The following is a 288,358-nucleotide window of genomic DNA, read 5'->3' as shown; positions in this document are numbered from 1 at the left end:
AAAAATTAAGAAGACATAAATAAATGGAAAGATATTATATGTTTGCGAGTCCAAAAAATTAAGATCATCAAAATGTCCATATTACCCAAAGCAATCTACACTTTCAGTGCAGTCCCTATCAAAATATCTACTACATCTCTTATTTTCAGACCCTTTGTTCAGACATTGTAAAGAATTTGTAGAGCAACTGTGAGGTTCTTCTATGCGTGGGGCTCTGTGCAAAAAGAAAGTGTTTTAGGAAACAGGAAGAGAGACAGACAAACACACAAATAATACAGTGTTTGAGCTTCTTTATATTTCTTACGTAATTAGTGACAGGTATCCTGCAGAAGGGCATATTCTCCAAGACTTAATGTCTCAAATAAAAACAGAGCATTTTTCCTTACCCTGGAGTCTACCATCTCTCTCCAAGTCACTGGGCATCTGTATACCTTTGTGCCAAAAAGTCATCTGCAGTGCTGAGCAGCCAGCATCCTCCACAAAGCCAGGGTTGGTCACCAGAGGGAAGGAGTCTGCTGGCTGTGGTCTCACCCAAAGCTCGGGAAGCAAGTGCTCTGGGTCGACATGAAGGTGCTCTAGCCACATCAGTCAGGAGTCTTGTCCTTCAGTGAATTGACAAGAAACAGAGCAAGACGATTCCTTAAAGGTTGACAAGCCTGCCCCTGGGATTTGGAACCCAGACACCAGAGAGAATCATTACAGGCAGAAGATGTTAACAGGCTTGTGGTCAATTAAGCAAATTAGAAAAAGGTACTTGTAGGAGTATTTGGGGCACAGTAGTCATAAAAAAGCACCAGGAAGACATAAGGATTTTCCCTAAGATTCTAGACTACAGAAATACTTAGATAACGCAAACCAGTGTATTAATGAGAAGTTATATCATCTCAGGAATAAAATATACAGTGTCCCAAACTCTTTTACAAAAGGGTCAAGAAAAACTTGTAAGGCTTGTGTCAATCCAGATATGTGCATTCTTCCCATTCTAAGTTGTTTACTTGTATATTTATTTTGGATGTGACCTTCTGGGGAAAGGGACATGGCCCCTGGTGACAGGAAGCTCTGAGGCTCAGGCAGGGAGAGGGAGGTCTCAGAATGACGCACTTCAAAGCCCTTTCCCCTTTAACAACAACCAGACCGAGAAGGCCCCTCTGTTCTGCCCAGCCATGCCATGAGTGTTGGTCTCATGCTGTGTGGCCTTTTGTCTCTGGCAGGCAGGTGAGGCCCTGGAATGGTCTCTTGCATGGGATTTTCAGGTCCTAGCACCAAGCCTTACACTGAGGTTGTGTCATCAGTGCTTTTCTCCTTCTCTGCAGGTCCTTTGAATGCTGATGTCACTCAGAAACTAAAATTCAAGGTCCTGGAGATAGGACAGAGTGTGACATTGAGATGTGCCCAGGATATGAACCAAGTATCTATAGGATCCTGCACTAGGGCTGAGGCTGATTCATTACAGTTGCTGCTGGCCCACTGCCAAGGAAGAAGTCCTTGATGGATACATTGTATTTAGATCAAGTACAGAAAACTTCCCCCTTGCAGACGTCTATGTACTTCTGTGCCAGCAGTGACTCCAAAGCACTGCATGACCACCTCTCTGCACATAAAGGCAGGGGATGTGCTATATCCTGGACCTCAGCAACCCCCTTGGCCGAGTTCTAAACACCTGGAACCTCGAAAAATTATCACCAAAGAAAAGTATGAGATGAAATATATGATGGAACCAATTTAATTTGATAGTTGTATTGAGCACATGTGATTGGAAGAAAGGAGGAGAGAGTGACAGAAAGAGGGACAACCGTAGGATATCCTGACTCGCAGATAAGACATCAGATTCACCCTCTGGTGTCTTGTATTGGAGGGGATGTTGACATATGTTAGTGACTCTGCCCTGCAGATAGAGAAGTGGTTGTTGGATGAGAAGATAAATTCAGAGATGAAACATGAGACCTCTGTGTCCAGACAATACGGGAGCCAAAAGTGATGGCCCATAAATTGGTTTTGTTAAAAAGAAGCTTATAGATATTTAAATCAATTATTCAAATATGTTATAATAATAATCCTGTGTTCGGGAAGTCATGAGGATTGATAGAGGAAGTGCTGTCACTGTGGGAACTGCCCTGTGGGGCAAGGGACATACCTTCTCCTGAGCTCCTACTCTCAAGGACCTGCTCTGAGAAATCTCCCATCCAGTCCCGACCTTGCCATGGGCTCCAGGCTCCTCTGCTATGTGGTCCTCTGTCTGCTGGGGATAGGTGTGTGTGTGCATGTGTGTGTGTGATGACCACAATTGTTTTCCTCATTCTGTTCCCACCTTCTGTCTCCACAGATCACACAAGTTCTGGAGTCTACCAGTCCTCTAGTCACAGGATCACAGAGAGGGGACAGAATGTAGTTCCCAGGTGTGAACCAATTTCCGGTCACACTGCCCTTTATTGGTACTGACAGAACCCAATGCAAGGCCTGGAGTTTTTGATTTACTTCCTACACGAGGATGCAACAAACAAATCAGGGACGCTTAGTGACTGGTTCTCAGTTGAGGGGCCTGAGGGCTCATTCTGCACTCTGAAGATCCAGCCCGCAGAGCAGGGGGACTCGGCTGTGCATCTTTGTGCCAGCAGCTCAGCCACAGTGTGGCACAGTCCCCTCCTCCCTGCTCACAAACCCTCATGTGCTCAGCTGTCCTCACGGTGCTCAGAAGCCCTGCTCTTCCCTCATCAAGAGGGACAAATGCATTTGGGACGTCGGGTGTTCTTCTGCTAGTAGGAGGTCAGGAAATGACTCTGAAATACCAGAACAGGCTACACTGGGTAGTAATAACTGTGCATTATGGATTCTGGGACTCCTTACTATATTTCAAGATTCTACAACTGGGAGTGAGCATCAGAGCTTACACTCAGGAATAGTGGTTAAGTAAATATTCTCTTATAAAACAAAAAATTTCAGCACATTAATAATAAACTATTACTGTGTGTTACTAACTCAGATCTACACTATACCATGGAGTGGGCCAATCAGAACCAAACAATATTAAGACCATTTGCAGCTACAAGCTTTAAAAAAAAAATAGAATCCTTAGTAAGAATTGCCATCAAAATCATTATCCAGGAGTAACTAACACCCACTATAATGTACATTAACAAATGTCTGTATAGTGCTTTAAAAATTTTTTTTGACAATTCTGCAGTAATTGTGTGTTTCAATCCCTTCATCTTCCATCTAAATCTTTTCAAAAATAGAAACTAAAATTTACTTGGTTTCATAAAATATTGAGAAGGTGTTAAAAGGCAGTGATTCAAAGATGATCTAAAGAGCAATTGTAGCAAACATATAAGATTCTTTGAGTTTTCCAAAGTAGCTCTACCAATTTACACTCTCAAAGGACTTAAATGTGAATTTTGGTTAGCATACGCCCTTTCTCTGTCTCTGCCTCTCTCTGTAGTTTAGTTTTTCATTCTTATAATGGTATCTGTTATTAACAGAAGTTTTAAGGTCACAATTATTTCATTTTTCTTACTTTTTGGTTAGTATTTTCTATTTTTTCATGGCCCAATTAGGAAAACTTTGCCTACTTAAAAATGACCATTTAAAAAATATTTTCTTCTAAAATTTTTGTATTTTCAACCTTTCATACAAAGACATGTAATCCAAGTGAAATTAATTATTAGCATATGATATAAGGAAGGGATCAAGTTACATTTTTCCACGTAGTTGTCTGATTTATTCAATATTATCTGTTAAAGGGTAATGCTTTCCTTGCCACTTTACAATATAATTTCCATCATAAATTAGCCATTGTGTATGTGTGGGTCTTTTTTCTTGGGTCCTTATTCTTTTGCATTGGTCTGTTTTGTCAATTCTTGCACCAATGACCAATAACAATAATAGAGCTATATAATAGTTTTCAATATCTGGTAGTCTAATTTCTCAAGCTTTGTTTCTTTTTAGTATGAGTTCTTGACTGCTCTTTATCCTTTTTATTCTACATATACGTTTTAATATCAGCTTGCCAAATTCTTTAAGAAAAAAAAAATACCTGCTGGTAATTTTTTGCTTTTTGTTTCTGAGGGATTTAAGCTAAGAATATTCACAGGAATACAAAAGCATATTGTACCTGAATATGTAAAGCACACAATATGTGGCATCTAATCAAAGATAAAAGACATGCAAAGGAGCAAGAAATAATGACCTATTACAGGGAGAAAAATTAATCAATACAAACCAACCCAGAAATGACAATTAGCAGACAAACATATTAAAACAGTTATTATAGCAGTGACCCTATGTTCAAAGTTTGGTAGAGATGAGGAAGATATAAAAAGATCCAAATCAAACTTTAAGAGATAAAAATTATAATGTTTGTGATAAAAAATACACTTTGTGAAATTAACAGCAGGTTAGATAGTACAGAAGAAAAGATTATTGAACTTCAAGATGTAACAATAAGGAATTCACTAAAAAAAAAAGTTATCAGTGAGCTGTGGGACAACTTTCAGTGTCTAATATGCAACTGAAAACCCCAAAAGCAAATATTTTAAATTTTAAATTTCTTTGAAGGATAATTGGCCATTTACAACAAGATAATTCCAACATATTGCAGGTTTATAATAAACATAAAATGAAAATCTATAGCAACAATAGGATAAATATCGAAAGGGGATGAATAAATAAATATCATACCATTGTAAGCTTTTATAAACTATGCAAAGATACTTAGTGGTAGACATTGTTAAAATTAAGATGTATATGTAAACCATAGAACAACCACTAAAATAGGAAAACTCAGGGTTATAGCTAATAAGCCAACCAAAAAGAAAGGAGTCACAAAAATGTTCAATTAATTCATGAGAAGTCATCAAAAGTGGGAAAAAGGAACTAAAAAAAAAAAAATGTAACCAGTCTAGAATAAGTAGGAAGATGATACAAGCAAACATAACCATATTAACCATCACATAACATCTAAATAGCATAAGTGCCCCAATTAAGGAGCATAGATTGTTATAATTAATAACAACAAAAAAGTATATCCTGCCTAGCAGAAATGCACTGTGAATATAAACACTCAGAATGTAAAAGACATAAGGATGGGACAAGATATACTATGCAAATACTAATCAAAGAAAGCTAGAGTAGCTATATCACTAGAGACAAAGTAAATATCAGAGAAGAGAATGTCATCTGGGATAAATAAAGTCATATCCTAAAGACAAAAATGGCCAGTCTATCAAGAGGGCGTAGCAATCATGAATATTTATGTATCTAAAAACCGGGCTTCAAAATACTAAAGCAAAAACAGACAGAAATGCAAGGAGGAATAGACCAATCTGCAATTACCATCAGAGATTTCAATACCCTTAACAAACTGACAAAGACAAAAACATCGTTAAGGATATAGAATACATGAACAGCATTATCAACCAACTTGACCTGATTGACAAAATAGTCCATGCAACTGTAGCAGGATATATGTTCTTTTCAAGTGCAGAATATCACGTATCACGCTGGGCCATGAAATAAGTATCAACACAATGGAAAGTATTCCAGTCAAGCCAATTGTGTTCTCTGACCACAGAAAAGAAATCAATAACAAAAACCAGCTATTAGAAATCAATAACAGAAAGTTCTCTGGAAAAAATCTCTAATATTTCAAAATTAAATAAAAATTTTCTAAATAACTTTTGGGGAAAAGCATAAATCAAAAAGGAAATTAAAAAGTGTTTTAAACTGAATGAAATGACAATATAACATATCCATATATGTAGGATACCAGTAAAGCAGTAATTAGGAAGGAAACAGAGAACAGGGAATAATTCTCTATTCATTCCGAAGTCAGCAGTACTCTGATACCAGGATCAGGTATCAAGAAAAGAAAACTAGAGACCAATATCCCTATGAACACAGATTCCCTGATAATTTTAAACTTACAGCATATGAAGGCTGAAAACGATAATACATCATGACCAAGTAGGGCTTCTCTCAGTAAAGTACAGCTGGTTTAACATTCAAAAAACAGTCTTGGTGATTTACCCTATCAGTACTAGAAAAGGAAAACCATATGTTCATATCTACAAATGCCCAAAAAACATTTGATAAAATTCAAAATCCATTCTTGATGAAAACTCATAGCATACTTGAAGTAATAGAAAACTTCCTTTACCTAATAAAGGGCGTTTATGAGAAACCTATGGTTAAATAGTAGACTATTTCTGCAGGTAGATAGATGTAGTAAGTAAAGGCTGAATATTGTACTTCCAAGGTCAAGGTAGCATAAATACAGTGAAAATAGTCTTTTCAACAAACGATGTAAAACAAAAACAAAAACAAAAAAACCCCAAAATAAAACAGTGTATCAACATGGAAAAATAATGAATTTCAATCCTTATGTCTGTAAACTAGGCCTAGGCAAACTATAGCCCAGGAGCTAAATCTGGTCCCTGCCTGTTTTCATATGACTTGGGAACTGACAATGATTTGAACATTTTAAATAGTTGTAAGAGAATAAAAAGAATAGCATTTTATCCCCTATAAAATTAAACAAAATTCAAATTTTGGTATTCATAAATAAAGGCGTATTAGAACACAGTCACACTCATTCATTTACAAATTGTCTGTGGTGTCTTTTGTACTCCAATGACAGAGTTGAGTAGTTGGGACAGAGAATGCATGGTGCACAAAACCTAAAATGTTTACTCTCTGAATCTTTACAGAAAATGTTTGCTGACCCTTAAATGATAATTAATAAAGTATGGACCAAAGTCCTGGATGATCTAAAAAGCAGAACTCTAAAGTTTCTGGAAAATAAACATAGCAGACTCTCATTATAACAACGGGGTATACAAAGATTTCTTAAAGAGGACAAAAAATGTTCTAACTATTAAAAAATAAAATTGTTCTTTATCAAATTAAAAAAATGCTTATCAGAACAACAATGCAATACCACCTAACTGGTTAGAATGGCTATTATCAAAAAGTCAAAAAGTAGCAAGTGTTGGCGAGGACGTGGAGAAAGGGGAACACTCGTGCACTGTTGGTGGGAGTGCAAACTCCCAACCATCATAGAGAACAGTATGATGGTTCCTTAAAAACTTAAAAACAGAACTATGATATGATTCAGCAATCCTCCTACTTGGTATATTTCCAAAGGAAATGAAGTCAGTATGTTGAAGAGATATCTGCACTCCCATGTTTATTGCAGCACAATTTACAACAGCCAAGATATGGAATTAACTTGTGTGTCCAACAACAAATTAATGAATACCAAAAAAAAAAAAAAAAGTTGTGTATATACACAGTGGAATACTATTCAACCATAACAAAAGATTTTCAAAATCCTGTCATTTGCAACAACCTGGATGGACTTGGAAGACACCATGTTAAGTGAAATAAGCTGTTGACAGAAAGAAAAATACCACATGACATCACTCATATGTGATATTGATATTATGAAGCAGAGAAGACAGCAGTGGTTGCCAGACACTGGGGAGGGAGGGTTGGGAGGAAAAATGGGGAGAGGCAGGCCAATGGGTACAAAATTATGATTAGAAGGAGGAATAAATTCTGATGTTCTATTGCACAGTAGGGTGACTATGTAACCATAGCCACTTTAAAAAATCCCCTTTAGCTTGTTTTCTTGAAAAATAATTTTGTTTTTCTTGCTTTGTAATTAGCTCTAAACCTTTAACTAAGATAAATGACAACACAGAATAGTCACACAAACCCAGCTCTGCTGGGAATGAGAAGAGGTCATCTGGACCCTAAGATAACATCAAGGATGAGAACAGAAACCAGAGGGAGGCTTGGTTCCATAGATGACCTCAGAGAGCAGCTGGTTATCACACTTGGAGATTTTGCACTCGGCCCCTTTCACATATCCCTTATCCCCAGACCCTGTAAATCCTTCCTTCCCTGGTAATCAGAAAGACGGTTGGGATTTTACCCTCTGACTTCCTGTTCATGTCTTTTTCAATAAGGAGCTTTACCTATAACCACTGTCTGGCAAGTGTTATTGACAATCCTATAGCAGTGAGTCCTCAGATCCAGTCAGGTGAGGGATGTCCCTAAGTCAGCCTTCCTTCTTGAGAAGCAGCACACAGCAGAAGCTCATTTCAGGCTAACACACAAGTTGGCTGATGGTGGAGGGGAATTCCTCAAGACTCATTCATTTACAACGATTGTTAACAGTTACATTGGTATATTACACAATAGCTAGAGGAGAGGTTTTAGAATGTTTTTGCCACAAAGAAATGATAAATGCATGAGGTGATCGATACATTAACTACCTGACCTGATTATTATACAACATATATACGTATAAAAATATCAGATTGTAGTGGGGAGAAGATGGTGACCTAGAGGTGCTCAGGCCACGTTCCTCCCATAGAAAAGGACAGCAGCAACTAACAGCTAAATATTGACAGAAGCATCGATGGGAGAGTATGGGAGTGCAACAGGAGGCTGGTGAGATTGTTGGGGAGTACGAAAATCGAAGAGGGTAATATACAGAAGAGAGAGAGGCGCAGAGCTTTGACTGCCATGTCTCTAACATGAGGATCTACGCAGGATGATTTTCCCTGGCAGTCAAAAGGTAGGCAGAGGACGTACACCAACTTCCATTCTTACCACAAAGGCCCACATATCCTTTGGCAGGACAAGTCCAGAGGCAAGTATGGGCAGCACCTTACAAAACTACACCCTTGAACACTTGCATAAATGGTGCACTCCCCACCCTTCACCCTCAGCACCCAAGCCAATACAGGTTGATGCCATCTTGAAACCAGATCTGTTATAGGAGTGAACGTTGCCCTGGGGCCAGTAGTCAAAATGGTTCCCCAGCCTTAAGGCTCTACTCTCCCCTCAGCACACTCACAAGAGAGGCTGTAATGCCCTGATCCTGGCTCTGTAAACCCTGGGCTCACAGAAGCTATGACTCAGTTCTGCAGCTTGGAAGCCAACATTAGTTCCATTGAGCTGAAGCAGCCAGAGAACAGACAGGCAGACCTCCTCATGTATACCACACTCCATTTCCCCACTGTCACCAGCCCTACCAGCTGATTGAGTTGTGTGTGCCCGAGCCCCCAACTCACAGGTCTCTGCTCAACTTACAGGTCTCTATTATAACAAATATACCCTTGGGCCAGTGGAAATAAAGTGCATCCACCCCTTTCAGAGAGGCAGTCTGGTGGCTCCACACTGAATGCTGCTTCCTAGCAACCTTGCCAATAGTCCCAGAAGTGAATATACTAGCTACGTCACTGCAGAACTGCCTAGCAGCCCTGCCCATTGTCCAACAAACAGCTGGATTAGGTACTCTGTCAAGGACCCACCCAGCAGCTCTACCCACCTCCCACAAGCAGAGAAACTGGGTGCTGTGCCAAGGGCCTGCCCAGCTGTGGCCCAGCTATCATGCCCACTTCCTGAGAAGCAGCTCAGCAGCCCCGTCCTTGTCAGTCCAGCAGCCAAAATGCAAAGGAAAGCATGACCTCATGGTCACCACTGCCACTACCCTTGGCCCCAGACCACTACCACCATAGCCACCCTTCTTCCTGCACAGTAGTCAGTCCCACTCCCTGCTAATGCCCAGATCAGGTGCCAGCAGCTCCACCTCACACAGTTCCTGCATTTTACCAGGCAGGAGGAAACAGGAAAGAGAAAGAAGCGAGGACCCAGGAGAAGCTTCTGCCTGCAGGAAAGGGAATATCTGCCAGAGGCCATCCATTCAAGCTGAGGGCATTCAACACACCCCAGTGCACCTATCAGAGATATGGGACACTAGCTGCTATGCCAGCAAGTCTGCACAGGGTCAACACTCAATATAAAAACACATTTACAGGAGGGAGTCTCTCCACTCAAAAGCCACTCAGAGTAATAGAAGAAAGTATTCCACTAGATGACTAGACATCAATGTAGGAATACTGGAAATAAACAAAACAAAACAAAAACAAGAAAATATGACACCATCAAAGAAATACAATAATTCTCAAGTACCAGACCCCAAACATCAGGAAACTTTTGAAATGACAGAAAATGAATTCCAAATAACAATCTTAAGGAAACTCAATGAAATACAAGAAGACTCAGATAGATGAAGCAACAAAATGAGAAAAGCAATTCAATATAACATAGGAACTTTATAAAGAGATAAATATCTTTAAAAAGAATGTAGCAGAACTCATGGAACTGAAGGATTCATTCAACAAAATAAAAAAAAAATACAACTGAGAGCTTAACAGTAGTCTAGAATAAGCAGAAGAAAGAATTTCTGATCTTGAGGACTGTCTTTCTGAAATAACCCAGGCAGACAAACAATTTTAAAGAAGAATTTTTTTAAAAAAGCAGATTTACAAGAACTATCACATAACCTTAAGTGCACAGACACCTGAATCATGAGTGTTCTGGAGGAGGTCAAAAAAGGAAAAGGATTAGAAACCTATTCAATGACATAATAATAGAAAACTTCCCAAGTATTGGGAGAGATACAGATTTTCTGACCCAAGAGGTTCAAAGATCCCCAAACAGATTCAATCCAAAAAGGTCCTCTCCAAGACACATTGTAGGCAAACTGTAAAAAGTCAAAGACAAAGAGAGCATCCTAAAAGAAGCAAGAGAAAAGAATCAAGTCACCTATAAGGGAGCTCCCATCAGACTAACAGCAGACTTCTCAGCAGAAACCTTACAGGCTAGAAGAGAATGGGATGATATATTCAAAGTACTGAAAGAAAAAATAAAACTGCCAACCAAGAAATCTATACTGAGCAAGGCTTTCCTTTAGAAATGAAGGAGAAATACTGTGCTTCCCAGAAAAACCAAAACTGTTGGAGTTCACCATCACACCATCAGCCCCATAAGAAATCCTCAAGGGAGTCCTGCATCTGGAATTCAAAAAATGATAATCACCAGCCTGAATACACAAGATAGGACAAAACCCATTTGTAGAACAGATATGCAACTGAGAAAGACAAAGAAACTATATTTTACCACTTCAAAAACCAACAAACACCAAAGACAAACAATAAAGGGGAAAAAAAAGAACAAAAGTTTAAAAAAACCATACAAAAATCAATAAAATGCAAGGAGTAAGAGAATACATCTCAATAACAACCCTAATGTAAATGGATTAAATTCCCTACTCAAAAGACATAGACGAGTTGAATGGATTGAAAAAGAAGACACGACTATATGCTGTCTACAAGACACTCACCTCATCTGTAAAGACTCACATAGACTAAGAGTGAAGGGATGGAAAAAGATATACCATGCAAATGGAAACCAAAATCAAGCAGGAGTAGCTATTCTTATATTGAATAAAATAGACTTTAAACCCAAAACTATAACAAGAGATAAAGAAGGTCATTATGTAATGATAAAGGCATATATCCAGCAAGAAGACATAATAATCTTAAATATATATGCACCCAGCCCTGGAGCACCGAAATAGATAAAGCAAACACTATTAGATCTAAAGAGAGATAGACTCCAATACAATAATAATTGGAGACATGACAAACCCTCTCTCAACATTGAACAGATCATCTAGGCAACAAATTGACAGAAAAACATAGGACTTAAATTACACTTTAGACTAACCGGATTTGGCAGACATCTATAGAACACTTCATTCAACAACTACAAAATATATATTCTACTCATCAGCAGATGGAACATTCTCCAGGATAGACCACATGTTAGGTCACAAATCAAGTATCAACAAACTTAAAAATTGAAATCATTTCAAGTGTCTTTTCAGACCAGAAAAACTGAAACAAGAAATCAGTAAGAATGAGGACTATGGGAACTATATAAATACATGAATCTTAAACAATATGCTCCTGAAAGACCTCTAGGTCAAAAAAGAAAATAAAAAAGAAATCAAAAAGTTTCTTGAAACCAGTAAAAATAAAGAAATGTTGTACCAAAACCTATGGGATACTTCAAAATCAATACTAAGAGGGAAGTTTATTCCAATAAATACTTACATCTAAACAATAGAAAGACTCTAAATAATCTAACATTACACCTCAAAGAACTAGAAAAACAAGAACAATCCAACCCCAAAATTACTAGATGGAAAGGAATAATTAAAATAAGAGCAGAACTAAAAGAAATAGAGACCAAGAAAATGATACAAAAGATCAATAAAACAAACAGTTGGTTTTTTTGAGACGATAAACAAAATACACATACTATTAGCTAGATTAACTAAAAAAAGAGAAGACCCAAATAACAAAAATCAGAAATGAAAATGGAGACATTACAACTGATACCACAGAAATATAAAGAATCATTAGCACTACTATGAATGATAAATATATGCCAACAAATACGCTAATGAACATGCCAATGAATATGAAAACCTGGAATGTCGGACCTTAAAAACTAACGCCACCTTAACTGACATTACAAGCAGCGCCATTATGGGCCCACAAGGGCATATTAACACGACAGCCTAAGATGGCGCCAGGGGGAAGTAGGGTGGGAGTGTCTGCGGGAACCTTGCCTTAGCCCTTATTGGCCAAATATGTGTTTCCGCACTCGTGAACACTGCATGATTGCAATAGGTAGGCATTGAGACAGGATGCATGCTCTTGACCTTTAAGCTGATAGGATTATGTTAAAACCTCCCCTCCCCATCTGCCTATAAAAGCAAGTGCTTGTGTGATAATAAACGGAACTGACAGAACCCCTGCCGCATCTGAGTGTCCTTTAACTGGGCTGGTTGGGGCCGGTGGCTGTGCTCTCTTCACGGCTCTCTTCCCCCGTCTCCTCCCAATGGGGACCAGAGGGAAAGAGGAATCTGGGCCATTCGCTCGCCCACCAAAAGGAACGAGGCTAGGGCTGTTTGGGTCGGCTGGCGGCAGACCCGACAGAGGAGTTTTTTAAAACTCGTGGGTTAAAGGCGAACGAGTGAGGCCCCTGGCTGCTCGGTCCTGAAAGAAAGTCGATGAAGGGTGATCAACCAATGGAGTGGCCCCCGCAACCGCGGTAGTCGCCGTGAAGTAATCCGCCTGCATGTCAGGGTGAGTACAATAACAGGGGAAGTCCCTGCACTTCTCTGCCCTGTTGCTCCCTTTGTCCCTTCCTCGCAGGGCAGCATGGGAAGCGTGTGTGAAAAGAGTGATGAGACAGGCTGCGAGGCTCTAAAGTACATGTTAAAAAGCAGAGGCCTAGAAATATCTGACTCCACGGTCACCAATGCCTGGTGTCATGTGGTGAAGGTGGCCCCTGGGCACCTTCGTCCAACTTGTTCTCGTATGAGACTTGGGACCGGGTTCAGACCCTGGCCAGAAAGAATGAGATTAGTCTCAGCCTAGACCCCCCCTTAGGGTTCTACCCAACCATCTCTGCCCTAAAGCTTTGCTTCCGTCCCGAGCATCAGGAAGGGGCAGAAAGGGATTGGGCGCAGTTTGATGAGGAGAGAAAAAAGGAAACAAAGCTGCCAATGCAAGGCCTTGAGCCATTGAGTGATACCCATGCCCCTACCCTGAACCCTCCTCTGCCGGCATACTCACCCTGCCAAAGTTTAGCTGAAGGAGAGAAAGTGGCACCTTAAGAAGTGGAGGAGGCTAGCCCCCCTTTTAAAAACACCCACGGCAGAGCCACAGGTTTTCCTGTCATGGCTCGCTGGGAACCCCCAGCCGTCCGCAGCCTGTGGGGGGAAGCGGCCCCTCAGGCCTATCTGGTCAACGTTGTAAAAGAACTAAAAAAGGCTGTTGCCGAGGCCAGGACTTTATCCTCAGCCTGGCAGGCTCAGACACAAAATTTAACCGAAGCCTTCAAGGCGTTTACTGCTCTGATCCCCTCGGGAAACAAAACTTCCCCACCCTTCAAGGGACAATGTTTTGGTTGCGGAAGACAAAGTCATTTTAAAAGCCAATGTCCCAAGGCTAAAGGCAAAAAAAACCCCTACCACACCTTGCCCCCGATGTAAAAAAGGATTACATTGGAAAAAGCACTGTAGGTCCAAATTTGACAAAGCTCCCAGTGGAAATAGGCCAGCCGCTTGGTACCCTTGGGAAGCTCATGACCTTAAAGAGCTGAAAAAGGTTGTCGCAGAGGATGGGCCCAATTCTCCATGGGCAGAAACCATCCTCCAGGGCTTGGTGCACCAACCCTGCACGACCCAAGATTGGACAATGCTCTGTAAGGCTGTCCTCCCCCCAAATTTGTTTATCAAATTCTGCTCCTTCTTTAAAGAAGAGTGCCATGTGCAGGCAGAGATAAATCAAGCAGCCAACCCACCCATCCCTATCAGCTTCAGCATGTTGTCTGGAACAGCAGATCAATTTAGTACTGGAATCCAGCAGGCTGCTATTCCAGCCCGCTACCAGGACCAGGTTAGGGCAACAGCATTAGCCGCATGGAAAAAGTTGGCTGAAGGGCCCAGTGAGCCCACAATGGCCGGGGTCACCCAGCGACCCTCCGAGGACCTGCCCTCTTTCATAGTTCGGGTGCAACAGAGCATGCAGAGAAAGTTTCCCCCAGGTCCTCTCCAGGACCAGTTTGTAAAAATGCTAGTGTGGGACAGCATGACTGCCGACCACAAGCTTGCCTGTGTCGGGCTCAAAGATCGTTCTATGGAAAAGTGTGTCATTGCCAGTAGAGACGTTGGAAGCTATCAACAACAAACCAGGGCCTTAACTTCTGCTCTACAAGCTCAAGCGGAAACCCTTGCAGGTGCCATGACCCAGGCTCTTAGTGTCAGGATCCCTAAGGAGAGCCCCAGCCAACCCTCCCATAGGGGTCAATGTTATGGCTGTGGGGAACAAGGTCATTTCAAAAGGGACTGTCTCAACTGGAAAAATAAAAACCTTCCCTCTACGCCGTGCCCTAGGTGCGGTAAGGGGCTTCATTGGAAGTGTGAGTGCCGGTCTAAGTTTGACAAGGATGGAAAACCTTTAAACCAGAGGAGGTGCAATCCCCAGCCCCGTCACCCCAAGGGGATACAAAGCCAGTGCCTCCAAGCCCTACCAGGCAGCCAGTACCCCAGGCTCATTGGACTATACCTATAGTTCCTGGTTTAAGACCAAAAATGAATCTTAAAATTCAAGGCAAAGAGTTTCGATGCCTTGTTGACACGGGGGTGGATCGAACAGTCCTTAGACGAGAAGAAGTCCCTTCAAGCTGGAAGTTAGTTCCAGGCCCCCAAATTTTGGGGGTAGGGAGAAAAACCCCAATGTGGGAAACCCATGAAATCCTTCACTGGGAAGATGCTGATGGCACAAAAGGGGAAGTAAAACCTCTCATTGCTGCTGGATTGGCGGCCAACCTGTTAGGCCAAGATGTTCTAGGGCAAGCAGACACTTTCATTACCACTGACCATAAGGCCCTTTATGAAGATATCCTAGATGAGGAAGAGTATCAGCAACAGTTTAATCTCCCCTGTTTCCCAAACTGTAGGGGGGACCCCAGTTTTCAGGACCTAAGAAACCATCTTCCTCTCCTCAGGGTCAAGTTCCCGGAAACCCCTCATAAACAGATGGCCAGTCACCCCCAATCCTAGAGGCCACTGCTCCCCTGGGGCCCCTCATCTGTTGGGTAAATGGGCCCCCAGTTTGGGTAGAGCAGTGGCCACTTCCTGATAATAAATTGCAGGCCCTACAACAAATTGTCGATGAGCAGCTCCAAGCAGGGCATATTTGCCCATCCACTAGCCCCTGGAATACTCCAGTATTTGTAATTAAAATGGCCTCTGGAAAATGGAGAATGCTACAAGACCTTAGAGAGGTTAATAAAAGAATGATCTTTCAGGGCACGCCACAGAGAGGACTGCCATGGACCCCGCTATACCAAGCAACTTATACCTAGTAACTATAGATATCAAGGACTGCTTTTTCTCCATTCCACTGCACCCGAATGATTGTGAAAAGTTTGCCTTTTCTATCCCCTCCGTAAACTTTCAGTGTCCCAATCGGTGGTTTGAGTGGGTGGTCCTTCCCCAAGGCATGGCTAATAGTCCCTCATTTTGCCAAATGTTTGTCTCTCAGTTGCTTAATCCTGTAAGACAGCTGCCACATGTAGTTCTTTATCTTTCCAAAAATGAACCCCTGTCTGCCTTCCAGAAACACTGGTCAGCTCAACCATCACTCCCGGAAGTCCAAGTGCGGTGGAAAGACCCCTTAACAGGCCAGTGGAGGGGCCCTGACCCATTGCTAACTATGGGTCGAGGGTTTGGTTGTGTCTTCCCCCTCAGTGAGTCAAACCTCTATATGGGTCCCAGCCAAAAATCTTAAGTTCTTGCCAGACACCCAGGGTACTAAGGACCCTGAGGAGTTTATTGTTTGTATGTTTCAGACTGCATTATGAACCATTTGTGGATGCTCCAAGTAGCCACCCTCCTCGGGTCAACAAGGACAAGGGCCTCTGCCACCAGGGGAGGTCCCCACGAGCCAGCCAACCAAACCTGGGAGGTCATACAAGCTGCTACGGAACCGACGCGGATTGGATCTGCTATTTCTACAACAAGGAGGGCTATGTGCCACCCTCAAAGAAGAGTGTTGCTTCTACACCAACCACTCTGGAGTGGTCAAAGATTCCCTAGCTAAGCTTAGAGAAGGGCTAGGAAAGCGTAAAAAAAGAGTAAGAAGCCAATAGTAATTGGTTCCAAAGCTGGCTTTCAAGTTCCCCATGGCTCACCACCCTGCTGTCCTCCCTGGCAGGCCCCCTAGCCATTTTCCTTGTCTTAATCATCTTGGGGCCTTATGCAATTTGCCAGGTTGTGTCCCTTATAAGGCGCAACACCACTTCTCTTGTAATGCTCACCCAGGTGGTAGAGGAGGTGGCCCATAATGAAAGCCCTGACAGCCCTTGGGTCAATATGGCCCTTTAAAAAATCAACGCCAATCTGTAAGGCTCTGCCCCACCCCTGCTTGGCTGTATAGTCAATGACAGGTAAGATTTCCAGAGGGAAACAACCTAAGACAGGCACAGCCACCAGAGGGAATGGAGGCGAGGCTGGGAAGGTTAGCCGCCTCCAGCTGCCTTATTAAAACAAAAAGGGGGAGATGTCAGGCCTTAAAAACTAATGCCACCTTAAATGACATTACAAGCGGCGCCATTATGGGCTCACAAGGGTGTATTAACGTGACAGCCTAAGATGGTGCCAGGAGGAAGTAAGGTGGGAGTGTCTGCAGGAACCTTGCCTTAGCCCTTATTGGCCAAATACATGCTTCTGTGCTCATGAACACTGCATGATTGCAATAGCTAGGCATTGAGACAGGATGAATGCTCTTGACCTTTAAGCTGATAGGATTATGTTAAAACCTCCCCTCCCCATCTGCCTATAAAAGCAAGTGCTTGTGTGATAATAAATGGAACTGACAGAACCCCTGCCACATCTGAGTGTCCTTTAACCAGGCTGGTTGGGGCTGGTGGCTGTTCTCACCTCTCTTCACGGCTCTCTTCCCCCGTCTCCTTCCAAAGGGGACTGGAGAGAAAGAGGAATCCGGGCCATTCGCTCACTCACCAAAAGGAACGAGGCTAGGGCTGTTCAGGTTGGCTGGCAGTGGACCCGACACTGGAAGAAATCGATTAATTACTAGACACATAAAATATACCAAGATTGAACCAAGAAGACACAGAAAACATCAATAGACCAGATGCAAGCAATGAGATTGAAGTAATAATCAGCAGTCTCCCAACAAAGAAAAGCCCAGGACTGGATGTCTTCACTACTAAATTCTCCTAAACCTTTAAAGAAGAATTAATATGAATCCTTTAAAACTATTCCAAAAAATTGAAACAGGCCATTCTATGAGGCCAGTATCACTCTGATACAAAAAGCAGACCAAGATACAACAACAAAAAAGAAGACTACAGGCCAATATCCTGATGGACATAGAAGCAAAAATCCTCAACAGAATATTAGAAACCACAATAAACCACCATATCAAAAAGATTATACACAATGATCAAGTGGGATTCATCACAGGGATACAAGGATGGTTCAACATATGCAAGTCAATAAATGTGATACACCACATCAACAAAATCAAGAACAAAAACCATATGATCATCTCAATAGACACAGAAAGAGCATTTGACAAAATTCAACATCACTTCATGATAAAGACTCTCAACAAGTTAGGTATAGAAGGAAAATATCTCAACACAATAAAAGCCCTGTATGACAAACTCACTGCCAATATCATCCTGAACAGGGAAAAGCCAAAAACTTTTCCTTTAAAAACAGGAAGAAGACAAGGATGCTCATTCTCACCACTCCTATTTAACATAGTATTAGCAGTACTAGCCAGAGCAATCAAGGAAGAGAAAGAAATAAGGGGCATCTAGATCAGAAAAAATGAAGTCAAATTGTCCTTGTTTGCAGATGACATGATCTTATATGTAAAAAAACCTAATGATTCTACCAAAAAATTCTGATTCCTAATCAAAAAATTGCAGTAATGTTGCAGGGTACAAAATCAACATACAAAAATCAGTAGTGTTTTTATTCTCCAACAACAAATTAGCAGAAAAAGAAATCAAGAAAGCTAGCCCATTTACAATAGTCATTAATAAAATAAAATGCATAGGAATCAATTTAACCAAGATGGTGAAAGATCGCTACAATGAGAAATAAAAATCATTACTGAAAGAAATTAAAGAGGAGTTTCAAGATGGCTGTGGCTGTGGCGGTTGGCGTGGAGTAGCTGAGGTGGAAAAGGTGGCCACTGGGCCACAGGCAGCCGGGAAAATTGTGGACCTTCCTCCTGCCATCTCTAAAGGGAGGGCCGATGCTGGTAGCAGGTCGTGGGGGCTGACCGCCACTTTGCCCCCGGCAGGAGAGGCTGCCTCATTTACAGGCAACAGCTTTGAAGTATGGAGCAGGAAAAGAACTGTTTCGTAGCTGCAAAAGTGAGTCTCTAAACAGGGAACACGGAGCCAGGGCTACTGTGGATGCAGCCAGGATCCCGGAGGCCGGGGCCGTGCTGAAGGCGGCCAGCTGCCCTATTCAGGATTCAAGGTTTCAGGCCAGCATAAAAGAAGACTCCTGGGAGCGCCCGAGCTGCGCCATGGGACCAACTGAACAGCCCGAGGCGGCAGCGGCCGAGAACAGGGAAGGCGACAAATCAGAGACAGAGAGTGAGCGCCCGACCTGGCACAGCCCTGCTCGGGGGGCTGATGCCCACCCGGCTTCCACCTACATCTCCAGATCACTCACTGCCTCGGGGCTGCCTCCATTTTCCCAGGTGCTGGCAGCTCCGGCCCGGCTTGGCTCGGCTCCTCACTGAGCCTTCCCACATGCTTGCCCCGGCACGGGGCTTCCCGGGGTCTGCGGGCTGGCATCCCCTCCTACTCCCTCCGCAGTTCTCTGGCGGGGCTGGTGGTGTGGGGCGCCCCTGGCCAGTGTTGGGAGGGCAAGGAAGTACAGGCGGGGCCATCTGTCACTCCAACACACCCTGGACTCTGGCCCCCGGTAAACTTCCTGTTACTGGGAGGAAGATACCATCTCTGCGGCCACCAATTTGGATAAATGCATAACCAATTTCTGGTTGGGAATAGTGTGGTAGGAGAGTTCCCAGCCCGCTTGAACCTGCAGGAGAGCTGGCTGCAGGTGGGCGCTAGACTCGGTCCATGCCGGGGGGATACAAAGGTGAACAAGTCCCGAGAAAGATCTACACAGTGCTACAAAGGCAACCAGAGTGACCGGTCATCTGTGCCTACCAGAAACCTGGTAGACTTCCTGGGCGAGGCGGTGCTGAGCAGGGTCTTGAAGGCCCAGCTGATAGACGAGGGTTGCAGAACACACGTCCCAGCCCAGCCCGGTGCGCACAGAGTGGGGAGACGTGCGGCCAGGGAGACCGAGACTTGACAGAAACCACACACCCTGTGGGGTCACCACTGCACGATCCAACAGCCTGAGCCAGAGCACATGGAACAGGGAGAAGTCCTGCATGGGAAGTGAAAGCTCAACAGAGATCACACACCCTGTGGTACGTGATCCACCAGCCCAGCAGAGTCCAAGCTGACCAGAAAGGTGGATCCCCAGAGAGGTCCAAGACCCAAGGCAACCATACACACAAGGCACTAGAGGCCAACTGAGCAGTCACGGAGGTAGCCATACCAAATTGGCAACCACAGCAACATCTTAGTTAGTCAATAGTCTCAAACCGGTGGACTGTGAAATCCCTGCCACAATGAATAAACATCAAAAAAAAGATACCAGAAATACAAAAAATCAAGAAAATACACCACCAAAAGTTAATGAATCTCAAACTCTAGATCCTATAGAACAAGAAGCCCTTGAAATGACTGACAAGGAATTTCAAGTGATAATTCTAAGGAAACTGAATGAGATACAAGAAAACTCAGCTAGACATCATGATGAAATGAGGAAAAGTATACAGGATCTGTAAGAGGAAATGTACAAGGAAATCAATGTCCTGAAAAAAAATGTAGCAGAACTTGCTGAACTGAAGACGTTATTCAGTGAAATAAAAAACACAATGGAGAGTAAAACCAGCAGGCTCGTCGAAGTTGAAGAGAGAACCTCTGAACTTGAAGATGGGCTGTTTGAAATAACACAAGCAGACAAAACAAAACAAAAAAAAGAATCAAAGACATTGAAGAAAATCTGAGAGAGATATCAGACAACCTTAAGTGCTCAAATATCCGAGTCATGGGTATTCCAGAAGGGGAGGAAAATGGAGATTCCATTGAAAACATATTCAACAAAATAGTGGCAGAAAACTTCCCAGGTACAGGAAAAATCACAGATCTTCAGATCCAGGAAGCTCAACGATCTCCAAACGTATTCAACCCAAAAAGGCCTTCTCCAAGACATGTTATAATCAAATTGGCAAAACTCAGAGAAAAAGAGAGAATCTTAAAAGCTGCAAGAGAGAAGCGTCAAATCACCTATAAGGGAGCCCCAATCAGGCTAACATCAGACTTTTCATCACAAACCCTAAAAGCTAGAAAGGAATGGGATGATATATTCAAAATACTAACAGACAAAGATTGCCAGCCAATAATACTCTACGCTGCAAGGCTATCCTTCTAAAATGAAGGGAAAATAGTATATTTCTCAGACAAACAAAAACTGCGGGAGTTCACTACCACACGACCACCCTTACAAGAAATCCTCAAGCGAGTACTGGGTTTGGTTCCTGAAAAATAACTACCACTGCCATAAAAACCCAAGAAAAATCAAAACCCACTAGTATAATAAAAATGGCATTCATGAAGAGAAAACAAGCGAACAAAAACACTATCTACAACCTAAGGAAACAACAAACACAGAAACCAAACAGTAAATCAGAAAGCAAGGAACAAAAGACACCTAAGACAACCAAACAACCAATAAAATGCTAGGAATAAATCAACACCTTTCAATAACAACTCTTAATGTAAAAGGCTTAAATTCCCCAATCAAAAGACACAGACTGGCTGACTGGATCAAAAAGGAGGACCCAACTATATGCTGCCTACAAGAGTCCCACCTCACCCATAAAGATTCACATAGACTAAGAGTGAAAGGATGGAAAAAGATTTACCATGCAAACAGAAAAGAAAAACGAGCTGGAGTAGCTATTTTTATATCTGACAAAATAGACTTTAAACTAAAAACCATAAAAAGACAAAATGAGGGACCCTATGTAATGATAAAAGGACTGATGAATCAAGAAGACATAACAATCATAAATATGTACACACCCAATGCTGGAGCAGCCAGATTTATAAAACAAACTCTGTTAGATCTAAACAAGGAAATAGACACTAATACCATAATAGCAGGGGACCTGAACACCCCACTGTCAATATTGGACAGATCATCTAGGCAAAGAATCAGTAGAGAAGCACAAGCACTAAACAAGACTCTAGACCAATTGGAATTGGAAGATATCTACAGAACATTCCATCCAACAACCTCAGAATTTTCTTTCTTCTCATCAGCACATGGATCATTCTCCAGGATAGATCACATATTAGGTCACAAATCAAGTCTCAATAAATTCAAAAAGTGGAATTATTCCATGTATTTTTTCAGACCACAATGGATTAAAACTAGAAATTAATAACAAACGAAACTCTGAAAAATATACAAACACATGGAAATTAAACACCATTCTACTTAATGACATATGCATCCAAGAAGAAATCAAGCAAGAAATCAAAAAATTTATTGAAACTAATGAAAACAATGATACATCATAGCAAAATCTGTGGGATACTGCAAAAGCAGTATAAAGGGGGAAATTTATTGCATTAAATGCTCACCTCAGAAGAATGGAAAGATGGCAAGTGAACAACCTAACACTTCACTTTAAAGAACTAGAAAAACAAGAACAATCCAAACCTAAAGTTAGCAGACGGAAAGAAATCATTAAGATCAGAGCAGAACTGAATGAAATTGAAACCCAAAAAACAATTCAAAAGATCAATGAATCAAAAAGTTGGGCATCCAGATTGGAAAAGATGACGTCAAACTGTCCCTGTTTGCAGATGACATGATCCTATATATCAAACAGCCTAAAACCTCTACAAAAAAACTGCTGGAATTGATAAATGATTTCAGTACAGTAGCAGGATACAAAATCAACACACAAAAATCAGTAGCATTTCTTTTCTCCAATAGTGAACATGCAGAAAGAGAAATCAAGAAAGCCTGCCCATTTACAATAGCCACCAAAAAAATAAAATACTTAGGAACTGAGTTAACCAAGGAGGTGAAAAATCTCTTTAATGAGAACTACAAACCACTGCTGAGAGAAATTAGAGAGGATACAAGAAGATGGAAAGATATCCCATGCTCTTGGATTGGAGGAATCAACATAGTGAAAATGTCCATACTACCCAAAGTGATATACAAATTCAATGCAATCCCCATCAAATTTCCAAAGACATTTTTCTCAGAAATGGAAAAAACTATCCAGACATTTATATAGAACAATAAAAGACCACGCATAGCCAAAGCAATGCTGAGCAAAAAATATAAAGCTGGAGGCATAACACTACCTTACTTTAAGCTATACTACAAAGCTATAATAACCAAAACAGTGTGGTACTGGCATAAAAACAGACACACTGACCAATGGAATAGAATAGAGAATCCAGAAATCAACCCACACACTTACTGCCAGCTGATCTTTGACAAAGGCACCAAACCTATTCACTGGGGAAGGGACTGCCTCTTCAGCAAATGGTGATGGGATAACTGGATATCCATAAGCAGGAGAATGAAACTAGATCCACACCTCTCACCGTATACTAAAATCAACTCAAAATGGATTAAGGATTTAAATATACACCCTGAAACAATAAAACTTCTTAAAGAAAACATAAGAGAAACACTTTAGGAAATAGGACTGGACACAGACTTCATGAATACAACCCCAAAAGCACGGGCAACCAAAGGAAAAATAAAGAAATGGGATTACATCAAACTAAAAAGCTTCTGCACAGCAAAGGAAACAATTAACAGAGTTAAAAGACAACCAACAGAGTGGGAGAAAATATTTGCAAAATATACATCTGACAAAGGATTAATATCCCGAATACACAAGGAACTCAAACAACTTTACAAGAAGAAAACAAGCAACCCAATTAAAAATGGGCAAAAGAGCTAAGTAGGCATTTCTCTAAGGAAGATATACAAATGGCCAACAGACTTATGAAAAAATGCTCAACATCACTCAGCATCCAGGAAATGCAAATCAAAACTACACTGAGATACCATCTAACCCCAGTTAGGATGGCTAAAATCCAAAAGACCCTGAACGATAAATGATGGCGAGGTTGCGGAGAAAAAGGAACTCTCATACATTGTTGGTGGGACTGCAAAATGGTGCAGCCTCTATGGAAAATGGTATGGAGGTTCCTCAAACAATTGCAGATAGATCTACCATACGACCCAGCTATCCCACTGTTGGGAATGTACCCAGAGGAATGGAAATCATCAAGTCGAAGGTATACCTGTTTCCCAATGTTCATCGCAGCACTCTTTACAATAGCCAAGAGTCGGAACCAGCCCAAATGTCCATCATCAGATGAGTGGATACGGAAAATGTGGTACATCTACACAATGGAATACTACTCAGCTATAGAAACGAATGAAATACTGCCATTTGCAACAACATGGATGGACCTTGAGAGAATTATATTAAGTGAAACAAGTCAGGCACAGAAAGAGAAATACCACATGTTCTCACTTATTGGTGGGAGCTAAAAATTAATATATAAATTCACACACACACACACACACAAACCGGGGGGGGGGGGAGAAGATATAACAACAATTACTTGAAGTTGATACGACAAGCAAACAGAAAGGACATTGTTGGGGGGGAGGGGGGAAGGACGAGGGAGGGAGGTTTTGGTGATGGGGAGCAATGATCACCCACAATGTATATTGACAAAATAAAATTAAAAAAAAAAAAGAAATTAAAGAGGACACAAAAAAGTTGAAGAACATTCCATGCTCTAGGATTAGAAGAACAAATGTGAAAATGTCCATACTACTGACAGTGATCATCAGATTCAATGCAATCCCCACCAAAATGCCAATGACATCTTTCACAAAATATAGAAAAAGCAATCCTAATATTCATACAGAACAACAAAAGACCCCAAGTAGCCAAAGCAATTCTGAGTAAAAATAAATAAATAAACCCAGAGGCATAACACTATGTGGCTTCAAATTATACTACAAAGCTACAGTAATAAAAACAGCATGGTACTAGGATAAAAACAGACTCTCAGACAAATGGAGCAGAATAGAGAACCCAGAAATCAACCCATGTATTTATAGCCAGCTGATCTTTGACAAAGGCCAGAAGAACATACATTGGGGGAAAGACTGCCTCTTCAATAAATGGTTCTGGAAATATTGGACATCCATATGCAGAAGAATGAAACTGTACCCGTACCTCTCACCATATACCAAATTAAACTCAAAATGGATTAAAGATTGAAATATAAGACCTGAAACTATAAAACTCCTAGACGGAAACTTACAGGAAACACTTCAGGAAGTAGGACTGGACAAAAACTTAATGAATAAGACCCAGAAGCACACGCAACAAAAGAAAAAATAAACAAATGGGATTATATCAATGTACAAATCTTCTGCACAGCAAAAGAAATAATCAACAGAGTGAAATGGCAACCTACGGAATGGGAGAAAATATTTGCAAACTATACATCCAACAAAGGATTAATATCCAGAATATACAAGGAACTCAAACAACTTCACAGTAAATAAAACACAAATAATCCAATAAAAATTGGGCTAAAAAGCTAAATAGACACTTTTCAAGGAAGATATACAAATGCTCCTAGGTACCTGAAAAAATGCTCAACATCACTAATCAGGGAAATGCAAATCAATACCACACTGAGATATCATCTCACTCCAGTTAGACTGGCTATTATCAAAAATACTGAGAATAACAAATGCTGGTGAGGATGTGGAGAAAGGGTAACTCTTCTACACTGTTGGTGGGACTGTAAATTAATACAGTCATTAGGGAAAACAGTATGGAGATTCCTCAAACAACTACAGATAGAACTACCATATAATCCAGCAATCCCACTTCTGGGTATATACCCAAAGGAATGCAAATCATTATGTTGAAGGGATATCTTTACTCCCGTGTTCATTGCAGCTCTATTTATAATTACCAAGATACATAACTAACCTAAATGTCCATTGGCAGATGACTGGATAACGACAATGTGCTATATATACACAATGGAATACTACTTAGCCATAAAAAAGAATGAAATTCTGCCATTCACAGCAACATCAATGAACTTGGAGAAAATTATGTTAAGTGAAATAAGCCAGGCAGAGAGAAATACCACATGTCCTCACTCATAAGTAGGAGTTAAGAAAGAAAGAAATAAAAATCACAATAATACACTGAACTTTTAGAAGGAGAGCACAGAACTATCCAGTACAATCATTTATGTTTCAATTAAAAAATAAATTAAAAAAAAAGAAAATGTGGCATACATACACAATGGAATACTATTCACCTAGAAAAGAATGAAATTCTGCCATTCACAGCAATATGAATGAGCTTGGAGAAAATTACATGTTAAATAAGCCAGGCACAGAAAGAGAAATATAGACATATACAGAAATACACAAAGAAAGAACAGACAGAAAGAGAGAGAGGGAGAGAGGGAGGAAGAAAGAGATAAAGAAGGAAACAGCAAACACAATAGTATGTTGAACTTTCAGAAAGAGAACAGAACTGTGGTTACTTGTGGGGGAAGAGTGGGAGAAGTAGGGGGTTAGAGAGAAATAGGTTAATGAGTACAAAGAGTGAATACTTTTGTAACAATGAATATGCTAATTATTCTGATTTGACACAAATACTGATAGTCAAAACTGTACCCCACAAATATGTATAGTCAATTGTTTCAATAAAAAATAAATAAAAAACATGAAAACCACCCTTAAAACCCTTTAAAAACTCAGTGGTTATATTTGGATTATAAAGAATTCTTTTAAGTCCATCAAAAAAGACAAACAATTCAATTTAAAAAGAGCAAGAGAGCTGACAGGATATTCACAAAAGGAGGATCTATAAGGAGGCAGTTTCCTCTTCATGAGACTGGATTGGATTACATCCCCAGGTGCTTAGAAGGCTTTGGCTGACAGAACTCCAGGGTCAGCACCTCCAGGAATTACCATCAGTTAAAGTGAGTATTTTCCCCAGGTTTCTGTCCTTTCCTAGTGCAGCTGCCATCTGAGGACTGGCTTGTATCTCCCCTGCTACACACTGATTGATAAGATAACTTTTCTTCCCCTATTTGGAAGACATGTTTTCTTCATGCCTCCCTCACCATCATGTGAAAAATTGAGTCTGAGGCAGATAAACCTCAAATCAGCAAGGCCTAAGCTGTGTCCTGGCAGATCCTGATGCCTAATCTAGAAAGCACCAGCCTCCTTGGCAGACTCAAAAAAGGCACATGCTAGTGACTGCACAACTGGCCACTTGAGGGCGCTGTGGATCCACTGAGTGAGCTGCTGATAGCTCTGTCTGGGGAAGGAGGGTTAAGGGAGACAGTCTTGGCTTGGTCCCTGCATCAGAGATATTTCTTGATGAACCAGAGGTACTGCTGGCACAGGAGGGGTTAACTTGAGTCTTCTCTCATCAACTGATGTGCAGGTGTGTTCTCATGGCAGGGAGCCAGGACCTGCAGCCTTGCCTGGGTAGAGGCCTCTCTGGAGCCTCCATTTGATGGGGAGCATGATTAGGCTTCAGTGGGGCAGCCTGGATGACCCAGGCCAGGTGTGGACAGTGGAGCACCTGCCTCAGAGGAAAATCAGAGAAGCTGTGGGGGGTGGACATTTGCCCCAAACTGTGCCCTGCCCAGCTCAGCATGGGTAACTCTCCCTGACCTGTAGGAGACTGGACAGAATAGAGGAAGACCTGACACAGCTGAGCCTGTACAGGGGTGCAGGGTGCCTATGGGAGCCTACAGGGACAGTGACATCAGAACAGTGACATCACAGGCAAGTCCTCCAAGCAAAGAAAAGAGGGGACTAACCTCCTGCCTCTCATCCCAGGAGGCCAGTGCCCTGAGTAGGAGATGCCTGGTCCTGTACTGCCTGATGCTGCCTGGGGCACCAGGCTCCTCTTATGTATGACCCTTTGTCTCCTGGGGGCAGGTGAGTCCTGAGAACAGCTGGCATATCCCCTTAAAGCACAGCATTTGGTCATTGCTGGAATATCAAACTCCTCTCTGGGCCAGGGCTTCATCTTCTGTTTCCTTCCTCCACAGGTTCAGTGCATGCTGGAGTCCTCCAGTCCCCAAGACACCTAATCAAGGAAAAGGTGGACAGGCCATTCTGAAATGCCATCCCATCTCAGGACACAAGACAGTGCACTGGTACCAGCAGGCTCTGGGTCAGGGCCTCCAGTTCCTCATTTCGTATTATGAAATGACGCAGAGAGATAAAGGAAACTTCCCTAGTCGATTCTCAGCTCAGCAGTTCAGTGACTACCACTCTGAGCTGAACATAAGCTCCTTGGACCTGGGGGACTCAGCCTTGTATGTCTGTGCCAGCAGCTTGGGCACAGCCCTGCAGACTTAGTGTCTTTCTGTACCCAAACCTTCCTGTGCCAGCTGAGGATGTAATGGGGTGAGGGGGTGGGGTTCCCTCACGGCCTTAGCCAAGCCCCATGAATACTTCTAGTTCTTTCCTAACCCTCTCTCTGCCATAAGGACCTCAGGCAGAGTGCTCTTGAACATTCCAGACCCAGATCCACTGGACGTTCTCACATCTATGCCAGCATTTTCAGTTCCTAGCAGGTGGCAGGAGCTCCTACTCTGTGCTACAGTTTAGGTTCATTACGTGTTTTAATGCAAGGATGGACATTAATGTATCCAATTCATAGAAGTGGAAGATCACAATTTACTGTTTTATAAATAGTGAGTGTATCTCATGGACTTCCTCATCATTTCTAGTATCAGAGCCAGGATCAAAACTATATCCTCATGGCTCCAAAATCCAAGTTATCATAAGTTCCATGGTACTCTCTGGGCATTGGTCCACAAGATGTAGCAGAGCACAATCTCTTCTGTCATAGTTCCATGTAGAATGGGGCTATAATATTTCTTAAACAGGGGCTAAGTGACCAGGGGCATTTCCAGTATATCAGAGGACTCAACCAAGTAAATATAACCTTCTAGGAATTGCAAGTGGAGTTGGGAGTTAATGCAGGGAGTTAGTGCTTATAAACCACTGGATGGTCCAGAGGAGGGAGGGTCTTAGAAGGCTGAAGCACGTGCTCTAATGTCTACCACTAGTGATCAGAAAATCTGAAGTTGCTCCTTTTGCCCAGGTCAGGAACTGCAGGAAACAGCTGAGGTCCTGCAGTAACCAAGTGAGTGATTCACAGGGAAGTGACTGGAGGTCCCTTCCAAATCCACCTCTCTGCTTCTGTTGGATGAAAATGTATTTCTTCTGCTTCCAAATTTTCTGCAAGTATAACTTGTCAAAGGAAGCTGTTTCCAAAAATGTGCTGTCATGAGAATCTGGGAAATGTAGTTTCAAGGCTTCCAGTTCTTGCAATGACATAGAGACAATTGTAGGACATTTAGTGATGCCCAGTGTCGAGAGACAATAGTTAGCACATCCAGCTACACAGCACTGAGATGGAAACTATGAGAATAAATGTTCATTTTTCTGTCATTTTGTTCATAAAAATTATTATAGTTTAGCTGCACTAGTTTAATTGTTGCTCATTTGTTAATTTACTCAATGGATATTTCTGAAATACCTATTGTGTTAAAAAAATATTTCCTGGCTTATGGAAATGAGATTCAATTGAAAACACACACCCCTTTTCTTTAAGAAGTTTAATGACTGGCAATGTGAGATGCCCCAGTTATTCACACATGCATTTATGATGCATGGAAGCCACTTAAATCAGACAGTTCCCAGTCAAGGAACAGAGTACATGCTCAAAAGTGTTGAATGAAGATAATTTATCAAGGGACTGGTGCAGAGGAGCTGACAGGTTTAGGGAAGCCAAGAAGTGGTTGGGGCCCAGGGGTTGCCTGCACAGTGGGCAGCCTGCACAGCTCCTGAACCTGAAGGGAAGGGCTGTGTTACTGCAGCTGCATCAGAACTACAGGGAGAGGCTGCCCAAAGGGAGGGCTCAGTCAGGGCCAGAAGCTTGGGAGACAGGAGGGGGAGGCCCAAGTTCTCTGCACCCTCTCTTGGCCACATTTCAGTCTCTTGCTGGTGCCTCTGACTGGCTAACCCAATGGAAAGCCTGGTAAAGCCCTCTGTAGACACCAGGCTTCTGCAGCCCAGCACAGGTCAGGAGGCCATGGAGGGCAGTGAAGTGGAGGGTGGGCTGCACATGGATAGTCATCAGCACAGCCACTGTCAAATTTATGAGGTGCCCTTTGCAGATGCAGGTGCACGTTTCCTAGTGGACTCAGACACTTTATCTCCACTCTTATGTGAACTTATAGAAAATCCCTCTGTTTATTTCTCATTTGATGTGTGCCATATACTTAGGTGCATTACTTCAATTAATTTCTTAACCTTATATGGTAGAATGATTTACCCACATTTTGGAAGTGGAAAAAAGAAAAGAAAAAATGAACAGATTGTTAGAGAGTTTAGATAATTTGCTAGAGGAGGCACAGCTAACAAATACAGAAGGTCTGCACTCACGATTTTTCTACTTTATGATGGTGTGTTAGTAATATGCGTTCAGTAGAAACCGTACGTCAGAGTTTGAATTTTGATCTCCTCTTGGGCTAGTGGTATGTGTTGTGATATTCTCTAGTGATGCTGGGTGGCAGCAGTCACAACATATAGTCATCCACATGATCAGGAGGGTAAACAACTGACACACTACAGTGTACTGTGTTCTATAAATTATAGCAGACAGTCAACACTTTATTAAAAAATAGGCCTTGTGTTAGAGGACTTTGCCCAACTATAGATTATTGTAAGTGTTTTGAGCGCTTTTAAGGTAGGCCAGGCTAAGCCATATTGTTCCATAACTTAGTTGTATTAAATGTATTTTAGACTTACAATGTTTTAAACTTATTATGTTTTATCTGGATGTAAACACATCCTAAGTCAAGGAGCATCTGTATCAGAACTGGGACTTAATCATAGAACATACTTACTTTCACTAATGCTTTAAATCAGTCTGCCTTTGTGCATTTTAGTAGAGGGAGACAGCTTCAAAATTGGAACATTAACCCAAACATCACTTTCAGATAAGCTGGCTCTAACACAATTCATTGGTATAACATAAAAAGAGAGCTCCAACTTTGGAGAAAAGGAGACCTTGGTGGTTCATATTCTGACCCCTTGAGCTGGTGACTTGAAAAATATTTGGCTGTTTTCTCATTTCTGAAAAGTCCGATAATATGTGTCTTGCAGAGATTTTATACAAGTAAATAAAACAAAGAATCTAATACAAGGTATAGGTGCAAGAAATCTTCCCTCTCTATCTCTATGCACTATGTGCAATCCTGGGTTCACAGGCAAACATAGATGACTTTTGGGCTGCTTGGACTGTGTTACAGACGCAAAGTCATCTGAAATGCACATATAGAAGTCTGATAATTCATTATGTGAAATTAACTATAGAGAGTTTCCTCTTAAGGGAATATGAAAACTTTACAGCACTTCCTGCTTCACACTAAGTATGATATAAATGAAGGTGAGGTGCTTCCAGAAAGTTGTGGTGTCAGAGCAATTGGTGATCACACAAAAGTGCTGATGGAAGAAGGGACAGATTCATTTGAAGTGAGCATCGTAGAGGAGCCTCCAGTGCCTTTTGTCACATCCTCACCGCCCTCCACTGATCGAACCTCAGCTGCAGTGGACAGTTCTGAGCAAGTCCACATTTAGCTCTGCTGACAGTGCCCCTCCTCATGGGCCTGCCAGGGGATCTCTCTCCTTTCTGCCTTGGGGACTTCTCTGATATCACATGAGCCCACGTGTCTTGTATGCAAACACAGAAAGAGCTGCAGGGCTGCTAATGCTCCTGGTGGGACAGGACAGGAGACAAAGCTGCAGGCTCTTCACTCAGGTGGACAATTCTGAGAGGTGTTCTGTGTAAGGTCCTGATGGACTCCATCTCCTGTTGCCCCAACACAAGCTCAATATTGCACCTTTATCCTGGTTTCCTCCTCCCTATTTCATTCTCCCTGCTCTCTTACCCCTACTTCCTGGGACCGTTCTCCAAATAAACTACTTGCGCCTAAGTCCCCATCACAGACTTTGCATTCGGGGCAGCCTAACCTGTGACAGTGATGGGATGAAGTGACCACCTGAAGACCCCTCCCTGCAAGAGAGACCTCCATTTTTCTTTTATTCATTCTGCCATCTGTTCCTTCAAAAATCTCATAATGACATTTATTAACTAATCTTTTCCAAGTTCCTTTTTATTTGTTTTGAATTACAAACAGACTCATGTATGTCTCTGATCCCTTAAAGCTCTGAACTTATTTGTAAGTGGTAAGATTAAGGTTATGTTTTACAGACTTAGGGTCTGCCTGGACTCAGATAGCCATTCATTTCTTTTTTCATTTATTTGACAAACACTTAATGAGGGTAGATGCAGAGTAGATCCAAGTTTTGTGGGGCATGAAGCTTATAAAATTTTAGGGAACTCTTCGAAAAGAAAATACAAAATCCCAAAGTCTTGAAAAGATCCTGTGCAGGTGAGAAGGCTGAGGTTATTCTTCAGTGACTTCACGGCAAATGCACGTATAGCTGTTCACATGCATAGGTGCTGTCGAGGTGCCTGAAAAACAGCAGCACAAAAACCAGACAAAGCTTCAAGATGAGGTGTACATTTCAACAACAGAATATATTCTTTCAATTAATTAATTAAAAAGTAAAGAAAAAGTAGATATTCCTGGTAAATGCTTATCTCCCCAAAGAAGTTGGAGTTTTGTTTGGAATGCTAACATTATTGGTAGGTCACACTTTATTTTGAGGATGGTCCTCAGAACTTTGGGATTCTGTGTGTCCTTTCACAAACCATTTGTTCCCTGGATGGAAAGCTCCCTCTTTTTACCCTGACCCATCCATGGGCAATGGTCTCCTTTGGAGTGTGGCTCTTGGTCTCCTGGGACAGAGCGAGTTCTGGGCATAGATGGAAAATTCCTTCCTGGGCTTGCCAGGCCTCAGCCACAGCCTTTCCATGTGGGTGCTACACTGACTCCCTTCTTCTTGGTCTCTTGTCTGCTTCTGTGTCCTTTCTCAATAGAACATGATTGTAGGAAATACCCATCAAGACAATATCAGGATTGTAATCATAGAAAGAAACCTCACACTGAAGTATGACCTGTATAAGAAATAATAATATGTACGGCTACTGACTAAATGTAATGTTTCCACCTTGTACACATATGGCCCAATCAATATTCTCCCATTTGGTGGGTGTAAATCCTTCTGGATAAACAGGACATTTTCCTGTGTCCCTGGAGGCACCAGACACACGTACTTCTGGGTGAACATCTCATGCACATTCCTAATGAGTCTACTCTTTTCCTCACAGAAAGCACAGCCAGTGGGACTTAGGTGATCCAGTCCCCTGTAGCCTCACCTGGAATGAAAGGAGAAGTCACACCCTTATTAGTCAGGGATCTCCACACAGACAGAACCAATAGGAAGGGATAGACAGATGGATATAGAGAGACAGACAGACAGACGGATGAAGGGTGATTCTTTAGGAGACTTAGCTCACATGACTATGAAGGCTGAGAAGCCCTGCACTATGCTGTCTGCAAGCTGGGGAACGAGGGAGCCAGTAACGTGCCTCAGTCCAGGTCCAAAGGGCTCAGAAGCAGAGAAGCCAACGGTGTAACTCTCAGTATGAGAACAAAGGCTGAGAAACCCGGGCCACTGGGGCAACTGTCAGAGTCCAAAGGCCAAGGAACCTGTTGTTCTGATTTCTCTGGTCAGGAGAAGGGTGTCCCGGCTCCAGAAGAAAGAGAGAGAAATTTGCCTTTCTTCTGTCTTTTTGTTCTCTCTGGGTCCCCAGCCTGTTGGATAGTGCCCACCCGCAGTGAGGGTAGACCTTCATCTCCCAGTCCACTGACTCATAAGCCAGTCTCCATCTGAAACACACTTACAGACACACTCAGGAATAGTTCTTTACCAGCTATAAAGGCACCTCTTAACCCAGTCAAGTTGATATGTAACATTGACCATCACAGTACCCATGAAAACACACAGAGCCTGAGCTTGCGGGGCAGGCTCCTATCTGGTGAATTGATGTGAGACAGCAGAAAATAATTCTTCAAATTGTAATGACCCTGACCCTGAGGCTTTGGAATCTTTCTGGATATAGAAGAGGTTGTCACTGTAGACTGATATCCAATTATCCAGAGTTTAGGCAAAGAGAAGAATTTACTAGTTCAAAATACTTGAAGGTGAACTTCAAGCAGAGAAGTCAAATAAAGCACCAGGACTGTCATGACAATGTCCCTTAGAATACAGGAAAATTAGAAAAATTAAAGCAATACACAAATAAGGAATTGTATCCTAATGGGAATAAAATATGCAGAGAGGAAAACATTTCTTATTAAAATCGGGGAAAGAGCAAAGGAACTTATCAGATTTCTTCAAAAACATTTACCATTTTTTTCCACTCTGAGCTGATAAATTGGGTACATCTTATACATTATTACTATATGTACTACATCATAAGATTATATACAATTGATAACTGACTTGTTCCTGTGGGAAGGAGTATGACAGCCGAGCTCTGCAGCTCAAGCATTTGTCAGGAACAATGACCTCACTGAGTCACTGATAGCCCATGTTCAGTTTCCCCAAACAGGACTGGGAGACACAAGATTCTGCCCTGGACCTGAAATGGGCCCCAGGCTCTTGTTCAGTGTGGCCCTTTTTCTGCTGTGGGCAGGTGAGTGCTGGTCACACGTGGGCTTCTTTCCTGGGAATTCCCAAGACTCCGGTACAAGCCTTTTTCCTGTGACATCATGAGATTCTGTCACTCTCTATTACAGGCTGCATGAATGCTGGAGTCACCCAGAACCCAAGACACAAGGTTACAAGGATAGGAAAGGAGGTGACTCTGAGATGTCACCAGACTAACAACCATGATTACATGTGCTGGTACCGACAGGACCCTGGGCTGGGGCTGAGGATGATCCATTACTCAACTGATGCTGGTATCACTGCAAAAGGAGACGTCCCTGATGGTTATAGCGTCTCCAGATCAAGTAAAGAGGACTTCCCCCTCACGCTGGAGTCTGCCATCCCCTCGCAGACATCTGTGTACTTCTGTGCCAGCAGTTACTCCACAGCGCTGCACGGCTACCTCCTTTCTGTGCATAAAGGGAATTAGAAAAACTGAGGTTGCCCTGTGCTCAGGAGTCCCCGCCCCTCCCCGGCAAGTCCCTGCCTGCATAGGAGTCACAGAGCACTTGCCAGACCAGTGGCCTCAGAGCATGAGCAACGTGAAACCCTACAGCCTACATAAGCCCACAGGGCCCTAGACCGCCCTCTCTCCATTGTTTCTTGCCTCCTCCTCTGCTCCTCTTTCCCTTGCTTATTTTTTCACAGCCACACTGGCCTTCTGGCCATTCCTCAAATACACCAGGCAGACTTCTGCCTTAGGTCTTTGCTCTGACTGTTCCCTCTGCCTGGAATGTTCTTCTTCAAGGCCTCCCATTTAAGGCTCCAATTCTGGCCCTTGAACATATCCTGTGGCACTGTGATATGTCCCAAAGTGTGCTTCCATTTTGGAGATTAGCTGGAAAGACTCAACGGATATGGCACAGAGTTGTAGTCATGGCTAAAACATATCAATGTAACATTTATAAATACTCAGCCACAGATCATAGAGGGAAGAGACACAGGTAGAATCTAGAAGAATCTACAGGCAGGATCCCTTATGATCTCTTCCTTCCAGGAGGGCCTTGCAGAGCTGACTCTTCCTCAGCAACAAAACAGCAGCCACATGTGCTCAGTGTTCTGCCAAGGGAGCCGTTAGATACCCAGCGCCCAAGAGGTTTTATCAGGGGCAGGTCATGTTGGCACCTGCTGCCTAGCACCTACCAGAAATCCAGACCCCAGAAGGAAATCCAGTGTTCAGTACAACATTATTTGCACCAACAGTCTAGGCAAAATGAGTCACCGTTCTCTGTTAGGAAAGGTTTTATATCAGTGCAGGGAAGGGTTACCAGCCATGTTTCCAATGCCAGCCAAAGGCCAGCATTGTAAGCAGGACTTTCTAAGCACCACAGTCTCAAGCCCACTGGGTCAAGTGTCTTCTTCACAGTCACCCTTCAACTCTCCTTTGCCACTTGATGAACCTGGAAGCTACACGGTACAGTTGCCAAGTTACAATTTGGAAGCATCCAGGCTCACTGGGTCATCATGTGGTGGACAACCACTGAAGAAAGCTGCTTGTGCCCTGCTGGGCATTGTGGTCATGGGAAGTGAGACTTCACAGAACTCAGCCACTGAAACAATGGGATCTGTTTTTATTGAAAAGGAAAGCAGAGCTCTCCTTTTCTAACATAGTAAGTGTCTAAAATGAGTATAAAATTCTCATTACTTAGTAAGTAAAAGACAACATAATAAAACAACAATGCTTAATTAAAATAGGTTATTCACAGAAGAGAAAACATGAATTATCACTGCATATGTGAATAGCTTCTCAACCTTACTTAGAATCAAAGTATTGCAAACTGAAACAATGTTATGACTTCAAACTGCCCAGACTGGAAAATTTTCAGAAGATTGACAGTTCTAAATGTGAGTAGAGAGATGGCCTCCAGGAAGCTGTCTTATACTACAAAAGAAAATTAGAACTATATCAGAAACCCTTTGTGGGATACACTCTAAGATCAATTGTCAATGCATTTAAATCACTTGGGTTCCTTTCGCTGTTCTATGATGAAAATTTAGTTGTCTATATTTATTTTTGCCCTTTTAAAGTAGATTTTTTTAACTTTTTAAAAATTGTGGTCACATAGGTTATTTAACGTAGGTTACACACACACACACACACACACACACACACACACACACACACACACACAAAACAGTTTTCTATCACTTTAAGTTTATAATTCAGTCATTTAGGACAAGTGCATTCACAATATTGTCGAGCCATCATCACTGTCTATTTTCAAAACATTTTTTTTCATCATCTCAGACAGAAGCTCTGAGCCCTCTTATCAGTAACTTCCTATTCCCTTTACCCCTCAGCCCCTGGTAACCTCTAATCTACCTTCTGTCTATATGAATTTGCCTGTTCTAGATAGTTCATATATGTGGAATCATATAACAGTTTTTCTTTTGTATCCGGTTTCTTTCACTTTGCACATGCTTTCAAAGTTCAGTCATGTTGCAGCATGTGTCAGAATTTCACTCCTTTATGTGAGTAAAGAACATTCCATTCAAGATATCTGCTACATTTCATTTATTTGCTTATCAGTTGATGCACATTTGGGTTGTTTCCACCTTTTGGCTGTTGTGGATAATGCTGCAATACTCACTGGCCTGCAGGTATTTATTTTTTCTCTGTTTTCAGTTTGTTTGGATATATACCTAGGAGTAGAACTGCTGAGTCATATGGTAATACTATGTTTATCTTTTTGAGTAACTGCCAAACTGTTTTGCAGCAGCTGAACCATGAAGTTCAAAGTTCTGTCTGTGAATCAAAACATGTTATCTACTTCTAAGATACAATGGTGGGACAAGCAAAGGTACATATTCCCATTCAAAAGGGAGAAATAGGCCAAAAGAAAAGGGTTACAAGTTCCAGACAAGTCTGAAAACCACAGGGCGGGCATTAAATCTTACAGCTGGTGAATCTTATACCTTGACTCCATGATTGGTGTCTTCTGCAAGCTGGTGTGGGGACTGGGTCCCCAAATCCTCAGACAACTCTTCTCCTATGGCTTTTCTGGTCTCAGGCTACACTTCAGCTCTCCCAGACTGGCGTTGCACTCTGGTAGCTCCACAAGCTTTGGGTCTCTATGGCGGTCCTGCTCTCATAGCTCTACTAGGCTTGGCACTGTTGGGGTTTCTCTACTGCAACTCTGACCCCTGTGCTTCCATTCAACATTGCTCTAGCGGTGAATGTGGTGAATCTGCCCTTGCAATAGATCTTTCCCTGGGCCCCCAGACTTTTCCATACATCCTTTGAAATCAGGATGAACAGTCCCAAGCCTTCAGAGCTCTGGCATTCTGTGAGCCTGCAGACTTGTTAACATGAGGACCCCACCAACGTTTCCAGCTTATATCTTTCAAAGCTGTGGGCACGTCTGAGGCCAATTTAGCCAAGGCTGCAGCAGCAGGGGTATGACAAGCAGCATCCCGAGGTGGCCCAGGGCAGTGAGCCTGTGGAGGGCGCTGTTCAGGCCTGTTCCCCAAGACCATTCTGTCTCCCTAGGCCTTTGGGCCGGAAATGGAAGGGTTGGCCCCAGAGGCTTCTGTAATGCCTTCAGGGCCTTTTCCCTTTCTCTTGACAATCCCCTTCCTTTGTATTAATCTTCTTAGCACCATTGCATTTTCCTTCTGAAAATGTTTCTGCTTCTCTACCACATGGCCAGGCTGCAAATTTTCCAAATCTTTACTCTCTGCTTCCCTTTTAATCTCTGGCTTTACATCATGCCTTTTCTGCCATAACTCAGTGTAGGCTGTTGCAAGTAGCCATGCAGCATCCTGAATGATTTTCTGCTTAGAAATTTCTTCCACCAAATACTCTGGTTCACAACTCTCAAGTTTCAACTTCCACAAAGTCCTAGGGCATGGACAAAATGCAGCCAGTTGCCAGCTCATAGCAAAGGTGATCTTTGCCCCAGTTTCCAATAAATCCCTTCTCATTTACATCTGAGACCTTCTCAGAAAAGACTTTACTGTTCATATTTCTATCAGCATTCTCCTTGCCACTACGTAATCAGTCTCCAAGACATCCCAAACTTTCCTTCATCTTTTTGTTTTCTTCTGAGTCCTCCAACTTCCTCCAAACTTTGCGTAACACCTAGTTCCAAAGCTGCTTCCACATTTTCAAGGATTTGTTATAAGCAACACCCCACATCTCTGGTACCAATTTTCTGTATGAGTTTGTTTCTGTTGTTTATAACAAAATACACAATGGATACTACTGAGCTATAAGAAAAAGTGATATACTATCATTTGCAGCATCATGGATGAAATTGGAAACCATCATGCTGCAGTTTCTGAAGCTGGGAAGTCCAAAGTCCTAACCACCTTTGCGAAGCCTGTCTCCATTACTGACAACCAACTACATGACTTCTATCACTGGAGTAGTTTTGCTCAGTCATCGTTTTAATGGAAATTTAAAACCTCTATTCATTAAAACACTTTCATTTTAGTACATGACTAAATATTCAAGAGAGTGTGGTGCTTGTAGAAAATTTTATGTTTATTAAGTGTTTAAACCCATGTGAGTTACCTGATCCATGTCAGGGACAATCCTATCTGGAGACAGAGGTTGTGTGGAAATGACTGTCTAAAGTCTCCCCAGTTGGGAGAGGCTGGTTTCTCAAAAACTTATGTATTTTCATTCTTTTTTATTATTATCCACTTATTCACTCAAATTATTTTACATAATTATCTTTGGCAAAGTGTTAGTCACCTTAAAGGATGTGACTTGGAGGGCCCATCAGACAACATGCATCTGGGCTTTGTATCCACACACAAGGATGCAGGGGCCAAGCAAAGCCCAGGCAACAGAGATGACACTGAGAGAAGACACCACACTGGGAGAAGGTTCTTCTTGCCTTGACCCCAAGTGCCCAACCATAAAACACCATCTCTGAGCTAGAATATTCTTCTTTCTGTTCTGATCTGACACCAGACTCCTGTGCTTTGTGTCCCTCTGTCTTCAAAGGACAGGCACAGACTTGGAACCCACTCATGGGCTCGCTGGAGCCCAGTGTCACAGCTTCAGGTGTGGGTACAGCATGAGGCACCAATTGTCTCTGGCAGGAATTTCTGTGTCCTCTCTTCAGCTTCACAGATACTGAGTGACCAGGACCCCAGACATGTGCTTGGGCTAAAGGAAAGCAGCACCTGGGAGATGAGCATGTGAAACACCAAATCAAGTACTCAGGCCCTGCTGTGTCACTTATTTGCAGGCATTTTCTTCAAACATTGTTAAGATTTTTAAGATCACAAGAGTAGAATACCAAACCAAGTGCGGGGTCCTTCTAAGTGTGGGACTCTGGGAGAAAAGATACAAAGTTTAAGCTCCTTTATATTTGTTACATAATTAGTGGCAGGCATCCTGCACCAAGGCATATGCCCCAAGACTTACGATGTCACAAATGAAAACAGAGCATTTTTCCTTAACCTGGAGTCTACCATCTTTCCCCAAGTCCCCCCACATCTGTACACCTTTGTACCAACAGGTCATCTGCAGTGCTGTGCAGCCACCATTCTCCACAAAGCCAGGTAGGTCACCAATGGGAGGTCTACCTGCTGCGGTCTCACCCCAAGCTCAGGAAGCAGGTGCTCTGGGTGGCCAGGAAGGTGCTCTAGCCACATTAGGCAGGTGTCCTATCTGTCAGTCAGTTGACAAGAAACAGAGCAAGATGATTCCTCAAAGGTTGATGAGGCTGCCCCTGGGATTTGGAAACCAGAAACTAGAAACCAGAAACCAGAGGGAATCATCGCAGGCAGAAGATGTTAACAGGATTGTGGTCAATTAAGCAAAGTAGAAAAGGATACTTGAAGAAGTACTTGGGACAAAGGAGTCATAAAAGGCATCAGGAAGCCATAAGGATTTTCCCTAAGATTCTAGACTACAGAAATACTTAGTTCAAACCAGTGTATTAGTGAGGAATTATATCATCGCAGGAATTAAGTATACATGGACTTACAAATTGTTTTACAAAAAGTCAAGAAAAACCTGTAAGGCTTGTGTCAATTCAGACAAGTGCATTCGTCCCATTCTAAGCTGTTCACTTGCACATTTACTTCAGATGTGACCCTCTGCGGAAAGGGGCGTGGCCCCTGGTGTCAGGAAGGCTCTGGGGCCCAGGCAGGGAGAGGGAGGTCTCAGAATGACGCCTTCCAGGGCCCCTTCCCTTTTCATCAATGCCCAGACCCAGAAGGTCCTTCTGTTCTTCCTGGCACTGCCATGAGTGTTGGCCTCCTGTGCTGTGTGGCCTTTTGTCTCCTGCAGGCAGGTGAGGCCTTCGTGGGCTCCCCATTGGTTTCCAGGTCCTAGCACCAAACATTACACTGGAGCTGTGGCATCAGCTTTTTTCTTCTCTGCAGGTCCGGTGAATGCTGGTGTCACTCAGAACCCCAAATTCCAGTTTCTGGAGACAGGACAGAGTGTGACACTGAGATGTACCCAGTATATGAACCATGACAACATGTACTGGTATCGACAGGATCCTGGGCTGGGGCTGAGGCTGATCCATTACTCATACGGTGTTGACAGCACTGACAAAGGAGATGTCCCGGATGGCTACAGTGTTTCCAGATCAAGTAAAGAGAACTTTCCCCTCACTCTGAAGTCTGCCACCCCCTCGCAGACATCTGTGTACTTCTGTGCCAGCAGCTACTCCACAGTGCTGCACGGCCGCCTCCTCTCTGCACATAAAGGCAGAGGAGGCTCTGCACCCTGACCTCAGTGACCCCCTTGGCAGAGATCTCAGCACTGGGAACCTGGGGAAATGATCCCAGGAGATAAAAATGTGATGCAATACATGAGAAACCAATTGAACTTAATAGTCGTGTTGAGCACATGTGAGTGGCACAATGGACGAGACTGTGACAGAAACAGGGATGCTCACAGGACTCCCTGACCTGCTGAGAAGACATCAGGTTCACTCCCTGGTGTCCTGTATTGGAAGTGCTGTTGACACATCTTAGTGAATGTGCCCTGCAGATGGAGGAGTGATTGTTTGGTCAGAAGATAAATTCAGTGACGCAATGTGAGACCTCTGTGTCCAGACAACTCTGGAGCCAAAAGTGATGGTCTATGAATTTATTTTGTTTATAAGGAGCTTATAGATATTTAAATTAGTCATTCATGTATGCTGTTACATAAATCTTGTGTTAATGAGGACGTGGAGATTGGTAGAGGAAGTGCTGTCACTGTGGGAACTGCCCTGCGGGACAAAGGACACCCTCCTTCTGGGCTCTTGCAGAGAAGGGCCTGATCTGAGAAACCTCCCATTTAGCTCCATCCCTGCCATGGGCTCCAGGCTCCTCTGCTGTGTGGCCATCTGTCTGCTGGGGGCAGGTGAGTGTGCATGTGTATGTGTGCACCTGTATTTGTGTGTGCATGTGTGTATACACACATGTGTGCACATGTGTGTGTGCACATGGTGATGACTATAATTGTTTTCCTCATTCTGTCTCCACCTTCTGTCTCCACAGATCACACAGGTGCTGGAGTTTCCCAGTCCCCCAGGTACAGGGTCACAGAGAGGGTACAGAATGTAACTCTCAGGTGTGATCCAGTTTCTGGTCATGCAACACTTTATTGGTACCGACAGATCCTGAAGCAAGGCCCAGAGTTTTTGATCTACTTCCAAAATAAGGACACACCAGACAAATCGGGAATGCCTGATGACCGCTTCTCTGCTGAGAGGCCTGACGGCTCATTCTCCACTCTGAAGATCCAGTCCGCAGAGCAGGGGGACTCGACTGTGTATCTCTGTGCCAGCAGCTCAGCCACAGTGTGGCACGGTCCCCTCCTCCCTGCCCACAAACCCTCATGTGCTCAGCTGTCCTCACAGTGCTCAGAATACCTGCTCTTCCCTCATCAAGGGGGACAAATGCATTTGGGGTATCAGTTTGTTCTGCTAGTAGGAGGTCAAGAAATAACCTCTGAAATACTAGAACAGGCTACACTGGGTAGTAATAATTGTGGTTTATGGATTCTAGGAATCCTATATATGGTTCAAGATTCTAAAAGCGGGAGTGAACACTGGAGCTTACGCTCAGGGATAGTGATCAAGTAAATTTCCTTAATAAAAATACAAAGTTTCAGCACATTAATAAAAAACTATTTCTGAGTGTCAGTAATTTACATCTGTACTATACCCAGGAGTCAGCCAGCCAGAACCAAATAAAATTAAGGCTATTTGCAGCTACCAACTATAAAGAAAAAATTAGAACCCTTAGTAAGAATTACCACTGAAATTAATGATTCAGAAATAACTAGCATACACAATAAAGCTCATTAACAAATGTTTATGTAGCTCTTTAAAATCTTTTTGACAATCCTGCAGTAATTCTGTGTTGAATTCCCTTCTTCAGTCTAAATCTTTCTAGAAATGTAATGTAAAATTTACTTGGTTTCATGAGATACTGAGAAAGTGTTAATGGAAAGTTATTTAAAGAAGATCCAAGTAACAACCACACCAAACATTCAGGAGTCTTTGAGGTTTCTAAAGTAGTTGTACCAAGTTACACTCTCACCAGAGGCATATGCAAGTTTGGGTTGGCTCTCTCTCTCTCTGTCTGTCTCTGACTCTGTCTCTCTCCATAGGTTACTTTTTCACTCTCTTAATGGTGTCTGTTGAAAAAAAGAAAACTTTAAGATACAATCATTTTATTTTTTCCCCTTATTGGTTAGCATTTTATATTTTGATATCCTGATTAGGAAATATTTGCCTGTTTCAAAATGATCATTTAAAAAAATAATTTCATCTGAAACCTTTGTATTTTCAGCCTTTCACACTAAGATATGTAATGCACCTGTAATTAATTCTCTGCATAGGATGTAAGGAGGGGATCAAATACATGTGTATACATGTGTATGAGGGGTCTGGTTTTTTGGGTCCTATCCTGTTGCATTGGTCTGTTTTGTCATTTCCTGCACCAGTAACACAGTTTTATTTTCTATAGCTTTATAATAGTTTTCAATGTCTGGTAGTTTAATGTTTCAAGCTTTTTTCTTTTTAACATGCGTTCTTGACCACTCTTGACCCTTTTCATTTTTTATATGTATTTTTAAATCAGCTTGCCAAATTCTTTATGAGAAAAAAAAAATGTCTGCTGGTAATTTTTTTCTTCTTGTTTCCAACACACTTAAGCTAAGAATATTAATAGGAATACAAAAACATATTGCACCCCAAAATATAAAATACACAATATGTGGTATCTAACCAAAGATTAAAGGCATGTAAAGAAGCAGCAAAAATGACCCATTATGGGGAGAAAAAATAATCAATACAAACCAACCCAGAAATGACAAATTACAGACAAACATATTTAAACAGTTATTATAACAGTGGTCTTTATGTTCAAAGTTTTGTAGAGATGAGGAAGATATAAAAAGATTCAAATCTAACTTCTAGAAATAAAAATAATAATGCTGGTGATGTAAACCACACTAGGTGGAATTAAGAGCAGATTATACATTACAGAAGAAAATATTAATGAACTTGTAGATGTAACAATAAATCATAATGAAACACAGAAAGAAAAAGTTATCAGTTAGCTGTGGGGCAACTTTCAGTAATTTAATATATAATTGGAAACCCAAACAGCAAATTTTTTAAGTTTAAATTTCTTTAAAAGATAATTGATTTCTTACAGCAAAATATTTCCAATATAGTGCAGGGTTTATAACAGACACAATATTAAAATCTACATCAACAATAGCATAAATACAGGAACAGATAAATAAATATCATACCATTGTGAGGTGTCATGATTTATGCAAAGACACTTAATGGTAGATTTTTTAAAGATAAAGATGTATGCTGTAACCCATAGAGCAACCACTAAAAGAGCAAAAGTCGGACTTATAGCTAATTAGCCAGCAAAAAAGAACAGAATCATAAAGATGTTCAAATAATCTACGAGAAGCCATCAAAAAAAGAAAAAAAGAAAAAAGAAGAAATGTAACCAATCTAAAACAAGTAGCAAGATGATACAAGCAAATGTAATCAGATCAGCAACTACATCAAATCCACACAGTATAAATGCCCCAATTAAAAAACATAGATTGTAATATTCATTAAAAAAAATAAGTATATGTTGCCTACCAGAAATGCACTGTAAACATAAACACTCAGAATGTAATACATTTAAGGATGGAACAAGATATGCCATGCAAATGCTAATCCAAGAAAGCTAGAGTAGCTGTATTAATATGGACAAAGTCAATTTCAGAGCAGAGAATCTTATCTGGGACAAATAAAGTCATATCTTAGTTACAAAACAGCCAGTCTATTGAGAGGGCATAGCAATCATGAATATTAATGTATCTAAAAACAGAGCCTCAAAACAGTGAAGAAGAAACAGATAAAACTGCAAGAAATAGATAAATCCATAATTATGGTCAGAGATTTCAATACACTTCTTTTAGTTACTGGTTTAACCAGATGACAAAGACAAAATATCAGTAAGAATATAGAAGACATGAATAAAAAACTATCAACCAAGATATCTTGATTGACATTTACGAAATAGTCAACCTCAGAGCCGCATACATAAGATGCTCTTTTCCAGTGCAGAATACTATGCCTCACTCTGGGCCATAAAATAAGTAACAATATATTTGAAGGTATTCAAGTCAAAACAAGAGTGTTCTCTGATCATCGTGGAACTAAATTAGAAATTAATAACAGAAAGATCTCTGGGGAAAAAAATCCCAAATACTTTAAAATAAATAATTTTGTAAATAAACTTTCGAGCAAAGAATAAATCAAAAGGGAAATCAGAAACCGTTTTAAACTGAATAAAAATTAAAATATAATATATCGATATTGGTAGGATGCCACCCACTGGAGCAGCCCCTAGGAAGGAAATGAAAGAACAGGGAATAATTCCCATTCATTCTGAGGCAGCATTGCTCTGATACCAAAACCAGGCAGAGATATTGCTAAAGAAGAAAACTAGAGACCAATACCCCTTATGAACATAGATTCAATGATCCTTTTTAAATTACAGCATATTGAGTCCAACAATATCTAAAAAGGATAAGGCATCATGATCAAATGGGTTTCTCTCAAGAAGGCAGAGATGGTTTAACATTCAAAAAATAATTTATGTAATTTACCTTATCAGTACTAAAAAGTAAAAACCATATTATCATATCTATAGATGCCCCAAATTTATTTGACTAAATTCAATATCCACTTCTGATAAAAACTCATAATAAGCTTGGAGTAATAGGAAACTTCCTTTACCTGATAAAGGGCATTTATGCAAAACCTATGGTTAAATTGCAGACTATTTCTGCAGGTAAACTGTGGTCAGACAAAGATACATTATACTTCTTAGATCAAACACTCAAAGTAGCACAAAGAGGGAGGAAAATAGTCTTTTCAACAAATGGTGCTAAAAAAACCAATATATCGGCATGGAAAAATAATGAATCTCAATCCTTAACTCAGTGCAAAAACCAGCCATGGGCAAACTACAGCCCAGGAGCCAAATCTGGTGCCTTTCTGTTTTACACAGCCCAGGATCTATCAATGTTTTGTTTGTTTGTTTGTTTGTTTTTTGTTTTTTTACATTTTCAAATGGTTGAAAGAAAATAAAAAGGGTATCTTGAGACATGAAAATTACACATAATTGAAATTTCGGTATTCATAGGTAAAGGTGCATTAGAACATAGCTACACTCATGTATCTGCGAATTGTCTGTGGTTACTTTTCCACTACAGTGACAGAGGTGAGTAGTTCGGACAGAGACTGCATGGTGCACAAAACCTACAATGTTCACTATCTGACCTTTGCAGAAATTTGCTGACCCTTTCCATAAATAAAAATTAATAAGGTGTGGACCAAAGTCCTTCATGATCTAAAAACTAGAACTCTAAAGCTTCTGGGGAAAAAACATAGCAGACTCTCTTTATGACTGTGGGGTAGGTAAAGATTTCTTACAGAGGACAAAAAATGTTCTAACCATAAAAAAGTAAATGGTTCTTTATCAAATTTTTAAAAAGTTCACCAAAATTTCATTAAGAAGAAATATATACATATATGAGAAAGTAGTTGTATCCGTATTATAAAGAATTCCTACAAATCAATCACAAAGAAGCAAAATAAAACAAAACAAAAAACAAACACACAAAAAAGCAGACAGGGTGTTCACAAAGGAGAGTATACAAGCAGGCAGTTGCCACTTCATGGCACTTATGAGTTTATTTCTCCAGATGCTTAGAAGATTTTTGGCTGACAGAACTCCAGTGTCAGCCCCTCCAGACATTAGCTACAGTTAAAGAGAGCATTTCCCCAGGCCCACCCCATTCCAACTGCAGCTGGCTTCTGAGGCCTGGTTGGTATCTCCCTCCCTATGCACTGATGATGAGCGTTGGAATGTTTATTCCCTTGCTTCAAAAACATGTTTGCTTCACGCCTCCCTCACAACCACATGAAAAGTCGAGTCTGAGGCAGATAAACCACAAATCAGCAAGAGTTGTGCTGTGTCCTAGATCCTGATGCCTAATCTAGAAAGCACCAGCCTCCTTGGAAGACTCAACAGAGCCACACGCTAGTGACTGTGTAAATGGCCACTTGAGGGCACTGTGGATCCACTGAGTGAGCTGCTGATTGCTCTGTCTGGGGAAGGAGGGTTAAGGGAGACGGTCTTAGCTTGGTGCCTGCATCAGAGATATTACTTGATGAACTAGAGGTACTGCTGGCACAGGAGGGGTTAACTTGAGTCTTCTCTCATCAACTGATGTGCAGGTGTGTTCTCATGGCAGGGAGCCAGGACCTGCAGCCTTGCCTGGGTAGAGATCTCTCTGGAGCCTCCATTTGATGGGGAGCGTGAAGAGGCTTCAGTGGGGCAGCCTGGATGACCCAGCCCAGGTGTGGACAGTGGAGCACCTGCCTCAGAGGAAAATCAGAGAAGCTGTGGGGGGTGGACGTCTGCCCCAAACTCTTCCTTGCCCAGCTCAGCACAGCCAGCAAACCCTGTGCTGCAGGAGGCTGGACAGAATGGGGGAAGACCTGACACAGCTGAGCCTGTACAGGGGTGCAAGGTGCCTATGGGAGCCTACAGGGATGGTGACATCAGAACAGTGACATCACAGGCAAATCCTCCAAACAGAGAAAAGGGAGGAGCAAACTCCTGCCCTCTCATCCCAGGAGGCCAATGCCCTGAGTAGGAGATGCCTGGTCCTGTCCTACCTGATGCTGCTTGGGGCACCAGGCTCTTCTGCTGTGTTACCCTTTGTCTTCAAGGGGTGGGTAAGTCCTGAGCACAGCAGGGATATACCCTGAATCCACAGTTTTTGGTGGTTGCAGGAATATGAAATTTCTCCCTCGCCCAAGGCTTCAGCTTCTGTCTCTTTCCTCCATAGGTTCAGTGCATGCTGGAGTCATCCAGTCCCCAAGACACCTAATCAAAGGAGAAGGGGGACAGACCATTCTGAAATGCCATCCTGTCTCTGGACACAACACCGTGTCCTGGTATCAGCAGGCTCCGGGTCAGGGCCTCCAGTTCCTCATTTCGTATTATGAAAAGACGCAGAGAGATAAAGGAAACTTCTCTAGTCGATTCTCAGCTCAGCAGTTCAGTGACTACCACTCTGAGCTGAACATGAACTCCTTGGAGCTGGGGGACTCAGCCTCGTATCTCTGTGCCAGCAGCTTGGGCACAGCCCTGCAGACTTAGTGTCTTTCTGTACCCAAACCTTCCGGTGCCAGCTGAGGATGTAATGAGGTGCGGGAGTGGGGTTCCCTCACGGCCTTAGCCAAGCCCCATGAATGCTTCTAGTTCTTTCCTAACACTCTTTCTGCCCTGCTGAGCTCAGGCAGAGCACTCCTGAGCATTCAGGTCCCAGATCCACTGGATGTCTCACATTTCTAACAGTATTTTCCAGTTCTGAACAAGTGTTAGGAGCTCCTACTCTGTGCTAGAGGGTGGGTACATATACGTTTTTTAATGCAAGGACATTAAGTGTATCCACTTCACAGATGCGGAAGATCTCAGTGCAAAATTTATTGTACAGGGAGTGTAGCTCATGAACCTCCTTATTACTTCACATTTACAACTATCACAGCCAAGATCAAAACTACAACTTCATGCTTCCAAAACCAAAGTTATCTAAAATCCACGGTATTTCCTGGACATTGGAACACTGTCTTTTCTATTTTGACACCAGCTGAGCTGCAGTGGGAAGTCACACATTATGGGATGGAGTTACTATGGCTTATTGTCTGCCAACTTCTAGGACATGGAACTTCAAGCTAGAGAATGCCTGTCCTGTCATAGTTCCATATAGGATGGGGCCATGATATCTCCTAAACAGGGGTTAAGTGACCGGAGGAATTTCCAGTGCATCAGAGGACTCAGCCTAGGGAACAGAACCCTCTAGGAGTTGCAAGCAGAGCAGGAATTAATACAGGGAGTTAGTGTTTATAAATCACTGGACAGTCCAGAGGAGGGAGGGTTTCAGAAGGCTCAAGCACGTTGTCTCAGGTCCACCACTAGCGATCAGAAAATCTGAACTTGTTCCTTTTGTCCAGGTCAGGAACTGCAGGAAACAACTCAGAGTAACAGAGGTCCTACAGTGACCAAATGAGTGATTCACAGGGAAATGACAAGAGGCCATTGCAAATCCACCTCCCTGTTGCTGTCAGATGAAAATGTCATTTTCTTTCTTCCAAATTTTCTGCAAGTATAACTTGTTGAAGGAGGCTAACTTTCCAGAAACATGCTGTCATGAGAATCTGGGAAATGTAGTTTCAGGGCTTTCAGTTCTTGCAGTAACTGGAGGACATTTGAACATGCTCGTAGCCAAGAGACGATATATAGCACATCCAGTTACACTGCGCTGAAATGGAGCGTCTAAGAGCAAACTTCCATTTTTCTGTCATCTTTGTTATTGCGGTTTAGCTGTAGTAGATTTACTGTTGCTCAGTTGTTAATTTATTCAATGGATATTTCTGAAATACCTAGTACTGTGAAAAAAATTCCTCGGCTTATGGGAAATGAGATTAATTGAAAACGCACACCACTTGTCATCAAGAAGTGTAAATCTGTCAATATAAATTGTCCCCAATTATTCCTACATTCATTTACAATGTACAGAAGCCACTTGAATCAGACAGTTTCCTGGCAGGGAACAGAAAGCATGCTCAAAAGGGTCGAATGAAGATATTTTATCAAGGGACTGGTGCAGAGGGGCAGACAGGTTTAGGGAAGCCAAGAAGTGGTTGGGGGCCCAGGGGTTGCCCGCACAGTGGGCAGCCTGCGCAGCTCCTGAGCCTGAAGGGAGGGGCTGTGTTACTGCAGCTGCGTGAGAGCCAAGGGGAGAGGCTGCCCAAAGGGAGGGCTCGGTCAAGGCCAGAGCTTGGGAGATAAGATGGTGAAGCCCTGAATCTCAGCACTCTCTTGGCCACCCTTCAGTCTGTTGCTGGTGCCTCTGACTGGCAAACCCAATGGAAGGCCTGGATAATGACCTCCGCAGACATCAGGCTTCTGGAGCCCAGCACAGGGCAGGAGGCCATGAAGAGCACTGGAGTGGAGGGTGGGCTGCACACGGAGAGTCACCCGGACAGCCACTGTCAAACGTATGAGGTGCCCTTTGCAGAGGCAGGCGCACATTTCCTAGTGGACTCAGAGGCTTTAATTCTACTCTTATTATGTGAACTTATAGAAAATCCCTCTATTTATTTCTCATTTGATCTGGGCCATATACTTAAGTACATTATTTCAATTAATTTCTTAACACTATAAGGCAGACCTATTTATCCACATTTTAGAAGTGAAAAAACAAACAACCACAAAAAACCCAGATTGTTAGAGAGTTTAGATGATTTGCTAGAGGAGGCACAGCTAACACATACAGAAGGTCTGCACTCACGATTTTTCGACTTTAAGACTGTGTGTAAGCCACATCTATTCAGTAGAAACCATACTTCAGAGTTTGAATTTTGATCTCCTCCTGGGCTGGTGGTATGCGGTGTGACATTCTCTGGTGATGCTGGGCAGTAGCAGCCACAGCTCCCAGTCATCCACGTGATCAGAAGGGTAAACAACCAATACTCTACAGTGTACTGTGTTCAATAAGTTATATGAGACAGTCAATACTTTATTATAAAATATGCTTCATGTTAGATGACTTTACCCAACTGTAGGCTAAAGCAAATGTTCTGAGCATGTTTAAGGTAGGCCAGGTTAAGCTATCATTTTCGGTAGGTTAGGTGTATTTAATTTATTTTTTACTTAAGTATTTCAATTTAAGATGGTTTTATCAGGACGTAACCCCATCGTAAAATCAGAAGTATCCATATCAGAACTGGGGTTCAATTATAGAACATACTTTCACTAATGCTTTAAATAAGTCTGCCTTTACACATTTTGTTATAAGGAGACAGATTCAAAATTGGAACATTAGCGCAAATGTAACTTTCAGATGAACAGGTTCTTACACAATTCATTGGCATAACATCTTTCACCTGGGTGCCTACGTTCTGAAGAAAAAAAGATCTCCAGCTTTAGAGACAAGGAGACCTCAGTCATTCATATTCTGACCCCTCAAGCTGGCGACTTGAAAAATATTTAGATATTTTCTCATTTGAATACTGAGTCCCATAATAAGATACAGAGACTTTATACAGGTAAATAAAACAAATAATCTAATACAAAGTATTGGTGTAAGAAATCTTAACTTCCTATAACTCTGACAAATTTCTAGTCTAGCACCATTATGTACTACGTGCAGTTCTGGGATCAAAGGCAGACGTGGATGACTTTTTGGCTGCTTTGACTGTGTTACAGACGCAAAATCATCTGAAATGCAGATATAGGAGTCTGATCATTCATTATGTGAAATTAACTAAAGAGTTGCCTCCTGAGGGAATATGAAAACGTTACCTGTTACAGTACTTCCTGCTTGATACTGTATGACATAAATGATACACATGAAGGTGAGGTGCTCCCACGCAGTTGTGGCTTCAGAGCAATTGGTGATCACAAAGAAGAGCTGATGGAAGAAGGGACAGATTCATTCTAAGAGAGAGCATCATAGAGGAGCCTCCAGGGCCTTCCGTCACCTCCTCACCGCCCACCGCTGATCCAGCCTCAGCTGCAGCGGACAGTTCTGAGCAAGTTCACATTCAGCTCTGCTGACAGTGCCCCTCCTCATGGGCTTGCCGGGGTCTCTGCTTTCTGCCCTGGGGACATCTCTGATATCACATGAGCCCATTTGGCCTGTACAAAAACACAGCCAGAGCTGCTAATGCTTTTGGTGGGACAGGACAGGGGACAAAATCTACGATGTCTTCACTCAGGTGGACAATTCTGAGAGGCGTTCTCTGTGAAGTTCTGATGGACTCCATCTCCTGTTACCCCAACAGAAGCTCAATATTGCACCTTTATCCTGGCTTCCTCCTCCCTATTTCATTCTCCCTGCTCTCTTACCCCTACTTCCTGGGACCGTTCTCCAAATAAACTGCTTGCACCTAAGTCCCCGTCACAGACATTGCATTTGGAGCAGACTAACCTGTGACAGTGATGGGATGAAGTGACCATCTGAAAACCCTTCCCTGCAAGAGAGACCTCTGTTTATCCTTTATTCGTTCCACGATCCATTCCTTCAAAAGTCACATAATGACATTTATGAACTCATCTTTTCCAAGTTCATTTTGATTTATTTTGAATTCCCAACAGACTCACATGTGTCTCTGCTCCCTTAAAGTTCTGAACTTGGTTTTCCCCCTTTTTTCCCCTTTATTTATTTTTATTGTTAACAAAGTTGATTGTACATATCTGTGGGGTTCAGAGTTGAACATCAATACTCGTGTGCAATATGTGATGCATATATCAGAATAATTATTATATCCAATAATATTCATTATTATTGCTATTTGTGGCCCTTATGCATTCCTCTCTCCCCCTCCCTTCCTGCTTCTAGTAACCTCATTTGTAACTGATTAGACGAAGTTTATGTTTTACAGATTTAGGGTCTGCCTGGATTCAGATAGCCATTCATTCCCTTTTTCATTTATTCAACAAACATTCAATGAATGTGGATGCAGAGTAGATTCAGGTTTTGTGGGGCAAGAAGCTCATGAAATTTTCAGGAACTCATTGAAAAAGAGGACACAAAATAACAAAGTCTTGGAAAGATTCTGTGCAAGTGGGAAGTGCTGATTTATTCTTCATTGATTTAATGGCACATCCACCTCTCTCTACTTACCACATGTAGGTGCTGTCTAGGTGCCTGGGAAACATCAGCTGAGAAAACAGGCAAAGCTTCAAGATGAGGTGTATGTTTTCATCAATGGAATATTTTCTATTAAATTAATTAATTAAAAAGTAAAGAAAAAATAGGTATTCCTTGTATATGCTTATCTCCCCAAAGAAGTTAGAGTTTTGTTTGGAATGCTAACAATATCAGTAGATCATACCTTATTTTGAGAATGATCCTTAGAACTCTGGGATTCTAGCTACCTTATCCCAAAGAATTTGAGCCCTGACTTTGAAAGCTTCCTTTCCTTCCCCTGACCCATCCATGGGCAATGGTCTCCTTTGGAGTGTGGCTTTTGGTCTCCTGGGACAGAGCGAGTTCTGGGCATAGATGGAAAATTCCTTCCTGGGCTTGCCAGGCCTCAGCCAGAGCCTTTCCATGTTGGTGCTACACTAACTCCCTTCTTCTTGGTCTCTTGTCTGCTTCTGTGTCCTTTCTCAATAGAACATGATTGTAGGAAATACCCATCAAGACAATATCAGGATTGTAATCATAGAAAGAAACCTTACACTGAGGTATGACCTGTATAAGAAATAATAATATGTACGGCTACTGACTAAATGTAATGTTTCCACCTTGTACACATATGGCCCAATCAATATTCTCCCATTTGGTGGGTGTAAATCCTTCTGGATAAACAGGACATTTTCCTGTGTCCCGGGAGGCACCAGACACACGTACTTCTGGGTGAACATCTCATCCACATTCCTAGTGAGTCTACTCTTTTCCTCACAGAAAGCACAGCCAATGGGACTTAGGTGATCCAGTCCTCTGTAGCCTCACCTGGAATGAAAGGAGAAGTCACACCCATATTAGTCAGGGATCTCCACACAGACAGAACCAATAGGAAGGGATAGACAGACAGATGGATATAGATAGACAGACAGACAGACCGATGAGGGGTAATTCTTTAGGAGATTTAGCTCACCTGACTATGAAGGCTGAGAAGCCCTGCACTATGCTGTCTGCAAGCTGGGGAACGAGGGAGCCAGTAACGTGCCTCAGTCCAGGTCCAAAGGGCTCAGAAGCAGAGAAGCCAATGGTGTGACTCTCAGTATGAGAACAAAGGCTGAGAAACCCGGGCCACTGGGGCAATTGTCAGAATCCAAAGGCCAAGGAACCTGTTGTTCTGATTTCCCTGGTCAGGAGAAGGGTGTCCCGGCTCCAGAAGAGAGAGAAAATTGCCTTTCTTCTGTCTTTTTGTTCTCTCTGGGTCCCCAGCCTGTTGGATAGTGCCCACCCACAGTGAGGGTAGACCTTCATCTCCCAGTCCACTGACTCATAAGCCAGTCTCCATCTGAAACACACTTACAGACACACTCAGAAATAGTTCTTTACCAGCTATAAAGGCACCTCTTAACCCAGTCAAGTTGATATGTAACATTGACCATCACAGTACCCATGAAAACACACAGAGCCTGAGCTTGCGGGGCAGGCTCCTATCTGGTGAATTGATGTGAGACAGCAGAAAATAATTCTTCAAATTGTAATGACCCTGACCCTGAGGCTTTGAAATCTTTCTGGATGTCAGGTGGCTCTTGCAGGTTGTCACCGTAGGCTGACATCCAACTATCCAAAGTTTAGGCAAAGAGAAGAATTTACTAGTTCAAAATACTTGAAGGTGAACTTCGAGCAGAGAAGTCAAATAAGGCACCAGGACTGTCATGACAATGTCCCTTAGAATACAGGAAAATTAGAAAAATTAAAGCAATACACAAATAAGGAATTGTATCCTAATGGGAATAAAATATGCAGAGAGGAAAACATTTCTTACTAAAATCGGGGAAAGAGCAAAGGAACTTATCAGATTTCTTCAAAAACATTTACAATTTTTTTCCACTCTGAGCTGATAAATTGGGTACATCTTATACATTATTACTATATGTACTACACCATAAGATTACATACAATTGATAACTGACTTGTTCCTGTGGGAAGGAGTATGACAGCCGAGCTCTGCAGCTCAAGCATTTGTCAGGAACAATGACCTCACTGAGTCACTGACAGCCCATGTTCAGTTTCCCCTAACAGGACTGGGAGACACAAGATTCTGCCCTGGACCTGAAATGGGCCCCAGGCTCTTGTTCAGTGTGGCCCTTTTTCTGCTGTGGGCAGGTGAGTGCTGGTCACACGTGGGCTTCTTTCCTGGGAATTCCCAAGACTCCGGTACAAGCCTTTTTCCTGTGACATCATGAGATTCTGTCACTCTCTATTACAGGCTGCATGAATGCTGGAGTCACCCAGAACCCAAGACACAAGGTTACAAGGATAGGAAAGGAGGTGACTCTGAGATGTCACCAGACTAACAACCATGATTACATGTATTGGTACCGACAGGATCCTGGGCTGGGGCTGAGGTTGATCCATTACTCAACTATTGCTGGTGTCACTGAGAAAGGAGATGTCCCCGATGGCTACAGTGTTTCCAGATCAAGTAAAGAGGACTTCCTCCTCACGCTGGAGTCAGCCACCCCCTCACAGACATCTGTGTACTTCTGTGCCAGCAGTGAGTCCACAGCGCTGCAGGGACGCCTCCTCTCTGCACATAAAGGGGAATTAGACACACTGAGGTTGCCCTGTGCTCACAAGGCAGGGCTCCACCCTGGGAAGTCCCTGCCTCCATAGGAGTCACAGACTCTTGCCAGACCTGTGGCCTCAGAGCAGGGGGCCCTAAACCTCCCTCTCTCCATTATGTTTCTCACCTCCTCTTTGTTTCTCTTTCAGGGCCACACAGTCCTTCTGGCCATTCCTCAAATACACCGGGCAGACTTCTGCCTTAGGTCTTTGCTATAACTATTCTCTCTGCCTGGAATGTTCTTCTCCAAGGTCTCCTGTTTAAGATCAGCGCCAATCCTGGTCCTTGAAAATATCCTGTGGCATGTGATGGTATCAGCAACTGTACTTCTATGTTTGGAGATTATCTGGAAGGACTCATGGGACACAGCACAGTGACATAATAAGTATTCAGCCATGGATCAGAGGGAAAAGACACAGGTGGAATCTGGAGGTATCCACAGGCAGACTCTTTTATGCTCTCTTCTTCCCAGGAGGGGACACTTGTAGCTCACTCTTCCCCAGAAAGTAAACCACAGTGACCAGTTTGCAGTGTTCTGCCAAGGGAGCTATTAGATATCCAGAACCCAAGAGATTTTATTGGGGGCATGTCATGTAGGCACTTGCTGCCTAGTACCTACCAAAAATTTGCACCCCGGAAGAAAAGCTTGTGTTCAGCACAACATTGTTTGCACTAATAATCTAAGTCTAATGAGCCACACTTTTCTGTTGGAAAAAATCTTATATTAGAGCAGGGAACTGTTCACAGCCACATTTTCAATGCCAGCCAAAGGCCATTGTTTCAAGCAGGACTCAAGCCAGACTTACGCCTACTGTGACAACTCTGTTCTGCACGGTCATACTTCAGATGTCATTTGCCACTTGGTGGACCTTGAAACTAAAGGGTACAGTGGCCTAGTTACAATATGGAAGCATCCAGGCTCACCAGGTCATCATTTGGTGGACAACCAGTGAAGAAAGCTGCTTGGGCCATACTGGGCTTTGTGGATATGGGAAGTGAGACTTTGTAGAGCTGAGACACTGAAATTACAAGATTTGTTTTGTTTTGTTTTCTATAGCAGAACTGTCCTTACCTAACAGAGTTAGTGTCTAGACTGAGTAAATTCTCATTACTTAATAAGAAAAATACAGCACAATAAAATGGCAATACTTAATCAAAATAGGTAATTCACAAAAGAATTAGCATGAATTACCACTGCACAGGTGAATAGGTTCTCAGCATTACTTAGAATCAAAGTATAGCAAACTGAAACAACGTTATGACTACAAAATTCCCAGACTGGAAAATTTTCAAAAGATCGACAGTTCTAAATGTGAGTAGAGAGATGGACTTGTGGAAGCTGTCTTACACTACAAAAGAAAATTAGAACTATATCAGAAACCTTTTGTGGGATACACTCTGATAAGTTCAATTATCAATGCATTTCAATCACTTGAGTTCTTTTCATTGACTTTAGGTTCTATTAAGAATATTTAGTTCTCAATATTTATTTTTGCTCTTCTAAGATAGATTTTTAAAACTTTTAAAAAATTGTGGTCATATGTATGTTATAGATATATGTGTGTGTGTGTGTTTTATTCATAGCTTTCTGTCACTTTATTAAGTGTATAATTCAGTGTCATTAAGTACAAGCACACTCACAATGTTGCAGTACCATCATCACTGTCCATTTTCAGAACATTTTTCATCACCTCAAGCAGAAGCTCTGAACCCATTAAGCAATATCTCCCTATTCCCTTTACCCCTTAGTGCCTGGTAACCCCTAATCTATTTTCTCTCTATATGAATTTGCCTATTCTAGATAGTTCTTATAGAACTATTGTGGAATCACACAATAGTTTTTCTTTTGTGTCTGGTTTCTTTCGCTTTGCATATGCTTTCAAAGTTCAGTCATATTGCAGTATGTGTCAGAATTTCACTCCTTTACATGAGTAAATAATATTCCATTCAAGGTACTGCCACATTTCATTTACTTACTTACAAGGCGATGCACATTTGGGTTGTATCCATCTTTTGACTATTGTGAATACTGCTGCAATACACCCTGGCCTGCAAGTATTTGTTTCTCTGTTTTCGATTTGTTTGGTTATATACCTGGGAGTAGAATTGCTGAGTCATATGGTAATTCTATGTTTATCTCTTTGAGTAACTGCCAAACTGTTTTTTGCAACAGCCGAACTATTTTACATTCACATTAGCAACGTATAAGTTTATCCACAGCCTTGCCAACACTTGTTATTTTGTGTATTTTTTCCTTTTTCAAATTATCACTCTAGCAGTCCTATTAATTGTGAAGTCATGCCTCATTGTGGTTTTGAGTGGCATTTCTCTAATTACTTATAATGTGCAGCATCTTTTTTATGTGCCTATTGGTCATTTTAATACAGTTGACCTTCCATTTCTGTTGATTCTACATTAGTGGATTCAAACAATAGTGGACCAAAAATATTTGGGAAAAAAATTGCATCTGCATTGAAAATATACTGACTTTTATTTTTCTTGTCATTTTTCCATAAACAATACAGTGCAAATACAAGTGACACCATGATAAACGCTTTGGCACAAATACATCATGAAGATTGGGGAAAGCAAATAGGGAACTAGTGTCAGTCTTTTGTCAAAATAGAAGCTTCCACTTCTGTGCTCAGAGCATCACTTTATCCTTTTAACTTAGAGCACGTTAGCTAGTTCAATGTGCCTCCGGGATGAAGCTGTGCCCATCACCCCAGCTTTCACCTGATCTAAGCTCATGTGACTGGGAGGATCGAGAACCTGGTAAAAGAGACATGCACAAAGAGAAGGATAATTACAGATAAGACAAGGAGGTCACTAACTGACATCTCGAATCTCAGTTGCCACAGTAGAGCTATGAGGAAGAACACTTGTATAAATTACTCAGTTCATGAATGTGGTAAACTACTAGATAATTGTTCATGACAATTGTGAGCATCTGCAAAACAGTGATGTCACTTTGAGAACTGCCTTGTGGGGAAAAGACACATCCCTTCTCCTCTGTTTCTGCTCACAAGGACCCTGATCTGGTGAGCATCCCATCCTGCCTGACCCTGACATGGGCCCCAAGCTCCTCTGCTGGCTGACCCTCTGCCTGCGGGGGGCAGGTAAGCCCCAGAGCACCAACATCTCCTCACTGGATCTCCCAGTGGTTATCCTAATCATTTCCTTCTTTCCATTTCAAACTCTGTCCTTTTCTTCCACAGAGATCACAAAAGCTGAAGTTGTCCAGTCTCCCAGATATAAGATTGAAGAGAAAAGACAGGTGGTGTCTTTTTGGTGTGATCCTATTTCAGACCACATTACCCTTTACTGGTACCGGCAACCTCTAGGACAGGGTCTGGAGCTTCTGATTCGCTTTCAGAATGAGGCTATTTCAGATGATTCACAGTTGCCAAAGGATCGATTTTCTGCGAAGAGGCCCAAAGGAGCAGACTCTACTCTCAAGATCCAGCCTGCAGAGCTGGGAGACTCTGCCGTGTATCTCTGTGCTAGCAGCTTAACCACAGCATTGCAGAGACACTTCCCTCCTGTGCACAAAACTGTGTGGTTCTATTCTCTCTGTTCAGCTCACAGCAGCTCTGAACAGAGGCCTCACCTTATTCCTCATCATTCATGAAAAAGAAGTGGGTTTGCAGATATAAGCTACAACTCATATGATGGGAACACATGAATTATTTCTTGGAACATGAGGGCTGCAAATGTTGTTTGAAAATGATTATGACTCAGGGATTTGAAGCAAGTTTTGGTGACAACTCAAGAAACTAAAACCAAAAGGGGCCTATCCCAGACTCAGTCCTTACTGGTAGTGATTGTTGTTCTCTTATAAAAATATGAAATCATGAAAAATGTACAATAAACTTTAATAATACAGAAGGTGATTATATGTAAGTCACACACAGCAGGCTCCCCCTTTGTAGCTGTCACCAACTCAATCACTGGAATATTTTCCTTGTTAACACCCTCAACCGCCAGCTTCTTCTGAGTTCTAATATTGGATGTGTTATGCAAAAGTCTCAACACATGGTATGTGTTTGGAAAATACTCTTCACCCTGTTTTTGTTGAAATATGTTAATAGTACTGTTGTTGTTAATGATAATGATACTTTCAGCTATTTTACTTAGCATTGCTCAATCTCAGTGAAATGCATGCAAATGGACATCCTGGAAGCATGTCCCAAATCTTAGCTCACAACAAATTCTACTTTCTCCAGAGCAGTTAATTCTTCAATGTAACCAATACAGCCAAACCCTATATCTGGGCTTAGGCCAGCCAATTCAAAGCATGGTGGGGACATTTCCACAGACATTTCCTGTCTGTCTTTGTATATGAAAATAGTTCATTAGCACATTGAAATATTCCTTAGTAAGAACTTCTAAAGTAACCAGTTGTCCCTGATTAACTTGCCCCTCTCATAACACACTCTTTCTGTCCAGCTCCATGTGCTCTATTTTACCTTCTGCCTGGATCATCTAGGATTGTACTAGAAGTCATTCTGAAGTATTGGTTGAAATTGCATGGACAGCAGCTCACTGGGAATCTTCTCAAGGTCTTGTCCCTCAGCCCCTCCTGGCTTCATTTCCCTCCTTAGCCAACCTAGACTTCAGTCATAAGTCATGACCAGTTACTCCTGCACATCTCCCTCCAATTTATCTGGCTGACAAAACTTCTGTCGTGGGTTGGATTGACATGACCCTCCACCATCTCCTTGCCAGAATTTTTATTTGTTTCTTTTTCCAATCTGCCTGGTCAATTTTTATAGTAAGTAATTTTCTCACAACATTTTCTGAGACCATCTTTTATTTCTTTGGACATGGATGCTTGCTGTGGCAGCACATGTAATATTTCTTTGGACGTAGGAAACATAGTTGTTTCAGAGTTTCTCTAGTCACTTATCCTTTGAGTTCTTTGTGAGTTATTTTTGTAGATACTACTTTTCTGTGGCTTCTAAGTCATAGTGTTTGCATTCTCATAGTGTTTGTATTTTTCCTTATGAGCCTAATCAGTTTCTTGGGATTCTTTGGTCCTGTGTCAGGCACTATAGTTGTAGAAATAATTTTTGGTCCAGCATGGATGTATCTTCCTTTAGAGAGAATTGTATTTTGCACCTGCCAAGTATATGGAGTTATAAACAAACTGTGGCTCCCTGAGCCTGATTTACAGGATTCAGATGTCCTGGGTCATCTGGAGATCATGTGTAACTCTGTCTTGTGGTTACTAACCACATTTGTCAATGCTATGTTTTGGTACGTGTTGGTCTTTGATTTTATACCCTTGGCTTGTGAGGCAGTTTCATGAGTGCTGAGTGGGTTCAGCAAATGCCCCCAAGGGCAAAGAGACCCCTGGGCTCACCTTCCCAGGCTGTGCCCTCTCCAAGTTTCCAACCATGATCTTTCCACTATATGCTTAAGACATTAATTAATTGAAGTGTTTGTTGTTCTTATTATGTTACCCAACTATTTAGATGACAATTAAAAAAAAGTCCTTATCTGTCATTATTGGGATCAACATTAAATGAATTTTATTTGAAGTTTTAATTTTCTCTGGATTGTAATGTTAGATTCTGTCTGTGATTTCCTTAACATTTAACTTCAATGGTATAGAGATGTGATATTTAAACTTTGATTTCAATTAAATATTTTTAAAATGAAAGTAGATTTATAATAAAATCGAGACATGTATTTGGACATTTTACTCTTAGAGCATTTTTATGTTCTTATTTACTTTTATTGCATAGTTTCTGATATTTTATTGGTCCATGAGACAAGATGGGAGATAGAATAAACAGGGTGTTAATGCTTAGACTTGGTCAGAGAGCAAAACATGGATTTGGGCTTAATTTAATTGCTGCACTCTCACATTTGTGCTGTTTTATGAGTATACAAAAAGAACAGTGGGCAAAATTGGAGGAAGTGGCTGACACGTGGCTATTGTCTCTCCCACTTAAACCCAGTCTCAAGAGACAAGATTTTTTCTCACCCTTTCCAACTTGGGGGACTCCCTGAAGTAATAATCCTGTTCCAATCTTATTACTTGGCAAATCTTCTCTCTAAGAGGGTGTGGGGAAAATAGAATAGTTTAGTCAAGCTCCCTCGACTATGGTCCAGTTGGGCATCATGCATCACATTTCTTTGTGAACAAGTTGTGTGTGGGTGGAGTTAGTGCACATGTGTACCCATGTATCTTTTCAGTTTTCTTGCTATTGTATGCTCTGCAGTTTGTGAAGCAGTGCTGGCCAGCAGAGCTTGACTCTGAAAATAGGGCATGTTTACTCTGCTGGCAGGTGCTTAGTTTTTCCTTTGGACTTTTCCAGTAGCAGTGAGTTTCTGAGTTTCTCTTTGGACTGCCTAGGTATTAGATGTGTGTGGGCTGAAAAAAGACTATTCTTTCTTCAGTCAAGCCTCCAAGGGCCTTTTTGCTGGTCACCTGGCTCACAGACCTGTGTGTGAAGGGTTTGTGAATGGGCTTGAGTTAGTTACCTTATCCAGTCTTCATCTTTGTTCACTCTGTCTTCATTTTCTTACTTATTTCCTGGGTTCCTAGAGAAAAATTAGATTCTTTGGTGCTTTCTCAACGTGCACTAAGATCACTGGGATCCTTTCTTTTCCATACAGGGTGGAAGTTCAATTCGAAGGGGAGAGAGAATGGGTTAAATTCTGATTCAGCATAGCATTTAGAAAGCCCCTTTGTTCTCACACTGAGCCCTGTTGTTTATCAATATTAAAACTGGCAGTATTATCTTCACCTGTCTGACTCAAGCATCTATCCCTTAGGTGGCTCCAGCATAGGACATAATAACACTAATATTATGTATTTTCCCTCTTACTGAAACAAACCATAATGCCTCATATCCCCTGTATGCAATGAAACAAGACACAACTTGCCCCTGTCCTGGCAAGGGCACATTTATGCTATTTCCTCCCACCGTCCACTAGGAGGCACTGTGTCTTCATTGTCATCTAGAGTGTGGGGAGGGGCTGAGATTGTTCTCTGAAAGATGGTGAAGGCAAACCCTAGGGTCTAGCCTGGATTCAGGAAGTTCTTTTACAGATGTCCTGAATGATGGCTGAGGATGAAGGAATTAGAGACTCTAATACTTCTACTGTTGTAGAGATTTGCTCTGAAGCAGGCTCTTAAGGTCAGGCATGCTTGCAGTGGGGACACCTCTGAGCTTGCTCAGGACGTGGAGGTACAAGTTGCTGGGTGGTCATCTTGCACACTCTGGGTTAGGGAAGCAGAGAAGTAGTTTGTGTGCCAGAGGAGCCTTAAAGAGCCTAACCTCAAACCTGTCCAGCCCAGCCCAACCTGCTCTGTTGTTTGTAGAAGGTAGATTGGGGGAAACAGAGGTGCTACTCTGGACCACATCAGAGGGGCCCTGGACCCAGGGAGCTGACAATCACAGTGACACCACCAGCATGTCCACCTACAGGCAGGAACTGGGGTGGACCAGAACACCAGGATCCTCTCCCCCAAGATCTTTTGCTCTCAGCAGGAAATTGCCATAATCTAGTTGTGTTTTGTCACTCACTTCAGCCTCCTGTGTGTCCCCGAAGCAGGTGAGGTCTGGGTAGAGTTAAGAATTTTTGGCCCGGGCTTCTCTTATCCTGATTTCAAGTTCTTTCCATGGACTGTGCATCGGCCTCCACCTGTATTCTGTGTCTACTGTCTGCCTCTTTCAGGCTTGAGTCCCATGGAAACTATAATGCATTAGATTTTTATTGCTGCTGTAAAACGTTACCACTAACTAGATGGCTTTCAACATTGCAAATTTATTACCTTACAATATTCTGGATTCAGAAGTAAAAATAGGTGTAATGGCTACAATGAAGGTGTTCGCAGGGCTCCACTGCTCTGGAGGCTCCAGGGGAGAATCTTTTTCAGCTTCTAGAGACCTCCAGCTCTCCCGGCTCTTGTCTCTTTTCCACCTTCACAGCCAGCCATGGCTGGTCCAGTCTTTCCTCATGCTGTGTCATCCTGACTGTTCTTCCTCCTTCTCCCACATTTTAGGACACTTGGGATTACATTGGACCCACCTGAAAAATTCATAGTAATCTCCCTATATTAAGATTAGCTGATTAACAGCCTTAATAAAACTGGGAACTTTTATCTCCCCATTGTCACATAATTGAATACATGTGCGGGTCCAGGGATCAGACATAAGCAACTCTGGAGGCCAGCATTTTGCCTTCCACACCGAGGCGCCTGGTTACAGGAGAGAAACAAACAATGATCTTTTTGAAAACAGAATGATGACCACAGTTTTACATTTTGAGTCAAAATGAGACTAAAAGGACAAAGATTCCAGAAGGGAAACAGGCACCTTACGTAACAGAAGTCACTCTGCATCTATTTGCTGTTTAAAATGAGCATCTGCTCTTGGGTTCAGAGGACTCACTGGAATGTCTTCTGCCAAAATCAACATAATCACTGCAAACTGTTCCTTATGCTTTGCTAGCAAATAATTTAATTATCCAACCCTAGAAACAGAGGCTTCTCTCAGATCTTCATAATCTCCACCCTGAGAGGAAATGGGTTTATGTTGGCAGGCCCCTTTTATAAAGAAGAGTCTGGATGTTTCCAGTTAAAAAAAGTTGATATTTTCTAGGGGTAAAAATGAGATCTAAATCAATTCAGTAGCATTTTATTTGCAAACCTTCAAGAAGAAAAAAAAAATTCTGCTTGTTTCATGGTGAGGATAGAGAATATCAAAGATTTTGGATTCTGTGCTGTGGGCTTTGGGGATTCAGTACAGCTCAAGGAGTAACTCAGAGAGGCCATTCACTAGAGTAGAATTTGTAAATCTAATCAGTTTCAGGGCATCAGACCAGCCCCTGATGCCCCAAAAATGCAGTTGATGTCCTTGTCTTCCTAGAGAGCTCAGAGGCTACCTCCTAAGTAACTGATGGATGAATTGAGAGTGTGTGTATGACTAGGAGCAACAAGCCACCAGGGAGATGCATACAAGTGTTTGCAGAGAAGCTGGCTGCAGTAAGTCAGTGAGCTCATCTTTAAATACTTGCAGTTTGTGGTGCAGATGGGTATAGCTGGCTGGCTCTTGGATCAGAGATACAATGGAGAAGCCATGCTGAATAGATAATACAAACAAAAAAATCCTCAGGGAACCTTTAGATGTGTAGATTTATATCTCAGGTCAATCATAATTGAGTTCAGTCCTGCCCTATTCATCTCCCAGAGATGCAGCCTCCTCTGAAAGGAACTTTCAAATTAGGGGTGGTAACTCATTTAGTGATGTTGACTGACAGATGCATCTTGTGGGGATAAAATGCTCCAAAACTCACTGCTTTGCTCATCCTCACAAGGGCCCTGGTCTGAGATGATCCAAATCTGTTCTTACCTTATGTCTGAGATGATCCAAATCTGTTCTTGCCATGGGCACCCAGACCCTCTGCTGTGTGGCCCTTTGTGTCCTGGTAGAGAGTGAGTCCTCAGAACATTGGGCATCTTCATGTGGGCTTCCATCCTTGATGGCTCCCTGTATTTTCCTCATTCTGTCCCCCAATTCTGTCTCCCTTTATAGAGCACACAGATGCTGGGTTCATCCAGGCACAAGGTGACAGAGATGGGACAAGCCGTAACTTTGAGATTTGAGCCAATTTCAGGCCACAACTGTTTTTACTGGTACAGATTGTGGTACAGGGGCTGGACTTGCTGATTTACTTCTGCAACCAGTCTCCCATAGATGAAACAGGGATGCCCAAGGAACGATTCTCAGCTCAGATGCTCGATGCCTCAGGGTTCACCCTGAAGATCCAGCCCACAGAACCCGGAGACTCAGCCATGTTTCTCTGTGCCAGCAGCACAGACACAGCGCTGCAGGATCCCTCCCTTCTTGTGCACAAATCCTGGTGCTTCCTCCTCTCCTTCCAGCTCCCAGCAGTGCCAAGTCTTCCCTGCTCCTGACTTTTCATGAGAAATAAGTGGGTTTGGGGCATGAGAAATACAGAAAATGTAAGTCACCAACATAGAAAACTTGTGCAGGAAATAATGTAGGAAATGAGTTTCGTGAATCTCTCACAAATTGTAGGCTACTTGCACACATGTGAGTTAAACCTAATTACCCACACTGTAGACTTTCTGTCTTCCTGTGTTTGTCACCCCATCTGAAAGGGGGGGCTCCAGATAATGGCTATATGTTCTGAACTACTCAGCTCTCCTCATTCTCTTCTCACTCTGAGCTCTGAACAGAATTTTCCCCCAAGAGTTTTCTTCACTATGAGTGTGGACATTCATTCATAATGCTAATTTTAACTGAACATTTACTCTAGAAGAATATCTCACCTATGGTTAATGCAGGCAGTTATATAGATTAGATGTCAGCCACCACTCCTAGAGTCTTGAGATCCATTGTCTCCATCCTGCGTGAGAAGAGCCCAGTGGGTGCTGAGGGCTGCTGTGGACTCAGGTTCTGATGAGGGCTCCTCAGCTGCCTGCTCTGGAACCATCAGTGTGGGTCCATGTTGGGATATCTACAGCAGCAGGCCACCCAGTCTCATTTGCTGTCTTTCCTCTATGATCTTATGTCCTTAACACAAAAGTCTATATTTTTCTTCTGATTTATGCCACAAATTTTCTCTTAATGTCTGAGATCCATTCGAAATGATTGTAATTTACATCTTCCATAAGCTTTTTTACATACCAATAGCTTCTCAACCCCTGTGAAAGTATCACTGGCAACTAGTGCAAAAGGTGCCCGTATTTTGAGTGCCCAACGCAGCTCGGGTTTACCTTAGTTCTTCCTTATAGCCAAATACCACTCCTTATTTTCTGTTTTTTGTCATCCAGGTGCCCAACTTTCTAGATGAAAACAGTGCAGAATGAAGGTCAGTTCTTTTGAATGCACATCATGAGATGTCATGTGTTTCTATACATGGTTTTTAAATGTTCCTTCTCTTCCCAGATCCTCTCTGTTTCTTGTGGATCACTTTATTTTCTCCTACATCACAGCCCAGCTCCTTTACACACATGACATTAGAATGTCACCCTCTATTGCTGCACTTCTTCACTGCCAGATGGCTCTTTTCATTCAGTCCTACTGCCCACCACTAACCTTGCCATCGTTCTCGATGACTTTATAAGATTCTCAGTTTCTTGACCTCCTTGCTTCTGAGAATTGTTTCCTTCCGATCCTTTTCAGAACTGCTTCCATGATTATAGTAATATCTGCTGAATGAATGAATGTTAATCTCTTTCAGTTTCAAGCTTCTGGGTTATGGAATTTGTTTGGCATCTTGTCCACTATGCCTAACATTGTATAGTAGAGAAGAAAGTTAACAAAAGCATATGTTTTGAATAAACTAATGAATAAATGAATTTAAGAGGCAAATGCAAAACAAAACTGTTTAAAGCCTCTGTTCTGTGCTGGACTGCAGACTGACTATGTAAGAGGTAGTAAAAACTAAAATGTTTTGGTAATTTCAACCTATCTTTAGAATTTTTGGCCAGGAATACTCCTGGAGAATCAAGGGGTCATGGGAAAAGAGAGTCAAAGATGTTCAGAGGCTAGAAATGCCTAAGATGGTTTTCCTTAACGTGAGGTTTTCAAAGATATATCAAAGTTTTCATTATTTTTAATTAGAGGAAATTAAAAATGACACCCAATCTACAAACAATGAAGAAATTGACACGTCTTTTCTTGAGAGGGAATTACATTAGAGTTCTGTAAAACTAACTTGTGGGCTTATCTCATAACTAGAAATTCAGATTGGCACTGCTGTCTATTACAATAATGAGAAAAGAAGTTAGGATTTTACAAACATTTCTTTTTAAAATTAATTTGCCAAAAATGAGGATAAAAAGTTAAACACTACCCATCTTTGGTGGTGAAAGGGATGGAAAACTGGGGGCTTGCAGAACCCCTGACTCAACCACCCTCCTTTTCTGGGCCCAGGTCTTCTGACCTTTATCTGCCCCGGAAAAAGGAAGTGAGGCTGTGCAGAAAAAGTGCCAGTACACGGTACTACCTGCTCTGGGGCGTGAGGGAAGGGTCCAGGAGAGAGGAAGAGATCGGCAGAGCCTGTGCTGACTTGCTCACAGACATCTGCAAGACTAGAGAGCACTTTGCTGGAATAAGCTGTGCATTGAGGAGTTCCTGATGTTTTATTCAGCATGTAATTGTTTTATGAAATGCCCTCCACTTCCTGTCTTTTCAGTAGCGGCTGCTGCTTCTGAAACCTTCATGCCCTACCTGGGTTCCACCCAAGGCAGCGATAAGGCCCCAAATTCTCCTCAGCTGTGCTCATGAGAGCCAAGATGAGACAACCCTTCATGGCAGGCTGTGATCATGGCAGGAGCAGACAAGTTCATCAAGCTGTTAACTGCCCCAATCTTTAGTCCAGGTGCCTTGGCAAGAATAACTTGGAGAACAACATGAATTTGGGGGTGAGGAGAGAAACAAGGATCTCACAACACTCTTCAAACTAGTTCTTAAAACCAATTCATGTAAGACCTACATATGATGCTGCACATGATGTGAGTGCAAGAGAGGAAGGATCAAGAAGAATAATCTCATTGAGATGGCAGAATAGACGATTCCCAGCATTGCTCCTCCCCACAAGTAACCAATTTACAACTATTCAAAAACAAAGATTGCCAACCCAGGACCACTGGAGCTGGAGAAAGAGGAGGAGCAATCCACAAAGTTCTTGAAGGTGTGAGAGGCTATGGCCTGATATGGGGTGTGGAAGTGCTGCAGCACAAGATCAAAGCTAGAAAAAGCTGCAGTAGCACTATTTGTGAGAACCTCCTTGGAGTCTGCGGGGGAGAGGAGGACATTGGAGCCTACCTTAACAGCCTACTGGCCATAAAGACTACTGGCAGGATTCCTCTGGGCCCACATAGGAGTGAGCAGCCACAGCTGACTGGAGAAAGGAGCTGTCTAGAGGCTGGTGAGTAATGGGAAAGACATGTATATGGTCCACCCTACAGGAAGCAGTTAGAATACAAAGGAAAGGCTGGGCCATCTGAGAAACATGGGGCACAGCATGAGCAGCTGGTCCCAGTGGAAATCTATCAGGGCTATAGAACTGCAGGAGGTGCAATCTTCAGGAAAAACTCAGTCCTAGGTCAGAACTTCCACAAAGTTCAGCCCTGGAAGTGACTAATAACAAAAATTAGAATCCAATCTGCACATAAAGGCCTTCTTCACAGAATCAGTAGCAAAACACAACAGCTCCAGCACAGAGCTCAAGTTCTGGTCCCCAAAGGAAATTTCCCCAATTTGGGAATTAACTACAGGACAGCATATTAGTTCCAATGTAGAGTCTTAATGTTGGTAGTAGCTATCAATTCACTACAGAATTGGGGGGTGGGAAGGGAGAAGAACACCAAGCAGAGACAAAGCTCTGATATTAACCAGTATAGGTCTAACACAGCCAAATAACACTTACAAAACCTAGAAGAGGTAGAAATCTCCTCAAATGCAAAGGCATCAACATAAAGATACAAAGATAATGAAAGAACAGAGAAATATGTTGCGACTAAAGGAATCAAAGCACCAGCAATGGACCCAGAGAATAGGAGATCTATGAAATGTCTGACAGAGAATTCAGAATCACTCTCTTAAGAATCTTCAGGGAGTTACAAGAAAATCCAGATAGAAAGTTAAGTGATATTGAAAACAATTCAGGAGCAGAATGAAAAACTCAATTATGAAATAGAGTCTATTAAAAAAATAGAAATTCTAGAAATAAAGAAAATATTATATGAATTAAAAACTTGATAGGAAGCTCCAACAATAGACTTAATCAAATAGAGAAAAGAATCAGTGAGCTGAAGATAAAACACACAAAATGATTCAATCAGAGTAGAAAAAAGAAAAAAAAAAGCATTAGAAAAAATTAAACAGAAATACAGCAAATGCAGCAAATATTTCACTTGAGAGTGAAATAACCTCCTCATATCTGGCATATCCAAAGGAGAAGAAAAAGAAAGAGACTTAAAAAGCATATTCAAGAAAATAGTAATTGAAAATTTCCCAAATATAGAGAAAGATGACAGTATCCAGATACAGGAAGCTCAGAGGCCAACAATCAAATTAAGTTCAAAGAGGAACACCTCAAGACACATCATACTCCAATTATTAAAAACCAAAGATAAAGACAAAATACTGAAAACAGCAAATAAAAAAAAAACAACAACACATAAAACTACACATTTGTTAAAATGCATAGAACATAGCACTCTAAGAGTTGACCCTAATGTAAACTACAGACTTTGGGTGATAATGATTTATCAGTATGTATGACAGCATATTGAACCCTTTGCCAATGTTGGTCCGATACATGGACTCTTTGCCTCTTCTGCTTTGTTCTTTTTTCCATCCTTCTCCTAGGTCACAGATGCCTCTATGGACAGTGAGTTTGAAGCCTTGCATGGTAGAACATCAAGATCATGGATGCCAGCTAATACAGCCCTGGGAACCCACACTGAACTTTTATATAAGAGAGAAATAAACTACCTTATTTAATCCAAAAACAAAAACAACCCAAACAAACAAATAAAAAACACATAACATTCAACAGAACCCCAATACATCTCTCAGGGGATTTCTCAGAAAAAACTACAGGCCAGAAGAGAATGGGATGGTATATTCAGAGTGCTGAAGGTAAATAATGGTTAGATAAGAATTCTGTATCCAGTATAACTAACATTCAAATATGAAAGAGATGTAAAGTCTTTCCCAGACAAATAAGAGCTAAGGATATTTATCAACACTAGACCTACCTTATAAGAAATGCAAAAGAGTTCTTCAGTCTGAAAGAAGATTGCACTAAGGAACGGCAAGAAAACAGCTGAACATATGTAAATCATTAGTAGAGTAAGTACACAGACAACTTCAGAATACTTCAATGTTGTAAGGATGGTGAACAAACCATTAATATCCTTAGTACAAAGACTAAAGGGCAAATCTAACAAGACAATAACATGTACAACAACCAAGTAAGCAATAGGCCACATTAAAAGATGTTACATAGAACAAAAAAACAGCAAAAAGTGGGGTGAATGATGCTAAAGTATGGAGTTGATTTTATTTTTTCTTTCTTAGATGCCAAAGTTAAGTTGCTATTGGTCTAAAATAATTTGTTATAAATATAACATTTCTTGTAAGCCTCATGGTACCCATAATGCAAAAATTTATCAGAGACGTACTAAAAATAAATAATAAGTAATCAAAATATACTGCTAGAGAAAACTACTCGACCACAAATGAAGCCAGTAGGATTGGAAAAAAAAGAAAAATCCAGAAAACAACCAGAAAAAAAAAAAAATAGCAAGATGGCAGTAACAAGTCCCTTTGTATTAATAATAACCCTAAAGGTAAACAAATAAAATGCCCCAAGTAAAAGACGTAGAGTGGCTGAGTGGATTACAAAACAAGGACCAACAATATGCTGCCTACAAGGCTTCACTTCACCTATAACGACACACACCATCGAAAAAGTGAAGAGATGGAAAAACATAATTCATGCAAATGGAAGTCAAAAAAGAGCAGAAATACTTATACCTATATTAGATAAAATAGTCTTGAATCCAAGGAATGTGCAAAAAAGATAAGGAAGGTCATTATATAATGATAAAAGGATCAATTCAACAAGAGGACATAATAATTCTAAATATATACACAACCAACTCTGGAGCACCCAGTTATATAAAGCAGCTATTACAGGACCTAACTGGAGAGATAGACTCCAACACAATAATATTTGGGCACTTTAATATCCCATTTTCCAAAAAGAAGAGATAATCCAGACAGAAAATTAACCAGGACACATCAGAATTAGTCTGTACTATAGGCCAAATTGACCTAGCGGACATCCATAGAACGTTTTATCCAACTGCAGAATACCCGTTCTTCTCAACTGCACATGGAACCGAACCATATCTAGAATAGACGACATGTAGGACACAAAACAAGTCTCAACAAATTTTAAAAAATTGAAGTCATATCAACTGCCTTGTCTAAACACAATGGAATAGAACTAGAAATCAACAACAAAAGGGACACTAGAAACAGTACAAACACATGAAAATTAAACAATGTGCTCCTGAACAATGAATGGGTCAAAAAAGAAATGAAAAAGAAAATTAAAAAATTCCTGGAGACAGACAAATGAAAAAGAAAATAGAACATATCAGAACCTACGAGATATGGCAAGTGCAACTGTAAAAGGTAAGTTTATGACCCAGCAATCCCACTATTGGGAATGTATCTCAAGGAATGGAAGTCATCATGTTGAAGGGATACCTGCATCCCCATGTTCATTTCAGTTCTATTTACAAGAGCCAAAATACGGAACCAAATGAAATATCCATCGACAGATGACTGGATAAAGAAAATGTGGTGTATATACACAATGGAATGCTACCCGGCCATAAAAATGAATGAAATTCTGCCATTTGCAGCGACATGGATGAGCCTGAAGAAGAAAGAAGGAAGCAAAGAAGGAAAGAAAGAAGGAAAAGACCGCATTGAACTTTCAGAAGGAGAGAACAAACTAGAGATGGGACAGGGAGGGAAGAAGGTTGGGGAGTGATTGGTTGGGTAAGGGGCATAAAGAATGATCACAATTTGTAATAATGAATACACTAATAAAAGACTTCAACATCCATTTCTGATAAAAACTCATAGCAAACTTGGAATAATAGGAAACTCCATTTTCCTAATAAAGGGCATTTATGAAATTCCTATTTCTGCTGGTGGACAGTGCTAAGTCAAAGACGCATATTGTAATTCCTAGGTCAAACACCAAAAGTGGCACAAAGAGGGGAAAAAGAGTCTTTTCCACATAGGGTGCTGAAGAAAACAGTATATACACATGGAAAAATAATGAATCTCAATCCCTATCTCACTCCATAAACCAGCTGTGGGCAAAGTACCGCCCTTGGACCAAACCTGGCCCCTGTCTGTTTTCATATGGCCCATGAGCTAACAATGATTTTTACATTTTGAAATGGTTGAAAGAAAATAAATACAAATAAATTTTTAAAATAAATTAAAAATAAATAAATAAATAAATAAATAAATAGAAATAAATAAATAATATTTGGGGGCATATGAAAATTACACAAATTCAAATTTTGGTATTCCTAAGTAAAGGTGTATTAGAACACAGCCACACTCACTCATTTATGAATTGTCTGTGGTTTCTTTTCCACTACAATGACAGAGTTGAGTAGTTGGGATAGATACTGCATGGTGCATAAAACCTAAAATGTTTAGTATCTGACTCTTTACTGAAAACATTTCCTGACCATTGTCATAAACAAAAATTAATAAAGTATGCACCAATGTCCTCAGTGATCTAACAAGTAGAACTCTAAAGATTCTGGAAAAAAAAAATACATAGCATACTCTGTTTACGATCATTGGGTAGGCAAAGATTTCTAAAGAGGACAAAAAATGTTCTAACCATAAAAAAGTGAATTGGTCTCTAGCAAATTAAAAAAATGCTCATCAGGTAAACGAAAATCAAAACAACAAGATACCACCTAATTGGTAAGAATGGCTACTATCAAAACATCAAAAGAAAACAAGTGTTAGCGAGGATGTGGAAAAAAGTGAAGGCTTGCACACTGTTGGTGGGAGTGTCAACTAGTACAGCTATTATGGAATTTAGTAGGGAGGTTCTTCAAAATATTGAAAATGGAATTGCCATATGATTCAGCAATCCTACTACTGGGGATATACTCAAAGGAAATGAAGTCAGTATGCCGAAGACGTATTTGTACCATCATGTTCATTGCAGTACAATTTACAACAGCCAACATACACAATCAACCTAAAAGTACAACAAGAGATGAATGAATAATAATAATAATAAAATGTGGTACATATTCACAATGGAGTACTATTCAGCCGTAAAAAAAAAAAAAAAAAAAAAATGAAATCCTGTCATTTGCAGCAACGTGGATGGACTTGGAGGAAGTTTTGTTTAGTGAAGCAAGCCAGGTGCAAAAAGACAAACACCACATAACATCACTCACACGTGGAATCTAAGAAAAAAAAGTGGATATTATAGTCATAGAGGAAGAGAGTAGAGCAGTGGTCACCAGAGACTGGGGCGGGAGGGCAGCAAGAAAAAGCAGGGAGAGGCAGGCCAGTGGGTAAAACATTATGATTAGAAGGAGGAATAAATTCTGATGTTCTATTACACAGTGGGGTGACTAAGTAACCATAGCCTCTTAAAAACATCCCCTCTAGCTTGCTTTCTGGAAAAATAACTTTGTTTTTCTTGCTTTGTAGTTAGCTCTAAACCATTAACTAAGACTAAATCACAAAACAGCAAAGTCACATAAACCCAGCTCAGCTGGGAATGAGACCAGGTTATCTGGACCCTAAGATAACATGAAGGACAAGAACAGAACCAGACAGAGCTTTGGTGCCATAGACGACCTCAGAAGGCAGCTGATTATCACACTTGGATATTTTGCACTTGGCTTCTTTCATGCAGCCCCGTCCCCAAACCCCACAAACCCTCCCTTCCCTGGCAGTCACGGAGGAGGTTGGGATCCTACCTTCTGATTCACAGTTGACGTCTCCATAATAAAAAGCTTCTCCTTTAAGGACTATCTGGAGAGTGTCACTGACAAGCCTGTAGTGCTGAGCTCTCCACCCAGTCAGGTCTGGGGTTTCCCTGACTCAGTTTTCCATTCTGAGAAGCAGTAGTCAGCAGGAGCTCCTCCCAGGCTAACTCCAACAAGTCGGCTCATGGTGACGGTGACAGGGAATCCATCGAGACTTTCATTTACAAGTAGGGTGAACAGTTCAGTTTCCTAGATCACATAAAAGCTAGAGGAGAGGCATTTGTATGATCTTGCCACAAACGAATTATAAATCCATTAGGGGATTGCTACATTAACTACTCAGACCTGATTATCATACAACATATATATATATATCAAATATAAAATTGCACCCTGTAAGTATGTGCAATTACAATGTATGAGTTAGAAAAAAAAGTAAAATAAAATGAAAGTTCATCAAAAATATCATTAAAGAGAAATATATATAAATATATATATGTGTTTGAAATATACATACATCTGAAAAAGTGGTTGTGTCCATATTATAAACAATTCCTAAAAATCAATCATAGAGAAGACAGGCAATTCAATTAAAAAAGAGAGAAAAGAGCTGACAGGGTGTTCACGAAAGGAGGATACATAGGCAGACAGTTTCCTTTTCATGGCACTGATGAGTTTATTTCCCCAGGTGCTTAGAAGGCTTTGGCTGACAGAACTCCAGGGTCAGCACCTCCAGGAATTACCATCAGTTAAAGTGAGTATTTTCCCCAGGTCTCAGTCCTTTCCTAGTGCAGCTGCCATCTGAGGACTGGTTGGTATCTCCCTTTCTACACACTGATTGAGAAGAGAACTTTTCTTCCCCTATTTGGAAGACATGTTTGCTTCATGCCTCCCTCATGATCATGTTAAAAGTTGAGTCTGAGGCAGATAAACCTCAAATCAGGAAGGCCTAAGCTGTGTTCTGGCAGATCCGGATGCCTAATCCAGAAAGCACCAGCCTCCTTGGCAGATTCAACAGAGGCACATGCTAATGACTGCACAGCTGGCCACTTGAGGGCGCTGTGGATCCACTGAGTGAGCTGCTGATAGCTCTGTCTGGGGAAGGAGGATTAAGGGAGACAGTCTTGGCTTGGTCCCTGCGTCAGAGATATTACTTGATGAACCAGAGGTACTGCTGGCACAGGAGGGGTTAATCTGAATCTTCTCTCATCAACTGATGTGCAGGTGTGTTCTCATGGCAGGGAGCCAGGACCTCTCCTCCTCAGGGAGCCTTGCCTGGGTAGAGGCCTCTCTGGAGCTTCCATTTGATGGGGAGCGTGATGAGGCTTCAGTGGGGCAGCCTGGATGACCCAGGCCAGGTGTGGACAGTAGAGCACCTGCCTCAGAGGAAAATCAGAAAAGCCATGGGTGATGGACGTCTGCCCCAAACCCTGCCCTGCCCAGCTCAGCACAGCCAGCAACCCCTGTGCTGCAGGAGGCTGGACAGAATGGGGGAAGACCTGACACAGCTGAGCCTGTCCAGAAGTGCAGGATGCCTATGAGAGCCTACAGGGACGGTGACATCAGAACAGTGACATCACAGGCAAATCCTCTAAACAGAGAAAAGGGAGGAGCAAACTCCTGCCCACTCAACCTAGGAGGCCAGTGCCCTGAGTAGGGAGATGCCTGGTCCTGTCCTACCTGATGCTGCCTGGGGCACCAGGCTCTTCTGCTGTGTTACCCTTTGCTTCCTGGGGGCAGGTGAGTCCTGAGCACAACTGCGACATCCCTGAGTCCACAGTTTTTGGTCGTTGCTGGAATACCAAGCACCTGGGTCAAGGCTTCAGCTTCTGTCTCCTCCCTCCACAGGTTCAGTGCATGCTGGAGTCATCCAGTCCCCAAGACACCTAATCAAAAGAGAAGGTGGACGGGCCATTCTGAAATGCCATCCCATCTCAGGACACAACACCGTGTACTGGTACCAGCAGGCTCCGGGTCAGGGCCTCCAGTTCCTCATTTCGTATTCTGAAAAGATGCAGAATGAAAAAGGAAACTTCCCTAGTCGATTCTCAGCTCAGCAGTTCAGTGACTACCACTCTGAGCTCAACATTAGCTCCTTGGAGCGGGGGGACTCGGCCTCGTATCTCTGTGCCAGCAGCTTGGGCACAGCCCTGCAGACTTAGTGTCTTTCTGTACCCAAACCTTCCGGTGCCAGCTGAGGATGTAATGGGGAGAGGGGGTGGGGTTCCCTCACGGCCTTAGCCAAGCCCCAAGGATGGTTCTAGTTCTTTCCTAACCCTCTGTCTGCCCTGTTGAGCTCAAGGAGAGTCTCCTGAGCATTCAGGTCCCAGATTCACTGGATGTTCTCACATCTCTGCCAGCATTTTCTAGCTCTGAGCAAGTGGCAGGAGCTCCTACTCTGTGCTAGAGGGTGGGTACATTACATGTTTTAATGCAAGGGCATTAGTGTATCCACTTCATAGATGTGGAAGATCTCAATGTATCATTTTGTAGATAGGAAATGTGTCTCATGGACTTTTCCATTATTTCATATTTACAAATAGCAGAGCCAGGATCAAAAACTCCTTTTTCGGGCCGACCCCGTGGCTCACTCAGGAGAGTGTGGCCCTGGTAGCGCCAAGGCCGTGGGTTCGGATCCTATATAGGGATGGCCGGTGCGCTCATTGGCTGAGCGTGGTGCAGACCACACAGTGCCGAGGGTTGCGATCTACTTACCGGTCAAAAAAAAACAAAAACAAAAACAAAAAACCCCTCCTTTTTCATGCCTCCAAAATCAAAGTTACCTGAATTCTACGGTATTCCATGGGTGTTGGTCCACAAGATGTAGCAGAGCACTATATCATCTATTTTGATACCAGCCAAGCTACAGTGGAAAATCTCACATTATGGGATGGGGATGCTATGGTTTATTACCTGCCACCTTCAAGCCAGAGAATGTTTGTTCTGTCATAATTGCATGTAAAATGGGGCCATGAAATCTCCTATACGGGGTTAGTGACCCGGGGCATTTCCAGTACATCAGGGGACTCAGCCAAGGAAACAGAACCCTCTAGGAATTGCAATCCAAATGAGAGTTAATACAGGGTATTATATTAGTACTTATAAACCACTGGAAGTTCCAGAAGAGAGGTTCTCAGAAGGCTCAAGCACTTGCTTTCAGGTCCATCTGAAGTTGCTCTTTACCCAGGAAACAGGAACTGCAGGAAACAGCTGAGAGTCACAGTGGTTCTGCAGTGACCAAGTGAGTGACTCACGGGGGAGTGACAAGAGGTCACTGCAAATCCATCTCTCTGCTACTGTTGGACGAAAATGTCTTTCTTCTGCTTCCAAATTTTCTACAAGTATAGCTTAATGAAGGAAGCTAAATGTCTCCTGAAATTTGCTGTCATAAGAATCTGGGAAACGCAGTTTCAAGGCTTCTAGTTCTTGCAGTAAAATAGAGATTGCTGGAGCATATTTAAAGATGCTCAATGGCAAGAAACAATATTTGGCACACCCAGCTGCAGAGAACCAAAATGTAGATTACAAGAGTAAATTTTAATTTTTCTGTCATTTTGTTCATAAAAGTTATTGTAGTTAAGCTGTAGTAGTTTAATTGTTGCTCATTTGTTAATTTACTTAAAAGATATTTCTGGACTATCTATTATGTTAATAAAGAATTCCTTGGTTTATATGAAATGAGATTTAATCGAAAATGCACACCTCTTGTCCTTAAGAAGTTTGATGTCTGGTGATATAAGATGTCTAAATTATTCATATATGCATTTATGATGTATGGAAGCAGAAAGTTTCCTGGCAGGGAATAGAGGACATGCTCAAAGGGGTTGAATGAAGATAATTTATCAAGGGACTGGTGCAGAGGGGCAGACAGGGTCAGGGAAGCCAAGAAGTGGTTGGGAGCCCAGGGGTTGCCCACACAGTGGGCAGCCTGCACAGCTCCTGAGCCTGAAGGGAGGGGCTGTGTTACTGCAGCTGCCTGAGAGCTACAGAGAGAGGCTGCCCAGAGTGAGGGCTCGGTCAAGGCCAGAAGCTTACGAGACGAGACGGGACGGGGAAACCCAAATCCTCTGCACTCTCTTGCCTACCCTTCAGTCTGTTGCTGGTGCCTCCAACTGGCAAACCCAACAGAAAGCCTGGTAATGCCCTCCATAGACATCAGGCTTCTGCATCCCAGCACAGGGCAGGAGGCCATGGAGGGCAGGGGGGTGGAGGGTGGGCTGCACATGGAGAGTCACCAGGACAGCCGCTGTCAAACGTATGAGGTGCCCTTTGCAGATGCAGGTGCACATTTCCTAGTGGACTCAGAGGCTTTAATTCTACTCTCATTATGTGAATTGATAGAAAATCCTTTTATTTATTGCTCATTTGTACTTTTGCTCATTATTTCAATTAATTTCTTAAGCCTACAAGGTAGAATGATTTACCCTCATTTTAGAGGTGAAAAATAACAGATTGTAAGAGACTTTAGATGATTTGCTAGAGGAAACACAGTTAACAAATATCGATAGTCTCCACTTATGGTTTTCAACTTTACAATAGTGTGAAAGCGATATCCATTCAGTAGAAAACATACTTGGAATTTTGAATTTTTATCTTCTCCTGGGCTAGTGATATGTGGTACCATTCTCTTCTGCAATTCTGAGAGGCAGCAGCCACAACTCCCAGTCAGTTCTGTATTCAGGAGGGTAAACAACCAATACTCTACAGTGTACTGTGTTCAGTAAATTACACGAGAGAGTCAACACTTATTTACTCAACAGGCTTTGTGTTAGATGAGTTTGCCCAACTGTAGCCTAATTGTAAGTGTTCTGAGCACATTTAAGGTAGGCTAGGCTAAGCCATGATTTTTGGTAGTTTAGGTGTAATCAATGCATTTTTTACTTATGATATTATCATCTCATGGTGGTCTTGTTGGTATTTAATCCAATCCTAAGTCGAGGAGCATCAGTACCAGAATTGGGGCTCTGTTGTAGGTCATACCAACTTTAACCCATGCTTTAAATCGCTCTACTCCTAGGCATTTTGGTATAGGTAGACAGCTTCAAAATCAGAAATATTAGCCCAAAAGTCACTTCCAGAAAAACTGGCTCTGACACAATTAGTTAGCTAAATCTTTCACCGAGGTGGCTACATGCTGAGGTAAAACAAGCTCCAACTTTGGAGACAAGGAGAACTTGGTGGTTCATATTCTGATCCCTTGAGCTAGTGACCTGAAAAAATATTTGGCTATTTTCTCATTTGTAAACTGAGTCCAATAATATGTGTCTTACAGAGATTTTATACAAGTAAATAAAACAAAAGATCGAATACAAAGTATAGGTGTAAGAAATCTTCATTCCCTATAACTGACAAATCTCTAGTCTAGCACGGTTACATACTATGTGTGATTCTGGTATCAAAGGCAGACACGACTGCTTTTTCCTGCTTCACCTATGTTCCAGATGCAAAGTCATCTGAAATGCAAATATAGTAGTCTCACTGTTATGTGGAATTAACTATAAAGAGTTTTCTCTTAAGAGAATATGAAAATGTTACCTATTACTGCACTTACTACTTGAAACTAAGTATGATATACATGACAGAGAAGAAGGTGAGAAGGTGCCAGAAATTTGTGGCTTCAGAGCAATTGGTGATCACACAAAACAGCTGATGGAAGAGGGGACAGACTCATTTGAAGTGAGCATCGCAGAGGAGCCTCCAGTGCCTTCCGTCACCTCCTCACCGCCCACCGCTGCTCCAACCTCAACTGCAGTGGACGGTTCTGAGCAAGTCCACATTCAGCTCTGCTGACAGTGCCCCTCCTCGTGGGCCTGCCGGGGTCTCTGCTTCCTGCTCTGAGGACTTCTCTGATATCACATGAGCCCACTTGCCCTGTTCACAGGAACAGCCAGAGCTGTAGGGCTGCTAATGTTCTTGGTGGGACATGACAGGGGACATAAACTACAGCATCTTCACTCAGGTGGACAATTCTGAGAGGTGTTCTGTGTGAGGTCCTGATGGACTCCATCTCCTGTTACCTCAACACAAGCTCAATATTGCACCTTTATCCTGGCTTCCTCCTCCCTATTTCATTCTCCCTGCTCTCTTACCCCTACTTCCTGGGACCATTCTCCAAATGAACTGCTTGCACCTGAGACTTTGCTTTCGAGGCAGCCTGACCTGTAACAGTGATTGGATGAAGTGACCACTGGAAGATGCTTCCCAGGAAGAGAGACCACTGTTTTTCTTTTATTCATAACACCATCCTTTCCTTCAAAAGTCACATAATGACATTTATGAACTAATCTTTTCCAAGTTCCTTTTTATTTGTTTTGTATTTCCAGCAGAATCACATGTGTCTCTGCTTCCTTAAAGCTCTGAAACTGTTTGTAACTGAGTAGATTAAGTTTATGTTTTACGGATTTAGGGTCTGCCTGGACTCGGACAGCCATTCACTCTTTTTTTCACTTATTTGACAAACATTTAGTGAGTGTAGATGCAGAATACACAGGTTTTAAGGGACATGAAGCTCATAAAATTTTAGAGAATTCTTTGAAAAATAGCATACAAAATGACAAAGTCTAGGAAAGATCCTGTGATGGTGGGAAGGGCTGATGTTATTCTTTAGTGACTTTATGACAAATCTACCTTTAGCTGCTTATCATGTGTAGGTGCAGTCTATGTGCCTATTAAACAGCAACACAGAAAGCAGACAAAGCTTCAAGATGAGGTGTATGTTTTCAACAACACAAAATTTTTGACTCAATAATAGTTATTTATTTATTTATTTTTTTATTTTTTTATTTTTTTTTTAAAATTTTATTTTGTCGATATACATTGTAGCTGATTAATGCTCCCCATCACCAAAACCTCCCTCCCTTCTCCCTCCCCCCTCCCCCCCAACAATGTCCTTTCTGTTTGCTTGTTGTATCAACTTCAAATAATTGTTGTTGTTATATCTTCTTCCCCCCCCCCCCGGTTTGTGTGTGTGTGTGTGTATGTGTGTGTGTGTGAATTTATATATTAATTTTTAGCTCCCTCCAATAAGTGAGAACATGTGGTATTTCTCTTTCTGTGCCTGACTTGTTTCACTTAATATAATTCTCTCAAGGTCCATCCATGTTGTTGCAAATGGCAGTATTTCATTCGTTTTTATAGCTGAGTAGTATTCCATTGTGTAGATGTACCACATTTTCCGTATCCACTCATCTGATGATGGGCATTTGGGCTGGTTCCAACTCTTGGCTATTGTAAAGAGTGCTGCGATGAACATTGGGGAACAGGTATACCTTCGACTTGATGATTTCCATTCCTCTGGGTATATTCCCAGCAGTGGGATGGCTGGGTCGTATGGTAGATCTATTTGCAATTGTTTAAGGAACCTCCATACCATTTTCCATAGAGGCTGCACCTCAATAATAGTTATTTAAAAAGCAAAGGAAAAAAGATATTCCTGGTAAGTGCTCATCTCACTAAAGAATTACTGTTTGGAATGCTGACTTTGTCAGTTGGTCATACCTTTTTATAAGGTCAATCTTCAGAGCTCTGGGACTCTGCCTGCACTATCCCAAAGAATTTGATTCTTAAGGGCCGGCCCCATGGCTCACTCAGGAGAGTGCAGTGCTGGGAGCACCAAGGCTGTGGGTTCGGATCCTACATAGGGATGGCCAATGTGCTCACTGGCTGACCGTGGTGCAGACAACACCGAACCAGAGGTAACAATCCCCTTACTGGCCACACACACACAAAAATAATAAATTGATCCTTAAGATGGAAAGCTCCCCTTTCTTATCCTGACCCATCCATGCGCAATGGGATCCTTTGGGGTGTTACTCTTGGTCTTCTGGGACCAGGTGAGATCTCGGCACAGATGGAAAAGCCCTTTCTGGGCTTGCCAGGCCCCAGCTAGTCTTTCCATGTGGATCCTCCATTGACCTACTCCTCGTCTCTTCTTCTGCTTCTGTGTCCTTTCTCAACAGAACATGATTGTAGGAATTACCCATCAAGATTATCTCAGGATGTGTAGTCACAGAAAGAAACCTCATGCTGAGATATGACCTGTATATGAAATAATAACATGTATTGCTATTGACTAAATGTAAGTTTTTCACCATTGCCCTTTTATGTCTCAATCAATATTCTATCATTTGGTGGATGTAAGACCTTCGGAATGGACATAAGACATTTTTCCCTGTGACCCTAGAACCACCAGACATGTGAACATCTCGGTCAACATATCGTCCACATTACTAATGAGCCTCCTCTTTTTTTCATAGAAAGCACAGTCAGGGGGACTTAGGTGGTCCAGTCCTCCGTGGCCTCAGTTGAAATAAAGGGAGAAATCCTACCTGTATTATTCAGCGTTCTCCAGATACAAAGAACCTATATGACATGATAGATAATTAGAAAGATAGAGAGAGAAAGAGATTATAGACATACAGATGATAGGTAGGTAGAGAGATGATAGATAGATAAATGACAGGGGATTCTTTAGGGAAATTGGCTCACACAATTATGGAGGCTGAGAAGTCCCATGATGTGCTGTCCATAAGTGGGAGAACTAGGGAGTCCAGTAGTGTGGCTCAGTCCGGGTCCCAAATCCTCAGACCCACGGAGGCCCATGGTGTCAACTCTTAATACGAGGTCAAAGGCCTGAGAACCCAGGGCCATTGGTGCAAGTCTCAGAGTCCAAAGACAGGAGAACTTGAAGTTCTGATGTCCCAAGGTAGGAGCAGAAGGGTGTCACAACTCCAGAAGAGGAGTTGTTCTATCTGGGCAACCAACTTATCGGATGGTGTCAGCCAACTTGAGGATAGACCTTCTCCACAAGATCCACTGACTCATAGGCCAGTCTCCTCCTGAAGCACCCTCAAGACACACCCAGAAATAATACTTTACCAGCTACATAGGTATTCCTTAATCCATTCAACTCGATACCTAAAATTAACCACCACAGTACCCATGAAAACACACAGAGGCCTGGGCTTGGAGAGCGGAACTGCTATCAAGTGAACTGATGTGAGACAGTGGAAAATGATTCTTCAAATTTTAATGACCCTGACCTTGAAAATTTTAAGTGTTTCTAGATGTCAGGTGGGTCTTATAGCCCAGGGTATGGCTGTAGGCTGACATCTAATTATCCCGAGTTTAGGCAAAGAGAAGAACTACTACAAGGTACTTGAGGGTAAAATTAGAGCAGAGACGTCATAAAAGGCATCAGGACTGCTATGAGGATGTCACTTGGGTGACAGAAATACTAGAAAACTTAAAACAATATGCAAATAAGGAATTGTATCCTAATAGGAATAAAATATGCAGAAGAGAACAAATTTTCTTACTAAAATCAGGGAAAGAGCATATGCACCTGTTAGATTTATTCAAAAACAAACTATAAAATCTGCTCATTCTGAGATGTTAAATGGTGTGCATATTATAAAATATTACTATATATGCACCATAGGATTATGTATATACAGTTGATGATTTATTTTTTCCTGTGGGAAGGGGTGTGGCAAGCCACCTCTGCAGCTCGATAAGTTGTCAGGGACAGTAACCTCACTGAGTCACTGAGAGACAAGTTGTACTGGGAGACATGAGATTCTGCCCTGGACCTGAAATGGATCCCAGGCTCTACTTTTGTGTGGCTCTTTGTCTCCTGTGGGCAGGTGAGTGCTGGTCACACGTGGGTTTCCTTTCCTGCAATTCACAAGACATCAATAGAAGGCGTTCTCGTGAGGTGACATCACTGGGCTCTGTTACTCTCTATTACAGGACACATAGATGCTGGAGTCACCCAGAACCCAAGAAACAAAGTCACAAGGACAGGAAAGGAGGTGACTCTAAGATGTCACCAGTCTGACAACCATGACCACATGTACTGGTATCGACAGGATCCTGGGCTGGGGCTGAGGCTGATCCATTACTCAGTTGGCTCTCTTAACACTGAAAAAGGAGACGTCCCCGACGGCTACAGTGTCTCCAGACCAAATATAGAGAACTTTCCCCTCTCTCTGAAGTCTGCCACCCCCTCGCAGACATCTGTGTACTTCTGTGCCAGCAGTTACTCCACAGCGCTGCACGGCCGCCTCCTCTCTGCACATAAAGGGGAGTTAGACACACTGAGGCTGCCCTGTGCTCAGGGGTCCCCGCCCCTCCCTGGGAAGTCCCTGCCTGCATAGGAGTCACAGAGCACTTGCCAGACCAGTGGGCTCAGAGCATGAGCAACGTGAAACCCTACAGCCTACATAAGCCCACAGGGCCCTAGACCTCCCTCTCTCCATTGTTGCCTCCTTTTCTGTTCCTCTTTCCCTTGCTTATTTTTTCACAACCACACTGGTCTTCTGGTCATTCCTCAAATACACCTGGAAGACTTCTGCCTTAGTCCTTTGCTCTGACTGTTCCCTATGCCTGGAATGTTCTTCCTATTTAAGACCAACACCAATCCATGTCCGTGAAAATATCCTTTGGCACTGTGATGGTGTCCCCAGCTGGAGATTAGCTGGAAGGACTCATGGGACACAGCACAGAGCAGTACTCATGGCTAAAATACATTAAAGTGACATAATAAGTATTCAGCTGTGGATCACAGAGGGAAAGGACACAGGTGGAATCTGGAGGAATCCACAGGCAGGCCCCCCTATGCTTTCTTCCTCCCAGGAGGGGCCACACGGAGCTCACTCTTCCTCAGCAACTAAACTGCAGCCACGTGTGTGCAGTGTTCTGCCAGGGGAGTCAGGAGAGACCTAGTGCCCAAGAGGTTTTACTAGGGGCAGGTCGGTCCATGAACTGACCTTAGTCCATGAACGTGTTAACCAAACTTCTAGCTATCTTTTACTTCATATCAATTGGTTTCTAAGACTGTGGGCATCTGTGAAGACAGTGATGTCACTGTAGGAACTGCCTTCTGGGGAAAAGGGATGTCCCTCCTCCTCCTCTGTTCCTGCTCATAAGGACCCTGATCTGGCGAACATTCCATCCTGCCCAACCCTGCCATGGGCACCAAGCTCCTCTGCTGGGCAGCCCTCCATCTGCTGGGGGCAGGTGAGTCTTCAGAACACCATGATCTCCACATTGAATTTCCCAGTGATTATTCTAACCATTTCCTTCTTTCCATTTTCAAATTCTTTCTTTCCCTCACATAGAACTCATAGAAGTTGGAGTCCCCCAGTCCCCCAAATATAAGATTACAGAGAAAAGACAGGTGGTGGCTTTTTGGTGTGATACTATTTCTGGCCATATTACCCTTTAATGGTACTAGCAGACTCCAGACAGGGCCTGGAGCTTCTGATGCACTCTGAGAATGAGGCTGTACTACGTGATTCACAGTTGCCAAAGGATCAGTTTTCTACAGAGAGGCCTAAAGGATTAGACTCCACTTTCAAAATCCAGCCTGCAGAGCTGGAAGACAGCCATGTATTTCTGCACCAGCAGATTAACCACAGTATTGCAGAGACACTTCCCCCCAGTGCACAGACTGTGTGGTTCTATTCTTTATACTCAGCTCACAGCTGCACTTAACAGAGGCCTCACCTTATTTCTCATCATGCAAAGAAAAGAAGTGGGTTTGCAGATATAAGCTACAATTCATATGATGGGAACACATGAATTATTTCTTGGAACACGAGGGTTGCAAATGTTGTTCGAAAATGATTATGACTCAGAGATTTGAAGCAATTTTTGGTGACAGCTCAAGAAACTAAAACTGAAAGTGACTTATCCCAGACTTAGTCCTCAGAGGTAGTGACGGTTTTTCTTCTCTAATTATATGCAGTCACAAAACATGTACAATAAACTTAATAATACAGATGGTGATTGTATCTGAGTCACACACAGCACCATGTAGCTGTCACCACCTCAGTGATTTGAATGTTTTCCTTGCTAACCCTGTCATCTTCTAGCTTCTTATGTTGAGTGTTTTATGCTATGAAATGTCAACACATAGTATGTGTTTAGAAAGCATTTTCACCCTGTTTTGTGGAAATATGTTAATAATGATGATGTTGTTAATGATGATAATGATAATTTTAGCTATTTTGTTCAGCATTTTTCAACTCTGAAGGAATACACATAAATGCACATCCTGGCAGCCAGTCCCAAATCTTAGCTCACAACAAATGCTACTTTCTCCAGAGCAACTTAACTCTTCAATGTAACCAACATCGCTGAACACTGTATCTGGGCCTAGGCCAGCCAATTCAGAGGATAGTGGGAACATTTCCACCTGTCTGCCTCTGTATGTTAAAATAGTTCCTCAGCACATTAAAATATTCCTTAGTCAGAACTTCTAAAGTAACCAATTGTCCCTGATTAAATTGCCCCTCTCATAATACACTCGTTCTGTCCAGGTCCATATCCTTACTCTAAATTCTGCCTAGATGCTCTAGGATCATACCAGGAATCATTTTGAAGCACTTATTGAAATTTCTTGGACAACAGTTCACTGGGAATCCCCTGAAGGCATCGTGACTGTCCCTCAGCCCCTCCTGGCTTCTCTTCCCTCTTTGGCCAACCTGGACTCAAGTCATAATTCATGTCCAGTTACTAGTGCACATTTCCCTCCAATTTACTCGGCTGACAAAACTTCAGTCGTGTGAACACAAACCTCCACCATCTCCTTGCCAGAATTTTTATTTGGTTCTTTTTCCAACCTTCCAAGTCACTTTTTGTAGTTACTAATTCCCTCATAACATTTTCTTAGATCATTTTTTAGTCCTGAGATCACCTTTTATTAGTTGTTTCAAAGTCAGTCTGATCCTTTTCACCACTGAGATCTTTGTGAGCAGCTGTATTTTTTGGTTTTCTTTTCTTGCTGCTTCTAAGTCATAGTGTTTGTGTTTTCATGATGTTTGTATTTTCCCTTATGAACCTAATGAGATTCTTGAGATTCCCTGATGCTGTGCCAGACGTTATAGTTGTAGAAATAATTTTTGGTGTGGGATGGAAGTATCTTTTTCCAGAGAGAATTATACTTTGCATCTGCCATGTGGGTGGAGGTATAAACAATCTGAGGGTTCGTGAGCCAGAATTTCAGACTTCTGGTGTCCTGAGTCACCTGGAGAACAGGTGTACCTCTGTCTTGTGGTTACTACTTGAGTTTGTCATTGCTCATGTTTGGCATATCTGGTCTTTGACTTTATCTCCTGGCCTGTGATGCTGCTTCATGAGCGCTGAGTGGGATCAGCAAATGTCCCCAAGGGCAAAAAGACCCCTGGACTCACCTCCCCAGGCTGTGCCTTCCTCAGTGTCCCAGCCATGTTATTCCTCACAATCTATGATTTCGCTGATTTTTTAAATTGAAACATAATTGATGTACATATCTGTGGGGTACAGTGTTGAATATCAATACTTGTGTGCAATATGTGATGCTCAAATCAGGATAATTACTATATTTATCTTACACAATATATTCATTTTTTGTGGCCCTTTACCAATTTCTTGCTAACTCCCTCTCTCCCATCCTCCTCTGGTAGCTCACTTCTGTTTTCTCCTTTTGAAAGTTCAAGGAATTTTTGTGATAATTATATCTTTCTTTCTTTCTTTTTCTTTTTTTTGTGGCTGGCTAGTGTGGGGATCTGAACCCATTACTTTGGGGTTATAAGGCTGTGCTCTAACCAACTGTGCTAATCGGCCAGCCCATATCTTTCTTTCTTCTTTTATTTATTTGTTTATTTTTCAACTCCCACTTATAAGTGAGGACATGTGATGTTTCTCTTTCTGTACCTGGCTTATTTCACTTCATGGTTTTCTCTAAGTCTCTCCATGTTGCTGTGAATGGCAGTATTTCATTCTTTTTTATGGCAGAGTAGTATTTCATTGTGTGTATACAGCATATTTTCCTTATCCAGTGTCTGTGGATGGACATTTAGGTTGGTTCCAACTCTTGGTTATTGCAAATAGAGCTGTGATAAACATAGGAGTGCAGGTTTCCTTCCACATGACAATTTCCATTCCTTTGGGTATACACCCAGCAGAGGGATTGCTGGATCATATAGCAGTTCTATCTGTAGTTGTTTGAGAAAACTCCATACTGTTTCCATAATAGCTGCACTAAATTACAGTCCCACCTACAGTGTAGGAGGGATCCCCTTTCTCTTCATCCTCACCAGAATTGTTATACTCTGTCTTTTTGATAGTGGCCAGTCTAACTGGGGTGACATGATATCTCAGTGTGGTTTTGATTTGCAATTCCCTGATGCTTAACAATGTTGAGCAATTTTCATGTGTCTGTTGGCCATTTGTACATCTTCCTTTGAGAAATGCCTATTTACCACCTTTGCCCAATTTTCACTCAGCTTGCTTATTGTTTAAAGTTGTTTGAGTTCCTTGTATATTCTAGATATTAATATCTTGTCAGATGCATAGTTTGCAAATATTTTCTCACATTCTGTAGGTTGTCTTTTCACTCTCTTTTATGTTTCTTTGCTGTGCAGAAGCTTTTTAGTTTGACATAATCCCATTTGTTTATTTTTTCTTTTGTTCCTTGTACTTTGGGGGTCTTATTAATGAAGTCTTTGCCCAGTCCTACTTCCTGAAGTGTTTCCCCTGTTTTCTTTTAGTAGTTAAATAGCTCCAGGTGTTATATCTAAGTCTTTAATCCATTTTGAGTAGATTTTGGTCTATGGGAGAGATACAGGTTTCGTTTCATTCTTCTGCATGTAGATATCCAACTTTCCCAGTACGATTTATTGAAGAGGCAGTCTTTTCTCTAATGTATATTCTTGATGCCTTTGTCGAAGATCATTGGTAGTAAGTATGTGGGTTGATTTCTCTGTTCTCTATTCTGTTCCATTGGTCCTAGTGTCTGTTTTTATGCCAGCATCATGCTGTTTTGGTTATTACAGCTTTGTAGTATAATATGAAGTCAGGGAGTATTATGTATGCCTCTGGCTTTATGGTTTTTGCTCAGGACTGGATTGGCTATTTGGGGTCTTTTTTGTTCCATACAAATGTTAGAATTTTTTTCTCTATTTTTGCGAAGAATGTCATTGGTATTTTGATGGGAATTACATTGAATCTGTCAATAGCTTTGGGTATTATGGACATTTTCACAATGTTTATTTTTCCAATCCAAGAGCACGGAATGTCTTTCCATCTTTTTGTGTCCTCTTTAATTTCTTTTTTCTTTTTCTTTTTTTTTTTTCTTTTTCGTGACCGGCACTCAGCCAGTGAGTGCACCGGCCATTCCTATATAGGATCCGAACCCGCGGCCGCTGGGAGCGTCGCCGCGCTCCCAGCGCCGCACCCTCCCGAGTGCGCCACAGGCTCTTTAATTTCTTTCGGCAGTGATTTGTAGTTCTCGTTGTAGAGATCTTTCACCTCCTTGGTTAAATTGATTCTTAGGTGACCAGGAATTTTTTGGAGATTATTATAAATGGGTTTGCTTTCCTGATTTCTGCCCATTCATTATTGGCGTATACGAACACTACTGATTTTTACATGTTGATTTTGTATCCTTCAGCTTTACTGAAATTGCTTATCAGCTCTAAGAGTTTTTTTGTAGAGTCTAAAACCTAAAGGATTTTATTTATAGGATCATTTCATCTGCAGACAGGGACAGGTTGACTTCATCTTTTCCAATCTGGATGCCCTTTATTTCTTTCGCTTGCCTGATTGCGCTGGCTACTATTTCCATGACTATGTCAAACAGGAGTGGTGAGAGTGGGCATCCTTGTCTTGTTCCTGTTCTTATAATCCCATTCGAGATGATATTGGTGGTGGTTTGTTGCACATGGCTTTTATTGTTTTGAGATACTTTCCTTCTATACCTAATTTGCTGAGAGTTTTTATCATGAAGAGATCCTGAATTTTGTCGAATGCTTTTTCCACATCTATTGAGATAATCATATGGTTTTTGTCCTTGATTTTGTTAATGTGGTGGATCACACTTATTGACTTACATATGTTGAGCCATCTTTTCATCTCTGGGATGAATCCTTCTTGATCATGGTTTATAATTTGTTTGATGTGTTGCTGATTTCATTGATATTTAACTGAATTGACATAGAGATGTTATACTTAAACTTTGACTTCAAACAAATAACTTAAAAAAAAACTTAAAGGAGATTTATACTAAAATTGGGATATCTGTTTCTTTTGGCACATTATGATTGGGATATTTTTATGTTTTCATTTATTTTTATTACACATCCTCTGATATTTCAGTGAACCATGTGGTAAGATGGGAAATAGATCGGGGAATGAATGCTTAGACTTGATCAGAGAGTACAGAAGGGACTTGGAACTAATGTAATTGCTACGCTGTCATGACACATTTGTCCTGTGTCTTCTGAGTATACCAAGGAGCAGTGGTTGGAATTGGAAAGAGTAGCTGTCATGTGGCTGTCGTCTTCCCCATTTAAACACAATCTTCTGGGAAAACACTATTCCACTATATCCATTTTGGTGACTCCTTAAAGTAATACTCCTGTTCGAGTCTTCTTATTTCTTATCAATCTTCTCTATGGGAGGGGCAATGAGTTATGTTATTTAGTCTTCATCTTTTTTTAGTCTCTCCTCATCTTCACACATTTTTTCTGGATACCTAAAGAAAAGATAGATTCTTTGGTGCTTTCTCAGCATGCACTAAGATTAGTAGGGAACTTTCCCATATGGAGTGGACCTTCAGTCTGGAAGGGAGAGAAAATGGGTTAAATTTTGATTTCCCATAATGTTAGATAGTCCATTTGTTCTCACATTGAGCCCTGTTGTTTATCAACATTAAAAGTGATATTATGATCTCCATCTGTCTGGCTCCAGTATCTCTCTCTTAGTTGGCTCCAATGTAGGTCACAATAATACTCATATTATGTATTTTCCTTCTTACTCCAAAAACTCATAATATCCTTTATCCCCCATACTCAATGAAACAAGACACAATTTGCCCCTGTCCTGGCAAGGGCACATCTATGCTGTTTCCTCCCGCTGTCCACTAGGAGGCACTGTGTCTTCATTGTCTTTTAGAGTGTGGGGAGGAGCTGAGATCGCTCTCTGAAAGATCTTTAAGGGAAAATCTGGGGTCTAGCCTGGATTCAGGGAGTTTTTTGCAGATGTTCTTGAATGATGGCTGAGGATGAAGGAATTAGAGACTCTAACACTTCGATTGTTGTAGAGATGGATTTGCTCTGAATCGGGCTCTGCATGTCAGGCATGCTTGCAGTGGGGACATCTCTGAGTTTGCTTAAGACGTGGAGACACAAAGAGCTGGGAGGTCATCTTGCACACTCTGGGTCAGGGAAACAGAGAAGCAAATTGTGTGTCAGAGAAGCCTCAGAGAGCCTGACCTCAAACCTGCCCAGGCCAGCCCTACCTGCTCTGTTGTAGTTAAAGGGCAGATTTGGGGAAATGGAGGTGCTACCCTGGACCACATCAGAGGAACCCTGGCCCCAGGGATCTGACAATCACAGTGACACCACCAGCATGACCACTTACTAGGCATGAACTGGGTTGAACCAGACACCAGGATTCTCTCCCCAAGAACTTTTATTCTCAGCAGGAAGTTGACATAATCTAGTCCTGATTTGTCACTCACTTCAGCCTCCCGTGTGTCCCCTAAAGCAGTGTCTGAGGTCTGGGTAGAGTTAAGAATTTTTGGCCTGGGCTCCCCTTTCCCTGATTTCAAGTTCTTTCCATGGATTCTGCCTCCACCTGGGTTTTGTATCTGATGTCTGCCTCTTTTACCCTTGTGTCTCATGGAAAGTGTAGTGAATTAGATTTCTATTGCTGCTGTAAAATGTCACCACTAACTTGATGGCTTACAATATTGCGAATGTATTATCTTACAGTTCTGGAGGTCAGAAATGAAAAATGGATATAACAGATGCATCGAAGGTGTTGGCAGGGCTGCACTCCTCTGGAGTATCTGGGGAGAAACTTTTTCAGCTTCTAGAGAACTCCAGCTCTCCTGGCTCTTATCCCTTTTCCATCTTCACAGCCAACCATGGCTGGTCCACTCTTTTCTCATGCTCTGTCACCCAGATTTTTCTTCCTCCTTCTCCCACATGTTAGGACACTTGGGTTTAATTTGGGCCCACCTAGAAAATCCAGAGGACTCTCCCTAATCAGACAGCTAATTAGCAACTTTAGTATCATTGGGAATTTTAATCCCCCTATACCACATAATTTAACACATTCATGTGCTGTGGGGATCAGACATGGGCAACTTTCAAGGCCAGCATTCTGTCTTCCACACCAATGCACCTGCTTACAGGAGAGAAACAAACTATGACCTCTTGAAAACAAAGTGATGACCACAGTTTTACATTTTGGGTCCAACACACACTACAGAGGGAAAGATCCCATAAGGAAAACAGGCCCTTCAGGTACCACAGGCTAGTCTGTAAACTATTCTCTGTTTAAAATTACCATGTGCTCACAGATTTAGAGGACTCAGCAGAATGTCTTATGCCATCATCAGAATAATCAACTCTAACTGCTTCTTATTCTTTGCTAGCAAATAATGTGATTGATTAACCCAAAAAACACAGGCTTCTCTCAGCTCTCTATAACTTCCACCCTGAGATGAAATGGGTTTATGTTGGCCGTCCCTTTTGTAGAGAAAAGTCCAGGTATTAACAATTAAAAAACCTTGATCTTTTCTAGGGTAAAAATTAGATGTAAATCAACGTAGGAGCATTTTATTTTCAAATCTTGGAGAACAAGACATCTCTGCTTGTTTCCTAGTGAGGATAGAGAATTTGGAAGATTCTTTGCTAGGGCTTTGGGAATTCAGTACAGCCCAAGGATAAATTAACTCGAGGAGGTCTTTCACCACAGAGTAGAGCCTTCAAATCTAATTAGTTTGGGGACATCAGATCAATCCCTGAAGCCCTAACAAGGCAGTTGACATCCTTATTCTTCCTAGAGAGATCCGAGGCCACCTCCTAACTGATGGATGGATGAATTGAGGGTGTGTATGACTAGATGCATCGAGCCACCAGTGAGAGGCATGTGACAGTTTTCAGAGAAGTTATCTTACAATAAGGAAAGAAATTCATCTTTAAATACTTGTACTTTGAGTACAGATGGGTATAGCTGACATGATCTTGGGTAACAGATACAATAGAGAAACCATGCTGAATAGATAATACAGAATAAAAAAAACTTCAGAGAACCTCTGGAATTGTAGATCTGTATCTCAGGTCAACCACAGTTGAGTTCGGTCCTGCCCAATTCATCTCTCAGAGATGCAGCCTCCTCTGAAGGGAACTTTCACGTTGGGGGTGGTGGCTCATTTAGTGATGCCTCTGACAGATGCATCTCCTGGTGATAAAATGTCCTAACCCTCATGTCTCTGCTCATGCTCACAAAGGCCCTGTACTGGGACAACCCACATGTGCTCTCACCCTGCCATGAGCACCCAGACTCTCTGCTGGGTGGCCCTTTGCATTCTGATGGCGAGTGAGTCCTCAGAATCGTGGGCATTCTCACGTGGGCTTCTGTCCCGATGGCTCCCTATATTTTCCTCATTCTGTTCCTCAATTCTGTCTTCTTTTACAGAGCACACAGATGCTCAGGTCACCCAGACACCCAGGCATGAGGTGACAGAGATGGGACAAGCAGTGATTCTGAGATGTGAGCCAATTTCAGGCCACAACGACCTTTTCTGGTACAGACAGACTGTGGTACAGGGCCTGGAGCTGCTGATTCACTTCAGCTATCAGACTCCCAGGAAAAATGCAGGGATGCCCAAGGAACGATTCTCAGCTCAGATGCCTGACGCCTCAGTCTCCACTCTGAAGATCCAGCCCACAGAACCCGGGGACTCAGCCACGTACCTCTGTGCCAGCAGCACAGACACAGCGCCGCAGGATCCTCCCCTCCCTGTGCACAAACCCTGATGCTTCCTCTTGCCTCTCCAGTTCCCAGCAATTGGAAGTCTTCTCTGTTTCTTTCTCTCTGTAAGAAGCAAGTGGGTTTGAGGAATGACAGAGACAGAAAAGGATAAGGTACCAACAGAGAAACTCTTGTGTAGAAAGTAATGTAGGAAATGAATTTTGTGGACCCCTCACAAATTGTCTGTTGGTCACTGACACACACGCTAGATAAACCCTAATTACCCACGGTGCGGAGTTCCTGCCTGCCGTCCCCATCTGAAAGGCGGGGCTCCTGGTAATGGCCAAGTCTCCTGAGCTACTCAAGCCTCTCCGTTCTCTTCTCACTGTAAGCTATGAACAGAGTTTCCTCCCCGGGTGTTTTCTCAATTGTGAAAGAAATTTCTTCGGTGTGGTTGTGGACATTTCTTTTAATGCTAATTTCAAGTGAGCATTTACATAGGAATCTTTCATTACACTCCAAGAGTGTCTCAAATATGGGTAATGCGGGCAGTTTAACAGTTTAGATGCCAGCTGCCACTCCTGGAGTCTTGGCATCCATTTGTCTCCATCCTGCGTGAGGAAAGCCCAGGGGGAGCTGAGGGCTTGTGGGGACTCAGGTTCAGATGAGGGCTCCTCAGCTGCCTGCTCTGGAGCCATCAGTGTGGGTCCACGGTAGGATATCTGCAGCAGCAGGCCGCCCAGTCTCACTTGCCCTCTTTCCTCTCTTAGCATGTCCTTAACACCCAAACCTATATTTTTCTTCTGATTTATGCCAGGAATTTCTACACAACATCTGCTGTCCATTCTGAATAGCTATAATTCCTCTCTTCTGCAGTCTTATTAATATACTGATGGTTTCTCAGCCTCTCTCGGGGCATCATTGCCAACGGGTACAAAGATGCCTGTATTTGGAGCAATTCAGGTTTACCTGATTTCTGCCTTGTAGCCAAGTACCACTTGTCATTGTCCTGTTTTCTGTCAGTTAAGGGCTCTGACTTCTGAGATGAAATGGTGCAGAATGAAACTCAGTTCCTTTTCCATGTACATCAAGGGACATAATTTTTGTCTACATGTGGTTTTAGTACTTTTCTTGTTCTCCTGACCCTTCACTGCTGCTTCCAGATCATTCTCCCTCCTCCTCCAAAGCTCAGCTTCCTGACACGCATGACAGTAGAACATCACCCTTTATTGCTGTAGTTACATCTTCACTATCAGATCTCTCCTCCCACTCATGCCTTCTGCCTGCTGCTAATCCAGTCGTTGTTCTTGAAGAGTTGACCATCCCATAGACGGGTTATACATTGGCTTGGCTTCTCAGTTTCTTGACCTCCTCACTTCTGAGAACTTTTTTTTCCCTTCAATTATTTTTTTCAGACTCACTTCCATGATTACAGACCATGCAAGGAGCAACAAAGTTCCTTCCAACATTTTTATTTTAATCACCTATCCTCCTACCATTACCTCCCTTCTTTCCATCTCACTGATGCCAGGAACACTACAATTCTTCTATCTTTCTGATGTCTCAGCCCATGAAGCCCACAATGTCTATACTCCCATGTTTTTAATTCTCACATTGTCTAAGCTCTTATATGATTCTCACTATGTCTTATTTCAAGATTAAGATTACAGTATGAACCCTGGTTAAATCCCTCTGGGTACCCATAAATAGCAAAGTGGGGAGGGGTACTAAAAGAACCCTTTGAAGTCCTCAAATTTATCTTCTACATTGTAACAGCCTCCTAGTAGGTCCCTCTACTTCTAACCCTCCCCTACCCTTCATCCCAGCCACCAACCCACAGTCTACTCTCAGCACAGAAGCCAGAGTGATCTTTTAAATTAGATATTGTCACTCCATTGCTTAAAACTATATAATAGTTTCCATCTCACTCAGAGAAAAACCTAGAGCCTACATGAGCCTGTGAGGCCCTAGATCATTTCCCTCTCCTTTGTATTTCTTGCCTCCTTTTTTATTCCTCTTTCCCTTGCTTATTTTTCCAACAGCCACACTGGCCTTCTGGCCATTCCTCAGGTATTCCAGGCCCACTTCTGCCTTAGGGCCTGTGCTCCTACTGCTCCCTTTGCCTGGAATGTTCTTCTCCAAAGTATCCCCTTTAAGGCTGCAAGAAGCTTGAATAATACTAGTAGTGACACAATAATTACTGAGGCTGTTTCACCAAGCTTTGGTCTTTCTTGGGCATGTAAGTACAAATTCAACAATGCTCCTTCCCCAAAATTGTAATACAGAAGTTTAATTGCTTCACATGTAGAAAGGACAGTCTTAATTTCCTTGTGCTGGTGCTGAAAATGGGTGTTGCAGGCCCCCCTGGCTTAGGACTCAGAAGCGGGGATTGAGTTCCAGGGGAGTGATTTAAGACCCAAGGGAATGGCCTGAAACCTGACCCCCAGGAGACTAAGCACCTCCTATCTCATCTTGACAAAGTCATTTCTAGTGATTCAGCCCCACTGGCCACCAGGAGACACTACAGTTCCACCACCACTCAGTGACTCTGTAGAGAAGCCGAGAGAACTGTCTGGTAGTGGAGGATAAAGGAAAAGCTCAGGCTGGGTCCCTGAATCACAAACCCAATTTGTGGGCACTGAGCAAGTGTTGGAGAGAGAAGGGTGGAACCCAACGACTTCAGTTTTGTGCAGATAGGTTAAGATCAATAAGCAAGGGATTGCAGCCAAGTTTGGGGTGGTCATTATGCAAAGGGGCCAGGAATACACACACAACTGGTACCTTAGGTCCAAATTAACTTAATCTTTTTTTTTTTTTTTTTTTTTAGTGCAAAAACATGAGCGGAGAAATAAAGGTGGACACATGATTCCCCTCCCCTTCCTTCCTCCAACTCAAGTCTCATTAACCCATAGAGATGTATGCTTAGGGAGAGCCTCAGTAGACTGCAAAGATCGTGGCCAGTGTACTAGAAGGAAAGGACCCTGCATCCTAACTCTTCACACATTCTTCAGGACAACAGGGGAGGCAGGGTACATCTCTGTGACAGTGTAATAATGGAAGCCCCTTCCTGATTGAAGAAGTAAACTTGGTTGAGAGAGAGAGAGAGAGAGAGAGAGACAAAGAGATAGAGAGAATTGTGTTCCATTAGCTAATGCAGATCACTGAGGAAGCTCTCCGCTAGTTATGGAAAAGGATGAAAAGATGAGCATACGAGACCACCTGTCTAAACTCATGGGGTGCCTGTGAGCCTGCATATAGTGTGGGGGGAGCAGGAGCTGGTCTCGTACAACTATGCCCTGATGTAGGGAATCAACACAGCGACTGTGTTAGGAACATCAGAGAAGCTGTTGGAAAGGGCTTTCCTCTAAATCCAACCTGGTCCTGTCCTGCTGCTGTGGTGGGGAATTTTAAAGCTGGGCCCTGAGAAAGACAGCCTGAACTGTGCCCTGAGTCAGAGGGGCTCTCAACCTTCAGAAGCCCACAGTAGATAAATATCATCAGAAAAAATCACCAGGGCCTCAGTGACCCAAAGTCTGGTTCTTTTTACCAGTAAGGATCAGAGCACTGAGGAAGAAGATACCCCACTCACGTGCTGAACTTGTTATATGATCACAGTCTCTGTTTCATGACTCTTGTATCCTAGAGGAGATTAATTCTGGATATATAAAGAAAAATATCTCCATCCTGGAGTACTATGTCCTGTCTCAAAGTGTGATTCTATGTGTTTGTGTTTTTATCTTCCTTCTGAAGCCCTGTATCCACCGGACAAGGGAGAGTGAGCATTGCTGATTCTCTGCCATTACGAGGGCTTCACTGCCATACATTTCTCTCTGCCATGTTGACATACTTCCCAGTTTGGGGTGTTGGAGGAGTGTATCTCTGCAGCAACAGAGAAGACTCAGAGCTAGCAGGTTCCATCCTCTCTATGAACAGCAATCTTAACGTGGAGAAGTTAAGAACCTCCTACATGGAGGAGATATGGAAATGCAGGAGGCACTGTGCCGTGGGCTGAGGAAACAGCAGCACAGAGCACTGTCTCTGACCCTCACTGGGAATAAAATCTGCACACAGTCCCATCTGTTCCCAGGGCATCCACCTAGTCTACTTCATGATGAGCATGGCAGCCAGGTCCAGATGCTTCCAGGAAGGATCTGGGACAAAGCCCTAACTAAGCAATTAATTATTTTGATTTAGTGTGTCTCAGAAAGAGAAATTGCCAGTGTAACGAATAAAGAAGCTTTTGAGATTTAAAAAGTAATCGATGTCCAGAATTTGAGGTGCTGACGGCACACCCAGGTGGAAACATCTTGCAGGCAGGTCAGTACATGGTACATCAGAGAAGGGAGATTGGGAGATGCTGTCCGTGATGGTCACTGAAGGGCTGGCGCTATCAGAGGTAGCAGTGAATGGAGGTGCTTGGAGTCTGTGAATGAGCCAACTGCACCCCAGAATAATTACGATTTATTTCAGCCAATCTTGTGCAAAGGACTAATGTTCACCTTTGGAAGCAGGTCCTCTGAGCAGTGACAGAGACAGTGATGTCACTGCCAGGCCACCCTCCACTTTGGGCTTGGAATCCCCAGCTCCTCTGCTCATGCCCTCAAGGACCTCATAAGGGTGAAGCCTCCTCCTGCCCCACCCTGCCATGGTCACCAGGCTCCTCTGCTGTGTGATTCTTTGTCTCCTGGGAGTAGGTGAGTTCTCAGAAATACAGAATCTTCACTTTTGAACATTGCCAGCTATGATTCCAATTGTCTTCCTATTCTCTCCCCAAATTCTGTTCCTTTCCATAGAGCCCATGGATGCTGGAGTCATCCAGACACCCAGGCACGAAGTGACGGAGACGGGACAAGCAGTTACTCTGAGATGTCAGCCAATTTCAGGACATACTGCCCTTTTCTGGTATAGACAGACTGTGGTGCAGGGCCTGGAGTTACTGATTTACTTCAGCAACCAGGCTCCCATAGATGACACAGGGATGCCCAAGGAACGATTTTCAGCTCAGATGCCTAATGCCTCAGTCTCCACTCTGAAGATCCAGCCCACAGAACCCGGGGACTCAGCACTCTACCTCTGTGCCAGCAGCTCAGCCACAGCGCTGCAGGATCCTCTCCTCCCTGTGCACAAACCCTGGTGCTTCCCCTTCTCCTTCCAGCTCCCAGCAGTTCTCAGCAGCCCTTCTAACCTCCTCCCTTATCACAGGAAGGATATGGGCTTGATGTTCTATCTGTCCGCAGGCAAGGCAAGAACAGAATGTAATGAAATATCTCGTTAGGAGACTTTTCTAGAAAGGCAGTGGGAAGGCTGGTTCTTGGGGTTCCTCACAAATTTCTCATAGGGTGACTGAGTCCAAGATTGAGGGTGAATGTCATAATTTTCAAGTGATTGAGCTTAAAACTGTGCAGCCAATGTGCACGGATCATTTCCTCCCTTTTTGCTTTCATTATGTCTTCATCATTTCTGTCTCTTCCACCCTAAAACTCCCAGAGTTTCTGATGTCCTACAACATCTAAGTGATACTCTGGCTTCTCAGTTTTTCCAGTTGCTCACTCCAGTGACCGTTGCCTCTGAGCCATCTCAGATACTAACTTCCACTCTCATATTCTAGACTTGCAGTTACAAACAAACTGAACCACCTCTAAAATAGCTCTCTCAAAAATCCTACTGTCTCCCACAATCTTCTTTTTTTCCATCTCTGCAATAATTCTTCAATCCCATTAGGACCTCTGATTGACTTCTTCCGCAAACATTGCACTGTGTATCACCTCCTCATATACTCAATTCCCTTCTTCTTCTACTTAGATTTTGTGGTCTAAGACAATTGTGCAATTCTTACACATACCTTGGATTCTCGTCTCTTTTTTCTCCATGTTTCTTACCTGGAAAATAAAATAGTGCCCACTCTATGCCCTTTTAATAGCACAGAAAATCTAAAATGTCCCTTGCCTTTGTCAAGCAGGATTAAAACCATGGAGTGCGTCTTAAAGTCTGTAGGGCCATTTATGCATAGGAAGCTGTATACTTTTCTTTTAGTAAAAGAACTTGTTTTTTTTAAAGAGAGTTTGCTGGTTTCATCCATTAATTATACTTATACTTTTGACAGTTATAAAAACGTAAAAAAAAAAAATATGTACCCAGAATGTATGATCCTATCTCATTTATGGGTGTGTGGCCTTCTCTTCGTATGTACAAAAAAGTTAAAAGAAAGCCAAATAGTTCGTTCACTTGTAGAAATGATCAAGATAAAATGTCAAGGGCAAAATAATTTGCAAAATTAAGAAAAAATAAATCAGTAAAAGTCCCTTTTTAAGTTTATATACAGTTTTATGTGTTTGTGTAAGGAAGGAGAAAGTTGTAAAATATATGGTTATTTAGAGAGACAGAAAGAGTAGAGAAAGAGCAGAAAAAAAAAATGATTAGCCTTGTGCTTGTCTATTGGTTTTGCTTTTTAAATTAGAAACACTCTTCACCATCAAAATTTAAAACACCACCAGCAACACCACCACCAATAACAGATAATCTAAACAGAAAAAGAAATTCTCTATGCAAAAGAAAAGAGAGGAAGCTTATAGGCAGAGTAATAAGGGAAAGTTAACATCATAATAACTTATAAGCTTTCAGACTAGATATAGGCTCCACAGTTGGAGCTAGGATTTTAATGCTCATATGAAAGAAATTACACAAAGGAGCTAGAATTACATCTTTTGCATTAATCCTGAAGCTTCAGAATGGCCCTAGACTTCATGATCTAAAAGTGTTACAACCCAAAGACCTAGAAATGCCATTAGGAAACTGGATGTTTGGCCAGGCCTTTGGGTGACAGATAAAATGAAAAAGTTAGAAGAGATAAATTGAAATTCCAGGCTGTGTTTCGTATGTGTGTGGAATGATATTTTACACTCCTCACGTGGAATGGAATCCAAAGAAATTGATGAAAATGTTCATAACCATTGAAGTCCTTGGGGATCCCAACATTGAAAAATTCAATATGGTTCTGGAGTGAACTTCTACTTCCAATCAAGATGATTAACAGGAATCAGATTTAACAAATTGGATTTAACCTCCTGTTTGAAAGAGCAAAAAAAAAAAAAAGAAAAGAAAATAGAAAATATGTGAAACAACAGTTGTTAAGACATTGAAAATCAGGCAACCAAAGAAAGGGATCCCTGAGAGATGGGAAACAACCAAGCTGAGCACTAGGATTCTCCAACCTTAGCACCTAGAAGGGAGTTTCCAGGCTCTGGGCCAGGGAGAATTTAGTAATCTCACTGAGTTCAAAGTCCGAGTTGGGAATTCAAAGTCAAGATTTCACAAGGCAGGGAAATGGAAAGGTGATTGCTGCACAGAGAGAATTCTGGAGATCTTCATAGGGCCTCCCTTGACTCTCAGCTGCGTTCTGATCAGCACACTTGCACACCTATGAGAAAACTCCCTGAAGCTGGAGAAAGAATCACTCAACAAGATTTGAGAAAATGATGTCCAGCCACCAGAAGCTGAAAAAGACAAGGAATGGATTCCCTCTTAGAGCCTCTAGGGGGAGCATGGTCCTGATGACAGCTTGATTTCAGTCCAGTGATAATGATTTTTGACTTTTCTGGAACGGCGAGAGAACGCATTTCTGCTGTTATAAGCCACCAACTTTGTGGTAATTTTTATAGCAGCCAGAGAAAATTAATATACCCCAAAATGTACAGTTAATCTGAGACTGGGCCAAGAAACTCAGGTCCCTGTATTATTGTTTGCAAACTTTGCTCTCGTTTTTATCTAACACCCATCTTGAACTGCAATGAGAGGAAATTAGTTTGAGACTCACCTGTCCCCTGTTTGTGGCATGCCTTCCATGGGCCACTAAGAATCTCTAATCTTTCAAGATTTCATTCTAACATTGCCTCCTGTCCAAAGAATTTCAGGCATTGTTTTAAGTTCTTAGCATACATCAATAAAAAGTAAAAGAAGACAAAGACTCGTGTCTTCTTGATGTTTAACTTTTATTCAGGGAGGGAGATACAGAAAACAAATAATAACTTTGAATAAATGAAGTATATAGTATGTTAGAAGGTGATACTTGTTATGGATAAGAGAAAAGGCAGACTAAGGTGAGAGGGATCAGAACTGCCTGAGCAAGGACCATTGAAACTAAAAATAAATTATTCAGAGAAGGGCCTAAAGAGAAAGTGAATTTTGAGAAAGACATCAAGGAGATGGAATAGGAGACATGCAGGGATCTGGGGGAAGAGGATTGCAGGCAGAGGGAAGATCCAGTACAAAGTCCCTAAAGGATATTCAAGGGCCAACGAGGAGGCCACCAACACTGAAATATCAAGGAAGGGAGAGGTAGGAGTTTAGGTCAGAGAAGTAATGGGGTGTAGTAGATCACATAAGACCTTGAAGGCCGTAAGAGCTTTGCTTTCTTATTCCAAACAAAACTGGGAGCTAGTGGATGATTTGGAGCAGATGGGTGACATCACCTAGCATGTTCTAGTGAGCTCAGTTTGAGAGCTAGTGCAGAAGTAAGATGAAAGTGGGAGACCAGTTAGGAGTGTATTGCCATAATCCAGGCAAAAGACGATGGTGGTTTGGCCCACAGTGTTAGCAGTGAAAGTGATGAAAAATAAATGAGTTCTGGGTATATTTTAATTACAGAGCCAGTTGAATTTCCCAGTGGACTGTCTGTAGGGTAGAATAAATAAAGAAGAGTCAAAGAAAACTCTAAGGGTTTCAGCCAAATCAACTAGAAGGATGGTGGAGTGGAGTTAAGGCTAATTTTTTTTTATGTTTTGAGCATGCTGAGTTTGAGAGTGGTGGGGTCAAAAGCTTGACTGGAGTATGTTCAAGCGAAAATGGGAAAAGAGAATTTAGAGATAACAGATATTAATAATTAAACATAATAGAATAACAGCAGTAGACACTTCAAGTTGAAATGCCCCAGTCTTTGGGGATGTGATATATGAAAGACGCTAGGGCCAGGCCGGATGGAGTAGGAGCCAGACTTTGGACTCAGGCGCTGTGAGTGGTGGCTTCTTTACGAACATACAAGGGGTTAATACCTAGTCAAATGCATGAACAGGTCAATTTCAATTGATGTCAGTGCTTCTCCACCACCCCCTTGAGAGGCAACCCTCTTTGGAGAACACTTGCTCAGGCTACTATGCTCTCACTCCCCCAGAGGGAGCTCCAAGGTTGCAGACATTAGCTGACATGCTGATTTCAGTACAGGCCACACCTATCAGGGCCAAGAACACAAATTTGCTTTCATTTCTGCTCATGATCCCAAGTTCCCTGACCTGGAAAAGTGCTCATCTTTATCTGGGTCTTTGCCATGGTGCCCAGGCTTCTCAGTTTAGTGTCCCTTCATATCCTGGAAGCAAGTGAGTCATAATTTGAACATCTCTATGTTACCCTTTGCCAGTTCATGCTTGTCATGTATTCTCTTTTTGTCTTCTCCCACACAGCACATAGCAACTGGAGTTGCTCAGTTCCCCAGACATGGGGTCATACAGAAGAATCAGACTGTGATTGTGAGATGTGACCCAATTTCCGGACATGATTATCTTTATTGGTACCAATGCACTGTGGGGAAAGAAATGGCATTTCTGATATACTTTCCGAAAGAGTGTGTATAAGATGAGTCAGGAATGGCCACTGATTGAGTCTCAGCTGAAAGGACTGAAGGGACATATTCCACTCTGAAGATCCAGCCTGCAGAACTGAAGGACTCTGGAGTTTATTTCTGTGCCAGCAGCCAAGACACAGTGCTTCTGAGCCATGCCCTTTCCGTGCAAAACCACATCCTCCTCCTCTCTCCTCTCAACCCACAGCAGCCCTGTACAGAATCCTGTTCCTGTGCCTCCTCCCCCAAGGGAGGGAAGAGAGGAAGAAACAGAATTAACTGTTGAAACATGAGAGTTAACTGTAAATACGAGAGAATATTTGGATGGGAATATTTGTGATCTGGAGGATTTCTGAGGTTCCTTGCACAGAACTCAATCTATACATTTCTATTTTTTTTAAGTGTATGATACCCCAGTGTAAAGTACACCACCTTTCTCCTCTGAAATGTTTGTGACTCTGATTTGAAGCCAAGTCTTCATATCCCTTCTTACGATTTAAAAAAATAGTCTTCCTGATGAAAATGAAAATTGTAAATAAAAATGCATTTACTACTGGTTTGTAGGTTGCTCAACACTGATGACAGTAGCGGTAGTAGTGGTGATGGTGGTGATTCATTTAGGTTACATTTGCCTAGCATATATAAATTTCCAAACACTTTCAAAAACATCATTTTGGCTTGAATAGCCAGGTCCGCTATCAGAGATTAAAGCTAATATTCTTGTATACAGAAAGTTTGATTTTTTAATGTGAAAAATACCATTTTTAATATTTAAATCACAGTGTAGATGTGTGTCATTTAATCCAGAGCCTTTTGGGGGTCACTTCTAGTTGCTGCAATAGGGCTATGTAATTCTTAGTGAGGCTTACCAGTATCATACATTGTGTCTGATTCAACAGCTCTGTTTTAACATCAGGATTCATATGTTCCCTTCTTGTTTTGGCTAGGTCTTTGTAAGAAATCCTGAAATACATTCTAATAATAATTTTTGTTTTCCCTAGTCTGATTGTTCTTAGCCCTCAAATCATCATTGAATTAATATCTTAAAATTCATCAGGCAAATGGATAGTGGGAAAATATTATAAATGGGCTTTGATTACTATTTTTCAAAGCCATTGAAAACCCATTTTTTTATTCTAATTGTCAAGATCCAATTTTTAGACAATCAGTACTCTATATTTCTATGTGGCAATGTAATATGAATGGATATATTCAATTTCCATCATAGATACCACATATTCATATTTCTCCTGTAACTTATCCATCACCTTCTTTAGAATGACAAGTGCAAAAAGAAATTGATTTCTAAAACAGAGTCACATTGGACATGAGTTTTTATCTAAAAATCACAGCTAAGGAGATCATAACTAAAGCTTTTAATTTTATTGTGTTATGTAACTCAAGGACATAATAAGAAGCCAAATTATTGATTTATTCTTCCACTCCTTAGTCTCTCAATTACATCTGAAAATAGAGGCTACCAAACAAACCAAGCTCTCAATGGATGGATTGCCTTCATTCCAAAGTATTACAAGGGAAAGTTTAATTAAGTGCTCTGACATTTTGAACTAGGGACGCCTAATGTTCTATCCTACAATGGACAGACCACTGTCCCCTTTTTAGTTCTGGTAGCTCAGATATCTTTAAGTATGTATCATTTTTTAATGCTGTTATTTTATTTTTCTAGCTTTATTGGAGTATGAGTGACATAAAAGTGAATATATTTAAGGTATACAAGGTGATGTTTTGATGTATGTATACATTGTGATATGATTACCACATTCAAATTAACTTATACATCACCTTTCACAGCTACTATTTTCTTTTCTGTGATGAGAATGCTTATGAACTACTCTCTTCACAAATTTCAAGCATACAATACATTATTATTAACTATAGTCACCATGCTGTATAAGAGACTTCCATGCCCACTCCAATCACCAATTGGAACCCACTAGGCATGACACCACATGATACTACACCCAGAATCAATTGAAGGAATTATCTAGGTATTTCCTTCAGAATCTCTAAGAAATTACGCATGTCTGGACTTAAGGGTCTACAGTCAGAAATACAGAACACATGATTAGATCAGACAGAATTGAAATCCTCTGGAAACTTCATAATGTCCATCACTCTCACTGCCCTGAAAAGGTGACTAGCAGTGGACTCAGCTGGGTACCACCGGGATGTGAGACAATATGCATGAGGTGCTGTCCAAGTTGGCCACACGGAGGAGCCAGACCTGCCCTGTGAGGGTAGACAGAATTTACCAATGGATGTGCCACAAATGGACTGCAGGCATGCTGATACAGTGACCCCCTCATTCATGCAGGAAGTTAAGCAAGGCCCAGGCCATAGGTGGCTTGGGGACAGCCACCTCCAGCCTCAAATAGCCACCACCATGTACCAGACTGTGACTCCAAGTATGATTTTCTGTTTCTGTCATAATATGGCCCCAAATTTTCACATTTTCAAAAATTATTATCAGTTTTATCCAATCTGGTATTTTGATTGAAAGTTCATTAAAACTATATATAAATTTGAAAAGAATCGACACCTTTATAATAATGAGTCTTCCGTAAAGTTCCTGGACCACTAAAAAATAATGGATTGCTACCATACACTTGAAAGGGATGATCCTTATTCTCCTCTTGATTAGGCCAGTGAAATGTACAGATTCATGAGCTAGTCCAGAACTAGCTAATAATAGTCAACTTCTAATTTTCTCCTTTAGGACAATAATAATAATAATAATAATAATAATAATAATAATAATAATAATAATAATAATAATAATAATGATATCCTTAAGAAGGCCATCATGCAATCAACTCTATCTGAATCAGCTATGCATTATATTATTTCTTATAATATGCCTTAATATCCTGTCCTGCATATGTTTTATAACTTCTGAAAGAATCTTCCTAGCCCAGTGCTTCCCAAGCTTTAATGTGCATATAAATCACGAGCTCATTAAAATACAGATTTTGATGCAATCGGTCTGGGAGACAGCCTGAGATTCTCTGCATTTTGGATAAGATTTAAAGTGTTGTTAAAGTTGCTGGTCCATAGACCACAGCAAGCTCTAGAAAACGGCTGAGATAAATCATGAGCATAAGGTCCATCTTCTCAAATATCGCTTTGTATAGACCCTGAACTAGGTTGGATACAGACCCTATTTACCATATATCTCTCTGTACTCCAAATTTTATGTAACCAGCTTTCCTGAAGCTAGGCAGTAATATTTATTTTTAAATATTGACATGGTGTAAATAGAAATGCATTTTTATAGTTAATGCACTAAGTACCTAATCACATTCTGAAACTAACATCTAGTTGTCTGAGAAAGGTACAATTATAAGAATAAAAGTTTGTACAATAGTATCACAGGGTGACTGTATATTTCTTTGTTTCTATAAAAGCCATCTTTGGATGAAGTTTTTCATTTAAGATGACAGACACAAAGTGTTTTTAAAAAAAATACAACTATTCAATCAAACTTCTATTCCTTATCCACCATTATAAAACTCTAAAATACCAGCTTCCAAGGACCCAAAATATATCATCTTAAATGGGCACAATATCTGGATCTACAAATATTTAATTGGAACAACACCAAACTTATGTAACACCTCAAGCCATTTACTCAAATTTTCACAATTGAATAAAATGATGTTTGCTCCTCATCTATTGCTTATATCTCCAGGGCCACATCCAATTCCAAAAATTCTCTACAAATTAACTTATTTTAATCCCACTTTTAATGTCAGTCTTTCAACCCATCAATTCTTAAACAACAACAACAACAAAAAAGTATTATGTTTTTAAAAAGGAGATTTATGCAAAGACTTTGAATGTAAGAGGATTATTGTAGGATATATGAGACAGTGGGATAGCAAATGAATTTGTCTTAAGAGCTACATTAAAATCCTCAAGTTTTTCTCAAACTCTGTAGAAACAGAGTTTTACTCTATACCAGTGCATGAATGTGAAAGTATACCCGCTCGGGAATTGCTAAACTGCCAGAGTCTCCCAAGAAGGAAGTGTTTTAGAAAAAAGCAAGAAGAAAATGTATAGTATATTGAATAAAAAAATAATGCCATAGGAGACTGCATACAAAATCACCAGCCATGAATACTAGGACGTATTTAGGGTAATATTCTGGTCTGTTTCTTCAAACATTTGAAGGGACTCAGGGTGTGGTACAGAAAAGGCAGGTACACCTGCAATGAGTATGTGTTGACTTAGATCTAAAGAAACAAGAGAAGTAACTAGAAGACTTAACACTTCAGCTCTCTGGCTTTAAGGTGGTCTAAAGGGTACAGATCTGGTGGGTGCAGATTGAAGACCTAGATACACTTCTAAGCTGCGTTGTACCTCATACCATGGCAAGATTTCTTGGACCCAGTATAGGAAGGCTGCTTCTAGATAATTTTTGCTGACCACAAGGAGGCATTAGGGTGTCATTGATAGCCAAAATTTGTAGGAAATTTCCCTGATACTCGCTGAAAAGTTGATGTAGAAGAATTCTTGTGCTTGATTTCTATATGAAGCTAGGAATAGTTTGCAGACATTAGTCATCCATCTGTGATGTAAGCAGGAAAATGCAACGACATTATCTCAACAAGTTGGTAAGTGAGACTTTAGCAAAGGCTGTTCACATGTGGAGGGAGCTGAGCTGCCTTATAGGATATGAAAAATGGACAGTGAAGTAAAGAGGCCTGGATGAACGTAGGGCAGAGATAGGGGCAGGGAAAATAAGGGTACACCGGTCTCAAAGAAGCAGCAAATGATATAGAGTATAAACATCTGCACCTGATCTAGCCAAGCCCAGACTCCCCTGCCAAGTGGGAAGCTGTATATAATACTGCAACGAGGAGTGACCCTTTCTCTGGTGAAGTCAACAGCAAGGCTGTCATCACAGGCAGATCTTCCTATCAGGGACCAGTGACTCTGAACTCCCACCTCTCAACCCAAGGATCAGAGCCTGGGACAGGCAGATGCCCCATCCTGTTCTGGTCCTGCCATGGGTCCTGGGCTTGTCCACTATGTGGCCCTTTGCCTCCTTGGAGCAGGTAAGACCTGGGTAAAAAGGAAATCTTCGACTGAGGCTATCTTGTCCTCTGTTCTGTGCCTTTCACTCATAGCAGTAATACCAGTCTCTTTCTTCATTCTGACTCTAAATTTCTCTTCTTTGTCTACAGGCCACATGGGTGCTATGGTCATCCAGAACCCAAGATACCAGGTTACCAGGATGGGAAAACCAGTGAACCTGAGTTGTTCTCAGGATCTGAATCATGATGTCATGTACTGGTACCAGCAGCAGCTGAGCCAAGCTCCAAAGCTGCTGTTCTACTATTATGATAAAGAATTTAACAAAGAGACAGACACCTCTGATAACTTCCAATCCAGCCGGCCTAACACCTCTTTCTGCTCTCTGGGTATCCGCTCACCAGGTGTGGAGGACTCAGCCGTGTACCTGTGTGCCAGCAGCAAAGACACAGAGCTGCAGCCTTACCTCCTGTCTGTTCATAAACCTCTTTGTTCCCCTCTCCAAGTGCCCTGTCCAACCACTTCCTTCTTATAACAATAGGAAGTGGGTTTGTGACTGCTGTTATCTCATTTGTAGACAGAAGTTGAGTATAAACCTACAAAAGCCATTGGCAATTATGCCAAAAGTGAAAAAGTGGTTACACTTGTCTGACATTCAGTTTGTGGTATTTTAGCAGGACCTTAAGAACCTACTCTCTTCAGTACATAAATAGAAACTTTTCTTTTTTTCTTTTTATTGTTTTAATCTATGTTACAGTCTTAGTAACAAGAACTCTTATGCTAATGATTATGGAGACCCAATGTCATATCAACTTAAGTCTCTGGGATTTGATAAACTCATAGTATGTAATAATATTCTTGGAGAATCCACAGGTTTTCAGCCCAGATCTGGAGCAACTACCTTATTAATGGGAGAATAAATGTACCAATTACCCAAGATGAAAATCTCTCAGGGGAAAAACCATTTAGGAAGAAAAAAAAAGAATTCATATATTAATCTGCTCATACCTGGAGTTAAAGGTGCTATTGGCATGGCTAAATGGAAACCTTAAGTATATAAAGAAGTAATACTGAAAATAGAATATGTTTGGAGATGATGATAATGAAGTCACCGGTATAGAAGGGGGTGACAATGCCATTACTGAGGCACAGGGGAGCTCCAGCAAATGTCAGCAAGGAAAACAAAGTACTGAGCAAAACATACTGCAGCCTCATAAACTGTCATGTGGGAGTATGTATTTATATATCGTCTTTAGTTACAATCCCTGGTGAGAATGGTGTTCCAAAGTAAAGCAGAAAATGTGAAGTTTATCTAAAAATGTAAAATTTTGCATATTAAATAAAGATAATCTAGGAAAAATATACATGACAAAATCTAATACAAAAGAGCTTTTACAAATTGTTTGCTTTAATGATATTAATGATAATAATAGTTAACATTTACTAAACACTTGTGATATACCAGAAATTAAGTTTTCTTTACATGATTACAGCACATATAAGTTTTATAACAACCTCATGAGGTAAGTACTATTATAACCTCATCCATTTTACAGATAAGAAAACTAAGATACAAACAAGTTAAGTAACCTGCTCTTTATCCATGCATTGTTTGTGGTGCAGCCAGTATCAAAATGTAGACAGTTTACTTCCTGAGCCCATTCTTATTCCAGAGATAGTACAGATTCTAAGCCAGACCTGCGGTTAGGAAGGTAAATGGTTATAGACTGGAAGATTTCTAATTTCTTACCAACATTGCACCCACTTTTCTTATAACTATGCCTTATTGGTCATTGGCTGGCACTTGGTTCCATTGAGGACCAAGATAGAGTGAAGATGTCCTCGAGACATACTTGGGAGAGTAAAGGTTAAAATGCTGAGCTTAAATTCTGTACCTGGAGGATCCTTTGAAGAGAACTGAGTCTCTCTCAGAGGGTGAAAAATTATACAGATTCTTTAGGTTGTATAAATGCCCGGGTAGTTTCCCAAAGCAGTGAACTCTGACCATGGTTATGTGTAGTGTAGAATACCTGTGAGGATGGAACTTTCTTGAAGAAGTGGCAGGATGCTCATGGGACAGGCACAGGCAGAAAAGCACCTGCCTCTGAGAGTGGTGAGAGGAGCTGCAGAGCATTGTCTATCTAGACCAGCCCAACCTGCAGGTTGTGCAGTATGCGGAGAGGGTGAGAATAAGCTGGAAGCCAGCTGTGTCAAAGGAGGACCCGTGGAGTGTGACACTGGGTATATGTGGTGGCACCACAGAGGTACACCAACACCACCCTGTTCAACTAGGACAGAAGAGACCTACAGATGTAGCCCTCTCACCACAGGGACTAGACTTTAGAGAGACTGGCTTAGATCTTTTCATGGGTACTCAGCCCCTCATCTGTATGTCATACTATTTAGAACCATGCTACCTAGAGATGATTGATTGATTGATGATTGATGGATTGATATGATCTGTAGGAAGCCCACTTATCTGGAGGAAGCTCAGGTCCTATAAAAATAAGTTGACTTATCTCTCTTTCTTCCTCATCTTTCCCCCTCCTTCCTCTCTTCCTTCCTTCCTTTCTTCCTCATCAAGAATAGGTGACTAGACATGAAGGAGTCACCTGTATGATCTCTAAGGTATGCTTTTAATGCTGAATACACATGAGTCTACCTAGAAGAACTAACCTCGTTTTATTTTACCTGGGAGTCCAGGTCTACTCCTTGATCCTATAAAGCTTGCCAATTTCTTGTCAAAAAAATATGTGTAGGGTTTAAGAGAGCCATTAGTAATAGAGACAAAATAGAAAAAGCACACATAATTTGGAGATAGAGTCCCAGAGCACCAACACTAAAGGCCTCCTGCTGCCCTAAGCCTGCCTAGGGCACCAGGCTCCTCTGCTACGAAGCTCTTTGCCTTCTAAAGGCAGAGGAGTCCTGTGCAAAGATAGTCCCCCTCTGGGCACTCACACTGCCATCTGCATTTACACCTTCCTCTAGTAGTCCTATAGTAATCTCCACTTTTCTTTCTACTTCTTGCTCTTATACTCTATTCCCATAGACTCCACATGATCACTTTGTAGAATCCAACCACACACACACACACACACATATGTGCATACACATAACAAAATATTATTCAACCTTTAAGCCTTTAAAAAGAAGGAGATCCTGCCATCTGTGACAATGTGAACCTTGAGGACATCATGCTAAGAGAAATAAGCTAGACACCAAAGGACAGGTGCTGTGTGATTGCTCTGATATGGGATTGAGTGGTTTCTGTCTGTCCCAGTCATACTCATTCCAGCCGCTGCCTCCTCTAATCTCTCTCATTTATGCTCAGGAATTTCACTCCCCAACAACCAAACAAGGACATCTTGTAAAGACCTAATGCCATCAGATGGATTTATAGGAATCAGCTGGTTTTTGTTACTGACAGCTGCCTCAGCAGAGCTTGAGACTGACTGTGACCTCTACTGAGGACCCCAAACCCACCTAAGAAAGATGCATTATTTCAGGTCTTTGAAGTAGTATATGTTAAGCCTGGGTTCATCATGCAAGGGATTTGTTAGAGAAATTCCTATGAGAGAAAATGGAAGGAAGCTGGAGGAGGCTGGTAAAGTCATCAGAGTGTAATGCAGGCCTGACCCCTGTAAAGGACAGAGGAAAGGAGAAAAGAAAGGAAAGTAGGTCTTAGATTGCAGTACAATTCTAAGAAAATTTCAACTAGGTTGGTAAAATCCTTAAGACAAAGCAGAGCTAGGAAGTTCTCTGTTCCCATGGCCTGACTCTTCCCCACTTGGCAGAACCTCTGCACCACTGTTCCAGAGCTGGGAGCAAGGACAGTGGCCCACTTCTGTTGGAATGACACCCCTGGTCTATGAGTGGGTCCCTGGGTGGGGCAGTATTCCCCAGTCTTCTTGACTTGCACCTCCCAAACAAGTTGGGAGGAGGAAGAATGGGGACTAGTATTCTCGGCCTGTTGTGCCTGGAATAAAGGGTTCACCCTATGAGTGGCCACTGGATGGAGGAAGGGGGCCCAGACCTCTCGGCTGTGCTTACCAGGAATAGAGTTTCTCCAACATGGAACTGGTGGGGAGGAGAAATCCTGACAGCTGCTTCTCCCAGGGAGAGACTGCAGCTCTAGATTGGGAGTTGGGGGCAGAAGTGTCACCATGTTCTCGACCACACCCACGTGCAGTGGGGCTTTTGTCACACTGAGCCTTGGGGTGCTATTGGAGGCAGAGGGTCATGGCTCAAATGCCACAGATTCTTGTTGCTCTTACCACCCTCTGTCTTGAATAAATAATCCTGCATTTGCGGTATGTCCTTAGGACAATTCTCAGAAACCTCAAATGGTCATTTTTAATTTTTCAGCAGCTATGTTTTTTCTCTGGGAACAGGGTATTCAAAGCTCCTCAGGCTGCCATACGGAAAGCGCTTCTCCACCCACATAAAATGTTTGTAGAAACAGGTGGTCAGCCTGTGGGCTATAGTTTGCCAACTCCTACACTAGCCTAATTTTATTCTATTACTAAAGCACGGCTATTCTGCGGTGCTGGTGAATCCTTCCCGGGATTCCTCTCTGATTCATTCTTAAGTTTCATCCTGCACAGACTCAGATCACAGTTTAGCCAAAAATGTAAGGTGATCCCTATGAAGGTGCCTGGAGTTCTTTGTGCAGCTTCTCAGTCCCTGGTAGTCCTCCTCACAGCTTCTACCTACCTCGGGCCCTTCTAATCTGTAACCTCCGTCTTCTCAACTTGAATGCTTCCATGCTCTGTGTCCCCTACTCCCTAAGTGAAGATTGCTCCATATTTTCTTGCTTTAGCAGAATCACAGTCCAGTGCTGCCTGTTTTCCAATGTCTGAATACAGTTGTTTCATATGTTCTATTTTTGTTACTTGTATAGAGTAGGACACCCGAGATGATTGGATTCTACAAAGTGATCACGTCACAGAGACTCTGCTTACAGAGACAGGGAGAGTCTCAAAGAAAGCCACCTGCCTCCGTTCTTTCTCTAATTCTGCCATGTGGCCAAAATTTACCTGCTTCATTGTCCTTTGTCTCCTGGCTGCAGGTATGTCCCTGCTCTGAACCTCCTGCTCCAAGCCTTTAGTCCATGTCATCAGACTCCCTCGTGGGCTCAGTCTCCAACCTCTGTTCCCTTTCTTTACAGGCTCTCTTGATGAAAAAGTCACCCAGACTCCAGAGCATCTGGTCAAAGGGAAAGGACAGGAAGTAAAAATGTATTGTGTCCCAGTAAAAGGACATAGTTATGTTTTCTGGTATCAACAGATCTTGGCAAAAGAATTCAAGTTCTTGATTTCCTTCCAGAATGGAAATATCTTTGATAAAACAGGGATGCCCAAGGAGAGATTTTCAGCCGAGTGCCCCTCAAACTCACCCTGCAGCCTGGAGATCCAGCCTATGGAGCCACAGGATTCAGCTGTTTATCTCTGTGCCAGCAGCCAAACCACAGTTTTAAATATTAGCCAATCTTAGTGCACAAACTCATCATGGACCAAGCTTAGGAAACAGATGATACAGTAGGTTGGAAAGAAATACCAAAACTAAATAGAGTTAGCTTAATCCATAGTGGAATTTATCTAAGGCTAAATGTATGTCCCATAGACCCTCAAAACAAGAACACAGGAATTTCTCAGAAACAAACTGAAATGAAGTCTTGGAACCGTGAAGTGGCTGATTTGACAATTCATATCTTTTTCCACATTGTCGGCCTCATTACTCTCACTTATTACAAATTTTCTTCTTCATTTCTTAGCTCTCATATGAATTAGAAGATTATAGATTCAGATGTCAGCCCTCCAACCACACTGAGAAGAACCAATATGACTTTTTTTCAGGCTAGTTTACAAATTCAAAACACAGAAAAAAATTTATCCTGCTTTACTGAAGAACATGGTCTTGGAAAATTCAATATTAGCCAAGGGGGTTGGGTTATTTTGAACAACAGGGTGGCTGGGGGTCTGTCCTCTGACCTTGTGGAATAAGGATTTCCAGGAGTGCAATTTGGCTAGGACAATAGGTGTCCAGGACAATATGTGTCCATCACAAGTAAGGATTGAGGGATAATTAATACATTTGCTAAATACAGAGGCCCTGGGAAAAAGAGAATGGTTTGGAGAAGGGATCAAGTCCTTAGTTTTTAGCACAATATCAGACCAAGTAAAGACCCTGGCTCATCTCTTTTTAAGGGATTAAACCCAGGTAACACAAAACTTATGTTAATTTTAAGAATGACAACTTTGGATCCTACAAATTCACTAATTGACTTCTATGGATCTGAAGAATCCATAAAGGATCCAGAAGAGAGATTAATGTGTTCTCGGTGGGAAAAATACTTAATGTGCGGACAATTAAAAAATCCCCAGGTACATGATTCATATTGTCATGAAAAACAAGGCATTCAACATCAACGCAAAAAGCATCAGGAGGCATTGTGGTGTAACTCTACCCAGGCAGGTGACTGCGCTTACACAGAGCAGATAGAGAAGTTAAACTATCTCTGTTAAAAAGTGATGGTCTATTCTGTTCACAAAACTGGTCACCACCTACCATTCATCTTTAGAGAAGTTTATGTATTTGCTCTAGTTTGCTCTTATTTCAGTATAAGCTGATTTCAGTTGATTTACTCCTAGAAGTCCAAATTTACTTCCTTTTTCAGGCAAAATTTTATCCTGATTTTTTGAAACAGAAGCTGTCGCTTTTCTGTTCTAGCATTATGGCTCTCATTTCAGGTTCCTTTCCCAGCTCTGTGCAGGTGAGTCCTCCCTAGTGTTCTGCTCTCAGTTCCCCCAAGTCCAATCTTGCTCTTGGTGGCCTGCACCTGTGCTTTTGTCCCAGAACCATCACTCTTCCAGAGGTCATCATCAGCGTTTTCTTGGAATATTTCCATTCTTACAAAGCTGTTCTCCTACAGATTAAAATTCTTGAACTTATCAGACCAAAAGTCTCAAATTTGACTCTTCTCCTGCTTGGTCTCCTTAAAGCATTTGACAGTATTGACCATATCTTAAGTCTCAAAAATTTATCTTTCCTTAGCTTCATTCACATTTTCAATTAAGTTTATTTCCTTTCTATTCTCTTTATTTTTTAATTAATGCAGTTTCCAGAAGTTAAATCTATTTATTTAATATTCCCTTTCCCAGAAAAAAAAATTATTCTTGTTCTATTTAAATTTAACATTCTAGTTTAATGTGAAAGTGGTCTTTTTGGTTAAAAATTTCTACTCAAAAAATGTTAAAGTGTGGCCTGAGACAACTTGCCTTGGTATCACTTGATGTATGAGCTAATTCAGAGGTAGAATTTCTGGAGAAGAGTTTTATGGATGCCCATAATTTTACTGAGCCCCTATTGATTTCCGTTCATGCTAACGTTAGAAAACTCCTGCCCTGAGGACTTAGAAAGATGACAAAGCCGCAGGTCTCCTGCATGCTCTACGATTTTGTTCTTCCCCTTGCTTTCCTTTCTTGCTTTTTCCTTTTCTACTCCCTCTCATGTTTGCCTTAATCTTTAACTTTCCTGAGCACCTGCAAGTGAGTTTGGAACCTTGCTTACATCATGCATGTAGCAAAGTAAAGATGAGGCCAAACATGTGGACCAAGGCTTCCTCCTCCCTCATGGAAGGTGCCCTGAGGCTGTGAGTATTGCCAAGGACTGTGATGTCAAGGCCAGATCCTACCTTGTGGAACCAAGGGAGCCTAGAACTTTCATTCTTCTCTGCTATTGATCATCAGAAACCTTTGTTGGGGGCGGGGACGGCTCATCCTGCCTGATCTTGAACACCAGGCTTCTCTGCTGGGTGACCCTGCATCACCTGAGTGCAGGTGAGCTCGGGAGTGTGTGAGAATTTGTGTAGAAGATGATTTCCTGGGCTTTTCTTTAGTCTCCATGGTTTCTCTCTCCTCTCACAGGACACACAGACCCTGACATAAGCCAGACCCCCAGCCACAGGATCACAGAGACGGGACAGAGGATGATACTGAACTGTGATCGTATTTCTGGTCACATATTTATTTACTGGTACCAACAGAATCTGAGGCAGGAAATGAAGTTTCTGATTTCCTTCCAGCAGCCAAACACTGCAGCTGAGTCAGGGATGCCCCAGGAACGTTCTCAGTTGAAAGACCTAATGAAACATCTTCCACTCTAAAGATCCATTCCACAGAGCCAGGGGCCTCAGCTGTGGATCTCTGTGCCAGTGGTGGTGGCGCAGTGGGTCCCAGTTGGTTCCCTGCAGTGTACAAACCTTCTGGCTTCTCTCCGCCCCTGCACCTCAAAGAAGACAGTTGAAAATGCCCCCTCCTCATCTTCCTGCCTCAGAAGAGAGGAGCAGGCTGATTGCTGCGGCTCCAGCGCTACCAGTAAAAATCACGACATAAGTTATCTCTTAAGCAATCACAGTGGGAATGCTCTGGGACACAGGCTTCTGAAACTACAAAAACACACACGGAACTTGGCATTCTCTGGATTATATGTCTAGAAGTAAAGATCCCCAAATATTTTTTAAGTGCAGAGATCAGATATTTGATATTACCTTACCAAAACACTAAGACATTCCGACTGCTTTATCTCAAACATAGCTCCCCTGGGAACTCTTTCCCCATCAATGCACTAGAAGTCTTCAAAATGTTCATGGAAAGATTCCTATTATCTTTTAATTCCATTTTACATGAACTGTTTGAAGCTCCCTCGTACTCACAGAGGCAATAACTTCTTTACCTGTGGAAACAACGGTATGGTGACTCTTGCAGGTTTACCAGAGTCTTTCTGTCACACATGTCCTCCTCAGCAAGACTGACAGTCCCTCGAGGGCAGGGATCAGATGGGAATAAAGGTGAGGGGACAGCAAACCCAGCCCTTTTAGGGGAAGGATGTCAGAGAAACACTGGTTAATAATCCCCATGGACTATTTTAGAAAATTCAAATCCTTTCATAGCTGCCCAGGGGAGCATGGAGCTGTCCTCCGTTGTCTCAACCACTCAGCTTTTCCCTTCTCTCTCTTGCAGGCCCCAGATCCACAGACACTGGAACTGGAGTCAGAAACCCTACATCCTGATCCTAATTCTAGCTTTTTTTTCCCCCCTTTTCTTCAGCTGTGGGACTTTGGCAAGTGCCTTCACCTTCCTGGGACTTAGTGTTCTCTTCTTCAGAATTAGAGACTTGTGCTAGTTGGTCTCTAAGATCTGATATTACTATGATTCTTTGACTTAAAATATGAAAATATATATCATATATTTTCCCCACATGTGACAATCAGGATTGCCGTGGAAGACATATCACTACCACCTGCAGTATCTGAACAAAATAAAATATGTAGATAACACAGATCCAGAGACTATCTCATTGGAAGGGACATGATAGATCATTCCTATACACCTCAACACCGAGGCTAATTTGAAATGTGGCATCTCAAAGAAATTGTGTATTTCCTGCAATCTCCTCCATTGCTGCTAGATGGCAGTAAAGGAGCATGTCAGACAGTCACTTTTGTAGGGTGATCAGATGTCCTGGTTTACCAAGGCAGTTTAGACTTGATGTCCTGGCATAGTTATTAATAATAGCCCCCTCTTTCACACACAAAAGTGTCACAAACAAACTATAGTTTGGACAATGAACTACATGGTCATTCTAGATCATGAAACAATAACGATATTAAAAGTAAATTATTTATTACTATTGCAATTCCTTGATTTCTTTTTCTCTGTTTAATGAAATAAACTTTAAACATTATAGAAGAAATAAACATGAAGCTAGTACCATCTGCTGCTTTTGCCATTTCACTATGTAAATATATCCCAGCCGTACTTACAGTTCGCATTAGCGACACACTGTTTGTTAAGTCTCAACTTGCAAACTCACCTTAGTCCCTCTGTCACTCTCTGCCTGGCCCCCACTGCCTCTCCATGTATTCCAATGTTTCCCAATTCCTACCTGCTAATAAATCTACCAGATCTCTTTTCTCTGGGAAGAAAATGTCACATCAACCTTCCCTTATTCATTTATTAATACATAAATGTCACCATATGTCAGTGATAATGGGGTAAGACAAGACATAAAAAGCAAAACGAGAGGAAAGGAATCATTATACCTTTATCGACCATCCAGGAAAACACAGCTTCTTCTCCTGTCTAGTCTCCCACCCATCCTGCTAACACTGTCACTGGCTATAAAAACGCTTCATATCGGTTCAGCAGGCTGCAGTTGACTGAGTGGTTACGGGTTCATTTGGGGTCTGTTCCCAGGTCCTCCCGTGGTCTGAGTTCCTGCTCTCCCTGGAGATGCTGAGGGTCTCATAGCAAACCCAGCTCCCTCCCTTTCTCTCTGTCTGTCTGCCAATGCCCGTCATTTGTACCAAATTTTCTTTCTGTTTCTTTTATTTGGTCCTTTTCCGACTTGTGGCTTCTTCTTCATCTCTCAAAATCTCTATCAATGAAGCTCCCTCAATGAAGGCTCCTTTACTTGGCTACTTGGAAAGTCCTCAGAATGACAGCAACTTCGTCAGTTTCATCTGGGCATGTTTTGCTTCTGTCATTTTCCTACTTTGATGAAATTTTGCATAATAAAAATGTCCCTTCAAGAGGGATAATATATAACAAGATTGGATATCTTCCAACTCATGACTTGACAACATGACTCTGACAGATATAATCTTTCATCAAACACGATTAAAGTTATAAACCCCAGACCCCTGGGAAGCCTGGGATGTGATGAACAGGCAGGAAGCACGGAGCAGAAAGGGCGTCTTCCTGGAAGCCTGTGTTCTGGCAACAATTCCAACACCTTTTGGTGCACCCTTCCCGCCCCCTTCCCTGGAGAGTGCAGTGACATTGTAGCACCTCACAGTGTAATACCTCCTGTGTGACAGTCCCAAGAGAACTGCCTTGGCCCAGCCTATCCTGCTTCTTCCTGACCTCATGCTGAGCAGGGCAGAGTCAAGACCCGGCAGTGGACCCATTGTTACCAGATATTTCAATGGGAGCAGGGCTTGGGGCCAAAATCTGTGGTGTAAGACTTTAAAATACAGCATGTCGTACTTCAGACTCTAAAGAGAGCAGCTATGGTTTTGGTGATGGGGAGCAATAATCAGCTACAATGTCTATCAACAAAATAAAATTTAAAAAAATTAAAAATAAAATAAAATAAAATAAAGAGAGCAGCTATGGTAAATCCTCTGTGTGAAAACACACACACACACACACACACGCACACAATGACGATCTATTTCATGGATTATCTTAGACACTTCAAATATACATATACATATGTGTGTGTGTATATATATTATATACATATATATATTATATATGAGGGTACTCAGAAAGTTTGTGGAAAATAGAATTAAAAAGTACAAATCTTTCCGTGACCTTTTTGAAATACCCTCATATATATCTTTTCAATAAGAGAATTTAATTTTATGACTTGAAATATCTTTAGATAAATACATTCATAAATGAGAAAAACACATATTTTGTCACGCCATGGGTCCTATTTTGTGAGCAGTGTCAGGACTAGAATCAGGGTGAGGCCAGGGGGACCCTGGTTCCTGCGTTTCTGGGGCAAGTGAGAAACTCCTGAAGAGAGAGAGCATCAGTGGGTCTCGGGATGGGCGGGCCTGTCTCAGACAGTCTATTTTAGATGACACAGTGCCAGGGCCTGGGCCCTCCCCTTCCTTAACAGGAAGCTGATTCCAGACCCTGGAGACACATCATTTTGGCCCTGCCCCTGCCATGGTCACCGGGCTCTTCTGCTCTGTGGCATTCTGTCTCTTGGGAGTAGGTGAGTCCTGGCCACCTGTGGAACACCTTGGCTTTGCTGGTCCCCGACATTAGGTCTCTGTTCTGAGCTCTGCCTGCAACTTCTGCTTAATCCCCCACAGGCTCCATGGATCCTGAAGTCATCCAGACCCCATGCCACCTGATCACAGGCACAGGACACGACGTGATCCTGAGATGTAATCCTTTCACCGACCATGATAGCCTGTTCTGGTTCAAACAAGATTCAGAACAGGGTTTACAGATGCTATTTAACTATCATTACAATAAGAAGAGTGAACAAGGAACATCTACCACCAATCGTTTCGTGGTGGACCTTTCAGTCCCCTCTCAATTTAAGCTGCGTATCCAGCTCTGTGAGCCTGAGGACTCAGCTCTGTATTTCTGTGCCAGCCGCAAGGTCACAGCGCTACAGAGCCATCTCTTCCCTGTGCACAGACTTCACACCCTCACACAGGAAACAGTGGGAGAGATGCTCAGCTGCCCGCAGGCAGATTTCTCATCCTCTGCCTTATTCAGCACCTCCTTAATGAAGAATGTGCTTTTCTCTCTCACCAAATACAGTGAGTAAAACCACCATCCCTTCCAAGAACTGGTGCTTTGAAATTCAAATGAATAGTTTTACTCACACAAATTACTCCAGAGTAGTCGATCCCTACTAATCGGTCTTAGTATCTGCGAGAGACTGTCTGTTTCCAAGCTCTGCTCCTACCCTTTGAACCTGAGCAGGTGAGACTGTTCCGTCCCCATCTGCAACTCTGGCTGCAACTCTGGCTGCTTCAGACACTAGGACAAATCTTTCCCTCAGGTAGGAGATATTTTAGGAGCTTTATTCCAACCCTTCAGAACAAAGTGTCAAGTCATATTTGTCACCAGCTTTTCCCTTCTCTTCAGTAATCTAGTTCTAGAAATTGGACTTCATTCTGCCTTGCCTTGGAAGCCAAGTTCTCTTCTTATTTTTACCTCTGGAACTGAATCTCTAGTTTCTTCCCCGTGTTTAATCCTCAGTCCTGAAAATGTGCCCAGAATCCCAAAGTCCCCAGCAACAGCTCTCTCTAAAAGGAACCATTTGTGTTCAGGGTCTTGAGGCCCATCTCATGCCCCAGGAAGACACTGAGATGCCTGCTGCCCACCCAGAGTGCTGCCTGCCATGGGTCACTAGGAAGAGGTGCAGGGTGTTGGTTGCGAGTGCAACCTCTGGTGTAAGACCGTGCACCCACAATTCCACTCCTCTACTCAAAATTTATGTGAACACGAGCAAGTCTGCAAACATCTCTGTGCTTCACTTCTTCACCATAAAATGTGGATGATAATAGTACCTACCTGATAAGTTTGGGTTAAATAAAATATTTTTTGAAAATCTCTAGTACAGTGCTTGAAAACTAGTAAACTAGCATACATAGGTCCTAGCTGCCATCATTATCTGTTACTGTCTACGATTGCTGTGCTATGGCTTTTTACTGAGTTTCATGATTCGTTTCTCACTGGACCACTGAGGTAAGGAACTCCATGACTGGTTATTCTGTCATTACCCCCAGACACTGTGCAGTACCTGCACAACTCTACTACAAACCAGGAGTGTGCATTTCTCTTGCCTGCTCCATCCAAGTAGAAGGAAATTAGTCCAGAAACTTCAATCAATCCAGTGATGCCAGGAAACATCAGCATAGATGTCAAAATTAAGATATGCAGTCAACATGTGCTGATACTTTGGCCGTATACCATATGGGACAAGTTCTTGTGATTGGGAATAAGAAAGAACTATTGAGGTAGGTATTCTTGTCCTCACTTTAATATGCTCAAAAAGAGTAATAATTTGTCCAGTGTCTCATAACTAGTATGTGTCAGGGCAAAGACTGGAAACGAGGCACCTAAGTTCTCTGCACTAACGTTTTTCCTATAAGATTCCAAGAGTGACCTTAATTATCTTTCTAAACAAAAGTATAGTGTATTATCACAATGGTTGTGTTAAACCATCCTGGTAATCTAAAGAAACTTATTTTAGTATTCAAGAGAGGTGGCATGAGTTTGACTTAACAGGGAGACTAAACTAGGCAGGACATCACTATACGTGAAGTACCATGCTGGACACTACGTATGGGATCTCATTTAATCCTTACCGGCATCCCCCAAATAGGTGATTTATTCCCATTTTACTAACAAAGAAGCTGAAGTTCAAAGAGGATAAGTGTGGGAGGTACCATAAGTGGATTGCAGAGCTGGCATTTGAAATAAGGGTTTTATTGGATTCAATTTGCTCTACTACTATCATATTGAATTGAGAATGGCAAAGATGTTCAAACGAGCAGAGAGAGGTGGCTCGGGGGCACACACAGTTAAGGGAGGTTGAAAAGTAGGAGGCTGAAGGGTGCAGAAGTGTTGCTAGCAGAAAAGCTGCAAGTGCTCTGGAGAAAACTGAGAATAAGCACAGGTCTTAGAGGCCTGGGCACAGCTCCAGACACTACTTCTCATCCCTGTACTGTGAACACCAAACTTGTCAATAGTTTGGGCAAACACAAGTATCGTTGCCTGTGGGGAAGCAGAAATCTTGACACTTGAGAGGCTGGCATGAGACTGAGTGGCTGCCATGGTGACCTGCTACAGGTTATTTGATCAGTGCTCAGATAACAACAAGTAGTTAGTAGTGCTGATGTCTGAGACCCCTCTGCAGAGGCTGTAGACCCTGAGCGACGTATTTCTGGTACCTGACCAAGGCTGCACAGAAGGTAGGGGGGCTTCTGCTGAAGCAGGGACTCTGGTGTGATAGACCAGGTTGGGCCATTTGAGTTGGGGTAGGGGACCCACAGAGAGACAGCCGTAAGCTCTATCTAAATACTGTATTTGTGGGACGTTCAGAGATAGCATGCATATCCCCATGTCACTGGCCTTGCCTAGGCACAGAATTTGTTGCCATGTTTTCTTTGTTCTGCTGGAAGCAGGTAGGGCATCCTGGTTCTAGGCTTCCAAGGACCAGGCACAGGCCCTTTCCTGATGGTTGCACCGTTAAGCTTGCTCTTCTGCCCTTTTTCCAGTTCCTGTCTCCTTTTCCTATTTTTCAGTCATCCCAAAACTACAGCATCCAGTCAGAGGTGTGGGTCCAGAAGGGAGAACGAGAGAAGCCTAGGAAGACAGTGAGGAATGTCTCATATTCTAGCATTGGCGTGTCTGGGGATGGGGTGGCAGCTTGCTGTTGCTGATGAGAGAAAGGCAAATGGTGAGGAAGAAGTCACCTTGAAGGATTTGTAATCAGTCTACTGCCGGAGACCAGCTCCGCAGGATTTGTTGGACCTGAATAGGTGGTGTGGCTTCGGTGAAAAAGGAAAGACACGGGCCACAGATGTCTACTGCAAGTGTGGACACCAACCAATTGAATCTTGCTTTATTTACATGTTTTACTTAATCTTTTACATGTTGATTTATCTTTTAATCAAAACATTTCTTATTTCATCTCTATAGAAAAATAAAAATCAAAATGTTCCAAAGCTCTCATGCTGTGACAAAAACACCCACTCATGCATCAGTAGTTCACCCCAAAGCCTGTGGCTTGTGGCCAGGAAACTATACAATAGCAACATGCTTGGCTTTAAAACGTCAGACTTTTGGTCTGAATCATAAACCTTAACCTTCTTAGCTTACAATTTAACCCTTTTTTAATCTTACTTATACTTACTACTCTTAATTTTAATAACATTGATTAGTTATGGTTAATAATTTAATATTGCTTATACTCTATATTGATCATTTTCATTTATAATCAAAATCACAATGTTTATAACATGAATATTATAAAATTTAACTATAAATCTTTATTAAATTTCTATGTTATTGTTATAAATTTTGTGTTACAAACTGATTTAAAGAAAACCTATTCATAGCAAAATTTGTTTGTGTTTCTCTACTATTTAACTTATTTATTTTATAATGAAAACTTTTATTTCCCTGGCAATAGACTCTGGGAACAGCACAGGGGACAAAGTGAAAAGTTAATTGATCCTACTCAAACTAATAAAAACGCACTATATCATTCTTATTATTACTAGGGAAACAACATGTTCTTGGTAAATCAAGTGAAACTGTAGGAATGAAGAAAAACAAAGAAATCTGTAACTGGTTATGATCACATAGTTGTAAACACCACTGCAATTGGACCCACCATCTCCCTGGGGGACGTGGATAGAAATCCAACATAATAACTTTATTCTACATGCACAAAAGCATGATCACAACTATAGAACTAGTTATTCTAAAATTATGGGTCAATGCACACACCACTAACAGGAAAAATCAACAATAAAATTAAATCGGGCCAACCTATACCGGGAACATGCATCAAAAACACCTTTAGTACTGACAACGCCCTTTAAATAAACCAATTAATTCTGATACATATTTAACATGTCCTTTGAGAAACTCCAGGGCCCTTGGAATTCCCCAAAACCATGCCAAGCCAAAAGGTTGGGCTTTTTAACTTTGGAAAACTTTGTCAATTAACAAAAGGTGAACAGACAGGAAATTCCATGGAGCCGTGCCACACACACGGGATCCCCTTGCAGCCTAGCTGAACAGGGGTGTTGCCCCTCGGGCTCCCATGCCATTCCCTATAGCAGGATGGCTCTCGACAGTCTACCTGATGTTAAAACATTTATTCACAGCAAAATATCTGCCTATAAGGGCTCTCTATAAGTTACCCCTACAGTGTCAGCCACTCAGAGTGATGCAGTCACCTGGTTGCAATAGGAAATTGTCCTGGACTCAGGGTATCTAGTAGAATGGGTGTAGATCTCAACCTCAGAGCTCTTGAGAAGATCTGGTAGCCTCAGACCTAATAGAACTCAAAAACCCATGCAACTACAAGCATTCAGGTAACTTCTCAGCTAAAGGAAGAATGAAAAAGTAGGAAAGGGAGAAAATAATTTATACTTTTTTGAGCATAAACTGCTTAGGAATTTCAGGGAGGACTAAGGGAAAATTTAATTTAAAATTTTTAAGTGATAACTTCTGTACATCAAGTACCATAGTAAGTGCTATTAAGAATACAAAGAATAGTAAGACACACTTAGTAGGAAGATAGACACACTCACACATACACATGTGCACACACACACAGGCACACATACACACACATACACTTAAACATAAGCAGTAGAGACTGAAGAAAATGCCATAAGGTAGACATAAAAAAAGTTCTATCTGGGTTCAGAATATAGAGATGGAATCAAAGATTTTTAGTAGAAAACTAATGTTTAAATATGACTTTGAATGAAGCCTGGATCTTGATCACTGGACTTAGAAAATAAAGCTGTGGGCTGAGGGACGAGCACAGCCCCGTGACAGACTGGGAGGTGCAGACCATGTCCGCAAACATGAAACGCAGGTCAAGAGGGGCTAAGCCAGGAAAAATAGACTAACATTAGACTGTAGAGAATCTGACATGCAGTTTTTTTTATTATTATTTCAGAAAGAATTCTTGAATATTTCCGAGCAAGGGAATGAATCTCCGTTTATTAGAAAAAGCTGTCAATATCAGCAAAATGGAGGTGAGGAAATGGGAAAGACAAAAGGCAAGACATTCAGCCTGTAGTTAACAATACCGTACTGTGCACATAACATTGTGTTGAGAGAGTGTATCTTATGTCCAACGTTCTTACCACAATGAAAAAGAAAAAGGAATAGCAAAATTATCAAAATAAATCTCTAAAGATGAAAAAGAAGAAAATTACTGGAATAGTCTAGACAGGAAATCATGAAGCCTTAAACCAGAATAGTAACAGAAGTTGAAAGTGGAGAATGGATTCTTGAGGTACAGAATGAGTAGAATTTTAACACTTATCTGTTGTGAGAGGGAGAGATTAAAGAGATTAAGATGACCCTTAGATTTCAAGAATAATAATATTACTAGCAGGTCCAGGGAACACAGATGAAAGAGAGTACTCAACAGAGGAGAGAAATAAATTCAGTTTGGGTTATTTTGAAACTTAGCTACATTTGAGTATCTACATGTCTGTCTCTATAACCAAAAATGTCTCCCTTTTTCCTCTTTACATGGCCAGTGGCCACAGTCACTGCTGCCCCACACACCAGGGCATGCACACGTGTGCACGCACATGCACAAACACTAGGCATGCTAAGCCATCAACGCTGAGGTGTGCATCAGCATTCCCTGCCTCTCCCTCCCCAGCAGGTGACAGTATCTCATTAACAAAGCAGCATAATTCTTTCATTAACAATTTTATTTTACCACTGCCCCCTTTTACCTAAATCTCATGTCTCAGACTTTATATATATAAATATATGTGTACATACACACACAAACATGTGCGCACACGAGAGTACTACATAAGATTCATGGAAAAATGGAATTAAAAGATAATACGAGTCTTTTCAGGAACTCTTTGAAGACCCCGTGTGTGTGTGTGTGTGTGTGAGTGTGTGTGTGTGTGTGTGTGTGTGTGCGCGCGCATGTGTATACATATATCTAGAATATATGTATACTATATATCTAGAATACTGTTCTGACAAAGTAAAAGTTAATCTATATTTACACTTATATAATTAAGAGGCATATAATTGCTCATTAGAGTTTCTCAGTGGCCCAAGAATAACAAATATTACACAATGATTTGATATGTCAGCCCTGTGTAAGAACATTTGGTATTATCTTGTACAGTCTTGTGGCAGATAATTGTTTGGTTTCCTTTAGATACTTTATGACCTCTATGAATTCCTAGGGTGAGCCCTGTTTTGAAGCCACTGTACTAAAATCCAAATCAAGAAGAGATTCTCCCACGTGGAACAGAATTGTGATCACACAGCCACCTCCTGCCTTTACTGACTCTACCTGAAGACTTATGTGGAGCACCAGCCTTCTGTGTATTCTTATAATAGTCTATTGCAAATGATCAGATATTGTATGTGACAAAACCACTTTACCATAGTCACTAAGCTAAATAAAGATACAAATAGGGTGAATTTAACTTTGAATAGATTCAGTAGTAAGTTCTGTGTAGGGGTTCGTTGGCTCTAGATACATTGGTATCGATGCTGATTGCCATGCATGGTAAGCATCACAAGACTAAAAATAAAGGTACAATCTGATACCATCAGAGTACTTACAATTTTCCTATGGGAAATTAATACATAAATACATCTAAATAGTCAAAAGCAAAATGGCACTGATCTAAAGATATGTGTTACATTTGCACCAAATGTTATTCAGCCAAATCAGAAAAAATGTATGCAAAGCTGTTAGAGGCAGAAGAAAAAGCTCACTTGCATCTATTTCTTGGGGCCTAAGTTACCTTAGATACAAAATCAAGGAGCTGATCTTCATCAGATTAAGGAAAACTCCATCTATGGCTGCTGTCTCTTGATAGGATAAACAAAATCTGCATATAAATCCATGCAAAACCTTAAAGTGTAGCATCTTTTCTCACAATTCTCAGAGCTGGAATCTGGAGCTACAAGTGTGCATTCTCAGCATTACCCTGTCATGGATGGATGGAGACTCTACCATGAAGCTTCTGTCTACTGAGAGCAGGTGAGTCTAAAAACAATAGAGAAATCTTGTCTGTAATATATAGTAAAAAACAAAAACAAAAACAAAACAAAACAAAATAGGAGAACATTATTTTTAAGACACTAAAAGAAAAAAGTCAACTGGCAATTCTATACCCAGCTAATATGTCTCTCAAAACTGGTGAAATACTTATTCAGAAATACAAAAGTAGGGAGGTTGGGGATAATTGGGTGGGGGACATGGGGCACAAACACAATTTGTGGTAATGGGCAAGCTGCCAGTACAAATCTGGCCTTCACATCTTGGGCATGGGGGTTGACAATCAGCTCTGTATCTCATGAATATTCATAACCAATAATAATAATAATAAAGAAATACAAAAGTGGCATTAATTCATCACCATCATCATTCTAACCTGAGCAATTAATTAGGCATAAAAAGACATTTTAAAAATCCAGATTGGAAAGGAGAACATAATATTAGCTCTAATTGTTGATGACATGATCTTGTATATAGAAAACATTAATAAATTCACACACGCACACACTCCACCAGTTCACCAAGGTGTAAGATAAAATATTAATATCAAAAATTATGCTGATTTATATGCACTAGCAATAAACAATCTAAAAATGAAATTAAGAGCAAAATTTCCTTTACAATTACATCAAAATAATAAAATACTTAGGCATAAATTTAACAAAATAAACAAAAAGACTTGTACACTGAAAAGTGCAAAGTATTTCTGAAATTAATGAAGTCCTAAATATATGGAAAGTTATTTCATATTCATGGTTTGGAAGACTTAAAATTGTTGAGATGGCAATACTCCCCAATTTACATCCTACAGATTCAATTAAATCCCTACCAAAATTTCAAAATTCTACCTATCATTCCCCCTTCCCTCCCAGAAATTGACAAGCCAATGTCAAGTTCATTTGGAAGTCCCAGGGAGCAAGATTAGCCAAAACAATCTCAGAAAAGAAGAAAAACATTGAAAAAATCACTCTTCCCCATTTCAAAACTTATTACAAAGCTACAGTAACCAAGACAGTGTGGCACTGGAATAGGATAGACAGATAGATTAATGGAATTGAATTGAGACCCCTCAAATAAACCCATAAGTTTATGAGCAATTGATTTTAAATAAGAGTGCCAAGACCATTCAATGGGGAAAATATAGTCTTTTTAACAAATGGTGCTGGGAAAACTGGGTATTCATGAGTGAAGTCAGACCCCTACCTCATACCATACATAAAAATTAATTCAAAAGGATGAAAGATCTAAATGTATGAACTAAAACTATAAAACTTTTAGAAGAACATATAGATGTAAATTTTTCTGTTCTTGGTGTATGTGAAGCAAACTCACTGTGCACTGGTTTGTAATGCCACGGGAGAACTCCAGATGCATGGAAGATAGCAATGATTATCACTATGCCAACAACCAAGAACACAAGTCTGACCATGTCAGCCCACTGCTTTTTGGGCTGCTATTTCTAACACTTGCATGAGTCTGGTAAGAGAGAACAGTTATACGAGTTAAGTAAACTAAACTTATTACTCATAGAGACATATCAAGAGACAGTAGAAGCCTAGGATTCATGGTGAGCTGGTCTTCCAAGGCTCAGGGAAGCTCCCCAAAGTGATGGACTCTTGTCTGCACGTGCCTCCTGTTGCACTGCAGTGGAGGGACTCAGCACAGTCCTCCTTGGGTTTTAAACCCTGGGATATTTTGCTGAGCTAAATCTAAAATTCTTGAGAACTACAAATGAGAAAGTGGGAGAGCTGGGTCACCAGGGCCATCCAGAGACTTGTCCTGCCAAGTAGGCAATAGTTTCTTAAATATGAAACCCAAAACATAGGCCACCAATGATAAAACTAGATAAATTGAACTTCATTAAGTTTTAAAAAGTTTGTGCTTCTAAAGGATACTTTTAAGAAAGATGAAGACAACACCGAAATGATATATATATATTTGCAAATCATAGCAGGGACTTGTATCCAGAATATATAAAGAAACTTTGTAATTCAATAATTTAAAATAGAAAGAATCTAAATAAATATGTCTAAAAGAAAATCTAAAAATGGTTAATAAGTTCATGAAAGGATTCTCAGCATCATGAGTTATTAGGGAAATGCAAATTAAAATCACAATGAGATACCACTTTGTACTTACTAGGCTATAATAAAAAAAATATATGGGCTGATGGTTAGCTCAGTTGGTTGGAGCACAGTGTCATAACTTCAAGGTCAAGGCTTTGGATCCGGCCAGCCACCAAAAAAACACAGACAATAACAAGTGTAGGCACAGATGTGGAGGAATTAGGAACCTCATGCATTGCTGGTGGGAATGTAAAATGGTGCAGACTTTATGTAAAACAGTACAGCAATTATTCAAAAATTAAACACAGAATCAGCCAACTCACTTTTAGGTATACACCCAAAACAATTAAAAACATGTGTCCACACAAAGAATTTTACATACATGCTCAGAATAGCATTATTCATATTAGCCAAAAAGTAACAGTGTTCATCAGTTGATGAGTGTATTAATAAAATATGGCATATCCATAAAATGGAATCAGTCATAAAAGAGTACAAAGCACGATATGTGCTACACTATGCATGAATCTTGGAAAAATATGCTAGTGATAGAAGACATACACAAAAGGGCACATATTATATGATTCCATTTATATAAAATGTCCAGAATAAGTAAATCCTTAGAGACAGAAAACAGATTAATGTTTGTCAGGAGCTATGAATGTAGAGTGAATTCTAATGATGCAGGATTTCTTTTGGGGGTGATGAAAATGTTCTGTAATTAGATAGTGGTGATGGTTGCACAGCTGTGTGAATACACTAAAAATCACTGAATTTTATGGTATTTAAATTATACACAATTTTAAAGAAAGATCTGGCACTTCAACCTAAAAAGATTCAAATATTCTAGCTCCAATGTCAGAAAAAAGTATATATTTTCAAAGTTAGCCTTATGACTAGAAATATGTCTTATTTAATTTGTATTGTGTATAAATCTTATTGATGAATTTGCCAATCTTCTAAAAATATGAAATATTTTACAAACTTACTAAATTGCATTCTTCATGTGGCTTAAAAAATTACCTAATTATTGGTGCACATAATATAGATGAATCTCAAAATAATTACAGTGATGGAAGAAGGCAGACAAAAAGTGGTACATGTGTACTATGTATGCTATGAACTGAACTGCGCCAACCCCCAAATTCATATGTTGAAGCCCTAAACCCCAATGTGATGGTATTTGGAGATGGGGGAGATAATTAGGTTTAGTTGAGGCCATCAGAGTGGGGCCCTCATCAATGGAATTAGAGCCCTTATAAGGAGAGACACAGATAGCTTCCTCTCTCTCTCTCTTCCATGTGAGAACACAATAAGAAGTCACTATCTGCAAGACAGGAAGAAAGCTCTCACCACACCTGCCCATGCTGGCATCCTAATCTCGAACTCCCAGCCTCCAGAACAGTGAGAAAAGGAATTTCTGTGGCTTAAGCCAGCCAGTTTATGGTATTTTATTATGGCAGCCCAAGCTAAGACACCATATTATTCCATTTACATGAAAATGTAGAAAATAAAAGCAAATCTTATTAACAGAAAGCAGATCAATAATTGTCAAGGGATAGGGAGAGGTGGGAAGGGGTGGAAGGAAAAAGGATTAGAACATGATGCAAAGAAACTTGGAAGAGATAAATATGTTCACGACCTTGATAGGCATAGTTTGTTTTTATGCCCATTTCACCTCAGTAAAGCTGTTTTTTGAAAGAATGATCATGGAAACAAAACCCAAAAGTGTTTGGCAAAGTGCCTAAGCCAAAAACTTACTTGTTCGGAGACAGATAAATGGAATTAAATGATATTTTATACCCTGCTTATCTTTTAAACTAAACTCAATATTTCACAATTTTAACTTATTACCCACCTGTCTTTAGTTTAGCCAATTAGTTTCCTCTTCAGAAGTGCTCTCTTAGTTGAAGGTGGGGACATGCTTCCAGACCTTTATAAGAGAGGGAATGAGGAAGAAAAGTGAGGGCTATATTCCGAGGCTTTAGCCATCAGAAAGAATCACTGGCCTTTTGGGTGCTCATGGTGGAGTGAAGGTACCTGTGTTTTTGTTAAAGAGGCAAGTTCGGAGATCTGAAAGTGGAGGTTTGGCCAGGTAAGTTTCAAGTGCCAAAGGCAATTACATATATGATGGCAACTCTCCCACAACCTTTCAAGCTACTGAGTTGGGACCTTGTTGTAGCCACCATCCCTACTATCACTGGTTTTTAACTCCTCACATTCCAAAACACAATTTACTGTTTGCATCTATTGAGACTCACCACGATGTTTCACCGATAGGCAAGTATGGAGGGAGAAGGTTTGGTCTGGAACATGCAGCAGTGAACAGGAAGTGTAAGCATGACTGGTAAGGCATTTGTTCCTTATCTAACCCCTCAGATTAGGTTTGAGCCCTGAGAGATGGAAGACTGGTAACCAGCAGCTAATGACACTGCTTACAAACTGCTTGGTGAGACTCTGCCCACAAGAAGAGTTATTTTGAGCCCTAAGTGACAAAGGACACCTCAGAGGCATTGAGGAGACCATACATCCCCTCCCTTCTGTGCAAACTCCAACACTACCCCCAATAGCCTGAAAAAGATTCCAAGAAAAGTCCCTGTGGGCTAAGCATGGAGGTTCATTTCCACCAATGTCTTTGGTGGACAAGTTGGAATATTTTCAGGAGAAGGATTGGGCTGATTCCAGTGGTGATTTCAGCTGCATTTTGATTGGAGTGAATGTGGGAAAGCACACTGAATATTGCCCAAATTAATGAGAGACCCTTTGAGAGAGACCCTACACCTCTGCTATGAATAAGACAAAACCTTGAGCTATTATTATTTGGACACCATGAATTAATGTGATATATTAGTCTATTTCTGTTGCTTATAACAGATACCTGAAACTATGTAATTTATAAAGAAACAGAAGTTATTTCTTATAGTTTTGGAGGCTGGGAAGTCCAAGGTCCAAGGAACACCTCTGGTTAGGGACTTTTTCTTGGTGGGAACTCTCTACAGAGTTCTGTAGTGACCAGGGTATCACATGGCAAGCCAGAGAAGAGAAAGAGACCTCACCTTCTGGCTTGCTTTCCTTACAAAGCCATCAGAATCACACCCATGACCACCCATTAAACCACCAACCCATTAGTCCATGAGTGGATTAATCCATTCATGATGGCATGGTCCTCAAGATCCAATCACCTCTCAGAGGCCCCACCTTTTGAACACCATAATTGGATTTTCCACCCTCTTAAAACTGTTACAATTGAGATCAAGTTTCCAATACTTGAACTTTTGGGGGACGCAAGTGACCCATAGCACATGATCTTATTTACTAGTCAAAGTGTGAAGAGTCCTGGATGCGTAGTTACACATCTACCTTCTCCAAGAAGCCTATAGACTCTTATGGGGTGGGATTGTGCCTTGTTCTTTGTATCTTTCTTTCAGTATGCTTGAAACAAAGTTGACCTTTATACCATTTTTATTCAGTGCTACAGTGTGAGAAAGAAGGACAGAAAAATGGAAGGAAGGAAGATCTCTTAAACACAGTTATCCCATTCATGATTGAAGAGAATAATACAACTAGATGCATAGAATCAGGGGACACAAAGTCAGAGGAGGAATTTATACTTTTCCTAATGTTTTTCTTTGAATTACTTCTATCAAATATTCAAGTGGAATAACAAAAGATGGCAAAAGTGAATTATGAAACTTAAAATAAAGTTCCCTCAAAATGCTTGAAACAATTGCTTAGTTGAGGTGGTAGATAAAAGAAGAAAACTGAGAAAGTGTCAAATAATTTCCGTTCTTCAATTTTTCCCCCAGCAATGTTCGTCTCCACTTTCCTGTCTCTTAATATGCGTATCTGGTTATCACCTCTGGTCAATACTCCTATTCAGCAACAGCCAGAAAATGGAAAAATGATATGAGGGAATGAAAAGAAAATAAAGGAACAAAAGATTTTTTTTAAAAAAAGTGAAGAGGGATGTGGTAAAAATTAATGTTCAGATATGTTTCAGAAACCAGGAAGGACCAATAACAGAGGTGCTTATCTCAAAATACTCCCTATACAGCGCTATCCCCCACAAACACACTAAGCCTAGTGGTGTGCATAGCTAAGAACGAAAGCTCTACCATTCAACTGACATACAACATTAGTTCTAGAAAGAACAGGACCCACTGGAAATAGTGACCTCACAGGAAGACTCTGCCTTGTAGAAAGCAGCTGTGAGGTCTAGCTCCCTGGCCGGCTGCAGTAAACGCCCTTCTGGCCTTGCCTATGGTTTGCCTTCATTTCCAGCTCTCATGAGCACCAGACTCTTCTGCTGGGCAGTCACCTGTTTCCTGGGGGCAGGTGAGTTCTGAGCTAATGGATCTGCATCACTGGGCTTTGTCTCTGGCTCTACAACTGTGTCTCAAATATACCCTGTATCTGTATGTTGATCAAAGATTTTCTGAAAGGTATTGAAATTTATATAAAAACAAATAAATACACTATGGAGTAAAAAGCAAAATTCATGTGAGTTTTTAAATGAATGCAGAAGACTTCCAAGTTATTTGACCTCACGTTGGACTGCTCCACTGTAAAGTGTTCATTGTTCTGTTATTACCATTAAGTCTCATGCAATCTTTTCTCCTCTGAGGTCTTGCAAATGCTGGTGTCACCCAGAACCCAAGACACCTGGTCAGGAGGAGAGGACAGGAGGCAACACTGAGATGCAGCCCAGGGGAAGGACATAATCAAGTTTACTGGTATCGGCAGCTCATGGAGGAAGGTCTAAACTTCATGATTTACCTCCAGAAAGAAAAAAACCATAGATGATTCAGGAATGCCAGCAAAACGGTTTTCTGCTGAATTTCCCAAAGAGGGATCTAACATCCTAAAGATCCAGCTGGTAGAGCCAAGTGACTCGGCAGTGTATTTCTGTGCCAGCTCATCATCCACATCAAGGCACAGTCACATCCTCTCAGTGCACAAACATCCTCCAGTTCCCGCCCTGGAAACAGTAGTGGGCTGGGGAGAGGAGACAAGTTATCTGCATAGTGAACAAATCAGCTCTAAGGCATTTGCAGGTTGAGGATAAAGATAGGGGAGCATTGTGGAAACAGAATGGAATATCTCAGTCCATGCTCAAGAACTGCAACTCTGTCATTTGAAAAATGTGAAGGTTTTTAAAAACTGAACATAATTGGTCAGGTTAAACACTTTTTGACAAACATAGTTCTTTTTCTTTTTTTCCATACTTTACAGCAAGTTCTGTGTTTCATGCTTTGCATTTGTAATTTTATTTAATACCCAAGACAATGCAAAGAAAGTGTTTTCTTCCTTTTCACCCTGAGAATATATGGTTCCAGGATTAAATTTTTCTTTCTCAAACAAAAACAAAAAAAAGGAAAAAAAAGAACAAATGAAAGAAAGAAAAAGAGACAGAAAAAAAACGACAACAAATAGTAGGTGACAGACATACAGGATTTAAAACCAGGCTTGTCTGGCTCAAAGGGTTATGTGTTCTTTCTGGCATAATCCTTGTTTTGTTCCTTGCCTAGTGCCTGTTTAGGTTTGTATTCGTGCCAGGATTAAGAACTCCTGCTATAAAAGTATAGAATATCTGAGAGACAATGGAAATAGAGTTGGATAAATCTATCTGTAATTTAGGAGAAAGGTCTGGCCCACCAATACTGTTCATTAGAAAAATGTCGCCTCAACTTTTTGTTATCTCAGTGCTCTTTTTTTTTTTTAAATTCATATCACTCAACAACTATTGGGCACTTACAGAGAAGAGTATATAATCATTTGTTTTGATGAAATAATTTCAAAGAATCAAAAGGCAGATAAATGCAAAGTCATTTCAAATACACGTGTAACAAGTTAAGTCCAGCCTCACCAGAATGGAGTATAAACCCTGTTGCTCCATTGCATTTTCTGCCATGTGATTTTCTGAAATTATTTTATGCACTCCTGCTCCTCTCTCACCCCATCTGGGAGAAGAAAAACTCAGAAAACTCTGCCAAGAAGACAGAAGAGGAATGCTGGCTGGCTGGGGCGGGGGCCTGAAGGAGAACTGAGGAGACGAACAGAAAAAGACCAAGCTCTTGGTCAGACTGCAGGACTGCAGGGAAGGGGGATTCTACAGTCCAAGCCACTTATGGCACTAGACACATAATTTAAAGGATCAGTCTTGCAAAGGTGCTGCTTGTAAGGAAGAAAAAAGGCAAAGGGGGAGGAAGAAGGTTCTGTGGCAATTGGGTAGTGAAGAGAAAAAGAGGAAAAAGTGAAAAACTTAGAGTCCTGCAAAACAAAAGAGAATCACACATCAGGAGGATTCACAATCACCCCCACCACGAAAATGAACAAAGCTTACGAAGGTATGTGGACTTTGCTAGAATGATGGAAAAAAAAAAAAACAGATAACAATAATTTTGTAAAACTCCCCAATAACATAAAAATGAACAAGAGAAAAGTAAAATCCATAGAATAGAGGAAAACCCCTGACTCCATCACCCCCCATGAAACAATCATGAGTCAGAAGAAGATGTAAGTCTACACTGCAAACAGAATTAAATACACTCAAGTAAGCAGTTGAGGATATGAGAAGCCACTTATAACTAGAAGTTCAAAAACTAAGAATAGAAATGGCAAAAACTTAAAGTCCTGCAAAAGGAAGAAATAAAAAAAAAAAAGTTTAACTCAGGAAAGAAATGAAAGAAAGAGACAAAATTATCACAAAATGAAGAATAAATTACAAGATGCCCAAGGAAGAGTAGACTCAAATAAAAATTTAACGATGGCATTGAAGAAAGACAGGGAAACAAGTAAGAGAGTGGACATGACATAAAGAAGTAAAAGCAGCCAGAGACAAGGCAGTCAGAAGGAAGTGAGGTTTTGGGGTGAGAGCATGATGGATCTAGAAGAGCCATGGCCGTGCTCTGTGCATCAGGAGAGCTGAGCGGCGTGTTTTCACAGTGGCCACAGGGACCTCTGGACAGACCCCAGGAATCACTCTTTCCCCGAGAGACTTGATCGTGTTAAAAATGAATGTGGAATTCTTGTCTGACCAGAGTGGCTACCGTGCACCCTTAGTAATCAAAACACTGTGGTCACTGGAGAGGTGAAAACCAACGGGCCAATCACAGTGAGGCCCTGGCCCGGATTTGTGGGGTGCCAGCCCCCTCAGCCCATGCAGGGTTACAGGAGGCACAGGTGACTCAGTTCTCTGGGCTGTCTCTTCATCTGCAAAATCAGGGGCCCCGTCTTAAATGTCTCCAGGATCCTTCCAACTGTTCATTCTAGTCTTTGACAAATTCCACACATTCAGCCAGGGGGAGTCCCAGAGCTGATCTTCTTTTCTCATTTCTCTTCCAGCAAGTGTTTGGAGCTACAAGGAGACCGCCTTCCCACTATGAGCAACCAGGTGCTCTGCTGTGTGGCCCTTTGTCTCCTTGGAGCAGGTGAGTCCTGGGTTCAAGGAGCAAAGTCATCTCGAATGTGACAGATTTATGCCTTTTCCCAGCAAGAGCAGCATCGGGCACCCTCTTGGGATGTGTTTCCAGCATCTTTCTCTTTCTTCCCCAGGAATCATAGATGGTGGAGTCACTCAGACCCCAAAATACCTGTCCAGAAGGGAAGGACAGAGTGGGACCTTAAAATGTGAACAGAATTTGAATTATGACACTATGTACTGGTACCGACAGGACCCAGGGCAAGGGTTGAGACTGATCTACTACTCACAGACTGTGATGGACATTCAGAAAGGAGACATAGCTGACGGCTACAGTGCCTCTCGGGAGGAGAAGGCATTCTTTCCTCTCACTGTGACATCAGCCCGAAAGAACCAGACAGCTCTCTATCTCTGTGCCAGTAGTTTAGACACAGTGAAGTGCAGCCGCTCCTCTCTGTGCACAAATGTGTCCCAAGCCCTCCTTCCCATGCCAGGTGGCAGGGCTCTCTGAACTCAGTCTCCTGCACCGCCCTTTTCCTCCACCTCTGCCAGACACCCAAAGCAGCTGCTTCCATTGTAGACTTTGTGGGACGGCATGAAACTTTTTCACTAAGTTGGTTTTAAAAAATTTTATAACATATAATATAGATAGATAGATAGATAGATATGTATATAAAGAGAAACAGATACAGCGGGACACAGAGAAAGAGACAGAGACAGAGAAAAGGGAGAAGAGAGAGGTTAATTTTACAGCCCCAAACTTTTTTCTATTTTACTGAACACTAGAAAATAGAAATGAGCAGAAAATTGTCCCTTCCTTCAGAAAAATAATAACAGCCTAGTGGGGAGAGGGATATGTAGAAGACAGAAACTGTAATCACAGTATTATAGGATGTGTACTTTAATTAGGGGCATTCATGGAGTACAGGGGATAACACGGCCAATTCTGTTTGGTGACATCAGGAAGGGCTTCAAAGAGAAGGGAATTTTTTTTTTTAAATTTTATTTTGTCCATATACATTGTGGCTGATTATTACTCCCCATCACCAAAACCTCCCTCCGAGAAGGGAAATTTTGAGATGAAACTTGAAGGAGTAGGACTTCACCAGATGGGTAAGCATGGGTAAGCACCAGAAGAGTGAGACAGGCATGGGGAACTGTGAAAGGAGAGAGAGAGTGATGAGATAATAACAGGAGAAAGGGTGGTCAATAGCCCCTCCCCTGTCAGAATATGGCAATAGGAGAAAATCTGGAAAAACGAATGGAATAAAGTTATTGGACAAAGTTTAGTTTCTGGTTCTAGTGGACCATCATTGAATATATGCATAGAAATATCCAGGAGGACACAAATTCCCTCCTTTCAGGTGATGAATTTTTAAAGCAAAGTATGTGGATGTAAATAGACTTCAAAACTTCCGCTGTAAAATTTTGCTTTTTCAGAGTAATCCCAATACTGAAAGGAGCTCTGTAGCTGTGAATGTCCTCCTAACCTCCATTCCCACAACCATGCTGTAAGAGAGATATCATCTGAAGTGAAAGACAGGAAACTTAAAAAACATAAAATATCACTAAATGTTTCCTTAGAAAGCTTTGAGAGGCCATTTACATCTATTAACTAGGAAGGGCAATTTATTTAAAATTCTAATCTAGAACTTTAATATTTTTTGAGTATAAGCATATTTGCTCAATTTAAAAGCCATAATCAACAATAAATTAGACAAGTTAAATAATTAATTTGCTGTATAAAAACTCAAGAAATACTCCAGAGTTGTTAAGTAGCAGAAAAAGTGGCTCCAAACTGAAAAACACACATCAATAATGCAATGGATAAATAAACCGTGCTACATTTATGCAACAGAATGCAATATAGCAAAAAAAAAAAAAAAAAAGAAAGAAAGAAAGAAAGAAAGAAAAAAGAAAGAAAAGAAAACCAAATATAATTTGCAACAACATGAATGAATATCATAAACTTAATGTTGAATAAAAAAGCTAGATACAAAAGAATACATGTTGTATGAAGTCAAAATAATAATTACATTTGGGGTCATTGTTTATTTACTCTGAGAGAGGCATGTGGGCGTCTTCTGGAATTCTGAAAATGTTCTGTACCTTGACCTGGGTGGTGGTTATATAAATGTATTCATTTGCAAAATCCAATGGGTGAAACACTTAAAATTTCTGTAATCTATTATATGCATTTTGTACCTCACTTAGAAAGCTTAGAATATAATGACAACCATATACCAATTATCTATTTCTCTGTAACAAACTACCCCCAAACTTAGTGATTTAAAATAACAATTTATTACTATGTCTTATGTTTCTGTGGGTTGAATGGGTTCAACTGGGCAGTTCTCACTTGGGTCCTCTCAGGTAGTCAGGTAGTCACTAAGGCTGGAGATATCTGAAGGCTCGGCTGGGCTGAACATCCAAGATAGTTCTCTACGCACTTGTCTAGGACCTCACCTGGGGTGCTGAAACAGCTGTGGACCAGCCAGGCATGTATCTCTGTCTCTACACAGCTCTTCAATGTGATCAGGTGAATTTTCTCACAGCATGGTGGCCCACAAGTAGTTGAAAAATTTACATGGTAGCTGACTTCCCTAAGAGTTAGTGTTCAACAGACCCAGGTAGGATTCACAGGCTAGTGATGACCCAGCCTGGAAAATATGCACCATCATTTCCACTGCATTCTGGCCAGCTCAGATTCAAAAGAAGAGCTCTCACAGGAATGTGAACACTGGAAGGCGTGTTTCATTGGGGTGGCATCCTTTAAGACTAGATATTATACTATGACAATTTGAATCTTTTGTCATTACTTAGTAACCTTATTTTTTCCTGCAGCTCTTTTTGCATTAAAGTTATTTTTGGAGAGGTAAACATAGAAAAGGGCACCATCGATCTTTTGCTTGAGATTCTAGAGTTAGGATAGGATGCTTGGTGTTGTGGCAGCCATCCCGGAACCCTGAGGGAGACATCAATGTTGTACTGACGATGTCAGAGCAAAAAGACAAAAATATCGATAATGTTGTTGACTTGCTGCACAACTCCTGGGACTGTCCACCTCCCAATTTTTTGTTAGGTGGTGTTACGGACTGAAAGTTTGTGTCCTCCCACAATTCCTATGTTAAAACTCTAATTTCCAATATGATAATATTTGGAGGTGGGGCCTTTGGGGGGGGTAATTAGATTTACATGAGGTCCTGAGGCTGGAGGCCTCATGATGAAATTAGTGTTCTTGTAAGAAAAGGAAGAGATCATAGCCCTCTCTGTCTCTCCACCATCTGAGGACACAGGAAGAAGGCAGCCATCTCCCAGATATGAGGAAGGCCCTTGCCAGACACCAAATGTGCTGGCACCTTGATCTTGGACTTCCAGCTTCCAGAGCTGGAGAAATAAATGTTAGTTGTTTAAACAATAAGCAAATAAACAAGGTCCTTTTGGGATGACATCAATAAAGCTCTTCTTTTTCCAAAAATATAGCATTTCTCTAGTGTTTCTTTTTCTACCTTTCTATATTTAGTCTCTCTCTCTCTCTCTCTCTCTCTCCCCGCCCCTCGCCCCATCCTTATTCTTTAGGTGGGCATTTTTTAAGCACTGTATATTGCAATTTTTTTCAGTCTCATAGTTTATACAACAAGAATGTTCAGTCTGTGTTTTGTAATATATTACTGTATAGTTTTCTGTTGTATGCAATGGCTAATGTATTTTGACTGATTTATCTTGTTCAGTTTTGTACATTTATTTTTTCCACATTGTGGTTTTTTTCTTCTCTCATTTATGGCCTTCTTTGGATTGATTTATTTTTTCTTATTTTATTATTTTGCCTTCCAGAAACATACAGTCTATTTCTGTTTATTTGATGGTTAACTATAACATTTCATCATATAATTACATCACATTAACAAAATCCGGTGTTAGTCTTATTTTTACCCTTCTCCTAAGGCATGCACAGACTTTAGAACAATTAGCACTGATTGTTCCCTTTCTGGTTTCCAATATTATGGATAGTCAGAATTTTAGATCTAACTATAATAATTAGAAGTATTAGTTTGTTTTAACAATATTTGATAGAGTCATCTACCTCTTTTACATTCACCAACATCTATACCCATCATTTTTTTTTCATGAATATTTAGTATATACCAACTCAGAGCAGAAAGAGGATCCATATGTTCTGTCTTTGTCTTGTTAAACATGCTTCTTTGTGGCACGGCCTTTGATTCCTGCTATCAGACATATCCTGGGCAAAGATGTAGAACCCTATCATGGGCTATCAGACCCCAACAGCAAGGCTTTCTTCATGCCACAGTTCTGTGACCGTAGGGCTCTGACTCTAACTTTGTCTCTTTTCCCAACACTCCTCATAGATACTAAAATCTCCAGACACCAAGAATCTGGTCACCTGGATCAAAGAAATGGAGGTGACATTGCAATATGCTTAGAAAATGAGGAATAATAACATGTATTGTCTATTGACAAAAGGTATGGTTTGAGCTATGGCTAATCCATAATACATATAGAAGTGTTAATCATGACAGAAGACACTATGTCAGTTAGGGTACAATCACGGAAGAAAAAACACCATGAGCATTAAGGAATGAAAAAAAAGTATTATAGGAATTAGGCCTGACACAATTTGGGGGGAAGCTGGGTAAGTCAAGGTCCAAAAGGATCAGGAAAAAAAATGTAACTAGCTCTGGCAAAGGTGAATGAACTAGATCTTGCATTGTTAGGTACATCGATGTACTACATGGAACATGAAGGGAACTTGTGCCAACTGCCCTAAGAGTTCTCAGGAAAGTGTCTCATGATGGGCTGGGCCTGAGGTCCCTCTCGGTCAGCAGAGCTGGAAGTCAGTATGGAGAGTTGGATGTGAACCAGAGAAAAGTCAGCCCAAATTGGAACCCACAGGTACTTTTGATCCTATTCCCCACCACTCAGATCAGTGATGACGTCAGAACACAACGGCAGCCATTTCACTTCCCCTTACAAACCTTATGCATTTCTCCCCTTGAGATCAACTCTAACCCAGAACCATACCAGGAAGGAGGTTCTCAGAAACATATTTCCTGCTTAGCTAGGTCAACACAACAATAAAACACCACAGGAATATAACTGCCAGCTAGAAGAGAAATTAGAAGATTTTCCTCTGATCCAGGGGGCTTCTCCAACCACTTCCTCACAGACATATCATAATGTTGGGCCAGGGGTTACATGTAGCAAGTTGCCTTACCTAATCATTGCAGAAAATGTACAGTTACCATGTGAGGTGGCCCCAATCTAATGAGGTCCTACACAACTGGAAAAAAAAATGCAGCCACAGCTCCCCAGAGAGGCTGAAGACCCGAGGCAACCATACACACAAGGCACTAGAGGCCAACTGAGCAGTCACGGAGGTAGCCATACCAAATTGGCAACCACAGCAACATCTTAGTTAGTCAATAGTCTCAAACCAGTGGACTGTGAAACCCCCTGCCACAATGAATAAACATCAAAGAAAAGATACCAGAAATACAAAAAATCAAGAAAGTACACCACCAAAAGTTAATAAATCACAAACTCTGGATCCTATAGTACAAGAAGCCCTTGAAATGACTGACAAGGAATTTCGAGTGATAATTCTAAGGAAACTGAATGAGATACAAGAAAACTCAGCTAGACATCATGATGAAATGAGGAAAAGTATACAGGACCTGAAAGAGGAAATGTACAAGGAAATCAATGTGCTGAAAAAAAATGTAGCAGAACTTGCTGAACTGAAGAAGTTATTCAGCGAAATAAAAAACACAACGGAGAGTTTAACCAGCAGGCTTGTCGAAGCTGAAGAGAGAACCTCTGAACTTGAAGATGGGCTGTTTGAAATAACACAAGCAGACAAAAAGAAAGAAAAAAGAATCAAAGACATTGAAGAAAATCTGAGACAGATATCAGACAACCTTAAGCGCTCAAATATCCGAGTCATGGGTAGTCCAGAAGGAGAGGAAAATGGAGATTGCATTGAAAACATATTCAACAAAATAGTGGCAGAAAACTTCCCAGGTATAGGAAAAGTCACAGATCTTCAGATCCAGGAAGCTCAATGATTTCCAAACGTATTCAACCCAAAAAGGCCTTCTCCAAGACATGTCATAGTCAAATTGGCAAAACTCAGAGACAAAGAGAGAATCTTAAAAGCTGCAAGAGAGAAGCGTCAAATCACCTATAAGGGAGCCCCAATCAGGCTAACATCAGACCTTTCATCACAAACCCTAAAAGCTAGAAAGGAATGGGATGATATATTCAAAATACTAAAAGACGAATATTGCCAGCCAAGAATACTCTACCCTGCAAGGCTATCCTTCCGAAATGAAGGGCAAATAGTATATTTCTCAGACAAACAAAAACTGCAGGAGTTCACTACCACACGACCATCGTTACAAGAAATTCTCAAGGGAGTACTGGGTTTGGTTTCTGAAAAATAGCTACCACTGCCATAAAAAACCAAGAAAAATCAAAACCCACTAGTATAATAAAAATGACATTCAGGAAGAGAAAACAAACAAACAAAAACGCTATCTACAACCTAAGGAACCAAGAAACACAGAAACCAAACAGTAAATCAGAAAGCAAGGAACAAAAGACACCTAAGACAACCAAACAACCAATAAAATGCTAGGAATAAATCAACACCTTTCAATAACAACTCTTAATGTAAAAGGCTTAAATTCCCCAATCAAAAGACCTCGACTGGCTGAATGGATCAAAAAGGAGGACCCAACTATATACTGCCTACAAGAGACCCACCTCACCCATAAAGATTCACACAGACTAAGAGTGAAAGGATGGAAAAAGATTTACCATGCAAACAGAAAAGAAAAACGAGCTGGAGTAGCTATTCTTATATCTGACAAAATAGACTTTAAACTAAAAACCATAAAAAGAGACAATGAGGGACACTACTTAATGATAAAAGGACTGATCCATCAAGAAGACATAACAATCATAAATATGTACGCACCCAATGTTGGAGCAGCCAGATTTATAAAACAAACTCTATTAGACCTAAAGAAGGAAATAGACACTAATACCATAATAGCAGGGGACCTGAACACCCCACTGTCAATATTAGACAGATCATCTAGGCAAAGAATCAGTAGAGAAACACAAGATCTAAACAAGACTCTAGACCAATTGGAATTGGCAGATATCTACAGAACATTCCATCCAACAACCTCAGAATATTCATTCTTCTCATCAGCACATGGATCATTCTCCAGGATAGATCGTATATTATATAGGTCACAAATCAAGTCTCAATAAATTGAAAAAAAATTGGAATTATCCCATGTATTTTCTCAGACCACAATGGATTAAAACTAGAAATTAATAACAAACGAAAGTCTGGAACCTATACAAACACATGGAAATTAAACAGCATTCTACTTAATGATATATGGGTCCAAGAAGAAATCAAGCAGGAAATCAAAAAATTTATTGAAACTAATGAAAATAATGATACATCATACCAAAACCTGTGGGATACTGCAAAAGCAGTATTAAGGGGGAAATCTATTGCATTACATGCTCACCTCAGAAGAATGGAAAGATGGCAAGTGAACAACCTAACACTTCACCTTAAAGAACTAGAAAAACAAGAACAATGCAAACCTAAATTTAGCAGACGGAAAGAAATCATTAAGATCAGAGCAGAACTGAATGAAATTGGAACCCAAAAAACAATTCAAAAGATCAATGAATCAAAAAGTTGGTTTTTTGAAAAGATAAATAAAATTGACAAACCATTAGCATGGCTAACTAAAAAAAGAAGAGAGAAGACTCAAATAACAAAAATTAGAAATGAAAAGGGCAATATTACAACTGATTCATCTGAAATACAAGGAATCATTCGAGACTACTATAAACAACTATACGCCAACAAATTTGAAAATCCGGAGGAAATGGAAAAATTTCTGGACACACACAAGCTCCCAAAACTGAACCATGAAGATGTAGAAAATTTGAACAGACCAATAACAATAAAGGAGATTGAAGCTGTTATCAGAAGGCTCCCAACAAAGAAAAGCCCAGGACCATATGGATTCACAGCAGAATTTTACCAAACATTCAAAGAGGAATTGACACCGATTCTTTACAAACTATTCCAAAAGATTGAAACGGACGCAAATCTCCCAAACTCATTCTATGAAGCAAACATCATCCTGATACCAAAACCAGGTAAAGATATAACCAAAAAAGAAAACTACAAGCCAATATTCTTGATGAATATAGATGCAAAAATCCTCACTAAAATACTAGCAAACAGAATACAGCAACACATACGGAAAATTATTCACCACGATCAAGTGGGATTCATCCCAGGGATGAAAGGTTCTTTCAACATACACAAATCAATAAAAGTGATACACATATTAATAAAGTCAAACACAAGGACCATATGATCATCTCTATAGATGCTGAAAAAGCATTTGATAAAGTTCAGCACTCATTCATGACAAAGACCCTCTATAAGTTAGGTATAGAGGGAAAGTATCTCAACATAATTAAAGCCATATATGACAAACCCACTGCCAATATCATCCTGAATGGGGAAAAGCTGAAAGCTTTTCCTTTAAGAACAGGAACTAGACAAGGATGCCCACTCTCACCACTCCTATTCAACATAGTGTTGGAAGTCCTAGCCAGAGCAATCAGAGAAGAGAAGGAAATAAAGGGCATCCAGATTGGAAAAGATGAAGTCAAACTGTCCCTGTTTGCAGATGACATGATCCTATATATCGAACAGCCTAAAACCTCTACAAAAAAAACTCTTGGAATTAATAAATGATTTCAGTGCAGTAGCAGGATACAAAATCAACACACAAAAATCAGTAGCATTTCTTTTCTCCAATAGTGAACATGCAGAACGAGAAATCAAGAAGGCCTGCCCATTTACAATAGCCACCAAAAAAATAAAATACTTAGGAATTGAGTTAACCAAGGAGGTGAAAAATCTCTATAATGAGAACTACAAACCATTGCTGAGAGAAACTAGAGAGGATACAAGAAGATGGAAAGATATCCCATGCTCTTGGATTGGAAGAATCAACATAGTGAAAATGTCCATACTACCCAAAGTGATATACAAATTCAATGCAATCCCCATCAAAATTCCAAAGACATTTTTCTCAGAAATGGAAAGAACTATCCAGACATTTATATGGAATAATAAAAGACCATGCATAGCCAAAGCAATGCTGAGCAAAAAAAATAAAGCTGGAGGCATAACACTACCTGACTTTAAGCTATACTACAAAGGTATAATAACCAAAACAGTATGGTACTGGCATAAAAACAGACACACTGATCAATGCAATAGAATAGAGAATCCAGAAATCAACCCACACACTTACTGCCATCTGATCTTTGACAAAGGCACAAAGCCTATTCACTGGGGAAGGGACTGCCTCTTCAGCAAATAGTGCTGGGAGAACTGGATATCCATATGCAGGAGAATGAAACTAGATCCATACCTCTCACCATATACTAAAATCAACTCAAAATGGATTAAGGATTTAAATATACACCCTGAAACAATAAAACTTCTTAAAGAAAACATAGGAGAAACACTTCAGGAAATAGGACTGGACACAGACTTCATGAATACAACCCCAAAAGCACGGGCAACCAAAGGAAAAATAAACAAATGGGATTATATCAAACTAAAAAGCTTCTGCACAGCAAAAGAAACAATTAACAGAGTTAAAAGACAACCAACAGAGTGGGAGAAAATATTTGCAAAATATACATCTGACAAAGGATTAATATCCAGAATATATAAGGAACTCAAACAACTTTACAAGAGAAAAACAAGCAACCCAATTAAAAAATGGGCAAAAGAGCTAAGTAGGCATTTCTCTAAGGAAGATGTACAAATGGCCAACAGACTTATGAAAAAATGCTCAACATCACTCAGCATCCGGGAAATGCAAATCAAAACCACACTGAGATACCATCTAACCCCAGTTAGGATGGCTAAAATCCAAAAGACTATGAACGATAAATGCTGTCGAGGTTGTGGAGAAAAAGGAACTCTCATACATTGTTGTTGGGACTGCAAAATGGTGCAGCCTCTATGGAAAATGTTATGGAGGTTCCTCAAACAATTACAGATAGATCTACCATACATCCCAGCTATCCCACTGTTGGGAATATACCCAGAGGAATGGAAATCATCAAGTCGAAGGTGTACCTGTCCTCTAATGTTCATCGCAGCACTCTTTACAATAGCCAAGAATTGGAACCAGCCCAAATGTCCATCATTAGATGAGTGGATACGGAAAATGTGGTACATCTACACAATGGAATACTACTCAGCTATAAAAACGAATGAAATACTGCCATTTGCAACAACATGGATGGACCTTGAGAGAATTATATTAAGTGAAATAAGTCAGGCACAGAAAGAGAAATACCACATGTTCTCACTTATTGGTGGGAGCTAAAAATTAATATATAATTCACACACACACACACACACACACACACACACACACACACACACACACACAAAAAAAAAAAGCCGTGGTGGGGGGGAGAAGATATAACAACCGCAATTACTTGAAGTTGATACGACAAGCAAACAGAGGGGACATTGTTGGGGGGGAGGGGGAGGGGGGAAGGAGGGAGGTGTTGGGTAAGGGGCCTCAATAATCAGCCACAGTGTATATCGACAAAAAAAAAAAAAAATGCAGCCACAGGAGCATGCAGATGCCCTTCAATAAATACATCAATATTGAGGCATTGAAAGAATTATACTTGTTATGATAAAAACTATTTCGCTATAGTAGAAAGATATGTAATTTGATGGGTCATGTCTTAGTCCCACCTTTTTTAGCTCCCACTCCTGAGAAATAGAACTAAATAGTAAGTGAAAGCACAACCAGGAAGCTGTTAAAAAAATGAAAGTATAGTGCTTTGGAAAAGAACTTCTCAGCTCTTTGTAATTGCTATACATTCCCAACATCCATTAAAACAACTGTCTGGCATGGTCAAAGCAGAAAGAATTCCTTAAGCCTCCTAGAACATATTACCTTTGGTCAATACATAGTATGACTTCCATTACATAAAATAACTGTAAATAAATTAACTTTATAACCTCCACACTGATTACAAACAGGCTAAATCAATAAATATTTTTAGAATTAGGTCCATTAATACATAAGGGGAATTGTCATGAGGTAGCCTGAGGTTAATGCCTCATTTAGAAGATGAGGAAGTGTCTTCATCATGATTATGATGAAGCGTTCAATGATGGACATTGTAGACACACATGCAAGTGTCAGCCTGTAGGTCTGGTGAATAACAGCCATGAATTGTCTTGGTGTGATTGCGGATATAGCACACAAGCAAATAACTGACTCTAATGCCACACACTACCTAAACATACACTCCTTTCCTTATAAGAAACTCACTGAAGTTATTTTAATGCTCTGTGTCTCCGTGTATCTTCTATTAGTTTGGAAACTGAATTGGGAAGCTCCGAGTTCTCTTTAAGCAGTGCATGGCTCTGACCTGGAGGTGGACATGCTGTTATCTTGCATCACTGGCAAAGATCACCACGGGGGGGGGGGGGGCAACCTTAGAATTGTGTGATGTCATCCACCCTCCCAGGGGAGGGGAGAGGAAGAATGGAGAGCGTGGTCACCCCTCCCCTTAGAGAAGGTGGTGTGAGGCCAACACAGAAGATGTTGATGCTTCTGCTGCTTCTGTGGCCCAGTAGGAGCCTTGCTATAGCTGGGGCCCGGGTGGGAGAGTGCGCGTGTTGGTTTGCATGAAGGGGTGTCCGGGCATTGTGGATTGTTCATGCCCATCAAAGTGAGAGGGAGCGTCCTTGCTCTCAGGAGGTGGGGAGGGGAGGGTGACAGTCACCAGGCAGGGGAGGGGGGGATTATGCCCCGTGGGAGACTGACAGGAAGACTGCACAACACAATCAGGATGCTCCAGGAGCCGGGAGGAAGATGAGGGAGCCAGGATGAGTTTTCTGCCTGGGATCCTCTTTCATCTCTCTGACCTCTGTTTCAGCAGGCTCTGGGCTCGGTGCTCTCATTTGTCAGCATCCAAGCAGGGCTATCTGTAAGAGTGGAACACCTGCGAAGATCGAGTGTCACTCCATGGACTTTCAGGCCACAACTATGTTCTGATATCGTCAGTTCCCAAAAAAGAGCTTCATACTGATGGCGATTTCTAATGAGGGCTCCAGCGTCACCTACGCGCAGGGTTTTAACAAGACCAAGTTTCCCATCAGCCGTCCAAACCTGACCTTTTCAGCTCTGGTGGTGACGAGTGCTCATCCTGAAGACAGCAGCTCCTACTTCTGCGGTGCCAGAGACATAGCACACAGCGCTGGGCAGGGATCAGAGACCTTGCAAGCAACTCTGCAGCAGCCTGCCCCTCCCCATCTGTCAGAGCCTGGGAGCCCCTGGAGAACAGGAAACCACAGCTTCTCTGACTGAGACATCTGGGAGTGTGTGTGTGGAGGGAGAGGAAGAGAATCTGTGTGTGGAGTGTACAGGAGGTACTGTGTCTGAGATCTGGCAAAATGGGAATAGAGCTGGGCTGAGAAAGTGGCCAGCTGGCATGGAAATGTCCCTGAAAATGATAAGACCTGGATTTTTGTCCAGACTCTGCCACATGTTAGTCATGTGTTCTTGGATAAATCTGCACATAATTCTGCATGTAGATCTGAAGACAATTCTATAAATCACTGTGTGTTTTCTATGATAAACTTTGGTGTTTGGCTCTTCAAGACTATTCAGCACTTTCTTGTCACCATGCTGGGCCCTCAAGGTGAGGAGATCTGTGAAGCAGCCAAGCAGAGAGAGTTACTCAAGAAAAAACTCAGTGATGGTCTATGCAGTGTTTTGATTGATGAATGAACATCATTAGACTGGATACTGAGGAGAGCCCCCTCTACTCCTAGCTACAGCGTGTGGCAAAAACCTCCACAGAGAAGGTGCTGGTGCACAGACTGTCGAGGAAGGCGTCAAGGGAAGAGACAGCAGAGGGGGCCTCTCGGGAAGACTTAGACAACAAGGCTTGTCTACAGAACTAGAAAGTTCTGTCAGGAGCTAGAAGACATTAAGTGGAGCGGTGAGGGTAGACCTTTCAGAAACCAAAAAGTTATATTGACCACAAACCTGTATGACCCAGTAGAAAACGAGCCAAAGATATCAACATACATTTAAAGGAAGAAATATGTGGGGCAATAAACATGTGAAGAGATATTTCACTTGACTTGCGGTCAAGAAAATGTAAATCAAGACTCAAAGATACATAATGTTATACCCATTTGATTAGCAAAATATAAAAAGTTTAGAAATGGGAAATGTTAGAGAGGTTATAGATCCATAGGATTATATATAAATTACTGGTGGGAGCATAAGTAATACAAATATTTGGAAACAGTTCAGCATTATCTCATGTACTCAAACATTCCTATATCCCACCACCAGGCAATTCCACTCCTAGGTTTACATTAGGAGAAGCTCTTATATATGCATATCAGAAGGCATAACTAAAAATTTTCTTAACAGCACTATTCACAATAGCAAAACATGGAACCAAGCCACATATGCATTAACAAGAGAGTAAATGGATAAACTGTGGTGTATTTATATGACAACCTATACACAACATTCAAAATGAATGAACTACAGTGATGAGCAATGTTATGGGTGAATCTTAGCCAGATGATCTCAAATGCAAAAACTAAGCCTGATACAATTATGTCAAGCATGATATGCTTCTCAAAATGCTAAAAACAACTAAATCAAGAAAAAATTTTCAGTACTACAAATACATTAGATAAAATTGTATTAAAAGCAAGGAACAGTTGTGTGCTGGAGCTGGCTTTCACCAGCTCATGGTAACTGATTGTACACGTCTTTTCCAACCCCAATTTCAGTGACATCATTTCGATAGCTGGAAATTGGCCACAGCAAGAGTATTTACACCTCAGAAATTGGCAAACAACAAATCAAGGTTTGTTTTATTTTCTTCCAGAGAGCTGGTTGTCAAACATTTACCAGCTCCCTACTGGCAAGGAATGATGATGTCCCAAGTTCAGGATGGTGTTTAGAATGTGACCTGCACAGAGAGTGGCAGGAGATGGAATGAGAGACGACGGCCACACAGCTAAATGTAAATACTGTCAAGGTCTATTTTGCATACTGTTGGGGGTGGGTATTTCAAAATTACCTATTATAGTTTTAAATAAATAACCATGCATTGACAAGTAATAGCTGTGTGTTATGAACCACAGGATAAGATTAATCATATCCTATTATGAGATCAAAAAGGAGAGGATAAAAATGAAGGGGTTAGGGTTCTTGAAAGAGGAGGCCAAAGAGCACTGTGCAGTGAGAAGCTGGGAGTGGAATAGCAGTGGCTCAGCTTCTACTGTCCTCTTCTATGAATCCATCATGGAGTCACTCATGGTGGACAATCTACCCACTGAAAGACTGGGACTCTTGTAAGCCCCACTGCAACAGAGTGCAGGGACCTTACATGCTAGTGTGAAAATGAAGGCTGGAGATAAGACCTGGCCCCTGATCAAAGAGAGATTAAACAGAATACAATGGGAGTAAATTTAGTTGTGGACATTACATCTACGTAACTACCGTGTCCACGTTGTTACTGGTGATTAAATACCCCACTTGGGTTCAGTAACCTCAGACTGTGTTCATTGCCACTGAAAACATGGACCTATTTTAATTGAAGCCTCCTACTCTGCCAGCATTTTTAACCTAGAGAAGAGAGCTAGTAAAATACTTTTTAAATATTTGACCAACGGCATGGAAAAGAGAAGTGCTTTTAAGGCTCTGGATGAAACACAGTGAGAAAGTAGTGACACTCTTGTTTCATGCAGTCATTTATTTCTCTCCTCTGTATTAAGCTTAATAGTATTCCGGTGTCAGGCAGCGTGGATGGGTGCTTTGTCCAGACTTGCCTTTCCCAATCCAGCTGACTGTTAGATATACCCACGTGTATTACCTTATGGGAATATGACAATAGCACTAGATAAAATCTACTCTAAATTTGTTCTGTCTTCCTTGGACCAGGACCATCAAAATAAAATCCTATACCATTTCCTCCAATTTTTTGAGGACATAAACGAGCAATTCTTTTTGTGTAATGCTTTCTTTCTAGGTTCTGATTTTATATTCTACTCTCTGAGCTATGTTGTGTTTGAAACCAAGTTAACCTTTGAGAGCCACTGACAGGTGAGGTAAGAGATAGATTCGGACCCCTTCCCCAACACACACACACACACACACACACACGCGCGCACACACACACATGCATGCAAGGCACGCACCGTATTCTGCAGTGATGGAGATGCCTCGGGGGAGAATTTTGGAGACCTTGAGGGAGTCAAGGTCCTTTAAGTCCTCCAAGTCCTTGGATATCCCCATTCTTTCTGAGTGTCCATTTCTTACTCAATACCCTATCTTATACCACAGAAATTTGCAAGGTGTGGGCCAACTGGCATTGCAATTCAATATCCCACAGAAATAATTTCTGGGATGGCTTACAGGAGTCTCACCCCAATTTCTACAGTACCTACAAGACCTCAGGTATCTGGGGACGGTCATTTGATTAGCCACTTCACCACTTTGTACCACTGTTGATGTTTTTCCATTCTGGGAGATGGAAAGCAGTCTGACTATTTTTGACTAACCAATCATCAGTTTCAAATATCTTTAAATATTTGAGTGTCTTTTATCTGGAAACTACTCTCTGGTACCATTTTAAAAAATCAGTTAAGATTCTTTTAATCTTACAAAAATGGGCTATGGCTAATTTACTGCAGGTGATCCTTGATCAAATACTCCCTTGAAAGTCTGAAGCCCCTGACATCATGTATTTAATGGTTATCCTCCTTTTAAGAAATTTTTAAAACATTAAAACATTGAATATTATTTAAAACATGGGAAAACATTGAATATTATTTCTAAATACCTTAAATCAAGATGAACTGGAGTTAATTAAGTGGGACTGGGGATAATGAACTGAAGGGAATTTAAGAAAGGTGGGAGATCCAGGGCAGAATGCTTTAGTCAGCAAAGAAACTGGTGTGTTTAATGAATGGAAAGAAGCTAGCAATGTGCAGAGCAGACAGTGAGGAAGGCTGGTGAGCACAGGGCGAGACTGCAGAGAGCTAGGAAGACATCAGACCATTCATGACCTTACAAATCAAGGTAATGATACAGAATTTAACATAAAGTTTTATGGGAGCCATGCGGTTTTAAACATTGGACTTCCGTAGTAATGAGATTAGTGTGTGTGTGTGTGTGTGTGTGTGTGTGTGTGTGTGTATGTGTGTGTGTGTGTTTAGTCACCCAGGCTACAATGTAAAGAAATAATGGACAGTGTAGGAAAGGCTAAATTTTATGTCTACCCTCGTAGGGTTTTTCATCTGGGCCTGAGAATTAAACAGACACAAGACAGGTTAACAAGAGACAAGCACATGCATTTATTTAATATAAGTTTTACATGACACAGAGCTCTCATAATGAAATGAAGACCTGAAGACGTGGGTAGAGTTGAACACTAATACGCGGAATTAGACAAAGAGTTGTAAATATGAAAATGGGTAGAGGCAAAGGGGCTTGGTTAACTGGGTGGAGAAGTGAGTAGGAAAATGAGGGTTAGTTCAGCACGGTTCATTTGCACAGAATCCTCAGCAGGGTGTCCCATCTTTGATGACAAGAGTGGTGCTTTGGGAGGGCATCTTCCACGTGGCGTTTTAACTACTTCTTTCAGGAAGAAGGGGAGGGTCAGAGCTCCTTTCTTACACCTGATATTATTTTTAAGTGCCTTGAGCTCCCCCAAATAATCCTTATGCCAAAATGGCATATTTGGGGGTGGCATATTCTGCCCCCCTTCAGCAGTGTGGAGACAGTTGATGCGGAGAAAAGAGCCAAGAAGAGATAGTGGATCTCAGGTGATGAAGGTGGAGGAATGAGGGATTTAAAAGGTGTTTAGAAAGTAAATCAAAGGACTTGACGATTGATTAAATATGAGCTGCAATAGACAGGGGGGTGAATCTGACTACTCCAGCCAGATGGATTAGGAGGACCAAGTGTTAGGAAGAACATGATTTACTCTGAGATTGGGGTGTTTTGAGATGGAAATCCAAGTGTGAATATGCAGAAAGCAGGTGAATGTTCAAGTCATGGACTCAGAAAATGGATCTGGAGGAGAGGTAAACATCAGGGACACTGAGCATAACTGGAAGAATGAAAGTACACACAGTCCCTGGATGATAGACAATACAAGGAAAAGAGCAGAGAACTTAGGACAGAGACTTTAGGAGCACGTTCACCTTGGATGGTGGTTAGACTAGGTTGAGAAGGGAAATTGTACTGATACACCATTCAACAATATTAGATTAATAACCGACTAATTGTGTGGGTAATTACTAGGAACTGTTCTAAGCAGTGTGCAGCAGGTTACCACGCCAAGTGCTGCTTGTTTCCTAACTCCCCCGTGGTTCTTGAGACACGTTGCTGCAGCTTCACAGTTGTGGAGCTGGAAACTCCCCACTTAACCACAGGGGAGGTGAAGGCAGTGAGAGATCAGCGGCCGTCCGTTGACCACGAGGCGGCAATGTGGACCTTCCTGTGAAAAGGGTGGGGCCTAAAAACCAGACAGGGATCTTCACCTGAAGAGAAGTTGTCAGAATCCTCAGTCACTTCAGATTGGATACTTAAGTATTGGTTGGGGAAAAAAATGATTTGCAGATATCCTGGGAGACCAACTGGTCCTCGAAATAGCATTTTGTAGTTTTGTAATTCCCACAGCATTTACTACATAGGCGGCACCTGTAGTTGTCTGATTCATACCTAACTGATAAATGAGTGAATGACACTTTCATTCCTATTCAACACTGTACTGAATTTTCAGCCATTGGAAAAAGCAAAAAAAAAAAAAAAAAGGAAATGAGAATAAGAAAGGAAGAAAAAATAAGTAATCATTGCCAAGTGACAAGTTTATTTACAAAGACCCCCCCAAATTTCAAAAAGCATTACTATCAACAAAATTTAGTAAGTTTACTGGATTCAACATAAGTATAAAAAGAGTCAGATTTATTTCCAGATATTAGCAAAAAAACAGCTAAAAGATATAGTTCTTAAAAAGAGAGACCATTTACAAATAGTATCCTAAAATATAAAATAAACACCTAATAACAAAGCTATTTGAAGATAAGTAAGACCTGAATGCTTTAGAGAAATGCATTTTAAAAGTTTGAAATAAGTGGCGATACATGCCATGATCACGAATAAGTGAACCCAACAGTAAGAGAATTTCGTTTTTTGCAGTACCACCTACATATTCAACGCAAAGCTAATCAAAGTCACAAAAGATTTTTAAAAAAAATTTGACAAAAATAACCTAAAATTTAAGTGGGAAAGAGGGATAAAAATAGGCAAAATAATATTAAAGAAATACAAAGTAAGGTGACTTACCTACCAGCATTCTAAGTATTTTATTATTTAGGATAATGAAAGAGGCATAAATAAATAGAAAAATAGAAAATAATAGTAAGATAAAAATAGGCCCATCCATATACAGGAATGTAATATATGACAAAGGTGTCACTGCAGCTATATAAGGGATGAGATAATATACACTAAGTTATTCTGGGACAAGTGGTTATGCATGTAAAGGATGAATTTAAACCTTTCTTCATAGCACAAGCCAAAATAAATTTCAAATGGATTAAATGCTTAAATGCAAAATTCAAAATGTTAAGTGCTTTGGTAAATAATACAGGAGTATCTTTATGAACTTCAGCTATGAGAGAATTGCTAATAAGGAGTAAAACACATGCATGCCCAAAGGAAAATAATGCTATATTGTATTAAATTAAGAAATTCAACAGAAAGCATCACAAAGAGATTGCAAAAACAAGCCACAAATTGGAAAGATATTAGCAACACAACAAAAATTTGGTGTCCAAAATATGTAAAGAACTGTTACAAATAAATAATACCTAATCAACCAAAAATTAATGAGGGCAAAGGACAGTGTACAAAAAACACTCGTGTTCTATAAATATAAAAAATATGTTTTGGTTCCTTAGCAACCAAAAAAAAAAAAAAAAAGCAAGCTAAAACCATTTGTACCATGTTAACCTAATAGACTGGCAAAATTAAAAGGATACTAAATACCAATTGTAGTCCTAGGTTCAGAACATTTGAAAACACTCATGAACTATTGGTGGGATCATTTATGGAGCTCAATAACTTTGGAAAGTATTTTGTTCTCATGTAAAGTTGACATGTTGACCATAACACTCAGTCTTTAAGTCCTCAGGCCTGGAGAAAGTCTTGTAATTAGATATGCAGAGACACGCACAAGAATACAGTACTGTTTGCAGTAGCACAAAAACCCAGAAAAAAAAAATAAGTGGGCATTAATTTAAGAGTGGATAATAAATTCTGGCAATGAATATAATGTAATTCTAAATATTAGTAAAAATAAATTCTCTAGAATTATATGTGTCAACGTGAATTAATATCATAGACACAATGTTGAGCAAAAAATGACATGCCATAGAAAAAATAGGAAAGGAATGATCCTACTTAAATAAATTTCAATGACATACAACATTAAATATTACATAACTCAAAGATTCTTATATAAATGCTAAAAACTATAACAAAAAGCACGTGAATGATAAATCTAAACGTCAGGATTATGGCCACCTGGACAAGATGGAGAAAGAATGATAGAATCTGAAAGAGTAACACAGGCTGGAAAATTCTTAGCAATAATGATTGGCAAGGGTATTTATTTCAATGTTTCTCCATATGCGTTGCATATTTGTCATGAATATTGTTTTGCATAGTTCAACATTTAATTCTCTAACATAAAATAGCTGCTATATGATTCTACTAGCATTGTAAAAGCTAGGATTGGTATATGCTGTTACATGGTTGATTTACCTAAGATAGAAAGGAGGAGGGGTGACGTCGAATTTACAAATTTAATAAGGAAATACAGTAAATAAATAACATGCAGTTTATTTTATAAAACGAACAGTAAAAGTGTGAGTCACAGGAAAAGAAAATAAAAACAACTGAAACTCACACTAGTTGTTTCCACCAGCTAAAACAAAACCTGCCCTCTGACATCCAGTAAAATGTTTCTGTCCTCTGTGAAGACTATGGGAAGTGATCATGTCACAAGGAGGCTGCTGATGGGGGACGAGGAAGCCTTACAGAAAGGCCACCTGCCACTGCTTTCTCCCTGGGCCAACCATGCACCTCAGACTTCTCTGCTGCGTGGCCTTTTTTTCCTGGGGAGCAGGTGAGTCCCTGTTCTGAACTGATTGGATTCCAGCTTCAGGACTTTCTCCTGTGGCTGCAATATCAGTCTCCCTCCTAGGCTTTTTCTCCAGCATCTTTCTCATTCCTCCACAGGCTCCCTGGACACTGAGGTCACCCAGAATCCTAGACATCTGGTTAAAGGAAAAGAACAAAAAGCAAAGATAGACTGTGTCCCTATAAAGGGACATAGTTATGTTTATTGGTATCGTAAGAAACTGGAAGAAGAGCTCAAGTTTTTGGTTTACTTTCAGAATGAAAAAGTTATTGAGAAAACAGATGTGATGGATGAGCGATTTTCAGCCCAATGCCCCCCAAACGCACCCTGTAGCATGGAGATCCAGCCCACTGAGCTAGAGGACTCAGCACTGTATTTCTGTGCCAGCAGCCAATCCACAGTGATGAATGTCAGCTTTTCTCAGAACACAAACCCATTGTGGACCCAGCTCAGGAAACAAGTGGTGTATTAGGTTGGTAGAAACTAACAGAAACCCAACTTGAAAGAGCATAAACCAGAAGGAATAATTCGTTAATGACAACTCGAGGTGAGCAAAAAGCAGTGTTTAAAACAGCAAAGAGGGACGTAAACCCAGGGAAGGTGAAGGAAGGCAAAAAGGGGGCTAGGATTCCCCAGTGTGCAGGATCAGGTGAGGTACATCAGGATACCGTCCATCCCTTTTTAAATGATCTTTATGGATTTCTAACAATCTTCATTGAAAAAATATATAATTTTATGCTTTTCATGTGGTAAAACTGTGTCTTCAGGAGGAAGGAGATGAGCAGATCAACCGTGTATTTCCCGTGCATCCTGATTATCTGCCCAGCACATGTCCTGGAACAGGACACAGAGACTCTGTGAGGGTTTTTTGACTGCTTCTTGCAGCTGTCCTCCCAGCCCTCTGGAATACTACAATTATCCAGTTTTTAAAAGCAGGTTTATCAAAGCATGAAATACATGCAATATAATGAACCTGGTTTATTGTTTTATGTGTCTGAATTTTGACAAATTTTTGCACTCTTGTAACCACCATAACAACCAATATATAAAAAATTTCTAGTATCCCTCAAAGTCCCCCATGTCTCTTCACTGAGGTCTTTGTTAATATCTCAGCATTGCTTCATAGTTTTTATTTTACAGGTCTTGCATGTATTTTGTTAAATTTTTCCTAGGAGTTTCCTAAATGTATTAAGTAGATTATTGTGGATGTACTTATTTAATACTCATAATAAATTTATTTATTAAAATATTTTCTGCCAAGATGTCACATCAGCCTGATTCAGTTAGTGAAATCCTACCCTGGGCTGACCAGGCCCCCTGCTATGGCACCTTCTTCTCACAACAGCATTGGGCTCTCCCTGGGCATGATCCCCAGACTTAGTCTCTTTACCCTGCAAGATCTATGGATGCTAAAACCTACCAGATGCCATTTCTGCTCAATGAGGCTGGATGGGAAATAACCCTGGCATATAAATAGAACTTTAAATACAATGCCATGAACTGGTACCTGTGGTACCCAGGGCAAGTTCTGAGACTGATCTGATTCTTACCCAATAGATGAAAAGGATATTCAGGGGGGAGACATAATTGAATGTTATAGTGCCTCTTGGGAGAAGATGGGCTTTTTTTTTCTCACTATGAAGTTGGCCCACACCAACAAAACAGCTTTGTATCTCTCTTCTGGTAGCACACCACCAAGAGAAAATGTCTGGAATTATAGAATGTGTTATTCTGGTTATTAAGGGAAACTTAAAAAAAAAAAAAAGGCTGAGAATGGGGAATGATCAAGGTTTTGTGATACAAAGACAATGGAGGAAGGAGACACAGAGATGATTTTTGTTTGTCTAATGTTTGATATTTCTAAGAAAATGAGAAAAAAATAAATGAAAGTAGCCCCAGCAGGAGAAGTCACCAATACTTCAATAACAGGTGGAATAGGGGTAGTGTCATACGTTACTTTATTCTTGTGAATAGCAACTTGCCATTATAGTTTCATCTGGACATCTTTAGAAAGACGTGAATCAGAGCTAAGATTCCAAGGAATCACCAAAGCAGGAAATGAAAAGCCTCCGTGAATTACGTTGTGAGATTGGCCTTCCAGTAGCTGATGCCAAAGGAACAACTTGAGGAAATGGATGAGAAGAAAGGTGTGGGAAAGGCAAAGTGATTAGAGACACAGTATCTTCCCCCACAAAGTGTATTTCATGACACTGAAGTATACAGACTCTGATATTTTAAACTTAAACACCTGTATATCAGCAACAGATCTGGAAGTTAAACAAAGATACCAAACTTCCATGACCAAGAAATAAACTAAAAAAAAGAATGAAAATCCTTCATGAAAAATAAATTACAAAGCCTTATTGATAGCTAAGGAAAGCTTAAATAAATAAAAAGTTCTCCTATCATTATAGGTCGAGTCAGTTTTTATAAAATGTCAGTTTTCCCCAGTTTCTTTAAATATGTAATGTAATTTAATCGAAGTCCCACTAAGTTTTTGATAGAACTTGATTAGCTAAATCTAGAATTTACATGAAGCTGCAAAGGGTCAAGAATAGCTAAGGCATTCCTGAAGCAGAAGACTCAAGTGGAGGGACTCCATCTACCACTGTCAATAGTTATTTTAAAACCACAATAAGAAAGGTCATGTGGCATAGAGACAGTGATATGTAAATAAATCCATGGAAGGATGTATGTACATAGACACATGAAGGTGGTACTGGGAAGTCAAAGAGTAGAATTTTCAACAAATGATTGTGGGAAAATTGGATTTCTGTATAGTAAAAATGAAATTGGATACTCAGCTCACAGCATAGCTCAAATCAATTCCAGCTTCATTAAAAGCATAAAAGTGAAGCACCTGGTGCTAGGAACTCCCAGGGGCACATGCGACTGAACTGACCTAGGGAAAGACACTCCCCAAACCACCTCCACCCTTAGGGCCCCAGGCTACAGCAGCAATTGCAGATATGATATTGCCCAACATCCAAGAACATTTTGCTCTGGCCCCAGAAGTGGTCCTATTCCCCTGTAGACATATCATTGCACCAGGATGCCCACACTGCAGGAGTCCACTACCATGTGACCAACCCTACAAGAAATGCTGAAGGAAATCCTGCATCTGGAATCCAAAAAATGATAATCATCACCATAAATACATAAGAAAGAACAAAACCCACTGGTACAGCAGATATGCAAATGAGAAAGAGAAAGAAACAATATTTTACCCCTTCAAAAACCAATGACCACTGATCACAAATAATAAAATGGAAAGAAAGGTGAGAAAGATATTTTAACAATTACATAAATTAATAAAATGCCAGAAGTAAGACAATACCTATCAATAATAACCCTAAATGTAAATGGGTTGCATTCCTCTCTCAAAAGACAGACTGGCTGAATGGATTAGAAAACTAGACCAGACTATATGCTGCTTGCAAGAAACTCACCTTACTTGTAAATACTCACACAGAGTGTGAGTGAAGGGATGAAAAAAGATATACTATGTGAATGGAATTGAAAAATGAGCAGAAGTAGCTATTCATATATTTAATAAAATAGATTTTAAACCAAAAACTATACAGACAAAGAAGATCATTATATAATGATTAAAGGATCTATCCAGTGAGGAGATATAACAATCATAAATATATACACACCCAACATCAGAGCACACAGATATATAAAGCAAACACTATTAGACCTAAAGATAGAGGTAGACCTCAACACAATAGCAGTTAGGGACCTCACATTCCTCTCTTAACATTGGACAGATCAACTAAGCAACAAAACAACAGAGAAACACAGATTTAAACTACACTTTAGGCCAATTGGATGTGGCAGACATCTACAGAACATTTTATCCAACAGCTACAGAATTTATATTCTTTTCAACAGCACACAGAACATTCTCCAGGACAGACCACATGTTAGGTCACAAATCAAGTCTCAACAAATTTTTTAAAAATTCAAATAATTTCAAGTGTCTTTTCATAGCACAAAAGATAAAAACTAGAAATCAATAACAAGCAAAATTTTGGAAACTCTACATGCCCCTAAATGACTGAAAGTCAAACAAGAAATTAAACAGAAAAAACAAATTCTTGAAACTAATGAAAATAAAGGCCCATCATACCAAAACCTTCAGGATACTGCAAAAGCAGTACTGAAAGGAAAGGTTATTGAACTAAATGCTTACACCAAAAGAATAGAAAGACTTCAAATAAACTACCTAACATTACAGCTCAAAGAACTAGAAAAACAGTAACAATCAAATCCCAAAATTAGTATATGGAAAGAAATAATTAAGATCAAATAAAGACCCAACAAATAATACAAAAGATTAATGAAACAAAAAGTTGTGTTTTTTGAGAAGATGAACAAAATAGACAAACCATTAGCTAGAATAACAAACTGAAAAAAGGAAAAAAAGAAAAAAGAGAGAAAGAAAAGACCTAAATAAAAATCAGAAATGAAAAAGGAGACATTACAATCAATACTGCAGAAATACAGAGAATCATTAAAGACTGCTATGAACAAATATAAGCCAAAAAAATTGAAAACCTGGAGGAAATAGACAAATTTCTGGACACATACAATCTACCAAGACTGAACCAAGAAGACATAGAAAACCTGAAGAGACAAAGTATGAACAATGAGATTGAAGCAGTAATCAGCAGTCTCTCAACAAAGAAAAGCCCAAGACCAGATGGCTTCACTGCTGAATTCTACCAAACCTCTAAAGAACACTCAATACCAATCCTTTCCAAATTATTCCAAAAAATTAAAACAGAGGACATTCTCCCAAACTTATTCTATGAGGCCATTATCACCATGATACCAAAATCAGACAAAAACACAACAACAACAACAACAAAGAAAACTACCGGCCAATATCTCCAAAGAATATACATGCAAAAATCATCAACAAAATATTAGCAAACAGAATGAAACAGGACATCAAAAAGATTATATACCATGATCAAGTGGGATTCATCCCAGGGATTCAAGGATGGTTCAACATGCACAAATCAATAAATGTGATATATACCACAGTAACAAATTTAAGGACAAAAACCATATGATTATCTCAAAAGATGCAGAAAAAGCATTCAACAAAATTCAACATCACTTCATGATAAAGACTCAACAGATTAGGTATAGAAGGAAAGAATTTCCAAACAATATAAGCCATATATGACAAACCCACCTCCAACACCATCCTGAATGGGGAAAAACTGGAAGCTTTTCTTTTAAGAACAGGAAAAAGGCAAGGATGCCCACCCTAACCACTCCTATTGAACACAGTATTGGAAGAACTAGCCAGAGCAATCAGGCAAGGGAAAGAAAGGACACCCAAATTGAAAAGGACAAAGTCAAATGGTCCCTGTTTGCAGACAGCACGATCCTGTATATAGAAAAACCTAAAGACACTGCCAAAAAACTCTTAGAGCTGATAAATAAATTCAGTATAACTGCAGGTTACAAAATTGGTTTCAAAATCAATATACAAAAATCAGCATTTTTATACACCAACAATGAACCAGCAGAAAAATAAATCAGGAAAGCAAGCCCATTTCCAATAGTCACCAAAAAAATAAAATACCTAGGAATCAATTTAACCAAAGAGGTGAAAGATCTCTACAATGAAAACTACAAATCACTTCTGAAGGAAATTAAAGAGGACTCAAAAGGATGGAAAGACATTCCATGTTCATGGATTGGAAGAATTAATGTTGTGAAAAGGTCTATACTGCACAAAGCAATCTACAGATTCAATGATATCCCCATCAAAATACCAAAGACATTCTTCACAGAAATAGAAAAAAAACAATAATAACATTCATACAGAACAAGAAAATATCCCTAAGAGCTACAGAAATCTTGTTTATAAATAAATAAACAAAGTCAGAGGTATAACACTACCTGACTTCAAATTATACTATGAAGCTACAGTAATCAAAACAGCATGGTTACTGGCATAAAAACAGACACTTGGACCAATGGAACAGAATACAGAACCCAGAAATTAATCCACATACTTACAGCCAACTGATCTTTGACAAAGCCACCAAGAACATACACTGGGGAAAAACTACCTGTTCAATAAATGGTGCTAGGAAAACTGAATATCCATGTGTAGAAGAATGCAGCTAGACCTGTACCCCTCTCCATATACCAAAATCAATTCAAAATGGATTAGAGACTTAAATATAAGACCTGAAACTGTAAAAATCCTCGAAGAAAACATAGGGGAAACAGTTCAGGATATAGAACTGGGTAAGACCTCAAAAGCACTGGCAACAAAAGAAGAAATTAAAAAATGGAATTATATAAAACTAAAAAGCTTCTGCACAACAAGGAAACAATCAACAGAATGAAAAGACAACCTACAGAATGGGAGAAAATATTTGTGAAGTACCCATCTGACAAGGGACTAATATCCAGAATACACAAGAAACTCAAACAACTTCAAAGTAAAAAGCAAATAATCCTATTTTAAAAATGGGCACAGGAGCTAAATAGACATTTCTCAAAGATAGACATACAAATGGCTAACAGATACATGATAAAATGGTCAGCATCACTAATCAACAGGGAAATGCAAGTCAAAACCACACTGAGATATCATCTCACTCCAGTTAGACTATTATCTAAAAAAGTAGAGAATAACGAATGCTGGCGAGGATGCGGAGAAAGGGAAACTCTTCCACACTGTTGGTGGGACTGTAAATTAGTACAGCCGTAATGAAAAACAGTATGGAGTTTCTCATACCACTACAGATAGAACTACCACATGATCTAGCAACCCCACTCCTGGGTATATATCCAAAGAAATGGAAATCATCGTTGTGAAAGGAATACCTTCACTCCCATGTTTATGGCAGCTCTATTTACAATAGCCAAGATACAGAACCAACCTAAATGTCCATCAGTGAATGATTTGATAAGGAAAATGTGCTATACATACACAACGGAATACTTGTCAGCCATAAAAAAGAATGAAATTCTGCCATTCACAGCAGCATGGATAAGCTTAGAGAAAGTTACATTAAGTGAAATAAGCCAGGCACAGAACAAGAAATGCCACATGTACTCACTCACAAGTGGGAGCTAAAATATAAATAAATGAATAAGAAGGAAGGAAGGAAAGATAGATTAGAATAATACATTGAATTTTCAGAAGAAGAGTACAGAACTATGGTTACTAGAGGTGGGAAAGGAGGAAGAGGAGGGAGTAGTTATCAGGAAATTGGTTAAGGGACACAGAATGATTACATTTTGTAATGATGACTGTGCTAATTATCACGATTTGATCATCAGATATTGTACACAGGTATTGATATTCAACTCTGTACTTCGTAAATATGTATAATCAAATATGTTTCAATAAAAAATATATAAATAAATGAAAGTATAAATGTTGAAACACTCATGAAGTGTTCATGGGCTCATTTATGTTGTTCCATCACTTGGAAAGCAGTTGGTCGTCTTATGTAAAGTTGACATGTTGATCATAACACTCAGTCTTTACATTCCCAGGCATAAAGAAAATCTTGTAAGTAGGTATGCAGAGACATGTACAAGAATGCAACACTGTTTGCAGTAGCACAAAACTCCAGGGGGGAAAAAAACAGTGGGCATTAATTTAAGAATGTATAATAAATTCTGGCAATGAATATAATGGAATGCTAAATATTAGTAAAAATAAATTGTCTAGAAGTATATCTGTCAACATGGATTAATATCACAGACACAAAGTTGAATCAAAAATGACATGTCATAGAAAAATATGAAAACAATGATTCCACTAACATAAATGTTAAGAACATGCAGCATTAAATTATAATAATTTACAGATTCTTATTTAAATGCTAAAAAGTATAATGAAAAGCAAGTGAGTAATACATCTGAACTGCAAAGTTACGGTTACCTAAACAGAATGGAGAAAGAATGAAGGAATCTGAAAGAGGAAGATGGGCTGGAAAATTCTCAGCTGTAATCTATCTCTTAAGCTGACCAGTTCAGGCAAGGGTATTCACTTCATTGTTTCTCCATATGCGTTGCATATTTGTCATGGATGTTGTTTTGCACAGTTCAAAATTTAATTCTTTAGTGTAAAGTACCTGCTATGCGATTCCATAGGTATGGCAAAAGCGATGATTGGTATATACTGTATTATATGTATGATTCATTGCCTGTGATGGAAGGCAGGCAGGGAGGAGGCCAACTGACAAGTTTAAAAAGCAAATTCAGTAAATAAATAACAAGCAAATTGTTTTCTTAAAAAGAAATAGTAAAAGAGTGAGTCACAGGAGAAAAAGACAAAAGCAGGCTGCAACTCACACGAGTTGCTTTAGCACAAACCATCCCCCATCCTATGAAATGTTCTCGTCCTCTGGCACAGCACCTATGAAGACTATGTGAAGTGATCACATCACAAAGAGGTTGCTGATAGGGGCTTACAGAAAGGCCACCTGCCACTGCTTTCTCCCTGGGCCAACCATGCACCTCGGACTTCTCTGCTGTGTGGCCTTTTTATTCTGGGGAGCAGGTGAGTCCCTGTTCTGAACTGGTTGGATTCCAGTTCCACGACTTTCTCCTGGGACTGCAATATCAGGCACCCTCCTGGGTTTTTATTCCTGCTTCTGTCTGCTTCCTCCACAGGCTCCCTGGACACTGAGGTCACCCAGAGTCCTAGACATCTGGTCAGAGGGAAAGAACAGAAAGCAATGATAGATTGTTTCCCGATAAAAGGACATATTAATATTTATTGGTATCGTAAGAAACTGGAAGAAGAGCTCCAGTTTTTGGTTTACTTGCAGAGTGAAGAAGTTATTGAGAAAACAGATGTGATCAATGAGCGATTTTCAGCCCAATGCCCCCAAAACGCACCCTGTAGCATGGAGATCCAGCCCACTGAGCTAGAGGACTCGGCACTGTATTTCTGTGCCAGCAGCCAATCCACAGTGATGAATGTCAGCTTTTCTCAGAACACAAACCCATTGTGGACCCAGCTCAGGAAACAAGTGGTGTATTAGGTTGGTAGAAACTAACAGAAACCCAACTTGAAAGAGCATAAACCAGAAAGAATAACTTGTAAATGTCAGCTCTAGGTGAGAGCAAATGGTGTTTAAAACAGTTATGGGGACAGAAACCCGGGGAAGGTGAAGGAAGGCAAAAGGGGGGTCAGAATCCCTAGTGTGGGAGACTTTAGGCAAAGTACGCCAGGATACCTTCTCTCTCTCTTTTTTTATGAGCTTAATGGATTTCTAACAATCTTTATTTTAAAAAATATGTAATTCTGTTCTTTTCATCTTGTAAAACTGTGCCTTCAGGAGGAAGATGCACAGATCAACTGTTTGTTTCCGATGGACCGTGACCATCTGCCCAGCACGTATCCTGGAACAGGACCTGGAGAATCTTCAAGGGTTTTTCAACTGCTTCTTGCAGCTGTCCCTGCCATAGAAATTTAGCAGGAATTCTCATCCACTCGTGCCCTCTAGAATACCACAATCGTCCAGTTTTTAAAAGCAGCTTTGTTGAGGCATAAGATGCATGCAATATAATGCACTTGGTTTATTACTTTAAGTGTACACATTTTGACAAATATTTACATGTAACCACCATGACAGTCAAGAAACAAAATATTTCCAGTATCCCAAAACAATCCCCCATGTCTCTGCACTGAGGTCTTTGTTGATTTTGCAACATTGCTTCCTAGTATTTATTATGTATACATATATTTTGTTAAATTTTTCCTAAATGTATTATTATGAATGTACTTATTTAATACTCATAATAAATTTATTTATTAAAATATTTTCTGCCAAGACATCACATCAGCCTAATTCAATTTAGCCTCTACATTTTTCAATCCGTGTCTCTACCTCAGAATATTACATAAGACACCTTCTTCAGAAGTCAGCATTCACGAGCAACCACATGTGAGCTCACAGTGTCAGCCTCATTTGTACGTAAACCAGCTAAGTGCAAGCACTGCTCTGCTTTAGGGTAAAATAGACTCATGCAAACAGACAGGAAAAGTTGTGAAACTTCTGCAAGATGCACTTTAAGATGGTGCACTTTGATTATGAAAACAAACCTGTGAATTAAGAATAATTTAAGGGAGTATTTTACAGTTGAGCATTTGATTTGGAGTGAAGAATGTGGGTGCTACAGCTTTGTTAGGCAAGTCTGTGAATTCTATTCTTACTCCTAACCATGAGCCACATCCATCCAAGCATACAGCCCTACAACACAGGATGTCAATAGTGGCAGAGGTTATGGGGGGAGACCAGAGGTATATGGGAACTCTGTAGTTTCCACTCTATTTTGCTGTGTACTTAGAACTGCTCTAAAAATTAGTTTATTAATTAAAAAATATATAAGCATTCACATGAACACTTGCCACTTTAGGGGCGGTACATGGGAACAGACTGAAATCTGTTGCAATGTAGAAAAAAAGGTGCTTAACGATATATGACCTTTTTCATTGTTTACTTCTTTGAGTTATTTGAAATATGACACTATTTAATGATTCATACAAAAAGGATCTTGAGTCAAGCAAAATTGTCTCAAATTCTGTCAGTAAGAATAGTGCATATATTACAATGATTGGGAATTGAATTGTCTCAGAATTAGTAACACATTGTAGGGGATTATTTTAAAGCATATAGTGTGTAGATATATTTTTGATTATGTTTTAGGAATATTATTTCTGATTACAGGGTTTCTTAGCATAAAGTCTTGATATACTATTATAACATGTCTCTATTACTTCTAATCAAATAATGCCCCTTAGGAATTACACATTCGTGTTGGTGATGATGAAGATGATGATATGGATAATGAGGAATGTAACTAACAATGAAGACAGTATATAAAGACAGGTTACAGAAATTGTTTCATGTCCCCAGGACTAGAACACAATCATGGTAAGTACCTGTCATAATTAAAGCTTGTAAATCAGTCTAAAGAAGTAGTTTCACTTTTTTTCCTTTGACATCTTTGACAGATCTGAGATTAAACGCGCACGCAAAGCATTTCCTAAGATATAGGAAGTTCCTAACACCCCCTGCTCAGGGATTGCAGCATAAGGCATATTTTCTTCTAAGACAGGACTTTTAAACCTGGTATCCATGGACCTCAAAGAGATGCATGGATAAAATTCAGGGAATCCATGAATTTTAATGGGAAAATGTATCTTTACTTTCACTAATCTCTAACTGAAATATAGCACTTTATTCTTTGATATAGTGAATAAATCATAGCAGTTTTAGTAATGTCCATGACAAAGTCAATAATAGAAATCATGGATATTTGCATATATTGCGTATACTACAGCAGTATGAAGGTTGGGCATTTCCATATCACATTACATAGAGTAAATATCATTTACTTTCATCACTACTTTTACATTACAGCTGTTTTCTGATATATCAGGACATGTTTTATTTAATTAACTTTTAAAATGTACATATATTAATGCATCATAAATTTTTAAAAAGTTTTGATGTCTACATCTTAACGTAATTAGTTTCCTTTGTAATACTATGTCTTCTAGTTTATTCACTTAAATTGTCATTCTGAGAGGGGTCCTTAGGATTTACCAGACTGACAAAGAGGTCCATGGTACAAGGTGAAGAGCTGCCGTATAAGGAATGTGACCCTCAACTGTGCAGGTGTGATGGGGAACCTGAGCCTAGACCTGAGCTTGGGAAGCACCATGTAGCAAGCCTTGTTCCTCGGAGTGTCACCCACACTGCTGCACGTCTTAATGATTCTCACTCCAAATCATTACCTCATTTCCTTTCCTTCTCTCTCTGTGTCTTCCCCCCTCTTTCCCCCTCCCTCCCTCTTTCCCTCCTTCATTCTCCCTTTTTCCCTCCCTACTTCTCTCTCTCTCTGTTTCTCTCTTTCTCTCTCTCTTCTGCCTTTCTTCCAGCAGAGGGCACAAACAGCTTCTTAGCCACCAGGTTGCAAGCATAAGTGTCATCATGAAAAAAATATTCTATTACAGATAACTGCAGATATAAAAAACAGCAACAAAATTCACCCACAAAAATAACAGCATTTAGTAAAAATTATTTAATCTATGATCCTAATTTTATTTATCTAAACTCTTGAAAGGAACCCAAGTTATACAATGAGTTTACACTTGTATCCATTTCAACTCAATGCTGGAAAATGACATTTTAGTTAGCTGGTGCAATCCTATATCAGTAAATGTCTAAAATTCCTTGATAAACTATTAACTTTCTAACTTCTTGTGGATTAGAACACTAGGCGCAGAAAATAATAATAGCAAATACAAATATAGTGTTTGTTACACGTAAAGAACTATTCTAACTGCTTTATTTATATAATGATCAAAACAAGTTTTGAGGTAGATACTCATTGTACAGGTGAGAAAATCAAATGCAAGAAAATTCAAGTAACTTTCCCTAGGTTCCATAGCTGCCAAAAGGCAGAACCAGGACTTTAATCCTGTCTGTCTCCCAAATCCCTACTCTAGTCCACTGTCACTAGAAGAGAGCAGCTTAGGACCCTTCGCTATTGCTAAAATTGCAGGAGTGCCCCCACCCACTTTTACTGTATTAATTATTTACTGTAAATATACAGGATGCAGAGAATTGGCTTTTTTTTTTTTTTTGATAGCTAATACACCTGAACCCCTTCTTGTGTTTGGAGCTTCCCTATCTTAACAATATTAGTGGGAAACGATGCAGCGGATAGACTTCTAACAGACCCTGAGAACTGCCGATATTTGTTTTTCTAGCTCTCTTCACAGCTAGTGCACAGGCACACAGCATCCTGAGTGTGCCTTTCTCCAGGAATGAATGAGAGAGCCACTCTTCTCACAATGTGGCACTTGTCCATTTATAAGGGATATAAAGGGCTTCTACAGGCAGAAGAGAAGATGCATATGCCTTGATCTCTCTGAACCTTAGTCTCCCTATCTGCAAAATCAACTGTGACAGTCAGTCATACTGTGGCAATGATGAATTCTGCGTATTGAGCTGGAGGCAGGCGGCAGGTTGTCTGCCTCTTCCCTTAGCCTCTCTCAGATCCTGTATCTTGAGCTTCAGAGAGATCTTGTCCCTGACATGGGCAGTTGGATTCGCTGCTGAATGATGCTTTGTCTCTTGGGAGCAGGTGTCAGACACACACCTATCCTGAGGTGGCCAGACCCCTGCTCCAGCACCTTCTTCTCGTAGCAGCATTGAGCTCCCTTCTGGAAATGATCCCCAGCCTTAGTCTCTTTACCCTGCAGGACCCATGGATGCTAAATTCTACCAGATGCCATTCCTGCTCACTGGGGATGGATGGGACGTGACTCTGTAGTATAAGCCAAACTTGAAATATAATGCCACGTACTGGTACTGGCAGGACCCAGGGCAAGGTCTGAGACTGATTTATTATCCAACAGCTGAGAGGGATGTTCAGAGAGGAGATATAACAGAAGGCTATGGTTTTTCTTAAGAGGAGAAGGGGCTATTTCTTCTCACTGTGATGTTTGCCTGCACCAAACAAACAGCTTTGTACCTCTGTTCTGGTAGCACACCACCGAGAGAAAATGCTTGGAATTATAGACTGTGGTATTCTGGTTATTTAGGGAAATTTTTTAAAAAGGCAGAGTGGGTAGTTTTCAAGGTTTGGGATGTGAAAACAAATGAGGGAGGAAACAACAGAGAGAGGATTTTGGTTTGCCTAATGTTTGATATTTCTAAGAAAATGAGAAAAAATAAATGAAAGGTAGCCCCAGCAGAAGACACAAATACTTCCCGGATAACAGTCAGAATAGGGATAGGGTCACGTGTTAGTTTATTCCTATGAATAGGACCTTTTCCACTATAATTCCTTCTGGACATCTTTAGAAAGACATGAGGCATAGCTAAGATTCCAAGAAACCATCACAGCAGGAAATGAAAGGCCTCCATGAATGAAGTTGTGACAGTCGGCTGTTTAATGGTTGATGCCAGAGGAGGCACTTGAGGATGTGGGTGAGATAGACGCTCTGGGAAAAGCAAAGTGATTAGACACACCAGCATCTTTCCCAACCAGGAGTATTTCATGAGATTGAAGTGTATACAGAACTCTGATATTTAAAACATGACCACCTGTATCAGCCACAGATCTAGAAATTAAATTAAACAAAGACACCAAATTTCATGATCTAGAAATAAACTGAACACAAAGAATGAAAATCCCTCATAAAAAATTTTAAAGCCTTATTGATAGCTGTTAAAGAAGGCTTAAATAAATGAAAAGTTCTCCTACCTTTATAGGTTGAACAGAGTCGATATTTTTAAAATGTCAGTTTTCCCAAATTTCTTAAACATTTAACGTAATTCAATCAAAATCTCAATAGGTTTTTTGATAGTACTTGATCGGCTAAATCTAGAATATATATGAAGCTGCAAGGGGTCAAGAATAGCTAATGTATGGTCGAAGCAGAAGACCCAAGTGGAGAGACTCCATCTACCACTGTCAAGAGTTATTATGAAATAATAAAGGTCATGTGGCATGAAGAGAGTGTTATATAAATAGATCCATGGAAATACATGTATGTACATAGAAACACAGAGGTGGTACTGGGAAGTCAAAGAATAGAATTTTCAACAAACAGTGGGGCGGGATAATTGGGGATTTGTATGAGAAAAGTGAAATTGGACACTCAGTTCCCAACATAGCCCAAATCCATTCCAGTTACATTAAAAGAATAATGTAAAAACACACTTGAACTGTTGAGGGGCTCGTTTCTTTGGTTCAATCACTTTGGAAAGCATTTTGCCATCTTATGTAAACTTGGCATGCTGTTCATAACAGTCTTTACATTCCCAGGTTCAGAGAAAATCCTGGAGCTAGGCATGCAGAGACATGTACAAGAACGCAGCACTGTTTGCAGTAGCACAAAAATCCAGCCGGTGAAAACTATGGACATTAATTCAAGAATGGATAATAAATCCAGGCAAATGAATATGATTGAATGATAAATATTAGTGAAAATTAATTGTCTTGAATTACATGCATCAACATGAGTTAATATCACAGACACAATGTCAAATCAAAAATCACATGTGACAGGCCATAGATCACAATGATTCCATATAGATAAATGTCAAAGACATACAGCATTAAATAATTTGTGTTCTACAGATTCTTACTTAAGTGCTAAATACTATAATGAAAAGCAAGTGAATATTAAATCCAGATTACATGGTTATGGATACATAGACATAATGGAGAAGAAACAATGGAATCTGAAAGATAAAACAGGCTGGAAAATTTTCAGTGATAATCTGTCTCTTAAACTGACTGGTTCAGGCAAGGGTATTCATTTTATTGTTTCTCCAAATGCATTGCATATTTGTCATAAATATTGTTTTGCATAGTCCAACGTTTAAATTTTTAATGTAAAATAGCTGCTATGCAATTCTATAAGTGTGTCAAAAGAGATGATTGGTATACACTGTGTTATCTGATTCACTGCCTGAGATGGAAAGGAGGAGAGGATGAGGTGAATTACAAGTTTAAACAAATACAGTAAATAAATAAAGTGAAAAAGTAATTTTATTTTTTAAAAACATGGGGAAAGTGTGAGTCACAGGAAAAGAAAAAAGCCTGAAACTCACACTAGTTGTTTTCATCAGCTAACACAAAGCCTGTCCTCCCCCATCCATGAAATGTTTCTGTCCCCTGTGCATGGCACCTCTGAAGGCTACGGGAAGTGGAAGTGATCACATTACAAAGAGGTTACTGATGGGGGATGAGGAAGCCATACAGAAAGGCCACCTGCCACTGCTTTCTCCCTGGGCCAACCATGCACTTCGGACTTCTCTGCTGTGTGGCCTTTTTATTCTGGGGAGCAGGTGAGTCCCCGTTCTGAACTGGTTGGATTCTGGTTCCACGACTTTCTCCTGGGACTGCAATATCAGGCACCCTCCTGGGTTTTTATTCCTGCTTCTGTCTGCTTCCTCCACAGGCTCCCTGGACACTGAGGTCACCCAGAGTCCTAGACATCTGGTCAGAGGGAAAGAACAGAAAGCAATGATAGATTGTTTCCCGATAAAAGGACATGCTCATGTTTATTGGTATCTTAAGAAACTGGAAGAAGAGCTCAAGTTTTTGGTTTACTTGCAGAATGAAAAAGTTATTGAGAAAACAGATATGATCGATGAGCGATTTTCAGCCCAATGCCCCCCAAACGCACCCTGTAGCATGGAGATCCAGCCCACTGAGCTAGAGGACTCGGCACTGTATTTCTGTGCCAGCAGCCAATCCACAGCAATGAATGTCAGCTTTTCTCAGAACACAAACCCATTGTGGACCCAGCTCAGGAAACAAGTGGTGTATTAGGTTGGTAGAAACTAACAGAAACCCAGCTTGAAAGAGAATAAACCAGAAGGAATAATTTGTAAATGTCAGCTCTAGGTGAGGGAAAATGGTGTTTAAAACAGCTGGCGGGGACAGAGACCCAGGGGAGGCTATGGAAAGCCAAAAGGGGGCTCAGAATCCCCAGTGTGGGGGATATTAGGCAAGATACATAAGGATACCTTCAGTCTCTCTCTTTTTTAATGATCTTTATGGATTTCTAACAATATTTATAAAAAATTATGTAATGCTGGGCTTTTCACATGTTAGAGCTGTTTCTTCAGGAAGAAAGATGATAGTTCAACTGTTTGTATCCCATGGATCCCAATCGTCTACCCAGACCATTTCCTGGAACAGGATCTGGAGTCTCTTCAATGATTTTTTGACTGCTTCTTGCAGCTGTACCTACCATAGAAACTTAGCAGGAACTCTCAGCCGCTCCTGCCCTCTGGAATACTACAGGCATGCAATTTTTAAAAACAACTTTATTGAGGCATAAGATGCATGCAATATAATGCACCTCGTTTTAAGTGTACATTTCAACAAATTTTGACAATTTACACCCACAACTGTCAGGATACAAAACATTTCCAGCATCCCAAAAAGTGCTCCCATGTCTTTTTTGAGGTCTTTGTCAATATCTCTCAACATTGCTTCGCAGTATTTATTATACAGGTCTTGCACATATTTTGTTAGATTTGTCTTAGGTTTTTTCCTTAAATGTATTTTAATTAGATTATTATGAATGTACTTATTTAATACTACTAATAAATTTATTTATTAAACTTTTGTCTGCCAAGACAGCACATCGGCCTAATTCAATTCAGTCTTTATTATTTCTCACTTGGCATCTCTATCTGAGCATATTACATGGAAATACCTTCTCCAGAAGTCGGTGTTCACCAGTAACCACATGTGAGCTCACAGTGTCAGCCTCATTTGCACATAAACCAGCTAAGTGCTGGCACTGCTCTGCTTTAGGGTACAATAGACTCATTCAAACATATCAGAAAAGTTGTGAAACCTCTGCAAGGCACACTTTATGATGGTGCACTTTTTACTTATGAAAGAGAGTTAAGACCCGAGAATTAAACCCAAAAGTTAAGAATAATTTAAGAGAGTATTTTACAGTTCTGCACCTGGTATAAAGTGAAGAATTTGGGTGTTGCAGCTATGCGGGTCAAGTCTGTGAATTCAATTCTTGTTCCTCTCATGGGCCACACTTTTCAGAACTACAGTCCTTCAGCACAAGATGTCAATATAGGTGGAGATTTTGTGTGGGAAACTGGAGGCATATGGGGAGTCTAGTTTCCACTCAATTTTGCTGTAAACTTAGAAGTGCTCTAGAGAATACAGTTCATTGATTTAAAAATATATAAGCATTCAGATGGAGACTTAAACACTTAGAGGAAAGAAACAAGAGCCAATTATAATCTGTTGCAGTATAGAAAAAGGTGAATAGCAATATAACTGTTTTATAATTTACTCCTTTGAATTGTCTCTGAAATATGACACTACTTACTTAATGTGTACAACAAGGATCTTGAATGCGATAGAATTGTCTAAAATTCTGCCAGTAAGAACGGTGTGTATATTACCATTATGGAACCTAAGGTGTCTCAGAATTAGTAATACATGCTATTGTAGGAGATTATTTTAAAGTAATATGTGGACAATTTATAAGATTAAATTCCAGAGATACTATTTGATTACAGTATTTCTTAGCACGAAGCTTCAATATTTCGTGCAAGAGAGTATATACTGTCATACAGTGTCTCTCTCATTTTCCATTCCAAAAATGCCCCTCAGGATTCACATATATACATGATGATGATAATGATGATGACATGGACTTAAAAAAATGTAACTAATAATGAAGATAGTGTAGAGAAGAGAGAAAATTGTATTGTGTTCCCAGGACTGGAATATGATAGTGATAAATACCTTTCATAATTTAAGTCTGTAAGTTAGTTTAGAAAAAGTAGTGTAATTTTTTTTCCTTTCAACATCTTTGACAAATCTGAGATTGCACATGTAGGCAAAGTATTTATGAGGCTATAGGATCTCCCTAAAATCCTCTGCCCATGGATTCCAGCATAAAGCGTATTCTCTTCTAATGCAGAAACTTTTAACCTGGGATCCATGGACCCCCAAGAGATGCATAGATAAAATTCAGGGAATCCGTGGATTTGAATAGGAAAATATATCTTCATTTTCACAAATCTCTATCTAAAATAAAGCATTTCCTTCTATGACAAATATAGTGAATGAACTCTAGAAACTTTAGTAATATCTGTGACAAAGTCAATAATGGAAATCACAGATATTTGCATATTTCTTGCATATACACAGTTGACATGAAAGTCAGATATTTTCATCTTATATTATGTGGAGTAAATGTCATTTACTTTTGTCATTCCTTGGAAGTAATTGTAGTTTTCAGGATCACTGGGATATATTTTATTTAATTAACTTTAAAGATGTACATATAGTAATACATCATAAATTTTTAAAAAATTTGATATCAGCATTTCAAAACAATTGGTTCCCTTTTGAATTCTGTCTTCTAGTGTATGAATCTAAAATATGATTCTGAGAAGGGGTGCTTAGGATTTACCAGACTGACAAAGGGGTCCACAGTACAAGGGGAAGAGCTGCTGTATGAGGGATGAGATATCTGTGCAGGTGTGATGGGGAATCTGAGCCTTGATCCAAGCATGGGAAGTGTAGCAAGTGTTCTTAGAGTCTCACCCACACTGCTGCACGTCTTGATGATTCTCACTCTAAATCATTACCTCATTTCCTTTCCCTCCCTTCCTCTCTCTCCTTGTCTCTCTCCCTCTCCCCTGTCTCTCCCTGTCTCTCCCTCCCTGTCACTCCCTCCATCTCTCTCCCTCCCTGTCGTCCTCTCACTCCCCACTCCCCGCCTTCTCTCTTTCGTCCAGCAGGGGGCAGCAACAGCCTCTAAGCCACCAGATTGAACTAAAAGTTACATCGTGAAAGTATCTTTTATGACACATGACCTAAGATATAAAACAACCGCAACAACATTTTCTTACAAAAATAACAGGATTCATAAATAATACTCAATCTATGATCCCATTTTTATTTATCTAAGACGCTTGAGAAGAACCTATGTTGTGCAATGAACTTACTTTTGTGCCTATTTCAACTCAATGCTGGGAAACGATATTTTAGTCAGCTGTTCCAACCCTGTATCAGTAAATGTCTAATTTTTTGATATAGTATCAACTTTCTAACTCCTTGCAGATTAGAACACCAGGTCCAGGAAATAATGATAGCAAATACAAATATGGTATTTATTATGTGTAAAGAGCTGTTTAAATGCTTTTTTTATACAATGTTCACAACAAGCTTTGTGGTATATACTCATGACCTCCACTTGACAGATGAGAAATCAGATCCAAGAGAGGTTCGGTAACTTTGCCAAAGTTGGACAACTGCTAAATGACAGAGCCAGAACTCCAGCACACACATCTCCCACATCCCTGCTCTAATCCACTGCCACTAGGGGAGAGAAGTGGACCCTTAGCTATTACTAAAATTACAGGAGTGCCCCCACTCCATCTCTGCTGTATTAATTACTTATTATAAAAATAGAGGACGCAGGTGCAGAGAACTGGATTTATTTTTTACAACTAAACACCTGAACCCCTTCTTGTGTTTGGGGCTTCCCCATCTTAACAATCCTGATGGGAAATGATGCAGTACACAGACTTCTAACAGACCTGAGAACTGCAGATATTTGTTTCCTTGGCTCTCATCACAGCTAGTTCACAGGCACACAGCATCCTGAGTGTGCCTCTCACCAGAAAATGAGAAATTAATTCTCACAATGAGGGCACTTGTCCATTATAAGGAATGTAAAGGGCTTCTATTGTCAGAAGAGAGGCTGTAAGTGCTTGGTCTCTCTTAGCCTTAGTCTCCTCACCTGCAAAATTGTAACTGAAGGTTATGGTTTTTCTTGAGAAGAGAAGGGTCTGTTTCTTCTTACTGTGAAGTGTGCCCGCACCAGCCACAGAGCTTTGTACCTGTGTTCTGCTAGTGAACTACCAAGAGAAAATGCTTGGAATTACAGTTGGTGGTATTCTGTTTTTTTAGGGAGAAAAACGAAAGCTGGGAGTGGGAAGGGATCAAAGTATGGGACATCAAAATAAGGGAGAAAGGAAAGAGAGTTTTGGTTTGTCTAATATTAAACATTTTTACAAAAATGAGAAATCCCAAATAAATGGTAACCACAGCAGAAGAAAGCACAAACAGTTCTTGGGTAACAGGTAGAAATAGGGGCAGGGTCATATGTTAGTTCATTCCCATGAGTAGGACCCTTTGCATAATAGTTTCTTCTGGACATCTTTAGAAAGACATGAGGAATAGCTAAGATTCCAAGGAACCACCAAAGCTGGAAATGGAAAGCCTCCATGAATGAGGTTGTGAGAGTCAGCCATCCAGTGGCTGACGCCAGAGGAGGAACCTGAGGATGTGGACGAGATGAAAGGTGTGGGAAAGGCAAAGTGATTAAACATATCAGCATCTTCCCCAACCAGATGCATCTCATGAGATTGAAGTGTATACAGAACTTTGATATTCCAGACTTGAACAACTATATACCAGTAACAGATACAGAACTTAAATTAAACAGAGATACCAAATATACATGACCTAGGGATAAATTGAATGAAATGAGTGAAAATCCTCCATGGGAAAAAAGAATTGTAAAGGATATGGATTGCCATTAATAAAAAGATCTCTTATCTTTATAGGTTGGATAGAGTCTGTGTTTTAAAAATGTCTGATTTCTCAAACTGCTTTGTACATTGAATGTAATTCAATCAAAATTCCAATTGGCTTCTGACAGAACTTGATTAGCTAAACCTAAACTTTACATGAAACTGCAGAGGGTGAAGAACAGCTAAGACACTCTTGAAGTAGAAAACCCAAGTGGAGGGATTCCATCTACCACTGTCAAGAGTTATTGTAAAACCACAATAGTAAAGCTCGTATGGCATGGAGATCAGTTATATACAGTGAGTTACATTTATATATCTGTATTTATGTCCTTACCAAATCCATATCCCTACCTCTATTTATATATCTTAGAAAGGTTAACATATAGAATTTATTTATAATAAATCACCTACACATTAATAAATTGGTTATATTTACTGAGTTAGGATCAAAGCTTTGCTTCTGACACCATGGAGTGTTGTTGCTGAGTAACACAAAACAGTAACATGACGATTGTGAGACAGTAAAGGGACCACGTCACAAGAAGTTTGCTGATGGGCAGTGAGAAAACCTCATCCCTTTGCTACTTTGACACAACCATGGGCACAAGGCTCCTCCGCTATGTGGCCCTTTGTCTCCTGGGAGCAGGTGTGTCCTGCACAAAAGAAAAATCTTTGTCCTGGGCTTGCCAACCCACAGATCCAAGCCTTTTCCCTTGTCAGGGTATCTCCTGAGCTCTGCCTATAGCTTCTGTTTTCTTCTCTTTCAGGCTTTTTGGATGCCAAAGTTATCCAGACTCCAGGACATCTGGTGAAAAAGAAAGAACAGAAAGCAAAGATGGAGTGTATCCCCGAAAAAGGACATACTTTTGTTTTCTGGTATCAGCAGAGCCAGAATAAAGAGTTAAAGTATTTAGTTTCCCTTCAGAATAATCAAGTTCTTGATCAAATAGAGACACACAAGAAGCGATTCTCAGCTGAATGCCTTCAAAACTCACCCTGCACCCTGGAAATCCTGTCTTCTGCACCTGAAGACTCGGCACTGTATTTCTGTGCCAGCAGTGAATCCACAGCACTGAAATGTTAGTTGCTCTTAGTGCACAAACTCACCATCGATCTAACTCAGGAAGCAGGTGATGTATTAGGTTGGAAGGAAGTAACAGAAATTGACTGGAGCTAGCTTAAGTCACAGTGAAATTTACTACACTACAAGGCTAAATGGTATCTGGCAAAAGTCAAGAAATGATGAACAGACAATTCTGAAAAAGCACTCCTTAGGCCAAGGTCTGGAATGGCTGCATTTCAAGCTCTCATTTTTTCTCTTCTATTTTGTTTGCCTCATGCTGCTTTTTTCTCCCTGTACAGCATCCTTCTCTTTTTGTCCAGTCCTCATGGTGAGAACAAGATGACCAGTAAAGGTGACAAATTCAGTTGGCATCATTCCACCACAGTGATAAAGATTAGCTCAGCTCTTTCCAAGCCTGGGTTTAAAATCCCAGGAGAAAAATAGATAGTCATGATCCAGCCAGGAAGTTTCTCATGGAGCACTCAACTCTAGCCATGTATGTATATATTTAAAATCACGTACATGTTATTTCATTATGGATGTAATTCTGTCTTATATTTTTCCACTCAGCTCAAAGTGAGTGAAATGCTCCATTTCTCTATAGGTACACGCTGTCTGTTGCTTCTAAATGATACCTAATGTTCCAGGTCCACTTCTGCAGGAATAGACAACAATTTTTCTCCAATTCCTGCCAGCATTGAAAATTCTTGTACATATTCCTTCATAGACCTGTAGGATTGCTTTATGGAATTGTGTACCCAGAATCATGACTGCTGAGACATGGAATACTATGTACAGTTTACTTTATATATCTAAATACCACCGGAGGAATCTTCAGAATCACTGCATAAGTCTACAATCCCACATAATAGTGAATGAGAAAATATGAATATAAAAAAAAAATTCATATGAGTGTGGAAAGAAATAATATCAGTGAAAAAGTGTTTGAGAACACTTAAAAATGAGCAACGTTGCCCAGTTTGATCAAGGACCTAGTCAGAGGGTTACTCTCATAAACTACTTAGAATAGTGTCAGTTGGACAATATGGATCAAGAACTTTAAAAATACTTATTCTTGAGAATTTGACTTTAGGTTAAGTTGAGTAGTTGTTACCGTATTTGTCCTATTTTCATAAGCCGCTATAAAATTTGACAAAAGTTTTAAGGGAACTATTTTCGGACATTAGATGACAGGCAGCACAGGGTCACCATCACTGGGAAGGTGGAGACATAGAAGGGGAATTTCACTCTTGCCTCACGGCTTTGTCTGGATGCAATTTTCAGGCTGCAGCACAAGGATACGGAGCCTGAGCGGGGCACAGTGGTCTTGCAGAGTAGGGAGGCCGAGGTGATCGAGTTCAGGGCTGTGGAGGTGACTGATGTTTGTAGGGGGAAGGTACTACAGAGAAGAAAGCTGTGTAGAATAAGACCTCCAAATACTGCATGGGGTCCACTTAAGTTCCTGGTCAAATACTAAGCAGCAGATGCACAGAGAAAGCCTCCATAAGTAAGGCCTGGCAGGGAGCAGTTGCTGGGTAACTGTGAGAGGAATGGAGATTCTTGTGGTCACACAGTCTGAGGAGAGATTAATTCTGACCAGCTAGAGTGGTGGGACCGCCCTAAATTTCCTGGGAACATAGCTGGCACCACAGAGGGGTCACACTTCAGGAGAAGAACTACCAAGATTCCAGAGGAAGAGACGCTCTAGAACCGCCCTCAGAAAGCTCAACAAGACTCAGAAGGATCGACCTGATCTCAAAATAAACTGGCTGCCTTTTAGAGAAAAATATCTCAGCACTCTCTAAATAAAGGCAAAAATGAAATCTAGACTCTCAACAATGTAGCACCCACAATTTCAATCTTGTAATGAAAAAGTATTAAACACAGGAAGAAATGGGAAAATATGACCCATATACAGTAAGAAACAAAACAAACAAAACAAAACAAAAAAACAACAAAAAAAACCAGGCAATAGAAACCAATCCTGAAATAACACAGATGTTGGAAGATTTAGATGAGGATTTTAAAGCAGCTATTGTAAAGACATGTTCATGGACTTAGAGGAAAATATGGTCATAATTTGGTCAATTGACAAAATTGATTAACTCATAGCAATTAAAACATAAAGGGAAAAGACACAAATTACCATATCACCAATGAAAGAATGAATATCTCTACGGGTACAACAGACATTAAAATTATGATAGAATATTATAAATAAGTATATGCCAATAAATTCTACAACCTAGATGTAATAAAATTATTTGAAATGACCAAACAGATTCAAGACAAAATAAAAAACGTGAGGAATCTGACATGAAGAAAATTGAATTATTTATCAAAAACATCCTCTCAAAGGAAACCACAAACCCAGATTTCTTTCATGATAAATTCTATAAAACATTTAAGAAAAAAAGAATACCCACCTTACACAAACTTTTTCAGAAAACAGAAGAGCGGGAAATACTTCACAAAACATTATATGAAGCCAGCAAAACCGTAATGCTAAAATCGGACAAAGTTATTACAGAACAACATCTTTTATGACCATGGTTGAAAAAGTATTCTTCACAACATATTACCAAATCAAGTGCAAATATGTATGTGTACATGTATATATTTGTATGCATATGTATATGTCTCTACACATAGGTGTGTGCATAAAGATAATACAACATGACCAAGTGAATTTATTGCAGGAAAAACAATGGTTTAACATTCATAAGTCAATGTACTTTACCATATCAGCAGAATATTAGAGAGTAATCCTTTGACTATTTTAATAGATATAGAGAAAACATTTGACAAAATTCAGTACTCATTCAAAATAAACACTCTCAGCAAACTGGTAACGGAAGAGAACTTTCTTAATCTGTTGAAAATTATCAATGAACAATTTACCACTAACATCCTATTTAATATTGAATGTTGAGCACTTTTCTCCTATAATAAGGTACAAGGTATAATGTTTTCTCACTACTTTTATTCAACATTACATTGGAGATCTTAACCAGTGCGATAAGGCAACAAAAATAAAATACAAATTTTAAATACTGAAAAAGAAGAAGTAAAAGTATCACTACTTTCAGATTACATAGTTTTTTATATAGAAAACCCCAAGACATCAATGGACCCAAACTAGAAATAATTAGCGAATTTAGCAAGATCACAGGATACAATGTCAATATAAAAACAAAAAAAATCATGTGTTTCCTTCTCACTACTTGCAAACAATTGGAAAAGAAACTTCTGAAAATGCCATTAACAATAATTTCAATACCAAATCACTTTGGAATTAATTCAGCAAAAGATGTCCAATGAAAAACTACAAAACATCACAAAAATACATCATGTTTATGGATAGGAAGTTTTAAAGCATTAAGATGTCAACTCCCTCAACAAATGATTTTGGGAAAATTGGGTAATCACATGGAAAATAAATAAACCTTTAGTATTACCTAACACCATAGATGAAAATCAATTTGAGATGTATCATAGACCTAATTGCAGAAACTGAAATTAATTTTCTAGAAGAAAACATAGAAAAATATTTTTGTGAGTTGAGGAAAGGCAGAATTTTCTTAGGACACAGAAAGCACTAACCAGTAGTAAAAAAATAATTGTTTCTCCTTTGGCACCCTTTGTGTCAGAGGATGTGCGGTACACAGGTCAGTAAGGCAACGAGAGCATTCAGCAGTCCTCAGGGCCACATCCATACACACAGCACGCAGCTGAACGTGGCATGTAAGACTGAGAAGTCTGTGGTCTGCCTGTTGTAAAGGAAAGGTCAGGTGGAAAGTGGATCATAAATATGATTTGAGGGTCGTATGAGCCAGCCCACAGTAGAGGACATACTGCCCCTGCCATTAAAAACCCTCTCAGCTGTCCAGAAATTGGGGTGTCTTTTTCAATTCCATCCCCACCCAATTAGGAGTCTCCTCCATTTATTCCTCCGATAATCTCTTGCTCCTTTGGGGCATAGACTCTGCTCCCAGAACAATTACTTCTTCTTCTTTCCTTGCTGTGCATCTTCAAATCTCTGCCTGGAATGGGCGGGAAAACGACCTTTCAACCACTGGACCTGAACCCTCCGTTCTCTCAACTGATGTGTCCCCCCAAGAATAGTTTATATTTAGCTTCCAAATCTCAGTTCCACTCAAATTGCTGCTCACAGCAGGGGGGCAGCAAAACAATGCTGACCTTAAGAATTACAAAGAAGGGCAATGATGTTTTTCACATTAAAGACAATCTCATAGTGACAGTTTTCATTATCATCATCCTTTTGGTACTAACTGAGCCCCGAGATAAGCAATTGACTGGAATAAATCCACGTTTCTGTTGGTATTATTAAAAGAGAACTCTAACCAAAAAAAAAAAAAAAAGGATGGAGAGGTCGCTGGACTATGTCATATGGAATGTGTGCAGTGACTGTACACTGTGCTTGGGTACTCCTAAATAAAGCAGCAACTATTCAAAATATGACAGGAGAGAGAGAAGTAGGTGGGAAGTATGTTGACAAGAGAGGCCATGAGTTGGCAATTATTGATAGTGGGCAACGTGGGGACATGGAGGCCCATTATTGTATTACATCTACTTTGCATATGTTTGACATTCTCAGAATAAAAATTAAAAATATTAAAAAAGAAGATTTTACCAATTTGATAGGCAGCAAGATTGATTAGCGTAGGATGCACAGTGTATTCATGGATGAGGGCGAGCCAGGACAAGCACGCGGTTTTGCATGACCGCTGGAGCTGTGCTTGTAATACACTGAAGTGAAATATTGAACACTTGGCTCTTAAAATCAGGAACAAATTATGTTATGATAAAATGACCTCTTTAACGAATTCAAAATGTGAGACATGCATACCCCACATTAAGTGAATACTTTCCTGTAATGAGCCAATATTTTCAGTAAAGATCTGCACCCAGAAAACAACTAGAAAAGCAGGAGCTATTGAAGAACAGGAGCAATTTGGAACAAAGTTAGTATTTTTCCCCTTCTTAAAACAAACGAATAAAAACCTCAGACTTTAGAGAATATGTTCAAATGGCATAGTTTACCTAGACCTAAATCAGAATAAATGAATAAATGCAGAAAAGAGAGATGTTATACAGCATTCCAGTGCGAACAGATAGTCCCTTTATTTGAAAAGGTTCTGAATTTTCCCCATAACCTATTTTATCAGGAGGAGGAAGCTTTCTTGAACAACTGAGATAGATACACTAGGAAAGAGGGAGCAGAAAACTCTGGCAGTTGTCAGTGAAGAACCGGGGAAAGAAGGGGAAGTTTGAGCTCCTGCTGACAGGATATACGACAGGTAAGCAGAGCGCCCCCTGCCGGCGTCATAAAGGAGCATAGAAGGTGGGGTCTTGCAGGGAAGAGGCGTGGCTGCGTCTTTCTCTAAGTCCCGGAATTTGGGAAGGAAAGTACCTCGCTGACGGATCCTTCCAGTTTCCTATTTCCATGCCCTGCTTCTCCCAACACTCAGAACTGTAACACATCCGTCCTGCCTCTCCCTGCCATGAGCTCCATGTTCCTCTGCTGTGTGGCCTTTTGTCTTCTGGCATCAGGTGAGTTTGGGAAATAGATGGGGAAATTCCTACCTTAAACTTTCAGGTCCTGGCTCAAGCCTTTGAGGCTCCAGCAAGAGGACCCTTCCTAGGCTCTGTCTCTAGTTTCTGTCTTATTTCCCCACAGGGCCCATGGATGCTGGTATTATCCAGATGCCAAGGAATATAATCACAAAAATGGGAAAGAGTAATATACTGGAATGTTCTCAGACTATGGGTCACAATGCGATGTACTGGTATCGACAAGACCCAGGACTGGGGCTACGGCTGATCTACTACTCCCTTGATGTCAATGACATTTACGAAGGGGAGGTCTCCAATGGGTACAGTGTCTCTCGAAAGGAGCAGCCTAAATTCTCTCTGTCCCTGAAGGTTGCCACCCCCAACCAGACAGCTCTTTATTTCTGTGCCAGCAGTGAGTCACACAGTGCTTCTTGGCCACCTGCTCTCTACACAGAAAGACAGGCGTGTGGGTGACAGAAGCCTTCCTGGATGTGGGGTGTGTGATACTTAGAGCTCTGAGTGGCCTCATGCAGTGCGAGCCTCAGTTTGAGCTAATGGCCACTTTGGGCCAATGTGCCCAGGCCGTATGATGACTCTGGAAGCACAGGCTACACTGAATCTATCTCCCCTGCCTGTTCTCTTTGTCTACTCTAGTGAGTTAGGCCAACAGTGACCTTCCAAGAGAACAAACCTAAGCATTTGACAATGGCTCATGATTTTCAACAAAAGTATTTCTTAGGAGCTCAAATAGGATGTGGCTTTTAGTGGTTCTTCTGCTGCTGTCTCCACCCACCTTGCAACACCCCTGTTCCATTCTGTTCCTACAGACAGTCCCTTTATCCTGTCTGCCCTTTCTCAGTTCCATTTCCTCTGAGCTCAAGTCCACCAGCTTTATACTTGCTTGTCTTTATAGTAAGAACAAACTATCTTGTTTTCTAAAACATCACTCTAAGTAAATGTAACTCCAAGGTGAAGTTCAAGTATGAGAGACTGTGGTCTATAAAAGTAATTTTTCATCTACTGCCCCACACTTTGATCTCTGCTGAGATTACTGTGAGTTTATTTATTTATTATTTTATCATTACACAATGCGAACATTTTTTGTGGCCCTTTACCACTAGACTTGCAATATTATCTGGATGTATTAAACTTCAAAATAATTATTTCTCCCCAACGCGGGGCCAAAGCTAGGAGCCTGGAGATGCTCCTTTCTTCCCAGACACTGGAACAATCCTCCGGTTCCCCTGCAGTGGAGACCCTCCTTGGAGCCAGTAAGGTTCAGGCACAAAAATACTTAATCTAGGACTGCCAGAGCATGGTGTGGAAGTTTTCCTGAGAATCAAGTCGAAGCCTTCCTCATGTGCTTTGTCTACTTTTGCCCCATAAGCCTCAATTATTTTAGTAAAAGAATCCACAGGACTTGGTGACTGTTCAGAAATAAAACTTTGTTTCATTTTCTACCTGTTCTTATCTGAAAAGAATGTCACATTTTTTTTCACTCTCCTTTATGGGCTCTATCTCATCTGATTTCCTTTTGAAAAACAGTTTTCTCTAGAGTTTTGTCCCCTGTTCCTAGGCACACTTCAATAGTTTTACTGTTTAATATTTTTTCTCTCATAAGCTATTAACAATTCCATTTAATTGTGTCCTGGATGTTTCTAGTAGATTTCCCTTAGATTTTTCCTTCTGCCCTCCTTTTTTCTCAGTATGAATATTTTTCCTTAACCTTCCCATCCATAGTCATGACAACTGCTTAAGTTCCTGCCTGGCAAATTCATATATCTACTGAACACTTCCAGCAGGATGTTCCACAGGTATTTCAACCTCAAACAATTTATTACTGAATTTATTCTATCCCCATCCCCACAGGCACCCACTCTGACCACACACTGTATCTCCGTCTTAGTGATCAGAACAACCATTCCAGGTTCTTATTTTCTGTTAGATCTCACGTTAAATCAGTTTTCAAATCTATTACTTCTGTATCCCACATTGTCACAGGTTGGTTCTCGGAAAACATACTTTGTGAGGGAGATTTGTGTGCAGGGAGGTTGCAGGAAAATGACACAGGTGCATGGGAAGGAAGGAAGCAGGATTGGGCAGGGGGAGAAGTCGGGCAGTGCTGAGGCCTCAACAAAGGCCTGAGCTGACTCCACAGGGAGCTCTGAAGCTGGAAAGGTTCTTTAGACTCATCCTGAGGTGAGCAACCATGTCACTGTCTATGTTGCTCTGAGAAGAAGATGCCCTTGGTGGGGAGGAGGTTTCTCTTTAGACCAATGTAATTCACAGAGAAGGCTGTCAGCACTGCACTTTCCAACACACACATCCACTCATCCGATTCAGCTACCCCTTCCCTTCCTCACTGCTCCTACTTGAGTGCAGGCCCTCAGCCCCCACACCTAGAAAAAACAATTGCAATGAACGCTGTTCTCTTTGGTCTACCAGCCTCATCCTTCTTCTGCTTTACCATGCACATTGCCACCAGCTGATTGTGTCTAACGTCCCCACACGGCACACAAAGCCCTGCACGAACAGTTCCCTAAAAATCTGGCTAAATCTTCCAAATTCTCTCCAGCACTTTAGACTCTAGCTCAACTGAACTTTTTATATTTCCTCGAATAGGCCAGGCTGACTTGCACAGTTGTACCTTTGCAAAAGCTCTTTCCTGTACCTGAAATGGGCTACTTCTTGACCACCTGGCTGGCACTTACACATCCTTTAGTTCTCACATCAGAGACGAGCGTATCTACAAAGGCTTTCCTGACTCCTGTGGACAGAGAAGACTCCTCTTCTCTTCTGTGGGATAGTTTCCACATTCTACCATTCCCAAACTGCAATAGTTATTACGTTTTCTCATAATTGTTTTTATACTAGCTCATCCCAAGACTAGATATTCTTTAGTTTAAGAGTGATGTTCCTCCAATTTTATGTCCCTAGCATGAGGTACGATCGATCTTGTTTAATGAAGAAATGATAGAAGAAAGAAAGAAAGGGAGGGAAGGATAGAGAAAGGAGGAATGGGAAGGAAGAGAGAGGGGGAGAAGGAAAGGAGAAAAACAGAAAAGTGGACTCAAAAATGTCTTTAAGTAGTTCTTCAGGATTTTCTTCCAAGTAACATATTTTGTGACTTCTGGTGCATGTGTATTTAAGTCCACCACACCTCCTACCTACAAGTCTCTTTAAAACAAAGAAAATATGTTTGGTAAAGAAAAGATTGAAAAATGAGAGAAGGTGTCTTACTGAACCCAAAATGTATAGAGACATAATGTAACAATTATTATCAGATACTAATATGTGATGGTAATAATCGATTGACTAAGAATTCGGGCAAAATGAACCATAAACCCAAATATACATGGGAGAATGTTGCAGGTGGAATAAAAGCTGTTCTCCCTAATGGAGTTTGAGTTTTGAGACAGGACGTGTAAAGAAGGATATATATGTGTATGCGTGTGGATATTTGTTTTAATTTTTTAACACAAACTTAAATACTCATATATTAAGGTAGGCTTAAACTCTATTTTATTGTAATATTTAACAATATAAGTTTATGTCCAGAATTCTAGTTTTGGTATTACAAGCTAAAAGCAGAGTTTGCAGCAAGGATGATGAGTTATGCTCTATTTGGGGGCCTTTGGAACTCCCCAAAGCTGGTACAGTGTCATTGTAAACACAGTACTAAAGCTCATAAAAGACACTTGGTGTAGGTTTCAGACATGTGAGTCATTATGTAAAAGCTCAACTCCCATGCTGTCCACTCAGTGTCTGTGATTCTCTGGAGTTAAACTCTACCCTGTAAAAACAGGAACCACGATGTCACAGACTAACCTTGGCGTGGTGGATTAAACCTCAGAGATAATCCCACTTCCACGTGGGGCCGGAGCCCTGAACCAGGAGATGGAAATTCCTTCTTTGGAAACCAGGGTCTACACCTTTCTTCCTTCAGCCTCTTCTGAAGATAGGTGTGTCCTATGCTGTGATATGAAGACTCAGTTTAGCATTGCCATATTCTGGTGCAAGATCTTTCCATCCTGGCTGAATATTGAGACTGTATTTTGTCCCTTGTCCTTATTGGTATCTGTTTTTCCTGCAAACTTCACAGACACTGCAAAGACTACAAGGTTCTGAGAATCAAGAAGTTTTCAGTGACAGAGGATGAAAATGTGTAGAGACATATGTAGCAATTATCTGTGATGATTCCTGTATCTGGAATTCATAACATTTAAAAATTCTTAGCAACTGCTTCAGAGACTTCCCTAGCTACATCAGAAAGGTGGCCTTTGGGGAAAGTGTTTTCATCAGTAAAAGACTCACCATGCATGAGTTCTTCCTGCGCTGGCAACAAGGGGTAGAGGTTTACCTCTGCTTTCACCTACCCATTTGTGTGATAGAACCTGAGCCTCTCTCACCTCTACTCCTCTACTCCCAACCCAAGATCTATCCCTTTCGCTCTTCCCTCTTTTTTAAATCACTTCTGCTGTGAGGTGTAGGCTTTACATCCAGTCACTGCTGCAGACTTTCTTCGACTCATCACTTATCTTTAAATCTTCTCACATTTAGAACAACTGGGAGCATCCCTCCTTCCTGTTTCTTTAAAATTCGTCAGAACAAGGATGCCCACTCTCACCACTCCTATTCAACATAGTGTTGGAAGTACTAGCCAGAGCAATCAGAGAAGAGAAGGAAATAAAGGGCATCCAGATCGGAAAAGATGAAGTCAAACTGTCCCTGTTTGCAGATGACATGATCCTATATATCGAACAGCCTAAAACCTCTACAAAAAAACTCTTGGAATTGATAAATGATTTCAGCACAGTAGCAGGATACAAAATCAACACACAAAAATCAGTAGCATTTCTTTTCTCCAATAGTGAACACGCAGAAGGAGAAATCAAGAAAGCATGCCCATTTCCAATAGCCACCAAAAAAATAAAATACTTAGGAATTGAGTTAACCAAGGAGGTGAAAAATCTCTATAATGAGAACTACAAACCACTGCTGAGAGAAATTAGAGAGGATACAAGAAGGTGGAAAGATATTCCATGCTCTTGGATTGGAAGAATCAACATAGTGAAAATGTCCATACTACCCAAAGTGATATACAAATTCAATGCAATCCCCATCAAAATTCCAAAGACATTTTTCTCAGAAATGGAAAAAACTATTCAGACATTTATATGGAACAATAAAAGACCACGCATAGCCAAAGCAATGCTGAGCAAAAAAAATAAAGCTGGAGGCATAACACTACCTGACTTTAAGCTATACTGCAAGGCTATAATAACCAAAACAGTATGGTACTGGCATAAAAACAGACACACTGACCAATGGAATAGAATAGAGAATCCAGAAATCAACCCACACACTTACTGCCATCTCATCTTTGACAAAGGCACCAAGCCTATTCACTGGGGAAGGGACTGCCTCTTCAGCAAATGGTGCTGGGATAACTGGATATCCATATGCAGGAGAATGAAACTAGATCCATACCTCTCACCGTATACTAAAATCAACTCAAAATGGATTAAGGATTTAAATATACACCCTGAAACAATAAAACTTCTTAAAGAAAACATAGGAGAAACACTTCAGGAAATAGGACTGGGCACAGACTTCATGAATACGACCCCAAAAGCATGGGCAACCAAAGGGAAAATAAACAAATGGGATTATATCAAACTAAAAAGCTTCTGCACAGCAAAAGAAACAATTAACAGAGTTAAAAGACAACCAACAGAGTGGGAGAAAATATTTGCAAAATATACATCTGACAAAGGATTAATATCCAGAATATATAAGGAACTCAAACAACTGTACAAGAAGAAAACAAGCAACCCAATTAAAAAATGGGCAAAAGAGCTAAGTAGGCATTTCTCTAAGGAAGATATACAAATGGCCAACAGACATATGAAAAAAATGCTCAACATCACTCAGCATCCGGGAAATGCAAATCAAAACCACATTGAGATACCATCTAACCCCAGTTAGGATGGCTAAAATCCAAAAGATTCTGAACGATAAATGCTGGCGAGGTTGCGGAAAAAAAGGAACTCTCATATCCTGTTGGTGGGACTGCAAAATGGTGCAGCCTCTATGGAAAATGGTATGGAGGTTCCTCAAACAATTGCAGATAGATCTACCATACGACCCAGCTATCCCACTGTTGGGAATATACCCAGAGGAATGGAAATCATCAAGTCGAAGGTGTACCTGTTCCCCAATGTTTATCGCAGCACTCTTTACAATAGCCAAGAGTTGGAACCAGCCCAAATGCCCATCATCAGATGAGTGGATACGGAAAATGTGGTACATCTACACAATGGAATACTACTCAGCTATAAAAACGAATGAAATACTGCCATTTGCAACAACATGGATGGACCTTGAGAGAATTATATTAAGTGAAACAAGTCAGGCACAGAAAGAGAAATACCACATGTTCTCACTTATTGGTGGGAGCTAAAAATTAATATATAAATTCACACACACACACACACACACACACACACACACACACAAAACCGGGGGGGGGGGGAGAAGATATAACAACCACAATTATTTGAAGTTGATACGACAAGCAAACAGAAAGGACATTGTTGGGGGGGAGGGGGGGAGGGAGAAGGGAGGGAGGTCTTGGTGATGGGGAGCAATAATCAGCTACAATGTATATCGACAAAATAAAATTAAAAAAATGAAAATAAAAATAAAATTCGTCAGAAAAATATCTTCTCAAGTCTTTAAGTGTCTCTTTCCCCTTTTATCTTTTTTCAGCAATGGGCCGTCAAATGTCAGTTACTTTTTCTTGAAAAATGATTACGTTGTGTAATGATGAAAATACTAATTATCGATTTGAGCATTACATATTGCACACAGGTATTGATATTCAATGCTGTACCCCACAGATAGGTACAATCAATTATTTTTCAATAAAAACAAACAAACAAAAAAACCCTGCTACTTGATGCTTGCAAAAATAAATAAATAAATAGATAGATAGATAGATAAATAAATAAATTTTTAAAAACCTCTTCCTATTGAAGTAAGCCTAGTTTCATAGTAAAGACAAAGGTCAAATGTCACTAATTTTAAAAAAATTTTAATTGACACACTGTAATTATACATAAGTAATGGGGTACAATCTGATGTTTTGATATATATATATGTTTATAGTAATTGGGTTAAAAAATATGGAACACTTCATGAATTTTTGTGTGTCCTCCCTGTGCATACTAATCTTCTCTGTACCGTTGCAATTTTAGTATATGTGCTGCCCACATGAGCACTCATTAATAATTTTAATGATTACCTTTGTCTTAAAGGAGCCCCTAATGAGACAAGAGTATTTCAGGGTTTGATAATCCATAATTGTTACATTACTTTGGGACATAGGACAGAGCAAAAGTGAGCAGGAGCCCACATGTGTTGTGGGTTAAATACGTAAAGACTGAAGGGGTGATGCTCTAATAGTGGAGATATGATAGTCAAAATCCAAACCCGTGTCAGTATGATGAAACAAGAATGTTACTGGATGTTACCTGTGGATCTTAGTGAACTAGTGCAAAGGTAGCGGGCAAAGGTAGAAGAAATACTGGGATTCATCTTTGTGACTCACAATCAAAACTAAAGATTTTCCTTTTGAGAGGAAATGGGAACAAGAGAAGAGATGTGATAGCACTTGGTTTGGACATTGTTTACTGCAGCAGTGTCCCCAAAATATTTAGGCAATTTTACCAAAACGTACTGGAAAAAAACTGCAAATCTGTATTTTCGGTTCTGTCATGACTGATGGTGAAGTTAAAAGGAAGATGAACCTAAATCATCTTAGGTGGAGCCTAAGCTGATAAAGTCGATAAAGCATGAACACCAAGGCAGTGAGAAATGAGAAGGAAGTTAACATCTCACAATAGCAACACAATATTTGCTGAGAATTCAGTGAATTGCAGTTACTGTTGTAAGCCCTTCACGCGTGTTATCAAAGTCGGTTCATCATTTCATGCTCACAGTGTGCTCTCACACTTCTTGCCTGACAGAGCCACTCTGCTCACTGGGTCCTTCTTTTGAACGTTCTGCCCCCCAGCTTTGCAGAGCTCATTCCTAGTCATTTTTCAAAACCCGACTCACGCATCACTTCCTTTCCTAACCTCCCTAATGAGGTCAAATTCTGCCGTCACAGGCTTTCAAAGCTCTGTAGTTCTCGTCTTTAGAGCATGTAAAACAGTTGCAATTGAATGTATTGAATGTTTTGTAAGAATAGAAGAAACTTGAGTTAAGACAAATAAGCAAAACAACAAGCTTACTTTATATGAGGAAAGTGAACAAAAATATTAGCTCTTTGATGGGTAAAGGGATATAGAAGAAACTGCACTTCAGCTCCGTGGCTGTGGGACCCAGAAAGTTTGCAGGGGCCATGTCTTCACCCAGTGACATCATCAGGAGCCTATCCTGCTTCCACAGAACTGGAGACACCTTATCCAGCCCTAACAGTGCCATGGCTGTCAGGCTCCTCTACTAAGTGGGCTTTTACCTTCTGGAGGCAGCTAAGTCAGAAACAGATTTTTCCAAAATCAGGAAGGAATGTTTCCTCTCTGCTGGGTTTGTCCTGGCTCAGCATCGAGGCCCATTCCTGGACTCCTGTCACTCATTTCTATCTCCTCCCATAGGCCTCATGGATGTTCATATCTCCCAGACCCCACGACACCATGTTATGGGGATGGAAAAGATTACTCTGAAATGTTCTCAAACCATAGGTCTTGACAAAATGTACTGTTATCAACAAGATCCAGGAATGGAACTACAGCTGATCCATTTTCATATGGTTTTAACACCACAGAGAAAGGAAAGATTTCCTCTGAGTCCACAGTCTCCAGGATAAGGAAGGAGCATTTTTCCCTGACCCTGGAGTCTGCCAGCCCCTCACACACATCTTGGTACCTCTGTGCCAGCAGTGAATACACAGCACTACACAGGCACCTACAGACTGCACAAAAATGGCAGTCACTAAGGTGTGGAAGTCCTGCCTTCAGAAACCTCATCTTAAACTGCACTGCAAATCTTCCCAGGCTCCTCAATCCTGGAGGACCAATGTGATCCGAGTAGCAGCAGACTAATGACTATCTCTGGGTAGGTCCAAGCTGGGAAATGGCCCAGCTCCACAGTCAGGGTTGACTTCTCTCTTGCATCTAACTGCATATGTTCAGTTGAGGCTTGCTCAAATTTTGTCCTTCAAGATAAGTGAGGTAATATTGACAGTTGACTTATAGCTTCCTGAAGGAAAGTCTTTGTCAGCTAAGAAACCAGAAGAGGTTTATTAGACTTTCATCACAGGCTGTCTCTATCTCTGGTTCATGGTTCCTTCATATACAGCCTCTCAAAGTCCCTGTCCTTTCCCAACCCCAATCCTTCTCCCCATAACTTCAGGTACTCATTCATGACCTGAACTGATTATTTTCATTACTCTCCCTGTAAATTAATGTAACTTTAGCTAAATCTATATGAGGTACGAGAAACAGAGACTCTGGTTTCAAAGAAATCCTTCCAACAGAGCAATCTCTGGATTTAGCCCTGGATCTCTTTGGAGACCACCCTGACCACTGGGAGGCTATTCCACAGAGAGATGCTTCTTCTGACTTGGATGTGCTGAGGCTCAGAGATGTCTTCTCAGCCCACATGAGACAAGACCTGAAACCTTGAATAGAGTTGTTTTTTCCCAGACAATGGACAAAGTGTAGGCTGTTTGTCTATGTCTCAGAACAAGTGGGGTCTGAGCTCAGATGTGAAGTCTATGTTTTTTTTGTTGTTGCTGTTTTTTTTTTTTTTTTTTTTCTTTTTTTGACTGGTAAGGGGATCACAACCCTCGGCACGGTGTGGTCTGCACCACACTCAGCCAGTGAGTGCACCGGCCATCCCTATATAGGATCCAAACCCATGGCCTTGGCGATACCAGCACTGCACTCTCCCAAGTGAGCCACGGGGCCAGGTTTTGAGGTTACCAAAGAGTAAAGACACATAGCCTTTGCCTTGGTTTTGCCTTTTTAACAAAGTGGCCTAAAATGTGAGAAAAGAATCCAAAGAACATAGTGTTTGAGGGCTCCAGTCTTTTCACATCTTCTCCAAAACTTGGTATTTTTTATTATGACAATTTGGGCAAAGTGTAGTGTCATTGCACTGTGGTTTTAAATTTTTATTTCCTTAATAACTGATGATGTTGAGCATCTTTTAATTTGCTCATTAGCCATTCCTATATCCTCTGGCAAATTATCTATACAATCCTTTACCCATTTTAATTAGGCTGCCTCTTATTCATCAAGTTTTAAGAGTCTCTTAACAGATATATGACTTCAAACACTTTCTCTTGGTCTGTGGATTTGTCTTTTCATTTTCTTAGTAGGTGTCTTTGAAGAGCAAACATTTTTAATTTTGAAGAAGTTCTATTTCTAAATCTTTCTTTTCTTAATCATGCATTTTTATATTACATCTAAGAGATGCTTACCCAAGCCAAAGTCATGAAGATTTATTCCTATCTTCTTTTCTAAAAGTTTATAATTTTCTCTCTTAAGTGTATGGCATGTTTTCAGTTAATTTTTGTATATGGTGTGAGGTAACAATCCAAGTTTATTAGTAGTAGTATTAATATTAATATTTTTGCATAGGGTTGTCCCTGTACCATTTGTTGAAAGTGATATTCCTTCCTCATTGAATTGACTTTGCACCATCCTCAAGAATAAATTAATCATAAGTAATTTCATTTATTTCTGGCCTTTGTCTTCTGTTACTTAATCTATATGTTTATCCTATGCTAATACCACACTGTCTTGACTATCGTAGCTTTATACAGCTTTTTTTTTTTGCCTTTTTTTTTTTTTGTGACCGGCACTCAGCCAGTGAGTGCACCAGCCATTCCTATATAGGATCCGAACCCGCGGTGGGAGCATCGCCGCGCTCCCAGCGCCGCACTCTCCCGAGTGCGCCATTGGCTCAGCCCTATGCAGCTTTAAAATTAGCTCGTATAAGTCCTCCAACTGTGTCTTTCTTTTGCAAAATTACTTTGACAATTAAATTCCTCTGCATTCTCATATATATTTAGGATCAGCTTGTCAGTCTCTACAAAAGGTCCTGCTAGGGTTTTGATAGGGATTATATTGCATCTATTGATAAACTTGGAGATGATTTTTATCTTCATATTATTGAGTTCTCCATGATTATGGAATGCTTTTCCTTTTTAGATCTTTAATTCATCTCAACATTTTACATTTTTTCATGTATAGGTCTTACATTTCTTTTGATATATTGCAAAGTGCTATTCTTTATGATGCAATTGTGAAAATATTTTTTCTCAGTTTTTAAATTATTCATTACTGGCATATGCACACATTTGGCTTTTAAACATAAATATTGTATCTTGAAACCTTGCTAAACTTATGTATTTATTCTAAAAGTTTCTTTATAGATTTTGTAGAATTTTATACATACAGAATCATGCAGTCTGAGATTAAAGACAGATTTACTTTTTTCTTTCCACCCTGGATGTCTTTTATTTCCGTTTCTTACCTGATCACAGTGACCAGTACCTCCAGTGCAATGTTGAGTAAAAGCTGTGAGAGCTGACATTGTCACCTAGCTACTAATATTAAAGGCAAAGCATTTAGTCTTTTTAAGCTTTTATGTTTTTTTTTTATGCCTTTAATAAGGCTGAGGAAGTTCTGTCTGTTCACAATTTGTTGAGTTTTTATCATGAATGGGTGCCCCTCTTGTCAAATTTATTTCATTGCATTTACAGATAATAATGTGATAGGTCCTTTATTTTATTTATATGATATTCAGTATTACAGAACTTGATTTTGGATGTTAAGCCAATTTTGCATTCATGGGATAAATCCCACTTGGTCATGGTATGTAATCTTTTTTATATGTTGCTGGATTAGGTTTGCTAATATCCTATAGAGAATTTCTGCACCTGTGCTCTAAGTACACTCTCGGTTCTCTCAAAGCTCCATATGTACTTGCTGACTCTTTCCTGAGCCTTTACACTTGCTCACACTACCTACAATAATCTTTCTCTCCTTATTTTCCTGTACACCTACATAGCTAATCCTTCATGTTTAAGCTGCATACTCTAAGAAACCATGCCTGAATCTGACTGTGTAAATGCCCCATAGTGCCCTGAGCTTCTACAATCATAGAACATCATATGCTGTACTTCATTGTTTAATTTAACATATTTTCCAGTTACTAAGATTAATATAAAATGTGTTCAGTGAGGTCAGGGATCATATCCAAGGTTTTTATTTTTGTCTCCAACATTAGTATAGGCTCTGAACAGAGTAGGTGCTCCATAAATATTCACTGAATAAATATTTAAGCCAGGCTTTATCAATTCTTGCCTCCCCAGCTAAAACATGACCTCAGTTCTTTGCATATTTCTCTCCCAAAAGTATTGCTGCAATCATGTTTTTTTCTGTTGTTGTTGTTTTTATAATTGAACAAAACTGGCCCTAATGTGGATAGAAAGCCTAAGCAAAACAATAGCTACAAGATAAACAGAGAAATTTGTAATAGAGTATTCTCACAGAAAACTAATACTCCCACTTTGTTTCTTACAGGGATTTTACCAAACCTTTTAAAGATCAGAGATTCTGAAAATACTTAGAATATTACAAAGTATAAAGAATAAGGGAAATTTCCAAATTATTTTCATGACATGAGCTTGATATTTATACCAAAACTTAACAAAACAGCACATTAAAATATCTACAGACTAGCATCACTTCTTAATATTGATATAAAAGTCTTAAATACTAGAGAATCAAACAACTACATTAGAAAGTAACATACCACAATAAATTGGAGTTTGCTCCAGGAATTTAAGGTAGTTCAGTGCTAGTAAATCTACGAATACAATCCATTTTGTTAAACAATGGGGTTGGACTGAGCACTGGGAAGGGGTGGGCAAGCAGCACTTTGCCTCAGGAAGGCAGTGAGATGAATAAACACATCCTAATCCTGCCTGGAAATGTAACCTCCTCTTCAGTCATTCACATTCATCCTCAACTTTTGTCTGCAGCTCTATGGAACATTTTCTAAACTCCAAAAATGTCATGTTCTCTTAGACTATGCATGTGCTGGTCCCTCTGCCTAGTCTACCAGAAATTATTTCTTTCCCTACAAATGTTACTTAAAACAACACTACCTCCACGAATCCCTCCCTTCCTTCCCAGAGAGATATGTAGCTTCCTTACTCTATGTGCTTACAACAATTTAAAGAAAATTCAACTTTTGTCACTATAGTATGGCTTTTTTTGATCATGTCTGGCTTCTCATAATCAAGTATGGTCTTTGAGATCCTGGACTACATATCCTTTTATCTCTGTAACTCAAGCACCTAGGACTGTGCATGATATACACCATATTGGATAAAAAATTATAAGCCTCATGAAAGCAGAGACCTTCCTTTTTTGTTCATTCTTGTATCCCAATGTCTCGTACCATGTCTGGTGCACATAGATGTTTGTTACATATTTGTTCAACAAAATAAAAGATTCAGATATGCCCTGATGGAATTTACCCTGACTTTGTGTCTCACCATCTTCTCCTTACCCCAAATTATTTTTTTAAAGTCTCTCTTATTTTAGGTCTCATCCCTTTTCCCTAGTTAAGGGTGGGTCTTATTGCTAGGCAGCTTAAAATAGGAGGCTGACGAAAAATATATATATAGAAAGAACTCAAGAGGCAGGATAGGAATAAAAAATTCTTACTCTGGCAATGCTCTTTATAAGGACAGATGTAGTTGGTTTAAGCTCCAGAATTGTCCCATGTGTATAAATGACATACTCTTTCAGGTTCAGGTACAGAATCTTCCAGCAGGGGGCTCCACAGTGATCTCTGGGCTCAGAAGGGAGTTACTCTCTTGGTAGAATCTCCATATTGCCACTCAGTGAACCATCAGAGTGGGCATTACCCTCTGCTGAGCAGGGAATTCACCACACTGCTCCTGAGAGGGGAAGGACAAAGGAACATGGAAAGTAACCCCTGGAAGAACTTTCAATTTGGAGTTTATTCTCTTTATAACAAGTTGAGTAGCACATTCATTTTCCCCATCCCATACCCCAACGTCAAGTGAACTTACGGATACATACATACAGAAACATATCCCAGAAACATGCTGCACCAACAAAAAGAAATGGTGGGAGGGTATTGTATAATGTATTTAACTGTGTGCCCATTCCAAGAATCACATTCCCTGAAATTATTCCCAATGGGAAGCAAACTAGTAGCCAATAGCAAGAGAAACTGCTAAAACAAAAATATATTCCGTCAGATGAAATATTTTCTTTAAAAAAATTGTTTACATGAATGTTACACTTCTTGCTGTATAACAGAGATGCAAAAGAGATTACTCAAAGCAACATGAATGCAATGAGAAGCCCGAAGGGACTGCACCTCAGCATCTCCTCTATTAGAAGGAGAAGCTTGCCATGGCCACGCCGCCTGCAGCAGCAGCAGCAGCAGTTGCTCCTCCCCGGCGGCCGCCTCCCGCAGGTCCCTCCCAGGCTGCGGGAGAGACAGAGGTAGAGGGAGGACATAGAGCTGTGCCGCCCACACCGTAGACCTTTGCCTTGCCTGGCTGGCGTTTCACCCTCTGGGAGGAACATGGTGAACATGGCGCTGGGCCACTGTTGATGCTGCCAGGACCCTGGAGGCTGGGGCCGCGCTGAAGGTGGCCAGCTGCCCTATTCAGGATTTGAGGTTTCAGGCTGGCATAAAAGAAGATTCCTGGGAGCGCCCGAGCCGCACCGCGGGATGGAGTGAGCAGCCTGAGATGGTGGCGGCCGAGGACGGGGATGGCAACGATGCAGAGGCAGAGAGGGAGCCACCTGGCCCGGCACTGCCCCGTGAGTGACCCCCGGCCTGGCCCTGCTTGGGGGCGGACACCTGCCCGGCTTCCGACTGTCTCACCGGGCCACTCACCAGCCCGGGGCTGCCTCCATTTTCTCAGGTCATGGCGGCTCCGGCCCAGCTTGGCCAAGCCTGTCCTCCTCGCCTGGCTTGGCTCCTCACTGAGCCTTCCCACTTGCTTGCCCCTGCGCGGGGCTTCCCGGGGCCTGCGGGCCGGCCTCCCCTCCCACTCTCTCCGCAGTTCTCTGGCAGGGCTGGTGGCGTGGAGCATCCCGGGCCAGTGTTGCGAGGGCAAGGAAGCACGAGCTGGGCCGACTGTCACTTCACCGCACCCTGGGCTCAGGCCCCTGGTAAACTTCCTGTTACTGGGAGGCAGATACCATCTCAGCGGCCACCAGTTTGGAAAAATGCCTAATCGATTTCTGGTTAGGAATAGTGTGGTTGGAGAGTTCCTGAGTTAGCTTGAACCTGCTGAAGAGCTGACTGCGGGTGGGCACCAGAGTTGGTCCGGGCCGGGGGGATTCAAAGGTGAACCATGTGCTGCGGGCTCCTCGCCCGAGGAGGTCACACTCTGGTGGGGGAGATGAGACCAGTACACAAAAAAACGCAATACCAGGAGGAAGGTGATAAGTCCCGAGAAAGATCTACACAGTGCTACAAAGGCACCCAGAGCAACCGGTCATCTGCACCTGGCAGAAACCTGGTAGACTTCCTGGGCAAGGCAGTGCCAAGCAGTGTCTTCAAGGCCCAGCTGATAGACGAAGGTTGCAGAAGACATGTCCCAGCCCAGCCCAGTGTGCACAGAGCTGGGAGACAACCGGCTAGGGAGGCGGAGACTCAACAGAAACCACACACCCTGTGTGGCTATCACTGCGTGATCCAGCAGCCCGGGCCAGAGTGCACGGAACAGGGAGAAGTCCTGCACGGGAAGTGGAAGCTCAGCAGAGACCACACACCCTGCGGTACCACCCCGTGATCCAACAGCCCAGCAGAGTCCAAGCTGACCAGAGAGGTGGCTCCCAGGAGAGGCCCAAGACCCAAGGCAACCACACACACAAGGCACTAGAGGCCAAATGAGCAGTCACGGAGGTAGCCATACCAAATTGGCAACCACAGCAACATCTTAGTTAGTCAATAGTCTCAAACCAGTGGACTGTGATAGCCCCTGCCACAATGAATAAACATCAAAAAAATGATACCAGAAATACAAAAAATCAAGAAAGTACACCACCAAAAGTTAATAAATCTCAAACTCTAGATCCTATAGAACAAGAAGCCCTTGAAATGACTGACAAGGAATTTCGAGTGATAATTCTAAGGAAACAGAATTAGATACAAGAAAACTCAGCTAGACATCATGATGAAATGAGGAAAAGTATACAGGATCTGAAAGAGGAAATGTACAAGGAAATCAATGTCCTGAAAAAAAGTGTAGCTGAACTTGCCAAACTGAAGAAGTTATTCAGCGAAATAAAAAACACAATGGAGAGTTTAACTAGCAGGCTTGTCGAAGTTGAAGAGACAACCTCTGAACTTGAAGATGGGCTGTTTGAAATAACACAAGCAGACATAAAAAAAAAAAAGTAAAAAGCATCAAAGACATTGAAGAAAATCTGAGACAGATATCAGACAACCTTAAGCGCTCAAATATCCAAGTCATGGGTATGCCAGAAGGGGAGGAAAACGGAGATTGCATTGAAAACATATTCAACAAAATAGTGGCAGAAAACTTCCCAGGTATAGGAAAAATCACAGATCTTCAGATCCAGGAAGCTCAACGATCTCCTAACGTATTCAACTCAAAAAGGCCTTCTCCAAGACATGTCATAGTCAAATTGGCAAAACTCAGAGACAAAGAGAGAATCTTAAAAGCTGCAAGAGAGAAGTGTCAAATCACCTGTAAGGGAGCCCCAATCAGGCTAACATCAGACTTTTCATCACAAACCCTAAAAGCTAGAAGGGAATGGGATGATATATTCAAAATACTAAAAGACAAAGATTGCCAGCCAAGAATACTCTACCCTGCAAGGCTATCCTTCCGAAATGAAGGGCAAATAGTATATTTCTCAGACAGACAAAAACTGTGGGAGTTCCTACTACACGACCACCCTTACAAGAAATCCTCAAGGGAGTACTGGGTTTGGTTCCTGAAAAATAACTACCACTGCCATAAAAACCCAAGAAAAATATAAACCCACTAGTATAATAAAAATGGCATTCATGAAGAGAAAACAAACAAACAAAAACGCTATCTACAACCTAAGGAACCAACAAACACAGAAACCAAACAGTAAATCAGAAAGCAAGGAACAAAAGACACCTAAGACAACGAAACAACCAATAAAATGCTAGGAATAAATCAACACCTTTCAATAACAACTCTTAATGTAAAGGGCTTAAATTCCCCAATCAAAAGACACAGACTGGCTGACTGGATTAAAAAGGAGGACCCAACTATATGCTGCCTAGAAGAGATTCACCTGACCCGTAAAGATTCACATAGACTAAGAGTGAAAGGATGGAAAAAGATTTACCATGCAAACAGAAAAGAAAAACGAGCTGGAGTAGCTATTTTTATATCTGACAAAATAGACTTTAAACTAAAAACCGTAAAAAGAGAAAATGAGGGACACTACTTAATGATAAAAGGACTGATCCATCAAGAAGACATAACAATTATAAATATGTACGCACCCAATGTTGGAGCAGCCAGATTTATAAAACAAACTCTTTTAGACCTAAAGAAGGAAATAGACACTAATACCATAAAAGCAGGGGACCTGAACACCCCACTGTCAATATGAGACAGATCATCTAGGCAAAGAATCAGTAGAGAAACACAAGATCTAAACAAGACTCTAGACCAATTGGAATTGGCAGATATCTACAGAACATTCCATCCAACAACCTCAGAATTTTCATTCTTCTCATCAGCACATGGATCATTCTCCAGGATACGTCACAAATCAAGTCTCAATAGATTCAAAAAAAATGGAATTATCGCATGTATTTTCTCAGAACACAATGGATTAAAACTAGAAATTAATAACAAATGAAACTCTGGAACCTGTACAAACACATGGAAATTAAACAGCATTCTACTTAATGACATATGGGTCCAAGAAGAAATCAAGTGGGAAATCAAAAAATTTATTGAAACTGATGAAAATAGTAATACATCATACCAAAACCTGTGGGATACTGCAAAAGCAGTATTAAGGGGGAAATTTATTGCATTAAATGCTCACCTCAGAAGAATGGAAAGATGGCAAGTGAACAACCTAACACTTCACCTTAAAGAACTAGAAAAACTAGAACAATCCAAACCTAAAGTTAGCAGACGGAAAGAAACCATTAAGATCAGAACAGAATTTAATGAATTTGAAACCCAAAAAACAATACAAAAGATCAATGAATCAAAAAGTTGGTTTTTGAAAAGATAAATAAAATTGACAAACCATTAACATGGAACACAAAAAAAAAGAAGAGAGAAGATTCAAATAACAAAACTTAGAAATGAAAAAGGCGATATTACAACTGATTCATCTGAAATACAAGGAATCATTCGAGACTACTATAAACAACTATACGCCAACAAATTTGAAAATCTGGAGGAAATGGATAAATTTCTGGACACACACAAGCTCCCAAAACTGAACCATAAGATGTAGAAAATTTGAACAGACCAATAACAATAAAGGAGATTGAACCTGTTATCAGAAGGCTCCCAACAAAGAAAAGCCCAGGACCAGATGGATTCACAGCAGAATTTTACCAAACATTCAAACAGGAATTGACACCGATTCTTTACAAACTATTCCAAAAGATTGAAACGGACACAAATCTCCCAAACTCATTCTATGAAGCAAACATCATCCTGATACCAAAACCAGGTAAAGATATAACCAAAAAAGAAAACTACAAGCCGATATCCTCGATGAATATAGATGCAAAAATCCTCACTAAAATACTAGCAAACAGAATACAGCAACACATACGTAAAATTATTCACCACGATCAAGTGGGATTCATCCCAGGGATGCAAGGTTGGTTCAACATTCGCAAATCAATAAATGTGATACACCATATTAATAAAGTCAAACACAAGGACCATATGATCATCTCTATAGATGCTGAAAAAGCATTTGATAAAATTCAGCACTCATTCATGACAAAGACCCTCTATAAGTTAGGTATAGAGGGAAAGTATCTCAACATAATTAAAGCCATATATGCCAAACCCACAGCCAATATCATCCTGAATGGGGAAAAGCTGAAAGCTTTTCCTTTAAGAACAGGAACTAGACAAGGATGCCCACTCTCACCACTCCTATTCAACATAGTGTTGGAAGTACTAGCCAGAGTAATCAGAGAAGAGAAGGAAATAGAGGGCATCCAGATTGGAAAAGATGAAGTCAAACTGTCCCTGTTTGCAGATGGCATGATCCTATATATCGAACAGCCTAAAACCTCTACAAAAAAACTCTTGGAATTGATAAATGATTTCAGCACAGTAGCAGGATACAAAATCAACACACAAAAATCAGTAGCATTTCTTTTCTCCAATAGTGAACATGCAGAATTGAGTTAACCAAGGATGTGAAAAATCTCTATAATGAGAACTACAAACCACTGCTGAGAGAAATTAGAGGGGATACAAGAAGATGGAAAGATATCCCATGCTCTTGGATTGGAAGAATCAACATAGTGAAAATGTCCATACTACCCAAAGTGATATACAAATTCAATGCAATCCCCATCAAAATTCCAAAGACATTTTTCTCAGAAATGGAAAAAACTATCCAGACATTTATATGGAACAATAAAAGACCACGCATAGCCAAAGCAATGCTGAGCAAAAAAAATAAAGCTGGAGGCATAACACTACCTGACTTTAAGCTATACTACAAAGCTATAATAACCAAAACAGTATGGTACTGGCATAAAAACAGACACACTGACCAATGAAATAGAATAGAGAATCCAGAAATCAACCCACACACTTACTGCCATCTGATCTTTGACAAAGGCACCAAGCCTATTCACTGGGGAAGGGACTGCCTCTTCAGCAAATGGTGCTGGGATAACTGGATATCCATATGCAGGAGAATGAAACTAGATCCATACCTCTCACCATATACTAAAATCAACTCAAAATGGATTAAGGATTTAAATATACACCCTGAAACAATAAAACTTCTTAAAGAAAACATAGGAGAAACACTTCAGGAAATAGGCCTGGACACAGACTTCATGAACACGACCCCAAAAGCACGGGCAACCAAAGGAAAAATAAACAAATGGGATTATATCAAACTAAAAAGCTTCTGCACAGCAAAAGAAACAATTAACAGAGTTAAAAGACAACCAACAGAGTGAGAGAAAGTATTTGCAAAATATACATCTGACAAAGGATTAATATCCAGAATATATAAGGAACTCAAACAACTTTACAAGAAGAAAACAAGCAACCCAATTAAAAAATGGGCAAAAGAGCTAAGTAGGCATTTCTCTAAGGAAGATATACAAATGGCCAACAGACATATGAAAAAATGCTCAACATCACTCAGCATCTGGGAAATGCAAATCAAAACCACACTGAGATACCATCTCACCCCAGTTAGGATGGCTAAAATCCAAAAGACTCTGAATGATAAATGCTGGCGAGGTTGCGGAGAAAAAGGAACTCTCATACATTGTTGGTGGGACTGCAAAATGGTGCAGCCTCTATGGAAAATGGTATGGAGGTTCCTCAAACAACTGCAGATAGATCTACCATATGACCCAGCTATCCCACTGCTGGGACTATACCCAGAGGAATGGAAATCCTCAAGTTGAAGGTACACCTGTTACCCAATGTTCATTGCAGCACTCTTTACAATAGCCAAGAGTTGGAACCAGCCCAAATGTCCATCATCGGATGAGTGGATACGGAAAATGTGGTATATCTACACAATGGAATACTACTCAGCTATAAAAATGAGTGAAATACTGCCATTTGCAACAACATGGATGGACCTTGAGAGAATTATATTAAGTGAAACGAGTCAGGCAAAGAAAGAGAAACACCACATGTTCTCACTTATTGGTGGGAGCTAAAAATTAATATATAAATTCATACACACACACACACACAAAAAAAACGGGGGGGTGAAGTTATAACAACTACAATTACTTGAAGTTGATATGACAAGCAAACAGAAAGGACATTGTTGGCGGGGAGGTAGGAGAGGGAGGAGGGAGGGAGGTTTTGGTAAGGGGCAACAATAATCAACCACAATGTATATCAACAAAATAAAATTAAAAAAAAAAAAACAGTTTAATAAAAAAATAAATAAATAAATAAAAATAAAAAAAAAATAGAAGGAGAAAATAGGTACAGCCCCGATTCAACGTTAGCTTCTGTTTTTATTGTAAAGACAAGGAAGTTCACAAGAAAAATCAGTTGATTCAATCATGAAAGAACACAAAGACCCGGGCAACCTGATAAGTTATTCATGGCTAAGCATAGCTTAAACAATAGAAACTAGTAGCATCATTTAAATTAACAATGTGACATTCCAAAGTACAATTTGTGAAAAGCTAAGTCAATCAAACTGTGAACATTATCTAATGTAAAATATAACCTCTCCTTAAATGATTTAAGCAAGAGTTACATTCTTATGATTAAATGTAATTATAATTGTTTCAAAACTTTCCACCAACAAACAGGTTGCCCTTAGCAAACATTTTTTCACATTTTTCTCTACAGCAATTCTTTCAACATCTATTCACAACAATCAGTATGTTAAATAATCAAAATACACAATCCCATCCCTAAACAGTGATTAGAGTTGATTAGATGGGCTTTTCGCCTCTCTAGCTGTATGCTGTTGCCTCCTAGCTAAGGACCTTTGTCCCATAAGTTTTTTAGCTAAAGAGCCCTGTCTAAAAATCAAATGAGAATCAAGATTTTTAACCCTTTACACATGAAGACATAATTCTTCAGAATTCTATCATAATTTTCAGAACAAGATACCAACCAGGTTTCAAGAATGACTCAGCATTATAATCAACTGCTTGGAATCATTTAAGATGTGCTAAATACTTGAGGAAATCAGCTTAGGAATAAGAAGACAACCAAAGGATAGAACCTAGAAAGGGACAGAGGCTAACCTTTATAGAAGCCACTCTTGGGAAAGATCCACCAGGAACTTATATGTAAAGGAATTGGGCTTCAGTACAATAAGCCGCTTGTTATAAGAGTGCTCAGGTCTTCAGAAAAAATAAACAGCTTGTTCATGATACCTAGTAATAAAAGATATTTTGAATTTCAGGCAGTTGGGGATGGCATACTAAATGTGTTTTTTATTTTGGAAGTTATGATAAACTGAGAAATAATTTCTATAGAAAGAAGGCTCCAGTCAAACTCTTAAAAGAAAAAAGAGAGAGAGAGAGAGAAAAGAAAAAAGAAAAATGCAAAGTAGAGGATCTTTGAAAATTTTATTATTATTAGTTGAAAGTACAGATTTTGAAATTAGACTGATCTTGTCACTTCCTAGTTTTTCCAAGTTACTAGAGAAAGTTTCCAGCCCATGGCAGCCACTTCCACCCCAAAACAGGCGAGGGTCATACCCAGAGTCTTAGGCAGGAGCAGAGGGCACAGCCCCCACCCAGAAGCAGGCAAGAAGCATACTGAAAACACCACTTCCATACACGTGGCCCACCACAGCAGTAGCCATAATCACTGTGCAAGCAGCACAGCACACACTTGACTGTACTGACATGAGAGTCACCAGTGGAGACCAGAAAAAGAAGAGGACATCTCTCTCCTCAAAGCTCATTCCAGAGTAATAGAAGCAACTGCTCTACCAGATGATCAGACATCGACACAGAGATACTAGAAATATGAAAACCCAAGAAAATATGACACCACCAAACAAATACAGTAATTTTCAATAGCAGTCCCTATAGAGCAGGAAACCCTTGAAATGACTGAAAAGGAATTCTGAGCAACAATCTTAAGGAAACTCACTGAGCTATGAGAAGACTCAGACAACATAATGAAATGAGGGAAAATAAATCCAGGATATGAAGGAGGAAATTTACAAAGAGATTAATACCTTAGGAAAGAATGTAGCAGAACTTATGGAACATAAAAATCCACTCAACAGAACAAAAACATAACTGCGATCTTAAGCAACAGGCTAGAACAAGCAGAAGAAAGAATTTATGATTGTGAAGATAGTCTTTACAAAATAACCCAGGTGGACAAAACAAAGGATGAAAGAATTTTGAAAACTAAAGAAAATCTAGGAGAGCTGGCAGACAATCTTAAGTGCACAAACATTCGAATCACGAGTGTTCCAGAAGGGGAGGAGAAAGGAAAAGGCATGGAAAACCTATTCAATGAAATAATAATGAAAAACTTTACAGGTGTAGGGAGACACATGGACCTTCAGATCCAGGAGGCTCAAAGATCCCTGAACAGATTCAACCAGAAAAGATCCTCTCCAAGACACATTATAGTCAAACTGGCAAAACTCAAAGACAAAGAGAGAATCCTAAAAGAAGCAAGAGAAAAATGTCAAGTTACCTATAAGGAAGCCCCTATCAGACTAATGGACGATTTCTCAATAGAAACTCTATAGGCCAGAAGAAAATGGATTGATATATTCAAAATACTAAAAGAAAAAAAAAAATGCCAGCCAAGAATTCTGTACCCCGTAAGGCTATCCTTCAGAAATGAGGGGGAAATAGTGTATTTTCTAGACAAACAAAACTGCAGGTGTTCACCACCACACAACCATCCCTACAAGAAATCCTTAAGCAAGTCCTGCATCTGGAATCCAAAAAACAGTAATCACTACCATGAACACACAAGAAAGAACAAAACCCACTGGTAGAACAAAACTGCAAATGAGAACGAGGAAGAAAATAAATCTTACCACTACAAAAAACCATAATGACAATGAAACAATAGCAAACAAACTCTCAGTTTCTTTGGGAGATGATAGGGAAACAATTCACTTTTCTAAAATTAGTAAATAGGGAAGAGTCAAGCATTTATCCTGTCTTTCCTATATGAATTGTTCCTCAGAGTAACCATAAATAGCTGGAGGAGGGAACATTTCTGTCTGGTGAAGTACCCTAGCTAGTAAATAAAGAGGGAATAAAATAATTAGAATATGGTATTTTGCAAACCCCCATTGAAATAATGAATCTAGCAAATGATCATCAATGATTGCTAATGTCACAGAGAGACCATCAGACATAACGGGCCTCCTGCGGTGACAACATACACCTCTGAAGCCAAATCTAACCTGAGACCAAGCCTCAGGATCCAGCAACCAAGCATCAGGAAATGCAGGGGACAGTGGAACATGTTAAATGACACTACTGAGATGGAACCAGCAACTCCCAGAACCTTGGGAAACCGTATGGGATAAAGGTGAAAAAATTAGATGAAGGGGGAACCTACAGATTAAAAGAAAATTAAGGGACAGCTGACATAGCAACCAATGCAACAAGCAGAACTTGTTTGGATCCTGATGTTAAACAAATCAATTGTAAGAAAGAAAGAGGGAGGGGGACAGAATTGGAGAAATTTAAACATGTTTAATGTTTGATTATATTAAGGAATTAATGATTTTTAGAATGTGAAGAAAAAAAAATTTCAGGTTATATCCAGAAATAAGATTCAAACAAGAGATTAAAACTTTTGAATTTAAATATTGCAATTATTTTAAACAAGATTATGCAGTAAACTGGAAATATTATATAAAATTTTTTTTAAAAATGAAGTAAACTAAATTCTGAACTAAAAAAACAAAAAAAGTATTTCTTCAGATTTTGTAGTTTTCATAATACAAATACAGTGCATTTTTGTTAGATTTGTACCTAAGTATTAAATTTTGGGAGAGCTATTATATATGATATTTTGTAAAAACTTGATTTTCCATTATGATTTTTTTCTGTCATTATCTTGTATTGTGAGATCTTGAAAACTCACTTATTGGTTCTACAAATTGTTCTTATAGATTCTTTTTGGATTTTCTCTACAGACAATCATGTCATCTGTGAATAAAGACAGTTTTATTCCTTCTTTTCCAAATAAATGTATAAATAAATAGTCCAACAGTTTAAGCTGTGTTAGACAAACCTTAGCATTTTGCCATATTCTGGCAACATGTGTAGTACCATTTGAGATTAGTACCACATTTTAAGGAACAAAATAAACAATATTGTCTAACTATTTAATATTACTAAGCAGTAAGTATCAATCTGACAGATGATATAATACAAATATAGCCAGAATTATATCTCATTTGTGAAACAGTTTCATAGGCTTGATAACGTAGCTTGTTTCATTTAACAATGAAGCAAACCTCAGTTTCCTAATCTATAAAATACAGTCAGAAATACATGTCTCAGAGGTTTTGTTTAGTTGAGAAAATGTATGTAACTGCCTGACAAAATCCCCAGAACAAAATCAAGACTCAATAATAAATGATGGTGCTGGCAATAATAGTAATAGCAGCAATACTACTCACTAAGCATTTAGAAAGCTAGTCCTTGATGAATAATTACTGTGTCCTCGGCACTTGTAACTTCACACATATTAATTCATTTAATCCTTACAGCAACCCTACAAGGTTCATGCTTGTATTAGCAAAAACTACAGATAGTAACTGAGGCAAACAGTGTTGCCCAAGATGAGCATTAATAGCAGAAACAATATTCAAATCCACACAATATTCAAATCTCCAGAGCTTTCTATGTTAATCACCAACCTAGTGGTAGTGATGGTTGTTAAGAAACATTGTAGATGAAGAACTAAGACCAACTCAGAAAGAATACAAAGAAGAAGCATATACAAACCAGAAGAGCAATTGTTTTTCCCAATTTGAATTAGCCGGGAAAGTTGGATGCCTGCTGGTGCTATGTGAAAGAATGGGTGTGGACAGAGACAGTGACATCACAGGCAAGCAACCTGCAAGCTGGTGAGAGCTGGAGGGAAACCCATTCCTTCTCCTTCTCCTATCTTGCCATTGGTATCAGGTTTCTCTGGGTATAGCCATTTGTCTCCAGGAGTGGGTGAGATCATGGAGTATGAGGAAAAATCAGATCCTAGGATTATCAGGCTGAAGCACAGGCTACCCTTGCCCCCATGGCCAAACCACTGGACTTCCTGGCGTACACTGTGACTTCTGGGTTCTTCTGCAGGGCACCTGGATATTAGAGACTTCAGAACCTAGTTATCTAGAGAGGAACAGGGAAAAAGAAGGCTTTTGGGAATGTCTTTAGAACTTTGGCCCTAATAGAATATTTTGGGGTGACCGACACACAGGGCTGGCGAATCTACTACTCACTCGTTACTGGCAGCACTGAAAAGCTGTCCCTGATGAATACAGTAGTCCCAGAAGAAGAAGGAGGGATCCTTCTATGCCAGAGATATCTGTGCACTCTGTGCTGCCAGTTTATCTAAAGCAATTCACAGCCACAGTTTTGACCCAGAATTTGAGAAAACATACTCCTAGAAATAATGTTAAACAACAGAAAGTCGCATCAATGACATTTGATCTTGAATGCATCTGTGGTGACTAGCATTTCCCTAAAATGCTTTTTAGGAAATTTGAAATACATGAAATCCTACTAAGTTTACCATAATAGTAGAGTAAAAATTCAAAAGATGAAAACCATCATATCAATAAAGATATGTAAGGGAAATCAGAAAATTCACAGAGGCAAAAACAGCCATCCTGATTCTTCAAAGGAACAACATAAAGAGTTGCAAGATTCGGGTAAATGAAGCTATCACATCTGGTAAGTCCAGGAGTATTTTCCTTCTTTTCTAAAGCAGTGACGGAGAAGGGTGTGGTCTCCAGCCGGGAAGGAGATGAAAAGTGTTGGTATTAGAGACTAAATTCCTCACAGTACCAGGCAGCATGCTGCATCTGACGCTGCCATGAGCAACAGGCTCTTCTGCTGTGTGGTTGTCTGTCTCCTGAGAGCAGGTGAGTCCTGGGCCCAGGCGAGGAATCCCTTTGTTGGCTTCCCAGCTCTGACTACCAAACGTTTCTTCATGACGGTGGCATCAGTCTCCCCTCCCCCAGGCTCTGTCTTCACTTGATCACCTAGTTGTTCTCACAGGCCTCAAGGATCCTGTAGTCACACAGTTCCCAAGACACAGTGTCTTGGAGACAGAAAAGGAATTAACTCTATGGTGTTCCCAGGATATGAATCTGCCGTGTTCTGGTATGGACGAGACCCAGGATTTGGACTGTAGCTGGTCTATTACTCACCCGGTACCAGCCAAATTGAAACAGGAGATGTCTCTGAGGGTTATCGTGCCTCTCGAAATGAGATAGGATATTTTCCCCTGACCCTGGAGTCTGCTAGCACCAACCAGACATCTGTGTACCTCTGTGCCAGCAGCTTATCCACAGTGCTGCACCACCACATCTCTCTGCACACACACAAAAAGGGGCAAACCGAGGACTGAGGGGACCTTGCTCTCAACATTGCTTGCTCGCACTGAAAGAAGTTTCCTCACAAGACTGCACAAAATCCCTGTCCCAACCTTGATATTCTTTGCTTTCCTGTTCTCATTCCTGTCTCTTCAGGACACATTTCCTATTGCATTAAAAATCCTTGCCCCTGGTGGGTATCCCACCAGAGCAGAGGATATTAACACAATGTGAACACTCTAAAGACAAACCTCACTTTTCAGATACAGTTGTAGGAAAACTTTGATGAAATTGAATCCTGTTCAATCAAGAAAAATAAAAAACTTTTCAGATTTGCAAAGATCTTTCTAAGTTTCTTCAAAGAAGTCTCTCCATGGCCAATCACATTGTGTAAAGAAATAAGATGGGGAGCAGCGGGACTTCCTCAGATCTGCAGTGGCCTGGGCTGCAGTAAAAGAGAGTAGAGAGGGGAGTAAAAACTTCACAGATTATATATGGGCTCAGGATCACTCAGCAGGGAGAAAAGTTACTGTATGTTTGTGTGCACACAGCCATGTGTTTAAGAAAAATAAAATGTGTTTTTCTACAGGGATTACTGAGCAGTAAACTCTGCTTGAGTAGATGGGGGTGTACTTGTTGTAGAAATGGACTCGGCAAGGAAGTGTCAAACACTCAGAAGGTTGGAGAATCGGGAGTTTATTACACCAGTGGGTCCAGACAGGCTCCTGCCTGAAAAATCTGTACCCTGAGCCCAGGTCCCATAGGGCTTATATAGGCAAACTTCTCCAGGTTTTAGGTTTTGCTTTCTCAGCATTCATGTGGTCTAGGCAGATACGCAAGCTACAGAAGCCAAAAATGCAAGCAGTGATGAGAGGCCAGACCAGTGCAACAAGTAAAACTTGTTTTGAAGACAAAATATTACTTCAAGGACTAAACAGTCTTATGAGAAAGTTACTTTTGCATTTTTTCCCAACATACTTTTTAGAACCCATACCCATGTCCCCTAATAGACCAGAGATGCAGCAGTTTCACTGTGCAGCTCCACAAAGGAAGATGTTGGATGATAACCAATTATATTAGTTTTCTATTGCTGTGTAACAGTTACTGCCAATTTGGTGGGTTAAAACAATGCTAATTTATTATTTCACAGTTATGGTGTGGTTAGGTTTTTCTCAGGGTCTCATAAGGCTTAAATCAAGGTGTTGGCTGGCTGCATTCTCATCTAGAGCTTGGCTCCTTCTCCCAGCTCAGCCCTATTATTGGCAGATATGGCTCCTGTGGCTGTAGGACTGAAGATCCCATTTTCTTGTTGGCTGCCACTGAGGGATTGTGATCAGCTCCTGCAGTCTCTTTCTGGCCTCTTCCATGTTCAAAGCCAGAAATGCACACCTCCTCCTTCTCATGTTTCAAATCCCTATGGCCTCTTCTTCAGACAAATGGAGAAAATCAAGAATAGAAAGAAATCAGAAATAGATATCTAGAGAGCATACAATTAAATGCATTAAATTCAAATTCAGAAGTACTCATGAGGTGTTTCACAGTCTTGGCCGTGAAGTGGGTCGAGTTTTCTTCCACTGCTTTATTAGGAACACAGTACACAGTAGATGGATTGGTCTTTGGTAAAAAGGAGCAAAGGGCAGATCTGGCAAGGAAAGGCGAGGAGGTGGAATAGATCTAGCTTCTACTGGAACAACGTCAGACTCAGGATAAGGAACAGAATTGTTTTAGTCCCTGGGTTGAAAAAGGGGAAGAAAATTGAGAGCAGAGCAGTTGCCAATGAAAGGGCAGTGAAATGGAAAGAGCAGACTGGAGGAAGGTTGAGAACATTTTTTCTGACGGGAATACATTTAGTTGACAGAGGGAAAGAGATATGTCATTAGCTTTGTACTTATGAATTTTAAGGTAACCTAACATGAAAATAGTTTTTTTGTTTTTGTTTGTTTGTTTTTATCAGTTGATTAATCGATTCGTTATTTTGGGAGGTGGCACAATTCTTTGAAATTCCAGTGAGTAGAAAAACTAACACCCTCCAGGCAGAGCCTCAGAAAAACAACGCCTATCAGTGTCCAGGTAACAGGAAAACATCTAGGGTGGCTTCAGTTTTGTTATCAGCAACCTGGTGAAAGCTTTCTGAAGAAAAAAAAAAATTGGGTTAATCTGGATACTGATTAAAATCTTGGGGCAGCAAATTGTTTCTCTTCTTGCAAATTGATCTCTCCCCCTCCATGATTAAACAGCAGAGGTAACTCGGGATAACTCAAGTACTGATGAGTGACACGGAAATGAATTGCCACCCAATCCCACTGATGGAGGAAGTAATAATATGAGAAGAGACAAGGTACTTTGCTTTCTCTCTGAGTTAGCTGCTGTTCGTTATTCCAAGATGGGGACTGGGGCCACAAGAATCACTACCATCCACAGATTAATGAATCCAAGGTCTATACCTTCCACCCCCATTTGAACTTAAATCCATTTAGGACACCAACTGAGCATTTCCTCCTGGAGGTAAAACTAACCACAACATCCTTCCCTCCCAAGCTGCATTTCTTCTGAGTTCCTGACTTGGTGAACTGAAGTACGAGTCATGTATTTGCCCAAGATTTGAATACTCAGAGTTGTACTACATTTCTCTTTCTCCTTTGCCCTGGACATCCAATCCATAGGCAAGTGCTTTCTTTTCTAACTCCTAAATAATTTTCCTCTTCATCTATTATCTTGATCACTGCAAGCACTGCCTATTTTATGCTCTTTTTATCAGCTTCCCAGATAAATATAACAGATCTCTTATTCATCTCTCTAGTTCCTTATTAATCCACACCCCAGCTAAGCCAGTGTTAGCACTGCATCCAAGAATAATCTTCCAAACTGCAAAAATGTGTTCCTATCTCTCCCTTTCGCAGCATCCTTCAATGGTTCTCCATGGTCTACAATACATAAGATCTAAGTTTATTAGTATGGAAAAAATGTATAAGTAGCCCTTTAATATTTCCAAAGAAAGAAAAATTACAGTTCTCTACCAGAAAAATATCTTTGTAGTATAATGTCAAATTCTCACTAGAGTTTAGGATGATGTCAAAGATCTCTGTGTTTTTTTCTCTTGAGTCACTGATATCTTCCATGTCAAGACCATTTCAGAGTTAGGGACTGGGGAGGACACACTCACTGTATTAATCATGCCCTTTTATTTTCTGTTTTCTGATATTTTGACATTTGGGGCCTTGTTGATCCTGAAGGTACTGCCCCGACCAGAGCTAGTTAATTCCTAGAGATAGCAGACAACTTTCCCCGGAGCATGCCTTTCATATCAAACCAATCCATAGCCTATACCCCAAACCACACCTTTACCTACATTTTACAACATGTATGCGTAGCTGGAATAGGTCAGTGCTTCAGAATCTCCAGAACTGCCAGGACGAAGAGGTAAAGAAAGAAAACCAAATGGCCTGACCAGATCCAGCCCCTGACTGAAACACACAAGACAATCACCCGCTTCTTCTTCATGTTGGTATTATTGTGAATGTCAGAGAGGAAGCCTGCTGCCTCTTCAGCTTCCCTCCTGCACAAAGGCAGTGCACAAATGGAAAGGCATTTTGTACGAGAAGTTAGCATATTGCCCCTCAGAAGAAATACACCTCATGACATTTGTTTCTATAGGAAGTATTTAAGAAGAGAAACAGTTAACATAAAACACATGCACAGAACGTATACATTAAGGATGAATGTTTAGGAAATGAAAACAAAGACTGATATTTGTTTTGATTTAAAATGTCAACCTGGATACAAGCATATGATCAGCTTGACAAAAATTGCTGTAATCACGTAAAAGCAAAACAGAAGTATAGAACACCAAAAGAGAGCAGACTCTTTTTGTGGCTGCTTCTGCTGTGACCAGAGCCAGTCCTGCTTGGGGGATCCACCCGTGGCTTACAGGGAATGCAGAGAGACAACACAGTGCACGTGAGAATGAAGGACCACACAAAACAACACAGGATAGGAGAGTGTATTAAGTCTGTTTTAGGTGTAAAAGAGTAGATTGGAAAAGAATGCCTACAGGAAGAGGTAGAAAAGCCAAACTGTAAAAACATATTATTTACTACCACCTCTAACGTAAGCCTGCAAAAGAGAGAAATGTAATATTCCAAAGCACTGGTTGAGACAGATCAGACCACTTCATAGCTTTAGGAAGCTACTTACTCCCCCCACCCCCGCCCCAGGTCTTCAGTTTCCACACATATAAAGTGAAGTAAATAGCACCTGCCTCTCAGAATTGGGGTGAGGGTTCAATGAAACAGTATGTGAGTACTTTAACACAGAGACTGGCACTAAAATAATACTCAAAAAAGTATTATAGTAGATGAAAATGATAGAGATAATATTTTGCATAGCTATGTCTGGCAATGTTTTAACTCTTTATTCATAGTAACTCCTAATTGTCATAACAAATCTGTAAGGAAAGTACATTTATTATTCCCATTGTTATGGGCTGAATTGTGCCCACCTCCTCAAAAAATCTTATGTTGAAATCCTAAGCCCTTAGTACCTCAGAATGTGACTTTATTTGCAGATAGGGTCTTTAAAGAGGTAACTAAGTTAAAATGAGGTTATACGGCTGTGCCCTAATCCAACATGACTGGTGTCTTTGTGGGAAGAGGAGATTAGGACACAGACAACCACAGAGGGAAGACAAACAAAAGAAGACAGCCCTCTACGGCCCAGGAGAGAGGCCTCAGAAGAAACCAATCCTGCTGACACCTTGATCTCACACTTCGAGCTTCCAGAATAGTTTGAGCCAGTCTGAGGCACTTTGCTGTTGCAGCCCTACAAACATACTCAGGCTACTTATAAAGCAATTGAGCCACATTTGGGCTACATGAACTGCCCAAACCCACAGAACTAATCATTTTCAGGATGGGATTTGAGCTCACATCTTCTCTAGAATCTGTCTGCCTAATCATAAGAATAGTACTCATTAAAAAAGAATATGTGATTCGGAGAACAAAACTGTCCGAAAAGATGTAGAAATATAAAGAAACAAGTAGAAAAGAGCAATTTTTCCCAGGCTGATATTTTGCTGAGGCTCTGTGAGGAAAAGAGATGGTCTGGAGGGAAGCCTTAGGGACACTCACCTGTGTGTGGCCTCTGGCTCTTGGGGCAGGTGTGTTCAGAGAGCACATGGGAGACCAATGTCCTGCTGTTTCCAAGCTCTGGGAACAGGCCCTTCCTCACAGCTTTTATATCGGTTTGCTAGTGGTTTTTGCCATCAGTTTCTGCACTTTTCTCCAGGGTCCTCATGAATGTCAAAGTAACACAGACCCTGAGATACCTGGTCAGAGAAGCAGAAAAGAAAGTTGTACTGCAATGTTTTTATAGTATCAACCAGATAGAATATTCTGGAATTCATAAGATCCAGGAATGGGAATAGAATTGATCCATTATTCCCCTGAAGTTGGCAGCTTTGAAAAAGTTGTCCTAGATGGGTATAGTCTTTCTAGCAAAAAAATGAAAACAGAATTATCTCCCTCGATCCTTGCATCTTCCAGCAGTAACCAGACATCCGAGTCTCTCTGCACCAGCAGCTTATCAATGCAGCCACAACCTCTCTGCACAAAATTAGCAGGCCCAGTGTGTGCGGTGGCCTTACCCTATGAGCCCACCCCAAATGAGAGAACAAGCCCCCCAGCACATGCAAGATACCCCAGAGTCCCCCCCATCCCTCAGTTATTACCTACCCTCCGTTATTACCCTTTCCTTTTTTTACATTTTTCCCACCCTAATTACTCTTACCACACCTTGCCAAAGAGTTTTGGGTTTGGTTGTTGTATTGGTTTTCTGATGCTGCCATACAAATTACCACACACTAAATGGCTCAAAACAACATGTATTTATTACTTCACAGTTCTGTAGGTCAGAAGGTCTCACTGGGCTAAAATCAAGGTGTTGACAGGTTGCATTCTTTTCTGAGAGCTCCAGGAGAGAGAGGAGAGAATTGGATTCCTTGCCTTGTGGGTCCTTTTCTCCACCTTCATTGCCAGCAACGTTCCTTCTCTCTGACCTTCTTTCCACACTCAGTGTCTCCATCTGAACACAACCGGGAAACATACTCCACTAGTAATAACCCATGTGATTAGATTGGGTTCACCTGGATAACCCAAAATACTCTCCCTATGTCAAGGTCAGCTGATAGCTACCTTACTTGCATCTGCAACCTGTCTCCTATTTGCCATCCAACTAAACATACTCACAGATTGCTGGGATTAGGACTTGGACATCTTAGGGGACCATTACTCTGACTACCACAGTGATAGTCCACTAGAGGGCACTAACATATTCCTTAATATAAACATCATAAAATTGAATACAGTATCATCAATTAAAAGAAAACTTGATATAAAAATATTCTTCATTGGGGTCTTTCAAAGGTTAATCACATCATAGGAAAATATATAGGGTAGAATGAGTTTCTCAGAACTGAAATGCCCTGATCAAAAATGAAATACAATTTGAAGTGTGGTGAAAATTCCACAGTCTATACCTGGGCTCATATTCATAAAGAAAATATATCACTATACATTTAGAGGGATGAAGAAATAAACCCCCTTTTACAGGAGTTTTTAAGAAATGGTTTTTCAACTGGGTCGATGCTGGCATAATTACTTGTCAGGATACCGTTGTCCACGATGGATGGATGAGAGATGCAAAAGATTTACTGAGTGAGCGGTGCCTGAAAGGAGGAAGAAGACAGAAGACACAAAGAAGTGTAGGGAAAGAGATGTAGTGATGGACCAGCATAAAATAAATGTTTACGTAAAAATGCAAAAAGATCAAGGGAGATGTTTCAGAGCCCCAGGCCATCTAGAGGACTCTGCTTACTTTCTAGTCACTTTGTTAGGAACACAAGAGCCTGCTCTATGTTGGAGAAGGGGAGGGGAGTTAGTTTCCAAAACTCTTGAGTGTAGAGGCTTTGGGTAAAAGAGACCAGAGAGAAGGTTATAAGAAGAAAGGGTGAGAAAGTAGAAAAACTGGCTCTGAATGTAAGAATATTGGGGACTCAGGTTAATGTCGTTATATTAGCGCCATGGTTGATGTAGAGAAGGAAAGAAACCAGAGAAGCTTCAGAGTCAAGGGAATAAGGCAGAAGAAGCCACATGTCTGAGGAAAGTGAATTAGCTGGTAGAGGGAAAGGAATATAGAATCAACTACCTCTGAAATCCTGGGTGAATCTAATATAAAAAGTTGCTTGGGAAAAAATGGTAATACTTTGAAGTGTAATTTTTCATGTCTACAACATTGGGACCATTATGGAACATGGGAAAATCCAATATCCAATAGACAGCAAGCTTAGCTTTGTGGATGCAGGTAAATTGTGAAAGATTTCTGAAGATGAAATTTGGGATGGCGAGATTTACTAAGTAATATGAAATTATTCACTGGAACTGAGTTTTTAAGAATAAAATTTGCTTTCATTCCCTGACAGGGAGCCAAAAAATAAAATTAAAAAAAAAAAAAAGAATAAAAACTGCTTTTGTCCCTCAAGAACATGGGGACCCATAGCTAGGATATGGAGGATTTTTCAGGAGGACAGAAATACCCATGACTGAGGTAGAGCCAAGCTTGCTCCCAAAACTCTTTTCTAGAAGGGAGCGGTACAGAGATACAAAAAGAGAGAACGTTCCTCTGTAGATCAGAGTTAATGTCATGATAACAACGTTCCTCTCTCACTCTCATAGCAAGGAAAAGGTTAGAGCTGCACCATGAAGGGGACTGAGGCCCAGCAAGTCATCTCTGAGGTCTGAGGGTTGCCCTGAAAATTGGCCTGAGGGGCCCACTTTTAGTGCCTGGAGATGATAATGATTTGGCCAAATACTGAAGGGCTCTGTGAAGTGCTAGCTGTGGGTGAAGCAATCAGGAAGGTGGGGCAGTGCCCTCCCTGCCACCTCTCCCAGGAAAACTTTGTTTCCAACAAAGTACAAGAAAATCTCAAAGGGACACAAATATCAAAACATCCCTTTGTACACTATAAATATATACAATTTTTATTAGACAATTGTACTTTAATAAACAGAAAGAAATTTTTTTAAAAAAAGACAAGTTCAGGCCGAGCCCGTGGCGCACTCGGGAGAGTGCGGCGCTGGGAGCGCAGTGACGCTCCCACCGCGGGTTCGGATCCTACATAGGAATGGCTGGTGCACTCACTGGCTGAGTGCCGGTCACGAAAAAGACAAAAAAATAAATAAATTAAAAAAAAGACAAGTTCAAAGGTATTCAGAGGAAGAAGATATTCTGGGGAACCCCAGGAAAGTCACCTCAATGCAGGAAGGACGTACGTACCCGGAGAAAGGAGCAACACGAGCAGCTGTTGGAGGAGCTGGACACAGAAGCTACGACACTCTTGGTTCCAGGCAGAGTCCCCGTCATGTGGATCCAAAGCAGAGAAGACACTGCCTGGCTACAGCGCAGTATCCAGGGGCAGAAACGTGCATGTGCGGACAGCAAGAAAGCAAATCCCATGTTCCAAAAGTAGGCAAAGAAGCTGGCATGCTGGTAAAAAGGTGAGTGGATGAAGCAAACACATGCTGCTTCTGCTTCTCCCCAGCCTGTTCTGGAGAAGGAAAGAGAAGAGAAAAAGGGAGAAAGATGCCCCAACCACCATCCTCAAGGAGAGCCGCTGCCAGCGCCACCAAACCAACTGAGTCCAATCAGCTAAAGAGCAAACAAGCCACGTGTCTAGGATTCTGAACTGGGTACGGACTAGTAAAGTAATCCACAGTGTGAATTTGACTGAGCTTTTACACCTTAGATTCTTCTAAATGGTCGTGACAAAAACATATGTCGGTGGATAGACAAAGCCACAAATGTACTTGGAATTTTTCTGTCGAGTAGAAATGACTTCAAAAAATGTGAAAATGCAGGTTTTATAATAGTGTGAGCTTCGTGTTCTCACATTTCTAAGTGATAATCAAATATGTTATACCAATTTGTACCATAAAGATCCAAAATATCTAAATATTTTACATTTTTTACAAGAGTGCATTCATACGAAAACATGCCACACACATAGAGACAAGCAGCCTCAAAGAGATCAAGGAAAATGACGCTGCTAACAAATGTCCCCAGCCTGAATTAGCCAGTGTCACCTTTGTACACTTCAGCCCTCTAAGCAAAGGGGAGTGGCTTCTCTCCTGAAAACGTCTCTGGGGCCCATGAAGCTGAAGAGATGGAGACATTACAGAAATCCACCAGAGCCCCAGGGCTGGCAGACACCTGCCTGATGCTGCCATGGGCTCCTGGCTCCCTGGCTGTGTGGTCCTCTGTCTCCTGGGAGCAGGTAAGTCCCGGAGTACATGGGCAGCCCTTGGCCTTAGCTTGTAGGCCTCCACTCCAGTTCTCTCCTAAAGTGCAGCATCTGATGCTGGCCCTCGGCTCTGTCTCCAGCTCTGTCTCCTTCCCTCACAGGCCCCATGGAAGCCCAAGTGACCCAGACCCTGAGACACTTCATTACAGGGACCAGAAAGAAGTTGACAATGACTTGTTCTCAGAATATGAACCACGACGCCATGTACTGGTATCGACAAGACCCAGGGCTGGGTCTAAAGCTGATTTACTACTCAATTAATGTTCAAATGGTTGAGGAGGGAGAGGTCCCTGATGGGTACACTGTCTCCCGGAAAGAAAAGAAGAATTTTCTTCTGACCCTGGACTCGACCAGCATCAACCAGACCTCTCTGTACCTCTGTGCCAGCAGTTTATCCACAGCACTGCACAGCCAGCTGCTCTCTGCACAAAAAGGTCAGCCAGAAGAGCAAGGCGACACTTGCACCCCAACCACGGGGAAAAGCTTCCCCACCATCAGTGCCCAGAAAAGCCCTTCCCCGACTCCCTAATTCTGGGGACTCTGAGCCCGGCGGCCCCTCTACAATGAGTAACAGCCGTAGCCAGGCCTCTCACCCGCCGTACCAATGAGCTTTTAAAGTTCAGGCAGGACGAGCTAACGGTATTAGGTCTTGTGGCAGAGGTAACACTCTGAAGTCTTTTCTCCCCGTGGAGCTTAAATCTCCAAATTCAATTGAGCTGTTGCCTGACTGAACATTTCATTTCCAATCCAATTACTCTCAATAAGATTTTGTCCCATATTCCAGGTTTTATTCCTGGATGTTTGGGGTTTTTTTAGTTTTGTTTTGTTTTGTTACTTGGGGGAAACCACACGTTGAGTTGTTTACTATATACAACATCTTTTTCCTCCTCTCAGCAGTGATCCTGCCACCCACCCAAATGCCCAAGCCAGAGATGCAGGAGTAATCACTCTCTTTTTAACACTCTCCTTCCACACATCCCCATCCTACACGTTTCTAAGTATTAAATTCCCCATAAGTTTTACTAATCTTTCTAACCTCACTGATAGCACTGTGGCCCAGCAAGCACTGTCTCTCACCTTTCCTTTCACAGATCCCTTCCTCTCACAGGTTCCTTTAACCACCGGCCAGTAGTCGCCTGCCTGCCAGCTTGCTTAGCTGCTTCTACCCACAAGTCACACTCTCGAGCTTAAAACTGATCAATGTCTTTCCATTAACTAGCGAAAGTCTCAAGTTTACGTTAGTTTGCAAGTCTCTCAACACCCTCCATGATGTGGCCTTGTATACCTGCCGCCTTCCTAACACAGACTTCCCTTTTCCTTCAGCTACCACAACTGCCTGCATTCCATCCAGAGATATTCCACCTCTTGCAGGTCCCCAGATGTGTCCCATGCTGACTCACACCTGGGTCTTCATCTGTGATGTTCATTCTACCCAGAGTACCCTTCCTCTGCATGGATAACAACCTGGATACATAATTAATGATTTTCGTATATACCAATTTAGGAGTCATTTGCTCCATCCAAGATTTTCTTGAATCCCTGACTAGGATAGTTCCTTTGCTACGTGCTGTTATAACAGCCTGAACAGAGCTAACACCAACACCCAGACACCACCATGAACCCACCTGCCATAGATGCTGGATTCTTTGCTGTGTAGCCTTTTGTTTCCATGGGTCATGGGCACAGGTAGGATGTCCTTGAACTTGGCTTGCCAGACCCTACATTCAGCCTTTCTCTGGAAGGAAACATCAGTATCCTTACTAAATTCTCTCTCTCTCTTTTTATCTACAACATCCATGTATGCTAGAATCACTGAAATCCATTTATCAGGTTTCAGGGTCAGAACAGAAGGTGGCTCTGTGATATAACCAGAATGTATACTAAGACCTATATGTGCTGGTCTAGACAAGAGCCAGGAATGAGGCTACAATTATTCTATTACTCAGTTCAGTGCCCGGAGGGCTAAAAAATGGGAAGTCTCAAAGAGATGTGGTATCTCTCGAGAAAAGATTGAGCATTTCTCCAGCCTTCAGATGTCCAGCCCCTCCCAGACACTCTGCTAGCAGTTAAACCACAACACCACATAGCCACTTCCTCTCTGCACAGAAAGGGTGGCCACAAGGGAGAGGTGGCCCTACCTTCCTGAGCCCTGCTTACCAGAGGAAGCTGCTGCACCCACAGAAGCACTCAGAAGCCTTTCCAGACTCCTAACACTGGAGACATTTGGAGCTCTGAGCGCTCCCGTCAGTGGGAGTCCTTCTGCAGGTCCCAGTGCTGGGCAGCACCTGAGATTGAGCTTCCACTGTCCTCTTCCCCTACTTGTCTTTTGCTGTTTCAACAGAGCTTCCTCAGCCCAGGCTCTTTAGCAGAATTGACCTGATATCAATCCAGCTTCCCTCACACCATGTACTAGAGAAAGCCTCATTATACACTGTGGTCTTCAGAGACTCTTTCCAAGACTCATAGGATTTTCCTTTTACTTACCTCTGTGTGCCAGGGAGCAATTTTAATCTTAGTCTAATACCTTTCATTTGAGCATGTCAGACTATGTTGTGCATTTACAGAGTTCACCAACAATAGAAGCTTTCAGAAGCTTTCATGTCTGTAAAAACAAAAACATTCTAATCAATATAAGAATAATGTATTGATTTAAAACTCTTTGTGTAAGCAAATAGTCCAGTGAAACTGAAGTTCAAAGGGTTTTTGTGTTGAGTAGTTATGTCAGTATACTTGATTTATGGGAAGGTTAAGTCTGTTGGATTAGGCATTAGATCTTTACAGTAATGTCAAAACTGAGGAATATAATCTGAATCATTAGGATTATTTTATATTACTGCCAAAAAATGTAGAAACTGTTGTATGGTTATGATTGATTTGTGTTATACATAGCCAAATTTTCAAATATTTATATACCATTAAGAAAATTTAAAGTTTAATGTAACTGTAATAACTACAAGTAAAACCTTATTGAAAAATATAGGCATCACAATGACATCTGTATCTGACCCTTTTGCTTTTTTGATCAGTGGTTCTGAATGTGCACCAAAATCAAAATCACCTGGTGAGATGTTTTTGTATTGTGGTAAGAACACTTAACGTGAGTTCTACCCTTTTAACAAGTTAAGTGTACAATGCAGTATTGTTAACTATAGACATAATATTGTACTGCAGGTCTCTAGAATTTATCCATCTTGCATGACTGACACTGTACACCAGCTGAACCATCACTCCCTGTTTTCCCTCCCCTCTCCCCTGGTAGCCATCATTCCACTCTCTGCTTTTATGTGCTTGACATTATGCTAAGTGAAATAAGCCAGTCACAGAAGGACAAGTGTTGCATGGAAGAAGTCTTTTATCACCAAAGTTGTTTAGAATTTCTGGCACATAGTGATAATAAAAGCAGAACCATTTTAATTGGGTTTTATCATCGTTTTTAAATTATCTGCAGACAATGCACCCTTTATTGCTTGCACCTGGGGCTGACCACACCCATAACGATGCCACTGGAACACCACGAGGTGAACCTGCACATGTGGGCATCTGCACCATTGCTATCCTCAACCCCAACACAGCAGCATGAGAAATGAAGGTGTTTGGGAAAAGGAATTAGCCTATTGCCCACTGGAAAAAATCACCTCTAATTATCTACATCTATGAAAGTAAACCAGCAACAATTAGAACAGAAATATCTAAAAAATTTTCAGTACACTCAATGTATATTTAAGAACAGGGACAGACACAGTGATACTGCACAACCACACACCCAGTGATACTCCCACAAGGAAAAGTGTTAACTTTTTTCTACATGGGTGTGCGTGCATGCACACATGCACATACACACAAACACCAATACTCCCATGATGCTCCCTTCACTCTCTAGCACCTCCAGACAGCTGAGGGATCATGAGTGGGGGCAGGGACGATGACATCATAGACAAGCAACCTGCAGCCCAGCGCTGGGAGAAGACCATTCTTTCCTCAAAACAACCATGGGATTCAGGCTCCTCTGTGGTGTGGTCCTTTGTTTACTGAGAGTTGGTGAGTTGGGGAGTTGGTGGCAACTCCCCTCCTACAATTTCTAGGCTTTGGATACAAGCACGATTTTTCTTCCTCAGGCTTCCTGGTGACCTTTTTCTACTTCCTCTATCCTTCTCTCCCAGGTATCCTGGATGCAAAAGTAACTCAGACCCAAAGATACCTAGTCAAAAGGATGAAAGATAAAGTTTCGCTGGAATGTTTACAGGATATGAACCATGAAAGAATGTTCTGGTATCGACAAGACCCAGGTCTGGGGCTACGACTGATCTACTTCTCATATGATGTTGACAATAATGAGAAAGGAGATGTCTCTGAGGGGTACAGTGTATCTAGGAAGAAGAGGGAGCATTTCTTCTTGATTCTGGAGTCCGCCAGCACCAACCAGACATCTGTGTACCTCTGTGCCAGCAGTTTATACACAGCGCTGCACTGCCACATCCTCTCTGCACAAAAAGGGCAGATATAGGAAGGAAGTGACCCTACCTCAGGGCTGATGTGACTCCTATGGCATATTTGTGTCAATTAGAAAAAGGTGGCCACTAAGGAAGAGTCAAACCTGCAGGCACGCATCTTGGCAAGGAGAACACGAGATATTTTTCACCCCTTCCAAGTCAGGGGCCATTCTGAAGTTAACCTGCCCAAACTTGTGTGTTGTCCCCAATCTAAATTCATGAGACTGTACCCCAATAAGGAGAAGTCCTCTCACATAGTCACACTGAAGCCCTGTTCTACCACTTTATTTTTATTTTTTGAATTTTTCCTTCCTTTTCTACCCTCGTTTCTTCTACTGTGTGTTTTCTACTTTGCCCAATGTCTTCACTCTTGGTTGACATTTCACTAGAGGGCACTAACACATTCTAAATTCTTTAGATAAACTTTATTGTTTATGTGCAGATTCAGAAGAAATTTGGTAGAATTTGAATGCTGTTTATTCAATTTGGCAAGAAAAAACTTTTTTTTTTTAACCTCAGAATATGACTTTATTTGGTTGAAAATAGGTTTTTTACAGAGGTAATTAAGTTAAAAGGAAATCGTTAAGAGGGGCTCTAATTCAATATGTCTGGTGTTTTGATAAAAAGAGGAAATTTGGACACAGAACACACACAGAGGAACACCACCATGTAAAGGTTAAGGCAGAGATCAGGGTGATGCTTCTGCAAGCAAAAGAATGTCAAAGATTGTCACCAAATCACAGGAAGCTAGTAGACAGCCATAGAACAGATTCTCCCTTAACGAAAAAAAATAAAACATAAAAATCTGGTAAGAACAAATCTTTCTCCAGATCTAGTCAATCATATCTTGTTGAAAAAATTCTGATTAGAGAAGAAATAAACTACAGTGCAGGAGGTAGGAACAATTAGTCAGACGGTAACTGTACTCACAATCATCTGGAGAAAGTGTTTATAAGAATGAAACACATACTATTCTTGCAGTAAATTTTAATAGAACTTTTTCTGCTTGGGGAAAACCAAAAAATATAAAGGGTATTAGAAACTGCAAACTGTAGAAAATTTGAAAAACTATTAATGAAACAAAATAAACACACAAAAACATACTTTGATTCAGTGCTAAAGTTTTATGTAGGGGAAGATGGATAAAAATGTAAATGAATATGTAGTATTACAATATTCAAGATTAAGCTTGTATGACAGACAGGACTTAAACTGATTTTGGATAAAAGTAAACAAGGGAAGAGGAACTATCAAAAAGAAAAAGTACTCTGCAATGTCTAGGGTAGAGATCCCACTGGAATGAAGAGGCACGTTTTTCCCCTGAGAAAAAGCAGGAAACACCGGTCTCCTGGCTGAGGTCAGCATTTAGAACAAGGAAAACACACCTTCACGGACTCTCATTAAATAATAGAACACACTGTCTACAAACTTTTATATTCAGTGGGCCTTCAGGGCGTCTGAGAATCCTACATTTTCCCTCAAATTATGTATTTCGCATAGCAAGCAGTGTCCAGACACAGAACATGAACTGCAAGATAGAGAACGGGTACCAGCATGGTGTGTCCATTCCCTGTGCTGTCTGGGACCATTCCCACCACAGTGTCATCACTTCCATCCAGTCCCTGGAAGAAAGAGTGCCACACCAGACCCAGTTCCTCTCCTGGCACAGCTGCCACCTGCTCCCTCCAACACATCCTCACCTTGCGAAGGAACTGCAGCCAAGGAGAGAGGAAGAGTACATGTACTACAGGAAATATGCAGAGATGGAGTATTGCACGTCTAAACAAACAGCAGAAGACATCTAAGGAGGTTAAAGGGCTTGTAAACCGGGACAGGATGTTTGTGTATAGAAATAAATTGAAAAAGTGTTCTAAGGGGAGTTCACAGAACAGACTCTTGAAGGCACATTATGTATCACTCCTATTTACCACGAAGGTACGGGGAAGCATTCAGAAAATGTAAAACATTATTTCCATAAAGACACTTCACATTAGGAGACTGAAAACTTCAGAGAAGGGAAAAATTTCTACTCTAAATCTCCAAGAAAGCAATGTTTTTAATCATGTGATTTGGGTAAGTATGCATAATAAATTCTTCAGTGTTGAATGGGAGCATGAACAGAGCTCTTTGCTGGGACATTACAGGGAAGAGAGTTCTTTGCCTCTTCCTACAGGACACAAGGACAGTGATAGAGAAAGAAACATTTTTTTTTAAATTCCTAGAAAGCACTAAGATATTCTAGGTAGTTTATTTTAACATACAACTACCCCGACATACCAATATTATTTTCTCCTAATTAAAAATAATCTAAGTTTAAATAACTTGCTCATAGCCACTCAGCTTGTAAGTTAGTGGCGGAGGCCAGTGTTCCTTTATTGTTTTTGAAGTGATCAGATAATTGAGTCCAAGGTGGGTAAGTTTCCATCCTCAGTTGAGTGGGTCCCAAACCCAACCAATAGGGTAAAGATGTAATCCACATAGCCAGAGAACTGGGCTTTCTACTGTCGGGCCTTAAAAACTAACGCCACCTTAAGTTACATTATAAGCGGCGCCATTATGGGCCGACAAGGGCGTATTAACGTGGCAACCTAAGGTGGCACCGGGAGGAAGTAGGGTGGGGGTGTCTGTGGGAACCTTGCCTTAGCCCTTATTGGCCAAAGAAGCGCTTCCACGCTCGTGAACACTGCGTGATTGCAATAGCTAGGCATTGAGACAGGATACATGCCCTACCCTTGACCTTTAAGCTGACTGGATTATGTTAAAACCTCCCCTCCCTATCTGCCTATAAAAGCAAGTGCTTGTGTGACAATAAACGGAACTGCTCAACAGAACCCCCGCCACGTCTGAGTGTCCTTTAACGGGCTGGTTGGGGCCCGCAGCTGTGCTCACCTCTCTTCACGTCTCTCTTCCCCTGTCTCCTTCCAACGAGGATGGAGGGAAAGAGGAATCCGGGCAATTCACTCGCCCACCAGAAGGAACAGCAAGGAAGAGACTGATAACGAGGCTAAGGGCTGTTCCGGTCAGTCGGCGGCGGACCTGACATTCTACCTCTATGCCAGCAGCAGAGCCACTGCATTGAAGACATTTTTCATGTCTTAGCATAAACTTTCAGCACCTCCATTTTGAAGTACAATGAGGAGGGCTGGAGAGCAGGCATCTGGATCCTCCCAATGATGGACAACTGGACATAGTCATAATAATTGTAGGAGTTTTACAGCATTCTTTGATGGCCACTACTAAACCAACAACAAATACATTGTACCATCATTTATCACTCATGTTACCATCTTATCCATAAGATTAACATTGAAGACGTTGAAAATTCGTCACTGAAACTAAATGAAATCTATTTTCCAGTATTCTCCAATTGACCTAACCAATTTTTTATGGCTTGAAAAATTGGGAAAAGTCTTCCCATCTGTACCAGATCTTATTTAATTAATTTCAATTTACTAAAACAGAAATAGCAGGAAACTATACTCAAAGGGGCTTCTTCATCACATTATTCCCTGTAAAGTGCAGCGGCGAGTGCCCAAACATAACATAGATCTCTCCTGCCCTCTGTTGAGGGTCTCAGAAATGGTTCAGTTCACTCAAACTTTGGTGTCAGAAAGTGGAGGGACATCTCATCACTTATACTCAAACTTTTAATAGAATAAAAAGGTGCTGGTTCTATCCAATTGATGCTTTCTTATTTAATTTGAGACACTGAAGCGGCACTGTTAGCTAATAAAGACATTAAAAAAGCAAGCCATATAACTCTTTAAAGGAAGAGAAAATACATTAAAACCATACAATCGCTGCATATTTTATGTTAAAGATGTATAGTCAACTGCCTTGGATGGGATACACATCACCACGCAGAAACCTGCCCAAGACACTAGTCACAGTCTGTTCATGGGAACATTTAGAGAGACAAATGGCTACTTGGTGATGTCAGAGCTTCTTAAGCTCATTCAGAGAGTTTTGTTTTGTTCTCATACAAAGTATTCTTGCCTAAAAAAAGATTGAAGGTGTTCAAAAGACCTTGCCCTTAATAAATTCACGTTAGTTCCTAGTTGTTGTTAGCCTGCTTTACAAATGCTCAAAAATCTGTAAATTTAATATTCAGTTATAAATGCATTTTATGAGTGTGTGTGGTTGTAGGGCAAGAAGGCTGATGTCAAATTTACTGACTTACAGTTTCCAGATCTAGAATTATTGCTTGTCCACATCTAACCACTGAAGCTACATTTTGATTATACTGTCTCTTCCATTTTATTCATCAAAAATTACTACCAGAGAAAGTGAAGTAATGCCCTTTTTCCGAGAGGAGGACCAATGCCATTTAAGATAACCCCTCCATTTTGTATAAACTCAGGTGGGAAAAACCTGGGTGGGAAAATGTGGGAGGGGCTGGGAGGAGCCATGCTAACTGCAAAATTAGCTCATGTACTGTTGGCTTGCTTGCATTGGCTAATAACTCCTAGCGTGGTGATCGGGCGACTGAGTTGCCGCACTTGCAGCTTTAAAAACTGAGAACAAAGATGGGTTGGGGGCCATACCTTGAATTGGCTGGTGCGGTCCCAGCTGCTGGAAATAAAAATCTTTTTCTCTTTTTTTATATCAGTCTCCAACGGTGATTTTCTCCCAACGCCTATAACAAAAGTGTATAGATGAGATCCAAGGCATAAAACAGGGTTATAGGTAAATAGTTTATGAATTGAACAGAAATTTCTGTCCCCCATCCTTTGCAAGCCATCAAAATGATGAGTAAAATACTAGCATCTAGGAATTACATGGCATATTGACAGTGGAGATGAGCTCTGGGGCTAACAGCAAAGAGTACAATTGATATGTATTCTTAGGCTGATACAGTAAATTATCTAGTTCCTCCTGTCACAGACCATGATTAGTATGAGACTCATAAGTTAGCCTGCCACCATTCCATGGATGATAGTAGAAAACAGGAGACCCCTGGGTCCGAGACAAAGTTGGATACTCTTAGTAGGCAGTATGAGCTTCATGTTCCTATAAGTCTCCCCCACCCCCACTGCCCCCCAAGTTCCCCAACAGTGCAGCAGTGTAGCTGCTGGATGCTGCACAAGCAATGGGTTTGAGTCACAACTGATGATCTAAGAAATTAGGAAATTTCAGTCTTTTAAAGAGGTTGCTATTAAACCTGATCAACCTTTGCACCAGACAAAGACATTATCCTTATTATCCTGGATAGCAAACAAATCTCTTTGACCCAGAAGAAGCCATTATCTCTATCTCCCAGGGCTGATTGCTCTACAAACATTCTCAACAAGTTAATCCAGAAGAAACATTTATGTAAGATGTGCAGAAATGCAGGGAGCTGTGGAGAACTATTTCTCAACACCACTCCACAGCCTTTGTCACAGAACAACATCTAGGCAACTAGACCCACAGTAGCATAATAAACTTTTCTTATTTGAAGAAATTGGACATCCCTAAAAGAGACTTACACATACTGACATTTGAGTGTCCTTTACAAAATGGCTGGTTCCCCACCCAATCACTTCAAGTGAAATCTCCTAATAAACAGGTACCACCTGTGCTACTAGGCTTCCAGTCAGGATTTTAGTGCTTCATTCTTAAAAATAAATAAACATCAAGGATCAGCAGTATGCAAACAAAATCCCCAACATTTAAGAGAAAAAGTGGGGCTGGCTGGTTGGCTCAGTTGGTTAGAGCACAGTGTTATAACACCAAGGTTAAGGGTTCGGACCCCCTTACTGGCCACCTGCCAAAAAAAAAAGAAAAAGAAAAAAGAAACGGGGCGGGGGGAAGATAGTGGGAACAAAGATAACTGAGGCAAGCAGACATAATAAAGAAAAAAAATTCCAAATAGTAATTACACAAATGCTTGTTTCTATCCTCAGAGAGATAGAAGAAATATTTCATCCCTAAAATAGAACAAAATGAAGGAGAAAAGAAATATATTTCAGGGAAAACATCTAGAAACTTTTAGAAAGTCAAAATAAATTGTTTAAAATAAGAGTAAAAATAAAAAAGTAGATGTAGCATCCCAGGAAATAGAGTAAAGAGATTCATAACAGAAAATGTGAAAGGAAATACAGGTGCCTTATGGGTCAACACAAGAAATATGACAGCTGTCCAAGAGGAATTCCAGGAAAAGAAAATCTGGAAAAGAGAATTTTTTTAATTATCAAAGAAATAATAACACAAATATTATTTCCCAGAAATAGAAAAACATGAGCCTCCAGATTAAAAAGGCCAGGTTTTGTTCTGTTTGATGAATATGAAACACCTGAAAGTATACATATCCTTATGAAATTTTAGAGCACTGAGGATTAAAAGATTCTGAAGCTACACAAAACAAGGAAAAATGTTAAAAATCAAAAGTATAGAAAAATAAATAAAAAGCAGAATGACATCACATTTCTCAAGAGCAATGCTGAATTATAGAAAAACAATGGTGCAGGAAATATCTATAAAATTCTGATAGAAAATAATTTTCAACACAGATTTCTCTACTAACTCAAGATATCGATAAAATGCAAAAAAAAGAGGCATTGTCGTTTATGTTAGGATCCAAAACCTTTACTTCCATTTTACCTTTTCTTAGGAAATCGCTGAGTAGTGTGCCCTAGCAAACTCATAGAGCAAACCAAAAAGACTAGAAACTCATGGGATCCAGGAAATAGGGAATCTAACTCAGAACAGCAACAAAGTCCTAGTATAACAGCTGGGCAAGAGAACTAATTAGCAACCAGTCCAGACTGACACAGGGAAATATAGGTAGGAAACAAAACACAAAAAAATCTGCTGATGACTAAGCAGCTGTTACAAAGAATGAGGCAGTTGAGTAACAGCATGGTAACATCTACAAGACTCATCCCCTCACAAATAACAAATACAAACTCAGCACGAAAAAATTAAAGTCTACCTTGAGGTGCAGCAAAGAACCAAAAGCAGGCAGAAAGAAGCTACAGGGAAGTTAACACTCGGATGAAAGGTCATCTTTCTGCCTTTAGAGCTTTTTGCTAGAAAGTAGGTCCCAGTCAAATAGAAATCTGTGACGAACAACTGTAGAGTTAGGGAGGACATCCATGAAAGGCGAAGTCCACAAAAGAGCAACTCAATGTTCTGCATACAAATACTCATTGAAGCCTGAACTTCGCCTGTGAGAATAATTCTCCAATCAACCGTGCTAAGGCTAAAAGAATTGAACAGAGATTGCAGTTGTCACCCAATGTAGGAGAACAGAATTTGGAGCTTGAACTCAACCAAGTTGGATGTTTACTAAAACAAAAAACCCAACTATCTTCAGAGAGAGTACTATGGGATCAACATGTCCCCCAAGATTTCATGTGTTGGAAACTTGATCCCCCTTGTAACAATGTTAAGAGAGTGGAAAATCTGATTATGATATCTGAATGATTGGATTGGAGGACTATACCCTTGTGAATGGATTAATCCATTCATAGATTAATGGCTTAATTGTTTAATGAGTTATTATGGGAATAGACGAGTGGATTTATAAGGAGGACACATGAAAGAGCTCTTGCCGTTCTCACCGCGTGATACCCTGTGTTGCCACAGGATTCTGTCCAGAGCCCCCACCAAAAATAAGGCCCTTGCCTGATGTGCTCCCAGAACCTTGGACTTCCCAGCCTCCAAAACTGTAAGACATAAATTTCATTTCTTTATAAATTATCTAGTTTCATGTATTTTGTTACAGGTAACAGAAAATGAACTAATACAGGGATAAAATAAATTCCCAATATATTTTTGGTAATGTCCAAGATGCAATGCAAAAATTACTGCACATATGAAGAGAAGGAATAATATGACCTATATTCTAAAGAAAAGCCCATCAGTACATATAAATTCTGAATTTATCTGGATGCTCAAATTAGTGGGCAGGAATTTAAAGCAGCTATTATACTCATGTTCATAAAAGAAAATATTATTGTAATGAATAAACAAGTATATATAGCTAAAAAGCCAACATATAAAAATTAAAACAGAATTCAAATAAATTATTCAAATAATCAAATAAGGTCTATAATAGGAGCAAGTTTGGTCTAACATTCAAAGTGCAATTCACTTTGTACTTTTTTTTTTTTTCTTGGCAGCTGTCTGGTATGGGGATCTGAACCCTTGACCTTGGTGTTATGTCACTGCACTCTAACCAACTGAGCTAATGGGCCAGCCAATTTAATACATTTTTTTTAAAACTGTATGATTATCTCTACAGATAGAAAAAAAAAAATTGATAAATTTTCTTATCCATTTATGACAAAAACACTCGGCAAATTAGGAACAGAAGTAAACATCAATCTAATAAATGGTATGTGGAAGAAACCAACAACCGGCATTAGACTTAATGGCAGAAATATTAAACATTTTCTTATTTCCATTTCTCGAAAATTAAGCATGTTCAAGATCATGAACAAGTCAACAATGTTCACTCTCGCCACTTCTATTTCATATTGTACTGGTGCATTAAGACAATAAAAAGACTAAAAGACTAAAGAGCAAGAGATGAGGAAGAACTTTTTAAGAGATGAAAGGACTGTTTACATTTAAATATCAAAATAAACCTATAACATAACTACTAAGTAAGTGGATTTATAATAACCACGGTTTACACTAACACACAAAAATCAATTGTATTTTAGTACTAATGGCAAACAATTGTATAATTAAATTTTAAAACTTGAATACCCAACAATGTAAAAAAAATGCAAAATACTTAAATGTAACAAAAGACATGTAAAACCTGTATACTGAAAACTAAAAAACATAGCTAAGAGAAATGAATGACAGCTTTAAAAAATGGAAATATAAATCACGTTGATGGGTTAGAAGAGTAAATACGTTAAAATGGGTATTTTTCCCAAATTGATCTAAAGGACAAGAAGAGTGGAGATGCAATTTCCTGGGAGAGGGGAATTCAGGAATAAGACTCAGCATATTGGTGTCTGTGTGCTGGGGGAGAAATAATGAGTCCAGTTGGGGACAACCATGATGAAGATCCTGAAAACAGTTGAAATTCTCTTATAAGTTTCCCTCATATTCTAAAGGTTTACATTTAGTTCTTTGAGGCCAATAGTGCATCCCATTCTTGCTTGTACCCAAAGAGTAGCACATACATGCTCAATAATGATGCATGGGAAAGTGGTGCTTAAAAGGCGAGTAGGTGGCAGGTGCATGCATGATGGGATGCCTTGTGAGTGAGACCCATCCTAAGTGAAAAGCCACATAGTTCCACTAGGGGGAAGACTAATTTTTACATTTTCTGCAGAAACTCAACCTCCCAGTAGAGGGGAACAGAGAGCAACTAGGGAGGAAACTACACCTTGGGGAGGAAAGATAACCTTGAGTTTGACTTGTTAGTGCCTTTTTTTTCAGGGCAGAGGCCATCACCTAAAGATGCTGACTCTCCTGCTGCTTCTCCTGGGACGAGGTATGAGCCTTGTCCCATGGGGAATCTGGGGTTAATGTTAATGCTGAGTAGAGGTATGGGGAGAGTTTCTCTCCAGAGGGCCTGAAGCCACCAGTCAGGAGATGAAAGGGAGATGTTAGATAAGAGGATCCTGACAGAATAACAGTTGGCAAAACAAAAAGGAGACACTGCTAAGGGGTCCTTTGGGAGCTGAGGTGATGTTGGAGTAAATAAAGCAGAGACCTTTCTGCATGGAGACGTGTCTAGCCCTGAGTTTTTGAGCCCTCACATGACTCTCTATCTCTGGAACTAGGCTCTGTGTTTGGTGCTCTCCTCTTCCAAAAGCCAAGCAGGGACATATGTCAACGTGGGACCTCCATGATGATACAGTGTCAGGTGGATACCCAAGTCAACTCAATGTTCTGGTACCGTCAGCTCCTGGGACAGAGCTTGGAACTGATTGCAACTGCAAATCAGGGCTCTGAGGCCACATATGAGAGTGGATTTACCAAGGACAAGTTTCCCATCACCCGCCCAAACCTAACATTCTCAACTCTGACTGTGAGCAACCTGAGCCCTGAAGACAGTAGCTTATACCTCTGCAGCGCTGGAGACACAGCACTAGGCACAAATCAAAGATCTGAGCAAGAACCTCAGCTTCCTCCTACCCAGCTCTCACTCAGATGAGCCTGAGAACCCTGCCAAGGTGGGACAGAGAGAGGAAACCACAGCTCTTGGGCAGAGACAGCTGCTTGTGTGTTTGTGGGTGGGCATGAGTGTGAATGGGTAGGTGGGAAAAGGGGAAAGAATCTGTAGGACTAGATGGAAGGTTCCATCCACAGACAGAAAGAGTGCTCCTGGGAGGCTGAGGGTAAAGTTTGTTTCAGAAGGATGCTTACAAATACTCAGTAAAGACAGTCAGATACAATTTGCCTTCAAGTGGCAAGGTCAGAAATATCCTTTAACTGTTTTATCTCTAGGCTATATTTAGCCTGTTTTCTAGCATTTTATCTCAAGGCTATATGATCTGTTCTCTAGCATCCTAAACTTTAGAAGGACCCTAGGCATCTTGATACCATGCTGGTCCATTACATTGATGACAGGCTGATTATTCTTAATGAAGAGGAATTATAAAACACTCTAGATGCCTCAATACAATACCTGCATGACAGACCAATGTAAAATCTGAAAAAGTTTAAGGACCGAACATGTTGGTGAGCTTTGAAATGGTCCAGAGGTCTGGGGCATGTTGTAATATCTCCCCCAAAGTGAGAAGTAAGCTGCTGCACCTTACATCATCCATTTGGAGGAAGAGGTGCCGTGCTTAGTGGAATGCAGCACTTCATCCTCTTTGGACTTTGAATTGGACTTTGGATATACTGCATTTATTGTGCCACTGTGCTCCATTTACTGTGTGATCTGTGAGTCTGGGTCCAAAGCAAGAGAGGGTTCTGTAGCAGAACAAGCCTGTGGTGAAAGCTCCTCCTGCTTGGGCCATAAACCATGCACATCCAGTTTTTCTTAAAGAGCGTATGACAGATAGGGATGCTCTATGGAGCTGTTGGCATCCTCAGTATGAGAACCACAAGGCAGTGTGAAGCAAGTCACTGTGCCCTGGTAACTACTTCAGCCCACTGAATCTTGGTCTGTACTTTTCTTACTTTCCCAAGTCTGGTAAGACAGAACACTCACACACACACGTTACAGTAAATAGGTTTATTACTTACAGGTAGGAATCAGGGTACAACAGAGGCCTATGATTCAGGATGAGCCAGTCCCCTGGGGCTTAGAAGAGCTGCCTAGGGTGGATGAACTCTTGTTTGTGCATGACCCACTTGCCCCACAGCTGAGGCACCCCAGAAAGCAGCTTACCCTGGGTTTTTTGTTTGTTTGTTTGTTTGTTTGTTTGTGACCGGGAAGGGGATTGGAACCCTTGGCTTGGTGTCACCCGCACCGCGCTCAGCCAGTGAGCACACCGGCCATTCCCATATAGGATCCGAACCTGCGGCCTCGGCACTCCCGATGCCGCATTCTCCTGAGTGAGCCACGGGTTCAGCCCTACCCTGGGTTTTATACCTCAGGGGTGTCATGACATGCTGGGTCAGAGTGTTGGAGGTCATCCTTTTTCTATGAGGGACAGGAACAGAGACCCGGCTGTTCTGGCCAGTTCCTCCTGGTCTCAGAATGTTGCATTCCCAGCACATTCTACAGTTATTCTTGAAAACTATGAGCGTCAAAAGGAGGAGAACTGGGTTGTTCCAAGGCCACCAGGAGAATTGTCCTGGAGAATGTCCCACAGGCAGATGCAGAGTTTTGATGTGAAGCCATACTCTCTTTTACCTGCCAACGACTATTCTTCCTTTCAAAAGCCACTCCTGGCTCTTTACTGAATGCCTCATCGTGGCATTCAGAACTGGGTGTAATCTAACTTGCAAAACTGTAAAGTCGGACATACACAGAACATCCCATTATTAAATGGAAAATGTGTAATCAACACCAGACTCAAACATAGCTGGAAGAGAGCACAGTTCTACTTCAAGAGGATGTCTCAGAGCCTCTTGGCACCCAGTCCTACTTGTCCCGCCCCCCCCCCAATCCTCGATACACACCCAGGGTTTCATGGGAATGCTCTACTTCTATTTGAAAAACATGGTCCTGTTTTATGGATGGGTCTATACTTTATTCTGGAGTGATCATTACAGTCTAGTGCAAGCATGGCTCTGAAAGAGAGTGGCACAGGGAAATACTTCCAGGGCCAGAACTTCAATCTGAAGATCTGGTTGTCTGCATTTTGTACAAGGAAAGATGGCCAGAAGTATAGATCTAGCCTATGTTCAACTTTCTTTCACATTATCTTCTAGTCTTTTTACCTGTTCAGTCATATTTTTCCTCTTTTTGCTTCTCTGTGCTGCACTCGGTAATTTCTTTAAAGTTTCTGTTCAATTTACTGATTCAGATCTCAGCTCCAATAAACCTCCAATTTAACCTTTCAACTGACTTGCTTATTTAAATTATATTAATTTTTATTTCTAGGAAATCTACTTGGATCTTTTATGAATATGATTGGATGTTTTTGAAAGCATCTTGCTCCTTGGTTTTTTTTTTTTTTTTTTTTCTTTTGTGACCGGCTGCCTAGTGAGCGCAGCAGCCATCCCTATACAGGATCCGAACCCGTGGCAGGAGCGCTGCTGCGCTCCCAGCGCTGCACTCTCCCGAGTGCGCCACGGGGTCGGCCCGCTCCTTGTTTATTTTAAAATTATTTTACTTCTTTGAAGATATTAAACTTCTGTTTGGAATTTTTACCTAATAATGACATCTGGTTTCCTTGTCAGTAGTCTGCTAACTTTCATTCAGGGTTGGTTTCTTTCCTTGTGTGTTATATAATTTGATATTGTGAATTTATCTTTGGGAATTCTTTAAATCCTGGACTTTACAGTAAAAACCAATAGCAAGGTAAATATCCATATACTAGATGACAGGGTTATTTAATTAAAAAAAAAACAGTTGGTTGTATATTGATTTATTTCTGCTACAGACTTAGAAGGGAATAAAAAAGCCCTCCTAACCCCCACCTTCACACAGCTGGCTCCTTCTTATTCAGGTCTTAACTCAAATACCATCTCTCCAAAGAGACCCTTTGACCACCCTGCCTACCACTGCACTTGAGCAGTCACTCATAACATAGTATCACTTTACCCTATTCTAATAACACCTAATCACCATTGGCTGACTGCCTCCATCTCCATAACTCCTCACAAGTGCATGAACCCCCACACACGCACACATAAATGCCATGAAAGCAAGGACCTTTCCTATCTTCTTCAATGCTCTTTCTTTATAGCCTAGAAAAAACAGAACTTCCCAGGATATTAGTAAATACTTATTGGGTGTATTAGTCCGTTTCCATTGCTTATAACAAAGTACCTGAAACTGGTTGATTTATAAAGAAAAATGACATTTATTGCTTACAGTTTCTGAGGCTGGGAGGTCCAAAGTCATCTGGTGGAGGTGACAGTGACCCAGGGGTCTCACATTGCAAGATGGTGGAAGTAGAGGGAGCAGAGAGAGAAAGACAGACCCTTCTATTCTTCTAAAGCTCTCAGAACCACGACCCTGACCACTATTTTTAATCCATTCACTACAGCACGGTCCTACAATCCAATCACCTCTTCAAGGATCTACCTTTCAATTATCATAATAGGATTTCCCATCCTCTTAACATTCACAGTGGGGGCTAAGTTTCTAACACATAAAACTTAGGGGACACAATTCAAGCTTCAGTGAGTTTTGGGGGGACATAATTCAATCCACTACATACCACCCCTGACCCCCCAAAGCTCATGTCTTTTTTACATGTAAATACATTCATTTCATCCCCAAAGTCTTAACTTGTTTCAACTCAAAAGTCCAAAGTTCAAAGTCCCATCTGTGAAGTCAATATAAGTTATCTACTTCCAAGATAAGAATGGTTGGACAAACATAGAGTACATATTACCATTCTGAAAGGGAGAAATACACCAAAAGAAAGGGGTAACAGGTCTCAAACAAGTCTGAAACCCAGCAGGGCAGGCATTAAATCTCAAAGCTGATGAATCATGTACCTTGACTCCATGTTTGGTGTCCTCTGCACACTGGCGTGGAGGTTGGGTCCCCAAGTCCTTGGGCAGCTCTGCTCCTATGGCTTTTCTGCTCTCAGGCCACACTTCAGCAATCCCAGGCTGGTGTTCCACTCTGGTAGCTCCACAGGTCAGGTCTCCATGGCTGTCCCGCTGTCATGGCTCTACTAGACATGGCACTGGCGGGGTTTCTCTACTGCAACTCTAACACCACATTTCTGCTCAGCATTGCTCTAGTGAAGGCTGTCTGGAGTGACTCCACTCCTGTGACAGATCTCTTCCTGGGCCTCCAGACATTTCCATACATCCTTTGAAATCACAGTGGAGGCTCCCAAGCCTTTCCAGCTCCTGCATTCTGCAAGCCTGAAGACCTAACACTACGTGGATACCGCCAAGGCTTCCAGCTTGTATTTTCCAAAGCTGCATGTCCAGCCACACCTGGGACCACTTTAGCCACAGCTGGAGCAGCCAAAGCAGCTGGGGTGATGGTGCTGGAAGCAGCTTCCTGAGATGGCCCTGGGCAGTGAGCCCGTGGAGGGCTCCTCACGCCTGTTTCCCAAGACCATTCTGTTTCCCTAGGTCTTTAGGCCTAAAATGGAACAGTTGGTCCCAGAGGCTTCTGCAATGCCTTCAGGGCCTCTTTTTCCTTCTCTTGATAATCCCTTTTCTTTGTACTAATCTTGTTAGCTAATGGTCGCTGGGATGCACCTTTTCATGCTCTCTGCTTCTCTACCACATGGCCAGACTGCAAATTTTTCAAATCTTTACACTCTGCTTCCCTTTTAAATTCTGGCTTTATGTCAGGCATTTGCTGTCATAACTCAGTGTAGGCTGTTACAAGCAGCCATGCAGCTTCCTTAATACTTTGCTGCTTAGAAATTTCTTCTGCCAAATACTCTTGTTCACAACTCCTAAGTTCCAACTTCCATAAAATCCTAGGACATGGACAGAATGCAGCCAAGTTCCTTTCCAGTTCACAGCAAGGGTGATCTTTGCCCAAGTGTTCAAAAACCTCCTTCTTTTTCATATCTGAGACCTCCTTAGAATGGTCTTCACAGTTCATACGTCTATCAGCATTCTGGTCACCACCATTTAACCAGTCTCTAAAACTTTCTCTGGTTTTCTTGTCTTCTAAACTTTCACTAGCATTTAGGATTTTTCTAGCCTGTTCCTCCAAATTCTTCCACCCTCTCCTCAACACCCAGTTCCAAAGCTGCTCCACATTTCCCAGTATCTGTTATAAGCAACACCCCACTTCTCTGGTACCAATTTTCTGTATTAGTCTGTTCCCATTGCTTATAGCACAATGTCTGAAACTGGTTGATTTATAAAGAAAAACAACATTTATTGCTTATGGTTTTTGAGGCTGGGAGGTCCAAAGTCCATCTGGTGGAGGTGACAGTGACCCAGGGGTCTCACATTGCAAGATAGTGGAAGTAGAGAGAGCAGACAGAGAGAAAGACTCTCCTCTTCTTTTAAAGCCCTCAGAACCATGCTCCTGACCACCATTTTTAATCAATTCACTACTGCGTGGTCCTACAATTCAATCACCTCTCCAAAGATCTACCTTTCAATTGCCGTAATAGGATTTCCCACCCTCTTAACAGTCACTGTGGGGGTTAAGTTTCTAATACATACAACTTAGGGGACACAATTCAAGTTTCAGTGAGTTTTGGGGAGACATAATTCAATCCACTTCATTGGGTAAATAAATATAATTTAGAAGAGGAAAATTTAAGCAGTAGCAGACTTTCCTAGAGAAAAACTCTACAAGGCATTTGAATTTAGACAAGTCAAGCCTGTAAAGAAATTAACTAGGTCGTTCTAACAAGGAGGAAATAAACACTTCAAGCTTTATATTTGAATAAAGCTTTATATTTAAACAGTAAAACACACAGCGTTGTGTGCCAACTTCCCTCTGCTTTCTTCCCCAAGACTGGGAAACAGAACACATGCTCAGGGTTCTAGAGAGGCTAAGTCCAAAACCTGCTCAAACACAGTGGCCTGAGGTGGGAGCCCCTCAAATTGGAATTATGCTGGTGCCTGTGCAGACTGAGCACTCAGTTCTGAGCCTTGGGCATTATTTGAAGACCCTCCTGGTCAAGTTGACCTAGTGGAAATGGACTGCCCAGTTGGCTGCCTCCCAAATGCATGATACAGGCTAGACTTTTCATAAGCAGATGAGTGGAAGGATCTCCACTGACCGATTGGACTTATCACCAAACTTGGCTTGTAGGGCTCAATCTGGTTCTATTAGGATATAGAAAAATGAACATACACATCATTTATTACACTCTGTGTAGCATGGAACAAGTTACAAGTGTCAGAGAAATAACAGCGCACTTGAATATTCCTCCTGGACACAGCACTGGCTTTCTTCTGCTTATTGTCCAGTAGATTCAGAGTCTGGTAAGCAGCTCTAATAAGCAAGGGAGTGGACAATGAGTGGCTGAAATGAGAACAGGAAGACTTACCACTACATTAGAGGAATCAATCTATCTTTAATAACCTTTAAAGCCTCCATTGCTAGAGACTTTCCAATTCACTCCTCCGTAGAAGCCTGAAGAATACATAAAATATGCAAATGATACTTCTCTTTGGTCATAAAATTTGCTTGTCTTCTATGGCTTTAGGGTGGAGAGTGGGAGGAGAGGCAGGAGGAGGGGCTGGTCCACTTAACATGATCAGTTTATGCCTCTTTTCTCCTGAAATTTTTCTGGATCCCACAGACCATTCTCTCCACTATCCAGATTCAGTGATTTCTAGGAGGAGATATTCGAGAAAACAATTCATATTGGACAAAGAGAAATCGTGCCCTGGGGGGAAATACATAGTTTAGAAAAAAATAATAATAATAATCGAGGAGGAAAGGAGCTGTGAGTTTGAGGGATGACAGCCTGGAACCTGACAATCTGGTTGGAGAATAATAAAGGGCACTGGGGCCAAGGGAGGAGTTGACTACAAGCTGAGGAGAAATACTTGATCTGGAGGGATTTGGAGAGGAAAGTGTTAAAAACAAAGGAAAGTTGTAATTTAGAATCTGACAAGCATCTACCTTTCAGACTACTGTGGGGTCTGAGAGTCTCCACTGTGTAGCAGCATGATGGGAAATTAACTTAGTTTGAAAGGGGAAAAGCTTCTGGTAACCTCTCTGCATGTCCTAGCCAAGCGATCCTGCAGAAATCACTTAACCTCTGAGCTTTAGAAGGCTCATCTGTAAAAAGGAGAAAACAGTATCTGTTGCCTACCACCTTGGTGAGGCTGCACCATGGATCAGCTATGAGGAAGGGAAGCAGAATGTTCTGTGCTAGAGCATGCAGGCTCTGGAGTCAGGCTATCGTCCTTGAATTCCATTTTTACACTTTACTGGCTGTAGGACCTTGAGCAAGTTACTTCACCTCCATAAAGCCCATTTCATCGTCTGTAAAACAGAAAACACCATAGGTGGTAGTGATGATAAAGTTTCAAAAAGGTCCACAAAAGACTTACACAGTGTTTGGTGTATAGTAAGCACACAGAAGCTATTCATGGTTCTCCTAACTGAAGGACAGTGGTTTGACATACTCAGCACTAAACAGAGCCAGGGAAATGTCTTAGAGAAGTAGATGAAGAAATCCATAGTCCAGAATGAACAGTACCAAGAACTGCAGAAGACCAGAAGGAATTTGGATGCTAGATCAGAGCCTGCCCTCCATATCTGAGTCTCGAGCATGAGGTTATACGAAGAGTCTCCACCTGCAGCTATCTTCTCTGCCTGTAAGGTGATTCCTGTTACTTTGAAGAAAGCTGACCTCAGACTATGTTGTGGACCTGACAGTTTAAGGAGGAGTGTTAAACATCAGGAGAAGTCTAGTCTTCCAGCTTTAGATACAAAAAATCCTCATGCTCTTGGGTGTTTTCTTTTTGACAAAGAATAGAAGCCACAAGCACTGAGCCAAAAAACCCTCTACCTAAAACAACTTCCCATCTTCTAAGGATCACCTCCCTGTGGGGCACCTGTCCAGTGCCCACTGGTAGTTTCAGGTGCTAGAGTTTCTCCTTATCCTGTAAAGCAAGGAGTTCTATGAAGACCCCACAAGGGACAAAACAGCATGGTTAGTGACATCACAGGAAAAGCCCCCATTATCAGTGCTCCACAACCTGGCTACCTCGGACTCAGCCAGTCATCTGTGAGAAGAGAGGTGTGCATCCATGCACTAGACATGGCCTAGATGGGTCCGGGGCCATCGCAAGGTAAGGCTCTGAGACAAGGTGCCAGGTGAAAGGTTAATTCAGTCTCCTATTTCTGCCAGGAAGATAAGAGACAGAAAGGAGCCGATGTACAGGTGGACCTCTGGGGACCTCTGGCTTGATCCTCAATCAACCTTGTAGATGCCACCTGTGGCAATTCCCACACCTCACAAGACTTTCCATGTCTTCCTGTATCCTTGAGGCCAGATCTGCCCCTTTTAAACTTGTGTTCTTGGGCAGGATGGAATTCTTCTGAGTCTTAGTCTCTTCCCCTGTAAATAGAAATAATTTTGTTCTGCACACCTCACAATTAAAATGTTTGAAAAGTTAAACTGTGAAACAGTCCAAATGAAAAGCAGCGTACTGCTGTTGCCTGTATGAAAGCTCTTGGAGAGCTGTCAGGCCCCATGCACATACAGCGTATTCCCACTTAGTATGTGCCCATTGAGGATTGGAGGGTGCAGAGAGGACAGGGGAAAGCTCTGGCCATGGGTCTCCTGGTGTGGAGAAGCTGGCTTGGCAGCCAGGCCAGGAACTGGACCAGAAGTTCCTCTACATGGCCCTCTCATGGCCCTCCTGACCCCATGAGCCCCACTTTGGCATTTCCCCCAATTCATTCTAATTTCCATTTATTCCCTCCCTCCAACCCCTTGCCGTCTCCAATTCCACCACCAGATTTTGAGCTAAGCTTTTCTCACTTTGCTTAGGATCTCTAGAACATTCACTCCTTTTCTACCTTTTGGAGAATTCAAACACAAACTGTCCACTCCTGCCCCCCCCAACCCTGAACTCAGAGGAGCTGAGAAAGAGAAGCATCCTTTTCAGTCCTTCTCAGCTGAAGGCTTCTCCAGTTAGCTCATGTAATTAGACTCCAGCACAGACACCCTCTTCACCTTTACACCCTCTGGCCAGGTTGTGCCTCAATAAATTAAATGGCTGTGGCTTGGTGGCCATGGCAGGTCCCAAATTGGGATCTTCTTTGGGAAGATTCCCTTTGTACTAACCCCAGCATAACAGTCTCACTGCATCTAAAATAGGAAATTCTAGAATTGGCCCCCATGTCTTTATTATTGAATTCACTGCTCAGACCCTTTACCATGTGCTAATCTTTCTACCTACTGATTCTCTCATCAGAACCCAAATTTATGATCTTCCAAACACTTTCTAGTGTCTGATCTGGGGCATAAAATTCTAGCTCAAGCTGTCCACTCCTAGCAGGTGAGGGCAGTTTCTATCTCCTTTAGTGTAGATTGCCAGGGGAACAATGATGCTGCTTAAAGAGAACCCATGACAGTGTGAGCGAAGAGAGACAGATATTCTGCCATCAAAGAGGAGGAGGAACGTGCTGCTAGACATCTGTCCCCCTGGTATATTGGAAAAGCTCCTACCTAGCTCTCACCTCTCCTCCTTTGAAACGCTTTCTATCCATAAGCCTCAGTAGGAAGGAGACCCAACTGAAAGCTCAGTCTCCTAACAAACTCTGAGTCTCTCCTCTCGTTACCTCTTGATGTCGCAATCCTGGTTCCCCAAAGCCTTGGATCTGACCTCCCTGCCCAGTGGTTTAGACTGAAGGTCTTCATGCTCTAGGTCTAAGCCTTAGATAAGACTTCTTTGCTCTCACAGAGACTCCAGGACACTAAACAGCCAAGCTTCCTACCAATATCAGCCCTTTGTTAGGTGAGTTAAGTATATCTCCATAAGGTCAGAGATTTCTAAGGACCCAGGCCATTCTCCCTTCTCCTAACCCTCATCTCCTCTGCTAAGAAAGCCCAGCTGTGCTGTGTGGGGGCTTGGCTTCCTGTTTTCCCATCCCAGAATCCTCCCAAGAATTAACTGGTCTCCCTTTCTGCCCTCAGAAGGTAAGTTTTCTTATAGCCTGTAAGTTACAAATCCATAGCATGGCCAAAAATAGCAGAGCTGATGCAAGACCCTGGGAAGGGGAAAGCTGCAGGTGTTTGTGCTGGGAGGAGCGGTGACCCTGCACCTCACATTCACCACCTCTCCCTCACCTGGGCAGTTATAAAGACAGGCTCTCCACCACCTGCTCCATCACACTTCACTATGAGTCCACTCCTGATCCTCGCCTTTGTGGGAGCTGCTGGTGAGTCTCATGCCATTCCTCAGGTCCCTCAGCCCCTTTCTTGGCAGACACATGTCCTACTGTTCTTGCTACCTGTCCTGTTTCACCTGTGCTCTGATATTCTCTTTCCCTGCTTAGCACCCCTCCTTCCCTTCCTTCCTGAGCTCTCTTTCCATTCTCCCTGATTCCACTCCCTCTACTGTCATTCATCCATATCCAGAAGCTGGAAAGGGACAGCAGGTGAAGCCGGCCCATAAAATGAACTGGAGGCTTAGGGCTTGGTTCTGACAGCTCTGGGGTAGCTCCACTAGAACTGTTCTTAACCTTAGTGTCTCTGGGGATGATGAAAAACTGCTCATGTCAGATACTCACCCCTAGAAATTCTGACTTCATTTGTTTGGCGTTGGCCTGTGTATTGGGTTTTTAAGCTTCCCAGGTGATTTGAACATTCTCAGGTATGTAGCCAATGTCAAGAATCCCTCTTCTACTGGCCAACAGCAGTGCCTGCCTTTGTCCTGCCTAAGTGGGCCTGGAGCTGCTCTCCACTCTGGCCTCATGAAGCAGATTTTGAGCTATAGAAGAATCTGGGTATAGCCAAGTCTACTCAGCCAAGAGATTTTCCTAAATGGGCCAAACTATCCTGATAATCTGGAGCTCAAGTAGCCCTAGGGAGTAGACTGGCGGCTGGTGAAGAGTGAAAGTGAGCAGCATTCAGTGGTTGAGGCCACCACATTCCCACCCATGTCCCACTGAGTGCAAACTAAGGGCATTTCTATGTCCTCACCCTGGAACCCCCAGGGGAGGTGTGAGCCCATCAGGGTGTCCACCTCTGTGCCCTGCGGACATGCAGAGACTGGGACAACTATAGCAGGTGGTGCCCACTGGGAATGGCAATGCTCCCTGGCCTGCAATCCCTGCACTTGTTAAGGAATCCTAATTAGCATGAACCAGCCACAGGGCTGAGGACTCTGCTCTCCAGCGTCCTGCTGACTTGGCCTCTCCCTGTCTCCATTTCAGTTGCTTTGCCCTTGGATGAAGATGACAAGATTGTCGGGGGCTACACCTGTGAGGCGAATTCTGTCCCCTACCAGGTGTCCCTGTACTCTAGCTACCACTTCTGTGGAGGGTCCCTCATCGATGCCCAGTGGGTGGTGTCTGCAGCTCACTGCTATCAGTCGTAAGTGCTGGGCCCCTGGCTGCAAGAGACTAGCTCCCTCACAGAGCTTGGGTTCAGGTTCAGCCAAGGGGAGTGTGGAGGTTGGTGAGCAGATGGGAAAGGGGCCAGAGAGAAGTCGCTGGCAGCAGCTGACTTGTGGCAGCCTAGGGTGAAGAGTGACACACAACACGAAGCCTCTTGCACCCAAAACAAGTCCATCAAATAGCAAGGGCCATGGGTCCTAATAGCAGGGAAGGATGATTTTGGGGTGGTGAGGACCAGTGGGAAAGGCAGGCAAGGATCATGTACAAGTACCTTTTGACAGTTGGCTGCACATTAAACCCACCTAAGATATGCTGAAAAAAAAAAAAAAAGAAGAAGAAAAATTGCCGATGCCTGGGCAATTAACTCAATTTTCGGGAATAGGGTATGAATATTGGTGAGTTTTTAACACTCTCGACTCGGTGAGCCTACAATATAGACAGAGCTGACAGCCTCCACCTACACCAAGGATCCTCACACCTGAGTGTGCCTCAGAGCCACCTGGAGGGCTTGTCAAAACGCAGATCACTGGGTCCTATCCCCAAGGCTCTGATTCACTTGGTCTGGGATGGAGACAGGATTTGTATTTCTGACAAGTCCCCAGTTGATGCTGATGCGGTGAGCCTGGGGCCACACTTTGAGAACCGCCAGAGTAGATAGTACAGGATGGTGGCACCTACCAGACCAGAAAGGGAGAGTCGCAGTCCCTGCGTGTAATTAGCAAAGGCACGGAAGATGAAGAATGCAAGGGAACTCCAAGTAGCTCGTTAGTGTCCACAGCTCTGGATTCATGAGGGGGCTGTGGAAACAAAGGCTGGAAAAATGGGTGGAAGAGCAATCCTCAGCTGGATCCCTTCACCTCATCTCCTGATCACTACCATCTACCTCTGAGGCAGAGAGGTCCTGGGTCTCACGCCTGCACGGATCTAGCATCCCTCCACTGCTCATGTGATATTGCCACCCCACAACCCCCTCAAGTCTCCAGAGTTGCCCAGGAACAGGGAGCTTGAGAACCTGGGAAAAGCAGGATGGGTGCCTCAGGCTGTGGAGACAAAGCCTTCTCCACATGTCTCCTTCCTGACAGCCGCATCCAAGTGAGACTGGGAGAGCACAACATCGAAGTCCTCGAAGGGACTGAGCAGTTCATCAACTCGGCCAAGGTCATCCGCCACCCCAAATACAACAGTTGGACTCTGGACAATGACATCTTGTTGATCAAGCTCTCCTCGCCTGCGACCCTCAATGCCCAGGTGGCCACCGTTGCTCTGCCATCGGCCTGTGCATCCGCAGGCACCCAGTGCCTCATCTCTGGTTGGGGAAACACCCTGAGCTCCGGTGGTGAGTGGAACACTTCATCCTCCCGCTTTCCTCTGTCCCCACAGTTTCCATGCCCCTGAGCTTGAATCATCTGCTTCTAGTCTGCAAATTTATTTCTGGTGCCCACTACATGTAAGACTCTATATGGGGTACCAGAGAGATGCAGAGTCCCGAGGAGTTGACTCTTAGAATCAAGAGACAGGACTAATAGAGAACTTGCTGTTATCACTTCTAGGGAGGGGTTCTGCAGTGATCATTCTGGAAACTAAAAGCCATTGTTCCCTGCTGGGGCTTACTGTTCTTGGGGGTCCTCTCCAGTGGCGCTCAGTGTTCGGCCCTAGATGACTGTCTGCCATCCTGGCCTGACGTCTTCTTTTCCTAATCTCTTCCTGCTTCTCACAGAAAACTACCCAGACCTGCTGCAGTGCCTCAATGCTCCCCTGCTGAGTCAGGCAGACTGTGAAGCCTCCTACCCCGGGGAGATCACTTCCAACATGATCTGCGCTGGCTTCCTTGAAGGAGGCAAGGATTCCTGCCAGGTGCTTTGACCCCTTCACATACTGAAACCCCTGTCCATACCCAGACCCCACCTGGGAGTGGGATTTAAACACCCAAGGTTGTGGGGCTGGGGGAGAAAGGCTCTGTACAGAGGCCCCATGGAGAAGTGCAGAAGGTTCCTCTGGGCTGCGTGTCATCCCTGCAGTCAGAACAGAGAATGAGCCACCACGAGAAAGAGGTGGAGCCACACAGCTGACTAGAACAGGGTCTTTTAAGGTTCAGAGTAAGTGTAGCTGTATCCCCCTCATCTCTCTCTTTCTACACCTTGTCTCACCTTCTCCCCAGGGTGACTCTGGTGGCCCCGTGGTCTGCAATGGAGCACTCCAGGGAATCGTTTCCTGGGGCTATGGCTGTGCCCAGAAGAACTATCCTGGAGTCTATACCAAGGTCTGCAACTATGTGAGCTGGATTAAGGAGACCATCGCTGCCAATAGCTAAAGACCTCCAGTCCCTGCCTGGTCACTTTCTCAGTAAAGTGACTTCGCTCTTACTGCCTTCATCTGTGTCTGCTCCTTCCTGCCCACTGTCCTGGGAAACATCCTCCAATCTGGGGTCAGGCAGGGCTCTCCCCTTAGAGACGAGCAAAGCCACCCAGTTCCCAAAATATGTTCCATGGAATACTAGATTGGCAGCATATGAAGAGATGGAAATCAAAAATAAGTAGGTGGGCAAGAGGGGCTATTTTTTAGGGGAAAAAAATGTTTCCAATAGTGTTAAAGAGATTTCTTGGCCTTAGTACTTCCATGGGTCTTCAATGTGTTAATGTGCACACACGGCATGGTTTGCAAGACCTTACTGCCTTTTTTGACTATGGCAGGAACTTCCCTGTACCCAAAGGAAACACGTCTAGGGAAATCGCAGCACCAATCAATCACCTTGGCTTTTTCTGTGTCCCCTTACACACATGCTCAGCTTGTACTTCCTCCGCAGTGAATGTCCTACTTAGAGAAGGCCTCACTGGCTCTGCTCCCCAACAATCTGCTCCAGGTCTGCAGAGGAGAAGAGAGCTCCCTGGGTCTCCAGCCCTCATGCTCCTGAGAAATCTGCCTTTTGTTCATGGCACATATTACCAATATGTATTTGCTGTACTGAGTGCTTTATAGATGTTTTCACACTTATTTCTCTCTTCCCTCTGAAATGGTTATTATCCCAGTGTTACAAATAAGAAAACAGGTTCAGAGAAGCTGATTCATCTACTCGTGCTCCACACTAGCAGAGGGTGGATCTGGAGTTTCACTCCTCATTTGCCTGGCTCCAAAGCCCATGCTCCCTCGACCCCGTCTCATGTGCTTCCTCACCACAACTATGGTCTGAGGTGATGACGAGTCCATCATCTCTGGTTTCCAACGTCTGTCCAGCCACTGTCACTGGCACCCTCCCCTGCCTCCCTGCACCTGCTGAGGGGCTCTTCCCAATGGCCCCTTCCCCTCGCTGAGCTTCTGATTGTCCTGCTGCTTCCTGACCTCCCACAGCTTTCAGGATGGAACCCAAGCTTCTTGTCATGGAAGTGTGGGCTCCTGCTCGCTCTGCCCTGCCTACACCCCAGCCTCTTGCCTCTCCACTCCTCTCCTCCCCTGCTATGTCCCATTGTTCAGAAGTCCTGGTGTCCATCCAACAAGCCATGCACCTCTGGCCTTGTCTTTGGACACTGTGGCTCCATTTGACTGGATGTTCTTCCCAACCTCCCCTTCACCCCTTCAGAAAAGTGGATCCAACTCTTTCTCCTCCTTTCTTGCCTGTGCTGGCCCCACTGGCCTTCTCTCTGAGTCACGAGTCCTCCTTCTGTCTGTTCCATGCTTGCTTCTATCACAGTCCCGCTCATGCTCTTTAGTAACGATCGATGGATGTGTCTATCTTGACACTTAACTGTAAGCTTCTTAAAGGAAGAAATCTTGCCTACTCACGTCGGTACTTCTAGTGATTAAACAAAACCTGGAATATAATAAGCCCCCAGTGACAGAATAAATAAAATGTCAACGAGGAGTAGAGGAAAATGTCCTGAGAAAAGAAATTTCCAGAAGAATGGTTCTCAAAGACTGGTCCCTGGACAGCACCATGAAGATCACCTAGGAATTTAGGAGACATGCAGATGCAGGGCTCCACCCTGGACCTACTGAGTCAGAAGTTCTGGGATGGGGCCCAACCACCTGCATTTTAATAAGCCTTCTGTCTTAATCCATTTTGTGTTGCCGTAACAGAATACCACAGACTGGGTAATTTATAATAAAAAGAAATTTATTTCTCACAGTTCTGAAGGCTGGGAAGTCCAGAGTTGTGGGGCCTGCATCTGGCAAGGGCCTACTTGCTGTGTCATTCCATGGTGGAAGGAGGAAGGGCAAGAGAGGGCAGGAGCAAGAAAGGGGCAAACTCACTTTTATAGTAACCCAGTCCCACAACAACTGCATTAATCCACTCATGAGGGCAGAGATGTCATGGCCTAATCACCTCTTAATGGTCCCACCTCTTAATACTGTCACGATGGCAATTAAATTCTCATGTGAATTTTGGAGGGGACATTCAAACCATAGCACCTTCCAAGTCATCCCCATGCACGTTAAAGCTTAGAAGCAATGCAGTAGCGCTATCCTCAGGCCAGTACTCTCTATGTATAAAAGTAATGAACATTTTTGCTAACTATATTCAGGCCCCATGATCAATCTTTAAGTGTGTGACCTCATTTAGTTCTCACAACAACACTGTGAGGTAGGTGTTATTATCATTCCCATTATACAGATAAGGAAACTGGGGCTTAAAGAGATTCAGTGACTTGCTTGAGGTTTCACAAGCATAAGTAGAGGGCCTAGTGGGAGCCCCGGCAGTCTGGCTCCAGGAGGTGGGATTCACTGTGAGGCAGGGGTCTCAGCAGGGTGTTGCAGCCCCTACCAGAGCCCCAGAATTTAAGTAGGGAGCTGGGATCCAGCTCGGTCTCTTCATCATTTGGGGAACTCATGTTAGCCTCTTCAGGTTTCAGTTCTTTAACTGAGGAAATTATGAGAAAAAATTTAGGTTGAAATGAGTCTATTCAAGCAAACAGAAAGGACACTGTTGGGTGGGAGGGGGGAGAGGGAGGAGGGAGGGAGGTTTCGGTCATGGGCCACAATAATCAACCACACTGTATATCGACAAAATAAAATTAAGAAAAAAACAAAAAAGAAAAGAAATGAAATGAGTCTATTAACGTGCTTGAAAATTTTTCAGAATTACACATATGTAAGACGTTACTTGCACATTTTCTGCAAACGCAACACAAATCTTGAGAAAGGTGAAGTAACTCTGCCACCCACTCCTGCATCCACCAGCACCACACATGTGCCTCTCACCCCCTCAAGCGGCAAAAGTCAGATTGCAAATGCCTAGGTCTAAAAAGTAAGGAAAGGCTGTCCCCTGCTGTCTAAGATGATGAATGACCCCAACCTGATACCTGCCTCACTGGTCTAAGCTACTTCTATGGAAGAAAATGCTGCATGTGCACTGGAGCATACTGTCCACTGGTCTAAGCTACTTCTATGGAAGAAAATGCTGCATGTGCACTGGAGCATGCTGTCTACTGGTCTAAGCTACTTCTATGGAAGAAAATGCTGCATGTGCACTGGAGCATACTGTCCACTGGTCTAAGCTACTTCTATGGAAGAAAATGCTGCATGTGCACTGGAGCATGCTGTCCAGAGCGGCAACACTGGAACCAACTCCATCAGGATTAAAGGAAACGATGATGCCAAGACAGAGAGGTATTATTACTTGTAAGGCCTGTGGGGATGAGAGTCCCCAGCTAAATAATCAAAAGGAAACTTTTACTCAGAGGGCAAATTATTCATGGGCAAAAAGGATAAGTAAGACAGGAAAGCATACAAAATAGATCAAAATAAATCATTATGTTGATGACAGGGTGCCTCAATGGGGGAAGTAATAAAGAAGGGGTCTTGCCACATCCCAGTGATGAAAGCATCCACGACATTTTCTTCAGGTGTATGGTAGAGTATTGTGAGATCTGTCTCTATTAATGAGGTAAACAAACAGACTGCCTTCCCTTCTTTTTTCCCTAAATTCTATGAGCAGTGCCCTTAGATGTAGCTTATGGAACCCCTAGATAGCTCTGTGGTGCTCTCCATAGCTTACACCTGCTCTGTTCCAGTCAGGGGATAAGCTGTGGGTCCCAACACTGACACCATAACAAAAACATCTGGGGTGATTTTCTGTTTCGTTTTTTATTTAAATATAAATAAATAAACCCAATCCTAGATATTTTAACTCAAAAGTTTATGGAGATAAATCTGCATTTTTGCAAGGTTCCTAAGTGATTGGGACCCCACTGAGCAAATGTAGAACCTTAAAAGGGGTTTTTACATAAATTGATCTTCTTTAGAAAAAAAATAGCAACTTTGTGAATTGAATAAGTAATTTTTTAAGTAGCTGATTTTCAAACATTACATAGCAATATTCTGTTGTGTTTTTTTGCTTTTTAAATTTTATTAATTTAAGTTTGATTTTAAATAGATAATATAACTATATGGCCCCCAAATGGAAACAATACAACATAAGGTCGACTCTGAGAAATGTTATTTTTACTTCCAGTCTACTTCACTCATCCTTAATAGGTAATCACTTTTATCAGTTTCTTTTGCATCTTTCTAGTGTTTCTGGTTTTAGAAACAAGCAAACAAAAGTATTTACCCCTTTATTGGACAAAAGGTAGCATATACATCTATGCTATTCTGCAGCTTGTTTTTTTCTAGTTAACAATGCATCTTGTACCTACACCCCCACATTTATTGCAGCACTATTCACAATAGCCAAGATATGGGACCAACCTAGGTGTCCACCAACAGATGACTGGATAAAGAAAATGTGGTATATGCACAATGGAATACTACTCAGGCATGAAAAAGAATGAAATCCTGTCAACTGTGGCACAGAAAGATAAATACCACATATTCTCACTCATATATGGGAGCTCAAAGAATAATAAGTTGAACGTTTAGAAGTACAGAATAGAATTGTGATAACTAGAGGCTGGGAAGGGGACACGGGAAGGGGGATAGTGAGAGGTTGGTTGATGGACACAAACTTACAGCTAGATTAAAAAAATAAGTTCTAGTGGTATACAATAGCTCTAGGCATGTATAATTAATGATAATTTATTGTCAAATGGTTAGAAGAAAAGAGCCTAAATGTTCTCATCACAAAGAAACAATAAATTTTTTGATGATGAATTTTCCAACTACCCTGATCTGATCATCATGTATTGTATACATTATTGAAATTTAACTCTGTACCCCATAGATATGTGCAATCAATACATTTCAATGAAAAAAAAATAAATTCCTTAAAAAAATTAAAAAAACAATAGATCTTAAAGCTTTTGATAACAATATAAAATATTTTCATGTCTTCTTAGCACTGAATAACGTTCCATTGTGTGAATATATCCCAGTTTATTTATCCATTCCCTTACTGATGGGCACTTGAGTCTTTTTCATTCACTACTCCAGATAGTAAAGATATTTTACACACATTTTTTTAGATTTGTATGCAAGAGTATTTACAGAATTAATTTCCACAGGTGTTGTGGAGAAAAGACAACTCTTGTACACTATTGGTGGGAATGTAAATTAGTACAGCCATTATGGAAAACTATATGGACACCTCAAAAAACTAAAAATAAAACTACCATATTATCCAGCAATCCCACTTCTGGGTATTTACCCAAAAGATTTGAAATCAAGTTTGTTGAAAAGATATCTTCACTCCCATGTTCATTGCAGCACTAGTCACAATAGTCAGGTTATGGAATCAATTTAAGTGTCCATCAACAGGTTAATGGATAAAGAAAATGTGCATTTATACACAATGGATTCCTGTTGAGCCTTTAAAAAGAAGGAAATTCTGTCATCTGTAACAACATGGATGGAATTGGAGAACTTTAGGCTAAATGAAATAAGCCAATCATAGGGAGACAAATACCACATGCTCTCTATTATATGTGGGATCTAAAACAATCAAACTCATAGCACAGAGAGCAGACTGGTGGCTACAGAGGATGGAGTTTGGGAGAAACAGGGAGAAGATTTCCAAAGGGTACAGAAGAATTAAGTGCTCTTTCTGAGATCTATTGCATGGTGTGGTGAATGTAGTTAATAACGGTGTAGTGTACATTTCAAAATTGAAGACAGTAAATTTCAAATGTTCTCATCACAAAAAATAAGCATTTGAGGGTGATGGATATGTTAATGAGCTTGATTAAATTATTTCACATTGTATTCATGACATCACTTTGTATCCTATTGATATATATAATTATCAATTGTCAATTTACAATTTTTAAAAAAATTCCGTAGGTGGGATTTCTGGGTGACAAAGTAAATTTGTATTTTTTGTATTTTGCATTTGTATTTTTTATAGATGTTTCCATATTGCTCCCCATAAGGGCTTTATCATTTTGCCATCCTACCTCTAATCTGTGTGTAATGGTGCTTATTTCACCAACAGCTTGCCAATAGAATGGTCTTCCATATTCAATTTTTCGAATTGGTTAAAAGTAGTATATCTATGTATTTTTATTTTGCATTAATCATTGTGAGATTTTTTCCTTTGGTTAAGCACCATTTAATTTTCTTTTTTTTCCTCTGAAACATCTGCTCTTTGCCCATTTTTGTTGGGCTGCCAGATTATGTTCATGTTGATTTCTGGGACTTCATCATATATAGAAAGATTAGTCCTTGTGATGAAAGTTGCAGATATTTTCCCCAGATTGTCATTTGTCTTTTGACTTAGTTTATATTTGTCCATGCAAGTGTGCCATTGTTATGTAGTCAAGTTTGATTTTTTTTTTTTTTTCTCCTTTTGGGTTTTAAGTTATAGTTTGAAAGGCAATAAAAGGAAGCACCATCTGGTGAGATGATATCTAAGCCACTTAACTGCAGGTTAAATTTCAAAGTCATCTTGTGTAGGGCCAACCCGTGGCTCACTTGAGAGAGTGTGGTGCTCATAACACCAAGGCCACGGGTTCAGATCCCTATATAGGGATGGCCGGTTAGTTTACTTGGGAGAGCGTGGTGCTGACAACACCAAGTCAAGGGTTAAGATCCCCTTACCGGTCATCTTTTAGGGGGAAAAAAAAGTCATTTTGTGCAGGGAAAATAAAATATCTACTGACAACTTAAAATGTTACTACCCTTCAGGGAAGAGAAGGATAAAACTGTGACCATGATCATGTGATCTTACAACTGTATCTGAGTGTTTTCCAGACTTCCTCTGTTTTTCCAGCCTCCACGTCCATTTCTCCCAACTCCCCTTACTGACTTACTCTGACTCCTGAGGCCAACAGTGAGAGCTGACATCACATGTGGTCTTCCCTCACCCCACACCCATTCCTGGCCAAGCTCTCAGCTACTGTTTCATCTCTATCTAGAGAAGCCCTCCCTCGCTGAAGCTCATGGTCAGTTCTCCAGAGAACTCCAGACCCCAGCTGACCAGCCTAGAGGTTTAGAGTTGGCTAGAGGGACGGAGTCTGGGTACTTAGAGGTTTCACTCTAAGAAGGGTGTGATCTCCGAATGACGCAGAGCCTGGGGTAACGCCAGGGCAGATGCTGCTTCCTGACGGGGTAGGTCCCCACTGTGACGACAGCTTGGAGAGGGGTGGAAACTAAGAGAAAGCCAGCCCCATCAGCAGACAACTTTGCAAAGACACAGCTCCAAGGAGCTCAGACGTCCTGAAGAGAGGGCATGGGGGTGAGGGGAGAGCTCCCCTGGACTGGTCCACACCCCACCACCATCTCGCACAATGGAGGTTGATGTCACCAGCCCCCGTCCTCCACTCCCCTCAAAGGAACAGCTGCTAGAGTGGTTTCTTTCAGGCTCCCAGGGGCGGTGCCCTGGGAGGGGCCATTTTTGTACAAAGCTGTAACATTGTGGGGACAGGGGCCACGGTGATTCAACTCTATGGGAAATCTTTACAAAAACCTTTCTGCCTGTCCTAGCGCCCACAGTTACCTTGACTTTTCTTCTGGGTCACAGACCCAAGCGTGGCTTGATCCAGGATGCCTCTGCCTCTCCCCTGACCACATGTCAGGCAAAGGCCATGGACAAGGACAGGCCTGGATCAGAACCGAAGTTTCCCAGGCAGAAGGAACCCAGATGTAAAAAGAATGCCTCAGTGGCCTCACAGGTGAAGGGCTCAGGGAGACTTTCATCCCAACCCCCGTGAATCCAGGGCAAGGGCAGTGATAAGATGCACTGGAGGTGACCAGCTCCACAGGGGATGTGGGAAGAAGCCAGAGATGTCCCGGCTCTTGATGGATGGAATCACAAGCTCTTGGACCCTGTCTCTCCCTCCAGGTCCACATCCTTTTGATGGAAACTCAGAGAGGGAGCATTTGTATGGGGCATCTTTTGAGAAAGGGACATAGAACCCTCTGGCTGGACTCTGCCATGCTCGCTGGTCCCAAGAGTCAAAAGTAAGAAGTGTTCTTCTGTGCAGTATCTATAAAGCACAGGAGGGGATTCCTTATCCCAGGGTCCTCCAGACCCTAGCCAGGGACCCGTCCTCTCTCCATGCCTCAAATGTGTTTTCCTCCTTGCCCCACGTCACTGTGTGAACACTGAAGTTTTCTTTGGAGAAGGCACCAGGCTCACAGTTGTAGGTAAGACATTTTCCAGGTACCTTTCCATGTCCCTTGTAGAAGAAAGTGGAGCCAAAATGTCCATTTTAGAGTGGCCGTATTCCGATGTGCTTACTATGACTATACCTTCGGCTCGGGCACCAGACTCACAGTTGTAGGTAAGCCTGGCGTCTAGGTGGGGTGCAAAGGTGGAGGACTCTTTCCCGGGAAAAGTCACAGGGAAGGGAGCACCCAGCTTATCTCATGTCTGGGATTGGGGAGGCTCACTGCACGGGTGAATCTGCCCAGGCACCCGGAGGTTCTCAGCAGAGTTGAGCCAAGCCTGGCACAACCTGGCAGGAAAGGAGAGGGAGATGGTGCTGTCCCTCTGAGTAGTCCCCTGAGTTACGGGAGCCAAGAGAAAGCCTGGAGGGGAATTAAGAGCTGGGACCTCTGTTGAGACTGTCAGGCTTTCTGTAGAGGCTTCAGATCTTCCCTTGATCTGTATTTTCATAGGCGGCCACACTCTGCCCCTTCTCCCATCTGGGTTCTGGGCAAGCCCTGAAGGGCACGCAGAGTTGAAAGCAGGGCTGTGGCTTTGTGAGGAAGAGAGCCATAAATGCCCAGCCTCACCCCGAATCCCAGCTGTGCTCAGCAGATAGTGGGAGGTTTTGAAGTGGCCCGGGGAGGCTGTGTTCTGGAAACACCCTCTATTTTGGGGAGGGAAGCCGGCTCACTGTTATAGGTAAGTCAGGGTTGGAGAGCTGGGAACTTGCAAGGAGGGGCTAGGATCCAGATGGAGCCTCCATCTTGGTACTTAGGTTAAAATGTATTTTTATTTGGAAGACCTGAATGTAAATCTTAATGTAGACATGGAGGGGACAGCCTTCATCTCTAATAATTTCATCGACTGGCCGTGCCAAGCCTGGGTTCCCCTACAGGGAGGAAGGTAGACTCAGTTAATAAGGGGTCACCTTGTCCATCTCCTGTATCCTTGGAGGGTGCCTGTCTTGGCCATGATAGACAGGAGAGCTTTTGGCCTTACAGCTGTCATGGCCTTGCTATTTTTATCCCTCAGGCAGAAAGGAGGCAGACACAGGAGAGAGAACATGGGGTTGGGGGTGTCACACAGAGTCCTCTGACCACAGCATTTCGGGTTGCACAGTTGTCTACCCCTCAACCTCCCAGAGTCAAAATTCTCCTAAAGAATGGCAGGTGGACTTGGGGAGGAAGGAACAGAAGGCAGCAGGGGGCACTTTTCCTGCCAGGCTTTAATTTTGTGCAACTAATGACAAAATCTTCTTCGGCAGCGGAACCAAGCTGTCTGTCTTGGGTATGTAAAGGTCTTCTTCCAGGATAGTGTGTTGCAAGGTTGGAGTTCCAGGAAGATGCCTTGGAGAGGCAAGGACTAAGAGCAGAGTTGGGGAAGGCTCCAGGAATGTGGGTGGGTGGAGTTCGTACTGGAGCCCCCAGAGCTCTGTGTGGAGCTAGCTCTGGAAGGAAGGGCCCGTGCCAGCTCTTCTGGGGTTTGCCACATGCATGTTGTGCTGTGTACCAACCAGGTACAGCATTTTGGAGATGGGACTCGACTGTCTGTCCTAGGTAAGGTGCAGGACCAGGGGTGGTAGAGCCATTGCCTCTTGGAGCTGGAGTCTCTGCCTCTCTACCCAGTGCTGGCAGCAGGGAATTGAGTAAAGTCACTTAGCCTGTGGGGGTCCCATGGAGCTGGGTCTGCTACCCCTTCTAGTGTGGCTTGGGTGACTCCTCTATGTCTCTTCTCTAAGTCTTCAGCCTGTAATCTGTCTCCTTGCTCCTTTCTTGGTTCATCATTCCTTCTCATCTGCATGGATCTGCCCCTCCTAAGCCTTTTCCTCATCTTCCTCTCGCCCCATAGTTTGCCTAGGCCTTTGTCCTTATTCAGTTCCTTTAGTGCAGAGCCATGAATCCAGGTAGAGAAAGGTGGCCAGACCTCTCTCAAAGAGCTAAGACTTGCCTCTGGCTGGAGATGTCTGAGTAGGTTTTACCAAAGCCTCCTGCACTGTGCTATAATTCACCTCTCCACTTTGGGATTGGCACCAGGCTCACAGTGACAGGTATGGGGGCTCTGTTCCTGACTGGGGGTGCCTATGTTTGACCACAATGAGCAGGTGCTGGGAAGGGAATTGTGTGTAAGGACAGAGGTCAGAGTTGCCCCTTCCCACCTGCAGCCCTGCGCCCCTCCTCCCGTCCCCAGGGCTTGTCCTGCTTGCTGTTGTGCTGTTTGTTGAGGTCCGGGCTCCCTGCTTAGCCTCAGGGTTTGTGTTTTCTCACTCTTCCTTTCACTGTCTTCTGACTCCTCTCGTCTCTGCTTTCTTAGTAGGTGCGTTGTTTTACTTTCCCTTTTTATTGGATATTCCCCATTTTTCCCTTCCTGCTCTAACTCCAATTCTGCACTGTTGACTCTGTTTTGGTAACTGGGTCTGTCTCCTATGTTAAAATACTTCCCAACATCTGCCTTCACCGTAGAACTCTGTGTTCCTGCCTTCATGTTTCTCCTGCTCTCTGTCTCTACCTTTCTCCAAAGACACATGTTTGTCTTCCTGTGGTGGTTTAAAGGATCCAGAGGCAGTGAGGGCCAGGCTGGTGAGACCTGGGTGGATTGAGGTCTGCTGCTGAGGCCGTAGGACAGAAGCAGTTGTCACGGCATCGCAGGAGTTACAGGGGTGTCTCTGGGGTGCACTGTGCCTGGTGCATGTTGAGGAGATAGGTCTGAATAAACCATTGCAACTGGAAATTTATACTATCTTAGCAACAGATTAGATATAAAGAAGAGAAAATGGATAGTTGAACCCATTTTCATAAGCCTGTGGATCTATGCTGGAATAATAAGGTAAGAAGCCCATCATGAAACCCTAACATAACCATTACCCTGCTTGGGAGGGAGCAGGGCTGCATGTGGGAAGGGGCAACTCTGACCTCTGTCCTTACACCCAATTCCCTTCCCAGCACCTTCTCATGGGGTGGAATGAACTGGGGTCTGGGCTGGAGGCATAGACAAGGCTGTAGGAGTGGGACATATAGGTCCCATGGGCAGGGCAGACACTGTCCTGCAGATGGGGGCATGTGCCAAGGAATGTAATGAAAAGTACAAATTACCAGAATCAAAGGCCTGCATTCAAGGGGATGGGAGCAGGGATGGGGGTGCATCATGCAACTTGGTAAGTGACTTAAATAGCCTCAGGCTCTGTAAAGACATATGAATTGGAGGGACTGATTTAACTTATGGGACCAGCCTTTTTATTCCTGTTGTTCATCACTATGCACAGGGGTTGCCTTTTGCCAAACCTGCGTCTCAATCTTCCCATTAGAAATATTTCTTAAAGGGCCAAACCCATGGCTCACTAGGGAGAATGCGGCACTGGGAGCGCCGAGGCCGCAGGTTCAGATCCTATATACGGATGGCTGGTGTGCTCCCTGACTGAGCGTAATGCCGGAGACACCAAGCCTAGGGTTCCGATCCCCTTACCAGTCACAGAAAAAAGAAAAGAAAAGAAAAAAAAAAAAAGAAATATTTCTCAAATTTAGATAAAGAGGAGACATCTGAGTTTGCTGCATTTCTTCACCAAAAGCTCATTCCTGGAGTCAGAACAGAACAAAATGGAGGGCATAGTAAATTCTGGCAAAATGGAGGGTGCTTGGAGGATAGATGTGATTTCCTCCACTCTTCGTGTGTCTTCAGATGAGGTCATTCCTGCCAGTAATCCCAGAAATTCTTTTTCTCTTATTTGTCAAGCATGTCAAAGAGCCCAGGGCACCTCCACTGAAGTGGCCCTCAGACTTTGTGATCTGTGCATACCCAGCAATCAGGCTTTTACTACTTTCAAGAGTGAAAAGCTTGGCTGTGATCTAGGATTCCAACCCTGGCCAGGGAGGTGTGCCAGACCCTGGAAAGAAGAAAGGTTCACCCCCTGGACATGGCCTTTCACGGGATGACAGCCATCCTGGGCAGGCTCATTCAACTTTACCATGGCTGCTGCTAAGTCTAAATGATGAGATAGCCATGCCCTAAGCAGGGTTTTGAACTAAGAAGGAAGATAGACAGATGCACTCTTTTGAAAGATGATCAAACATGCCCCAAAGTAAGAGACATTGCAAAGAAAACCAAGAAAATCAGGACATAATGCCACCTTAGGGATATGGGGGAGAGCGTGGGCAGTGTGGATCCATGAGAGACCTGAGAAAGAAGTGGTAGAGCAACCACAGACCCCAGGATAGGAACCCCACAGCAAACAGAACCTACTAGGACTTAATTTTTCTTTATGATGAACTCTCTTTCTCTCTCTCCCTTACACACACACACACACACACACACACAAAGAGCCCAAAGAGCTCTCAGAGCAGCTCTGGTCCCAACCCCTCTTCACCTTCCAGAGGACCTGAGCAAGGTGACCCCACCCAAGGTCACTGTGTTTGAGCCATCAGAAGCAGAGATTTCCCGGACCGACAAGGCCACGCTGGTGTGCCTGGCCACAGGCTTCTACCCTGACCACGTGGAGCTGAGCTGGTGGGTGAATAGGAAGGAGGTCCACAGTGGGGTGAGCACAGACCCTCAGCCCTACAAGGAGCAGACCGGCCTCAACAACTCCAGCTACCGCCTGAGCAGCCGCCTGAGGGTCTCGGCTGCCTTCTGGCACAACCCCCGCAACCACTTCCGCTGCCAAGTCCAGTTCTACGGGCTCACGGATGAAGACCAGTGGACCTACGACTCAGCCAAACCCATCACTCAGAACATCAGTGCCGAGGCCTGGGGCAGAGCCGGTGAGTGGGGCCTGGGGAGTCCAAGAGGACACTGAGTCAGATCTGCCACCAACAGGAAACAGAAAGTCCAGGCAGAAATCCAGAAGGAAGAAAGACTAGATAAAGGGGGGAAAAAGGTAGGGAGAGGGGACCTAAGCACACCAGGATGGTGAACTAGGAACCTCACGCTAATTCCTCCCCTAGATCCTAGCCCCCCAGAGCCTTGCAGCAAAGTCCCCCTTTCTACTTGGCCTGTTCAGTTCAGCATCTGAGTATTACTCCCCCGTCACATTCAGTGCTTCATGTTCAATGGATTTCCAGGATGATGTGGCTGACATAAGATCAACAGAAGACGGTGCTAGGGCTGACAGAGGAAGCTGGTCTGGGCCTGGGAGTCGGTGCTAACTACACAGCTGACTTTAGTTTTAATTTGCTTAAGAATACAAAGTCTCTCATCCATTTTTCTCCCCCATTTTTTCTTTCAGACTGTGGTCTCACCTCGGGTAAGTGAGTCTCTCCTTTTTCCCTCTGTCCCCACGGTCTTTGCTCTGGAATCAGGGCACGGAGAACTCGTGGACCCTGAGGGGTGGGGGAGGCCAGAGCTACCTGCTCACAGGTACCTACCAGCTCTCTTTCCTGTCCACAGTGTCCTATCAGCAAGGGGTTCTTTCTGCCACTGTCCTCTATGAAATCCTGCTGGGGAAGGCCACCCTGTACGCGGTGCTGGTCAGCACCCTGGTGCTGATGGCCATGGTAAGGAGAAGGACAGGATGGGGCAGGTGATTGCAGCTGACTTGTGACACTCAGCAATTCCCAACCAGGTGTATGGAGGCCCTGCCAGGACCAGAGGTGGGCAGTAGGGAAGGAGGGAGTTCCACTCACATGCCTCAGAAGATACCTTGCAGTTCTGCAGGATCGGGGTGGAAGGGCTGTGCTGGGAAGAAGATGGGGTCACTTGAAAACCCAATGGATATTTTGAGGAATCCTACTATTTGTCTGATCAATGGGATTTCATATGCCCTCTCAGTCCCCATCACTCCTGGCTCTTGGTAACCACCAAAACCTTCTCTTCTGCAGGTTAAGAAAAAGGATTCCTGAAGCCAGCTCTGGAGGTGGAGTCAGAAGCTTCCAACCCACTATGGCGCCAATATGGATTCTCCTTCTGCCAGTGCTTCTGAAGAGCTGTTCTCATCTCTCTGCTCATCCAGTATCTACCCCTCTGTGCATGCACAGCTGCACATTCATCACCAGAATCTCTCTAACCCAGAGGGGACCCTTGTGTGCCTAAGTGACCAAACCAATAAAAATGTTCTGCTCTGGCCTGACTCTGACTTACGTCTAGGTATCTCTTCTGCCATCTCTGAACTCTCTGTGACTCTCCCTATTCAATCAGGGTAGAAACAATAAGTATTTAAGGAAAGTCAAGTTCCCTCAGGTAAGAGGGGTGAAGGACCCACCCTGTGACTGACAGAAGAGGTGAATTAAATGTGAAAGGTGGTGAAGGGAGCTGAAGAGGTTGCTCCCTGAACAGTCTAAAGAGACAGAGATGTTGAATACAGGAGTTTTCTGTCCTGCCCTGGACAGAGGTGCTCTAAGGAAGAGTTGACCTGCTCAGACATGTCCGCCCACCAGCTGGCCATGTCTGCATGGCCCACCTTCCTTCCAGCTCCCTCACTGAGGACACTAGTTCTCTCCCTCACTAAGTAGGGTTCCCAGCTAAGAAGACAATGCAGTGACTTGGAAATTTATTTTCAATGGAAGATGTGCCTCCCAGTTTCAGTTACACATCTGTTTATACATTTCTCTCTAGTGAATTACATAGGTGTGAAAACATCCCCTGATCACTCCTAGAAGGATAAAAAAATAAAGTTCCCTAAAACCAAGAATTAGCCCTATTTCTACTTCTAGAAATCCTTCAAAAGCTCTCTGTTGTCTCACTGTCACCATGGTGATGTGGTCCCAAGTCCTCGAGATGGCCTGTGAGACCTGATGATGATTGTCCTCCACTCCTTAGCCCACATTCCCCTTGTCCTCTCGTCCCTGCACCCCCTGAGCTCCTGGCCTTCAGGCCATCCTGCACACGCTGCACCTCCACCTGGGATGACAGAGCACTCTTCTTCCCTTGGTGGCTACTACATAGACTTAAAGATTTGGTTCCCATATCCTCCCTCCCAAAGAGCCTTCCCTGGCCCTTTCTTGCCCCTTTCTTACCCCCTACTCCCCTGAGACTGGATTAGATTCAGCCTTTATTTTACTGTCATAGTGGCTTTTCTTACGTCCTTCATGACACTTGTCACACCTGATGGAAATTTGTCTGGCACACCCACTTGACTGTGAGTTTCCTGATAACAAGGATGTGTTTTATGATAGTATCCCTAGGACATGGCATAGTACCTTGACTCAGTGTAGGCACTGGGTAGGTATCTTTGAATAAATGAATAAACTCAAAGTGACCCAATTCAGGAGCAGTCATAGCCATGAGGCCTACCTGAAACAGCCTTCCATTTACAGGACTAGACCACACAGGCTTCCTTCTCTATTGCAACACATACATGCATACAAAGATGGGTGTGTGCATACATACATGCATATGTCTACATATGCATATACAGTCATGCATCCCTTAGTGACAAGGACATGTTCTGAGAAATGCATCATTAGGCAATTGCATCATTAGGAGATTTTGTCCTTGTGCGAACATCATAGAGTGTGCTTTACACAAACTTAGATGGCATAGACTATGGCTCCTAGGCTGCAAACCTATAGAGCTGTACTGAATATTGTAGGCAATTGTAACACAATTGTAACTATTTGTGTATTGAAACAAATCTAAACATAGAAAAGGTCCAGTAAAAATACAGTATAAATGATTTAAAAAAATGGTACACTTACTTAGGGCACTTACCATGAATGGAGCTTGCAGGACTGGAAGTTGCTCTGGGTGGTCAGTGAGTGAGTGCTGAGTGAGTGCGAAGGCCTAGGACATCACCATACACTACTGTAGACTTTATAACACTGTACACTTAGGCCACACTCTATTTATAAAAAATAAAGTAAGTGCACTACAACTTTACAATAATTACGATATCTGTAGGTGATAGGAATTTTTCAGCTCTGTTATAGTTTTATAGGACCATCATCTTATGTACAGTCTGTCATTGACCAGAAAGTCATTACACAGTGCACAATTGTATATATCTGCACACACACACGTGCACACGCTCACTCACTCATTGAACACATATCATTGCAGCGTATTGCTATTGGCCTCCAAGAAAATAAAGATAACCAAATAACAGTCCCCAAGAAGTTAACCTGTTCATAAAAGGAGTAAGTCATGAACAGAAAGAGCTGAAATACAGGACAATGCTTTGAAATAGCAATGAGAGCAGTCTACTGAAATGCTCAGAGGGTAGCACTCAATTTTGGACTGGGAAAATCAGGGAAGAGTCTGAGGAGGTGGCAAACTCTTCAAAGGAAGAATTGGTTTCAGTTGTCCACTCTAGAGAGCAGTCAAGCCAGTCAGAAGCATGAACAGAAGACCAAACAACACAGTCAGGTACTTCTGCGTACATTCTTTTAGCTGGGTGGAAAGTTTAAAGATAGGAATAATCAAAATTAAGGCTGAAAGGGCAGGTTGGTGTGTGCCACTCTGAGAATGGACTCATATCATTGCAACCAGCATGGAGCCTGGCACATGGTAGGTATTCACTAAATATTTGTGCAATGAATGAGTGATAAGGAGTCTAGACTTTGCTCAGGAAGCAACGGGGAACTATAGAGATTTCTCAGCTGTTTGTCCTTGTGCCATGAGTTGCCTCACCTGCTCTGTGAACTCTCCTGTTGGAGCTATTTCTCCACCCCTCGCTCCTCTCACCAGCCTCACTATAAGAGCCAGTCTGAGGAGGTGGGCATAACCAGCCCCAGAGGGGAGACCCCATGACATAGGTGGTCTCCTCAGGGTGGTGCAGTTCCAGAGAGTGGCTTCTCTGCCCCCGTCACCATCACCAACACTAACACAGCGACCTTCTCCAAGCCCCTCCCCACTTTAAATGTACCCTGACTTTGTCCTTTCCCAGCCCCACTCAATCAGACTAACCTCTGCCACCTGCGCTTCCTGCCTCTGCTGGGTGGTTGGGGGAGGAGGGCCAGCAGGGGGGAAACATTTTTGTACCATGGTGTAACATTGTGGGGACTGGGGGGGGGGACACGATGATTCAAATAGAGGAAGTGCTTTTACAAAAAGCCCTGCCCCAGAAAATATCCTCACCCAGCCCAGGGAATGCAGCTACTGGATGGGGAGAGGTCTCTGGAGCTGGTCCCTGTTGTGGCCTTGCAAGGGCCTGGACCCAGTGAACACCTGTGCATCTCCCGGCTCCGGACTCAGCTTCCCAGGAACATGAAGGCCAAGGCAGGCCACGTGAATTCAGCCTTTCTCTTAAAACTTGCCCTTGACAAAGTGCTCATACATGCATTATTTATTAAGAACTCACTAAAACCCTGTGGGAGAGATACTATCCCATTTTTCAGATGAAGAAACTGAGGCCATAGAGGGTATAGGTCATATAACTAGTGAGAGGCCTGGTCCTGCCTGCAACACTTCCCAGATCCAGCTTACCCACCACCACAATATCCCTTCAGATTTCACGTCCACTGTGTTGTTCCCAAGCCAAGCTGATCCTCCACTGCAAATTGGTGGTGACCTCATGCAATGTCCAGATTACTATGCCCAGCTAATTCTGGGGGTGGGAAGAGGAAAGCCCAGGCAGGAGAGGGAGGGTGCACCCTCAGTCTGCGGGGTGGAGGTGGGGAAGGGGAAGGAATTCTTGGCAGCCCCATGGTACTGTGCTCCTACAGTGAGCAGTTCTTCGGGCCAGGGACGCGGCTCACGGTGGTAGGTAAGAAGGCCGCTCCAGGTGGGTGGACTGCTCAGCCTGGACGACCCCATGAACCCTGGCCTGAGTAGAGTGGGCACTGAGCCATTTAGCGACCTTTGTCAGGGAAGGCGGGGTTTGCACCGGGGTCCGCAGGGCTGTGCGAACACCGGGCAGCTGTCCTTTGGGGCTGGCTCCAAGCTGACCGTGCTGGGTAAGGACAGCTGGGGATCCCGCCGCGCTCCGAGGGGCGGGATGGAGAGCGGGGGCTGTGCTGAGAGGAGCTGCTCCGGGGCCTGGGCTGAGAGCTCCTGATGCTGGGTCCTGGGAGAGCGATGGAGCGCTCAGGGATGGAGGGCACCAGGGCTGCGTCTGGCGCAGCAGGAGCGAGCGGCGCCGGTTTTTGTCCCGGGCCGGGAGGCTGTGAGCACAGAAACGCAGTATTTCGGCCCAGGCACGCGGCTGACCGTGCTGGGTAAGCGGGGGCGCCGGGGGGCTCGGGAGCGGGGCCGAGGGGCGCTCCGGGACGCCGGGCTTGGGGGCTGTGTGTGTTTTTGTGCCGCGCCCGGGGGCTGTGAGCCAAAACGCGCAGTCCTTCGGCGCGGGCACGCGGCTGACCGTGCTCGGTAAGCGGGGACCGCCGGGGGCCGGGGCGGGGGCGCGGCGCCAGTGTTCGTGCGGGGCTCGGGGCTCGTGCAGCCAGACCCCCCAGTACTTCGGGCCGGGCACCCGGCTCCTGGTGCCGCGGGGGGCCGGCGGCTGGGGTGTCTGTGGGGACCCCCCGGCCCGCGCGGCGGGGTCGGGATGGAAGCTCCCGGGCACCTGGGAGCCCGACCTGCCCGAGCTCGGCCCCCCGGGCCTCCGGGGCGGGAGGTGGCTGGCGGCGCCGCGGGGTTTGCGCGCGGGGCTGTGCCTCCGTGCTCCTACGAGCTGTATTTCGGTCCGGGCACCAGGCTGACCGTCACAGGTGAGATTCGGGCGTCTCCGCCTCCTCCCCCCAGTCCCAGCGCCTCGGTCCCCGGTCCCCGGTCCCCGGAGGGGCGTGGGGTGACCCGCGGGGGTCAGCTCTGGAACTTCATCCTCTCGCTCCTTCCCCGGCTGCGCGAAGGACTTGGGTGGGGGTCGGGGGATGTTCAGGGTCCGGGAACCTGGGTTGAGGGCAGGGCCACTTCTGATCTCTTTTTTTCTGAGGTATTTAGGGACAGGGAGAGTGATGGAGAAGGGGAAGATTTATTTGGACTCTGGGAGCCGCTAGACTGTAGAAAAATCCAGAAGGGATAACCTGGTTTGGAGGTGGGGGTGGGTAAGAGGGGGCGCAACTGCTTCTCAGAGGCAGGCAGGGCTGGCTGGGCAGGGAAAGCAGGAAGGCGGGGATGGGGCGAGCCGCTCCGGAGAGGGGTCAGGGAGCAGGATTCCTGCAGACGGAGCGTGCACTTGAGCAGAGAGGAAGAAAAAGGCTGGCAGACAGGAGTGGAACAGAGATGCCCGAAAGAGAGACAGAAAACATGAGTCAGTAAAGAAGAGTCAAAACAAGCTGGGTTTGTTGATTGACTGTTTAGCAGTATGGATTTAAAATTAGATTTATAACTTCTCCGCTTCATTCACTCTAAACCTCAGATCCCTGAGGGGCGGGGACACAGCATCCATACCTGGCCAAGGGCTGCTGAGCACAGCCCTGCAGGAGAGCGGGGGCAACCTCAGCCGCGGGGGTGCATGTACCCCTAGATGTCCACCCCCCCCCCCGTCCCCAGCCTGGCATCTCCGTTATCACACTAGTTATTCCAGGTGAAACAGTCCAGATGCTGCAGGGAGTTCATTTGTCACAAACACACACCAAAATGCCGCTATTTTGCCTAGGAAGTGAGAAAAACTCCCTAGAAGATCTTAGGCTCTTAGAGCTGGAAAGGGACCTGGTGATGAAAACCCTGAGGCAGAAAGGGGAAATAACTCACAGTACTGCTCTGTGAACCTGGACTGTTTGACAACAAGTACCATAACAACAGCGGGCACCATGGGTACTTAGACTGTCATTCAGCTGGATCCAGTGGGACTCAGACAAAAGAAAATGTGTCCAGAGGAAGTGCGGGGTCCCTATGATCAGCTGGGGTGGAGAAAAGACCCAAACTGTAGAACCAGATAAAGCTCAGTTCCAACCCCTGGTTCTTTAGTGATGAGTGACCTTATTAATGTGTGAACCCCAGTTTCCTCAACTGTAAAGTCTCATTAACAATACCCACCATTTACTATTATTGTAAGGGATAAAAGAGAAGCAACATGTAGAGAATCTAGATTACTCTGTAACTCAGTAACACTAGGTCCCCAGGGAGGGAGTGGGGATGCTGAGCCCCGTATTGTTATCAAAGGAGGTCAGGACTTGGGACGTAGAAATGGAGTGGAGGGCTGTGCATGTGAGAAAGGTGGGCTGGGAAGAGGAAAACTGAACATCACAGGTTTGCCTGAGGCTAGTCCAACCCCACAAGCAGAGCACACACACAAACAGCTACTCACTGGTACACACACTTGCACCCACCTAGGCAAGCCCCCCCCCTCCCCTCAGGGACTCACAACCGTGGAAGCACAGCTGACCCCCCCCTCACCACCATGGAGTTGTGTAGACACTGGGTCAGGGTGTATCAAGGGTCTTCTGTTCATCCTGCATATCACATCTATAATATCCTAGCACACATGGCTCAAGGCTTATCTTTCATTTTCATGATAGGAACTGAGTGTTGGCTGAGTGAGGGGGTCAAGGAGTGCTTTCCTTAGGGCCCCCGGATGGCTGGTAGAATCCCACGGCCAGGGCCTTTGAGATGAGACTGAAAATAAACAGGCTGAGAGCAGAAAGACTGACGAAGCCAAGTTCTGCAGACAAAAGGTGGGATGTTACATATCTGCCCTGGCTTGGCCAGTAAAGACTTAGAGGCATGGTCATAACTAGCAAGGTCAGAGTTGGGGTAGGAGAGCAAATACAAAATTTGCAGGCCCAGCTCAAAATGAAAATACGGGGGCTTTTGTAAAAAAAGACACCTGGAATTTCAGAATGGTGACAGAACAGCATTAAACCAAGCATGAGGCCTTTCTAAACCAAGCATGTGGTCCTGTGTGACTCCACAGGCTGCATAACCATGAAGCTGGCCCTGCAAGGAGGGTCACATCCATAGAAATGTGAAGAAGTGTCAGGACAATTTTTTTCTCCAGAGTCCAGGAGACTAGGAATAGGTTCTCAGAAAATGATACGTCTTCATTTTAACAGAATTGCTCAGAAACAAAACCCATTCAGGGCTGGCCAATTAGCTCACTCAGTTAGAGCATGGTGCTGCTAACACCAAGGTCAAGGGTTTGGATCCCATACTGATCAGCTGGCCAAAAAAAAAAAAAAAATCAATGGAAAGTAAAGAACAGGATAAAATGAACAGAAGGCAGGCCCAGAAGAAGAGAGTCAGCCAGAGGAGAGGGTTCCCAATTAGGACAACTAGTAGCAAGAAGTGTCTGTGATGATCTCAAATGCTTATTTAGGAAATTTGCTGCTAGGAAAGAGTATAACATTTGGAAGCAAAGGGACAAAGAAGATTGAAGAATCCCTGAAGTTGAAATAAGGGTCTTGATTATTATCTGTGTGAGCTGAGGAAACTCAGGTGGTATCAGGAGGCAGAGAAATGCATAGGATGGCCTTGTACTCCACAAAAAAGTTAGAAAATCTTTTATTCTAGGGCCAGCCCATGGCTCACTTGGGAGAGTGTGGTGCTGATAACACCAAGGCCACGGGTTTGGATCCCTATATAGGATTGGCCGGTTAGCTCACTTGGGAGAGCTTGGTGCTGACAACACCAAATCAAGGGTTAAGATCCCCTTACTGGTCATCTTTCAAAAAAAAAAAAAAAGAAAAGGAAATCTTGAATTCTCCTGAACACACCGTAAGATAAAAGGATGGCTTCACAAGAGGGCAAAAAATAGACCATCTGCATGTTATCATCTAAAGAAGGCTTCCAGCCCCCAAACGTCTCTCTCATCTCCAATTCCCCTTTGTTCCTTAGCTCCTTAGATTCACATGTAAATAACCTGGCTCAGGAAAAGGGTTTTCTGAATCCTTATATCATTTATTCTTCACATCTGTTCTGCAACACTGGAAAGTTAGTGCTGAGATCTCACTTCAAAAGCAGAAAAAAATAATTTGGAGACACTAAAGAGTCTGTCCTAAAGTCACACTGGTGGGCAAAGTTAGTTCTAGGTTTTGGATCCTGTTATTCTGATTCCAATCCAGTGCTCCATTTAAATAACTACTACATAAAATGGTGAAAAGTAGACATATAAGCTTTTTTGAGGGTGGATAAATCAAAATACATCAGTGAAGGGATATTGCCCAGAGTTTTAGGCAGTGCCATTCATAAGGCAACCTTAGGTGGATGGAGACAGTGGACAGTGTCTGTCCACAGGGTGAATACAAAGGACAGGCATGAAGGAGGGAGAACAATCAAGGAGAAATGGGACAGTGACCCCAAAGCAGACAGGACTTAGTGTAACATAATTTTCCATTATGGTGACCCCTTACCAGCATGCTCTCTCTCTCTCTCTCTCTCACACGCGCGCACACACACACACACACACACACACACACACACACACACACACGCAAAAAGAGCTCTCAGAGCAGCTCTGGTCCCAACCCCTCTTCACCTTCCAGAGGACCTGAGCAAGGTGACCCCACCCAAGGTCACTGTGTTTGAGCCATCAGAAGCAGAGATTTCCCGGACCGACAAGGCCACGCTGGTGTGCCTGGCCACAGGCTTCTACCCTGACCACGTGGAGCTGAGCTGGTGGGTGAATAGGAAGGAGGTCCACAGTGGGGTGAGCACAGACCCTCAGCCCTACAAGGAGCAGAACGGCCTCAACAACTCCAGCTACCGCCTGAGCAGCCGCCTGAGGGTCTCGGCCGCCTTCTGGCACAACCCTCGCAACCACTTCCGCTGCCAAGTCCAGTTCTACGGGCTCACGGATGAAGACCAGTGGACCCACAACTCGGCCAAACCCATCACTCAGAACGTCAGTGCCGAGGCCTGGGGCAGAGCCGGTGAGTGGGACCTGGGGAGTCCAAGAGGACACTGAGTCAGATTTGCCACCAGTGGGAAACAGGCGGTCCAGGTAGAGACAAGACTAGACCCAGAAGAAAGCCAGAGTGGATGGGATGGGTCGATCAAGACTCCCAGTGCCATAGCATGTGCTTTCTCCCACGGAGCATGGAAATTAAATGGGCACCTCAGGCTCATTCCTCCCCCAGATCCTCAGCCCCGTCACGACTGGCCTGTACAGCTCAGCATCTGAGTGGTGTGTCTCCCATCTCCTTACTGGTCCTAGTTTCCTAAGATCCTAATGACCATGTCCCTGACACAGAAGCGGCATGAGGGAGCCAGGGCCAGGGCTGTCAGATGAGGCTGCCTTTGCACTGTCGAGCTCACGTGTGTGTGTGGCCTATCGGTGTATGACTTTAAAGTCTGTGATCTAACGTTCTGTGTCCTCAAGAAGTGGCATTCTTTCATCCATTTTTCTCCCCATTTTTTCTTTCAGACTGTGGCTTCACCTCGGGTAAGTGAGCCTCTCCTTTTTCTCTTCATCTGCTATGGTCTTTGCTGTGGAGTCAGGGCATGGAGAACCTGTGAACACTGAGGGGTGCTCACAGGTAACTACATACCTGTTCTCCTTCCTGCCCACAGTGTCCTATCAGCAAGGGATCCTGTCTGCCACTGTCCTCTATGAGATCCTGCTGGGGAAGGCCACCCTGTATGCAGTGTTGGTCAGCGCCCTGGTGCTGATGGCCATGGTAAGGAGGAGGGCAGAATAGGGCAGGTAATTGGAGAGAGGAGGTGGCCCATTGTACATGGGATGTAGGGAATCTCAGAGCCAGTCCCTGGTCTGGAGATACATCCTATCATCTCAGTGAAAGTGTAATGGGCCACCAGGCTGGGGAGAAAATGTGGGGTCACTACAGAATGCATCATTTGAGGATGGGAGAACCTATATGCCCCAAGCAGAATCAGTCCCCAGAGTTCGCCTCTTCTTTCCCCCTCCTCCTGCTCCAGTTCCTTGGGCCCTGACAATGCCCTCTCTTCCTCAGGTCAAGAAAAAGGATTCCTGAGGCCAGCTTCAAAAGTGCATCTGAGTCGTTCTTCATCCTCATCCTGGATTCTTCTCTACCTGCTGCCAACCTATATTCCAAAAGAGTTATTCTCTCTCCACTTTTCATCCCCTTCCTACATAGATATCTGTCCCTCCTCTCTGCTTCCTTGAAGAATGAGATCCCAACCCCCGTGTCTGAAATAGACTGAACCAATAAAGATGGCGTGCTGTCCTGGTTGTGTCTCAGGGGTGTCTCTGGATGCTGCCCATCACTGACCTACCTTCTGAACTGGGGAAGGCACCATCTCTCAGGCATACAGAGTGGCTAACCCACCTCCTTTCTGACCCATGCTGCTTCCTCCTGTTCATCCTGATGAAGGTCTCCAAGCCCTATGTCCACACCCAGGCTTGCTGGGTCCTAAGTGCACAGGGTTAGTCTGAAGGGCAATGGCAGGCTCTGGAAAGCAGCAGGATGAGGACAGAGAGGGAGAAGCACAGCAAACCATAATCCCCTGCCCAGCACAGGGCAGGGGCAGGGAAGACCAGTGCATTGCAATGCCTGGCCATTTCTCAATTCCTGATTTGAGTGTCGCCTGTTATGCCTTTAGGTTTTACCCGAGTCTGTTCTTAACACCTCCAGCTTGTCTTGTTTCAGGATGAGCTTAAGATTTAGTGCTTCTCTGCATGTCTACGTTGGAATCCCAGAGTAGGCACAGAGTTGACAACACTGATACGTGAAGCCCGGGAACGAGTGATTTCCCAAGAGCAGGACACATGGAGTCAGACCCTGGGGAGGAATGGAAGCCTTCCCAGTGGGGACTGAGGTGCTACATGCAGAGTAGGCCTCCCAGTGGGCTCCTTCACTTGATGTGTGGAGACCTGCCCAAACGCAGTGTGTGCGGTGCCCCGCTTGGGCAGAAGCAGGTGGCTCACTAGGGTCAACTCTGCATGCAGGGTGGATTCGTTCTGGCAGGACAGTGTATAAGGATGTAGGGGGGGTATGACAGCAAAAAGTAGGTATGGACCAGTGTGAGTTAGTTGAGGCACATGTTCGGGGCTGAGAAAGGAAGTCTGAAAGCAGAGCAAGGGTGGGAGAGATGAGGAGCATGCCATCGAGAGCTGTTTCCAAGTTGTGACCAGGATGGTGTGATTGCTCACTATCACGATGGCCCTAGAGCAGCTGCTCCCGACCTCTGGGGCAGGACCCACCGTAACACTGAAGAAACCTTCATTCCTCAACAAAGTACTACAACAAAGTGCCACTGAGTGGTTTAAAATGATAGAAATTTATCCTCTCACAATTCTGGAGTCCAAAAATCTAAAATCAAGGTGTCAGCAGGCTCGTACTCTGTGACAGTGGTAGGGCAGGATCCTTCCTTGACTCTTCCAGCTTCTGGGGCCTCCTGGGATTCCTTGGCTTGTGGCAGCGCCACTTCAGTCTCTGCCTCTGTCTTCCCATGGTGTTTTTCCCGTGTTTCTGCATCTCAGTTTCCTTCTCCTTTCTCTTATCAAGACATGAATCATTGGATTAGGGCCCACCTGGAGTCCAGAATCATTTTATCTAGATATCTTAAACAATTGCATCTGCAAAAACCAATTTCTAAATCAGGTCAATTCTGAGGTTCCAGGTGGGCATGAATGGGGGGTGTGTGTTATTCATCTCAGGACACTGAGTGTCCATGAAGTAGAGATGTTGTGCTCTTTAGAGGTGGCCAGGAAAGGATGAGGTCCAGGGCAGAGAAGGCCTACGAACATCATATGCTGGAAACTTCCATCAGTCATAACTACGTCGACATTTCTCAAACTGCAGTACAGTTTTTTATTGGTTGTTGTTGCTGTTGTTTCTGTGTTGGTTTGTTTTTATGATGGCTAAAAAAGCCTAAAAACATAGGGGTCAGGCTTCAGGCCTAGACTAGCACTCATAGAAGGTTGTGTCCCACTCTCAGACCTGGGTGGAGGCACCAGACATACTCTGGTTGTTCCTCACAAGGGTGGGATGGGAAGATGAGCAGCTGAGGGGAAAAGTGAATGCTTTGGAGAGAACAGGGTGGCATGTGGGACTGGGACAGGGGTATTGGAGGGTAGGTTTGTGGGAGCAGAGCTGAGAGGGAGCTGAGCAGCTGTAGGAATAGGGTGGGGGTGGGAGAGGGTCACCCATCACAGAAGAGAATTTGGGTTTGCAGGTTTGGCGACTGTCATCAAGGGGATGTGGAAAGCAGAGACATGAGCAGGTGGGAGGAGTTACTGGTTGGTACCCTAAAGCTTGCAAGCAGAGCGAGGTGAGAGACAAAGAAATCTCCCATGGAGGATAAAAATCCAGGTGCATTTCACCCTCTCAGTTTAGGGACTTTCATAGAGAAGGAGAGTTACAAACTCTATTTGGTCCCCACCTGACATTTTTCTTAACCCAGTGAGTGCTCCTTTTTGCAAGTCTTTATAGCCATTTCCTTGTCTCTCCCAAATAATACTTCTCCCAGTATTAAACTCAAAGACACTGAGAAGTTCATCTCTTCTGCCTCTGCTTCTTTCTTCAAAATCTAGGTGGGTCCTTCTGCACCAATTCCATTCGATGTCAGGTTAAACTGAGCATAGATGAGTTAGAGGTAGAACCATTATATCACTTACTGTATGAAATGGGATAATTTTGAGAGTGGAAGGCGCCATTAATCAGATGGGATGCTAGGACAAGAGGTCCTAGAATCCCAGAATTGAGCACGTGGCCACTCCAGTGAAAGGACCTATGAGAAAGTTTCTGGGGTTAGAGTTATTCCTGCAATGGGAGACACTACAGAGATTCCTCATCAGCCTGGCCTGTATGCCTGTTCTAACTGCAGGGCTGATCTGAGCTTTATCCTACTAAGGGACTATGTGGGCAGAATGTAGGATAGGGACGGGGTAAATTCCACAAGTGACACCCAAGGCAGGGGCAATGCCTGCTTATTGATTGAAGAGACTCACATCAAATCCTCTCTAGAAGAAAACCTCGGGTGCCCCAAGTTCTCGCTGGCACTCACCATGGGTAGCATTGCAAGAGAGGAACTTAACTGGTGACATTTACAGATTTATTTGGCAATTAAGAGGGGGAAAGGGACATCCCACTGGCCAGGTAATAATGAGAACATCCTGGGGAGGGTAATGGAATTCTTGTAAAAAGGGGCTACTCGAGTCACTGTCACTTGTCTAGAAGAAGAATTTTTATAGCAGCACCAGTATCCATAGCGACCTGCCTACTGCACGTCTCATTTCTGTGCTACATAAGGTTGGGCAGTGGGGATAATTGGGGAGCTGCAGGGACCCCCCAAGAGACATTGGCCTTTTCTCTCTTAAGAAAGTGATTAGAGAAGACTGAGAGAGAGGAGAAAGAAGGGATGTTAGAATAAGAGACATTGCGATAAGGACGATGGGTCCTGATGGATACTGACATCTCCATTTCCTGCCATGAGCCATTTCACCACTTTTCTTCTTCTACAGTGACACAGAGAGGTGAGGAGGAGCCAGACTGACCTCGGCCCCTAGCAGTTTGTGTGATACACACAACCCCAATGTCCTTGATGGAAAAAGCTTAGTGCACTGGTTAGGGATGGATGCGGGAATGGAGGTTGGTGCTTGGAGATCTCTGCTAAAGCTTTATGTGAAAACATACGTTCATACCCAGACGTATTTTCATTGATGGGTGTTGGGAGTTGCTGATAGAGATCATGGGGATGGCTAAATCCTACAGGTCAGTTCAGTTCTCAGCTTTGCCATGGACCTATGCATGAATCTATGCTCCCCAACCGACCTCTTCTTAAACTTTCATCAACAGGTTCACTCTTAGCATGTCCATGGAAATTACCCTATGCGCATATAAGAAGACACAAAACACGGAAGGACGACATGCCTTGCCAACCATTTCACTTACATTTCATTCCAATTATTTGAGGAAGAACACCATAGTTTCCAGAGAGATGATTTCTGGGCTGTGGGACCCTATAATCTGGGACTTTACTGACCCCATCTGTGCCCCGAACACAAAGCAATCCCTGCCCCAGTCTAGGGTTAGACATCCTCCCAACAGACAGGATATTTTCTGCTCAGCACACTCCTCCCCTACAGTTTCAACTACATGTCTTTCTCTTCCATCTCTATCCACAGTCTTTACCTCTGTTGCACCTCAATTCTTATGACGGCTCCTTGGGGGAGATGGGGGTCTCAGACATGAGTGAGTGGCATTTGTAGCTCAGCAAATAGGAGCTGAAAATGAGCACACAACAGAGACTATTTCCAAAGAAGTTTCATCAGCTCACTTGCAGCTGATCTCAGCCTTCCTCTGTGAGTATGAGGGGTGGTCTTGACAGGGAGGCTGCGTTCCAGGGCTTCCTGTGAACCCAGCCCCCTACCACATCCTGACCAGACTCATCACTGACATAACCAGGGCTGGCTGGTTAGTTCCGTTGGTTAGAGTGTGGCGCTGTTAACACTGAGGTCCAGGCTTCAATCTCTGTACTATACAGCTACCAAGAAAAAAAAGAAAAAGAAAAAGAAAAGAGAAAATAATGACCTCAGGGCGATCCTGGATATGACCCCTCTACCCACGTTCTAAGCTACTCCAACAATTACAACTTGATCCTCACACCCTCACTCCACGGTAAAACTGAATCTTGACTAGATCTTGGAATCATAGACACTCGGGGTGGGAAAGAAGCACAGTAGTAGAGTCTTGAATCTCCTCCAGTTCTGCTTGAACTGTCTGAGCAGGATATTACATCACTGAAAAGCTCTATGGAGATATTCATCCTATTTAAGTATCCATAAATCTCACTGCAGCACCCCTCACTGGTCCTTATTATACCCCATGAGAGCCCTTTGTGAAACAGCCAGGGTGTTTACCTTCAGGCAAGAATCCACAAATCTACAAATAAGAGACAAAATAATTAGAATCTCTAAAAGCTTGAGTTTGGAGAATGGAAAAAGCATGTGGTAGGTAAATAAAGATATTATGATATCAAATAATATAAACTTTAAAGCCAGAGACCTGAGTTCAAGCCTTAGTTCTGCCACTTATCAACTCTGTGACTTTGGGCAAGGGACCACTTCTGAAACCCAGATTTCCTTTCTGAAAAATGGACTCAGTCATATCCTTGACTTCATAACGTGGTTTCACCTTATTTATTCCGTGCAATATGTGAAGCTCTTAGCACAGTATCAATAAATACAAATATTAGCTGTTATTATAATTACTATTAGCATGAAGATATTTTTCAGGCTAAGCACTTCCAGCTCTCTCGATTGTGTCTGCATATGGCACGGTTTTGAACACTTAATGCTCTCACCAGCCCAGTCATTCCCTTCTGAAAACATTTAAGGTTGTTTCTATCCTTGTATTTTCTCAAAGTGTGGTGTTCAGAACAGGACAGAGCACCAGGTGGATTCTGACCTACATAGGGTGTAGAGGGAGCGTCCCCTCCTTGCTCTCAATATCTCATAGGTTGGTTCCATTAAGGCAACTTTCCAGCTTCTTGTACCCACATCACCCCATTGACTCACAGAGCACAGTTTTGACTCAAACACTGGGTATCTTTCACATGTACTTCTTGTGAGTCACAGTTCACACTTCTTGTGACCCCTTTCTGGGTTCATACTGTCGGTCTGTCTCTTGGGCATGGGGAGGGAATAAGAAGCATTTGTTTAATATCATCCTATTCTTCAGCTCATCGCTCCAACCTGTCTGATGCCTGCAGGATTGTAATTCTGTGGTTCGTCATATTTATCCTTTTGTCCTCATGCCACCTCACATATGATCATTTTGTCTTATTTGTTCTCATACAAGTGATTCATAAAATTCATAGCAAGGTCACAGCTCAACATAAAGCCCACGTTCTCCTAAGCTTGGTCTGAGATCCAGAAGCTGTGAAAACACTGAGAATGAGCTTCTAGTCCTCCTCTGTCCCCAGCTGCATGGATCTGGACAACATATTTTTTTTTCTCTGGGCTTCCATATCCACCTCCGTGAAATGAGAAGATTGGGCAAAGTGATCTCTAAGGAATCCTCAAGCATCGCTCTTCAGATTCAGTGATTCAAAGTCTGCAGGTTCCAAAACATCAGGAAGATCGTCTCTCGGGAAATCTAAGCTCTTCCCAGCACCAAATCATATGCATAGGTGACGCAGTCTCAGAGGTCATTTGACGGCATAAGGGACGGCACTGGTCCCACTGAACCCACAGTCAAGAGGCACCTGGAACCCTGACTCCTGTTCCCTGGCCCTCCCCAGGAAAGAGGTCTAGGGCCATGGATAAGGAGAGGAAAATAGTGTTAAAAAGATACTGGCCTTGAACCAAAGGTCAGGAAGTAAAGAGATGAAGGTTGGAGTCTTTTAGGTCTCAGCAACTGGGGGAGGGGTAGAGATGTCTGAGCCCAATGCTGGCTGCTGGGCTGCTTATCTCTGAGTAACATCAGCACCGGGTAACAGCAGCCACCTGCCCTAGCTCCATCTTGGGAGTCACAACAGGATGTGGCCTGACATTTACCAGGTCTGACATCTGGGGTGCCTGTGAAAGCTCCTCCCCCCACCCACCTTCTGAGTATCTTGAGGCCCACACTCACCACATCCTCTCCAACCCCTTCCCATGCTGCTTTTTCTACCTGAGCCTCTGGTTAGCACCCTTGCGGTGGAAATAGAACTGCAGAGGAGAGGGAAGAGGATCTCTAGAGGGGAATCTCGGTATCTCAGCCCCATGTGCAGCATCACCCCACCCCTCAACATCTCTTTTACACCTGCTGGTGGTTACACATGAGACCAGAGGCTGCAGCAGGCACCTCAGCGATAGTAAAGAATAAAAAACAGCTGCAATAACTGCTTGACCCAATTGGGGTCCCTTCTGGTCCCACATCACTCAGGAAACTTCCTCCTCTCATCTGCACCCCAAACTTCCTCCCACTCCCTCCACTCATACCCTCCTGTTTCCTTCCACTCAGTAATGAGAGATGCTAATGAGTCACAGGAAAGGGTGCCCTAGATGATCAACAGACTGCAAAATGAACAGTCCCTGCATGTTTGAGCTGGTGTCTGTGTGCTGCACTGACTGGGTTTCTCTAAATTTCATCCTCTAGCTGCTAAGGCCTGTGAGATCTTTGTGATGGATATTTTCTATCTCGTGGGTAAGAGGAGGAGAAAGGAACATAATGCAGGAAACAACACACACAAAAAAAACCAGAGAGACAGTAACCCCCAAAGGTGAGAATGGGAAACAACAGGATGTATAACAGACCAGCCTGCTTTACAGAAGCTCAAAGGGCTGCAGCAGACTCAACCCAAAGCATAAAATCCTGGGCAAAAATATAAAGTCACCGAATTTCAGTGTCCCCAGCTTCCTAACCCTGGGTATTACCCATCTTCCCCAACCTGTCTAGAGTCCCCATGGTGTCTCCCTACAAATCCCATGGGTGGTGACATGAAGGAAGTTCCTCTAGCTGTCAGCATGTGGCCCTGGATCTTCCGTGCACGAGTGGCCAGGAATGAGATGTATAGAAATAGTTATCCTGGCACACCTACAAATCAGAGCCAAAACTGGAGTTCTGGGAGCTTCCTAGCAAAGAGGCAGCCTCACCTGACCGAAGGAGCAAGTGAGGCTGATAAATTCCTGGCTGGAGACAGCATATCTGAGCAGGACCTGCCATTTGAGCTGGCTTCCTGTGTTCCCTGAAATTACGATGACTGTGGATTTGTGATCCTAGATGCTGTGGAAACAGTTAAAGGAATAAGATTCTTATGCATGAGTAGGGGCAGATGACAAAGAGGATATTAACTCATTTTGATTAATGTAGATGGATTTCAAGACTCTCCTTATCTAGCTTTGCCATGCCTACGAATGCTCGCCTGTATCTAGATCGTCCTGTGCAATGATCAGGACAGTTTCCTCGCTGCCTTTCTAGAACTTACAATATTCACTGAAACCTATCTACTCAAACCATCTCTCCTGCTTGGAATAACATTTTGCTTATCTCAACACTAGCCTCCTAAAAAGCTAAACTTAGCTAAAATTTTATCTCCTTTGGGTAGTTTTCTAGAACTTCTGTAAATATCTTACAGGAATGAAAAATCGGTATCTAGTTTCCTACCAACTCCACTTGACTAGTCGTGATTGCCTGGAATGTTGCTCTGTTATGAAGGATTGTGAGGCTTCCTAAAGCCCCAACATAAAGACCTATGATTAATATCTGAGTGGGTGCAACGTAGGGTATTTTAAAATATTTACTACATAGTTTACAATTTAAATTATTTAAAACAGCTCTTTCCTTTGGATAAATTGTAATCAAAATATTTTGTAATCTTCAAGAGAGAAAAATTAGAAAATTAGACCCTGAATAGGGCTTGGTGACCACCATCTTATTTAATAAAATTAACAATTCAATAAGGCAAGTTTTACAGGAGAGGAAAATGAGGCCTTGAAAGTTTAAATAGCTAGCTTGAGGTCATAACAACTAGCAAATTTAGATTCAAAAATCAAGTGCTTTGACTAAACCATGCTGTGACTCTGCTCAGCACCATCTTGAGCATACTTCATTTTTCTTTTTATCCCTGTGCTGGCTCCCCATGTCCAGCACATAATAGCTGCTTAATATGTGATCGATCCTTTAAGCACAGTAGGGTCCCCTGGGCATCATTATATACTGTCTTCATCACTCTGTGTCTCTGTCTCAGATTTTCCTCTGAAGATTAAATAATACTGAAAATAAACACGTCTGAATTGTCCTAGATTAAGCAATGCCAGGAACAGAGAGCATTTTAAGACTTCTTGTGCCCCCTCGTGGAGGGGAAGGGACATTAGAAAAGAAAACCTTTATGAATAAGGACTGGGTAGAGATGAAGGATGAGGAAAGAAGCTTGGTTGCCGAGGTAACCACGCACCTCTTCCCAGCCATCCACATCAGCCCTTTCCCCTCCGTTTCCATCCAAGTCATTTGTTTTTTAGGGCTTTACCATTCCACATGCAGCCCTCTTTGCTATCCTTAGTCTCCTGTATCTCTTTGATCACTATCTGTTCCTCTGCTCCCTCTTCTGCTAGAGGAAGGGATAAGAGACTATAGAACAGCAAATTTAAAAAATCCCAAAGCCCAAAATAATAATCAGAATTCCTAAGTGCATGATTTTTACACTACAAAACCACACTTTTACCCTGAGTGAAAACAGTCTATGGAACATTTTGCTCCTTCTCTGATTCAAAGCCTCAGGTCCAAGTCTCTACACAATTCTAGTCTCAGCAGAAAAATCAATGATAGAGAGTCTCCCAGTGATGAAATTAGCAAATTAAGTGATCTGAGATGACATCCTCCTATTGATTCACCAGTCTGCCTCCACAGCACATCCTGCTACGGGTGTATCCTACTTTTCTCAGCCACCTATGCACAAACCCCTTCCAAGTGGAGACCACCAGGAACTTGGAGACTAGAGTGCTAAGCAAGGTATAGCAAGCACACTGTGAGGGCTGGAGTATAATAGTCCAGGACCAGACATACATTGGGAACTTGACTTTGTGTTGGCCATACACAGGTTCTGCACACACAAATTTTTCTTATTTTCCCTGAGAACTTAGTGAAGTTTTTTGCAGAATTCTGGCTTGACTCAGATGCCCTTACATTGGTTAGCAGTCAGAAATCCAGTCACAAGTATCCTTCATCCAGTCCCTGAGTGGGCACTCCTGGGGAGGGTGGTGAGGGCTCATGAGAGGGTGGGTGGGGTTTTTGCACAGATGTTTGCCCCGCCCGGCTCAGTGTGAGACTCCAGGCACAGAGGTAGAAGCCAGAGTCACTGAGGAGGAGCTTCTTAGAACTCAGGATGAACTGGCCATCCTGGGGCCTGGAGGCTGAGAGGTTCTGGGGCCCCTCAGGTTCTACCTGGTCAGCACTAATGGAGGAAAAGAGAAGCTGGAGGGCCCTTCTCTCAGCCTGCCGGTACCAGTATAGGGTGGGGTTTGATGCCCCTTTTACAGTGCACTCCAGAGAGAGTGGGCTGCTCACAAGCTGCACCCTGGTAGCTGGCCATTGATGAATTGTCTGAGCTCCAGCACCTGTGGGAAGTATAAAATGCCATTTAGGGAGGTAGCACCCGAGCCTGGCTTGCTTTCCACCGGACAGAGGGGTGGCTTAAACCCTTCCATGGCTCAGGCACTTGGAATCAATCAAGGGGAGTAGATTGGGAAAGCCAAGGGTACAAGATGTCGCTGGGCCAAGGGAGACTAAGACAGCAAATTCCTCCCCAGGGGATAGAGATAACCAAGACTCAACACACCAACCACTAAGACTAAAGTCCTATGTCCATTCCAGGCAATGGGAGGAATGTACTGAAGAGAACCGACCAGGAGCTGAGGCTATGGATTTGCAGGGTTGGGTGAGAGTGAAGTTTGGAAGGGAGGCTTGCAGAGAGGAGGGCACCCACCTAAGAAAGTGCCCAGGAGAAGGGCAAGAAGAGAGCAGAGCATAGCGTAAGCCAGCCTGGTTGACGCCTCCTCTTCTGCACCAGACAAGCAGCCGGGCCCCTCCCTGGGGATCATACATCCCCTTAAGCTGGGGAGGAAATGAGGCTGGTGCGTGGTGAATCATCCCCACCTTCCCTGGGAACCAGCTGCACCCTGCACTTGTTATCTCGGTTACAATCCTGCTGATGTCCTGGTATGTAAATATATTTAATGACTCATTATTTACCTGTAAACAGAAGATAACTCTCTAGCTCCCTCAGGAGACATCAAAAGTGTCTGTAACCATCATAGAAACTGTGATACTGGCAGGATGATGAAAAGGGATTTGAGTCTATGGGAAGTTAGAAACCAGCAATAGGACATGTCTCCTGGGTAGCTGGAAAGGAGATAAAAAAGCAGATCAGAGCTCACGAGGTTTAGGTCTTCAGGGTATTCAAAGCAGAAAAGCTTAGTTATGACAGGCAGCCAAAGGATGGCCTACATTCTCTTCACTTCGGGAAGGCAGGATTGGACACCTGGACAGGTGGAATTAACTACTGAACTGATCAAAGCTGGACTCTGCATTCCATACACTTCTAATGTCCCCACTAGATCTATATTATCCTCTAAATGCAACATGAGGCAGAGGCAACATCATGGGGCCTTGGAATCAAATAGATCTGGGTTCATATCACGGCTCTGCCTCTTGCTGGCTTGGGAACCCTCGACAAGCTCTGATCCTCAATTTTCTCATCTATAACAGTTACAAGAAGGATTATGATCCCTATACACGGTTGAAAGATGCATTTCACCTGGTGTACTACAGTCACTCTTACAAGTATTGGCTTTTTTTTTTTTTTTTTCTTCTAAACTCTGGGAAAAGCCTGTGCCTACAGCAAAGACTGGAAGATTTACAATGGGATGGGATTGGGATGGTGGATGGGAGCTGAAGGGACGACAGAAACACAACACGTAGATTTATAATTGCTAAGGGTGGGAATCTGCTAGGCAGCCGGTACAAGTTCTTTCTTTTGAAATAAGACGCAGAACCTCAAGATGCCTGGACAGCAGCCATCAAATCCCTTGGAATCTTCTCTTCTCCCTGTCTTTGCCACACTCTGTTCTTTAAAGAATTCATTTTCAAAATAATTATTCAATTTGGGTTAGATATGGCAGAGTGGTTTAAGGTGAAGGCCTAGAAAAGGAAGTATAGAAGTGGCCGAACGGGGAGAATGAGCCCGAAGGCGTTTGTAACGCTTTCCCATTCCTTCAGGATCTAGTGATGTAATGTATCTGTTATTGTTGCTGAGGCTGCAGTAATAATTCCAAGTTAATGTTGGGGTTCTTGCCTCTGACAGAGTTTCGGCTGTCGTAGGCTTTTCTGTTTGCATGTGAATACACTGTTTTTGTTGGGAGGGGGTCTGCTTTGTTTTTTGCCACTTAAATGTAATTAATCTTCTTGTAACACTTATTTAAGTGGCAAAACAAGTGATAAATGTAGTGTGCTTTCAGGGAACATTAGAACATGTGATGAAAATAGCTACAGTCAACTGAAGAAGCCAACGATGTTTGACCATTGTTCAGTCTCAGTTTTCATAATCTGTTAATAGGATTTGGTGTAATATCTGTGTATGTTGGGATTTCAGGGAAAGAGTCTAACATGAATAGGCACACACAGAGCCTTATTTCTCCTTTTCCCATTTCTTTCCTCCTTTCTCTGTGCCCCTAAAATTTTTATCGAGTTAGTCCTGAATAGGGATGGGGCGGAGGGAGGGTGGACAGAGGGTGGCAGCAGACACAGGGAAGAGAGAATTGTTCTTGCTCTCAATGGGACTGTGTCATGTTTTCATTTGGCTGACAGGCATTCACACCCTCATAGCCCATGAGGCCTGATGTAACTCATTGGTTGCACCGGCTCAGTGTCAGTAGCAAGCATAGAGAGCTATGCAATCTTCCTCCTTAGAGATGGCACAGCAGATTGCAGGGTGAAGAGACACATCAGTCAGATCAGAGTAACCAGCTGGCTCCTGACTCCATGATCATTGTCACAACTCGTAGCTTGGAGCTCCTTCCATATGGCTGGTGCCTTAGAAAAATATCTCTTCATTCTCCATCTCCATCTGTGATACTGCTAATTCATTCAATCATTCAAGCCATTCATATATTGAAATTTGGATGGGGATTTGATTTCTCTACTCAGCGGTAGCTGATCTCCAAGAGAGAGGGTCCTGGCCACACATCTGATCTAGAAGAGGAGGTGCCAGCCAGACTAGCTCGCTGAAGCCTGGCTTGAATTGGGTTCTGCCCTCCCCCTGCCCTCCTGCTGAGCACTTTAAGGTATGTGCCCACCTGTCTGGCAAGTCTCCCTTCAAATGCTTTTATTATCATCTTGTGCTTCTTTCACCACACTGGATACTTAATAAATTGCTACTGACAGGATAAAGTTTTGTATGTGAAGAGAATGGCAATAAGAGTTAACTCATCTTTTTAATTCTAAAACTGAAATCTATCCCTATTAGAAGATTGGGAAGATACTTACAGAGTCTACTTGTTCCTCTGCAGAAGAGTTAAAAATTACTTGGGTCAATGGAAAGGGGGGAGAATCACCAGAGATGTTCCTGAATTTCCTGAGCTCTGCCCTCTCTGTGCCCTACCCTATCCGCATCCTAATCAGGAAAGGAGATGAGAAAGAGGTGGAGAAGGGAGAATTGGAAGCTCAGGAGTTCTGTGGGCAGAGAAGAATTGTGCCTATTTCCAGGGTGAGGTAAACAAGGTCCTAGCCCCCTACATGTCCCAATGGTTAGAGACCAGGAAGCGGAAATGGCTTGTGATAGATAGAATAATGGCCCCCTAAAGATGTCCACATCCCGATCCCCAGAACCTGTGCGTATGTTAGGTTACATGGCAAAGGGGAATTAAAGTTGAAGATAGGATTAAGGTTTCTAATTAAATGACCTTAAGCTAGGGGGAGTAGACTGACTTATCCAGGTGTGTCTAATGGAATCACAAGGGTTCTTAGACATAAAAGGGAAGCAGAAAGAGTCAGAGAAAGACATGTGGCAATGGAAGCAGGGTAAGAAGGAGGCTATGCTGCTGACTTTGAAGATAGAAGGTAGGTGTGAGCCAAGGAATGCAGGCAGCCTTTAGAAGCTGCAAAAGGCAGAAAAATAGATTTTCACTTAGAGCCCCCAGAAAAAAAATGCAGCCCAGCTGACACCTTGATCTTAGCGTGGTGAAATCTGTGTCAGAACTATAGAACCATGAGATAATAAACTTATGTTGAATTAGCCACTAGATCTGTAGTAATTTATTATACCAACAAGGGAAAACTAATACATGGCTTTCAGATGTGTCTTGACAGAGGGACCTGATGTTATCTCAAAGAATCCATAAAGATCTCAGGATAGATCAGGAGTCGCCGTTTTCTTATTCATATGAAAACAGATTAATTGACAGAAGCCAACAAGCCTAAAGGGGAATCATGATTGAAATAGGGAAGACATAAAAGTACCCTTCATGGATCAATAGAGACTGAAGGAAAGATAGACATACTAAGGAGTCAGCAGATAGGTGCAGGTGTAGGAGTGAGGATAGGTGCTGATTACTGGTACAAATGAGAATTCTGAAGAAAAATAAACAATGGCCTAAGACCAAGTACACTTCCCCACAATGCTTGGACACTTCGTAAGCTCTCCAGATTTAGATACCACTCAGGGAGAAAAGGAAAAGGGGAAAGCATGAATTGTCCGAGAATTCCCTGAGTCAACCATTTGTACCCAATGGAAAAGGGACCTAGACATTAAATGATTTTAATTACAGAAAATAAAATTATATTTT

At 41.8% G+C, this 288,358-nt stretch overlaps 1 protein-coding gene, 1 non-coding gene, 1 pseudogene and 7 gene segments (V, D, J or C); 9 read left to right on the top strand and 1 right to left on the bottom strand.

Annotated features, from left to right (window-relative positions):
- The first annotated feature begins 27,534 nt into the window (after positions 1-27,534).
- Positions 27,535-28,039, top strand: LOC134380847 (T cell receptor beta variable 13-like; annotated as a pseudogene).
- Positions 28,040-34,270: 6,231 nt separating this feature from the next.
- LOC134380846 (T cell receptor beta variable 10-3-like) lies at positions 34,271-34,805 on the top strand. The segment is given in 2 exon segments: positions 34,271-34,361; positions 34,465-34,805. Coding segments are annotated over 2 exon segments (390 nt in total).
- A 6,842-nt stretch (positions 34,806-41,647) lies between these two features.
- Positions 41,648-48,037, top strand: LOC134380845 (T cell receptor beta variable 7-8-like). The segment is given in 3 exon segments: positions 41,648-41,696; positions 41,834-42,145; positions 47,724-48,037. Coding segments are annotated over 3 exon segments (675 nt in total).
- Positions 48,038-75,411: 27,374 nt separating this feature from the next.
- LOC134380844 (T cell receptor beta variable 13-like) lies at positions 75,412-75,912 on the top strand. The segment is given in 2 exon segments: positions 75,412-75,490; positions 75,599-75,912. Coding segments are annotated over 2 exon segments (393 nt in total).
- Positions 75,913-83,321: 7,409 nt separating this feature from the next.
- LOC134380842 (T cell receptor beta variable 10-3-like) lies at positions 83,322-83,907 on the top strand. The segment is given in 2 exon segments: positions 83,322-83,394; positions 83,501-83,907. Coding segments are annotated over 2 exon segments (480 nt in total).
- Positions 83,908-93,030: 9,123 nt separating this feature from the next.
- LOC134380841 (T cell receptor beta variable 12-3-like) lies at positions 93,031-93,564 on the top strand. The segment is given in 2 exon segments: positions 93,031-93,124; positions 93,224-93,564. Coding segments are annotated over 2 exon segments (408 nt in total).
- A 4,580-nt stretch (positions 93,565-98,144) lies between these two features.
- LOC134379663 (T cell receptor beta constant 1-like) lies at positions 98,145-274,168 on the top strand. The segment is given in 7 exon segments: positions 98,145-98,193; positions 98,293-98,585; positions 268,889-268,943; positions 272,658-273,044; positions 273,539-273,556; positions 273,685-273,791; positions 274,086-274,168. Coding segments are annotated over 7 exon segments (930 nt in total).
- Positions 192,311-192,412, bottom strand: LOC134381374 (U6 spliceosomal RNA). Its single transcript, XR_010023971.1, has one exon. It is a non-coding gene; the product is annotated as a U6 spliceosomal RNA (small nuclear RNA).
- On the top strand, positions 225,812-264,200 carry LOC134379662 (T cell receptor beta constant 1-like). The segment is given in 7 exon segments: positions 225,812-225,860; positions 225,983-226,283; positions 259,004-259,071; positions 262,737-263,123; positions 263,588-263,605; positions 263,749-263,855; positions 264,180-264,200. Coding segments are annotated over 7 exon segments (951 nt in total).
- LOC134379664 (anionic trypsin) lies at positions 246,638-250,167 on the top strand. The gene is made up of 5 exons (XM_063098699.1): positions 246,638-246,677; positions 247,674-247,833; positions 248,939-249,192; positions 249,574-249,710; positions 250,015-250,167. The coding sequence occupies exons 1-5, from the start codon at positions 246,638-246,640 to the stop codon at positions 250,165-250,167; spliced, it is 744 nt and encodes a 247-aa protein (XP_062954769.1).
- Positions 274,169-288,358: the final 14,190 nt, after the last annotated feature.

The sequence above is a fragment of the Cynocephalus volans genome, chromosome 6 (assembly GCF_027409185.1).
Source record: "Cynocephalus volans isolate mCynVol1 chromosome 6, mCynVol1.pri, whole genome shotgun sequence".
NCBI classification, from domain to species: domain Eukaryota; kingdom Metazoa; phylum Chordata; class Mammalia; order Dermoptera; family Cynocephalidae; genus Cynocephalus; species Cynocephalus volans.
Note: the sequence above shows the minus strand (reverse complement) of the source record. Positions and strands in the feature narration are given on the sequence as shown.

Bases quoted from the DNA above. Each gene is read 5' to 3' on its own strand.
- LOC134379664 (XM_063098699.1), top strand. From the start codon at position 246,638: ATGAGTCCACTCCTGATCCTCGCCTTTGTGGGAGCTGCTG. The intron at 247,834-248,938 runs GTAAGTGCTGGG...CCTTCCTGACAG, and splicing joins GCAGCTCACTGCTATCAGTC to CCGCATCCAAGTGAGACTGG. The intron at 249,711-250,014 runs GTGCTTTGACCC...CCTTCTCCCCAG, and splicing joins GAGGCAAGGATTCCTGCCAG to GGTGACTCTGGTGGCCCCGT.